Source organism: Leuciscus leuciscus, assembly GCF_965113295.1.
Source record: "Leuciscus leuciscus genome assembly, chromosome: 8".
NCBI classification, from domain to species: Eukaryota; Metazoa; Chordata; class Actinopteri; order Cypriniformes; family Leuciscidae; genus Leuciscus; species Leuciscus leuciscus.
Genome location: NC_138732.1, coordinates 24,266,760 through 24,488,599, shown reverse-complemented (window position 1 = coordinate 24,488,599; position 221,840 = coordinate 24,266,760). Strand labels below are relative to the sequence as shown.

Sequence of the window (221,840 nt, the reverse complement as noted above, 5' to 3'; positions counted from 1 at the left end):
TAAACTTAACATCTAAATCGACAGCACAGCTAGGAATTGCTTATGAATGCACCAAATTTCATCAATGCGAAGCAATGCCTCAGTCTAATTATTTTTAAAGAAAAAAAAAAGCAGCATAATGGACATATGAAGAGAAAATCCAGCATGAGTTCATTTCTTTACTCCATTGCTCTGTGCTCTGGCTTCCTCCTCTTCCAAATATTTCAGATGGGAAAAAAAGAAGGAACATTTGTTTCAGACACGTTTTTGTACAATAACAGTGTCACAGTTAGTGATGTCAAAACTACTTCGGTTCTGCATTCTCACGAATCCTCTCATCGTAACAACAAAGACACCATGTTAATAAGATATTCGTTGTAATAACACTTCGATAATAACTGGAATTTTCGAGAGAGCACAGAACTCAGTGAGTTCATGCTAAGCTGCAGTGATTAACATACCTGTGATTATAAAGAGAGTGCTATTTGCTTGTTTTTTTTCCATTTGTTTTTTTTCATTTTTTGAACAAATCATTTTTTTCCACCATGTTCTTGGTCAGGATAGGCTGTGAAGTCAAATGTATGGATTTGTGAAACAATTTATAAGCAAAAACCAAGCCATCTTACCAAATGAGACATTATCAAGAGCAGCATGGCTTTTTTCAAGCTTTATTACACGTGGTGCAGGTGAAGTGCCCTGTCCTCCAGTTTTCACAATCTTCTCTGATAAAACAGGTGGAGGAGTAACAGTCTCTTCGTCTTCACCCTCCTGGTCAAAAAACAGCAAAGACAAGAAGTGGATAAATCTTTGTCTACCCCTTGAGGAACCTGTCCGGGCTAAATTCTCAGGATGCACAACATATCGGCCTCCATATCCTTATCGGCCGATGTTCATTTTGAATGTTATTGTTATCGGGCCAATAAGAAAATGTGGCCGATATATTAAAGCCGATAAATAATGGATTATTTCCTTCAGCTGAGACACTTCAGATGCGCACTGTTCACCATGATGGTTTTGAATTGCATAAAATATGATTGGAATCACTTCAAAAAAGGAAAATGCAGTTAAGTGCAACATGTGCAGCGCAAGTCTATCATACGGGCTACATAAAATTATGAGAACATTAGAATTGTGTGCTTGGGACTTAGCTTTTGATGGTGAGACTTTTGTTTTTGTAATCAGGCTCGCAAAATTATATAAAAATGTGTACTTTATAGCCCAATATCAGTTATCGGCTTTCAAATATATAGAATTATCTGTTATCATATCGGCGCATCCCTACAAAATTCACTCTGAGTCTCGTAAAACAACCCATCATGCTGTTGGATGTTGAAAATCAGATATAGTGCACTGTCATAAAATGCACTAACTTACACAACAAATAATAAAGTTCTAACAGTAATGTTTTAACCCTTCCAGTTTATGTGGAATAACAAATTAATTAGCTGGTGTCTCCGTTTATTAAAGGGTTAATAAAATATAGTGCCCTCGTACCAGTCTCGTACTCTTAAAGAAAAGACTTAATTCCGATTCATCGCGACTTATCTTCTGTTGTCATCCACAGAATAAAGTAAAGTCATACAGTTTTAGAACGGAGCGGGTTTCGTTTTCATCAGAATTTACATTTTCTCCTCACATACCTCAATTTTTAAAAACAACACAGGCACAGCTGTTGATTTCAGATATCGTCGTGCATTTCCCTCGTCTGATTTGAAATCGTCTCGTGAGAAATGTTCACTGCACATCCTCAAAACTTCGAGAGACTGAATGGGTAAACTGGTATCCCGTTGAACCGCGAGCAGCCAGAGCCTCAGTCGCTCAGGATCATTGAGTGGGAATCTGTGGAAAGTCAGCCTTTCCCCTGGAGATAACGCCCGCGGACGTAATCTCACTGCTTTCTGTCTGTTGAAGCATCCAGGAAAAGCACACATACGCACCATTTTGAAAAAGAAACAAATGCAGTTCTGTATCACATTTAAATTGGAGCATAACCCATAAAGTATTGTGTCTCCCGGTTGTATCGTAATCACGTCAGCCCTGTCGTAAAACGCGCATGTGTCAAGATTCATGCACTTTCAACTTCAGTTTTATTCCCTTCTCTCGGACCCCAAAACAATACTCCTAATGCAACGGTTATTAAAACGATTTTCCCTAATACTATCTGTAATTTAGTCATGATACAGTGACATTTCTTTCCGTCAACTTTACCTAAAGGTGAAACAGAGCTCTTAATAGCCAATCAAATCTAAGGAGGCGGGGTTTACTGTTCACAGAAGCTGAGCGGGAATTCAAGCGTGGCCGTGGTGGCACATTAATGATTGAAGAATGTCAGGTAAGATAGGAACTATAAAATGTTAAACGAACATATATCACCAGGGATGCAAACTACTCGTGACCTTCTCGAATTGTCATGTCATTTACGTTATTCGTCGCACTAATGAACCCTTTTCAGACTGTCATGACGCGTTTTAACGGTCATCAGCATCGTGAATCCTGCCGTTTTTTAAATGTTCATTAATTTTTCTTTCTTTCATTTTTAACACTATAGTTAGTATTATATTACCTTTGCATCAAAAAAAAAACAAAACAAAAAACTAGCTAACGCTCTTTGTAAAATTTACAGTAACATTTACATATTCTGACTGCCGTAATCAATCTCCCTCTATTTTTCCCTCTTTTTGAAAGTTGTGAACACTGTTGTGGAGTGTTTCTCTTGATATTCTCTCATTCACCACTACAGAAATTTACCCAACTTTGACAAATTCCGTTGGTCATTCCTAGCATCAATGACATACTGTGTTATATTTTGGGCAAAAATGGGCCAATACTTGTTTCTAAATGCTCATCTTACATAGTTAACCCCCCTCTAGAACAGAATATATACCCAGGATTAATAAAAATAATTAGGCTACTATTAATTTAGTGCAAGTTTTTAAATATTGTTGTATATTCATTTATAATATTCCTCACCAAAATATATTGTTTTATTAATAATTTTAATGCTTAAAGTCTTTAAAATATGCTGTGTCCCTAAACTGAATGTCTGTTACTCTGATGGAAAGTAAATCACATGACTCTCAGGAAGTAGAATACTTTTTGGTGGCAAATTATTTACAAGCAGAGTAAATATCACTCCGTAATTCACCCTTTTTTCAATGTTTTAGAATGAATCACCTATGTGGTAAAGCATAACATTGTAATTTTGAAAATATGGTAAATAAACAGGTTAAAAATCTTCCTCAGTGATCACTGCACACTAGCTTGTTGTTCATCACATTAAATGGTTTACATGTAGGCTATTTATCTGGAAATAGCTCCGCTGTCTGCTGCAGAAAAGCACCCACGCTACAGGGCACGTTGTGATGCAGACCCTGAAATAAGGCAAATATACCTCAATAAAGAGAAGGAGAGGTGGATAAAGGACAGATATGAAGGAAGAAAAACATAATTGTAGAAAATAGCTAAGGAAATTAAGCTGTCATTGTCATATTAAGCCCTTTTAGTTTCTGTCCGCCCCTGACTGGGATGCCTTATGTTTGAAGAAATTCTAAATAGGAGAACAATTGACCATTATCTCTAAATAGTGATGTTTTAATTTGCCCCAAAGCAGAAGCATACCCATACACATGTAGAATAGTACATGAAAAAACTCCATGGAGGGTCAGAAGTGATCAGGGGTTAGGAGCATTTCAATTTAAAACCAATGCACGGGGTCCGTCAATAGCGGACATTCACTCATATGTATGCTGTTTTACTGTACAATGCTAGGCAACACTGATTAATTACATTAAACAAAGGGGCCATGAATATATTCTCCTTTCACAAAATACAAAATAAACAGAAGAATTACTAAAAACAGTCAGGAAGAGTATGAGGAATGCTGGAAGTTTAATAAAAGAAAGGAAAAACAAAAACAGTACTAGCAATTAAGGCATAAAATGTGTTAAACTTCACATCTAATTTGCTATGACTGAACAGCTAGGAATTGCTTATGAATGCACCAGCTTTCATAACTACATTAAAAGAAGCAATGCCTCAGTCTAATAATTTTTTAGAAAAAAATTAAACATACTGAAAAACAAAACAAAAAAACAATCACAGGGACACAATGGACATATTGACAGATGTTCCAGCGTCAATGGTTCATTTCTTCGTCCCGTTACTCTGTGCTTTGGCTTTCTCCTTTTCCAAATATTTCTGATAAGAAGAGAACAACATGTATGTTTCAAAAACATATACTGAACCACAACAAAAATGTCAATGCAATAATGCTAATATTTACTAATAAAAAAAGTGAATCCTCAAAATGTAATGCATAAAGATCATCTCAATCCTGCTCTGACATCATGATCAAGGACAAAAAGAAAAGAAAAAAATATCACCTTAAGTTTATCGTAGTGTGCTTGGCTACTGCAGTGAATTTTCTTAGCAGTGTCCTCATTAGAGTAAAACAGGAAGCAGATTCTGCAGTAGTACCCCATCTTCACAAACTCCACTCCTGAAACAGGACAAATGAGGATCATTAGAGGCTTCTTACAATAATGAAATAATGATAATGAAATATTTCCTTAGTCGGGGTCCATTGCTTTTTATAATACATTTATGGTTTGGTTTAAAGCATTTTATAGCAAGCCAAACTGATTTAGTGCCACATCTGTCCAAAAAGCTGAAGAAAATTCATATAAAACACAAAATTAATAGCTTGGTTATGTCTTGGTTCTTATTTCTTAGCAAAAAACAAAGTCATCTTACCCACTGGGACATTAGGATCATATGGCTCTAGAGTAGAATGGCTAGTTTCAAGCTTTGTTTCAGATGGTGCTGTTGTAATGGTCTTTTCCTCAGTCTTCACACTCTTCTCTGAAGCAACAGTTTCTTCATCTTCAGCCTCCTGGTCAAAGGATACATCAAGCAAAGCAGTGGTTCGATCAAGTATATCCTGTTAGCAGTGAGAAAGCATTTTATTTATTTATTTTTAAGTACAATCTTTTGTCTACTGCTTGGAGAACGTTTTATGAGAAGAACTAATAATGTCCAAAAACAGCCTACCATGTTTGTTTGACAAGTTGTAATCAGACATAAGGCACACTAATAATGTAACAAGAGTGACGTAGTTCTAAAACACTCCAACTCCATCTTGTAGACTCTATAGAATATAAAATTAATTTATACATTTCTCCATCACATTCCTCTCTGTCTGTGGTGCTCCTGGTTGTAGCGCAAACATTTGTGCCAGAGAGCACTGGAGCTGTCACTAGGAACAACTTTTCACACCCTTATATCTGGACAACTTTCTTTTCTACTGAAAATAAAGATAAAATATCTTCTTTTGTGTTAAAAAAAAAAAAAAAAAAAAAGTCAAAGGTTTGAAAGAACATAAGGGTGAGTAAGTGATGGTAGACTTTCATATTTAAGTAAATGAGAGAATGGGAATTTTTCTTTGAAAAAATTCTTAGAATCAGCAGTTGAAATCATTTAGGAAAATTCTAATATTCTGATAGATGACATTTGGTTTGTTTCAAAATGGCAGTGTTGTTTTGAAACAAACCAATGTTGCTAACAACACTAATGTCAGCATGCTACCCTCCAATTCATGATATGAACAAAAAATAATGAAGTCTCTCACAGGTTCAGTCTCCATATTCTGGAGCTCTGATGCATCTTCGCTTTGTTTCTCCTCTGGCTCTTTCTTCTCCTCAGGAACAATTTCTGCTGAAATATTTTGGCTTTCCTTCTCTTCATGACTCTCCATCTCCTTATCTTTATCAGCGACTGGCTCATCCACTTTGATCTTCTTGACAGAAGGTTCTTCCTCTTTTTTGTCTTTACTTTTCCCAGAGGAGTTCCTCTGAGCCTCATCCTCCTTGGAGCGTTCTCTCTTGAGTGGCCGTTTATCCTCGGTGTCTGGGCTTGGAGGTCTTTGTCTGTGAGAAGATAATATTATCAAACAGATGCCATGTAACATTCCTTGGAAAGCAATTTTATTATTTCCCATTAAAAAATATAAAATAAAATAAAAATAGTCTGAATGTCCAACTGACCCACGTTTGAGCTGCTTATATTTCCTGCTCACGTAGACAACCAGTCGTTTGCCTTCAAATTTAGGTCGATTTTCCTTGTAGGCCTCTGCCATTTTCTCAGCATCTTCCCCTCTTTCCATCTCAATGAAGCACTGAGCAAACATTCAAATATCATTTATTTTGTCCTTGTAAATCCAATAGAAAGTTCCATTTTTATAATTACCTCATTGCGCAATGGATTCAGAAAATATCTTCTGATGTTTCCAAATGGTTCTGCGATTTTCAGAAGTGATGCATCTGAGCCTTTGAAGGGTGGAACATTACCAACGTAGATGACTTTGCCACTCTGTAGATGTTACACAGATATAGGCGTTAGATTCTGCTTCTTTTAGATTCACATACATTTTCTTCATGGTGAGTTAATAAGCCCGAGTCTTACCTGGATGGTTGCATAGGTGTGTGAATGAAAGACCTTCACAGGTTTTCCACACACAGATGGTAAGACATTTCCACTGTAGAAACTAACCATTGCTCTTGCCTCTGGTTCATTGGAGAACTCAAGAAATGCCTAACACAGAGCACAACCACAACACTTTAAGGAATAATCTCTAAGAATTTCTGATTTACAACTGACAGAATGCCAAAAAGACATGTTCTCTCCAGATAAATGGCAATAAAATGCAGCTTGTCAATTGATAAACATTTTATACACACATTATTAAATGGTCTAGCATAGGGTTGGGTATTGTTTAAATTTGAACTATTCCGATTTTGCTTATTGATTCAGATTCTTATTGATTCCTAATTTGTTTTTATATCATTCACATTTATTCTAAGTCATATTGCAAAACATTTCATTGTGGCTGAATACCATGAACAAAAATCAACAGGCTAAAGAACACTTACACAAGGAACTTTTGCCTATGGTTTAAAAATAACATAAAACAGCTAGCCAAATTAAGTAAACACTCAGTAACATTTTTTATAAAATTTGCACAAATAAAAACAACTGAACAAAGATACAATTGAAATAAACTGTTTTAAGGTTTTCAGATATTCAGGTATAGAAACTGTAATCAAATGTAAAATAACTGCACTATGCATAAACTATACAGTATACATTACAAATATAGTTACAAAAGTTATTCAGTGTTTTGTTGTTTGATTAACGTTATTATAGAGAAGCCAACAGCAATTTAGGCTGCTATCACTTTAAGAGCTGCACAGATCCAATATACTGTTACACATGCGTTTTAACCAACTGTGTTACGAGGATATTTTAACAGCACAGAAAACAGCATGCAATAGTCATCACTAAAAATCACTTTTTCTGTGCACACACTTAGGATGTGTGTGCAGCACAGAAAACAACACTCGGGTCTTTGCGCACGAATGGTCAATTTAAAGTCATTTTCAAATGCACACAAAGGAGTCGATAAGAGGAATAGTAATTTTAATTTTATAACAAGTATCCAATTCCTGACCACAAGTATTCATTCCAGAATTGGAATAGATTTTTGATTCCCAACCCTAGGCTAGCATCAGAAATATGTGTGGATAGCTACGGTAAAGCTGCAGTTAGTGAAGCGGTCTAAACTACCAAGAACAGAATATCTGAGAGCTGTTACCTCAGGCCTCACGTCTAAGACCAGGTGCCGCACCACTTTACCAAATGGCTTGGCAAGATTAAGGATTTCATCTAGATAACCGTAGCCACGTTTAAATCCAACGACATTTACAACTCTCAATCCCTACAATTCCAAAACACACATTAATATTTAATACAATCAATAAATCAATGCACAGAGATTAGTTGTAAACTATTTTAAAACATTTTAAAGTGCCAAAATAATAAGTGACTTACTCCACTATCCTTGGAGCTTCCTGAAACATTAAAGATGAAATAAGGCATTAATAAATGGACTGACTTTGGTTAAAAAAAAAAGCCAGAGAGCATTGACATTGTAGTTTTCATCAACAATATGATTATAACATTTTATTATTATTATTTAACACTGTCGACTCTGTCCAAAGGAGGATCACTGCTAAAGCCATTGACTTTGTTCAAGGGCATTACCTGATGTGTTTGTAGACCTGGACTTTGAGTCTTGTCTCTCGCCATCCTCTTCCTCTCCTAGCTCATCAAGAGTAACAAACTCATCCATATTCTCAGGAAAGTCAGTTTCAGTTTGACTGTCCTAGAAGCAGATAAGATAGTCAGCAGATCTGCATGTTAAAATAGTGAACATGAAATTTATCTTAAAGGAGTAGTAAGAAGTAGCTCCAAAGATGAAAAGAACACCAGAAAAGTGGTCCATACAATAGTACAGCTTCAGAAGACTTGGAATGTAGCAGCTTATGGAATATAAAAAAAATTGTTACAAAATATTATTTAAATGGTAAAAAAAAAAAAAAAAAAAAAAAAATTGTTTTGGTTACCTAAGTTATTGTAACATACACAGTGAAAAATTGTAAATGGGTTGTCATTTTACTGTAAAACTATATGCATTTTATATAATATAAATGTTTTTTTTAATAGAAAAAAAACTATACAAAACAGTAAAATGACATTCCCAGAGGCCTCTACATTACATTTTAAGGTAAAGGCAGAATTTGGTAGTTCAAGAAGTCCAAGAAGATTGGTATATTAATGTAATACATTTAGTTGTAAAATATACAGGCACCAATATGCCATTCTGTAAAACCACAGTGGCCAGTTTTTTACCATAAATGTAACGTTACATTTTTTACGGTGTACTTCTATGATGTGTTTGGTCCTTTTTGGAGCTTGACAGCCTCTGGTCACTGTATGCTTTCGTTGTGTGGAAAAGATTCATGAGCACATTCTGCTTTCGCACTGTTTGCATGAGGGTGAGTAAATGATCATTTAAAGTTTTCAGTGAACTATGACTAGCTGCGGCTCGTCTGTATGGGCAGGTGGGGCAGAGCCCCACGAAAAACATAGACCTCTATATACACTGAATTAATAATAAATTATGAATGTGTTCAGCGTTCTGCAACAAATATTCAGATCTTGACTATTTTAAGTCAAAGTAAGAAGGATATAATACAATGTAGTGCATGGATTTGGCAGGCTTGTATTTATGATACTAGGAGGCGCAGCCGGTGTCGGCGCTGAACATGCTGATTGGTTGAGTTCATGCCGCATTTTGATTGGTTGACTCCACGCAGCATTTTATTCAACCACCATCTGTTGCGGTGCGTGCAGTAACAGTCGTCTGCTATTCGAATCAACAATGGAGTTTAAAAAATACAACCGATGGACCGACGACAAGGTTCAGGCTTTATTAAGCTTAAATTCAGGGGATGAAATCCAGTGGGAACTGTAAAGTCGTGCACAGTCCTACGTCACCGGACTATTTTCCTTATCTTCACGGTACTTTAGACCGCGGTGGAAACGCGGCTAGCAACAGGTCTGGGGGAAAAAAAGTTCCTGGGACAAATTGTTCCGGGTAATTTCAGTGGAAACACAGCTATAGAGAGCCATTGGGGCAGATTTCTGAATGCCCCTCTTATTTTCACGTGACCTTAAGTAAATCTTGCTCCAGACCAAGACGCTATCAGTCCGCTTCAGCTATGTGTCTGCATCAGTTCAGTAACTAGTTGGCATGTCTGTTCTTATGGGGAGTAGCGTATCAACTTAATGAAAGTATAATTTGAACATTTTAATTTAACATCCTCATGTGAATATATTTTATATACAGTAGTTCTATTGTGTTTGTTTTAGGTTTGTTCTGAGAATAGACATGACTTTTGCTTCCCTCACTAAAATTTAACTGCCTCCAGAGGTAGCCGAAAACGCATTCTAGTGGTCGAATATGTTCGAACAGCCACAAAAGACCGTCTACTGACCTAATGCGTAAACATTATGGCAAGCGCACTAGCTAGACGGGATTTAAAGTGCCCATACTATGAATTTTTTTAAATGACCTTTCATGTAGTGTGTAACATAGCTCTAAGTGAATGAAAACATCCTGCAAAGTTTTAAATCTGAAAGTTCACCGTATATAAAGTTATTGTCTTTCAAAAGTAAGAGTCAAAAAAATGAATCGTTTTTCAAACAAGTCATAAGCCGAAATCAAGCCGAAATATTAGCAATATTGCACGCGCAGACACCAGGGAAAAGTTGAACGCTCTCAAACCGGCATCTGATTCCTGTGGATACTGGATAGCAGCATGTTGAGAAGACGCTGTGCTCTACCTTCAGGTAAAGCCAGTTTTTTTCACTGCCCAAGGACGAGCATGTGAAGAATCAGTGGTTAAAGTTCACCTTTACCTCGATATCACAGCAGTGTAATCCTAAACTTTTGCTGCGTTCCCTTTATTTTACTGACGACTGCTTCTCAAATCTCGGAGTTCAATGCAGGATTCGCAAACTGCTTGCTCTTGAAAAATGGTGTTCAAAATACTTAGTTTTGAGTTTTATATTGTGTTGGTCTCCTTCTAACTAGTTAATTCACATTATTACTGTCTTACTGAAATACTTCTGCTATTCAGTTGTGGGCCACTATTACCTAAAACTCTATTAATGCAGATCGTCTGTCGTTCTCACTACTTTGAGGAAAGATTAAGTATGGAGCAAGATTTGTTTTACCAACGTTTATGTTACATCAGTCATTTGCGCTAGAGCTCGGCTAATGTATGCACTGTTATTGATACAGTTTCCACATGTTCACTGCAATAAATTAGAAAAATACTCTGTAAATAAATAAGTTTAAGTAAAAGAATCGGTTTGTTGATGGACATGCACTTGTTAATGCTGATGGTGAGGAATTACAGAACATCTCATAATGTACCTCAAACTGAGTAAAGTTAGTGTATCACTGAGAAAGTCGTCTCGAGTCGTCCTTGCGATGGAGGTTCGGGTTGAATGAATAGTTCTTACAATGTTTCATCATCGGACTCGCGGTCGTATTGATATGGTCAAATCGACGTCACTGTCCGTTACTGTCTTTAGTTTACTGTGTAGGAAGCCTCAAGGCAAGCAGAGCTGACGTTATGGCAAATGACGTATGCGGTAAACCAATCACAACAGACTGAACTGTCTGGCCAATCAGAGCAGATTAGCTCACGGAAAGTAGGGATTTAGAGAGACTGATTCATCTGACGAGTCGTTTGAGAATCATTGAAATGTGGTGATGTGCAAATGTATATTATGAGAAAATTAATCAGTTTTTTTACCTTTGATGCATGTAGACCTGTTGTAGGAGACTTCAAAACAACATTAGGAAACTTTAAAATAGCATAATGGGGCACTTTTTTGTCGGCTGGAGACCCAAGTTTGGTTTGAAGACAAAAAAAACGTACCAAGCACAATGTTCTGCACCATTCCTGATTTCTATCACACACTTTCTAACGTTTAGTTCATAGTCCTATTATTTATTTCGGTGATCGGTATAAGTGATCGGCCAATACTGCTTCCAGTGATTTGATAATCGGTGATCGCCTGATCAGAGCACCCTTAGAAAGGTTTGAGCAGAGGCATTTCAGATGATGTGCTAATGTGCAAAAGATCCTACCTGCTCTTCATCGTCCTCTTCAGCATCTTCATCTTCAGGTTGGTCATCATTCTGTTCCTCAAGGTCTTTAGGAAGCTCATCTGTGTTCTCCTGCTCAGCCTCAGATGTCACAGGTTCCTCTAGTTGAGTCTCTTCCTGTTTTTCACAGTCTTTTTGGTTTTCTATGGTCTCATCGCTGGAAGCATTCCTGGCTTGCTGCGCTTCAGGGTCCTCTTTATCCTCTAGGTTGGTGTCATCAATATCTGGTGCTTGTTCACTGGTTTGCTCTGGATCACATGATAGGTCGACATCATCTGCAGAGGGATCTTCATCAAAACCCTCTTCGTCTCCATCACGTGCTTCCATAACATCAGCTTCATCTCCTGCCCCGTCTCCCAGGGCCTCTACTTCCTCAGGCTTTGGTTCCTCTTCTTTCTCATCAGAGCTCTCTCTGGCTTTGGAAGTAGAGGACCTTTGATTCTTTGAAGGTTTATCACCAGTTCTGCTGGTGGAACTGCTGCTACCGCTGCTCTTACGGGCTGGTTCTTCCCTTCCTTGGTCGCCCTTTCCTGGTGGGACCCTGGAACATCATGTAGAGCACATTTGGTTTTGTTTTCTTACTAAAGATATCTATGGTCTCTCAGGATAGAAAGGACAACTTACGTTAGAGTCTTATACTTTGTGCAGATGTTCAGTCGAATGGATCTTCCATTGATAGTCAAAGGATTGACAGTGTAGTACTTTACCAACATCTCTGCATCCTCAGCATTGCCCATTTGAACAAATGCCTGTTTTAAAAATGGTCAAAACATACATTTTAAAAATGTATGTCCTGGAAATTAATGTACCGTATTTTCCGCACTATAAGGCGCACTTAAAAGCCTTAATTTTTTTCAAAAAACGACAGTGCGCCTTATAATCCGGAGCGCCTTATATATGGATCTGGCGCCTTATATTAATGTCTGTAAAACAACCGCTGACTTAAACCTTTTGTTTATACTTTCGCCTGGCAGCGGAGCGCGAGCCTCCGCTGACTGCGCGCGGACCTCCCCAAACAGACGAGGCATTTATACTTGACGCAACTGTTTTGTTTTAGACTGAACACCAGACCATACAACTGATTTAGACGCGCAAACTGGGTGCCGGTGTGATGAGATGTACTAATATCCGTCTGCTCGGGCAGATTCGGCTCAAAGTCGTGCATCTTCGGATGCGGAGGCGCGCGCGCTGTCACAATGACGTCATTTTGCCGCGCGCGCGCCTCCGCATCCGAAGATGCACGACTTTGAGCCGAATCTGCCCGAGCAGACGGATATTCGTTTTTTATTACCTTCGCGTCGAGTATAAACAAGGTTTTACAGCTCAGCCACTTGTTTTTTCATATTTTTTTGCAAGTGGTAGATCTTGGTTTACATTTGGACTTTGGATGTGATCTTAGGCTTGAAAAGGTTGGTGACCACTGCATAACGCAAACCCAGTCAAACGTTTGACTGCAGTATCTTCTATTCTATGCGCCTTATAATCCGGTGCGCCCTATATATGAAAACAGTTCTAAAATAGGCCATTCATTGAAAGTGTGCCTTATAATCCGGTGCGCCTTATAGTGCGGAAAATACGGTATGTTCTGGAAATTGCTGCATATTATGTAACTTGCCTCATCATTTAGAAAGAGATGTTTCTCAACAGTGCCAAATCTACGAGATATTGTGAGTAGCTCCATTTTCTTGTCACTGCCTCGTGGTAAATTGGAGAAAAACACCACCTGGCTGACTCCTCTCTTCACAGGCCTAGTGTCTCTGCCTGGCCTTCCACTTTTCTGTAATGATAAAGCAAATAAGCTTAATTGAGCCATTTTAACATATATATATATATGTTATATATATATATATATATATATATATTTTTTTTTTATATATCTTACCTCAATTGCCATCAGTTCCTTTGACAAATAAATGTGTATCTCTTTCCCATGCAAAATGGCTGGTTTTCGCTGATAATAATTAGCCATGGCCAAAGCCTCCTCATGAGTCTGCAGCTCCAGGAAAGCCTTTGAGAGTGAGAAAGAAAGATTTACTCAATTACACTGTCATGACTTTTGATCTCGAATGACTGTTCATACATGCACAGATACTACCTTGTTTTTCAGTATTAGATGCTCACAGATGGTGCCAAAGGGTTTTGCCAAGTCAAACAGGCTGTTTGTTGACATCGGTTTTCTTTCGTATTTTGCCACGACAACCCTACTTCTTATCTAAAATAAAAATATTTATGAGTGCAAACACATAGATTTCCATCCACTCAAACAAAAGATCCCACACTGAAAAGGACATCCTAAATATATAAAATATACAAATATTTTAACTGCAGAACTGCAATTTGAACAAAAACAGATTTTTTCAAATGCATTCAGTGAATTATTACCTTGGGTGCCGCTGCATATGATGTCATTTTACTTGTCATTCCCACACTGGAATCAGAGCCTAAAAAAGTTGTTTAAAAATTGTGTGACTGATTTAAATTAAGCAGCTTAACAATAAGACACAGGAAACTAACAGTGTTAATGTTGCAAAGTTCTTCAATTAAAAGAATACAATTTCAGCTGTAAAGCAGCTCTTAAAAGATCATCATTATTCAGCTCAATTTAGTTCAATAACACTGTCAATGTTGCAGACTTCACAAGAAAAGTGTTTGTCATCTTCAAGTTACTTGTACAAGTTAACACAGTGCACCTAAGATACTGAATTAACTGGAATCTTTATTCATCATATATGACTATTATTTAGTGCTTTAGGGGTAAAACTTATTTTACAGGAGAAAATGTTAATAAAGTGCGCCTTTAACCAAAGTCACAAGTAAAACCCTACATTCAAACAAAAGATCAACTTGAAGAAGGATAGCAGACCAGACTACATCCTCTCACAGATTTATTACCCCAGCTGGAGCTCATCCCTGTTCTCTGTAGACCACCACCAATTGGAGCTGGTCCCAGCAATCCATCCGAACGACTCTTTGTGTCCAGGGAAAGGGATGTTGACCTGAGAGGAATTCATTTTTAATATGCTTTTCTATACAGATGCTTGTAATAAGTAGGATGTATCATACTTATAAAAAAAATGATAAAAAAAAAACTAGTTACATACATGCGACTAGAGGGCATTTGAGGATCCCAGTCCGGGTACCTATAAAACAACAGGAAAGAGTTTTCAGTTGTTTTTGAATGACTGAGCTCTAAATGACATTTGAATGAAAAAAAATTACATTTCAAAGACTGCAACAGCACGAATTAGCAACCATGTCTAGAAGTCCTACATGGTACATTTGTAATGCACTAGGATTACAGGCTGTCAAAAACTATAACCAGATGATTAAGGTGAGGTTAGTCATGTTCTTTATTTTTGCTTTTCAACTGAACCTTCATGTTAGCAATAAAGACTACATTTAAACACTTAAAAGGTTCATAAAAAACAAAAGGTTAATTAGCTTTATGGACCCTTTTCACATTTCTGGGCTTCTCAGAAGCAGAAGTTGTCATATTTGGGTAAAATTCTATAGTGGTGAATGGGAGACGACAGCAATCAAAATTTTTGTATTGCCATTTGCTCCAATAATATGCAAAATACTGAGATATTGATTACGTTGATCAGAAGAGAGCAAGATGTCTAAAATCTCTGTCAATCCTTCAGCCATTGTATTAGAAACAACATTGTAGCAGTGTTAATTCATTTTCTACCATTTACTGCCAAGATAATTTAACAAAGTATAGCATTATAAATGTGCATTAATAAAAATAGAAAAAATAAAATGAAAAACTTTACTAGATTTGCAATATTGATAAATGTGGAAACGCATCATTGCAGTCTGTGAAAAGGGTGAATTAAACCACTATGAATTCTCCCACATAATCTGGATTTCTTCATAATTTTTTTACTAATAGATTTTGTTCACCCAAAAATAAATTCGGTCATTATTTTGTTTGTGGAATGCTGTCACTCCAATAAAAGTGAATATGCAGAAGAACAAATGAGGTTTTACATAAGCTCCATAATATCTGTGTGAGGAATTTAAGAAGGCTTCGAATATAGTGCAGAAGTCATATAGGCTAATTTATGATGCTGCTTTTTCAAGCTAGACAGCAGTGGAAAATGCTTCTGGTTATCACCATGAACTGAGCGGTCTCCAATGGAAAATGTCTGATCCAAAAGATCCATAGTGGAACTGCACCTACTGTAGGCCAAGTTTAGGCTTGTTTCTAAATGACTATCAAGAGGGTTTTCTCTTTAAGCTTTTTTCCGCCACTGAACAAAAAATAAAGCTAATTGCTACTTATTCATCTCACAATTCTGACTTTTGTCTAGACTTTTTTTCTCAGAATTGCATGATATAAACTCGTAATTGTGAGTAGAGGTCGACCGATTCATCGGTTTTGCCGATTAATCGGCGCCGATAGTTGATTGGTGGAACTATCGTTATCGGCAAAAATACATACCGATAGTTTTTCCTGGTTGCGTCCGTTGCTGGAGCGGCTGAGAAGTGCGCGCTGTCATTCATTACACAGTAAGAGAGAGCTGAGAAGGGTCTGCTGGCATCATGCAGAACAAGAGCGGCCTCTAGAGGTGTAATAAAAACTATCGCTGATGCCTCGTGTTGTTTATTTCGACACGTGATGCTGCGTGCTGCACTGAGAGCACACGCTGCGTGGAGAGCGCTGACATCAGAGCGCTGAAGTTCAGCACTGTTTTACTTGGAGTGTTATGTTTGTTTTTATCCAGTATCAATTTTAAAAACTATCGGTTGATTAATCGGTTATCGGCAAGTATGGCCCAACCTAGCTATCGTTATCGGTAAAATCCACTATCGGTCGACCTCTAATTGTGAGTTACAAGGTCAGAATTGCATGATATACAATTGCTAGTTTATAGCTCTCAGTTGCGAGAAAGTAAATCTTTTAAATTTTTTGATTCCGTGGTGGAAACAAGCTTCCATAGTTTAACATCTGAACAAACAGTTCACCAGTTTTTACAAAGCAGTCTACTTACATTTGCAGAAGAAGTTTGCGGTTTTCGGAGTGACGAATCCCAGTCGTGTGTTGAGTCCATTCCTTAAACACAAGGAAGGGTGAAAAAAATATCCTTAATAAATATACATGACCTTTATGTAACAGTAATTAGCTGTGAAATCTTAAGCAATTCAAAGCCTTGACATACTGGATCAGAGCTAACTTGGCAAGCTACCCTTCCTGGCTATGAATGCAATCTACAAATGAGTACTGTAATGGATCAAAAAAAAAAAAAAAAAGAGTTCTATATACTAACTGTCCTAACTGGAACCACGTTTAAAGAACAAGTCAGAAATACAGCTAACAGCAGTGTATACTATAAGTGTCCAATGAGATTTAGGGCCATTTTCTCTTACACAAAATTGATACTGAGCAAAACTAAGAGGTGTTGATTTAAATGCAACAAATGATGTTTAAAGATGGTCTTCTGAACAAGTAGGACTCAAGAAGAGGAAGTGAAGTGTGTGTGCAGGAGCCAAGCAGCTTGAATTACTCACCATGACAGAGTGCACATCAAAATCACAAAGGGAGCACACATGGGGAAACATGAGGGGCATGACTCCCAAGAAATCCTGCACTTTTCTCTGAGACGGGGAGCCCATCCTTCTCTGCATGAACATGTCGTCAGATGCTGATGATGTTGACATGCCAAGGCTGCGGTAGGAGTCACGTGAAAGCTCAGAATATTGGCGGTCTCTGCCGCTACCGCTCCTGTAATCTAACATGTCGTATCCTCGACCAGATGTTTCTTGCATGGAAGTATAACCGAAGTCACCTTGAGAGCGGCTTTGAGCCTGCCCACTTGAACGGTCCAACCTTCCGCCCTGCATGTCGCCCCAATCGTCTCGGCCACCTCTGTACGAAGTTTCTGAAGAAAGAGTCGTCAGATCGCTAGCAATGTGGCGGCCGGATTCCATCTTGCGGTTCTTAAGTTGCATGATAAGATGGGGCAAGGTCTCCACGCTGATGTTCTCCTCTGGAACCTGTGCTAGTGCGTCCAGATCAGTTGGCGACAGACCTAGGCTGGCGAACAGTTTCATGGTATTGCTAATGTGGCTACCTGCTCGGCGGTGCAGCTGAGAGTCGTGGTCTTTTCCCTCCCCTCCACCCAGACCAGACATGCCACTATGTGACTGGGAAGACGAGCCGTAGGGGTCCGAGTGCGTCTCACCCATACTAAAGTTCAAAGTCTCAGCGGCAGCCAAAAGCCCACGACCAACAGCAAAGCCTTTCTGAGCATCAGAACCGGTCAATTTCTGGGACATGTCTTTGAAATGGTGGCGCTTTGGGCGAGTGGAAAAAGAGAAGAACAAAGTGAATCAAAAAGTCCCCAGAAAAACAATCCGTCAATTTAAGCCTGGATCGAGAAAAGAAGCTCCTCCAGAATGAAACAGCTCTGCAGAAACACAATGGAGCAATGATTTCTAGCATGCTCACAAAATGGTTAGCAGTGGCATAGGAAAGCAAGACAGTGAGCTCCACAAATCCATACAATGCAAGTAACAGAAGTAAAACTTATTTACAATGACAGAGGTACAAATGGTACACTGACCAAATAGACCATAAAATGAAGATTTACAAGTACCATGAAGAGCAATAAGTATAATTTAATAAGAAAGTTCAATAGAGCTTTGAAGGGGGTAAAAACGTCAATCAAATTTAGATCCTTAAATGTGAATGGGAAAGACAGGGAAAGGATTGCAGTTTCTTGGTCTGGAGAGAACCAAAAAGAGATAGTGTTCATGTCTTTAAGTTGTACTGTATGACCAAAAACAAAAACAAAAAACAGAAATCAATGAGCAAATAATTAAGCGAAATAAAGCTAATCAACTTTAATGCTTAACTGCAAAAATAATTTGGCATCAAGACGTCTTGACAACAGACAAACCACTAGTCGGGCTCAAGTGAAACATAAGGGTGCAAAGAGAGCACATGGTTATCTGAACAAGATTTGCATCTTCATCCAAAGAAAAGTGAAATTTTACACATTAACTGTGACTTGAAAACTGTGGTGGTCATAATGGAAAAGACTATATCAAAATTGTCAAAAATAGAAAGAATATAGACAATCGTGTCACACTTGACAAGCTACTAATTTTTACTATTTTATTCAGATGGAAACAAATGATGCAAAAGTTTGTCATCGCTGTTTTTGGATAATATTGTTTTCGGAAAGCTGAAATGACGTTCTAAGAAAAGTGTATAAAATGGGCTGCCATGCAGACCGTGCCAGTACCATGAAGTAAAAAATAAAAATAAAAAAACATTTAAAAGGTTATCAAATAATGAAACCGTCATAAAAGTAAAAAATCAAAACCAAATCATTTAACATAGAAAAGTTTTGATGGACATTATGAACAAGTTTCACATGGACAGGAACAATCAAAATAGTAGGCACTATATTGGTGAAAAATATAAAAACAAACCAAATTTACTAAGAATAGAATTTAACATACCTTTAAACCGAATTCACTAGTGCAAAACGCAACCTTTAATAGAAATAATTATATGTTTTACTCCTAATTATAAAAAGCAATACAGTTCCAGCCATATATCACTGCATAGCACCCACTGGAGTTGTGTTTTTTTGCATAATGTTTTTATCTTCGAATTGAAGAACATCACATAAATATAGTTAACAAAGACTTTAAAAAAACCCTAAAGGAAAAATGCTTCTGGAACCAAGGCCACTGAAAAATTCCACATTCCAAAAATGAAAAGTGGAAAGAGTCCATTGTACAAGTGGGTCTAGTCGTCATGCCTACGGACTGTTGGATAAACTTCTGATGTACAAGGCACACAAAAAAAAGGAAATACTTTGGGAGTTTAGTCGTCATCTGATTGGTTGAATTCTACAGGATTTCCAGGAGACTTGCGTTGCGTTCTTTAATGGTCTGCCTGGAAACAAAGCCATTGTGACGCCAAGCCTCCTCAAGGAAGAAGAAAGCCTTCATGTTTACAACTGTGACAATGAGCGCTTATCAGGATCAACTAAACGCTGGATTTTCAAAAGTATGTGAAGTTCATGGCATAGACTCTTTAAAAGACATCCAAGAGTTTGAGGCACTTAGTTGAAAAGAAGAGATATTTTAACTCGTTTGCCGATGGGATATGGGAAGAGTATTATTTTCCAAGCCTGATTTGAAATTGTCAGAACAAAGTCTACAGACGTTTCCAACCGACTTGATGAGCCATCTGGGCAGTAAATTTGAACAACATTCTTGAAAGTATGATTTATTGGTCGCATGCTGGTCTGTTATTGTATGAATATCAACTTTCCATTTTCACACCCCTAAACATGACGCAGAACAAAAACTGTAATTGGTTGCTGCTTACATGTCAGTCAGGCCTCTTGGCTGGTCTTTGGCCAATGAAAGTAGCGAAGTCCCTTTCAAGGAAAGTCTGTTCATTTAGCAGCCATATTTGCAAAGCCTCTGAAATTGCAGTTTCTCCCATTCATAAGTAATAGGAGTGAATAGTCTTTCTAAATCTATAGTCTTTGATGGAGTCCAGACCTTCTGTCGTCAGTCTGAAGGTTTGGCTGTGTGAGACTAGCTACATTTATCCTTAAGTTTAAAAGATTCTGAGCAGTAATGAAATACAAATTAATGTCAAGACCAGAAAGGATGGTGGAAGAGTATAAGCACTATGATGCAAGGCATTAATGTAACTACAGAAGATACGATTTGAATGTTTTATGGCATAACTTGCAGAATGATAACACTGTATCGAGAAGACTGATTAAGTTAGTTTGAAATTATATGCATACAATGCATTAGAAAAGAAAATATCGGAACAGTGCAAGTCAGAGCTAACAACATGAATCCATGATATTATGAATCTATTATGCAGAAATATGAATTCAACAACATAAAAAACAAATTTGTAGAGATCGCAAATGATACTATCCAGTTTCAGTGCAGACGAAGAAAATTAAGGAAATATATTAATAACGTAAGTCTTTTTTTTTCTTTTACAGCTTTAAATAAGGTAAGTGTCTGCTGAGAGTGAATCCGAGGTTAACTGATACGATAACATTCATCTCACTTACGAACAATCAAATTAACTTGACATTAATTGCATATTGGTGTAAAACTTTATTTAGGCTAACATTTCTGACACATGATAGATTATAATAGCCGCTTTAAACGCAACACATTGACGAAGTGTGATGAAATGAACTAAGAAAAAGCCACGGGACTAAATGTGCACAAGGCCTAAACAGCAACCGTTATCTAAAATATAAAATTCTGCAGCTCGGGTTTATTATAGTCAGTATGTTACTTAAAACAAGTGATATAACATTATATCCTTTATTCGAATGCAACGAGTTGCTACTTACATTTTCTTCTTCTTCTTCTTCTCAACCTTCGGGATGAAGTCCTTTACGTCGCACGAAGTAAAATGAGACCAAGAGCTCTGGCAACCGCGCACAACGTGAAAAAGGAAACGATTACGATAAATTTCACTTCCGAGGTGAATTTCAAAATAAAAGCACTAATAATAACATAGGTGTTTGTCAATGCTCTTGGGTGATGCAAACAGCATTGACTTGCCCCTGAAGAAAACAAGCTCTTTTATGGTTCACACTTGCAAATACTATATTCTACAAAACTGGCAAAAATAAATCCCAAAATGAAAACTCATGTTGGTGTTGGAAAACCAGATGTTTAAGATATAGCCTCCTGCCAAAATCCCATACTGTGGGGAGGATTTGCTTTTTCAAAGCCACAGGTTTGATTACATTTTTGCTTTTTTATTTATTTACATTATTTATTGGGGTTTAATTTATAGGCATATTGCTATAAATGATGATTATGATACTAAAATCACCCTAATTGTTTTGCTGTTGAGGAATAAAGCTCTGACCTGTAATGACGTCACTGTTGTAATGACGTCATCAGAATTTTACAATATTCTGAGCAAAGCTGTCAGTTTATATGATTAGCTTGATCTGCCTAAGGCATCTACACAGCAGTCATACTCTAAGAACTTTTTTTAATTAATCCTCTTTGAAGGACAATCGAAAATGCAGCATCCTACAATTGGTTTTCAGGAGAGGATAACGGTCAAATAAGAGCTGCATACATACAATATTCATCCCATTCAGCCTCATCTGTCCTGTGCAAGAGTGCCAAGATAGAAAAAACTAACACCAACCTGTCTTGTGGGTATAGTTTTGTGAACATCTTCGAACATCGCCGTGATGCAGAAAATGCCCTAGTGGCTCTGAATTATTCTGATCTCAAACCAGTGCGCATCATGAGGGGCCAAGGTATGATTAAGATCCTAGCAACGAGCAAATAAAGCAGCTACCATGACAGGCATGTTGAAGAAATAGCAGGACGGAACCTATCGAGCAGCCAGGAGATAGAAGGCTTGCAAATATTGTGTAATGTTGTTTACAACAATTTTGAGCAGCCCAGAAGCCTTGGTTGGCATCGGCCAGTTGGCTCTAGCATGCAGCAAAGGTTTTTCTAAAGGCTAAAATATATATATTTTTGTATCTACATTTCTAATGTTGGTAGATGAAAACTGAAAGAGTTGTCGGAAGCTCAGTGATGGTATAACGTTGAAGTTGTGGGACTGTGGTGTAGGCCTACTTCGTTTATAGCCTACCTTTAGCTTTTAACTTCTAGCGACTGCATTTCGACTTCAAAATATGTTAATCTGTGATAATTATATTGATGGACAAAACGTGCAAGTATCATAAACTTTTGTTGATCACAGAGCTTGTTTTTAGTTATAATCCTAAAGCCTATGGGAAAATCCTATTGGGTTTTTCTCGAGGGAACCAGTGATGCAAACTGCCGATATGCCCTCAAAGTGATGTCATACCTGCACCGTGACATTAGAACAAATAATATGGATATGAGAACATGTAGCCTACAGTTCTAAATTAATCTCTTAAATATTTTCTAAATTTCACTAAACATTTTCATTTAGTTTTGTGAACATTTTTATTGAACATGGATCTACGTTCATTGGAAAGGCTTATTATGCTATTGTAGGCTCATTTTGTAAATGTATGCCTCTAATTTAGAAACGCGCAAACTGGGTGCCGGTGTGATGACACGTACATGCTCAGCTAGATTCGCCTCGAAGTTGTGCGTCTTCGGAGCTGTGCGGAAAGTTAAAAAAATGGGGTCTCGCGCACATACACCCACACCGCAATGACATCATTTTTGCCGCGCACACCTTCGCACTCGTGCGAACGCGGTGAGTATAAACCAAGCTTTAGTGTATTTATTATACCCCCTTTACTTTTTTTTGTATGACCACAAAATCCTCATTTATTAATTCCCAAGGCATCCAGGGTGATTTTGTAACATGTTCCCAGCTCTTCTTCATTCATCCTTGTAGCTGGTGATATAGCCCCTGATTTCTTTATTTTAAGATTTTTGCTGATTTCCCTGATTTTGCTTCATAAAGCCCCAGAACCAGCATTTGCCCACCTTTTGCTTCTCTTCTGAAAACCCTATAGGATGCCATTTATCTTTGCAAACTCAAAAGCAAGAGACAGTCCTCCCTAACGGGAAGTTTCTCTGTGAAAGCAAGGTGAGAAGACGCACTAACTCCTGCTCAGATCCAACAGGGATGAATGGCTTTCTTCCAGACGCATGCTCAGATCCCAGAACAAGCCCTTTCACGCGTCTTTGAAGGGTTGTTTTCAGAATGTTCCACTTCTTTGCAAACAATCGCAGCGCAGGCCTCCCTGACTTGACCTGCTCTTTATATTCCTCTATTGCAGACACTGCAACAGGATATCCAAGTTTTTTTTTTGTCAGAGATTGTGAGATGCAGTGCAGTCCAGGACTCCAGTGCAAGTCAGAGCCAAACTTCCACCAGGCAGGGCAAACAAACTGGCAGCCAGCCAGCATAGGTCATATCCAGCCGAAGAGGATCAGTGAGGGATACACCAGCAGCCGTCTGCAACAGATTAAAGTTGGAACATTTTATGCATTTTCCTCCTCTCCACCTTCACAACCAGTTCATAAGATCCACTTCCTAGATAAATGGTAATCATGGTAATTGATTTGTTTTAGATATACCCAGTGATGAAAGCGTCCACCAAACATGAGGGAGAGGAGGACTAGTCTCTTATCAGGCTTCGCAGCAGAAGTATATTGATGGTGTTCAGATTAGGCCTTCAAAAACTGTGCAGAATCTGGGTTTTTTGTTTGACCCCACGTTATGCTTTCATTCACACATCGGTCAGACTGTTAAATCATGCTTCTTTCACCTGCGGAATATTGTTCGTATACGCCCCTCTCTTAACTTTGGAGATGCTGAAACTGTTATTCATGCTTTCATAACTTCTAGATTGGACTACTGTAACTCCTTATACAGCGGCCTACCCACCAAAGCAATACATCGCCTTCAAATGGTACAAAACTCTGCTGCTCAAGCACTTACATATAATAAAAAATCTGCACATACTACCCCTATCCTTCATCAACTCCACTGGCTTCCTGTGGTCAATCGCATCCAGTTTAAACTATTAGTCTTAGTTTATAAAGCCTGTCACGGTCCCGCACCTCAATACCTCGCTGAGTTAGTGTAACCATACCTTCCTACCCGGACTCTTAGATCTAGCAACGAAAATGTGCTTGTCGTCCCCAGGTTTAAACTATCTACTGTGGGTGGTAGGGTTTTTAGTTTTGTAGGCCCTAAGCTATGGAATAAACTGCCCCCTAATCTTCGTGCCATCGACAACCTCCAGATCTTCAAATCAAAACTTAAAACTCATTAATTTACCATGCTCAATAAATATTCAATTCTATTTCTCTGTCTACCACTCTCTCACCTTTATTTTATTTTACATACTTTGCCGAAATTTATATGTTGCTAAAAAGGCTTATATGTTTGTTATCTTTGACTTATGTTCATTATTTGTAGTGCTTGCTTGTTTCCATCTGCTTTTCTGTTTGTTTGCTTGATATAGCCTAATAAGCTGATTGCTTGTTTCTTTTGTCTGTCTACAATTTGTATTATTTTGTGAAGCGACCTTGGGTTCTTGAAAGGCGCTATAAAAAATAAACATATTATTATTATTATTATTAAGTAGTTCAGATTTCAAAGTTGACAGTGACAAAGAGCACCCAGTCCCATGTGGATCAGAATTTGCTGTTCCTGTTGGACCAAGGTCTAAAGGTACACTGACAAATGATGTATAGATGCATCAACTCTGAATAAATAACGTCAGGGTTGCCAAGTCACAAAAATAAAAAATAAAAAAATAAACCCAAAGCTGGCTCAAAACCCACCCAAAAGGAATGAAAACTAGCCCAATTTACTCTGATTTTAATTTTCAGCACTTTGCATGAGAAATTGTTTAAACCTATATAAATAACATTGTCACAAAGTTATGCTGACATGACTACCCATACAATGCTGTCTATAAGCTAGTTTTTGTCTAAAAACACATTGTCATTTCACTACCCAAACACTTTGTTTTAACATTTTTATGATTTACTCACCCTCACGTCAGTCCAAACCTGTAAGACTTTTGTTCATCTTTTACATTTGACAGATTTCTGTCCCTCTATTAGTTTTCTATTTGAACACAAAAGAACATATTTTGAAGAATGTTGGTAACCAGACAGCTGACGGTAGCCATTGACTTCCATAGTATTTTTTTCCGACTATGGAAGTCAATGGCTTCCGTCAACTGTCTGGTTACCAACATTCTTCAAAATATCTTATTTTGTGTTCAACAGAAGAGAGAAACTCAAACAGGTTTGGAACAACATAAGGGCGAGTAAATAATGACAGAATTTTCATTATTGGGTGAACTTTAACGGTCTACTGAACTACCACTTTGGCGTTTCAAAAAGTTCATAAAGAGATCAGAAAACCAATCCAAATGAATTGAGCGGTTTAATAAAAAATTTCTGAAAAGACACATTTGCTTTATATGATGAACAGATTTAATTTGGGCTTTTATTCACATAAAAACAATTCATCAATGCACACATCAGTTATGGTTAACGGAAGCTCAAGCATGTTGGCTGACGTGCAAGAACCAGTGAGGTTCATTTTCATGTGTTATGCAGCACGTTTAAGCTTCGCAAGAACCAATGAGGTTTGTTTTCACACATCAAGCAAGTATGGTTAAATCTGTTCATCATATAAAGCAATCGTGTCTCTTCAGACATGTGTCTAAACTACTCAATTAATAGGATTAGTTTTACGATCTCTTTATGAACTTTTTGAAGCATCAAAGTGGTAGTTGCATAGACTGTCAATGGAGGGACAGAAACCTCTCAGATTTTATCAAAATATCTTCATTTGTGTTCCGAAGATGAACGAAAGTCTTGCGGCTTTGGAACGACATGAGGGTGAGTAAATGATGACAGAATAAAAATTTTGGGGTGAATTTACCCTTTAAAATGGCAGTGTACCAAAGAGAGTCTCAAAAACATGGTTTGAAACCGCATGCACTCTGCGTCACAAATAAGTAACAAATCTTGTCAACATGCGGGGCGGGGCTTTTCCTATCATTCCTATATTGCTCTGTGGGCATTTTAAAGGGGCAGTATGTAATATTGACAGCTAGTGGTTGAAATTCTAAATATTGGAGAGGGTTGTTTCTCCCGCCACTCCATCTTAGACTCTACGCTCATGCTGGTTGCCAGATTGAGGACACGTAACAGGAGTGTGACAAGCCTTACACTAAGTTGATGAGTCTCTGCGTTTTAATATGCTTCTGGACATAGAGCTTTTTAGGTAGGGTAGAATCTGCAATCTCCGACCTAGTTTGCTTGCTTGCTTGCTTGCTTCCGTGGCTGCAATACGCTGTATTTTCCACCAACTGGCAACCCGGGGTGTCAAAATACTATTGAGTAAAATGGCAGTGGGCGAGATCTCACAGACCAGACTGCACATTTAAAGTGTAAACAAAACAAGCCAATGGAGAAACAAACAAGCAAATGAGATTTGAATCGCGAACCTCTCCCCACGAAGTGGGTATATAAGAAAGTGTGCAGCACTCACTCATTTAAGTTTTGCTCTGAGGAGCCGAGACGGTGTCCCAGCCGTTCAGCGGTGGTACAGCGATTGTGGCGAGGGGACGTAACTACTCTGTTTTCTCCTTCAGGGAACAGGGGTTACATTAGTAACCTAGACATTCCATATCAAGTAATCCATGTTCGACATTACATCAGAACGACTGACGAATTGGGATCCCTACAAAAAGGTCACAATTGCTGTCCCTTCCAATGACGATCACTGCTGTTCCTTCTTACCACATTCAGTGAGACTATTGGATAACACTGGAAAAGTGTGCCTACTCTGAACAGAAAGGGACACTAAGGAGACCACATCATGCCTGACAGTAACAAGAGGTAACATTTGGAGTTACACATATGGATTGACCATTAGGGCAGTGCTATGGAAGGTCTCTGTGGTAGATCCAGCCAAGCTACGGTGGAGTCAATACCGGGCAGGGCGGCTCTGCCAAGGGAAAGACATGGGCTCGCCGACAGGGAAGCCGTGCCGTGGACGAATACAAATGTGGGATCACCCGTAGGAGAATCACAACACATAGGCACCTAGTCTAGCACAGGGGCTGACCTACTGGGCATACACACGAGTGCTAGACCTAGCGCCAGACACCTCCCCCACATTTGTCAGCCGAGGGTGCTGGAGGAACTCCAGGGTTTGAAAGGCGCAATGTAGCAGGATAGGTGCTTGTATTCCGTCCTTAGAGGGGAATGCTGCTGCAAATGAGACACCAAGCAAGTCCCCTCACTTACTAGCTACTTGTAGCCAGTACACGAGAGGACACAGGCTCTACACGGATATTGTAAAACCTTGCAAACGTGTTAGGTGTCACCCAGCCCGCAGCTCTAAAAATGTCTGCCAGCGAGGAGGCAACACTCCGAGTGGAGTGAGCTCTCACCCCAAGGAGGCACAGCTGGTCTTGAGCCTGATATGCCAAGACTATGGCATCCACTATCCAGTGGGCCAACCTCTGCTTGATGACATCATTTGTGACTGCAGAGAGCTCTTGCCACAGATATTCTTGTGATTCCATATCACATTAAATACCAAGCTTGATGTCTGAAAATAAAACATGAAGGGAAATTGACAGCTCCTTCAGTCAACCTGCTGATAAGGATTATTTTTAGGTCAACCTTATTGTTTGAAATTATTTGTTTCAGTCTTTTTGAGTGGAAGTTCCCCAAACTGGAAGTGCCTCCCATAATTCAAAATGCAGTAGGCTTGTCAGGAAAAAAGTGGATAGAAGTTTACCCAACTATGATGACTTCTGCTTATGAGAACCCCGTAAATATGAAAAGGGTCCATATGTCATGTTACATTTTCCTCAGAAAACCCCTACTTTCAGAATGATTTCCCCAAGAAAAAGTGAAGCATTCAGTGTTTTAATCAATGACATTAAGGACATGAAAAAATAACACATTTCACTGGGCCTGAGATGAACAACCATGTCTGATGAGTGACCGAGTGACCTGGGAATTCCGAGTGAAAACTCAGAATTCAGCTGTTCTTTGGCAGAGCATTGCCTACAGGTGTAGAGAACACACACTGCAATGTTTGCATAGAGAATGTGAAGCTACGTCACACCTCAATATGCCAGGGTGGCGGCGCCATCTTCAGAGGGTCGCTCTGCTACTGCAATTAATTCCAATACCTGATTACCTTTTTTTGTTTTGGCCTTGAAATTAAATATTCACTCTTCACGGTATTGTTTGCAGGGAAGAAAAGCTAGTTTATTGCATTGCATGATAACTTTGTTTTTATCGTATTTTTTGTCATTGTAAATATTCACTTTTCCCCATGGCTACAGAGGGAAATCAGATTGCCGGTCACATTCAGTGGACAGACACTGACATGTATTTTCTTCAGTATTTAATTCAACAGACAACCAAAATCAAATCCCTAGAAACTTGCAAACAGTTTTGTAGTGGCTGTTTTGTAATTCACAATTACAAACTCCAAGAATCATACTAGCAAAGATGTTAATTAAACCAAACTAAATACAAAACTTTTTAAAAAAACACTCAGCAATGCGTTTTATTGAGTGATAGGCAGTGGGTTTAATCAGTGACACTAATAGATTTGCTATTCTGCATCTTCTTGTCATTCTCCTCATCCCGCTTCCCTTAGTGTATTTTTTCATTTCATTCATTGCTCAGTTTTCTCCCTCAATGATGACTATAGCAGTCCTGCTCTATGTAGCAGGAATGAACTATGGAGACATTTTTCACAATCACAACAGAAAACTCACAAGCAGAAAGGAAGTGCGATCCTCCTAATATGGAATATAGAATAGTGTTGTCAAATCCACATTTCATTTATTACCACCCATCTTAGAGCACTGCACAAGAGTCTGAAAATTATGGCCAATGTTGCCACTAAGCTATTATTTATTCTGATAGAATTTTCACATGCCATCCGATTAAAAATAACTAAATAAAAAATTTGGATGTGACCCGTCACCCAAGTGATCAAGGGTTTAGGGCATTTAAATGCACGTTTTGTTACACGTTCCTTTCTGACATTAACGCACCATAGGCAATGGCATTAAAATAATGGCTAAAAGAAACACTCACAATATGCCCGTTGTCAAAAGGCCTTGTAGAATTTCATGGGATCTTATATTATAGGACAGAGAAATTGATTTGGACAAAACTCAAATTTGTGCAGTTTTACTGTACAATGCTAGGTAACACTGATTAATTACATTAAACAAAGGGGCCATGAATATTATTCTCCTTTCACAAAATACAAAATAAAAAGAGAAAAATTATTTAAAACAGTCAGGCAGAGTATGAGGAATGCTGCAAGTTTAATAAAATAAAGGAAAAACAAAAACAGTAGTAGTAGCAATTTAGGCATAAAATGTTAAACTTCACATCTAAATCACTATGACTGAACAGCTAGGAATTGCTTATGAATGCACCAGCTTTCATAACTACATTAAAATAAGCAATAAAATAAGCAAAAAATTTAGGAAAAAAATTACACATGGTGAACAAAAGAACTGAACACAAGAAAACAAAAAAAGACAGGGATATAATGGACATATTAACAGATGTTCCAGCATCAGTGGTTCATTTCTTCGTCCCGTTACTCTGTGCTTTGGCTTTCTCCTTTTCCAAATATTTCTGATAAGAAGAGAACAACATGTATGTTTCAAAAACATATACTTAAAACCACAAAAATGTCAATGTAATAATGCAAATATTTTAAAAAAATAAAAAAAGTGAATCCTCAAAATGTAATGCATAAAGATCATCTCAATCCTGCTCTGACATCATGATCAAGGACAAATAAAGAAAAGAAAAAAAGAAAAAAAAAAAAAAAAATCACCTTAAGTTTATCGTAGTGTGCTTGGCTACTGCAGTGAATTTTCTTAGCAGTGTCCTCATTAGAGTAAAACAGGAAGCAGATTCTGCAGTAGTACCCCATCTTCACAAACTCCACTCCTGAAACAGGACAAATGAGGATCATTAGAGGCTTCTTACAATAATGAAATAATGATAATGAAATATTTCCTTAGTCGGGGTCCATCGCTTTTTATAATACATTTATGGTTTGGTTTAAAGCATTTTATAGCAAGCCAAACTGATTTAGTGCCACATCTGTCCAAAAAGCTGAAGAAAATTCATATAAAACACTAAATTAATAGCTTGGTTATGTCAAACTTCTTATTTCTTAGCAAAAAACAAAGTCATCTTACCCACTGGGACATTAGGATCATATGGCTCTAGAGTAGAATGGCTAGTTTCAAGCTTTGTTTCAGATGGTGCTGTTGTAATGGTCTTTTCCTCAGTCTTCCCACTCTTCTCTGAAGCAACAGTTTCTTCATCTTCAGCCTCCTGGTCAAAGGATACATCAAGCAAAGCAGTGGTTCGATCAAGTATATCCTGTTAGCAGTGAGAAAGCATAATAAAATAAAAAAATAAAAAAAGTATAATCTTTTGTCCACTGCTTGGGGAACTTGTCTGGGCTGAATTCACTCTGATTATCCTAAAACAACCTACCATATCGTTTGAGAAGTTGTAATCAGATATATAATGCACACTGTCATAATGTAACGAGTGTGACGTAGTTCTAAAACACTCCATCTTGTAGACTCCATAGAATATCAAATTAATTTATACATTTGTATCTCCCATGAAGTTTTTCCCTCACATTTCTCTCACTGTGGTTCGCACGTCGCAAATCACAATTTTCATAAACACCTAGAAGAACTGAATGAAAAGAAAACTTATTCACTGTTTGCTGGGTTGTGAATGGCACACATATCATAATTTGGATGCTGGAGTATTTATTACTTTTGCTAGAAAGCCTTGGAGCTGTAGCCAGAAACAACTTTTCATGTGCTTATATCCAGACAACTTTCTTTTCTACTGAAGACAAAAGAAGATAAAATACCTTCTTTTGTGTTCCACAGAAGAAAATGTCATACAGGTATGAAGAACATGAGGGTGAATAAATGATGACAACATAGATTTTTCAGTGAATGATGGAATGGGCATTATTCTTCTGAAGATTTATTGGAATCATCAGTTAAAATTAGGGATGCACCGTATCGTATATTCCAGTATCGGCCCGACTCATTAAAATGCTCCAATACCAAAAACTGATACCACGCAGTGTTTGTGTCCAGACAAAGAAACAATATCTAATAGAATATTAAGCATAAATTCAATATTTAGTCCTGTATAGCTGCTGTGCACAAGCTGATAAGTTTGGTGACTGAGCTGCATTTGCATGCGGGATAGAAATTGTGGCTAGCCAATAAAAGCAATCTCTAGCTTTAATTTTGATCATGGCGGTAATTCCATAGTTTGGTGAAAATCTGTGTCAGTAAAGCATTTATACGCATTTTCATGTTTCTTAACCAAAAACTGATTTATTCTTGTTTCCAAAAAGACAACAGAAACAAACAAAAGAGATAGTAGAAAAACCATGCGCTTTCACAGCTGATCATAGGAAGTTATGCTCCCTACTTGCTTAAATACTACATCCTCTAAATATCATCATCCTATTCGAGGCTATACACTCCTGGCCTCTGTAATTGTTTCTAACAATAGAATACAATTAATCAATGAGACTTAAAACTATAGATACAGTAGCATAGCAATTCTTCTTCTTTCTGAGATTGATCAGTTATGTCAGGGTTTGTTAGCAACAGTCACAGACCATCTCACTGTCTCAATCAGCTTCCAACAAGAGACAGATCTTTGTGATGGGTCGATCAAGCTCACTTGTCTTAGTCTTAACTTGAACTCTGCGTACAAGTCTATGTTCATCGTGTATTGCTTTGGTTATTCTTCCCATTACCCATGAATTTCTAGGTGCTGATTCATCTACAAGGCTTATCATTTCAGGATATTTTCATCCATTTTTGACATCCTTGAAGCTCTGGTTTCAAAAAGGTATTCTTAAATCCATCTCTTCCAAAAGAGGTCGGCCATGTGTTGCACCTGTTTCTAAGGGTGGGTGGGTGGCAAAGAAGGTTTTACCTTCATCAACAGCAAGTGGTCAGACTGACACTTGGCCACTTTAAAATGTTCATTAAGAGATCATAAAACTAATCCATATGAATTGAGAGGTTTAGTCCAAAATTTTCTGTAGAGAAATGATGTGCACATCTACGATCCCTATTTGACATTGTGTCTATTGCAGATGCACACATCACAATGTCGATGCTGAAACGATATATAACGTGTTGCCCTACATATGAAAAGAATAATGAAGTCACTCACAGGTTCAGTCTCCATATTCTGGAGCTCTGATGTGTCTTCGCTTTGTTTCTCCTCTGACTCTTTCTTCTCCTCAGGAACAATTTCTGCTGAAATATTTTGGCTTTCCTTCTCTTCATGACTCTCCATCTCCTTATCTTTATCAGCGACTGGCTCATCCACTTTGATCTTCTTGACAGAAGGTTCTTCCTCTTTTTTGTCTTTACTTTTCCCAGAGGAGTTCCTCTGAGCCTCATCCTCCTTGGAGCGTTCTCTCTTGAGTGGACGTTTATCCTCGGTCTCTGGTCCGGGTGGTCTTTGTCTGTGAGAAGATAATATTTTCTCAAACAGATGCCATGTGACATTCTTTGGAAAGCCTTATTTTCCCAAGAAAAAAATGAAAAATAAATCTTAAATGTCCAACTGACCCACGTTTGAGCTGCTTAAATTTCCTGCTCACGTAGACAACCAGTCGTTTGCCTTCAAATTTAGGTTGCTTTTCCTTGTAGGCCTCTGCCATTTTCTCAGCATCTTCCCCTCTTTCCATCTCAATGTAGCACTGAGCAAACATTCAAATATCATAAACACCAAAACATTTATTATTTCCTTGTAAATTCATCAGAAATCATTCAATTTTTACAGTTACCTCATTACGTAATCGATTCAGATAATATTTCCTGATTTTTCCAAATGGTTCTGCGATTTTCAGAAGTAATGCATCTGAGCCTTTGAAGGTTGGAACATTACCAACGTAGATGACTTTGCCACTCTGTAGATGTTACACAGATATAGGCGTTAGATTCTGCTTCTTTTAGATTCACATACATTTTATTCATGGTGAGTTAATAAGCCCAAGTCTTACCTGGATGGTTGGATAGGTGTGTGAATGATAAACTCTCACAGGTTTTCCACACACAGATGGTAAGGCATTTCTGGTGTAGAAACTAACCATTGCTCTTGCCTCTTTTTCTTTGGAGAACTGCAGAAAGGCCTAAAACAGAGCACAACACATTTAAGGGAAACAAAATTCTACCATTCTACCAACTACCAAGAACAGAATATCTGAGAGCTGTTACCTCAGGCCTCACGTCTAAGACCAGGTGCCGCACCACTTTACCAAATGGCTTGGCAAGAGCAAGGACTTCATCAATATAACCGTAGCCACGTTTAAATCCAACGACATTTACAACTCTAAATCCCTATAATTAGAAAACACAAATAATTATTCAATACAATCAATAAATCAATGAACAGACATTAGTTGTAAACTATTTTAATGCATTTTAAAGTGCCCAAGAAGTTAGAGACTTACTCTACTATCCTTGGAGCTTCCTGAAACATACAAGATGAAATAAATCATTTTAACGGACTGACTTGAGAAAAAACAACAAAAAAGCAACATGCTTAATCAATAGCTATTTAGAGACTACACTACCATTTAAAAGTTTGGGTTCTGTAGGATTTTTTTAAATCCTTTTTAAAAATAAAGGGGATTTATTTGATCAAAAACACAGTAAAAATAGTAATATTGTGAAATAGTTATAATTTAAAACAACCCGTTTTCAAAAAAAATTTATGTAATTTATTACTGTGATTGCAAAGCTGAATTTTACTCCAATCTTCAGTGTCAAATGATCCTTCAGAAATCTTTCTAATATGACAATTTGCTGATCAAGAAACATTTCTTATTATCAATAAAAAAATAAAAACTTTTGGTGGAAACCATTACAAATAATTTTCAGAAGAACAGCATTTATCTGAAATCAATTTGTTTTGTAATCATGCAAAAGTCTTTACTGCCACTTTTGATCAATTGATCAAATTGTGTCTGTTGATTTTTTTTAAAAACCCGAACTTTTAAATAACATATAGGGATGCTCAGACCAGAATTTTTGCAGCCGATACCCATTTTTGTGTCATCATAATCGGCCAAGACCGATCCCATTCATTCACGATTTTTATAAAGTAATAATTAAGCTCTCTGTTGAATGTCAGTGTTTTTTTTTTTTCTTTCAGATAAATAATACCACAGACGTTATTTACAGTAATAGATCAGGGATGGGGAACATCGGTCCTGGAGAGCCGTTGTCCTGCAGAGTTTAGCTGAAACCCTACTCTCCTGCCTGTAGCCTTACGGCGGGCATACACCGTGCGATTTTCGTCCGATTTTGAGCCAAATTCTGACTCGTGCGACTCTTTTTCGGGTCGGGCTGATTTTCAGCTTGGTCGTACGTCGTTTGTCGTGCAGTGTACAGGGGGAAACGAGAGGCGATAAACCTCTCCCGACCGGCAATCGGATGGTCGGATGAATTTCTGGCATGTTAGAAATTTGGGTCGCTCCTCGTGACTATATCGCACAGTTGAAGCAGAGCTACGAACCGATTGCCCCAAACTCAGTGCTTTTTCCCTCACTGCGGAGATCTTTAAGTTCTGTAGTTCAAACTAGCTACAAATTACTGTTGCTTACCTCCAGTTCATGTTGCAAAATGGATTAACCACTACCCACGTCTTCCAAGCCACCTGCAATGTACACTCTGCCTCTTTTATTAATTTGTTAAACAATGTTTTTGAAATAAAGCTGTTTTAAAATTTTCACTGATGAATTATTGCAGTGTTCGGACATATAGACTGTTAATAATGAATGATATGCCTATAATTCTTTGTAATCGACCTAAATGTTTTAGACAATTTTCAATGAGGAGGAGTAAGCTTCTGTGAAATATTTTATTTTCCTCACAGAGCGTTGGTTATATTGTGATGCGCTATGAAATTATTGCGTGGCAATTTAATTATAATAGCCTATCAATTTAATAATAAAAGTAGCCTTCCCTAATAATAATAATAATAATAATTAGTGAGTAGGTACCTTGCTGAAAATCGCACAGACGTCGCACAGTGTATGCCCGCCTTTAGTGATCCTGAAGACATTGATTAGCTTGTTCAGGTGTGTTTTATTAGGGTTGGAACTAAACTCTGCAGGACAGCAGCCCTCCAGGACCGACATTCCCCATCCCTGCTATAAACTCTTGTTTTAATTGAGAATCAAATAAATAAGCACAGCAAATATTAATTTTACAATTAATACAATTACAATTAATAGGCTTTTAAAAATAGGTTTATGCAAAACACTATCCATATTAGGATACTCTGGCTTATTAAACAGCCTACAATATTTAATGTCAAACTGAACATAATTACAACCCATAAGGTGTAGTTAAACATTGTCCAATATGTGACTGAGGACAAAAACAAATAGAAACACTGCAACTCCTAAATGAACAAAATGAGTAGTCTGATTAAATTATCAGGAATATTATTCAGGAAGTGCTGAGTATTTATGTCCTTCCTTCCTACGTCCTACTTAAGTACAATAGGTAAGGCAGGATTCTCTTTATAAATTCCAGCTTTTCTGCATTTTGGGGAGATAGTCTATTCCTTTTTTTCATCCAAAACATGCGGGTGTACTGAATAGTTGCTCACCATTAAACACTCAAGCTCTAAACATCAAGCACCAGAAATAAAAATACAACATAAATTGCATAAAGTAATCAAATGTACAAAAACTGCATAATCTTCACAAAATGTATTTAGTTAGGAGTAATGAGGGACTGTTTGATTAACATGAATGGCAAGGACGGAAACAGCTTTATTAGCCTGCTTCTTTTTTTTTTACTTTAACACCGAATGCACTGTTTACGTTCACTAAAGACAAACGAAGATACAAAGATACTCGCAAAGATGGACATTTTGACACACAAGTGTGTGTCTTTGACCGTTCAAGCCACTGAGCAGCAGTTTCAAAATCACTTGTTCTTACATCACGGCGCTAAAGTTTGACGTCATAAATTTGCGATCGGTTGGTGAGATCAGCCCATTTTAGTGACTCCTAATTGAGTCATAGAATGTGATTATCAGCCAATAACGATCTGCGGTCGATCGGTTGGAGCATCCCTAGTAACATATATCACAACATAATGGTAATGCAAAGATTTGATACATTTTTGGGTGTCATCCTCTGTTCTTGTTACAGTTATAGATATCAAAACCAGAGGGCATAGAAATTTTCACAGACAATATGACTGTAACCTTTTATTATTATTTAACACTGTCGACGGAATCCAAAGAAGAGAGCCTTGTCATGGATCACTGCTAAAGCCACTGACATTGCTCAAGGGCATTACCTGATGTGTATTTAGCTTTGGACTTTGAGTCTTTTCTCTTAGCGTCCTCCTCCTCCACTAGCTCATCAAGAGTAACAAACTCATCCATGTTCTCAGGAAAGTCAGTTTCAGTTTGACCCTCCTAGAAGCGGATACAGATAGTCAAAAGACCCACAGGTCAAAATAGTGAACATGTAATTTACAGTTGTAATCGAAATTATTCAACCTCCAATGCAAATCAGGTTTATTAGCAAAATTTACAGACGTTCGGCTGTTTGCAATGAATAGCCTAAATCAAACAAAATTAATTGAGGTAGCTCAACAAAACTAATGTTTCAAGTGATTTTCCGAAAATTCAACTAAAAACCCAACTTTGAATGACTTCTACAGTCTCAAAATTATTCAAACCCCTGAATAGAATCCCTCACAACAGCACAAATGTGCTAAACAGGTGTTGTCTCAAGCACACCTGATGCAACTAATCAAGGGCTTCATTAGTTAAACCAGGTGTGCTTGAGCTAGAACACATGAAATATCTGAACTGGCTATGTTTGTTGAGTGTCACGTTTGACTGCATGTTAGAAATATGGTCAAAAGAATGGTCCAAAAAGTTAAGAGAAGATATCACTTCCCTTCACAAACAAGGGACAGGATACAAAAAAGATAGTAAAGGCACTAAAAAAGTTCCTGGAAGTACAAAGTTAAAGGAACAAGGTTACACTACCTGGAGGGGGCAGAAAAGGAAGCCATCAATGGCTGCAAACAGATTTCTGAGAAGACAGGTTCAGAAAAACCCTAGAGTGACTGCAAAAGACCTAAAGCAAGACTTGGTGGCAACATACACTAAGGTTTCAGCTTGCACAGTAAGGCACATACTAAACGCATGCCAGAACTCCAAAACATACACCAATACTGACCCAAAAGTACAAGAAAAGTCTGCTCCAATTTGCTCAAAATCAAATAAATAAGCCACATAAGTTTTGGGATTATGTTCTGTGGAGCGATGAAACAAAACTTTTCCAAAAGAACACTACAGTTAAGTCTACAGTCTAAAGGTTACAGTTAAGCATGGTCGTGGCTCGGTGATGCTCTAGGGCTGCTTTGCATCCTCTGGCACTGGAAACCTGCAGCGTGTGAAAGCAAGATGGATTCATTGAAGTATCAGGAAATCCTAGGAGAAAACATCATGCCGTCAGTGAGGAAGCTGAAGCTTAGGCATCATTGGACCTTCCAACAGGACAATGATCCCAAGCATACCTCAAATTCCACCAAGACTTGGTTGCAGAAGAAGTCCTGGACGATTCTACAGTGACATCACAGTCACCTGACATGAACCCCATAGAAGATCTATTGTGGGATTTAAAGAAGGCAGTTGCAGTGCGCAAACCCAAGAATATCAATGAACTGGAGGCCATTGCTCATGAGGAATGGGCTAAGATTCCTAAGAAACGCTGCCAGAAGCTTGTATCTGGTTATACATCTTGTTTGCAGTAGGTCACAACAGCAAAAGGGTGTTCTACTAAGTACCAAAGATTGCCATGACTTACTGTGCATTCACACCAAATGCGAAAAGCGCATCAAATTCGCGTCTACCGCATCTAGTTGGACGCTTGAACATTTTGAATCCATTTGCGTCCAGAGCGAAATTGACGTGCGTAAAAAGCAAGTTTGAAGCGAAATTGACGAGCGTCTGAGGCGAAATCCGCTTGTCTGTTTGCAAGATGGCTGATGTTGATCGAGCATTCATCAAGAGAGTTACCGCATCGGAGCGAGGATCACCCTTCAGGACACCAACTACAGGCGCTCCATCCCAGCTGCTGAGTGGAAAAGACTCATCCCTGAGCCTGTCCATGTGTCTTCGGTTAGAAAATGTATATTAAATACAGTATATTAAATATTGAAAAACTAGCAATGTTTTTAAAACTGTGGTACGGATACCACTGTTGGTGCTCTTTCTAGTGATACTCACTAGTATATACTCACTTTCTAGTGATACTCAGTTAACTGCTATATTGAATATTATATTCTGCTATATTGCTATACTCCATTTTGAATGAGTGACTCCAGGCGGGAGCTTATCCCGTCACTTCACCACGTGACAGCAGCAAGCAGGCTCCTGATTGGTTAACGCGGCGCGAACAGACGACAAAGTTCAGATTTTTCAACTGGGGCGTCAGACGCGAATTCACGTCAAACGCGTGAATGCACAAAAAGCACCAAATAAAATCATTTGCACGTATCGCGCCAGACGCTCAATTCACGTCATTCGCGCGAACTGGCAAATTCGCGTCCACCACGCTGCGCTAAAATTCGTCTTTACATTGAAATGACTCGCGTCAGACGCTCTCTTCGCGTTTGTTGTGAACGCAGCATTAGACTTACTTAGATCATCCCATGCTGTTGGGCACATCGGGGTCTCTCCACCTTTGCAAGTTCTCTGCCAGCACCTCAGCTTTGTCCCAGGAAACGCTGGCAAGCCTGAGTCGTCGTTGCGTGATTGTGACTTAAAGGCTGTTGTAATTTCCGTGTGTTAAGACTTTGTTGGTGATACGATCGATGTATCAGATCTTGAGAATCCGCCCGGAGACATCGTTGGCGGAATGCGTTTATCCTCCGGACAGTGTTCGCTGTTAGCTTCCACATTTTGCATGCGTAGATTACAGTCGGAACGACAAGAGAGGTGTATAGTACTAACTTGATCTTGAGGGAGATTGATGCTTAAAGGGTAAGTTCACCCAAAAATGAAAATTCTGTCAATAATTACTCACCCTCATGTTATTCCAACCCCGTAAGACCTTCGTTCATCTTCGGAACACAAATTAAGATATTTTTGATTAAATCTGAGAGCTGGCTCACTCCTCCATAGGCTTCTAAGACATTATAACTTGCTGGCCCAGAAAATGCATTAAAGACATCGTTAATATAGTCAAAGTGACTACAGTGGCTCAATCTTAAGTTTATAAAGCGACGAGAATACTTTTTGTGCGCAAAAAAACACAAAAATAACGACTTTATTCCACTATTTATTTCCTTCTCTCTGGGCCTCGAGTGTTCACATAGTGTAATAGCGCAGCGCTTCTGTGTTGTACGTCACACGCATCACACACATGACCAGCGTCGGCCAATAGTGAGCCTACGTGGTGACGTGCAGCACAGACGCGCTGCGCTAAAACACTACGTGAACTCACTCGAGGCCCAGAGAGAAGGAAATGAAAAGTGGAATAAAGTCGTTATTTTTGTGTGTTTTTTGCGCACAAAAAGTATTCTCGTCGCTTTATAAACTTAAGATTGAGCCACTGTAGTCACTCGGACTATATTAACGATGTCTTTAATGCCTTTTCTGGGCCAGCAAGTTATAATGTCTTAGAAGCCTATGGAGGAGTGAGCCAGCTCTCAGATTTAATCAAAAATATCTTAATTTGTGTTCCGAAGATGAACGAAGGTCTTACGGGGTTGGAACAACATGAGGGTGAGTAATTACTGACAGAATTTTCATTTTTGGGTGAACTAACCCTTTAAGTCCAGATGTGCTGGAGGCGACGGTAACACGACCGAAGCTTTCCCAAATTGGCACCGGACATCTGTCTCGGCATCACCATTGTGACAAACGATGCTCCCCAAGTAGGTGATTTTTTTTTCACTGTCTCGTCGTGTCGCTTCAACGACGTCGTTAGCTGGAAAACCTGCAGGTCCGGTCTTCATGATCTTCAATCATCTTTGGAAGTTTCATCTTCGGCGAACAGCGCAATGTTGTTAGCAAAATCTAGATCTGTCAGGCGATCGTGGTCCGTCCAAATGATGCCTGCTCCAATCTGTGCAGTTGCCTTCTTCATGACAAAGTCAAAAATTGGTTGAATTGCCATGAAGGGGTTGAATAATTTTGAGACTGCAGAAGTCATTAAAAGTTGAATTTTCAGTTGGATTTGGGGATGCCACTTGAAACATTTGTTGTGTTGAGCCATTTAAATAACTTTTGTTTGATTTGTTCATTGCAAACAGCTGAAAGTTAGTAAATTTTGCCAATAAACCTGATTTGCAATGTGGGTTGAATAATTTCGATTACAACTGTATATTAAAGCTCTAAAGAGGGCAAAACAGCACCAGAAAAGTGGTCTATGAGATTGTACAGCTTCAGAAGACTTGGATTAAAGCAGTTTATGAAATATAAAAAAGGTTACATCAAATATGATATAAAAGGTAAAAATTCTACAGTAAAAAACTGTTAATTGGTTAATTCCAAGTTACCATACCACGAACAGTGGAAAAACCTTACATTTTCATATATTCTATTAGCAGACGCTTTTATCCAATTGAGATAAAATTGAGGACTATGACAAGCGATTTATCTAAAGAGGCAATAAACCTGAGAAGTGCTATTAACAAAAAGTTGTATGCTTTCATAGTGTGGAAAATATCTGCATGCCCATTCTTCAAAATATCTCCTCATGTGTTCACGAGGGGTGAGTAAATGTTAACAGAAAATACTTTTTTTTGTGCACTATTCCTTTAAGAAAGGATTGCTCAGTAGCATTTCAGATTATGTGCTAATGTGCAAAAGATCCTACCTGCTCTTCATTGTCCTCTTCAGCACCCTCATCTTCAGTTTGATCACCATTCTGTTCCTCAAGGTCTTTAGGAAGCTCATCTGTGTTCTCTTGCTCAGCCTCAGATGTCACAGGTTCCTCCAGTGGAGTCTCTTCCTGTTTTTCACCAGAGTCTTTTTGGTTTTCTATGGTCTCATCGCTGGATGCATTTCTGGCTTGCTGCGCTTCAGGGTCCTCCTCATCCTCTAGGTTGGTGTCATCAATATCTGGTGCTTGTTCACTGACTTGCTCTGGATCACATGATAGGTTGACATCATCTGCAGAGGGATCTTCATCACACCCGTCTTCGTCTTTGTCACAAGCTTCCATAACATCAGCTTCATCTCCTGACCCGTCGCCCAGGGCCTCTACTTCCTCAGGCTTTGGTTCCTCTTTTTTTTTATCAGAGTGCTCTTTGGTTTTGGAAGTAGAGGACCTTCGATTCTTTGATGAATGTTTATCACCAGTTCTGCTGGTGGCACTGCTGCTACCGCTGCTCTTACGGGCTGGCTCTTCCCTTCCTTGGTCATCATTTCCTGGTGGGACCCTGGAACAACAACATGTATAGCACATTTGGTTTTGTTTTCTTTCCAAATATATCATTGGTTTCTCTGGATAGAAAGGACAACTTACTTTAGAGTCTTATACTTAGTGCAGATGTTCAGTCGAATAGATCTTCCATTGATAGTCAAAGGATTGACAGTGTAGTATTTCACCAACATCTCTGCATCCTCAGCATTGCCCATTTGAACATATGCCTGTTTTTTTGTTTGTTTTTTAAAGAGAAGAAATATGAGCTATGTCAAATATCTGCAATATATTTCAGTCGTCTATAGACTAATTTGATTAGTTTCACAAACCCTCCATTTTCTGCAATTTTCAAGTATTAGATTGTAATAGCATCCCCTTTTGAAAATTCACTAGAGTTTGTAAGCTTGATTAAAGGGATACTCCACTTTAAAATGAAAATTCTGTCATCATATACTCACCCTCATGTTGTTTCAATCCTTTATGAATTTCTTTCTTCTGCTGAACAGAAAGGAAGATATTTAGAAGAATATCAGAAACCAGACAGTTTCTGGTCTCATTGACTTCCAGAGTATATATTTTTTCCTACTATGAAAGTCAATGAGACCAGAAGCTGTCTGGTTACTGACATTCTTCTAAATATCTTCCTTTCTGTTCAGCAGAAGAAAGACATTCATACAGGTTTGAAACAACATGAGGGTGAGTATATGATGACAGAAGTTTCATTTTAAAGTCAAGTCAAGTCAAGTTTATTTGTATAGCGCTTTTCACAATACAGATTGTATCAAAGCAACTTCACAGTATTAAATTTAAATAATACAACAAAGTTTGTTTCAAGAGGAATTTATTGATTGATAAAATTAAATTAAATATCCCCAAAATATCCCCAACTGAGCAAGCCAAAGGCAACAGTGGCAAGGAACCGAAAAACTCCATCAAGTGGAGTATCCCTTTAATTTCTGTATATCAGCTTAAAGTTTCAATTAATCATTTCTACATTCTGATTTGTTAGCATTACTCAAAATAAGTTCATAAAAGTCTCTGCATGGCAAAAGCAAAAAAAAATTGTAGATGATTACTGCCATCTATTAAAATATACTGTTATATTAGCACATTAATAAATTATTATTATTTAAATATTATTCTCTCTTCATCAAACAAACAGCATGGAAAATGCCTAGATTACTTTTAACTAGATATTTACTGTATTTTACATGATTCTTGTAGCCGTAAAATTATGGTTCCTTAGATATAAAGTGTAAATTATATTAAAAATAATAATAATAATAATAATAATAATTCACCCTTTAGACTATTGAAGATAATTTTTTCTATTATTATTGAGACAATAAAACAATAAAAAGAGATCCATGAAACAGGACATATTTTAATAATGCATGTTCTGACAATTGCTGCACATGTAACTTACCCCTTTATCTACAAATAAATGTTTCTCAACAATCCCAAATCTACGAGCAATTTTGAGGAGCTCCATTTTCTTGTCACCTTCCCGTGGCAAATGATAGAAAAACACCACCTGGCTGACATCTTTCTTCTCTCTGGTTCTAGTGTCTCTGTCCGGCCTTCCACTTTTCTGTATTGATAAAGCAAATAAGCTTAATTGATCTGATTGCTTGATTTGCTTAACTTTTTTCTACACTTAAACAAAAGGGGGGGGGGGGAAGGGTGGAGGGGGGTCAATTAATCTTACCTTAATTGCAGTCAGTTCCTTTGACAAATAAACTTGTATCTCTTTCCCATGCAACATGGCTGGTTTTCGCTGGTAATAATTAGCCATGGCCAAAGCCTCCTCATGAGTCTGCAGCTCCAGGAAAGCCTTTGAAAAAATTAAACAAATAATGAATAAATAAAATAGATTTACTCAAAATAAACCAATTATGGGCATTCTTATTCCAAATTGCGAATGGCTGCTCATACATGTACAATACCTTGTTCATGTTCTTCAGTACTAGATGCTTACAGATGGTGCCAAAGGGTTTTGCCAAGTCAAACAAGCTGTTTGTTAATTTCGGTTTCCTTTCGTATTTCAACACGATCACCCTACTTTTTATCTAAAAAAGTGCAAACACCAAGATAAAGCCATCCACTCAAACAAAAGATCACATACTGAAATGGACATCCTGACAAACAGAACTTTCAGTGCATTATTACCTTGGGTGCCGTTGAATATGATGTCGTTTTACTTGTCATTCCCACGCTGGAATCAGACCCTAAAAAAGTTGTTTAAAAATTGTGTGACTGATTTAAATTAGTCAATGCGTCAAGTCAATTGAATCACATTTATTTATATAGTGTTATACAACACAGATTGTTGTAAAGCAGCTTCACAGTAAGAAACGGAAAAATAACAGCGTTAATGTTGCAAACTAAGTTCTTCATTATTAAACTAATACAATTTAAAAAGACTGTACTGTCATATACAGATCAATTTAGTTGAATGCTGATTCAATTTAGGTTAATAACACTGTCAATGTTGCAAAGTCACAAGAAAAGTGTTCGTCATCTTCAAGTTACCTGTATAAGTTCTTTGTTAACAAAGTGCACCTTTAAAGAAACTTATTAGGATACTCATGTGACTGGAATCTTCATATTTAAAAAAATTAAATAATAATAATAATATATATATATTTATATATATATATATATATATATATATATATATATAAAATTTATTGATTTAGGGGTTCAACTTTTCACAGAAGAAAAATGTTACTTAGTGCAACTTTAACCAAAGAATTGACCAAACCACTAGTGAAACCCACAGGAAGATAAATGAATTCCACACTGCTCTAAACAAGACAGTTCAGCTGTTCCATGAAAGTGGATTACTGCTTCAACAAAAAGATCAACTTGTAGAAAGATAGCAGACCAGACTACATCCTCTCACAGATTTATTACCCCAGCTGGAGCTCATCCCTGTTCTCTGTAGACCACCACCAATTGAATCTGCTCCCAGCAATCGATCCGAACGACTCTTTGTGTCCATGGAAAGGGATGTCGACCTGAGAGGAGTACATTTTTTTAATGTGCTTTTCTATGCAGACACTTGTAAAAAGTAGGATGTTTCATACTTTATAAAAGCAGTATTTATAAAAATAAATAAAAACTAGTAACATACATGCGACTAGAGGGCATTTGAGGATCCCAGTCCGGGTACCTATAAAACAACAGGAATGAGTTTTCACATGTTTTTAAATTACAGATATCTAAATGTTGAACACTTGCACACCAAATTCATTGTATTGCCATTTGCTCTAACAACAAAAAAACCCAAAAAAAATCCATGATAGCATTTTGACGACTTTTCAAAAGAGCTAAAAATTTGATCTTGTCATATTACGTAATCAATATGCCAATTTGTCCAATTTGCTGTCAATCCTTGAGCCGTTGTATTAGAAACAACATTGTAGCAGCGTTAATTAATTTTTTGCCATTTACTGCCAACATAATTTAACACAAAGTATTGCGTTAAATGTTTAAAAAAAAACATCATCGCAGTCTGTGAAACCGGTCCATTAAACCACTATGAATTCTTCTGAGCGCTCCACTTTGAATGTTTCATGGTGATAATCTGGATTTCTTCATACTTTATTTTAACTAAAAAGTATTTTTCACCCAAAAATGAAAATTGTGTCATCATTTTGATAGTGGAATGCTGTCACTCCAATAAAAGTGAATATACAGAAAAACATGAGATTTTACAAAAAATCCTCTCACACAGCTATTATGCAGCTTAAGAAGGAATCAAATATAGTGCACAAGTCATATAGGGCATTTATGATGCTGCTTTTTCAAGCTAGACAGCAGTAGTAAATGCTTCTGGTTATCACCACGAACTGAGCGGTCTCCAATGGATGATCCAAAAGATCCATAGTGGAACTGCACCTACTGTAGGCCAAGTTTAGGCTAGTTTCTAAATGACTATCAAGAGGGTTTTCAACATCTGAACAAACAGTTCACACAAAGCAGTCTACTTACATTTGCAGAAGGAGTTTCCGGTTTTCGGAGTGACGAATCCCAGTCGTGTGTTGAGTCCATTCCTTTACAAACACAGGGAAGGGTGAAAAATATCCTTAATAATAAAAAAATAAAATAAACATAAAAAATAAAATGTTACAGTGAAATCTAAAGCAATTCAAAGCCTTGACATACTGGATCAGAGCTAACTTGACAAGCTACCCTTCCTGGCTATGAATGCAATCTACAAATGAGTACTGTAATGGATCTAAAATGAGTTCTTGATACTAACTGTCCTAACTGGAACCAAGTATAAAGAACAAGTCAGAAATGCAGCTAACAACGTTGTATACTATAAGCGTCCAATGAGATTTAAGGCCATTTTATCAAATTTAATACTATGCAAAACTAAGAGGTGTTGATTTAAATGCAAAAAATGATGTTTAAAGAGGTTCTTCTTCAATGAGCAGGATTCAAGAACAGGAAGTGAAGTGTGTGTGCAGGAGGCAACCAGCTTGAATACTCACCATGACAGAGAGCACATCAAAATCACAAAGAGAGCACACATGGGGAAACATGAGGGGCATGACTCCCAAGAAATCCTGCACTTTTCTCTGAGACGGGGAGCCCATTCTTCTCTGCATTAACATGTCGTCAGATGGCGATGACGCTGACATGCCAAGGCTGCGGTAGGAGTCACGGGAAAGCTCAGAATATTGGCGGTCTCTGACGCTACCGCTGCCATAATCTAACATGTCGTATCCTCGACCAGATGTTTCTTGCATGGAAGTATAACCGAAGTCACCTTGTGAGAGGCTTTGTGCCTGCCCACTGGAACAGTCCAATCTTCCGCCCTGCATGTCACCCCAGCTGGCTTCCATCTTGCGGTTCTTAAGCAGCATGAGAAGATGGGGCAAGGTCTCCATGCGTAAGTTCTCCTCTGGAACCTGTGCCAGTGCATCCAGATCGGTCGATGACAGACCTAGGCTGGCGAACAGTTGAACGGTATTGATGTGGCTGCCCGCTCGGCGGTGCAGCGGAGAGTCATGGTCTTTTCCCTCCCCTCCAACCAGACCAGACCGGGACCGGGATCGGGACCGGGACGACGAGCTGTAGGGGTCTGAGTGCATCTCACCCATACTAAAGTTCAAAGTCTCAGCGCCAGCCAAAAGCCCACGGCCAACAGCAAAGCCTTTCTGAGCATTAGCACCAGTCCGTTTCTGGGACATGGCTTTGAAATTGTGGCGCTCTGGGCGAGTGGAAAAAGAGAGGAACAAAGCGAATAAAAAAGTCCCCAAAAAGACAATCCGTCAATTTAAGCCTGGATCGAGAAAAGAAGCTCCTCCAGAATGAAACAGCTCTGCAGAAACACAATGGAGCAATGATTTCTAGCATGCTCACAAAATGGTTAGCAGTGGCATAGGAAAGCAAGACAGTGAGCTCCACAAATCCATACAATGCAAGTAACAGAATAAAAATTATTTACAATGACAGAGGTACAAATGGACAGTTTGGTACACAGACCAAATAGACCATAAAATGCAGATTTACAAGTACCATGGAGAGAAATAAGTATATTTTAATGGGAAAGTTTAATAGAGCTTTGAAGGGAAATGAAAGAGTCTGAATCAGTTTTAGATCTATATATGCAGGAAAGAGAGGGAAAGCAGTTTCTTGTTCAGGAGAGAGCCAGGGAGAGATATTATTCATGACTCTAAGTTGTAATATTCGCCCAGTGCTAACTTTGTAAATGAATAATATCCGGATCAAAAACAGCAATTAAAAGGCGCTGTGACCGACACTGACCATATAACTTCAGTTTACCCAGAACATACAATAATGTCACTAAACGGTGACAACACAACTGCAAGAGCATCGTTCACAAGTTTCTGCATGGCCCTAGCTACAGCCTAGTGTATTATTCGGTCAAGTCACGTAGGCTGTATCGCTACGTTGAGATCAAAAATCATTCAGTTGCTCTGTGATATTCTCTCACCAACAAGATGGGTGCCTTTCCTTTAAATCGATTTCTGATTCTGACTAATTTATCTCGTTGCCCAGGTCTCCCGCTATCCTAATTAGTATTAGCAATTCCACATTGGGGATCTCTTTTGATTAGAAACACCATCAGCTTTACTGGAAAATTAAAGTATACAGGTATACACTCTCTACAAACTTTGTAACCGGTTGCAGAGAGTAGGCTACGTTTGAGCAGTGCGACTCGCCGTTTGTAATAACGGCTGGTTTTCAGTATGCTCAGGAGCCGCAATCATTGAGAAGGGTATAACTGCAGCCTGGAGATCTCCAAATAGGGGTAGGAACTCCAATTTGCAGATAGGCACAATTTTTTCCACCAATCCAGTTCAGCGCAAACTTAGCCCCACAGCCAATTCTACAGTGCTGATTTCCTACACAATGCTAAGCTACAACAAATTCCAACCCCTAAACATACCCTACACCCAGTCTCGCGTAGCCAGACCTTCAGACTGACGGCAGAAGATCTGGACTCTATCGTAGCTTTTCTTGGCCAAGGACCGCCCAAGCAGATGTTTGACTGACATATGTAACACAACCAATCACAGTTTGTTTTGTTCCGTGTCATGTTTTAGGGGCGTGAAAATATAATGTCTATGTCTCTACAATAACAGACCGGTGTGCATCTAATAAAAGATTGATTGAAGAACGTGCAAGTTTACTCCTACAATGGAGCCGCAAACTGTACACATGCATTTGAAAATCCAGCGTTAGGTTTATCCTGGTAAGCGCTCATTGTCAAGATGTAAACACAACAGCGTTCTTCTTCCACGAGGGGTTTTGCCTTCACGCGGTAGGCTATTTGTTTCCAGGCGGACTGCTAAAGAACACGACACACACGTCTCCCAGGACATCCTATAGAATTCAATCAATCAGATTGCGACTTCGAAACTCCTGAAGTGTTTCCAGAAAAATTACAGGTCTGCCAGTCTATAGCAAGAGTTTGAGGCGTGGCTACAGTGAAAATGAAGCCAGAGTGTGTTAAGCCGGTGTGAGACCATGACTGTTGCGTTACATGAAAAAAGACATTCAGCTTTGTTTACAGAAGTGCAAGCCAACATTCGCTGCTTTTAGACCAATGGTTTTAAACAGGTCATGATCATTTCAAAGCAAATGGGGTGTTGCGATGCACAATGAACGCTTCAATACAACATCATCATCATGCACCCGTTCAGAAAAACAAACAAGAGTTTATAATGTTTCCTGTGATGTGTCCCAGTGTGAACAGCCTCAAACAGTTGTGGCAAATGTCACGTCAAAATATGCGTCAGTGCACATCTCTTTGATGGGTTTATTATAAGCAAGATGCTCGCGTTTGCTGTGTCAGTTGCTAACTTATGGCAACACAGCTAAAAGTATTCCTCATATGTTAAACCTTTTATTGAAAAGTCGTCTATTTTTACTCGGTGAGATATGCCTTCACAAGCACTTGTAAGAGTGTGATGTTTGAGTTGGGGGAGCGTTTGCAAGGTTGCTTTATCTTTTTAATTTCACTAGCTGCCGCTAGTGTCGCAAAAATCATACTTTACCTTTAAGAACTAAAACTTCTGCTCTGATTGCGCATTGCGATCAACTGTGAGGGTCTGACACATGAAAAAATGAAAACAAAACAGGAGAGGACAGATATAAAACCCGAGTCCTGACAACCACTAGCCTATATCACAATGCCAGAGTCCTGTATCGACAACCTATGGAGCCCAGAAAGTCATCTGTAGGACGAAAACAAACAAGACCCGCAAATCCGTGGCCACATTTATACAATTCTTTCCCTCAGTTAATAAATCGTACTCACAGATATTCTTAAATTGTTCCCTCGGTTTAACAAATCGTTCCCACTGATTAATAAACTGGTCCACTAATTTCCAATCCATGCGCTCAGATTTGTAAACTGTACCTTTGGTTTTTCAATTTGTACCCACAAATTCATAAACCATGCCCACGCATTCACACTTGCTTAAAGGGTTAGGTCACCCAAAAATGAAAATAATTCCATAATTTACTCACCCTGAAGCCATCCTAAGTGTATATGACTTTATTCTTTCAGCCAAACACAATAGGAGTTATATATTTTTTTTAAATATCCTAGCTCTTCCAAGCTTTAGAATGGGAGTGAATGGTACCAATTTTTTTGAAGCCAGAAAAAGTGCATCCATCCATCAAAAAAGTAATCTATACTGTTCCAGAGTAAAGGCCTTCTGAAGCGAAGCGATGCGATGTGTTTTTGTAAGAAAAAAATCCATATTTATAACTTTAGAAACTATATATTTACTGGCTTCCATTAACGGCCGTACGCGAGTCTAGTTCCGGCGGAAGAGTGACCTCTGACCCGACGCATGATGTATTGACAAATGCGGAAGCCCAGAGGATAGAGCAAAACAAAACACCGGTCACGAATTAGAAATCTAAAATAAGAATTTTTAAAGAGAAATGTTGGAGAAGCTTGACAAATGATGTAAGCTACTCCTACATCATTTGTCATGCGTTGAGTCAGAGGTCACTCTTCCGCCAGAACTCGACTCTCTCACACGCATGGAGGGCCGTTACCGGAAGCTAGTAATTACAGTTTAAAGTTATAATTATGGATATTTTTTCTTACAAAAACAATTTTAATCGCTTTGCTTCAGAAGGCCTTTATTAAACCCTGGAGCTGTATGGGTTATTTTTTTGATGGATGGATGTGCTTTTTTGGGCTTCAAAAAATTCACATTCACTGCCATTATAAAGCTTGGAAAAGCCAGGATATTTTTAAATAATTATGTATTTGTCTGAAAGAAGAATGGCATGTACACCTAGGTTGGCTTGAGGGTGAGTAATTGGCTAATTTTCATTTTTGGGTGAACTAGGCTATTCCTTTAAGGTAACTGAAGAGATGAACTGGCATATTCTAATGCATTACATCACATTTAAATTAATCATTGAAGAATTGTTAAATGTTAAGAGAATTGCATTACTAAAAAATTCAACATTTTATTTATTTTCATGGATTGGACATAGGCAAGATGTCAATCTGGGGTGCATTTCCCAAAGCTGTCACTCACATGAGATCACAGCAACAACAAACTACAACCATCCAATCACTTGCCCAGCTAAGTTACAAAAAAACAAAAAACAAAAAAAAAAACACCCAAGTTCACCCTACACTTTTTCTTGCTACATAAGCCGTTTTAATCGGATACGTCACAATAGGGAAGAAAACACTATCGCAACTTCCGTTTTGGAGCATTCTGTGCAGTAATTAAATGCAAACTAATGACAACATGAAAGAAAGGATATCACGCAGAAAATATATTAGAAAGGAACCTTCCAAATGCTTAAGAAGTATCCCACATCACATAAACACGAAGGTTTTTTTATTTTATTTATTTTTTACAGCCTTAAATAATGTAACGTCAAGTGTCCGCTGAGCGTGAATCCGAGTTTAACTGATACTACGATAACATTCATCTCACTTGCGGACAATCAGATTACATTAATCGCAAATTGGTGTAACTTTACTTAGGCCAACATTTATGAAGCACGTTCTTAAATCTAAAAAAAACAGCCACGTTAAACACAACACATGGACGAAGGTTGATGATAAAAACTAAGAAAAAGAAGGCAAGCCACGGGCCTAAATGTGAACGACAATGTTCGGGTTTATTATAGTCAGTCTGTACTTAAAACACAAGTAATATAATTGTATACATTATTCTAATGCAGTGTGTTGCAGCTTACATTTTCTTATTTTTCTTCTTCCCGATCCAAACCTTCGGGTTGAAGTCCTTTACGTCGCACGAATTGAAACGCTCAGTCAACAGTAACTCGTGAAGGTGAAAACGACTAAGAAACAGGAATTTACTTCCGACTCCGAGATGAATTTCAAAATAAAAGCACTCATAATAATCCAGAGCTGTGTCCTAAAGTCGCTCCCATTAAATGGGGCATTATTTGAGAGGACAGCCATTTTGTCCGAAACCATATGAAAATACTGTGGACTTTGTGAAGTGCACTCATTCAATCTCATAATGTACTGCAGTAACGAGCGTACAACCGATGTACACTCAACAGGCTAACCGGCAGTTTGCATCACACCGGTTCCTTCGACAAAAACCCAATACGATTTTTCCATAGGCTTTTGGATTATGGCAACCAACAAAAAAAGTAAAAAAATAAATAAAAAGTTTATTATACTTACACGTTTTGTCCATCAAGATAATTTGCACAGATGAACATAACGAGCTGTTAAAGCGGACTGACTGAGTTTACCTGTTCGTCGTGATGACGTTTAATATCCTCGACAGCCTAGTAAAAAAAAAAAAAAAACCTTGATAGCAACCGATCCCTCACAGTGAAGTCAATTAGGTTTGGTGTTTGTCTGGAAAACAAAGTGTTTATATTCAGAGATTTGATAATGTACCTTGTTTGTTTGTTGTTGAAAAAACCTTGATAGCAACCGCCTTATTTAAGACCCAGCAGCTTAAAAAATCATGAGTGGGGTAATACTGGTGTATTTTATGTAATCGAATAAAACGTGAACATGTCTTGAGCTTGTGTTCACCACAGACCGTATTTCAGCCATTTAACCAAAAACCCATTGACTTGGTGAACTGGTGGCATGACAAATCCTCCCTCGAAATCGGGTTTTCCCAAACTTGTCAGTTAATGATTATCCTAAGTATATACGAATTATATTCATTTAAAATACGCATAGCTTACCATAATGCGTACGATAACACATTAGTGCATAACCAATTGGACGTAATTTCTTGATTAACTGTTAATTAATAAATAATAATAATAGCCTATAAAGTGAATAACTGAACATCATTAATTTGTTCTATATATATATAACTGAAATATTTAGACGTTTAACACTTAATTTAACACATAATTACATTAAAGATGATTGAGGAATATGTGTAGGGTAAATGCAAATGTTTGTATAAACTAAGCTATCAGGCAATCGCTTATCTGTTTGCTATGCTAGTAGTATATAAGCTAACTAATACTAATAAATGGACATTATAATGTAGTTGAAACAGCATTTATCATAAGTAATCAGGCGCTAAAGAGAGTAATTTGAACCAATGGGATCGCTTGGGGTCTTAAAGGAGACACGATTTCAGGGGGGACGCAATTTGTCACTACACCGGAAGTGCTAAAATGCTAAATCGCTTCCTTGTTTTGGCCAACAAAGTGATGTCATACATGCACCACTCTATACCCATAATGCACTGTGAGGGTCATGTCGAACCCATGTCTCGCCAGAAGATGGCGCCCGCAGCTAAATCCTCCATCCAGTCATTTTCCAAACCATTGATCTGGCTACAGTGTAATATCATAGAGGTGTAAATTCATTTTTAATTGATAATTAAATTGTTTAATTAAGGTTTATACATAGTTTCCATGACAGAGGTAATGATAAATCTTTTCATCTTACCACTGGAGCTGTCAGTTTGCCAAGGTTCACGATTATTAAACAGCTAGCACAAACTATGCAAATGTAGAAGCCCTTTGGCGTGCTTATTGTCTGAATTCACTCACTCGTTTTCATTCACTCGTTCAAGTGAACTATAGGCCTATTAGTGGACTAAAGTAGCCTAGTGTTTGTCAATGCTCTTGGGTGACGCAGTCTTGACCTGCCCCTGAATAAAACAAGCTCGTATGTATATGGTTCACACTTGCAAATTATACAATTCTACAAAACTGAGAAAATAAATCCCAATATCAAAACCCATATATGTTGGAGTTGGAACAACAGATATGCTTAAACAAATATATTTTCCCATGATGTGGGGAGGATTTCTTTTCCAGCCATAGCTTTACATTTTAGTCTTTTATTTATGCATGTTATTTATTGGGTTTAATTTATATTGCTTTAATTTATGATATTATGATACTAAAATCACCCTAAATTGTATTGATGTTGAGGAATGAAACTGACCTGAGATGATGTCATCAGAATTTTACAATATTCTGAGCAAAGCTGTCAGTTTATATGATTAGCTTGATCTGACTGAGGCATCCACACAGCAGTTGTGCTCTGTACTAAGAGCTTTTTGAGAACAATCTTCTTTGAAGGACAATCGAAATGACAGCAATCCTACAATTGGTTTTCAGGTGAGGTGAGGATATCGGTCAACCAAGAGACAAGGGGTCATCATTGCTTGTAAATAATTTGCACCCAGATGTGACCGAACGAATGTTGCATACAATATACCAACCATTTGGACCACTTTCTGTGTACGTGTGCAGAGATACAATAACCAACAGGTCTCGTGGATATGGTTGTGTAACCTTTGAACACCGTGATCCAGAAAATGCCCTAGAGGCTCTTAAATGTTCTGATCTCATGGGCAAACCAGTGCGCATCATGGGGGCCCAAGACATGACTAATAAGATCCTAGCAAGGGGCAACAAAAGCAGCTCCCATGACAGATATGCTGAAGAAATAGACTGGACCAAACTAACTGAGCAATCACAGGGAAGAAGGCTTGCAAATACAAATACTAGTACAATACTTAGTCAATTTAATTTATTTAATTATAAACAAATGAAAACAATGCTGTGACACAGTCCATTCATTGGGTCATACTGTCTTTAAAAGCTTGTATCTAATTTTCACAGGACAAGAGTTTTATTTTAACACCACTAATCTGTGAGTATTGTTCTAAAATCATGCTCGGTTCCCATGCTTCAGTTTATTGATCATCACCATCTACATCATAAACCCATTCATATATCCCATCCTCGTCTACACAAGACTCATGGTAGCAGGCCTTACAGTTGCTGCATCGGATCCATGCTTCAGAAGCTTTCGGATCATCATCTGAGGCAGCCCCTGCAGGAAGTAGTTTTAAATGGTTTTCGTTTTAAATGTTCGTTATAAAGTATGTGTTCTGTGTCTCTGTGGAAATGTGGTATTGTCTTGGCTCTGGGTGTCTTCGTACCCCTGCTACATTTTTGTATGACCACAAAGTCTTTGAATGATGACACTTCAAGAGCTGAAGGCTCACCAGAGCCGCTTTCTGTGTTGCAATGTGCAGCGTCTTCAGTGGGCGGCGCGTTACTTTCCAAACGGGACAGGTTGGCAGGAGGAGGCTCATGCTCAATGAAGGTCAACTCATTCAATGGGAACATCCCCATTGTCCTGAACCCATCCTGGGCTCTTTCCACAGTTGCAGTTGTCTTCCACGCTTCTGTAAAAACAGAACAATAATGTGCTCTGGGCAACTTCATGCCTGCACATTGCTGAATCCACTTGCGACTCACTTCACACCAGTTGTGTTTGAGACTCCTAAACAGAGCTCTGTTTTCCAGTTGCCGTGCAGTATAGCATATGACTTCCACGTTGTTCTGGTTCATTAGATTGAAAAAGCCAAGGTTGAACACGTGGCTGCTTTGGCCATCGAGGAGCAGAAGGTGGGGTCTGGCATCATCTTTTGGGAGCTGTGCCACAAACATTTCGCCCCACTCAACAAACAGCTCTGCTGTTATCCAGCCATTATTCGATGCTCTAATGCAAACGTTTTCCATGGATTCGTTCAACCGCTCACTTCTCACCCCATTTTCTTTTAAAATGATAAGCGGAGGAGCAAATGTACCACTGGCATTGAATGCTGCTAGTACCGTGGTGGCAGTTTCCTCTTCCTCCTCAGCTCTGATCTGAAAGCAGGACTCTTCTCCTTCCCCGACATATTGCTGAGAGAAGTCAACTTGTAGTCCTGATAAATCACACTTCCAAATATGTGAGGGGACGTCTTTAATTCCCAAGTCATCAAGGGTGATTTCGTACATTTTAAACCATTTCCCCAGCTCTTCTTCATTCATCCTTGTCGCTGGTGATATGGCCCCTGGTTTCTTTATTTTCAGCCCTGGGTTTCGCTTTATAAAGCTCTCGTACCAGTGATAGCCAGCCTTTTGCTTCTCTTCTGAAAACCCTTGGATGCCATTTATCTTGGCAAACTCAAAAGCAAGAGACTGAATATCAGTCCTCCTTAACGGGAAGCCTCTCTGTGAAAGCAAGGTGAGAAGACGCACTAACTCCTGCTCAGATTCAACAGGGATGAATGGCTTTCTTCCAGACGCATGCTCCGATCCCTCAACAAGCCCTTTCACGCGTCTTTGAAGGGTTGTTTTTGGCACGTTCCACTTCCTTGCGAGCAATCGCAGCGCAGGCCTCCCTGACTCGACCTGCTCTTTATATTCCTCTATTGCAGCTTTCATTTGGTCCTCTTTCCACTGATTCATCTTCAGCCCTTTTCTTCCTTTATGCTCTCCTTCATCTTGCTGTTTTCTCTGCAGTTTTCCTGACTTCTTTGGGTTAGGTGCCATTTTTCTATAAAAAAATAAGTCCGAATGTTGTTGAATTAGTTTGAATATTCTGGCCCGACTAAAATTAAATTATTCATTAACATATAAAGTATATATAAAAGGCCTATGTATATATATATATATATATATATGTATACATGGGCGTCGGAACCATTGTATATGGGTGGGACAAGACCCACCCACTTTTTGAGCAATGATAATACAATGACGCCGTCAGTCAAATCCATTCCACTTGAGGAATTCCTTAATAAATTAAACTCCATTTCCGCTGAATCGCTACATTATATTTCTCAATGAGCCGCAACTGACGAAAGTAACCGCCCGTTGTACCCTTCCAGTCAAATATTGCGTTGCAAACATCAATAACAGCTTTAAGTTGTCATTGTTGGCAAATGACCATGGTATTAGGGGGATAATCCACGGATAGATGTGCATTTAATGCACGATGTGGAGGCAAAGAACCGCCCGACGTGAAGTGGAGTTTAGTTTACTTGTTTATTTAAAAGGCACCAGAATACATGAAATGGTATTTACTCCAGTAACATTTTTCAGGGGGAGGACCCACCACCTTTTTTTTCCTTCCGACGCCCATGTATATGTATATATATATATATATATATATATATATATATATATAAGGGCTGTCGACGTTAACGCGCTAACGCATGCGATTCATTTTTGTCCAGTTTAACGCGTTAAAATATTTAACGCAGCAACCGTTAATTTTTGTCATCCTTTGGCTAGCTTTACATTATATGATCCCCCTCTTATTCAAGCAAATGCTTTTAAACCATTCAAGCGCAACAAGACAAAAGAGACCACGCTGCCTGTGAATGTCTTGTCTATGTGACACACACGACACACAGAAAGACAAGAGAGTATCGTGCGCAGAGACTATGGCACAATTATGCCAAAATGTCTGTTTTGTCGAGTATCCTCACAACATTAGAGCAGTCTTAAATTAGTTAAAGTCTTAAATGAACGCAAAGAGTTGTGTGAGAATGAGTTGCGTGTGAGATCCACATCATGTGCAGCAGCGGCTGGTTTTAAAGGGACAGCAGCCACTAATGCTGTCTGTCAATAAAGTTAATCAAAGAACAAAGGTAAAATTACTCATGGCTCTTGACTAAAGAGATTTTGTAGCTTTAATAAGGATTAGTCAATATTTAATTTATAATTCATGCAGTGCAGACTGTTTAATAACTTTTCAATTGAATAACTGAATAAAAAATAATAATAACTATTCAATTTCTGTATTTACATTTATGCATTTGGCAGATGCTTTTATCCAAAGCGACTTACATTGCATTCAAGGTACACATTTTACATTTTGTCAGTTCTTGCTTTCCCTGGGAATCAAACCCATGACCTTGGCGTTGCTAGCGCCAACGCTCTACTGTTTGAGCTACAGGAAAGCCTGTATATATTGTTCTGTATATGTTAGACTGAAAGGAAGGGCACAGGTAAATATGAAAATTAGTATGGGTTTATGTGAGGATTGTTTGAAGTTCACTTAAATTAAAAGTTGTTATATTTTTTGAAGCCTAATAAATTTTTTTTTTTTTTTTTTTAATGATAGCTTTCAATTGATACACTGTAATGTTGAATGGCTATAATTAATGTTTAAAACTGGGGGGGAAATATTTTTTTATCCAGACATCAATCTACATTAGTATCAGTGATAAGATAAGTAAGTGATATCTACATTCATAAAAGGATGCCATTAAACAAGTATTTAAAATATACTGTCTTTATGTTGTCTCTATAATAATTTGGAGATTAACTGTGAAATTATTAGATTATAAAATATATAAACTAAATATAAAAATTTAAAAATGTAAGTGTTTTTAATTGCGATTAATCACAGAAAACATGTGTGATTAATCAAGTAAATCTTTTTAATCGATTGACAGCACTAATGTATATATATATAAATATATATAAAAATATAAAATAATTGCAGCCTTTGCGTTTTCAGAATTGCAATAAGCCAAATCGGTTTAAGCGGGATTTTTGGTTAATTGCAATTAATCGTGCAGCCCTACTCTACAGAACAGAATCCCAAAATTTCTGTGGCTTATTTATATGATTTTGAGCAATTTGGAGCCGACTTTTCTTGTGCTTTTGGGTCAGTAGTGGTGTACGTCTTGGGAGTTCTGGCATGCGTTTAGTACGTGCCTTACTGTAGGAGCTGAAACCTTAGTGTCTGTTGCCACCAAGTTTTGCTTCAGGTCTTTTGCAGTCACTCTAAGGTTTTTCTGAACCTGCCTTCTCAGAAATCTGTTTGCATCCGTTGGATAGCTTTCTTTTCTGCCCAGTCCAGTGTAACCACTGTTCCTTTAACTTTGAACTTGCAAACTATGCTTCTAAAGGTGTCTCTAGGAACAATTAGTGCCTTCAGGTAGTGCTGGGCGGTATGACCAAAAATCCACATCACGGTATTTTTCTAAATTACACCGGTTTCACGGTATATGACGTTTTTTTTTTTTTTTAAAGCATGTCTGGGTGTAAAACCCATTTTTAACTGAGTGAGAGAGGAAATACTGCAGTAGATTGACTTAGAATGCCCTATTTTACAGTCATGAGTGAATATTGTAGAAAAAAAATCCACAATAGAATTAATACAGGTTTGCAAGGCTGTTTACAAAGAGGTGCCAGCAAGAGGCGCTTTAGGAGCGGCAGAAATAGCGGTTTCCCCGGTAACGGCTGTACACAAAGCAGCAACGCTCATTAACGCTGCTTTATCAGGAAAGATAAAGAAAGATTCAATCATCGTAATAACAAAGAAACTTTTCTAAAGACCGTCAGTTCACTTCAGATACATTCATATGAAAACACCCACGCCGCGTTTTGATTTTGAAACATGCAGTTCTCATGTTTATGTCAATGCCAACCACAAATAGATTTTCCAAAAGGCTGTGTTGATATTGTGAACCAATGTATGGGAAACACTGTAATATAATTTGACGGCTATCAATTACAGTTTAACCTATCCATCTTCAAAGTCACGCTTTACGTGCATCACCACAGTGCAACAGTGAAAAAGGACCCTCTCAAACAGTGTCGTGCCGCGGCGCGTTCCAATCGTTATAAAAATTAATATCATAACAAAAATAAAACACCGGTATTCGGTATGAACCGGTACACCGCCCAGCACTACCTTCAGGCGATTATATCTTCTCTTAACTTTTTGGACCATTCTTTTGACTTAGCCATATTTCTAACATGCAGTCAAACGTGACACTCAAACCTAGCCAGTTCAGTTATTTAATGTGTTCTAGCTCAAACACACCTGGTGCAACTAATGAAGCCCTTGATTAGTTGCATCAGGTGTGCTTGAGACAACACCTGTTTAGCACATTTGTGACCCTGGACCACAAAACCAGTCTTATGGGTAATTTTTTTTAAATTGAGATTTATACATAATCTGACAGCTGAATACATAATCTTTCCATTGATGTATGGTTTGTTAGGATGGGACAATATTTGGCCGAGATACAACTATTTGAAAATCTGGAATCTGAGGGTACAGAAAAATCGAAATATTGAGAAAATCGCCTTTAAAGTTGTCCATTTCTATTGGCGATAGTGCTGTATCCATTCACAAAAATAAATGTTTTATATATTTAAGGTGGGAAATTTACAAAATATCTTCATGGAACATGATCTTTACTTAATATCCTAATGATTTTTGGCATAAAAGAAAAAATCTATAACTTTGACCCATACAATGGGTTGGCTACTGCCACAAATATACCTGTGCAACATAAGACTGGTTTTGTGATCCAGGGTCACATTTGTGCTGTTCTGAGGGATTCTATTTGGGGGTTGAATAATTTTAGAGACTGCATAAGTCATTAAAAGTTGCATTTTTTAGTTGAATTTGGGAAAACCACTTTAGTTGTGTTGAGCTATTTTAATTACTTTTGTTTGAATGGTTCATTGGAAACAGTTGAAAGTATGTAAATTTTGCCAATAAACCAGATTTGAAATGGGGGATGAATAATTTTGATTACAACTGTATAAAGTGTGTGTGTGTTTTCTAAATAATTGCAAACTCTAGTTATTGGGGGTATAATGATATTCAAAACGAAACAAAAAACGTGATACACCACCCACGGTACATACTGCGGTACTCTCATGGCGTAGCCTAAATTTAAATTCTCTAAAGTACAAACCAATGTGACATATGCATGTATATACTATACATACGTATATCAATGAGACGAGGGTGATTTCTTACGTTTTCAACCATTTCCCCAGCTCTTCTTCATTCATCCTTGTCGCTGGTGATATGGCCCCTGGTTTCTTTATTTTCAGCCCTGGGTTTCGCTTTATAAAGCTCTCGTACCAGTGATAGCCAGCCTTTTGCTTCTCTTCTGAAAACCCTTGGATGCCATTTATCTTGGCAAACTCAAAAGCAAGAGACTGAATATCAGTCCTCCTTAACGGGAAGCCTCTCTGTGAAAGCAAGGTGAGAAGACGCACTAACTCCTGCTCAGATTCAACAGGGATGAATGGCTTTCTTCCAGACGCATGCTCCGATCCCTCAACAAGCCCTTTCACGCGTCTTTGAAGGGTTGTTTTTGGCACGTTCCACTTCCTTGCAAGCAATCGCAGCGCAGGCCTCCCTGACTCGACCTGCTCTTTATATTCCTCTATTGCAGCTTTCATTTGGTCCTCGTTCCACTGATTCATCTTCAGCCCTTTTCTTCCTTTATGCTCTCCTTCATCTTGCTGTTTTCTCTGCAGTTTTCCTGACTTCTTTGGGTTAGGTGCCATTTTTCTATAAAAAGATAAAAGTCAGAATGTTGTTGAATAAAGGTGTAATATTCTGGCCCGACTACTCCAATTAAATTATTCATTAGCAGCACATATAGTATATATACAGTATCTATCTATCTATCTATCTATCTATCTATCTATCTATCTATCCATCTAGATAGATATATACTAATATATATATATATATATATATATATATATATATATATAGAGAGAGAGAGAGAGAGAGAGAGAGAGAGAGAGAGAGAGAGAGGTATATGCTGTATAGACACAGTGTATTGTGTGTTTTCTAAACAATGTCTTACTCTAGTTGCATCTAGATTCTAGAAGGTAAGAATATGTGTTAGTGCTTTTTTGATAGATCATTTGATGGTTTTACTGGCACAGTATGCTGACACATTCACTATAATGACAACAATAAATCATGTAAAGATGTCAATCAGACATGTTAATGACAAATTTTCCTTGTATATTTTAGACATTTAAAAGTCATACATTTAGTATTTTATATCAAAACAATTGTTATAATAATTGCCCCAAACAGTCGAATATTGTAATATGAGACTGCTTCCAGATAAAGCTGAAATGTATAAGTTCAAATTCAAACTTCAACCAGCGTAAGATAAACATTAGATATCATATCAGCATCCGGTTTCACCTAGCATTGCTACAGTGGAACTATTAGTAAACATCGGGCTTGTGACATAATTGGTCATGTAGGATGACGAAAGATTATATTTAAGCAGAATAGCTCTGAAGTGTCCCACATTAATAGACAGACAGCTACTGTCCCACTTTACCTAACACCTTAAGCTAAGCTAAATGGGTCACTACTCTAAACATCCTTACAAATAATATTATTTGACTTTTTTAAATAGTCCATTAAATCATTATTTTGAAAGAAAAGTACACAATGCAATATTTTATAAATTATTGCTATTTTCATGAAAATGATTTTAGGCAGAGCATTCGTCTTACCATGTGCTTGTTGCGATCGCTTGTGTTCTGAAGCTTGACCACGCCCACCACACGGTGAGTTATTCATGATTGTTAATATGATTGGCTCCTGATATTTAAAGAGCACTCCAGTGTGAAATGTATTGGACCCACTTTACCTGATATCTGCAAATGCAAAGATTTGGTTTTCTGCCGTCACTACAAACCTTTTATTTTATTTTATTTTTTAAGTCACTACAAACCGGATTGCATTCAAAGCAGGTTATGACGTTTACCCTCATTAACAAGGATGGAAAGGCCATACAAAAGGTTTCTAAAAAGGGCACAATCAATTTACAGGCCCTGACATTTCTTAGTTACATACTATTTACCAGACACTTTTTATTCAAAGTATCTCATATTGCATCTCAAGTGCATGAACAATCCCATTAGAACAACCTGTGGTAAGTGCATTAATACAGGAATAATGATGTAAAAAGATGTACTTTAATCTAAGGAACAATGCAGTTTCCTAAAACTAAAATGAAAACATAAAATAAAAATGAATAGTATATAAATAATAGTAAAATAACAATGGATTAGGAGGATTAAGATTCATTAATCATATCCTCATATAAATTTCAAGTACTATATGAAACATTAAAAGGGTTCAATTCCATACACTAAATATCATAGAGAGTTTTAAAAATATTGCTTAATGTTCCTTGAACTTTGCCTGCATGTGCTTTTTTTTTTTAAATGACACATTTCACTCTAACGCTGAGCTTTTACTCTACTTTGAACTTTGCATACTCTGCTGACCTTTTACATCATTGCCCTAAACTGTAAGGACAAGTAAATTGCCACAATATCAGACAATACAATGTCTAAAGTACAAGCCAATGCGACATCTATACATTAAGATAATTACTGATGCATGTGTGAGACAAAATTCTGCACAGCACTCTTTTATATTTTATTGATCCCAGTGTAAAATAAAATAGAGTGGTTTCACTCCCAAGATGTTAGAAAGCAAATACTGTCATCTTGAGATCATCCAATATGTCAAAATGTTAGTAATTTGAACTGAAAAGAAAATTAATGCTACAGTAAAAAACTGTTCATTGGTTAACCATAAGTTATCTTATCACACATAATAATAATAAAAAAGTTTGTTTATTTGAAATGATGTTTTATATTGATAATCTGTCATGTTTCTTGTAAAGCCTCTGTTACTGAACTTGAAGTCATCATAGGCTGAACCAGCAGAGGGCAGTGTAACACTTTATAATATAGCGGTCACATATTAAACGTATAAAGTTCGGTTAGTTTTTGAGAATACTTTTAAATTGCCCACTCTTTGTTAAGATATATGCAGCTCTGCACACTTTCTCATTGATTTACCCATCCTATAAGATCCGTCCTGTGATGCTTTTAAACAGTATTGAAGGAGTTCACTTAAATTCTGGAAGGTAGAAAGGTTGCACAAAGTAGTCTACATAAAACTAATCTAATGGTACAAAATGTAAACAAACATTTGACAAGCAAGTAGGCTAGTTCTTCTCATCAGCACTTTTGTGGAAAAAATCAGGTGACGAGGGCTAAACGGGTCTATCCTTCATCGGTAACACTTTACAATTCATTATTAACATTTGTTAATGTATTAACTAACATGAACTAACAATGAGCAATACATTTGTTACAGTATTTATTAATCTTTGTTTATGTTAGTTAGTAAAAATACAGCTGTTCATTGTTTGTTCATGTTAGTTCACAGTGTAATGTTAACTAATGAACTTTTTTGTAAAGTGTTACCCCGGCCTTCACCCCATCTCTTTCTGCAGATCTGGGACATGCATCATCTCTCTGTCTTCTTTATCAATTCATTTTGTTTATCTGATTTCATGTTTATATGCATATTCATGGATTATCTAAATTCATTCATTATACATAACGACTGATTGTGCCGCCTGGAGTTCATCCCAGGTTTCCACTTCAATGCAGTCAACTTTAAACTGTGTTTAGAATGGTGATTATTGACTTGTTCTCTCAACTAAAAAGTGACTAAAAAGAAAGATAATGAATATTCAAAATAGACCATATGAGGTGGTGGGACTGAATGAATGGGTAACATTTTTTGACTCAACCTTGCAAATGACAGAGCACTTATAAGCATCAAAAAGAAAAGCAAAAATCCAGACTCCTGTCCCACCATATTTAGAAAAGCAGTCCATCAATATGTGCGTCTCTATGATTCTTAAATTCTTAGATTTGTTCCCTCCAGTCTTGAACATTCGGTTACATCCCTGCTTTGATCTTTATTACCCAGTAGCCTGAAGGACTCATCCGCTGTAAGTTACTTAAGTCTCTCTCATGTAAAATCAATGAAAAAAATAAATACTGTGCATTAGGTTAGAAATCAGTGTGAGAACAGCTTTGAAAGCCACTTCCCAGGAGAAGGCCATTTAATTTGCTAAATTGATGGTTTGCATTCCACATTTTCAGAGATATTTCGGGATAAATGTGAAGCTTTTTCACTTTTTCTCTCCCCTTTTCATTCTCACGATTTGCTTATCGCTGCTTATGCACACGTTTAAGATGTACACATGTTTGTGAACTGGTTTCCGGCACCGAAAGTGTGCTGTATGAATTGATGTCATTCCAGTGACTGATGTGGCCTGGGCAGACAGAAAAGAAAAGCACCATTAGATGTATCAAACAGCAGCCCCATAAAAAAATATAGAGAAAAACTGCTGTGTCTCACAGAATCTGAAAGCATTTCAAGCTCAGGTCAAAGTTATAAAACCTTTGAGAGGATAACAACCACCTATTCAGTTTCCATTGCCTGCGTGCCTTGCTGCGTAAGCCTTATGAGTTACTCTTACAGGGAAAATACCACTTTTCTCTAAAAAGGACTGAAAAGCATGCAATACTCATATTAAAAGTCCTTTAAGTCCGCCTGACTCATTACAAGTCGAGAACAAAGGGCAAACAGCATGTAGTTTGTCTAAAACAAGGCTAACCGTTGACATTCCTTTGTAAATCATCTCATTACAGGGCTTCTCAACACACCTCAGTCTACCTCCAGTGACTTTTTCAACTCTTCAGTCAGTGCAATACGTCAGATTTAAAACTCGGGCTTAAGGCCTAAACTTCTCCCCACATTTAAAGGTTAGATTCATTATTAGCATCCCACGAGGGACATGAAAGCTTCAAATATGCAAAAAGGCCAACACGAATTAGCAGAGGTCCCACAAGCACATTAAGCGGGAGGAAAATAAGCAAAATAACCTCATAGCTAAGTTGCATTAAAAATTGAAGAGCTGAAAAGCAAACTGAGAGCTTCACACGGAATTGCTAGGCTGTGTGTTTGAGTGCTAATTGCTATGTTCGATTTCCCACCGGCCAGTCGGCCGGCGCTCCGCTTAGACTTTGATTAAGCCAGAGCTCACCAAGCACAAAGGCCATTATCACACTTGACATTTGAGTTGTGTAAATGAAGCATTTTGAGAATTTCACCTAAAAAAACCCTGCCAAAGTCTGTTCTCCAAGGCTGATGAGGGAGCACTTAACTCAGCAAGTCACTCCAAAATGCAATCAGGGGAAAAGACATTCCTCAGCCCTTCAGATAACTCCCTCAGTATGGCTCCCGTGATCAACCGCAAAGCCGAAATGGGGTCTCGGGTCACACGGATTTAGTGATGATGGCCGCGATGATGTTTTTAAGACCATGCTTGAAGTTATCGACCCGACTGCGTCACTATTACTTCATGAGAGATGAGAGATAAGTCTGAGAAAAGTTCTACAAGTCAGAAAGCTTCCTGCACCCAATTTAAATTTGACAGCACACCAACTTGGAAACGTTGACGCATGCTCTTAAAAATACCCAAAGACGACATAATGCCAAGGTGAAAGTTCAATGAACGTGACTCAGGAGAGCATGAGGAGAGCTTTTAAAGCAGTTTATGGTCCATCAAATTGGTGAAGGGAAATGAGCTCTGGCATGGGTAAAGGTGAGTGTGGAGTTGTACGCTCTACTGGGAGTAAACCTGAGCAGTCTGCACCTCATTACTGCCAGTCTGTTGTTTTTCACATTGATGAATTATTAAATGCTGGGCTTCCATCTCTCAACAAGAAAGGTGGAGATTGTAAGCATCTTAATGTACATTAAGGGGTATGATAGACAGAGAGAATGAGGATATTCGAGAAAACACAAAACACAGGATTAATAACATCTCGTAGTCTTTAATTATAATTTGTTTTAGAGCTGTCACATAGCAACAGAAAAAGTAATACACATAGCTCCCTGAAAGAGAAGCCTTACATGAAAATATCAATCTTAAATCCACCAAAATAAATACTGAGTTTACAAAAGTTCTACAACTTCTTGGGAGATTTACAACACATTCATGCTTAGCACTTCTGCCTTCAGGGCTCTGAGGTGTTCGATTACGCTTCATATGTGAGGCTGCCGGCCAGGGAATTATTTCCAATGAAATCCTGATGGGAATGACTACCCTGAAGGTCCATGAAGATTCGGGGAGAAGGTTCTGAATGTTGTTTATGTCATATCTGACACTTTTGGCCCGCTCTTTTAGAAGCAATAACTCATGGCTCATATGGTAGTGTTTTTGGTTCTGTCATGGTTATGGAGTGTCATCATTTTCTCAAATCCTTACATATCCATCGGTGCTCCTTTTCATAACTCAAGGGAAATCGTTTTCAGCTCACAGTCATGGTTCCTAAGCTTCAAACATTATCAAATCTCCATCTTTAAACAACATAATGACATCCAAAGAAAGGAAATTGTGCAAGCTGTTCACCGCTGTCACCAACAAAAAAAACGCTTATTTTTAATAAGCTTTGAATCAAAGGGTACATTATCGAAAGTGTACTAATGAAATGAAATCAATAATATGGACTTTATAACTCATCAAAACCCTGCAGTTGGCTGGGTTGCTGGGAAAATCCTTTGATTGTACATTATAACCTCTTACAAAGGAATATTTTCAACCACAACCAGCATTTATTGGTGTTCACTTGCACAGTTTCACTGCGATTCACAATGCTCTGTACAATCCTGTGAAGGCATGACCATGTACATATTTGATTGTAAAAAAAGCATACAGCTCACTTGGACATTGCTTCGAATGACACTGTGGATTCATGGTCAGCATTTGCAGATACACCAGACTGGAAGAAGAAACGCATTTGACTGAAGCATTTAAAAGGAACACACGGACCACTATCAAATCTTTTGCATAAAAATATACTCCTATGTACAATAAAATCAAACTAAACTCTACCTTTAGGAATGAAATATCGCTTGATAAAAACATGAGAAGATGAGAAAAAAAGAGCTATTCTCTCAAGCTAGGTAATGTAGCTCTGTTCGCATTCAAACAAATAAAGCCATGATAGACTCTTCCACTGGTTGACCGAATCTTAGTGTGTCTTGTTTGTTCCTTCATCACGTCACCATGCCGCGTTTATGAAAACTGATCACGAAAGTCAAACTCATTCATCAGCTTTCAACATATTAGTGACCAGAATACTGAATGACTTGTGGATGAATAATCTTCATATTATAAAAGTGCTAAAAGTGCTTTATTTGCAGGAGAGGTCATCATTTTAAAATAAACAGGACACTAATGCATGAGGACAGTGCTGAGCTGTACATGTTTGATATTTTTTGTGTTGTACATGTTTCACTGCCTGTTCATCTCTGCAAATTAGCAAATAAAACCAAACCTGCTTTTCTGATGAAACTGGCTGACACAAATGTAATTATTTAAAAATATTTACATCTTTTAGATCAATTCAAACAATTGGTGTTCCCTAAGGTAATTCATTTTAGGTAGAGGCACGGTTCAGCAGACTGGCAAATGCTGAAATGAGGGATGGAGATTGTTCTGGGTCACTTCTGCTATATGGAGGCTCTCCTAGGAGCCAGTTTGATGTTTATTGGGGTCCTCAGCTCTGGAAGAGAGCTTTATTATGGCACATCACTGCTTTGGGAGATTTTAGATATAAATGTCAAGGAACAAAAATGCATGAAATTTCCCCATGAAATTTGCATTAAATAAAAAAGAATAATAATAAGCTGTATTTCCTCTCCAGATGCCTAGGAAGCATTCACTTGACATACTCTTAAAAGGATAGTTCACCCAAAAAACATAATTTACTCAACATCATGTTGCTCCAAACCTGTATTGGCTGTATGTAACTTCGCTGATTTTCAACCCGCTTTATATTTTTGCCAGTAGTATATGTAAATTAATAATGTTTACTCATTCTCCGTGTTACCTGGACCGAGAAATGCACATTTATTTGTCAGCAAATTTTGGTCAGATGATGAGACTTTTGTCTATACTTGTGCATTTTTGTATCCCCGCCCACAGATTGACAGAGGGTTATTAACAAAACAGTTATTGTATACGTACAATACTGTATATAAACAGTTTACATGTAGTACCTGTATACGTGACAGTGTTTTTCTTCGCGGGGTTGGATGGAACTGACAGAATGGCATCCAGTTAGAAATGTCCACTAGAAACACAGAGTTTTTTCAGATTTTCCATTGCGCCATTCTCTCCGTATTTACGATTCTTCACAGCCTTTAGCCACTGCCTACAACGCACTGAATCCTTCACTTAAAACCGAAAGTAACTCACTCCCGCTAAACGTTTACTCTTTGAATTCTTTCACCCGGCAACAATACAAGTCAACACTATTATGATTAAAAGTTTGCTAAGAAGTATTTACTACTAAAGCAAGGTGGTATTAGACTCTGGTAAGCGTATCCACAGCATACTGGTGGAAGTAACCTTGGACAGCAACATGCCCACTGCATTATGGGTGTTGAAGTTTTCCCACCTATTAGACAAAAGGGAAGATAACAGCCCTTTTTTCTCTGTTTTCTCTAGTCAGGTTGCACTGATTAAAATGTTTCGCCTTTCTACTGTATAGGCAGACAAATTTAATTGAAAGCCCATTTTGCCAGCAGTAAATTACTTTAATTTCTTCTGTGGAACATGAATAGAGAATTTCCTCTCATTTCCATTAAAGGTATAGCGGAGGATCTTTCCAAATTTTAGATAAGACCCGCCCTCTCCACTTTTTGAAAAGTTTGATTGATTCACCAGAATGATTGACAAATAGGAGGACCAATAGTTTAGACTACCCACCAGGAAGTAAAACATCCTCCGCTATACCTTTAACATACTTCCACTAGAGATATTTTGGCTAAATATTTCAGGCAAAAAAGCAAGTCTAATGTCAATAGTGTATGTATGAAGCACAACTCACACAGAAGTCCCTTTCAAACCAAGTACCAAGCTTTCTGTTGGTCAACGCGGTGAATTTGCGACTGTTGCAAAATCCGCGTGGGGAATTCTTGATCGCGTTTTTAGGAATTCTTGAAATTACTGCAAAATTAGCTGAACATCTGTAAATGTGACTGCACCTTAAGTTGTTATTCCCTTTGAATTACTGGCATTTTGCATCATTGACATCCTTTTTGTGTTCCACAACAAAAAAAAAACAAAAAAAAAAAACAAAGCCCGTATGGTTTGAAATAACTTGAGGGTTTATAAATAATGCATTTCCACTTTTTGGGTGAACTATCCTTTTAAGTACTTTTGGAAGAACAACTTCAGGCTATTTCCTTTCCTAAAACCAATTTAGCCATGCAGCAACCGATGGTCATCTTCGGCTAAGACTAAAACGGTTTAAGACACGGTGAATCACGTCAGAGGAGATCCTCGTAACAGAAATCTTTGTGGAAATGGAAGCATTTATGCGAAGCACAGAGCTGACCTGACTGAGAACGGTCACTCGTGGATCTGAGCTCAGAGCACAACTTTGTGACCAGTACATCTAATTCCCCAAAGAGCTTTAGAAGTCTTAAGTACATAAATGAGATTTCATTCACAATATGAAAATGATCCAAAAAATGAAATAGTATGTTTTCTCCAAACCAATTTCAAGGCTAGAAGAAAAAGTTAATTTCCTGTCAAATCATTTTGAGGAATTTTATGCTGTACCTTTGAAAGGTATTGTACCGTATTCACTGAAAGATACATATATATTATATATATATATATATTAAAGAATAAAAGGATATACTGTATATATCGTTTAATCACGATTAATTGCATCTGACATAAAAGTTTGTGTTTAAATAATATATGTGTATATATATATGTACATACACATATATTATATAAACACAAACTTTTGTCAGATGCGATATATACAATTTTGCGGGGGAAAACTGTGAAATCGCTCCTGCAATGCTCCCAGCTCTACCTCTTAATACTGTGATGGGATTTATTTTTTTACTCTTAACTATTTTTTATTTATTTATAGAACAAAAATAAATCTTTATTTAGCATTTGTGCCGTACCTTTCGGGAAGTGTTATCCTGACTCTAAAGATAATGAAAGCCTCTCTGGATAAAGCTTGAAAGATGTATTTTTGGTTTGGAAATAATATTCCCAGGAGTACCAAAAAGGAAATAAACGCATTTGGGGGGAAAAAACTTACCAACATTCCTTTGCAATGGAAATTCATATCCTAAAATATAGACTTTTGGCAACATTGTTCTTTCCTTCATTGTTCAGCAGCTCTCTGAGCAAACAGTTCAGTCCAGCTCCCAGTCCTCAAGTCCTGGAATGCTCCGGTGGCGTCTGAGCTGCAGGCAGGGCGGTAAGTAATGGCACCTTCCAGTGATGGTCCTCATGAGAGTGTGGCCTGTGTCAGAAACATGACTCCTGGGACTCTGTGTCGTTCTGTATTGACAGTTTCTCCTGTTCAATGTGGTTTCCATTGTGAAGAACTGAATACCTGAAAGAAAAAAAGAAACCAGGACACCGCTTCAATTACAGTGACACATGTAAAAGCACTCATACTCGTCTCTCTACAAGCTTTTAGTAGAATTTATCAAGCAATGTGGAGAAATATAAACCACCTCAACTCATTTGACAGAAGAGCCATTGTTGACCTTTTCACAAATATGAAAAAAGGTTATTTAACAAGGGCAGAATCTTTACATCACCTACTTCTGCTAATGGTGAGGGCCAAAAACAGCCCAGGTTTAAATATGATATCAAAATGTGGCTTTTATAGCTTTGAGGCCAACTATATGACAGAATTATCTTTTAGCACATAAAAGGTTGACTATGCAGTATGCAGCTTAATGTGCGTGCACAATTACAATCTTGCTTACGTGACTTTTGTGCTTTTCTTCATATCATTTATTTATGAAGTACTTTTAAACTACTCAATAGACCCAAGTGCTGTACATAAAATGATACAACGATATAACAATACCATACATGCTAAAAGACCAGAGAAAACAAATAAGTCTTTAACCAACCTTTAAAAACAGTAAAAGACGTAGAAGCTCGGACCAAAATTATTTTTGTCCAATCAAATACTTTCTAGAATGAGAATAAGGTCCCTTCCCTCATTACTGAACAGCAATGGTAAGTAGAAAATATATAATTATTGTTTAATTGTTAAAAAAGGGAGACATGCCATTCAACAGCTCTGATTCCTGTATCTCAATCAGTAAAGGGTTAGATTTCCAGGGAATGCAAGAATGGACAAAATGTGTACCTTGAATGCAGTGTAAGACAGACAAATGCATTGACATGCAAGAACAGGAAGGTTACTGATGTTGATGGAAGGTTACTGTAGTTTTTGCATAGTTAAATCTGATATAAATTAAGTTCTGCAGCAAAGAAATCCTCTGATGAAATCTGTGTGGATTTCAGCATCTTCAAAGGAATCATAACCCTCCAATAATTTTTCAATGATTTAATACAACAAAGATTATAGGAGTGATTCACAAGAAAATACGATTTCAAAGTACATTTGATTAAATGTGTTACTTGCCATTTCTTTGTAATTATTTGTAATATTTACAAGCAATTTCTGAGTGAAAATTGTTTCAAAAGAAATCATACACCAAATTGTTTTTAGTGTAGCCAGAAAAAAAAACCTACACATACATTTGTGCATGTAGATAGACCTCCGCTCCGTCTCTTGCTTTGTTAAATTACTGAGACAGAAAACATTGCCCCACGCGATTGCTCCTTTTCTGTCTGTAGCCGCACCAGCCATGAACCTCCTTTTCTTTAGAAAAAGAAAACAAAATCATTACAATATCTATTTATAAACAAGCAAACTAAAGGCAATTCCTGCAGAGCAACTGGGCATGAAATTTACCTGAACAAAAGGAAACCGCACAAAAGAAAAACCTCTCAAAAACTCAACAATTCCGGGATTTTGAAAGGAAACATGCGTCAGCTTTTCAATGAAGCAGAACCCAAAATGACTGCCACATTGCCACTGTCTAACTATACTGTTCACTGAGAGACAGCTCTGCACAGCCCGAGCACAGCCTGATACATCTGTCAAATTAACATGATCTACTGCAAACATACTATACTCCCCAATACCCTTCAGTAATAATGTCTTGATCATGCTGGTACATCCAATCTAGACATTAGCTGGCCGGATTAGAGGCAGAGCTCCTTAATTTACATGAACACACACACACACACACACACACACACACACACACACACACACACACACACACACACACACACACACACACACACACACACACACACACACACACACACACAGGAAGGATCTACATCATTCTGACAACTTCATTCTTAATTATGTGTGTCCGGGCATCAGGGAAATGCACTAAACAGAGCCCTGAAGACTGATGGAAGAGAAGGCAGCGGCGTAGGGCTTGATTTAAACCCTATTTTACTACACACACTCCGAAATGTATTAATTACAACAATTTTTAACAGGAACTTATTTACAGTAAATCTAGAGAGATAAAAGTTCTAGTTTATGACTGAGACTATAGATGATGTTGGAGGGCTGGTGTGAAATAAACACACTGAAGTTTCAGCCTTCTCCTGGGAAATCATTTAGAAACGTAAAGGCAACTGCAGTAGAAATATGCATTTTCATCTTTCATCTTTCTGTGAAGGCAAACAAACATCATGACTTTAATTAAATACTTTCCAGTAGGAAAAATAGTATTAAAAAAAAAAATTGCTTTAAATAAATGCTTCAGCTTTAATTAATTTAAGTAATTTATTTCTGCGATGGCAAAGCTGAATTTTCACCATCATTACTCCAGTCTTCAGTGTCACATGATCCTTCAGAAATCATAATAATATGTTGATTTGGTGCTCAAGAAACATTTCTTATTATTATCAATGTTGAAAACAGCTGTGTGTTATGGATTAGTTGTGTATATGAATCGTATAACGAAGGTGAATCAAATAAACAGCCTTTAATGACAAAAGCTCAGGAGAACAGAGAGATACAACCGAACAATCACAAACAAGAACGGACAAAAAACTAAGGAGAACTCAGGGCTTAAATACATGGAACACTGCATGTTCAGATATTCATACAAACAAATATTTTGAGGGCCATGAACATTTTGTGAAAATGAAAAAAAAAAAATGCTGGTGGTAACGTGTTTAAATATTCAGTTAGACACACAAATACAAGCAGACTAACAATCGTCTACAGATAAATGTTTTAATAAACCACAACTTAGTATTCCGTGTGGTGCCACATATGAGAATAAACATTAAATATATTTTAGTAATCCTTTCATGTATATTCATACACAATGGCATTCAAAAGTGGCATCCCAATAGTGTTAAGAAAAGCAAATGTGACATAAAAACACAATCGTAACCAAGCCATTTTAGCTTGTTTTTGAGCTCTTTCTATAGTTACTCTTCCATCGTAAATCGATGCGTATGGTCGTTTGCTAGTTATTTTAGTCGATAAAGTTTTAAATATGGATATTTTTCTTATACGAACGCATCGCTTTGCTTCGGGAGGCCTTTATTAACCCCCGGAGCTGTGTAGATTACTTTTATCATGGATAGATGCACTTTGATGGACTTCAAAACATAAACGGCCATTCACTGCCATTATAAAGCTTGGAAGAGCCTCTGATTGTATTCGTCTGAAAGAAGAATGTCATATACATCTATGGCTTGAGGGTGAATAAATCATGGGGTAATTTTCATTTTTGATTGAACTATCCCTTTAAGTGATAAAAACTCCAAAATATATTCGTTTACAAATCATGCACTATGGTAAAAAGTGTTTTGAGGTCATAACATTATTGTGCAAGGAGCTGGGAGAAACCAAATCTTTATTAATTCATAATCTGCCCCTGTAATCATAATTGTGTATGAAAATGATTAAAAGTGCTTGATGTTTTTCTGCCTCTAGTGTTCATTTTGGTTGGAAACTGCAGGGATATGTACGTATTGGTACGTATTTAGCGCTTTGCAAAAATGTTGCCACAGGTAGGAGCCCGTGTTGAAAAATTCCGTGTTTGGCAGGGAAAGAGTTCATTTTCGATACAAGCATTTTAATGATATGCATTTGAAATATGATTTCATAGCTGTTAAAATCACTCCATTACAACAAACCACATGTTTCTTGGTTTGTGCCATCTGCAAATGCCGCTTTGATGGTCTTGCCGTACTTTACAGAGCAATAAATTATCTAATAAATATATGCATCCTGTTTGCATTCTTTTAAATGACTTTTTTAATTAAAGCATTATTTGTATATTAAATAGGAAACACAAAGTTCTCAGTCACCGAGCCATGGGGTTTGCACCTAGACTCCGGATCAGGATTTTCAATGTGATCACCGAACGTGACAGACAACTCGCAGGTCCAGGCAGTCTTGCTGCAGTGATGATGTTCCAGGCATCTGCGTTTCTCCACGCTCAGTGACGTATGAAATTGGCAGCAGCTTACCTAAAATGCCTACAAATTCAGATCTGAGCTGCAGCATAACTCAGTCACGGAGAGCAGAGAAACCGGAGTAACCACAGCAACCAGAGCAAATAAATGACCAACCAACAGTGGCAAAATATGTTCAAGTTCATCACAAATACAGGATTTTTTGACATTGATATGGGAATGATCCCACCAATGTTTCCTGTAAGCTTCACGCGTGAAGGGTCACACGCTTCTGATGTTGCTGCAGCCCTGACAGAAAATGCTAGACTCAGAATGAAATGTGTGAGAGAAAAAAAACAATTAATTTCCTGAACGAATGGATGCGGCATTTCAACTGAAGTCCATTTCCATGTCCATTGATTTTCAGTACGGAACTGAAGCTGTCAGAAATGTTGTACATGGAAATATGCAGCTCTGATTAATTTGCAAGATATGTGTCGCATCCTAGAACAGAATTTAGTATTGGCAATAAAACAGAACAGCCTAATGATAAACAGCAAAATTAATAAAGGAACTGCTCCACATTAGATTCATTTTCTATTTCTAAAAAGTAGGATTGGGCTGATCAGTCTTGAAATATCAATACTTCTGATACTGATGTATATAAGCAGGATGTGATTTTATAATGATTTCAATGTAACATTAATGCATATGATAACACTCAAAAGTTTGGGGTCAGTGTTTTTTTGTAAAGAAATTAACAATTGTATTCATCAAGGACACATTCAATTGACCAAAAGTGACAATAAAGATGTATAATGTTACAAAATATTTCTATTTCAAATAAATGCTGTTCTTTAAGCAGCACAACTGTTTTCAACATTGATAACAATAAGAAATGAGCAGAAAATCATCATATCTGAATGATTTCTGAAGGATCATGTGACACTGAAGACTGGAGTAATGATGCTGAAAATTCAGCTTTGCATCACAGGAATAAATTAAATTTCAAAACCAATCAAATTGAAAACAGTTATATTAAATGGCAATGATATTTCACAATATTACTGTTTTTACTGTACTTTTAAGCTTACTTACTTTGTACTTTGGTGAGCATAAGAGACTCCTCTCAAAAACATGTCTTCCCTCAAACTTTTCAAAGGTAGTATATTTAAGAGTGAAAACTCTGACTTTGTGGTCAATTTGTTGCAAAGGAGTATAATCATCTCTCCTTTCGCTCACCTGAACATCATCAGAAATACTGAAAAGATCAAGCAGTCAGTCAGTTATTCTCAATATTTCTGCCTTGATTGGTAACAGATCAAAATGAAGTGTTATCGCCCATTCCCACCAAGAAATAGATTTTGCTTAGCAAGAACAAAGAGGGAATATGTGTCCTAACTGCCCACTGTAAATCTACAACTGAGAGAGAGAGGGATAGAGGGCAGAGAGGAGAAAAGGAGGGAGAGAGATTTGTTCATTATCACTTCTGTTCCACCGTTTCCTGACATCATTAAAGTCAGAACGCTCTGTTTAGCTGTGCAAGTCACAGTCGCACCAATCCATGGCCATCTGGAGTGCAGAAAAGCAAAAAAGCAATGCCTGATAATCTCTGCTTTATTCAAAACTTCAAAAAACGCCTTATAATCAGCGCTAAATGTAAACTGTGGCATCTTTTTATAAATTATTTTATTCATTATATTGTTATTTCATTTTTATATTATTTTTTGTTATGCCTCATACTGGGTTTTAATGAATTTAACAGACACACAAACTAGTACTTTTCCATCCTTCCATGTAAATGATATTTTATTACAACCTGCCGGTATTAGGACAGACACATCTACTGATTTATTTAGTACCAAGGGATAATTCAATGTTCATGCTTCTGTTTACAGAATGACTTTAGTCTGTCAGTTTGTGTCTGGCGCCATACTGAAGGGAGGGGTTGTGTCGGGCACATCATTTTGTTTCTATCATTACTGTGAAAAAATAGAAACAAAAATAATCAAATGTTACATTTTTAAATGCAGGTGATTGGTGACTAATGCTAGATATTTTGGTCTGAAATCAAAGCTGAAATCTGAGTGCAAATATTGGCACAAAATCCAGAAACATGAAAGTTGAATTTGACTGCTGATACAATAGGTTAAAATCCACTATTGTCAGAATCAACAGACCACCGAATAAAAGAAATGCTTCCAATAAATAACAGGCCTGAATCGCCACAATATCATTATAAGCAGAGAGCTGAAAGGCAAACTATTCTTCCATTTACCACACATACAGTACATCTCATGCAGCTGTTGATAACAGAAGACTCATTTAATTGGAGCCCTAAAGCCTGTTTATCAAGCCCTCTTATCTGATAAACTGACCTCTTAGTGATGTAGTTTGTGACATGCTCACAATCATTTGAGTTTAAGAGAGGAGGCAAACCAGGGAAATCTCTCCTAGCTGAACTGTTTAGGATTAACCAGTAAAGGCAGGGCAAGATAACTTTCTTTGGTCTCTGATACCATCTGCAATTCCAGGCCACTTCACAAGAAGAGTGGCTAGGCAATATATTACGAACTTATCTATTCAGACATATTCCAGTTCGCATCAGGTCAGACAGGGCGCTGCAAAATGAGTCCAATCTCATCTCAGTGCCTGACGCATCGCAGCTCTCATTCAGTGACAGACTAACAGGCCTTCACAGTCCTTGACAGTGAAACACTACTCACTAGTACTTTTATGACTTCTTAATGTGAACTGGAAACATGTTACCATGCTTTCATCATTTATTTACACTACCATTTTGGGGGCAGCAAGAAATTAATACTTTTATTCAGCAAGGATGCATTAAACTGATCAAAAGTGACAGTAAAGACATTTATAATGTTACATAAATCTATCTATCTATCTATCTATCTATCTATCTATCTATCTATCTATCTATCTATCTATCTATCTATCTATCTATCTATCTATCTATCTATCTATCTATTTATAATATAATTAAATACTGTGCATCATTCATAATCAAACTGTATTTGTTAAATTATGTGTATTTCCATGAAATTAGCTTATGTAATCAAGACAAAGGACACAACAGATCATTTTGGAAATTATATTGTGATGGAAATATTTATGACTGAATTTTCCAGAGGTGCAGGTAAGTCCACAGACACCCTTACATATGGTCTCTTTGAAGAACATAAAAAAAATAAAAAAATAAAAAATAATAGCTTAAATAAAAATGGCATAATACTGTGTTTTCAATGATTTCTCTATGAGTGTTAACTGAATGAATCTGCACTCGATATCATTGACTAGGCTCAGTCTCAGACGACACACACACCCTGAGTAACTTCCGCTGTTCAGGGAGCACAACTATAATGAGCACTTTCAAAAGAAAAAATAGTCAATAGATTTGTCTAAAAGTCAGCAAAAGATATTGATGACCAACAAGAAAAATAAGTGTGGTCAGTCAGACGGCCCCTTCTAGTCTAAATGGGCATTTCTGTCATTTACTGTATGCCTTAAGTCAAACGTCTGGCTACGTGACTCTAGACCTTCACTGTCAGCCAGATGGTAATGTCAATCCACGGCAGATCATGCCATTTCCTCAGCTGGCACGTATATATGTGTGTGTCTTCCTAGAACTGTCTGAGGCTTTTCAAACACACGCTCACAGATAGAAGACCTGATTACTGTGGAGTTGAGTGGCACCAGAACAGGACCATACCCTGATTGTTTTCTGAAAGAAATAAGACACAGATATGCTGTGGAGGAGGCTGGCGGTAGGATTGAGAATGAGACAGACAGAAAGTTATGAAAAAAAGAGAGGAAAACAAAGGAAGGAAGGACAAATGCACTTATAGGATATAAATAATCCTACAAGGAAAGTAAAATCTGAATGCATCTGCACCACGAGGAAAATGAATAAACATGATATATCCCTAAATGAAAACTTAAATCAGAATTAGGGGACTGAAAATATCATTAGCTCAGTATAAAAACAGAAGAAGTCACCATGACAGAAAATCAAACTTGTGTGTGCGTCTGTCAGAACTTAGTGAATGAACCAAGACCAGAAGGGAGTGCAAATCCATCTAGGTCAATATCTGATTAATTTTCCATGACAAAGACCAGAGTAAAATCTGCTAATAACAATTTCTCAAGTCTTCCTTCTGGCGAAGGCTGAAGTTAACAGAAGGACAGAACTCATAATACCACACTGCATGGTAGAGATGGGTTTGATCCTAACATCCAATCCCAGCAGGCCAGTCTTTACTCTTTATACTCTTCACACTCTTTACACAGGATTATCCAGCAAGCCTAAAAGGCAACTGCACCAGGTAAGAACCAGCGACTAGCGCATGAATAATGGAAATAGCTAGACTAGTCTGTTATCAGTGAGGAAAGCCTCTGGTGTGTAGCAGCTGGTGTGTACCTGCCTGTACCGTCTCAGGAATTCTTAGCATTCATAATTCAAAATCAACAACACAAATGGGTAACACTTTATTTTGATGATCCCTTTCGAACATTTTGTTGACTATAAGTAACTTCGCAACTACATGTCAACTAACTCTCATTAGAATATAGACTGTCTGCATAATATCTTCAAAATCTTTATTGTGATGTTCCTCCAAAAGACACTGACTATAAGTAACTTTGCAACTGCATGTCAACTTATTCTAACCCTACCAGTGAATACTCTCTAATGAGAGTTAGTTGACATGTAGGTGCAACGTTACTTATAGTCAACAGAATGTGTTAAAAGGACCATCAAAATTAAGTGAAACCCACAAATGTTTGTTATACAGTTGTAACAATTTCAACCTATGAATCACTCACTCTTCAAATGTTTACAAGGAAATTTTTTCTTCTTTTGTTCTTTATCCGATCTTTTATCCTGTGTTTATCCCATTTTTTGCATGACAGGTTTAATTATTTGATCACTCAGCCCTAAATGTTTCTTATGATTCATTCAAACAGTTCTTAAACAAATACTATATAGTTAATTTCAAGACCATCACTATTGGAAAATAAACCACAAATGTGATCTCTTCAATATCTTAATATTTCTCATAGACAGCAATGACATTAATTGGAGCGAAAATTGAAAGTCTCCTGCTTCTTGTATTTTTCTCTCCAGAACATTTTTTTTACGCACTTCAGATGTCGCAACAATGTCTGTGCTTAAATACATTTCATTCATACAGTTCTCATCAGTTGTTGGATTTTAGTTATATTCCTGGAATTATGATTTCAGTTCACAGCCTTTCTATACCTGTCCAGTTCAATCTTTCACAAAAAAGAAAATCTGAAAAATAAATTAAGTGACTCTTTAAGTGAAAATGTGAAAAAAGATCTTTACATGACATGCTTCATTTCTAGGAAGTGTTCATGTTCTAACCATCAGTCAAGGATAATTTAGATTCTGTCTTGTATACGGTATTTCTTTAATCTGAATGCCATTCTTCTTCTTACACAAAAGCCAGTGATGGAGATGACAAAATTGCTTGCCATTTTTTACAGCGATTTTCATGTATTTAAAGCAATATTACATGAAAGCAGCAAAAATAACCCCACAGTATATTCATCCTTATATAACGAGAATCAAAAGGCGAATATGTATATATAATATGTCGAAACTAAAAGCATAAACATTTTCGTCTTGTCACACTCAGGAATTACATGAATCACGTAAATTTTCAATTAAAAAAGGACATATTTGAAGAAAAAAGTCAAGTCAGGTCAAGTCAAGTCACCTTTATATACCGGTATATATCACTTTATACAGTACATATTGTTTCAAAGCAGCTTTACATTGATAACAGGAGAATGATTAAATGATGCAAACAGTTAATTTTGTCTGTACAGCAGCTTTTAAAATAAAATGTGTCATTGTTCAGCTGAAGGTCAGAGCTGTAAAGATCTTAAATTATTACATTAGTTAATTTCATCTATAATGCAGTTCTGCAGAAAAAAAAGTTGAGTAGTTTGCATCACTGGATGTTACTGTCAATCGTTTAACATTTATATTGTAAAACAGTAGACAAGTCATTTACATCTTAGCTCACTCTATTTCAACGTAAAACTGACGCTTTGCGCTGGAATTCACGCTCTGCTTCTATGAAAGGTAAACCCCGCCTACTTTGATTTGATTGGCCATCTCAATCATTTTGACATTGACAAGCGCTGTTGGACCTGAGGCAGGCCAGACTAAAAAATGTGTCATCCTAACAACATTCAGAGTGCTGTGTAATGGAGTACAGCAGAGCAGTGCAAGACTTTCAAATATTTGGTAGGACAATTTTGCCATTTCTAATTATTGTCCCCCTCAATGTCTATGGTGGTTACATAGAGTCTTATAGTGATGTTTGCGGGAGTCAAGATATTGCTGGCAATGACTGTTAGTTAATACATAAAACTCAGAAAGAAACTCAACTAATAATCAATGAAAAAGAAAACTGGTCATTTGCATAATTATACTACGTGTTTATTCCATGTAACTCGTTGGCTTTGAGTTGTTGGCTTCTCTGCTTCTAACTCTATCCCCACCAGCGGGTTTTTTTTTATTAAAAAGTTGCCAGCTACCGCCAGAATTTTAAATAATTTTCTAAACATTTTCATGTACCCCAGACTATATATTGTTGTATGAAAAAGCAACATTTTGAGTAAAAAGCTGAGACAAATAAGCATTTTTATCAAAGACTACATCTGGATCGGATTCAAAATGATGATCAAAACATAGATGAAATAGATCGAGTCCATCAACACCCCCAAAGCACCAAATAATGATCACGTTATTTTACATATGCATCTACTTACATATGCTATCGCTTGTTTTAGCTTCTTCTTCACATGTCTTTTGATCAGGAGATTCTGTACTCTTTCAGAAGATATGTCATAGCGCCCCCTACAGTACAGTGAAATCCATTTTATTCTAGCTTCATGCATTCTTTATTTATTAATACTTGTATGTGGGTAAATTTAATAAAAAAGCAACAAAAGCTGATAAAATCAAGTCTTTGTCAAAGGCTATGTATGATCAGGTTCAGAATGACGATTAAAACATAGATTGAGTAGATCGAGTCCACACCACAAGTCAACACCCCAAAAGTTTGCACAGTCCTATACCTTGTCCTGGGCTGACATTTCATTCGGTAACATTAGGCAGTTTTGATTTATATGTTGTTGAATGTTTTATGATCATATGCAGACACTGCCTCTTCTTCACTCGTCTTAGTGCTCCCTACCGTATAACAGTGAATTTACATTACATCTTTACGTTTTACATCTGTGCCCAGAGGGTAAAATAATCTCAGAGAGTACTGTATGCAAAATGTATATTTTAAAAAGTCCTCTGTCACTATATAAACAGACCGTGAAGTTAAATGGCAGATGGCGAGATCACAAGAAATGCAATTAGAAGAAAAATAGTGGTTTACGAGAGCAAAAGAGCAAAAGAGGAGAATAATGCACCTTTTGGAAAACAAAACAAATCACCAATATTAAAAGTTTGGCTGAAATTCCCTCAGCTGTGAAAAATACTGCTGGACGAAAACAAGGAATGCTGGGCATGGCTGGATTTGAAGTGCACCATTATTCTCATGCAATGAGTGCTGTTACATAACTTATAAGAGCTAATAATAGAGCTACCTGTTTGTTTTTACTTTATGACCTGATATAGAAACAGCACTCAACCACAAAAACTCCTCTCGGTTTATCAGGGTTCGCCCCATTCTGCTTGAGTTAATGCACTCAGTGGGGGATTCACAGCGCGGAGCATTTTCCTAAAGTCTCCTTTTAACTGCAGAGATTTGAGCAGTTTACTGTGAACAATCCTAATGCTCACCACATTGATCCACTCCTCGAATACTGATCTGTAAGCATTAGTGAACAAAAGGGAAATTTTCATAAACACAGGAGGTGATTTTTGACTGATATGACTTTTAAAAGTGGCTCTGAGTATGTTACCTTTGGATATAGGGGAGATTGCGTTAAGCTGTTCAGGGGTTAGATTTACTAACAGCTTGCGCCAGCGCAAACCCTCTTCTGGCGTTAAAAACTACTGTCAGGGTTTACTAAAGACACACAGTGAAAATTCACCAGTTTGCGCTGAAAAGGCGTGGACGGGGTTATTTTTGCGGCTGACTTTATTGCATTTGCAGGAGTTTCTCTTTCACCAGTGGACACTCTGTAATAGTGCCTCAGCACGCTACAGTAAACGCTCAGCCTTTTTTAAAGCCCACTTAGAGAGAAGTAACTCATTAGAGAGCACCGACTAAACTTTTGCATTTTCTGCTGAAAATGTGAATGGCACTCGCAAAACTCAGCCAGGGTATTTGGAGTGGCTGTTAGGCTGTTCTGAGGTGAGAAAAAACACAAATATAAATAAAAAAGGAAACAAACTAATTAAGAAACAAAGATACAAACAGATTAAGTACTTAGTACTTAACGAATTGCATGAAAAAAGAGATAAACAGGTGGAGCTGCTCACTGAGGGAGCGAGATGCTGATAGTTCAGTGCATATGGCAGTACCATTCAAAGAGCTATGATGACCATGATGCTTATAGCTCTGTAAATGGCGCTGCTATCTGCACCACACAAGTTCTTCCTGACCCTCTTCCTGTGGGTCTTTGCTGTGTCTTGGGTGCACAATAAATCCACTAACAGCCATGAAATTAAAAACACAAATCAAATATGGTACACCAAGATTACATTTGGCTTTTAAGAGCTATGGTGTAACAATCAGCTCCTTTGTGCTAGACTATTCCAAGCCGAGAGGGTGGAAATGAAAAATTGCAATGCCAGAGTTATGAGTACTCTATCCATGTACACCCACTCAATGGCTCCCAAAATTCACACTTTAATCCAGCTGTTTACAGACGCAAACGCACCGAGCCGAGTGACATCATTTTCTCAAGTAGAATAATATTCCTGCCAGAAGCCACTCTCGCTGAGCTTGTATTCAAATAAATGAAACATTAAATAATCAAATAATTTGAGGTCTCTTACCACTGTGTAAATATATATATGTTCTATCAGGCAAATCCAATTATTTTAAAAGAAATCATCATATACCACACACTGCTGAAAGTCATTGTGGAGCGACGGTGAAGACATTTTCCCTGTTCAAACAAGCGTGACATGTTTCAAGATTAGTTAAACCAGGCTTGAACATATGAGTGTATCTCATGTGACATAGTAAAGCAAAATTAAGCACAAATAAGAACCTGTCATTTATGCTGATTTAAATTTTAAAAAAGAAATGGCCTTAGCTACCTAACCATTTGATGTTGGTGCATTGCAATTACATTTAAAATAGGCTACATGCATTTAATTAACATTACACTGTTAATTTAACCCCTACCTGTAACTCAAAACTTACCCCAAAACCTCTATAACCTATAACCCCTTTAATCCTAAAACCTAACCATACATCAAACTTATTAGCAGTAAACATGGGAATTTTCTTTAAACAAAATATAATTTATTATTTTTTGGGAAAATGGAAAAGAAAAAATGGCTATATATCTCAAAGATGTCTCAAAAGAAGCTGCAGTGTTGTAATTGCAGTACTTACACTGTGTTTTGAACACTGGGTAAAATCATGTGCTCTCAGTTGTTTTTTTCTTGACCTCAAAGAAACGTAGAGCTCTTGCTGCCTCCACTTAATTACTAGGGCACTTGATAAAAGCCACTGCTCCTCTCCAGTCAAGAGAACAAATACACGGATACATTTCACGCTCAAAGCTGCCTTTATATATATATATATATATATGCTCTTTTGCTTTTTTTTTTTACACTTGGTACTGTTACATGTACTTACCATAGTAATAACAGTAAATTATGCATAATTACATGCAACTAACCCTCAACCAAATCCTAATCCTACCCTAACCCTATTGTAAGTACATGTTGTTAATTAATATTAAACAGTACTTAAATATATAATCACACTGTAACAATGACACCTTAAAATAAAGTGTAACCGAAACTTTTTTTTATTATTATCACAGTTGAACGTTGAAAGTTGAACACAGTTGTGCCGCTTAATATTTTTGAGGGATCCGGGATAAATGTTTTGTGATTCTCATTCCCAATTGTAATAAATATTATTACAATTTAAAATAACTGTTTTCTATTTAAATATAAATTATATATTCTTCCTGTGATGGTAAAGCTGAATTTTCAGTATCATTACTCCAGTCTTCAGTGTCACATGATATTTCAGAAATCAATATGATGATTTGCTGCTCATGAAACATTTATTATTATTATCAAAGTTGAACACAGTTGTGCTATGTGGCGAGCAGGACGAGGCCGAGGGCCGTGAGAGAGCGGCGAGAGGCCGGTGGCGTGATTAATGATGAGCGACACCTGCGCGACGCACCGGTCTCGTATCTCTCACGGAGGAGCGGAAGCATAAAGGAGGAGTGACGACAGTGGAGATCGAGACCGGTGCGTCGCGCAGGTGTCGCTCATTATCAATCACGCCACCGGCCTCGCGCCGTTCTCCCACGGCCCTCGGCCTCGTCCTGCTCGCCACATGCTGCTTAATATTTTTGTGCTCAAAATGTAACCCTGATACATTTTTAGTGATTATGTGATGAATAGAAAGTTTGAAAGAACAGTATTTATTTGATTAGAAATCTTTTGAAACATTATGTCTTTGAAATAAAAAGTTGTTTCAAAGAAAAAATAAATAAATAGCTGAATAACTGGTTACTACAAAATGCATTTACCTGGTCACTACACAGATTAAGAAGGTTATGACTGTATGCTGGTGGGGGTTTTTTTGTGAAACATTGTGCCTGCCCTATAAAATAAATATACCAAAATGTATTTGAATACATTTATTTTATGCTAAGTATACTACAAATACATTTACATATTCATACTTAATATAAATACCCTGCAGTTGTACTTTTGGTACTAAATTGATATACTTAAAGTCAGCTAAATTGGAAATAGTGCTGAGGTCCAACTAAAGAGTTTGTATATTTGTATATAAAAAAAAGAATATTTGATTGTGCTAAAGTGGAACTACTGCAAGTATGCTTTAGGCACACTTCAACTATCTTGCATTTAAAGACCGATATTATACAGTGATCATACTATGATATTTTAAGCTTAATATTAAGAAATGTGCATTGTACAATTAAGAAGTACTCCAAATAAATTTTTATTTTAATATTTATATCTGTAAGTCATATGTCAGTAAATATGTTAATGGATTTGTAATATTCATAGTATGAAATACATTTATTTTAAATATATTTTGGTATATTTTCACTAGGGTGAAAGCAGCATGTCATCAAAAAGCAGGAAAAGAGCCAAAGATCATCTTTGTGAACCTAACAGGACTTTATAACATTAGGACTGAACACAAGAGAATGAAATCTGACTAAAAATGTTATTGTCAGTCCCATCCCGCTAACCTCATGTCCACTAATAAGCCATCTGCCCTGCCAAACGTCTTATTAGAAGCAATGGTCTATCGGCTCTGGTTATGATCCTTTGTTTTCAATAACCTGGGCCGCTTGGCCATTGATTTGCCATAATAACAGTCAAATTACCAGAAGCTCAAGGCTGTGAACGTTTCATAGGTCTGGATACATCAGCCCAGACAATTAGAAGAATATTGATGTCTGATGTGGGTTCACTCACGGCCCTGCACGACGCTCCTCTGAGGTACGTTTGTGCATGTCACATTGAACAAAGTCTGTTCCACCGGTACAGGGAGATAATCATTCACTCTCAATGCTGAATAATAATGTTCTCTTATGCTAACACAGATCTAGCTGCCCCTGACATCCTGTTTAAATGCTGCCTTCTCAATTTATCGCACCTATTGATCTTTAGAAACTTGTGATCTGAGAAGAAAGCCTCAAAACTTTCTGAGCTGATGAGACATCAACACTGCGAGTAAACAAGAGTGAAACTGCAATTATTGGCCAAAGATAATTTAGCGAGACCTGTGTTAGAGGAGTGCGGTCCTCACATAGTTCAACCACGAGCGTGTGCTCATTTGGAGGAAAGCGGGAGCCTGTCTCATGGAAACAAGCTATGAGCATAAATGGCACCTCAATCATGATCCTTAGATCTGTTTTTTAATGCTTTGATATAGAGGTGGGCGATATGAGTAACGCAAGACAAGGCTGTACATCATTATATGGTTCTTTTTTTGCTGGAAACTGATGAAAAAATAGTTTGCTAACATTTTTACATATGGCTTAATTAGTTAACATCATGCAGTTCATGAATTAGGTATTATGAATTAAAAAAAAACTATTTTAACAGCATTATTAATATAGGTTGGAGATAATTACATTCTATTTATTGTTCATTGTTAATTCAATTAAAATGTATTAAAGTCTATAAATACGTATTACAACTAAATATGTATTGTTCAAAAGTTTTAAGTCCCTTATCAGAAATGATACAGTCTATAAAAAAAACACAGTAAAACTGTAATAATATGAAATATGATTACAATTTAAAATAACTTTATTAAAATGCAATTTACTCCTGTGATGCAACGCTGTATTTTCACTATCATTGTTCCAGTCTTCAGTGTCACATGATCCTTCAGAAATCATTCTAATATGCTGATCTGATGCTCAAGAAACATTAATTATCATTATCAATGTTGAAAATTGTTGTGCTGCTTAATATAAAGTTCAAAAGAACAGCATTGATTTAAAATAGAAATCTATAGTAGCATTATAAATGTCTTTACTGTCATTTGATCCTTGAATAAAAAGTATTAATTTCTTATAAAATATATATTTTTAATAAGTGCAGTAAAAGTATTGAGCATGGTTACTTCGTGATATCTAAAGCATTAAGTTTAGTGATGCTCCGATCAGCATTTTTGGGGCCGATCACCGATTACCGATCACCAAAATCATGATCTGCCGATTGCCGATCACTGCCGATCACAGAATGGAAATATGCTAGAGTCAAGAAAATCTTGAAGAACCACCAATATTTATTTAATTGTAGTTAGAAAACAAGATAACATAAGGCTACTGTAGGCCACCTTTTCCAAATAAGGCACAGTATAATTTTTCAAAACAAAGAGGGGTCAGGCAGACTACAATGGATGTAGTTGAGGAACTAACTACATCAGATCCAAAAAATAAAATAATGACAATGACATTTGAGGTTATTAAAACAGTAAGTCGACTGCCAAAAATAAAAGTGTTCGAGCGAGCAAAATCAGCAGGCGAGAGGAGATCAAGCGCGAGAGTGTTGGGAATGATCATGCGCGCGCGCGCGAGGGCAGAGATGTCATGCGCCCGCGCAGGGTTTGAATGAGCTCGCGAGTTCCCGTTTCCTCGCGCGTAGATCTGTTATCCTCTCGCGAATGTCATTTACCGCGCGCGCCAGCATCAGTTGTGCGCTCGTTTATAATTGCCATTGAATTGCCGTCATAGGAGAACTCATTTTGCCACTGTTAAGCCAGCTCTGCTCTGCTGTTGTGTTGCCGCGCATGCGGAAAAGTTGCGTGAGTTATTTACGTCACGTGATCGGCTTTTTTTGATCGGCGCTTTTGGGGGTTGCCGATCAAGCTATTTTTTGCCAATATCGGCCGATCATGATCGGCGGCCGATCAATCGGAGCATCACTAATTAAGTTATGTTAACAAATTTAAAGGGATGGTTCGGAGTAAAATCAACCTAGGGTCCTTTGCACCATGACCTCGAGCCAAACACCCCCCAGAAGCCTTTTTTCCCTTGGTCGAACATTATTAAAGTTAGAGTTTATTTAGAGAAATCAGCCGGATGGCTTAGTGCAGGCGCTAATGGATCCGATGATGTATCTCGTAAATTACCTCACTAATAATGCCCAGAATGGTACCAAACTACTACAGTAGTACAAATAGGTTCTGTACTCATAAAACAAGGCATTGGAAAGTTTGTAAGTATATCAGTAGTTTATTTAAATAACACTTGCCTGGCGGTTACTGCTAACCCTGACGTCGAGGTCACTTCAGTGGTTTGGGAAAAGCCCGTTAAAGTCCTGGCAGAAAGCGATGCATAAGGATGTAGTGTAATGACGCCCAGTTCCAGGAATGCACTAATATTTTGTTGGTAGTACCAGTTTGCAACAATTATTAGTTAACACTAAGTTGTTAACACTTCGGAAAAAATTATAATTTGTCGATACACTCGAACACGTAATAATGTTCGACCAAGGGAAAAAAGGCTTCTGGGGGGGGGGGTGTTTGGCTCGAGGTCATGGTGCAAAGGATCCTAGGTTTATTTCACTCTGAACCATCCCTTTAACCTTATTGTAAAGTTCTATAAATGGTTTACAGATTATAATTTTTTTCTGTTGAAAATCCAGTGAATTGAATATTTACAAATAAATGGTACTTCATCTCATTTGATTATTTAATCACGACTTGCTTTACGGCACGACGGCACGACGTCACATACATCAACAACATATGAAGCAGCCTCTATGGAAGACACTAGCACGCATTTCAGACGTGAATCATGGCAGAGTCGACGACGAAAACGAAGAAAGCGTGGTCAGAAGAGTGCAGAGACGGCTCTGCGTGAGTGGTATTTACGACAGTAGCGTTAAATATAAGTACTCCACAGCGACTCTAGGGGGCGCTGTTTGAGAAAACGGGCAACTGCATAGTGTGCCTTTAAAAACAAAAGACTAATAAACTAGTGCTATCTCCGAAATCTGATAAAAAAACTGCATATCATCTGAATTTTACAGTAATTCAGCCAGTTGTGATGTTACTTCTTCAAGTGTCAATTGCATGAAGGAGACTTACACTGAAAGCAATGTACCCATAGCATATTTACTGCACTATAAACATGCTTAGCACAATCCGAGGTATCATTCAAGGTCTGATATCATTCGAGGTGTTATAAGGAGTTTGTTCAAACCTCTAACCCTCAGAGTGAATTCTATCAGAAGTGATGTTTACCTTTAGTAATTAATAGAGACTTTATAAAAGAACACATTATTTCAACCTTTTGAAAGTATCATAAAGAACATGATAATTGGATTGCACGATATGATCCACCTGTGCAGGAATAATGAATGAATGAATGAATGAACCGCCGTTCACAGCGGCAGCGGTAAACAAAAAAGCTGAATAATGAAAGCGTCACTATTGGCTCACTAAAGCATGAAGAAGTATCTAGCGCAGAATAAATCTGCATTTACAAATACATAAAGGACACACACAAATACACACACGCATTACAAACCATTAAATGGAGACGACAGATGCCATGCTGAAAGAATATGAGGCGAAGTCAGATGCTGAAAGAAACCTTGAAGTGATGGGAAAGAAAAGAGTGTGTGTGAGTGTGAAAAGGACTCACTTGAGAACTCCCTACACAGCACTAGACAGGAACAGGCCTAGTGTTGCAGAACCAGAGGAGCAGTTTGGAGACAGAGGAGCAGCCGCTGGAGGAGAGGAGGACAGGGGGCAGCAGAGGGCAGCAGGACACATGAAGGACAGAGAGGAAGAAACAGGAGGAGAGAACAGGGAACGCAGGTTATTTCCATCCGGATTGATTCATTGCATACTTTCAAACAACAAAAAATACTATAGGAGGGAGAATTAAAACTGCAAATAGAAGGTTTGAGGATTATATTGGCCATACAGACATTGATGCTTGTCTGTGTAAACTTTCTGACTTTTTGATTTGGAAAACATGAACATCTGAGTGAGAATTTGAACAGTCTGTCAAAGTACAGTAAGTCTACTATTCACAAGGGCCGTTCACACAGGACACATTCTCACATCAGTGTGCACAGGTTTTATATGTAAATACACACAAATGGATGTCTTTGACCATTATGCAAAAGATTATGAAAATTCAGCTTTGCATCACAGGAATAAATTACATTTAAAAAAAAATATATATTAAAATAGAAACCAGTTATTTTAAATTGTAATTATATTTCACAATATTACTGTTTTACTGTATTTTTGATCAAATAAATGCAGCTTTGGTGAGAGTAACAGACTTCTTAAAAAACTTTTGAATAGTAACATAGGCAAGGCAAGGCAAGGCAAAAGTCCTAACCCCAAGTATGAGCAAAAACAAGAATGAGAGATATTGAAAGAAAACACGGAGAAAGCGAGAGAAATATGTTATAATTAGAAAAATCTGTTTCACTGTAACAAAAGAAAGTGTTATTCTTTGGGGTGTTGTAAATTATGCTGTATTCTAAGTTTATTAGCTGAGAAAGTGTAAGGTTATTGTAATAAATTAAGTTAAAAAAAAAAAGTTATAAAGAACAGACTATAAACAAACAACCAAAACACATGCAAGGCAATTTAGGTTGGGCATGACGGTGAACAAATCGGGACAGCTTTGATACGTCACTATTTGCTACTCGTGAAAAACAACTCAATGAGGTCAACTTGTGTCAATGTACACACACACACACACACACACACACAAAACAAAAACGAGTGCTACTATATTCCTTAATAAGATATGAAAAACTTTGGCATAAAGTTTATCCCACTTTATGCAAAGTAAACACCTCTCAATGAATGAGAACTTGACAGATTGCCATGGCTTTTATGTACCATGTAAACACAGCTCTTTTCCGGGTTTTAAGTAGGTGGCACTTAAAATACACAGTATCTATGGTTCCTCTTTGTTGGCTTCATAATAGGCCCATAACATAAATTACTCAAACACAGATGCTCATGACTCACTGTGCTGCCTCTAATAAAGGTTACGGATAAACATTCAATCCCCAAGCTGATGATAAGGACGCCATTCATATATGTGCGCGTTAAAGCAAACAGTGCTGACGCGTAGACTTATAGACTTCTGTAATGAAATCCTAACTCCTGTCTTTAAAAAGTCTGGCATCAATAAATAGTGCAAGTCAACTCTCCCTGCAGAAACCTTGAGCCAAGTGTAATAAAAAGTGATGCACACCGGCAGTATGAATATAAGAACTCTGAAGGTGCACTTGTTAATTCCTTCGTCTCAGCCGTCACATCTTCAATAAAAACAAAACCAGTTTCAATACACTGTCTTTGCACTGTAAGGCCGATCACAATTCAGTATGCAAATATTGCGGTAACACCTACTTTTCCGTCAATAATGAATAACTACACAGGAACAAATGAGTAATAATATTAAGAAGATATGGTAGATCTATATGTAAATCTATTTATGGTCTCACAAAGCCTGTTGAGAGCATGTCTTCCTTCACCCTAAAACTGCATGAAATAAATAAATGGTAACACGTTACAATAAGGTTTATTAGTTAACATTAGTTAATGTATTATTGTATTACATGAACTAACCATGAGCAATACATTTGTTACTGTATTTGTTAATCTCAGTTAATGGTAAAAATACAGCTGTTCATTGTTTGTTCATGTTAGTTCACAGTGAATTAACTTATGCTTACAATATTTTAAGAAAGTATTAGTAAATGTTGAAATTAACATGAACAAAGATTAATAAATGCTGTATAAGTGCAGTTCATCATTAGTTAGTTCTAACTGATTAACTAATGTTAAATAATGAACCTTATTGTAAAGTGTTACCAAATAGATTATATTAAAATAATTATTAAATAAATATTAAAATAAGGCCAATATTTAGAACTAATATTTAATGTATTGTGGGGTTATTTTCATGACAATTAAGCACATTTCTCCCAAATTTTCATTAAATGAATGTGTAAACTGTTAAGGATTCAACAAAGTAGTATCTGTTGCTCTCCTTTTCATTTATTTTTATTTTTATATTTAATAGTTTATTTAATTATTGTATATAATAAAAATAGCACCATAGTGAAACATTATTGAAACAATTCTAAGAATAATGAAACATTACTGAGAATAATGGGGGAGGGGGGCTCGATAGGAAAATGCTGGGACTCATTATGGTAATGAGAATTTGATGGACTTAATTGTGATGCAAACAAAGTCACAGTGCATAAAAAAGGTCCTAAAACAGGCTGCTATTTTTTTTCTTGGTTGTCTTTTTGGAGGAAATGTGACCAAGGTCACGGTCTTTTCCTAAATCATTTTGATGAATAAATCAGAATCCATAACATGTATTTACCAAATTTCAGTAAGATTACAAACCTATTTTCATAACCACATAGTTTAATCATTTACTATAAAAGCCATAGGAGTGTGTGGTGAAGTGTACGCACAGTTAATCTCATTTCTTGCTAACACAAGCGCACTGACAGCACCAATCAGAAAAAAACTCACTAAAAATGACAGATATTGCTTCCTTCTCACTGGGCATTTTGTTTGATCTGGCTGTCAGTCCTTGTTTCATTTCGAGGAAGTTTATTTTCAAAAAGCAAAGCACTTGAGGCTCGTCTACGTCCGAACATTGGTAAGAGCTGACATATGTGTGGTGTTGTTTCAGTCTGAGGTTTGTTGAAGAAAACATCCTGTCCCGAGTGAGAGATCGCTCATCCAAGATAACATATGCTTATCATCAAAATCCAGACCCAAGAGCGGGAAAATACTTAATCAAATGCAAATCCAATACGATGGCCTCATTTACGCCGACCCTCTGTAACTTGTACGACATGTATGAGCGATAACGACACAGATGAATGATATTGTTGAAATCACTTTCAGAATGATTTTTTCCAGCTTTTTCATTCAGAATCCATCTGGCTTTAAAGAGCTTGTGAATTTAAAACGGCAGACGACATAACTGTAGTCTGCACTTATAACAGCTTAATTAGAGTGTTATCATATGCTGGTGTGGACCATAGACTGTAAAAGAAAAATGGACGTAATGTCCGTGACGTCACCCATAGGTTTCTGAAGAGCATTTTTGAAGCCCAAAGTGGGCGGAGGCGGCCAGCGCCATATTGGCAGTGCGTCACTGCGCGTCACTCCCGGATAAACGAAAATGGGCAAAGAGGCGGGATTGCTGAGGTGACGTGATGGCTAACAGACCGCAGACAAACGCCTAGTAGTGACAGCAGTGGCAATCCACCTGTCACTCAAGTGGCCACGCCCTTAATTATGCACAACTTTAAGGCTTAATATAATTTAAATGGATGAGTTATAAAAAAATTCACCCCCCTCACATTTTTCATGAATGGCAAAATTAGCTATATAGACCAAAACCACTTTTTGTACCAGGCTGTAATCATATTTTTTTCTGCTGTAAAGTTGGGCATATTAACATGGGGGGGTCTATGGGATTGACTCTCTTTTGCAGCCTGTCTCTAGCGGCCAGTCGATGAATTGCAGTTTGAGTCACTTCCGTGTTGGCTTCAAGAGAGAGACCGGAAGGTTGCAGCTTGGTGTGGACGCTAATTTAGTAATTAGGGGTGTAACGGTACATGTATTCGTTCCAAACCGTGTCACGGTTCGGTGCATACAGTCAGACGACCAATACAGTCAGTCACAGGCGATCCACACTCCAATCCAGAAGAGGGCGGTACATTACACGCAGTAATGCAACGCTGTTTGCTAAACACCACAACAGGAAAAAGAGCGATCTATGCAGAAGAAGAAGAAACGATCTATGCAAAAACCCAAAACATGGGTTCATATGGCAACAAGAGTTTGCTAGTAGCCTATACGCTGAGGTTCGCTTCATTTTTGTGACATTCTCCACAAACTTCACAGAAAGGAACCCAGGATGGCAGAAAGCGGCATCCTGTTTGTTTTCTTTATTTTACAAAAGCACAATGTTTTGTTTTTATTGTGAGTGTACACAAATCAACGGGGGGGGGGGGGGGGGGGGGGGGGTACTGCGAGAAGACATATAACCATTCCAATGACTCTGAAGCTGTAAATTAAGATAAAAAAAACCTGCATAGTTCCCCTTTAAGCTAGGTAGAAAAAGACTACATAAGTGCAAAAAGTTGTATTTATATATATTATATATATTCATTTATTTTGTACTTTTATAACACAAGAGATGCTTTTAAGTTTTGTAGCTGATTGTGACCAAATACCAAATACTTTTCAAGAGTGCATTCTGTTTACTGCTTAGTGCTTAATACACTAAAAGAGGCTGTACTGCACCAACTACCTCAGGGGAGACTAAATGCTGCTAGTTGAAACAAATTGTAATCTGCACTTCTGTCTGTTCAAAATAAAAAATAAAAAACCTAGCATTGGGGATTTTTTTTTTTCATGTTATACCAAACTCCTATCGAACCGTGACCCCAAATACATACCGCACCATGACTTCTGTGTACCGCTATACCCCTAATAGTTATCATTACAGTTTTTGTTATAAAGTACTTGGTGTGAAAGGGCCTTTGCGTAATCCACGGCTAAAGTCATCAAAAACATCTTTAACAGTTTCCCTTCATAAACTCCATGGGTCATACATCAATATTAATGTTACAGGCAAAAACACTGCAAGCTGGATGGTTTTATAGGGGCTGGAGACAGTAATTATACCTTTAAAATATGAGGCATGAATTTGAACTGGCATCAGTGGAAGTGTAATGCTCTATTAGACTGAGTTTTGAGTTTGCTTCTGAACAGCTGATGACGTGCACAAAAGCCAGCTGTCATCGGCATTGGCTGCGTGTTGTGCCGTGAAACGCACTTCTATCATTGCAGACAGGACTCACTCGCGCAGACATGCATGTAATCTGTCTCTCACTGAAACTCATATATCACTGCAGCTCAAGCGCAGCTAACGCATAAAACTGCTGTTGGTTTTAGTAGCGCCACCCGGGTGTTATGTAGCTAAACTTTGTTTCGCACGCACACTGTGTGCTAAAGTTTGCACAGGGCAAAGTTTCTCACAACCAAAACCTAATTAGCTGCCTTGCTGTTTAAGATTTAGATCATTGCTCCCTGAAGCGCATGGGAGATTCAGCTGATAGCAATTGTGTTTAACATTAGCATAATGCTAAGCTAACAACACTACAATTATGCGATCCACCTTTCTACAGTATGATGACTTAAAATGCTAGGTAGGAAGGGCACTAGGTTTTAGTGTAATCTACAAGCGACACTTCAGTTAAAATCAATGCATCACAAACTTGTAGTGTAAACAGCTTTGTTGTTTATACCTAGATTGGTCTAGTTTTGTTATCTAGATGGGGTGTCAGGGTGAGGAAAGGACTAATCTTTCAGGAAGAAGATGACTTTTAAACAGACTGTCACTGAAATGTGCTGACTGGTTCATCGTGATGTGCCCTATGAGACGTTTGAACGATTGATATCTCAAGTGAATACCAGCAGACTGTGCAGAGGCTTGTGTGTATGTAGGTTTCATGCCTCCCCAGACCCCATTTCAGATACAGCTCAATGCCCTCATCTCTCACAAACCACTAATGTGTTCAGTGCATAATGAGTTTATGGGTCAATGACAAATACGGATGTCTAGGATGCTGGGAAGGTGAAATCCTTGAAAAATCTCCCTATAAATGTGTGTGCTAGGTTATCAGGAATTAAATCCTTTTTTAATATTGGTTTCAAGTACATTTTTCAAAAGCATCTGTATCATTTTCAAATAAAAAAACAAAACATATACTGTATTTATTTACTGACCACTACACAATATATATATATTAGAAATGTAAAACTTAATTTTTTTTATAATAAATATATAGTAAATATTATAAATAATAAAAAATATTAATAAGTAATTAATCCATCTGACTAACTAATCCCATAATAATAATAAAAAATCTCAAATCTAACCACACTGACTATGATTTGGCAGACAATCACAATCAATCATATTGATTATTTATATTTAATATTGATATATATATATATATATAGATATATAAATAATATTAATATATAGATATATTGTAATATGTAATATTTGAAGAAGAAAAAAAACTGCTTCAATTCATATTTTTAAAGAAGTAATAATAATATCATGGCAAACTACTAATACAAAAAATTTTCAGGAATTTCAGTATTTAATGAGATTTCTTTTTACACCACATAGACATTTTTTACTTTTAAGGCCATTAACCATTAAGGCCATATTAAGGCGTGTAACCCATTGTTGGTGAGTGTAATGTTTTATGTTTCAATTTAGTTCATGTTATTTCAAGTAAAGTCAAGCCAATTCACGCTTTGTCAAGTCTTTTGTTGATTTTGTATCTGTTAACGTTTTCAATAAAATTCAACTCGCCTTCAGTGGACTATGTAACACATACTTTAATTCAGAAATTGAAAACATGCTCATCATAAAAGATGACTGTATTCAAGCCACTGTCTGTATGAATTCCATTGAATAATGATTGTCACATCATTGACTCATATATAATAGCTCTGCGAGTTTATTTTAGGGATGGATTTTGATGCAGTCTGTCAGAAATGATTGGGCTTCCTCATTAAGCCAACCATAACTTTCACATATAATTCTTAATAGGGGTGATTTATGACATGCTGTACGAGCCAGAGACCTCAGCCCAACACAAACACAAACCTCTCAGAGCAGCAGACATCACATTTACTTCTCTGCCTGGCCTCCATTAAATCACCCACACAAAAGTTGCCATTTATTTTGAATCAGGTGTGTCCTGAGAGAGCCCTACTGAAAGAACAATTAAGAATCCACTAGATCAAAAAATAGTGCTGATGTTAGATCAGGACCCTGGAGCATTTCTAGGCATTCATGACCCTGCATTTTTACTAAATCAAGTTTCTAAAGCAAGTGCTGCTTACTCAGTGAATATTTCTGCTCTGCATGTGCTTCAGTTAAACAGCCGAATAAAATTTAAGGTGAATAACACAACAGGGAAAAAAGTTTTGTTGAAAACTGAGATCTTTTCACAACAATATGAAGTGAATAGCTGATCTGTGTGTTTGGGGTCCTTTACATTTGTAGTGTGTACTCTCTGCACCAAAGCTGAACATGAAAAATAATGATATATATTAGGATTTACAAATGAAACCCTGCTATTATTCTATGACAGCTCAAGGGACAAGCATTAAACAGCAGTCATTAATGCCTGAACTACATCGCTACTGATTATTAATTAAAGTAATGCAGCTGATGCCAGTTATTAGACAGATGCATTAAACACTCCACAAAACAAATTAGAGTCTTAATGTATGCATACGTACAATATATAAAATACAGATGTTTTACATCTTCACAGGGGAAGTAATATGCAATACACTACAGACTTTTTTTGTTTTTGTTTAGTACACTGCAAAAACATTCAGTGCCTTTTAAATTATAATCAATAATAACACCCACCTACACACACACGCTTCCCCCTTATATTTTTTTCTTGGATACATAATTTGATATGTAAGTCATAAAGTCAAATAATCAGATATTACAACACACTTTAATTTGGTGGACAAATGTTTAATAATAATATTGGGCCTGCTGTAATCTCTGGACCGTAAAAAAAAAATATATATATATTTTAAAACATACATTAAAATGGCTGATTTTAAGATGTAGAAGAGATGTTTTAAAGTCACAGTCTGTATAAATGTTTTATGTATTTTAAATAAATGAATAGATCAAGGCGAAACAAAAATACGTCATTGACCCATTTACCTTACAGTGCTGATCTTTATCAGCAATAATTTCTTGACAAGACCTGAGTCCACGCTTGCCACACAGACATTCAGACAGAACCCAGAGGAGTCTTCATTGCCCAGATGAGTTTAACATCTCCATGTTGAGCTGCGGGTGAATTACTAAATAATTAAGACGGAAGACAGCAGGCCTGTGTTTAGATCTGTGTCGTCTGTGTTAATCTGCCTGGATCCCTAAACTCATTTGCCTGTCCCACAGCTCCTGCCTCCAGCGTCTCCGGCAGAGCCCCTGAGATCCCAACATACTTCACTCCAATGTTTATCAGCCAGATTAACATGTTGACAGCCCCACCATTTGGAAACAGTTCCACGATTAATGTCCCGGGCAGGTTTCCAAAGGGCTGTGAAAAACAAAGAGCGGTAGGACATACTGAAGAGCCGTTACAGTCATTTGCACAGCCCGATCTGGACCCGTTTTCACTGGGACATATTTAGATAACAACTTGGTGGAGAGGCCTTTGAAGACTTTCAAACATCTGTGGATTCGTTGTTCAAGCTGGGTGAACAGCCAGTGTCTCTGATCTTGTATGTTTGTATACTGTGGAGGTCTGGAAGGCTATATTAATATCTTGGGTTTTAACATTGATAGTGAACAAGGAAACGTTCCTGCTATCTGTATTAGTTAAGTATGAAAAAATTGCTCTATCACAACCGATATAAGTTGGACTGCTTTAATTGTTTAGGTAAAGGTGCACTAATGATTTCTGTATAACCATAATAGATGACGTTCGGACTTGTTTGGGGAAGAATAAAAGTTCACACGTCTCATAGCGCACCAGCAGTCTCCACCAGTTAAAGCAAACATCCTGTTTGCATTGTTTGTAGCTGATGAAGCAACTGAAGCACAGCTGCTTATGCATGAAGATGGATTTGATGAACAAGTAATCCAAATATATGTATTTCTCCCTCAAAAATGTATTTTTGATTCATTTTTAGTTGGCTAAAACACATTTCTTGAAACCATCACTCAATTTCTCAAAACCTTAAACACAAAACCAAATTTTCAAACCACATTCATTGAACCTCTTAGCCTGGCAAGCCAGACCCACATCAAGATGTTGGGTCTGGGAACTCACCATTGGCGGGGCTCAATCCGAGGGGCGGGATAAACGGTTGTCTTTCAAATTCCCTCTGCACACAATAGGATATCACTACAACCAACCAGAGCGTTTTCCCACCAGCGGAGCTAGTTGATAGATTAAAGTTTTGCTGTATCTGGTCGGCAAAACTACGAACACATCTTCCTTTTTTAAGAATGATTTAAGCGCCGTTCTTTGTTCTTTTCTCAAAGAAAAGCTTAACTCCAAGTCTTCCAGAGTCGCGGCCAAAGCCGATTCGAAAGACCGCTGTTCGCCAGCAGCAGCAGCCATTCTTTGTTTTCAAGTAGCAGGGAACCGTTGCAACTCCGTCGTCATTATGGCTACGTTCACACTGCAGGGCTTAATGCTCAATTCCGATTTTTTTTTTCAATTCGATTTTTTTGCAAGGCCGTTCACATTTCCAATTAAATGCGACCTTTTGTGATCTCCTGTGTGAACGTGAAATGACCCAGAAGTGACCCGCATGCGCAGAAGAGTACTCAACGACGTCACTTATTGTTTGCGGAAGTAGCTAAACTTTAACTGTGATTCTCTCTCTCTCTCTCACACACACACACACACACACACACACACGAGCGCGCGCAGCGACCGTTACACAAGAGCCAGACAGCAGCCGCTGACCTATCTATTATCAGATTCAGCACAAATAAGTTAACATAACGTATATATAATGGCCGTGGGCTTTTATTTATTTATTTTTTAATTAACGGACTCGTCGAGGTCGACCCGTTCGGCAGATTTACCTCAGCTCGACGAATATGCAGTCCGTTTTCAAACCGACGACTACTTCAACGCAGAATTATGACGTTTTTCGCGTATCAATGACGTGCGGGTCGGATAAATGCGACCTGGCCGTTCAGACTGAAGTCGCATTTGAAAAGATCGGATATGTATCGGATTTGGGACCACATACCCAAGTGGCCTGGGTCGCATTTGAAAAGATCGGATCTGTGTCGTTCAGACTGTCATGAAAAGATCAGATAGGCCTACAGGTCGCATAGGGGCAAAAAAATCGGAATTGGGTCGTTTCAGCCTGCAGTGTGAACGTAGCCTATGTTAAGCCCGCCCGCCGACTCTATACACAATGTGATTGGCCTGACTGACTACAGTTTGTTTTTTCCAGCTAGAAAGCCAACGGAGAGTTGCTAGAAATATAGGCTTGCTTATAGCCTAGATTTCTAGGCTATAAGAACCTCTGACTCTTCTGGCAATACTGTATTGTTCTGAATATTGAATAGTAGGCCTATCAAATGTCTGTATATTCACCACTTGCATATTGTGAAAATACAGTGACCTAACTGCAAAAGCAGTTTTTTTTTCCAATTGCTAACACACTAAAATGACATGCACAGCACAGTTATTTAAACTGACAAACAGAGAGCAAAACCTCTTCTCAAGTCTCCAAAAGTCTGAACACATGTTCTGCTTTACACACATTTTGCAATTCAAAATGGCACTTTTTAAATGCACTGAACACGGTTCTCTGCTTAAGACACAACAACCTGACATAAAGTCACATGTTTGCCATTTCAAAATGACACTACATGAGCTAATTGGCCAATACATGTGCCACCTGGCCAAACACCTCAATGGTTAATTGTTAACACTTCTACTGTTTTATTTGTGAGCATATTTTTTTTTTCAGTGCAATGTAAATATATCTGCTGTGCATATGTTGCACTGACTTGTTTGATAAAAAAATAAAAAAATAATTGGTTTCACCAGCATGTGTGTGTATCTGCAAATATTTCTGTGCATGTGAACAATCTGAACAATTTTCTACAATTTGAACTATTTATGGCAAAGCATACTAAAAATGAGAGTGATTTTCATTATCCCCAAGTGTGTAGGTGGTTATACAAAAATCTGGTAATATGAATGAAGTGTGTGCCATTTCGTGCAACAGTTTGATTTTGATAATGCTATATGTAGTTTTGGTTGCAGTGCTTCATTTTGTAGGATATATTAGGTATTTTGCAGTTTGGGTGTGTGGTTTTGTGAATTGTGTTAAGTATTTTGATAAAACCAGCCTAATTTGCAAAATTGTGTGTTAGCAATTGGACAAAACTGTAAAGTACACTCAGAAGAGATGTGCAACTGCAAAATCAAGGTCAGTGAGAGAGATTGATTCTGTTTCAGCATCATGTCTTCATGTTTGTCCGGCCGGAGGAGTTTCTCCACATCTCAGACACTGTCATCTCTGCAGGCAAAGGGAAAAAGCCTAAAGCAGATCCAGCCTTGACAACATTCTCCACACCACACCACTCTTCCTCATCCTCGTCCTCATCCTCTTCCTGCTTGTTCACCTCCTCTTTCTCATCCTCTTCCTCCTCTCCCTCTTATATTGTTTCCATCCATTGTTGGTATCAACATTCAGTGCAACATTTTGAGTAAATTGTGGGACTTGTATTATGTACAGTTGGTTTGGTCACATCATTAGAAATAAGTGTGAACAATTTTGAGTCGTTGTGTGTAAATGATGACAACTGTGTTGCAGTTGTGTTTAACTTTCGCCTGTCTGTGTTTAGCGTTTTGAAACATAAGTGCATCACAGTGCAAAATGTGTTTTAGTGAGTGAGAATGTGTTTAGAGTTTTGAAAAAAAAGAGTGCATGAGATTTGCAAACAGTGTTTTAACTACCTGAACTTGTTTAATGTTTTACAGAAAGAGTGATTTATTCGACAAATTTGTTTAGACTATTGAGAATTTGGTTCAGAGAATGGGGTTTAGTGTTTTAGCAATTCAGAAAAACTGTAATAACAGCATAATGAAATATGGTGAATCATTTTAATAATATTATGTATGCTAATTAGAGGTCGACCGATAGTGGATTTTACCGATAACGATAGTTAGGTTGGGCCATACTTGCCGATAACCGATTAATCAACCGATAGTTTTTTTAATTGATACTGGATAAAAACAAAACATAACACTCCAAGTAAAACAATGCTGAACTTTATTATAAAAATAATAAAACTGTATTAAACCATGAAAACATGCTAAATTAAATAAATATATAATATGAATAAATATTGAAGTCACTAAAAGACAATCATTCAAACTGAAACAAAAAGTAATACTCTAAATAACAAATAAAACCAGTTACATTTAAAATGTAACTGTTAAACTGTTCTTTTTCAAGCCAACTTAATGAATAAAAAAGTAACAAAATTTGATCAGTATAATATTTGAGCAATACAATTGCACCTTGATCATTCATGTTAGTTTGATAGTGCATTAACTATGGTTAACAAATAAAAACCTTAATTTAAAAATGTATTAGTGCATGTTAATTAACAAATAATGAACAATCCTTATACAGACGTTATTAACCTTAGTTAATGTTACATATGGAATTTTATTGTAAGTGTTATCATTTCATATAAATCCAAACAGTCATGCTTAAATATCTACAATGCCAGAGCATTGAAATGACATATATATAAAATGTATAGTCTCACACTTTTGCTTCTATTTTATAAACACTTGATGATTATCTGATCAAAATAACAAAACACGCTTACGTTTATTTTTGTCAGTGTTTTAACCGCTTGAGGTACTACTAATGTTAGCGTCCTCTCAGCCTTGAAGGCAAACAAACATACTGTTGTGCTGTTCTTTCTCTACTAATGCAGCATTTAGTCAACAAATTAATAATTTTATAATGATATTAAAAAATGTAGGGTATACATAGGCTACCTTTTAACTGTCGGTGCTTTAAACGCGCATCTAATGTCAGCGATCTCCGCGCAGCATGTGCTCTCTCAGTGCAGCACGCAGCATCACGTGTCGAAATAAACAACACGAGGCATCAGCGATAGTTTTATTACACCTCTAGAGGCCGCTCTTGTACTGCATGATGCCAGCAGACCCTTCTCAGCTCTCTCTTACTGTGTAATGAATGACAGCGCGCGCTTCTCAGCCGCTCCAGCAACGGACGCAACCAGGAAAAACTATCGGTATGTATTTTTGCCGATAACGATAGTTCCACCAATCAACTATCGGTGCCGATTAATCGGCAAAACCGATGAATCGGTCGACCTCTAATGCTAATACCATGTATTTGTATGCTTGCACCTTTAATTTATCGAAGCTGAGAATGCAAAAATGCAAAATAATTAAAAGTAATAATAATTAAAGGTGCTCTAAGCGATGTTGGGTGAAGTCACTTCTTGTTGACGTTCAAATATTGTCAAACAAAACGGAGGCTAGCTTGACCCTCCCTCCTCTTCATCCCCCCCCCCCCCCCCACATTTTTTATAACGTTAGTCGTTGTCTAGGACATCTCTCCTCCAGCTAACTTCCCTCTTCATTCTCTCTCCTCCACTCCCCACACCCCCCTTCATGTGCACGCGCACTAACCCCCCAACCCCCACCCCCAAATCATTATTGTCGGTTATAGGCTGGAACACTGTTTGTTATGTTTCGTGGTCCAGGCTGGGCCAGTTTGTTTTTGTTGCCGTTTGCGGAGCCTGGGCTGTCTACAGAGACCGCGTTTTTTACAGTGTGTTCAGGGGACAGGCAGCTAGCGGATAGTGAGATGTTTGCTGTATGTGACAAAAAAATGTTGGCCTAAAAAACACGTGACATCGCTTAGAGCACCTTTAAATAAAATAAGACAAGGAGAAAGAAATATCAGTAAATTGGGACATAAGGCCTGTGACATGGAAATGACAGTGACATGCCACTCTGTAATTGCTGTCCCTATAAGGCCCACACTGTTGACAGCGCAGTGTGTCTCATTCCCATGAATCATTTGGTTTGAGTGGTCACTGAGAGACCTGAAGCAGAAAGGACATTGGACACTGTCAAAACACATTATTCTGACCATGTCCAACTAGGTGTCACAGATAAGGGAAATAGCAAATGGCTTTTCTGGACACACACTGTAAACCTGAACGAAGAAATTAACCAAATGAAATGAGTTTATTTCACTCAAAAATTGAATATTGTCCTGATAAAATCAGCATTTAAATGCAGTACAACAAATAAAACTGTAATGTGCATTACTGATTAGAAGTTTGGGGTGATCGTGTAAGATATAGTTTTGAAAGAAATACTTTTATTCAGCAAGGACACATAAGAAAAATCAAAAGTGACAATTATAATGTTATATAAGATTTATTATTTAAATAATTGCTGTTCTTTTGAACTACATATTACATATATATGTACTAACATGTAGTTAAGGTTGCCTTTATTCATGCATGAATCCATCTATGACTCCGGTCATATTTAAGGTTAATGTGTTGACTTATTAGTTCATGTTGAGGTAAGTATTAATTCAATCATTAGTACATGCTTAGTACAGCCAGCAGCCATATCACCCTGTAGCCCAAGACCGGTTGCCCACTGAAGCTAAGCAGGGCTGAGCCTGGTTAGTACCTGGATGGGAGACCTCCTGAGAAAACCAGGTTGCTGCTGGAAGAGGTGTTAGTGAGGCCAGTAGGGGGCGCTCACCCTGTGGTCTGTGTGGGTCCTAATGCCCCAGTGTAGTGACGGGGACACTATACTGCCAAAAGAGCACCATCCTTCGGATGAGACGTTAAACCGAGGTCCTGACTCTCTGTGGTCATTAAAAATCCCAGGATGTCCTTCGAAAAAGAGTAGGGGTGTAACCCCGGCATCCTGGCCAAATTTGCCCCTTGGCCTCTGTCCATCATGGCCTCCTGATCATCCCCATATACTGATTGGCTTCATCACTGTCTCCTCTCCACCAGTAAGCTGGTGTGTGGTGGGCGTTCTGGTGCAATATGGCTGCCGTCACATCATCCAAGTGGATGCTGCACATTGGTGGTGGTTGAGGAGATTCCCCCATCTATGTAAAGCGCTTTGAGGTCTCAGAAAAAGCGCTATATAAATGTAACAAATTATTATTAATTATTATAACAAATTATTATTATTAATTAACAAATTATTATTATTATGCTTATTCATGTAAAGAGTTACCATTATCTTTTTTTTATATATATATACATTAGAGTGGGCTGATACAAATTACATACAGAAATGCACTTAATTGTAATGAAAATACTCAAAATACAAATAAAAACTTTTTATTAAACGAAAAAGTGCTTCATTAATTTAAATGAAATATGAAACATGTATCTTCTCAGTTTTCAGATTAATCCATGTGGAGTGTTACATCTACTCAAATTCCATTTTCGTCTAGGAACAACTTCCATTTCACTCGTCCTCTTTAAAATGCAGAAGCTAAATGATAGATTAACAAATGCATTATGGCTGCCTCCCTATGCCAAAGTGTAGTGTAAGATGGCCAAACACAAAGACATTGTCTATATGGAGGTAGTCCATTGGAGTCTCCATGGAAACAAAATCCACAGATCTCTTTTGATGAAGTGATTTAAAAGACTTGCAACATATGATTAGAATGAGAAGAGACACCAATATTCACAGTGTGCTCATTATTACCACGACTGTTTTTGCCAAACATATGGCAAACAGAGCAGCACTGATCTTTATGGAAAGCTGAATATCAGAATATTTTCATTTGGCCTCTTCCCAGCAGGCCTACCACTAAATGTCACCAACAAACTGTGCATAAAAGCATTAAAAAATGCCAAACTCTAACTATAAATTATTGAAAAAATAAATCATTCATCTATTATTGATAACAGTATTGCTTTTGCTTTCTTTTCACTGCTTTGAATTGTGACTTCCACTAATATGGAAGCTTGTTTCCGCCACGGAATATTTATTTATTTATTTTTAAATCTCGCAATCGCAAGTTTGCATCTTGCAAATCTGACTTTAAGTGCGTGATATGAAATCGCAATTGCGAAAAAAGTCAGAATTGCGAGTTATAAAGTCAGAATTGCAAAATATAATCGCGCAATTGTGAGAAAAAAAGTCAGAATTGTGAAATAAAAAGTTGCAATTATCTTTTAATTTTGTTTTTATACTGTGGTGGAAACAAACTTAGGTTCAAGTGCTGCGTTGCAAAATTCAGATCCAGATGGTCTATTTAAATCTGATAATAGATCTTTTGTGAGCATTTAAATACATGTAAATGAATGTGAGCATCACATTTTAACCAGGAACTTCCTATTCTAATGGCTGTAATGAAGAGCTAGGATTAGGTTTAAGGATAGGGATATGGTTAGGACAACATTTTCAGACAGGAATGTTGTTCAATGATATTACTTGGCAAAATCACAGTGACCCAATATGCAAGATAGCCTTATGTAATGCTGTACATTTTACTTGAAAAAAAAAAGAAAGAAAAAGAAAAAAAAAAAGAAAAGAATGTGTCACTGCTCTGGTATGCTGTAAAATCTGATCTTCAAAAAAATATATATTTGAAATGAAAAATGGTCTGTTGCTCCCACACTGCCACTATGTATGCTCCTCAACAACACAATAAGTTACATCATATTAATGTCTGTTATGGCCTTCATTCAGCATATTGTACATCTTTCTTTCAAGTCTGGCTGCATTAATAACAAGTTACATCCTTGCATTCTAGATTTCCCTTGAGGGATTTGACCAGATGTCTTAAATCTTTAATCTTTGCTGTATCAAAAATAACATGCTACATTGTGGTTAGAGCCAGAGGGAACTCCCCTCCACAGACTCCTCACAGCGAAGAGCATCTTTCGCTCCTCTTATCCTCTGATCTACACATCACCTCTATCAGAGCAGTCACCACCAACATGCCATCGACATTGTAACCTACATTACTACAGCAGGGCTCTCAAGTTTTGAAGACAGGCAAGAGTGACAAGTTTAAATGCTTTTTACCTGACATCTTTGAAAGACAGATGCAATGATTAATGCATCCATGGCCAGGATATAATTATAAAATATGACATGATTTTAAAAGTGACCTATAACATCGACTATGCAATACACTTTAATTTATTTAGTGCTAATAAAATTATTAAGCCTATTTGGAGAGAGAGATGTTTATAATGTGACAAAATGTCAGTCATCGTGTGATAACGAAAATATGACTAGGCCTAGACTACTTGTTCTGAGCAGGTGTTGTCAGTGAACAGGCTGTAAAACTGTTGGCTAAGTTACAGACACTCATGAAAAACTGATGCTAATTATCTGGGAAACATTCTCTAACAGCAGTCAGTTTGTGTCAAACAAGTTGTGAATTTGTTGTAACATTAAAACAGGAGATGATGACTTACTCTGTGCTCAAAGTGATGCTCAGAGCTCGGACTGGTTTCTTCTGTGGGTGAACGAAACTTTTGGAAGACGTTGTAGCAGAATCACTTGAACAATTCCAGGATATGCTTTTTCTTTCATTGGTTGTTGCGTTAAATCTTACCCAGATACAATAGTGCTATTTTTCTGATTGGCTATTGTGTAGCCCCTTTCTTTTGATAAGTGGCAGGCTCGACTAAGAATTCCAGGGGAGACGCGCTTGATTACTGCCAGTTCCATAGTGAGAGCGGCGCGGCTAGAGAAATTTTGGCCGCTGCGGCATATTAAATATATTATAAATAGTTTTTTTCCGCGTGAGAAATACAATGTGTGGCGGGAGTGCGTGACAAAAGACCGAAATGAGTGACTGTCACGCTCAATGCGTGACACTTGAGAGCCCTGCTACAGTAAAGTTTAAAGGGTCAAATCATGACAGATCAAATAGTCCTTGACCCTTTGAGATAAAACAGTTTGTTGAATTATGAAAACATAATGTAAGTAACTAAATGAGCTCCCACTTCAGGGTAGGGTCTAAACCAGTGCTATAGGAACTACCAGTGACGTTAGTGTACGCTGATAAGCCGAATGCATGTAAGACACCAGCACCCGCCATTTAAAAAAAAAAAGCTGTGTACACACACAGATTATAGTCTTTATAATTATTTACTCCATAAACTTAACTCTACGCACATGGAAAACAGTGATAAATAGACCTCTCAACCTTTAAGCTAAGGAGAACCTTTAATACAACGCGACTTTGGACCAAGCAAAGCATGATAATGTATTTCTGCTCAGCTAGCGACGTTGGGCATCAACCACACGGCAAACGCTAATCATTTTTCATATACTGTCTACTTTCTCTGTATAACAGCTCTATCTAATAATGTATTAGACAGGACTGTTAAACAGGTCGTAAACTAATGAAGACAGAGAATGGGAGCGCTGTGTGCTCAGGCTCTGGCGTTCTCAGCACCGTTAAAATAAATGTCTGCCGCACCATCAAAATAAAAGTTACAACAACAAGCACGGCTTACGTCACTTCAGAGTTCCCACTGGCGGTGTGAAGGCAACCAGGAAAATGTTCCTCGGGGAACTATTAGTTCTCGGGGAACCACCCTGGTGGCTTGTTCCTAGAACTAAGTCCCTAGAACTACCCAGTGCAAAACCCACTACTAGTACCTTTTGAAAGAAAACTGACCCAGTGACAACTTTTGTACCTTTTCTTTTCTGAGAGCGTGTGATTTTTTTTATAAAGAGCGAGTTCCCACACTAGGATTAAAGCAATCTTGTACCCTCGTTAAAATGACTGACCAAATTTACACAACATTCCTGCCAAGTACAACCCAATAGCATAAATACTATTATCCTAACAGCAGAAGCATTTATTAATTCATTAAAGCGAGAGAAAATAGTAATATAAACTGTTCTTTGGTTCCAAAAAATTTCAGAAATGGACCTCTGCAAAATATAAATATTTTTTAAATAATATACAACTCCTTTAAGGCATATTGGATAACTGCATAAAACAGCAAAAGTTTTTATGAGACAAGACATAGTGGGTAGACAATCTTTCTTAGTTTTACGCCAAAATATTGCAGGACAGAAAAGCTCTTTTTTAGTGAAACAATAACCATTCTCTGTCACAATGTTTCTGAGAATAGTTTAAAAATAAAGCAGATGGGGAGCAAGAGTTCTAGCAGATGTGCAGTCTAACTGAGATGACCAAAGATCGGGTTTATGTTCCCATGACACATAACAGCAGAAGCTACAATATACTGATGTTCATGCTCTGCTGTTTTCTGAGTAAATTTTGTTAGGTCAAGAGGTGAGCAAACTAGAAATGCCTGATGAAGTAGTAGAACTCTACACCTGACAGTGAATGAGAAAGGTGTACACAGCAAGACATGGACTTATTCTTTGCTGCCTGTTGCTCCAAGAACATCTACAAATGACCACCAGAAGGCAAATACAAGCCAATACACCAAGCAACCAATGAAAAGAAGTGGTATATGCAAATGAATCAATCTGGAAGTCTTCTACTTTACTGAAAATGAACACCTTTAGGGGTGATTTCACACTTTGATTGTTTGGTCTGAACCTGAGTTTGATTGCTCCCCCTCCTTTGCCCCCGCTGGATTGTGTTCACACTGTATTTTTGGGGGGGTTCAAACCGCTTCGGTCATCAAAGCGGCAGCTGTTTATGCTAGGTATCAAGACACAGGGGTTCCATGAAGCCAGGATGCATAGCGTGGCTCGCCTCACTTTTATATTTTGGTTTTTGAACCTTTGGTTTTGTTTCTAAAGCGTCATCTATCTGCCATGAATGCACTGCAAATGTTCTAATAAAAACAGGAGTCCATTTCTGCTAAAGGCGAACAAAAAACTAGATATACATTCTCTCTGCTTGCAGTCCCAGTGTTACTGAAGTATACATTAATTTCCACAATGTAGTACGGTTGCATTCATATCAGCAGCAAACCGTACCAGACATCATATGAACCGTACCCCAGACCACCTTTTTAAATCGGGGTGCAGTTTGGAAAACAGCATTCACATCAACCAAACAAACCCGGGTAAGCACCAAAAGAGCTAGTGTGAAAGCCCTCTAAATCAAAGCAAGATTATGGACCAGGCAATTTGTTGTCTTTTGTTACTGATTTTTGTCTTTTGTTACTGATTTTAAGAATTGGCAGTTTAAATAAATAAAAAATGAATGCGAGCTTGCAGTTTATTATAGGTGGGATTTAAGCAGACTAAATTATTAAGATTTATAAGACTATTATTATTAAATAAGTCCTTTATAAGTCAAACAGAGAGAAGTCAGTCATTTTCACAAAACGATTGACCTTTTGATTAAACATTAATAAACATTTACAAAAAAAAAGAAACATAGTTCTGGACCAACTGTTCACATTAATATCTATAAAATGCATTTACAAAATAGATAGGGCAAAAACAATTTCAAGCTGACTTAAATGTAGTCAATATTTTGTCATGTTATATTCATTAATTTTGGTAAAACATTTTCTGAATTGACTAAAATAATTTTTGGATTTATGGACAAGAAAGCTTTTTTGTCTTGTCTATGTTATTGTATCGAAAGAAAATACCCTTTTAACAGACATTTTTGTCAGTATTTTCTTGATGAGATGTTCCTGACCTTGGTTCCTGACCATAATCTGTCCTTTTTCCAAGTGTACATGTTACCAGATCCACCTTAGAAAAGAGAGACCAAGGGAAATATAATTCTTGTCTCACTTACTTCAGGACGTGTGTAGAGCCGTTGATCTGCGTGGCCGTGCAGGTCGTTCCAGGGCCTAGGATGGAAGATCGGCGGTAGCGCTTGTGTCCGCAGCAGAGAATGATGAGGAAGGCACGACGGAAGGACTTGTTAAGGAAGGCGTAGAGGATGGGGTTGAGCATGGAGTTGATGTAGCCCAGCCAGAGGCAGGCCGCCCAGAGCTGCTCAGGAACACTGTAATCTATGAAGGGGTCCACCACGTTCGTGATGAAGAAAGGGGCCCAGCACAGGCAGAAGCAGCCCATGATGATACACAGAGTCTTGGCCGCCTTGGTCTCGGTACGCATGCGGTGGTTGCGTTGGTGGTCTGCGCTGTTCCCTGCTCCTCCGGCCCGCTGCAGCATACTGATCTGTCGGGCGTGTGCCCGCGCCGTGACGTAGATGCGTTGGTACGCCAGCACCATCAGGATGAGCGGTACGTAGAAGGCCACGACTGAGCAGGTCAGAGCGTATGGCTTGTTCACCATGAACACACACACCGTGGAGTTGCCGGAGAACTTCCGCTTCTCTATCTGTCAAGAAAATGTTGACATATTCAGCTTACGCAAACACAAAAGAATGTACACTCTAAACATTACAGGTACCAAAAGGGGGTTTTCACAGTGATGCCATAGAAGAACCATTTTTGGTTTTCCGAAGAAACTTTTTCCACTATAAAGTAGAAACCTTCTGTGCAATGGAAAGTTAACATGGATGTTAAGATTCTTCATGGAACTATAAATGCCAATGAAGAAGCTTTATTTTTAAATGCTACTTGACACTGCACCGTCAGACACGGATCAACATTGAGAGTCACCACATCACAGTACATAATTTCTCAGACATTCCAAGACCAATTCCAATTCAATGTTCAATCAGCGAAAACACGCTGATTGACAAAACCTGACAAATGTGTCTGTTGGTGCAGTGTGAATTGGCATTAAGAGTTATGGAAATTATTTTACTAGGTTTCTAGCGCTCCCTCTGTGTCAGGTCATTATTTACCATTACCATAAGGTTGGACCCTGTATGTCTTTGGCTTCAGGGAACAGTCATTTGAGGAGACATTTTAAGAGCAGAGGTGGCTACTTACAATACTTCTTCTGGTAAATCACAAGGACCTCTAGATGTGGAAGAGAACTTAGCTAGAGGGCATGAATCTATAAATATCTTGCTCCCCAAATACACTATTTAGAGACTCTCACCTCTTCATATTAATGGAACATGTTTGACATTCAAATACTATGATATACAGCACTATATCAGTTATATTAAGTTTGTAACTGGTAAATGAATTACACTCCCCTAGAATTAAATTCACCCTCTGATGCATGATGTCCTTTGGAGTGGAAAGATTTTTAAAAGTCATTAACCTTTCAGGGTGTGATGATTTAAATAATGATTAAAAATACAAACATTCAAATCATCATGACTGATGACTTTTGACCCTTAGCCATAATTATATTAGAATTTCATCTTTATGGCCAAATATAAGTGAAAACCATGACGATTTTTTTTTTTTTATAAATATAGGCATTAGCCGATAAGTTTTTCTGTTTGACCGATATGTAGGAGGCAGGACTTTTATTTTGTCAGTGGGCATGCATGTTTGACAAACTTTAATTCCTTGATTTCAACCTATGCTGCACTATATACAGTGTGCCGCTATATCATATTCATATCATATTCACTGTGTGCTGTATGTAAAATTAGCACTACCTTGTCTTCATGTAAAAATATGATTCCCAGTGTGCACAGATTAACCAGATTACTGAGTGCACTGTTGGTTACAGTGTTTAGTTCCTTATCTATCTCTAAATTAAATAGTGTGATACCATAGCTATCTGCTTTATATCGGCCACCCTGCTCTCTAAGATATTGGCTGTAAAATACGGTAATGTATATTGTTAGACCACTACCTACATTGCAGCTACAGTACAGTTGTCAGCTACAGCAGCTCATAATATATGCCTAATCATGTTATTTGGTTATTTTTGGGAGTGACATTCACCTCATTAAATCCATTCAGGTTGTCACTGCAGTGACGTCACTCTCTATTGGACCCTGACAGCTCGTCTAAGGGGCAAGTGTCTCAAAGTCTGTCTCTCTCTTCCATATAGCTGCTCCCATCAGCTCTGCTGTCTTGCATTTATCCATACTGTACAGTGCGGATCATAAAAAGGACACTGCCACACCTGCAGTCCAAAATCCTTTTTGTAGTTGTTTTTTGTCCCCCAGGTCAGCAAGGCAATTTCTTGGAGGAGTTGGATGTGTTACTCTCATCCTTCCCTGAGGATGGTACTCCTCTGGTAGTTATTAGAGACTTTAACATCCACCTAGAAAAACCTCAGGCTGTTGATTTCAACACTCTGCTTGCCTCGTTTTACCTCAAGTGAGTATCTACTGAGGCTAATCACAAATCAGGTAAACAATTTGACCTTATTTACATGCGCTACTGCTCCACTGACCATACGCTGGTCACTCCACTGCACACTTCAGAATACTTCCTCCTCACTCTTAACCTCAACCTGGCTCAGAAACCAACACACACTCCTCCACAGGTCACCTTTCGGCAAAACCTATGCTCACTCTCACCGGCCTCCTGCCTATCCTCTTTGGTCTCATCCACACTTCCTCCCCCAAATCCGCTCTCATCACTTGATACTAACAGTGCAACTGATACTCTTTTCTCCACACTAACATCGTGCTTAGACAACTTCTGCCCCCTTTCCTCCAGGCCAGCCCGCGCCACCCCCTCTACCCCCTGGTTATCTGATGTTCTCCGCGAACATCATTCTAAACTCAGGGCTGCAGAGAGGGAGTGGCGCAAATCAAAGATCCCGCTGACCCTGGTTTGTATCAATCCCTCCACTCTTCCTTATCTGCTAATGTCTCTACTGCTAAAATGACTTACTACCATGACAAAATGAACAATTCTTCTGACTCTGACTTTTCAAACCCTCCTCCTCCCCCTCCTTCATCAACCCTAACAGCTGATGACTTTGCTACATTCTTCATAAAAAAACAACAACAACCATCAGCATAAAATTTTCCACACCACAATTCGACATGCACATCTTAACAGCTGACACACACATTCTCTCCTTCTCTCCGCTCTCGGAGGCAGAAGTCTCCAAACTCATCCTTTCCAAACACCCTACTACCTGTCCGCTTGATCCTATACCTACTCATCTCTTTCAAGCCATTTCTCCTTCAGTTCTACCTGCACTCACTCACATCATCAACACCTCTCTTCACACTGGTACCTTTCCCACATCATTTAAACTGGGGCGCGGTTAACCCCACTGCTTAAGAAACCCACTCTAAATCCAGCACATCTAGAATTTTTTTTTACTTTTTTAAAACTCCTGGACACACAACCAGTCTGCAGCCACTCAACTGAGACTGTCCTGCTCTTGGTTATTGAAGCTCTAAGACTGGAAAGAGCAGTTTCCAAATCCTCAGTACTCATCTTGCTGGATCTGTCTGCTGCTTGACAGATCCTCCTTGTCAAAGATGAAGGGAATCTCAGGAACCGCACTCCAATGGTCCAAGTCTTACCTCTCATGTAGGTCCGTGGAGGGGTGAGGTGTCTAAGTCACAAAATCTAGCTAACATCTGTGCCTCAGGACTCAGTGCTTGGACCATTTCTCTTCTCCATCTACATGTCATCACTAGGATCTATCACTCAGAAACATGTATTTTTCTATCACTGCTATGCTGATGTCACACAACTCTACCTCTCATTCCAACCAGATGATCCGACAGTAGCTGCTCACATCTCAGCCTGCCTGATAGACATTTCTTGCTGGATGAAAGACCACCACCTTCACTTAAAACACAACCAGCACAACTTCTCCATTCAGCTAGGTTTGTCAACCATAACTTCATCCAGGGCAGCCAGGAACCTTGGAGTTGTGATTGATGATCAGTTGAACTTCACAGAGCACATTGCTAGAACTGCCCGGTTCTGCAGATATGCCTTATTATACAACACTAAGAAGATCAGGCCATGCTACACAACTTCTTGTCCAAGCTCTTGTTCTATCCACACAAAAAAAAAAAAAAAAAAAAACGACCTACTATGCTGGACTAAGCTGGACACGGCACTTGTATATTGTTGCCCTGTTGTTGGTTTAATTGCTGCTATTGCTCTTCTCATTTGTAATATCACTTTGGATAAAAAATGTCTGCTAAATGATTAAATGTAATTTAAATGTAAATGTATAAAGAGTGTGCTGTTTAAAAAGCTGCAGCTTGTGTCAATTCGTTTTTTTTTGTTTTTTATGATGTTAATTTAGCAAAAGTTTGGGGTAAGAAATTAATAACTTTATTAAGCAAGGATGTAATAAATTGATCAAAAGTGAAAGTAAAGACATTTATAATATAATTTTTTTATTTTTATATAAATGCTTTTGAACTTTCTATTTGTCAAAGCATCCTGAAAAACATGCACCTTGATTTCCACAAAATATCAATCAGCACAATTGTTTTCAACATTGACAATAACAAGAAATATTTATTAAGCACCAAATCAGCATATTAAAAATGATTTCTGAAGGATCATGTGACACTGAAGACTGGAGGAATTATGATGAAAATTTGGCTTTTCCATCACAGTTAATTAATTTCAAAAACATTTTAAAAAATCGTATTCACCACAAACTTTTGAATGGTAGAATACATACAAACATATTTTCTGTTTTTTGGTCATATAAACCCTTTAAAAATCACAGAAAACTATTTCAGATTTTATAAAGCCATGTTCCAATTACAAAATGTTATTGCTTTTAAGTAAAGTGCAATTAGTGACATACATTAGAAACATGCTTAACCCCACAATTAACATCAACAACAACTAAGATTAAATGGCTAGATATTGTAAGTGAAGAGAGCTTGATGAGAGTAATTAACATAGATTTTTTTCAAATCTGATCTAGGTCTGTGAGAACCATAAGGTATACACATGCATACAGATATACTGTTTTCAAACAGACTGTTAATGATTTGATCCACAGAAGGAAGTGTTATGATGAGAAACATTAATCACTGTTCATCTGAGCCTCTCTCCTGCCTGCTCCTCACATTACTCTGAGCCCTCCAAACCATAAACCCAACACCAACCCTCTCATTAATAATGAGAAACTTCAGTAAATTTTTCTCTCATGAACTGCAAACAAATTGCACATCAGTGTCAGACTGATTTTTTTCTTTTTCAGAATAAGCTGGACTTTGGCCCGTGCTATCATTGATATTCAATATCAAACCGCTAATTAGTTCCTTTGAGAAGAGCTTTTGGCGGAACGGGACGCTTCTCTGAAAATGTGAAGTATAGGTAGCTATTAAGGTGGAATAACCCAGGATACTCCAGACAGCAGAATGCTAAGTGTTTACTTTAAAGAGAAAGCATTCATTAATTCTTTTAGATTTTTTTTCTCATTAAAAATGTAGTTTGAAGGAAGCTAAAATGAATACACAAATATTATCCTATACATGTGGGCAGAGAAAACCACTCAGCTGTTTCCAAAGACCGAAAACGGCAAAGTAAAACAGACATGGTGTCACATGAATCTCATGAAACATTACATTACATCAACATGCACATGAAAACCAGAGAGAAATACTTTCCACGTGGCATTTCCTTTCTCTAGCATGAATTTAATTATGGTGCATCACCCAGGGCCATTTTTATTTGTTTACTGGAAAGTAATGAATTAAGTTCCCTACCTGAGACTTTGGCATTTAATTTTCTCCACAATCATCCCAACCCTCAAAGCTGATCTTTATGAGAGCCCCTACGTACTTCAATTGCTTTCCTAGAAACATTGACAGTGGCTTAGGTTCTATGCATGGATGGATAACTGCCTTTTGAAAACTGCATATAGAGCAGAGAAGATGCCTGAAAAAGACTTGACATGCGTCACAAGTTTCTCTCATAATCACTCCCTGGATTTTTTATAAAGCATTTTTATAATCCACACTTGATTACAAGGTGAGAGAGAATGAAAGAAACATCATTACAAGAATCAAAGTCAGACTGCTTTCACAAACCTTATCAGCACAAACAGTCTACCATCTGACGGTTGTGACTCACCAAATCATCTATTCCAATACTATTCCAGCCTTGCATTATGGGTAAGAAGGAAATAACGGTTGGGATTATCCAGCATCCTCCGATCATTAAAGTCACTCTCAGTGGTGTCATCTTATTCCTGTAGACCAGTGGCTGGCAACAGATGGCATAGTACCTGTAAGGAAGGGTAAAATAAACAGTATATGTTGAATATTCTTCATTTGGCCACCCATAAAGTGTATACAAAACAATTAAGACAAAATAATTGTACATGAATATGTTGCTGAAAAGTATTACGATGTGCAAGTGAAATACAATAACCTTGAAAAACCTGAAGGATGATGACCTGCAGTGCCCCTGACTGACAAAACGTCAACCTATCAAGCATCTGGAAAACAGATTCCGTCAACCTGCTATAGCTTCTTAACCTTTCTGATCTGCCAGTCTATCCAGCTCAAGGTTGTTAGTTAAATGACACTGTTGACATTAACCATTAGTATTCTGTACTAAAGAGTCCTAAAATGATATCAACACAGCCAGACCTGTACAGAATTCCATTTGTCCCTAACAACAACACCGTGAAAGAGTTGTAAACTGATATTTATAGATATTTAAAGACAAACTACCGTTCAAACATTTTTGGTTAATTTGGTAAGTTTTTTTAAATGTTTTTGAAAGATATCTCTTGGAGAAGGCTGCATTTAATCATACAGTGAAACTGTAATATTGTAAAATATTTTTACAATTTAAAATAACTGTTTTCTATCTTAATATATTTTGAAATGTAATTTGATGCAAATCTGAATTATCCGCATCATTACTCCAGTCTACAATGTCACATGATCCTTCAAAAAAAAAAAAATCAAATGCTGATTTGCTGCTCAAGAAACATTTCTTATTATTATCAATGTTGAAAACTGTTGCTGCTTATTGTTTTTCTGAAAATATATTTGAAATAGAAATATTTTGTAACATTATTAATGTCTTTACTGTCACTTTTTATTAATTTAATGTGTCCTTGAAGAATTAAAAGTATTATTTTTTTTATCTTACTGATCCTAAACTTTTGAAAAGTAGTGTATGGTGTATATCACATGGAATATGATTGAAAATCCATTCACAAAGGTCTATAACCATTTTGTTTTCCCAAGCAATACATTAGGTCATGAAGAGAGAAACCAGACTGACATGCAGCAAATGTCAATCTGAGCATTCAATTCAATAATAAATCACTTGGGGAAAAAAGAAAACTCTTGACTTTTAAATAAATGGCACTAAGTTAAAAAAATACTTCTCAGTTTGAGAGAGGAAAAAAATTTAAAAGGTAAATTAATCATTGACTTTCAATAGGTATAACTTGCGAGGCAATGAAAAAAAAAAAAAAAATTGTATAATAAAAGTGTAACTGCACAATACAAGCCCTCAAAGTATCTACCACTTACTGCTATAAATGGTAATCAACTACTAACACAAAAAGCTCAAAAGGTACACAATTTTTTTGATTGTTTGATTGTAACAATCTATGACTTGTTGAAAAACTGAAGATTTAAGGACCTTGTCCCTAAAGGTCTTAACCCCTTGCCCAACCTTTCACCCTTCACTTCCCATTACATTCTAAGTCTCACATTTTGCCATCTATTGCACATTGTGAGATGAACCTCGGATGAACATTTTGTGCCTTGTGGCTGTCAAGGATGTATGGTTGGATAGGTCTGGTATCTCAAATAGTGAGAGAAAGGATTGAGGAAAAGCCATAGAGGACAGACTTTACTCACAATCCCTTTGACTAAATGGGACAGGTCACTCCAGATGTGTCAATACTTCAGTCTGCAGGTGTCGATGTTCCTGTTTATATCCATTTCTCTGGCCATGTGTTTACCACAGCATGTTTCAAGCTCTGCTTTACCCCACTGGAAGTGCAATCTGTCAATGTGCCTCTGCCCCTACATGTCAAGAGTTTGGGTTTTATTGGATTTATATTGGCATCAATGCATGAACAAATTCTAGAATCATGTTTTTGCAATTCCATTTGGCGTTGCAGGTGGTGCAAAAATGACAGATTTCACCTGGCAAGAAACATAGCAGGTGTTCTGAGTCAACTGTTCTGTCTTATTGACAACATAACATAAAATGCCTGCGTTAGGTCCCCAAATAACATTCTGTTGCAGTTTATTGATTCTTTATATGGGGCGTTTGAATGAGACTCACATATTTTGTTGGAAATTTCTTAGAAAAGATGGACCATAGGAGATTTGCAGCAGTGAAGGTAAGTATTTGTTAGTGAGTCAGCAGAAGCCCTGACCAAACATTACTTACAGTCTTAAATCATTCCCAGCTAGTGTCAGATAACTCTCTGCTGCAATCGAGCACTGGACTCTTTCTGAATTGGACTTAAATGTCATTTTCTAGAGTTTCGGGTGGGTCAGTTTTCTATGTTAGTATACTTTAAAATATTATTTATTACTGTGATGGCAAACGCTGAATTTTCTAGCGCAATTACACCATACTAGGGATGTATAATATATCGGCCACCATATCAGTATCGGACGGTATGTTCACTTTTAATATTATTGTTATCGGCCCGATAAGAAAATTTGGCAGATTTATTAAATGACAACATTATAATTGTGTACTTGGGACATGGCTTTTAATGGTGAGACTTTTGTTTTTGTAATCAGATTTTAATTTATCGGCCAATATATTGGTAATCGGCTTTCAAATATAAAGAATTATCGGTTATCGGTATCGGCCAAATTTTTTATTTATGCGCATCCTTGCTCCAGTCCTTTAGAAATCATTCTAATATTCTGATTTGGTAAGAAAAAAAGAAAAAAATTATTGTATCATCTTTATCAATGTTGAAAACTGTTGTACTGAACGATTCTTTACTGTCATTTTGATCAATTTAATGCTTTGCTGAATAAAAGTATGAATTTCTTCCAAACCTCCCCCTCCCCAAAAATCTTACTGACCCCAAAATTTGAATGGTAGTGTAGTTCAAATTTCCTGTTACTTTACCCAGGATGTCTGACTTTGAAAGCAGTACACATTATCTTTTTTTCTCAGTTATATTGTGCCTGTTTTGAATTGAATCAATTTGGCCCATAATAAAAGTCATGCACTCTCTTAGAGTATTCCCATTTCTCTAAACAGCTGAACTGAGACAATATAAATGAGGCTAATGGGCTTAATGTTCTCTCATTGTTCTGGCTGCATTTACTCCAGCCAATGTAAACGAAACATAATTAAAATGAGGGGACACAATTACAGCAATTGCTTTATTGCATAAAACACAATATGTAAGATGCTCATAAAAATCATCAAATGGCCAAGATGTCCTTAGGGATTTGGACCTTATATTTTCATTTGCGTGTCTGGCTGATATTAGAGTGATAAACAAATTACTGTACCACCGTTTGGCCTTTCCCAGCTACATCTTATAGTCTGCTGTGAAATACAGTGAAGAAATTCTGGCTGGAAGACTTGTGATGCTTGGGCTGACTGTCAGCCATGGTCCATTGCTGCTAATGGCAACCACAGCCCTGTCAAAGGCGGATGTCACAGAGCCAGCTCTGTGTACTTGCTCAACCAGCTTATTGATTTTTCACCATGTTACCTGTATCTAAAGGGATGAAAGCAACCGCAGTAGAAAAATGAAGGCAGGCTTGAGACAACATTACAGTTCCAATGAACAGTAACGGCCCTGACTCACATGGTGCCCGAGGCAAGGGATGAGCTACCTTTTTTTAATAGAATAAATAATCAACTACAAAGTAAGATTCAAACATATGATAAAATGTAATACAACACAGTTAAGGCAATCCAGGGTGGGGTTGCACCAGCGATTTGTACGTTTTTTCTTAAATTGGAATGTTAAGTCCACACTAGAGACTTAGAGACAAGTTCACTTAGGGCGTGTACGAATCCACTTCTGCAAGTTTAATGACGGGAAAAATGGATGGCGTGCCAGGCGCATTGTCTAAAAGGGTTGACCCTATTCTCATAATGAGTAATGGGTGTGTTTTGGGATTTATGTGCGTTAAACCAATCAGAGTCTCATCTCCCATTCCCTTTAAATGCCAGTTGCGCTCCCGCCATGGCAGATTCGCTATTTACATGACGGAATTTGATAGTGGAAAGATCAAATGCGTCTCCAGAGCGCAAACAGAACTGCTTGTGCAAAAAAAAATATCATGCCATTGACTTTAACCAAGGTTTCAGTTGGTCAATGGCACAGTCTATTTCTGTTGCCTCAAAATAGCAACGCGCCAACAATGCGCCAGAAAACACCTCGTTTTCAGACCAGCACGTCCATGGGCGCACAAATGGGCGCAAATGCATTTGCTATTTAAACAACATGGTGCAGGACGTAAAAAATTAGAACTGCGTCGGACTGAAACTAGCAAAAAAAAAACACTTGCGTCGCGCTTGGCGCTGCATTGTGCCGGGTGTAAGATAGGGCCCAACGTAACTACTAGCTAGTTTGTAACTAACTCTGTACTTTATTTGGTTGCACCATTTGTTCTTAAGGCAGAACGTAGCTAGTAGTTCGTAAGCTCTCCGTAAAGTAATGCGTAGTCGCATAATATGACGTTTACCCTCAATGATTCATGCAGTCTTCAAATACGTGAGCAGAAGTTGTGTTGAAATGCCGTGAATTTCATCCTTCATTCTAACTTCTACTGCCTCATGTACGTTTCCATTCAATACGATACTTAATCATGAATAAGATAATAAGGGCCAGATTTACTAAACAGGGCAAATTAGTGAGAGCGCAATTCCAAAAAAAGTGCAGATAAGAGTGGAAAGTTCAGCGCGTGATCTACTGACGACGCGCAAATTAAAGAACACAGATGCAGTCGGATCATTTCCATAATGACCAACACAATCTTAAAGGTCCCATGACATGCTACTTTTTGTAGGCTTTAATATAGGCCTTAGTGGTCCCTAGTACTGTATCTGAAATCTCTTTCCAAAAATTCAGCCTCGGTGCAGAATTATAGCCACTACAAGCCAGTCCCAGAATGAGCTTCCTTCAGACGGGCCGTTTCGGTGTCTGTAGCTTTAAATACTAATGAGGAGGAGAAAGGCGGTGCAAGGTGGAGGGTGGGTGTGGCCTTGACCATCTTGCGCAACGGTAACGTGGCGTGCATGTTTACGTTGGATATAGCAATGGCACGAAGACACGCAGTCGTTCAAGCATTTCAGTTTGACCCAGAATCTGATCCAGATGGAGAAGCAACGGATGAAGAAGTTGCAACTCAGCGGCTCCAGCAGGACGTTTCCGAATGGTTAGTTTAAAATATTATGTCTGGATACGGTACTTTATTCGGATGCTTTACAGTTATCATCATGTAGCTAACGCGAACCTACTGTTGCCTTTTCATGAGAGATCTGTAACGTCTGTATTTATCTTATTACAATTACATCAAGCTCTGCGATCTTGAAATGCGGATATCACGCGCGCCATATAACCAACAGGAAAACGGTTATCCAAATAACAAAGAAGTGTACAACACTCGCGTTACAGTGTGTGTATTCACACACATAAACTGCATAGCTGCATAGCTAATGTTACAGCCACATTCTACGTGTAAAATCTAGGTAACCATAAACAGTAAAGCAACACACTTATATATCATTAGTTGACTTACTTGTCCGAGGTGTGTAGCTGAGCCAAAGAGAGTGATCCAGACTTTAGTTTCAGACGTTCAGCAAGCCCAGCTCTGTATTGACCCTTCGGTGTTCATTTGTACATCCAATTATTGAGCAATTGTTATGCTTCGCTCGCTCAAAAGCCATGATATCTCTCGTGGACAAACTAAAATCGCGCGCGCGCGCGTTCCTACTTCCTAGCGCATTTTCTCATGGGCGGAAAATATTCTCTGGGCGGGCAAAGCAGAGACAGGGGAGGTAACATTTCCTCCTTATGACGTCATAAGGAGGAGATTCAAGATCAGCGCGTATGAGCCTCCATTTTCTCAAAGGCAGAGAAAGATAGCAAAAGCTCGATTTACACCGATTGAAATTTTTAGAAACTTGGGGACCATATACAGGCTAGGGGAACTCATATTAATGTTAAAAAACCTCAGAAAGTGAAAATTTCATGTCATGGGACCTTTAAATAATTGGCGGTAAATAATGGTGCAAATACCAGTAAATTGACGAGCGCAAACCTTTGTAAATCACCTTGCATGATTCATTTGGAGGGAAACTCCTACAAATGCATATGCAATAAGGTCAACCACAAAAATAACTGTCCACGCCTTTTCAGCGCTAATTTTTCACTGCGTGTCTTTAGTAAATTCTGACAGTAGTTTTTTTTAACGACAAAATAGGGTTTGTACTGGCGCAAGCTTCCATAAAATATTTAGTTTATACGTACTGTAGTTACGCTTCAACTAAGTTTAATGGTGCAACGCAAAAACATTTAGTAGTGCGTAAGTTGTAACTTAGAGCTCATTTACGTAAAAAAAATAGGTTCATTTGTAACTTACGCACAGCTGGTGAAACCGGCCCAATGTGAATAAGGTAAAAAAAAAAAATATACAGATATCACCATACTTCTCCATTTGATTGATTACAAGAATTGCAAGCCTTTTGCAAACAGGTTTTCTGAAATGTGGAGATTTCTGGCTCAGTGCATGACATTTTTTTATAAATAAATAACTTTGAGAAAACAGTCATTAAAGATATGTATTGTAATGTGAAAACTGTGGTACAGTATCTGTCAGAAGTTATTAAGCAGAGAAACACATGAAACAGGAGTAACAATCTTCATCAATCTTGTTTACTAGTATACACCTCCGTTCTCACAAACACATCAGAACGCAACACTTCAAAATAGGCTATCAGTCCACAACTAAATTGACTCCTTTGAACACACAAAAAAACTCAGATGCAAACAGATAAAGTGTAATAATTGTGTTTTCATTCCACTAGTCTGAAACAATATGTGATGTCCAAATGGCCCAAAAACTCCAAATTCATGGAAAATTCATGGGAATTTTACATGCAATATCATGCCTTTAGCAATAAATGTGAGTTATGTGAAACTGATCATTGTTCACATATATGATTATCTGTAATAAATTATAAAAGTAAACATTTTAAGTTTCTAGCATTCTAAGAATGTAGAAAAGCATAAAAATATCATAATATGTTTGCAGATATTTACGAATCATGCTCACGCAGTAGCCATTTCAATCACTAGCTGTCAGTATTAACCTTTAAGGTACAGTACCGGTATGTAACTTTGTTTTGTTCAAAATTAACTGAATTTAAGGCGAGACACTACAGGTGAATAGGGTAAATTTTTTAACTAGCAGATATCACCATGAAACTTTCCCAGTTGATTACCTACATAAAGATGAGAAAAAAAATGTATTACAAGTTTTCTGTAATTTAATGTTTAAATATGCAAATTAGGAAATATCTAATTAAATATGTGCTATTTTGCAAATATTTAAAAACCGAAATCTGAGTATTGGATAAAGCCAGGTTAAAAAATATTTTTTCATTGTGTTCACATATTAGATGGGAAAAAAATTACAGAGGGATTTATGGATATCTACTTTTGTTATCCTGTTAATCAGAATATTTACATTTACATTTACATTTAGTCATTTAGCAGACGCCCTTATCCAAAGCGACTTACAAATTAGGACTAAGTTCAGCGAGTCATCATAAAGAGGCAAAAGCAACAACAACGCAGGAAGTGCTCAAAATACGAAGTTCAGGTATTATTCAGAGTAGCATAAGCCTGATAAGTGATGTTTCAAAGGGAAAGGATTTTATTTTTATTTTTTTTTTTAAATATACTGTAAATAGCCTTAAAAAATATATTTTCGCCATGTTTTTTGGAATAAAATGTTATATAAATCAGGCTAGGAATAATATATTTACAAATCCCTCAGTAAATGTCTTCATAATATAACTAGGTACAAGACTGGAAAGTTTGGTGTATATAGGTGCTACTGAAGTGGAGATTTCGTACTTGGAGTATGAGAGAAAGGTCATTTTGAGCAAACGGGCTTTAAAGATTTATCATCAGCCAATGAGATTGCGCATTCAGCCCTTTTACTTTGACGATTGGTTGCTGATTAAAAGGAAATTACCATATTTGGATCCGACAGCATTGTAAAGGAGAGAGAGAGAGCTTTCCGGCGTGTGCGTGTGATGACAGGAAGAAGACAGAGATCGCGGAGCAGCGGGAGGATTAAGAACGCCAACTTTTGTTGAATTTATGAGAAATCTACAGACGCGAACAGAAAAGTGTAGTAAAATAAAGATCTAAATGTGTATTTCGGACTTTTTTTCACCACAAGTCTGAAAGAAGACATGTTATTGAAGACAAATATCCAAAAATCTCTAAATTGACCAGTAAAAAAAAAACGATGATTTTGCCTGCGTGTCTCGCCTTAAATAATGTGAATACATCATCAATCTTTCTTCCAAAACATGTTTTTTTTCTGACCCTGATTCATTAAGCCTGTTATAAGTGTTTATATTTTAAATCTGATGGGATGGTTTTCACAGGAAGTTGCGTACATACGTCACTCGCTCGTATGGTGTGGGAGTGGCATAGGTTACTGTAGTTGTCACAACGAGCGAGAAATGTTGACAAGGAGCACGCTAAATCTCAAACCTTTGGAGAATCACCCGTTTTAAAAACAATGCTGAACAGAGGAGAGTCTTCTAGCAAAAAGAGAACGTGACAGAGCTCGTAATAAAACCAGAATCAACATTGACTTGGGTTTTCGGAGATGACGAGAACTGTGGGATTTAAAATTTTGTAAAAGCAACATGGAGATGGCGTTTTTATTACTCAACAGATAGTAAGGTATTTTATTGAACAGATAAATTGCATATGTAGCTCTCTAACAATATAATGTTCATTGTAAAGCATTATCTATTGTGAAGGGTCATTTCATTATGGTTGTAGCACTGTGCTGGAATTAATTTTCAAGGAAGTACTGTGTCTATTAATGAGTATAGCTACAGTAATGTCTTCAGCTAGTCATCTTGAGATCCTTTCCATCAAAACTGGTTATTTCTCTAATGCCAAGTAGTGAATGTTTTACAAGCAGTAGAAATCATTCACAGTCACGTAGATCCGAAGCACAACCAAAACAATGTTCTTCCGCAAAATGCATGCAGTTTTGTTTTTTTAACCGCTAGAGGGCAAAAAGTTATATAGTGTACCTTTCAATATATATATAAAAAAAACATGACACCATGATCATCGACCCTTCTATAGCAAGCTGCCCATCAGGAAAATGCAAGGCTTTCCTCTGAGAAGTCAAATTGAATTTCAAGAAGCACTGAACTACTGTCCTTACATTGGCTTTACATTGGATCAGTCACACAAATCAAATCAGAATCAACAATATGCAGTTCCCAAAGCACGCATGAACGATCAGTCATGCAAACGTGTTTCCCTGAGGGTCGGGCATGTGGGGAAATAGTATCGCGAAAGTCTGCGTAAAAATCCAATTCCAAGCTTGGCTGGCATTGGACAAGCTGTGATGTGGAGAAATTAACCTCCAGTCAAATGGAAAGCAAACGTCTGGGCTGAATGTGCAGTCACCCAGTTCTAATGACTATAAGCTCATAAGTAAGATCCACCTATATCTCCGTTTTCATAGGCCAATGTCCCTGCTGACCATTTCCTGCTCTCTATGACTCTTTCAAAGTTCTTCACATTAAAATTGGAAGCTGAAATACAAGGGGAAAGTATCACACTCATAACACTGTAGTCACATTGCCCAATAGTGTACAACATTTTGTAACCGCCGCAGAAAGTCCTCCAGACAGCTCCCCTGTTGCTCTTTTGTTCCCTGTGTTGAGGCTGATCAGGTGTGGCACTCCACATTTCATTTCTGTAGTGCCATCTGGGTCTCTTGCTTGCATGCTGCTGAGGTGTGCAAACAGTTGTGACAACAAAAGCTCCTAGATCAGTTTACAACTTACAGACGTTTTCTTGCAAGGTCAAAGTATTGTGTCTGCTTAATGCAATGTTGTCAGTGTACTACAATACATACTCCAGAACCATTCTTTTATATGGAAATAAATCCTATTTTAAAACTTTTTTGTCTTGTTTTTCAGTAAAAATAACTAAACATCCTTAAATGCAATAGATACTATGACTTGTTGTGCATGTATTTGTATGTATGTTGTGCCATTTTACTGTATGACATTTCCAAGTGAAACTACGTTTAACTAGAATTTTTTTTCTTTTTTCCTTTTTATCTTTTGAGAATTGATTGATTCATGTAAAGTGGGTGTCCATATCATAATTGTTACATTAGCCGTGTTTCCATTACCCTTCAAATTGCGCAAATTGAAATTGCGAATTGACAATACGCTTAATGGAAATTCGTAATTTTCGCAAAAACTCCCATTTATCACAAAAACGTTTTTACGCTCGCATGAGGTGGTTTTTCAGGCAATTCGAAAAATAAATATTTAGCAAAACTGCAATGGAAACAGTTTTTGCGTATTTACAGGTCACCTGACGTAGATGACGCGGTGTGTTTGGACAGAATACGAGACAGAGTTCTTTATTAAATTCATAAAAGACAAAATAATTACAGGAATACTGGATTCTAAACCTCAAATAAATGCCACAATCAAAGACCTTGATGCAGAAATGAGTGAGAAACACCCAGAAACACCTCATATTAGCCGCTCTCAAGTATTAGGGTCTTTCCTTATCATTAATGATGATACACATACGTCCCACACATACGTCTCCTTTGATTAATAATAATGGCCAGTGCAGTGGCTGGGATATAGTACATAAACCTACCAACGTCCGTTGCCATGATTTTTGGAATGACTTTACTTATCGCGAGAGGAAAAAAATTTGTTTTAGTCGCATAACATCGGTTAATGGAAACGGCGTCATTTCGCAATAGTTTTTTATCGACATTTAGAAAAAATCACAAAAGTTTTGCGCAAATCAGTAATGGAAACGCGCCTTTTGTCAGTCTGTTTTGATTTCAGTCTTTGTCTGTGTTCTGTCTATTAGTTCAGTTTAGTATTCCTCCACCCTTGCCTGTTCTTCTTCTTCTTCTTTGGGATTTTACGGCAGCCGGCATCCAAAAAAGTTGCATTGCTGCCATCTATGGAACTAACACCTTAGCGTATTATATTTGGCTATATAGCCCAGTGTCTAATAAAAATTTGAAAGAACAATGTTTTCCCCTCCCGCTTGACCCTACTTCTAAAATACTTTTCAAAGATACTTCTTTTAAACCAACTTCACACAGTTCTCTGATAAGATCTTGTCTTTGGATGTCATACTTTCTACAATACATCAGAACATGTTGCACCGTCTCAGATTCCTGACATGAACACAAGCCCTACTAGACCTACAGTTACCCTACTAGACAATGAAAATAGATGCCTCCCTTTATTTTCTTGCTCCCAGAGCTGTTGCCATTTTAAAATTGTTTCCTGCCACACAATACTTTTACCCTCCGCCTTGGATAAATGTATATTGACATCTATGTTTTCCTTTTGAACAGCTTCCTTGGCCAACTTATAAACCTTTTCGTTTGTTACAATACCTACATGAGCTGGAACCCATATGAATGATATTTCTACCCCTCTCATTTTCACATCTCTAATTGCCAAAATAATATCATACACAAGGTCTTGTCGACTCTTTGATGACCCTTTCCCAATACTATTGATAGCTGACACAGAGTCACTACATATTAACACTTTATGATTTTGAATCTGTTCAGTCCATTGTACTGCCATCAAGATTGCATATAATTCAACTGTGAATACACTTAAAAAATTTGAGGTTCTCTTAAAAGCTTGGACATTCCACCTCTGAACAACAAAAGCTGCTCCTGTAGCACCTGTTTTTTTATCCTTTGACCCATCAGTAAAAATGAATATGTGTTCCTGATATCTTATAAGAATATGACACTAAAACTCATGTACCAAATTTGACTCTGGATTTTCTAACTTAATCCCAAGTATCTCTAGATCAGTCTTTGGGGCCTCCATCTGCCATAAAGGAACTGAAGGCCACAGTACTCCTGAACAAAAGTTCTTATCGCCCTTGCCTGTTTGTTTCCATAGTTACTTATTGATTAGTTAGTTCAGTTCAGGTGTGTCTTGGTTAATTTATGTCTTTAGTTCTGTCTATTTATACCCTGTGTTCTGTCTTGTTCTTTGTCAAAGTTATTTTATGTTGCATGTGTAGGTTGTTCTGGTTTTTGTTCTGAGTTTATTTTGAGACTGTTTATTAAATATTACTGCTGCACTTAGATCCTGCTTCTGCCTCTGCATCTGCTTCTGCTTCAACCGAAATTGTAACAATAATAGAGCCAGACCTCTATAGAAATTGGGAGTCAATTGTGGAGTAGCAAAAACTTTACAGGAGGGTTTTAAACCAGTTCACTCTGAAGACGGATGGTAACAGTTCGTCTTCAAAAATATCAATATCACTTATTGCTGTAATCTTTATAACATAATTGCCGTTACATTTCTGGCTCTGTTGCTGAAAATGAATAGTTGAATAAAGTCATTATTGTTTTTGTGCACAAAAAGTATTCTCGTCGCTTGATAAACTTATGGTTGAGCCACTATAGTCACTTATGCTATTTTAAACATTGTCTTTACCAACTTTCTGGGCCGGCAAGTTTCAATTACAGAGAAGCCTATGGAGGAGTGAGACAGCTCTCAGATTTAGTCAAACATATCTTAATTTGTGTTCCGAAGATGAACGAAAGTCTTACAGGGGTTGGAACAACATGAGGGTGAGTAATTACTGACAGAATTTAAATTTTTGGGTGAACTAACCCTTTAATTGCTTTATTTAATGTCTCTACCTGAAAACCGCTGTTATTTGTCGTTTTTAATGTTTTAAATGCATATTAGTTAGGCTAGTAGTTTTAGCTGTGGTATTGAAAATGGAATATAGAATTGTGAATTTTCATTGGTATCTACATTCTTGGTGTCATAACTGCCTCTTTTTTGAAAAAAGTTTCATGGTTGGTAAAAAAATATTTATGGCTGGTAAATTTCCCTAGCCACCAGCCATTGGCAGACGTGCCAAAAAGTTAGTTTTTGGCCCTGCCTCTAGATAAAACTTAAATATAATGTTATTTTTATCCATCCAGTCAAATTTTGTAATGTAAACAACAATGACAGTTTTAACTTGTCCATGAGATAATCCACGACTAGGTGTGCATTCACATTGGGTTGTTCTTTATCTTCATGTTGTGCAATACAATAATGTAATGTCATGTGAAAATCATTCAAATAAGAATGAACAATAAAGGCAATATCAAATGTGATGCGATCTGGGAAAACCCGTCGGATGTCGCGCTTGGCCGTTTTCAGTAAATTCCTAAATAGTTTGAATGTCAGTTTTTTGTCAAAATTTTTTTTTTCATTAAATTATTATTCTATAACATCTTTTCTCTTATCTCTGAAAATATCTTGGCAAAATTCCCTTGTTTAGTCCACCAGTTAGATCGGCCGACTTCAGATAAATATAACTTTTGCTACCAACAAGCTATGATAAAAATAAAAACAGATTTGGAAAGGGCTTTATACCAGCTTCCATATGATATCAAAACCTGTAATAGGTCAAATTTCACCATGTGGTGGGTTTTCCCAGATCGCATCACAAATATTCATTCTGTGAAAATAACTCTTAAATGGATAGTTCACCCAGAAATGAAAATTCTGTCATCAGAAGAAATATTTATATACAGTATATTTCTAAATCAATAAGAAGACATGTTTCTATTTTTAGACACTTTAATATCTTATTCAGTTATGCTTCTCAGGTTACTTTATACTTGTTTTATACTTTATAGGATGTCACAAGACAAAAATGATATCAATGAGAACAATATTTATTGTGCTATGATTAGAATGTGTTTCCAGTTCTAAAAAAAACACATTTTCCCCATGAAAGCATAATGAAAGCACAAATGCTTTGGGACAGTTTTGTGCATGTTGTATTCTATAAGTGTACCTATTTATTGTGCCATAAAGTACGTGTATGACCTTGCTTATCGTGGATATTTTACCAAGAAGACTATTCTCACCTGCTGATATGCACAGCGATTATCAAGAAGAACAACAGAAGTTTCAAAAACATGTGAAAGTGGCGGCTTGTGACGCACTAATAACACAGCTAATGAGCACATACAATTAGTATTCAACCGGAATGAGCCAGATGAGTGGAGGCATAATAGAGAGCACTAAATTAAGCAGCAAATCAACACTGAGACTGCAAATCATCTGAAGAGACTCACGCTGTATCGCAGACTCTAAACACATGCTGCTCGATGAGTGAGGTTTGTGTGAGAAATGAGAAGAGACTGCTACTAACCCGAAGGCCGAAGAAGAATTACATTGGAGAAAGCAGCTTTTAAGAACAAGGCGGAGCGCATTTCACACAGTCTAAATTGAGATGACATGGCTATTATTGCTGTGTGTGCTAAGTGAGTGCCTGAAGGACACCCGGCCAGCCTCATTGTCAAAACTCAGAGAGGCAAATGACTTGTGAAATAGCCAGAATGGGTGTTGTTTCCTTTCCACAAGACCCATGATTGTCATAAGTGCCGCCTGTAGCCACGCTGACTGGAACCTCTTCATTCCTTCGTACTCAAGAAAACATTACTGTCTTGATGAAAATCACGGAAACAGATCCCAGTGGAGCGTGAATGCAAGGTGTGATACATAGTGGTGATAATGGGAAAAGATGAACAGAAAAAAGATAGATAATGAACTGACTGCCATAAAAGTCTCTTTAAAAGTCACATAAAAAACCAGCTGCCACATTGCTATTAACATTTAAGGCTATTAGTGGGTTAGAGGAAAGATATTTTCCATTCAATGAAAGTGTTTCAAAACAAGTTTCACTGTCTTTAACATGCAGTATTTAATATAATAATATACAGTATTTCTTTACAGTATATTATTTCCATAGTAAGTATTCTTTTTAAAAGTATGCTTAAGGCGAGACACAGCAGGCAAAAACATTTTTTTTTTTTTTACTGGTCAATTTTGAGATTTTTGGATATTTGTCTTCAATAACATGTCTTCTTTCAGACTGTGGTGAAAAAAGTCCGAAATACACATTAAGGTCTTTATTTTACTACACTTTGTCTGTTTGCGTCTGTAGATTTTGCGTAAATTCAACAAAAGTTGTCGTTGTAAATCATCCCGCCGATCCGCGATCTCTGTATGCTCTCTGTCATCACAGGCACTGCTGGAAAGCTCTCTCTTCACTGTACAATGCTGTCGGATCCAAATATGGTAATTTCCTTTTTATCAGCAACCAATCGCGAAAGTAAAAGGGCTGAATGCGCAATCTCATTGGCTGATGATAAATCTTTAAAGCCCGTTTTCTCAAAATCACTTTTCTCTCATACTCCAAGTCCGAAATCTCCACTTCAGTAGCACCTATATACACCAAACTTTCCAGTCTTGTACCTAGTTAATATTATGAAGACATTTACAGAGGGATTTGTAAATATATTATTCCTAGCCTGATTTATAAAACATTTTATTTAAAAAAACATGGCAAAAATCTTTTTTTAAGGCTATTGACAGTATATTCTGATTTACAGGATAACAAAAGTAGATATCCATAAATCCCTCTGTAATTTTTTCCTCCTCTAATATGTGAATACAATAAAAAAATAATTTTTAATCTGGCTTTATCCCACACTCAGATTTCGTTTTTTTAAATATATACAAATTAGCGCATATTTAATTAGATATTGCCTAATTTGCATATTTAAACATTAAATTACAGAAAACTTGTAATACATTTTTTTCTCATCTTAATGTAGGTAATCAACTGGGAAAGTTTCATGGTGATATCTGCTAGTTCAAAATTTTACCCTATTCACCTGTAGTGTCTCGCCTTAAGTGTACTAATTCACAAGGAATCATTGTAAATTGATTTTGAATTTGTTTTTTGTTTTCATTTGCATTTCAATTATGGCTGTTGCATCAAAAGCAACTCATGATGACATAAGATGAATCAATTATTTACTTCATATGTTAGACTATAAGTAAGTAAGTAAGACTATAGTATGCATAAACTGCAATGCTGCATGTTTGTTTGTAGGCAGGGAATGTACTGTAGCAACGTAGATCGTTACATCATTATTTGACTCTCAATTCAGTGGAACCGTGGGCCAGAATAAAGAAAGAGAGAGAGGTACACACGTCAAACGGAGAAAGAGGTACATTTTGTAACAAACCAAATATTATCAGTCCCCCTCCTCTCAGTGTGCCCTCATGCCCCCTTTAACAAGCGAGGCATTGGAAGGCGGTCTGTGTGACTGCAGGGGCCGAATGACGCAAACTAGGGAAGCAGCTGAGCACTCAAAGCTCTTCCTGAATTTCAGTCCTCTGGTCTAATGCATCACTCTGGGGTAAAGGACTGGAGCTGAAAGGGTGGTTCACGTCGGAGGGATGTGGATACTAAGGCTTAGTGCTTTATTGAACTTCTAAGTGGAGTAGCTTTATAATGTGCCAGTGTCACACAAGACGTTTGAGATACTAAACCATGTTCGAGTACCTCTTATTTTCTCGTTTTATTATTCACGATGGAGCATTTGCTGCCGACAGGAACAAGGCCAGAAACTAAATAGAATGTCAAAGCATAAAATGTATTACAGCTGAATGCCCATTCACAGAGTTTAGACGAATTGTCTATTATAGTTATGCGCTGAAAAAAAGGATAAGATCAGACTGGGGCAAACATGAAACATTACTGCTACTTCCACAAACGACTTTAACGTTTCGCAAAGTGCAACAATCTTTTATGAAACCTTCAGTGTTTATGGATCATAAATCATAAACGTGTGCCAAAGCGAGCATAAGAACTGTTTATTCTTATGTATTTGTCACCACTGTGACTTTGAGCAAGGCACTTAACTCCGGGTTGCTCCAAAAGGATTTATTTTTTATTTTTTATAATAGGTCTACTGTAAGTTACTTTGCATAAAAGCGTCTGCTACATACAGTATGAGGTTTTCAAACTTTGTGATGTCAAGCACTATCAAAAATGATGCTCCCCTGCAGGGGACACATTTCTTAAAATATAAAGGTATATATTTGTAAATGTTGTAAAAATATATTAATCATTGCTAGTTCATGTTAGTTAATACAATAGTTAACTAATGTTACTAATAAGTAGACATTAATGTAAAGTGTTACCAAAAAATGCATCATGGTTTATTAAAAAAAATATACATAAAAAAAATGAATACAATTATTTTTCTCTCTCTCAAATGTTCCCTGAATCCATTAGCACCTCTTTGCGCTCCCCTGGTGTGAAAAGCCCTCTCTAACATGACTATTTGCTTATTCTAAGTTTTCCAGCAACAATATGTTTCTCTTTTTAAAGGTTTGCCTGTTGCTCGACTTTAAGAGTTTTTTAGGTTCATAAGCACATGTGATCACTGCAATATTGCTGAACGATTTACTTGGCAAGGGACTTTGTGTGGCCACACATAGATCACCATGGAAACAGCATCCCTACACAGTCCGCAGAACTAAACTCTCAAGTGCTTGTCCTCGGTGGCGAAACAATTTATGGCTGCTATGACAACAGCAACTGCAGTCATGTGTCAAGACTATACGTTTATTGAATTTCAATTAATAGCACGTGATTTATACACAACCAAGACGCCTCATGAGCATCCTGAACTGAAAGGGCAAGGTCTTTATTCTTGTTTTTTACCTGTCAAGGGATATGCAGCACAGGTGTAGGATGGAGGCGGTGGTCAGCAGAACGTCCAGAGAGGTGCGGACCAGGCAGAAGGTCTCTCCGTAGATCCAGTTCTGATGGATCAGTTCTATGGCACCAAACGGCATCACCAGCACTGACACCAGCAGGTCAGCAAACGCCAGCGAGACGATGAAGTAATTGGTTTTGATTTTCCTGCAGCAGAAACAAAGATATATTACTTTCGGTAACACTTTAGTTTAGAGTCCAGTTCTAACTAGTTGCTTATTAGCATGCATATTATAGGATATTGGTTTATTAGTACTTAAAAAGCATATGCCATATTCTGCATGACCGTATTCTACATCCCTTAATTCTACATAATACCTAAACTTAACAACTACCTTACTAACTTTTAATAAGTAGTAATTATGAGTTTATTTAGGCAAAAGTCATAGTTAATAGTTAGTTAATAGTGAGAACTGGATCCTAATCTAAAGTGTGACCTTACTTTCTTCTATTTTAGCTTTTTTTTTTTTTAGCTAAATTTTAAATGTTTATTTTCTTATTTTTTTACGATTTTTAGAGGAAAACAATTAGTAAACAAGCATGGACACAAAATATTTTTTTCAAAGTTGCAATTAAAACTTAAATAATTATAATTAATCAAATCAATCATTATTGAAGTGTTACTATTATTGAATAAAACACTTCAGTCTTTCTACAGCAAAATTTCATGTTTAATTGAATTGCCGTTTCTTTGTAATTATTTGTGAAATTTACTAGCAATGTCTGAGGGAAAAAGTGTTTAAAATCCTACTACAACAATTTTTACTTCAGTGTATTAAAAATATTGTCCATGCAACTTGTGTGCAAACTAAATTTTCCTTTTTGAGTGAATAATCCTTATAAATTCAATAATGAATGTAAACACAGCAGCTTGACAAGATGTGTTCCCTCATGATTAGAAATGAATATTCACTATTAAATCATTTGGAGAAAACAGTAACAAGAAATCTACTGAACGTGTCTGCTCGTGTCTGTGCTATGTGTGTGGTACGTTGCTGATAGGTTGTCATAATGTTCGCTCCCCTTGATAATGTCCAGAGCTCTGGGCACTCTATTAATGAGTAATAAAACTCTTGCTTGAGCTTCTGAACACAGATATCTATATATAGCTCACTGAGAAGCATTAATAGGTTCAAATCATTCTGTCACGTAACCATAACATGGCATAAAATCTGCATACCAGCTGTCTGTGAACAATATACATATTTGAAAGAATGCAGAGAGGGGGCACTGATTGGCTTTCATGAACATTTGACAGCAATTCTGAAGAATGAAAAGCAACATGCATCCAATAATTACACCATCAGATAGTGTGTCAGTGTTTACAAATCCCTTTTGGATGCATCATTAAAGCAAAATGGCACCAGATGTTCCATTTGACCCTAGCAGCCTCTTTTAAAGACACTTGTCATTACTAACACGACATAACATTTGGCACGTGATTCAAGTGGTAACATTGAGATTATTTCTAGATTATTTTTCTCAGGACTGAGTGGAGTACATTTTTCTGGTAGAGTGGAAACATGACCTTTGAGTGAAAGAATCTGGGTGGTATGGGACAGGATAAGCAATTTATAAATCAGAAGGAAGTATAGTATGTGAAATAGAGGAAGGAATGTATGAATTGATGTGTGGCATGACGTTTGAGGAGATAAGAAGCCTAGCGCTGCCTCCTGGCTTTAGACACAAAAGAAACCAACAGCTTTTTCAGTACAGAGCTCTCTAAACTGTTTCTTCTCTCCTTCACAAGTGTTCATAAGACATAAAACATGATGGCAACAGTTTGCAAGTGTGTATATATATATAAACGATCCATTTTCAAGGGGCGGCTCCTTTAAGGCTTGTCAGTAATGGCCACTGTTATGATTTGCTAACGTCATTGCATAGGAAACTGTGTCAACGTCCACTCACTATTGCATGCCAGTAAGTGTTTTGAAACCTTATCCACTGTGCCTCGTTTACAAAACAATCTGTAGTCAAATGCTCTGAACAAACAAAATCCTCAGACGTGATTCAGGACGCCACTAAAATAAACCATCCACTTGTTTCCAATGCTTGAATCCTTCTGAAGTCTCTACAGAGAAATATAAACGAGCTGTTTAAACTGGATGCGTCAAAGCGAACATTCGTTCACTCTATTTCTCCTGTTGTCGACAGACTTAAGTGTGTGGAGTATGTCAGAAACTGAACTCATATCTACTATGTCCAGTGTAGACAGCATCAGTGATTAAAATGGGTTCTATTTTCTTTTGACGCGATACTAGGGTCGGGTATCGAGTTCGATACTTTTTAGGCACCGACCGAATTGCCTCAATACCATCGAATATCAAAAAACTTTTTGTCGTTTGGTACCAAATTTCGATTCCTAAGGGGTTAATCTCGTCAACGCCAGTGAGCCAATAAGCATGAAGCATAATTGTCTGTGGCGAGGCATCAAGGAAAAACACTAGTTTGCCCAATGCAATATTTGCGACAAGATAATGGCTGCCAAGACTGGCAACACAACAAATCTGATGAAGCACTTGATAGTGCATGGAATAAACTTAAGAGCAGAAAGTTGCTCTGTCTTTGACTGCAAAAAGAACTGGAGCGCATCACAAATGAACCGACACTCGCCGTATAGGCTACTTGCCTCACATACATGAGAAACAGGCATATAGAAAGCTTGAAATGTATACTTTTAAACTAACCAATTCGAATCGAAATCAAATATTCTCTGATTATGCAATCCAAATGAAAGGTGCATTTCTCTCTATAGGCGCGCGCGTTCACTTTAATGCAGAGATGACGAGTCAGCAACGTCAACCTCATCTTTGCAGTCAACACTGATTCAGAAAACACTAGTTTATTAATAAACAATTAAAATGCCTCCTTGCTATTTTTTCCCAGACACATTCATAATCATTAGGCTACTTTTGCCAGTGCTTTGCGGCAAGCTTTATGCGTGCTGAGGCCGAGGCATATATTCCACCCCCCAGTGGCCTATATGAGTCTTTGAGTCTGTAAAAAAAGTCAACAAACTGAAAAAATAAAACCAACTTTTTGGAGGTAATATTTAATGTAATTAAAACGGACTTCATAAAATTGGTATCGTTCAGGAACCGGTATAGAAGTCAAGTTATCGGTATCGATATCGACAATTATTGAACGATACCCATCCCTACGCGGCACTCACATCCAGAGTAGACAAATGTCAGCCGTTAAACTATTTTCCAATGTCTTGCTCTGGGGAAAATCAACAACAACTGTAAATTAAACGGGTAAATGGTCAAACAATGCAACCATATTATTTATTCATGCTCTAGTGCATGCTGGGAATTCCAGCACTCTGAGTAACCTGTATCTGTGCTGCTAGTTAGCACCTAAAAAAAACAAAAATGTATAATAGAAAAGCTGCTTTGACATGCATTACTTCCATACTTCAGTTCGTAAAAAAGTAAACAACAATAACAACAACAAAAGAAAAACCCTACAATAATTGGTTATTTTGTCAGCGTTGAAGGGAGAGTGGAAGACAAAAGAAGGTATTGTAAGAAATGTCTCAATGTTTCTTGTCCATAGAATGTTAGTAACCAATATGCTTGAAAATATCTTCTTTTATGTGCCACAAAACATGAGAGCGAGTAAATAATGACAGAATCTTTGGACAGACATTTTTGGGTGAGTTAAGAACCTAAGAATCGTTTTACAGATTCAGAAGGAAATTGGCTGTCTCAGAAGGTCCGTATCAGCGGCTTCATTAGAATTTCACATTGATGGCGTTGACACTTTCTAGACAGTCTGAAATTATGGTAATTACAGTAAGATATGATACAGTGTGGGTGGAGATCTGGAGCTTAAGCAAACAACCACGTTTATTTCCTGTCAGACTTGGACTATTTCTGTTTTTTTTTAAAAGGACTCGGAGCTCCATTCAGCCGGTGGCTTTCATTGATATAAAGACAATAGCAGCATAGTTTTCCAAGAACACAGCAGGACTCCAAAGGAGTAATTAACAAGCTCCTAATTAAATACCCACTGAAATGAAACCCAAAGAGACTATGTAGAAGTGTTTATGAGCTGGTGAACTGCTTAACTAAAAAAAAAAAAGAAACACCCACTGTTGATGAGCTTCTTCAATGTTAACCATTAACCTGTGTATTATGTGCGAAAGACGAGATTACATGACGGAGGAGTGTTCGGACGTCCTATTTTAAGGACATTTATCACTATCATCATGACATAACATTTAGTGCATGACTCCATCTTTGACACTTCAAAGAGTTTCTTGGTAACCTTGATGAATGTAGATAATTGACATGACTTCAGAGATTTCATGACAAAAGCATAGTGCCTACAGGCTTGAGAGACAAAAGAAAAGTTTTACTGTTTTTACTGGGTGAGCATAAGAGACTTTAAAAAAAACTAACTTACTAAATAAATAAAAAACACAGATCACTAACTTTTGATTGATACTGTGTCTTAATATTTTGGATAAAATATTAATCTTGCAATTCATCATATAAGTCATATTGTATCATATTGCTTTTTTATCACAGTTTACTGGATACATATTCAATAAATGACCAGTTCTTTCTTCACTTTTTTTTTTTCTAATCAAAATGTGTGTTTTCTCAACAGAACATGTTTTCTTGGGAATACTGTTTTAATTGGTAAATGTATGTTTTCCCCCTGCAGGGTCTATGATTCCATTTTCCATTCTATTAGTCTTTTGTAAAATCCAAACTAACAAAGCACATCCTCCTCCAGGAAGTGAAATCCCTTTCTGTTGGAAAACAACACCACAAACACTAGTAATTATACATTCAGTTATTAATTTACTTAATTCTGTGATGTTTGTGGTATTCACTGGTTTAAAAACATCCCAATTAAAAAGCATTCCATCTGTTTGACAAAAAAATGTCCTCACTCATGTAGGCGAACCAAGCAATGAGTAATTTTAGCTCTTTATTTGTCATCCTGTAAAGTTATAATGAATAAAGATGAACTGTCTGGATTTGATCTGAATATTTCAGAAAGTCTTTTATATACTTAAACACATGAATTCTGTTATTTTTATAATTGCAGAGTGAGAAGAAACTACATAACAATGTCTGCCATTCAGATTTAAACCCTGCAAAACCACCCAGTAAGAATTACCTCGAACATGAGTCATGTCAGTTCACTTGAGCTGCACAAATGAAATGCTAAAAAGGGATGTTTTCCCCTGGGGTGTCAGATAAGTGGAGAGCAGTGTGCGGAGATGGGCGGTTTCTGACCTGAGCTGCCGGTCCTTGCAGACGGCCACCATAACCAGCAGGTTGCCCAGGACGCTCATGAGCATGACCAGTGACAGGAAGCTGATGAGAGCAACCGTCTTCACCAAGCTGTTGCTGTGGTAACAGAGAGAAGACACAAACTTATTGAAAATCAGTTGATTGCATGGAACGAAGAAAATACTGATAAGTGTCATACTCTTGAAGGCGACTAACAATAGCACAAACATTTCAGTTCCAGAAGACACTACTGGTGCATCATTTTCAGTGAAGAAATGCTGTCTTTAAAATGCATTTAAAGTAAGTTTGATTTGCTAATTGTTAAATGTTGACATTTAAGAAAGGTTTTGCCACATCAATTCCCATGGAAACAGCTGCGTAAGAGCACTGCCCAGGAATAGAAAGCACATTGCCCACACAGTGTGGTCGAAAAAGAAAATTCCTCCTCCTGAAAAAGATCATTTCTTTATGTTACTGATGACGTGAATCTTACCAACGTGTAGCATTGTTTGTTTCTAATCAATGGTGTTATAATGATTGAAACATTTATATTTCTGTATGTGCATTCGTTTCCAGTTTTTATGCACATTATTAGTGCAGTAAATCTGCATATTATTATGCTTTGTGAAGGATCATGCGACTGAAGACTGGAGTAATGATGCTGAAAATTGTGCTTTCACGGGAATAAATTACATTAAAAGAAATATTAACATAATTTTTTTTATTTTAAATGGATATAATATTTCACAATATTACTGTTTTTACTGTAATCAAATAAACGCAGTCTTGGTGAGAGACTTTCAAAAATATTTAAAAAATCTTACCATCCCCAACACTGTAAAAATTAAATTTCAACTGAAATTACATTAAACTGACTTTAAAAATATATATATATTTTTTTTTTTTTTTACTGTGAAACATCTGAATAATAGTGTATATCTTGCTTTTTTGGATAAAATATTAATCTCACAATTCAACAAATTAGTCATATTGTATCATTATCACAGTTTAGTGTTTAATTTTAAACACAGTTTAATGGCTTTTATCACAGTTTAGTTGACATAAAAGTATATTTTTAATATTTTCACATTAGTTCTGAGCAGATATTCTAACATGAAAAACAATAATGCTACAAAGATTTAGATGGTAAACTGCATTGTGAAAATCATTTTCTTGTGTATTTTAGAGTTAGATAGAAAAATTATCATAATGCCTCTTGTACAACCTATAAACTCAAAAGTAGCTCTTATCCGACGCATTGTTTTCCCTCAAGATTGACACTGACTATGTAATTGTAGGCTAAAGCCTGTTATTTTGACTGCAGGCTTTAAGAAGAGATAACCCCCTACCGCACATCAAATGAACGGCAGGGAATTTGAGATAACTGATAGAGAGTCAGCTCAACCGCAGAACGTTAGACACTTCTTTTGTTCATGAGCTATAAAGCTCTACCTGTCAAAAGACATAGTAGAAATCTGTGTTGATCTTGTAGTAAATGTCATGTCATGTCTAACGTGAATTTGTTGTTTAAAGAAACAAATTAGAATAAATCAGAAAAGACAAGACAGCATGAAATGCCCAGTGTGAATTTAATAACCTCGAATTAGAACCTTCACTTAGATTACTTGGATCTGCTACTTTCTGTGACAATATATTGTTAATTTCAAGAGTTTATATAATCCTAGAGTGAGATACTGTATATTGAATTGGCATCCATCCATTATGGCAGGGCTAGAGACTACTGGAGTAAAGAAAGAAATACAAATAGACAGAGAATTGAATATTATAGGTGCTAAGAAGTGAAGCAGGAGATCTGAATGAGGAGGGAGAAGGAGGAAAAATGATCTCTGGAGTGAAGTAAGCAGATGCTTATATGTCCTTGAAATTTGACTGGCCGGGATTAAATGAACACGCTCCTCTAGAATAAAACTTAATTTTATATTCATACCATTGAACATAAGTCTATAGTCCATAGAAGATTTTTTCTAAATGTTGACAAAAAAATTTAGCAAAATTATGCCGTTTCCATTAACCGATGTTATGAGACTAAAACGTAATTTTTTCCTCTCGCGATACATGATTCCAAAAATCATGGCGACGGATGTTGGTAGGTTTACGTATATACCAGCCACTGCACTGACCATTATTATTAATTGAAGGAGACGTATGTGTGTTATCCAAGCATTAATGGTAAGGAAAGACCCTTATACTTGGAGAAGCTGGTGTTTCTGGGTGTTTCTCCCTCATATCTGCTTTGAGGTCTTGATTGTAGCATTTCTTTGAGGTTTAGAATCCAGTATTCCTGTAATTCTTTTGTCCTTTATGAATTTAATAAAGAACTCTGTCTCGTATTCTGTCCAAACATACCGTCAGGTGACCTGCAAATGCCACTGCATTCCATTGCAGTTTTGCGAAATATTTATTTTTCGAAACCATTGGTCCGTTGTCATGATGTAATAGGTAGGTGTGCCCTGAGGCCCCGCCTTCTTTGACATGAAAATCTTTCCCGGATAATTTCTTCTGTTCAGTCACTTGAGGTCGGACACTGACACTATTTTTTCATTGTATAAAGTGATATTTAAACAAACATGACGTGATTTTACAAGAGCGATTTTACATTGCTAAAATCAGTTGCTTTCTTACTGCTGCTTTTTGCTGGGTATTTATTTTGATATGTAGAGGAAAGCATGTGGCATAATTTACATATCGTCGCTGTCGGGCGGAAACCTCGTATGTCCAAATTTGGTCAATTGCATCTTTTTTCACAAATCGATGCTATTGGTCAGTCCCCACGTGGTTCTGTTATTTTTACAAATTATAAACCAATCTAAAGTGTTGAAAATAGCTTGAGAGCAAATCTCGTAACTCCATTGGACACTTCGACTGTCTGAGAATCCTCGTAACTCCACCTCTTCTTCAACTCCGTGGCGGGAGCCTCCGCGGCATTTTGTCTCCTCAGGATTGAAAGTCGCAACGGATAAGAAATCCTCGTCGAGCAACACGTAAAGCAAGCCTTAGCTCTGATTTTATATGTGTTAAACTATGATATCAGTTATTGATGTGTTTTAAATGTCTACTTATTACTAGGCTTATTATTACTAGGCTTATTATACGTGTGCATTGAAGTTTTAATGTATCTAATATAATTCTTGAATTGAATTAAATGTTTTGGATACCAGCATTAAATTATTGTTTTTATTATTATTTTACTGACTCAAAGTTGGCACTGTGCATGTAAAATACCCCAAGTAGCAGGTTTTATTTATGGGAGAAAAAGGGTCTGTCTACTGGCGCCATGTAAGCCTATCTTTGCATAAATGTCTGTTTTTTAGACAATAACGAGTGAAAATACTTAGGTTAGATACATTTGAGTAGGCTTGTTTTGTTAAAAATCGATAGCTGTAATGCTTCGGTGCAGAAGGAAGCCCGTGAGCCACGAAGGTAAGTTTGCGTGCAGATTAGGCTAAATTCCGCCTATTAGACAGCCTAATGTTAGTCAGCTCATCGTTTTTTGTTCTGCTTCACTTATAGCTCTTAAACCTTTAAAATGGAGTTTAGGAAGATGTATGTCAAGTCAAGTCAAGTCAAGTTTATTTGTATAGCGCTTTTCACAATACAGATTGTATCAAAGCAGCTTCACAGTATTAAATTAAAATAATACAACAAAGTTTGTTTCAAGAGGAATTTATTGATTGATAAAATTAAATTAAATATCCCCAAAATATCCCCAACTGAGCAAGCCAAAGGCAACAGTGGCAAGGAACCGAAAAACTCCATCAAGTGACCTAATGGTGTCCTAAAACTCCATCAGGTGACCTAATGGAGAAAAAAAAAAACTTGGGAGAACCCAGGCTCAGTCGGGGGCCAGTTCTCCTCTGGCATTTATGAGCTAGAGGCCGGATTGTAGTTTGAACTGTAGGATTATATGAATGCCTGGCTGAAGAGATGCGACTTTAATCTAGTTTTAAACTGGGAGAGCAAGTCTGAGCAACGAACAGTATCAGGAAGACTATTCCAGAGTTTTGGAGCCAAATGTGAAAATGCTCTCCCTCCTTTGGTGGTTCTGGATATCCTAGGTATGACCAAAAGCCTTGAATTTAGTGATCTTAAAGAGCGTGATGGATTATAGGGCGATAGAAGATCCGTTAAATAGACTGGAGCTAAGCCGTTTAGGGCTTTATAAGTGAGTTTGAGTTTATTTAGTTTATTTCAGACAAACAAACAACTTAATTTCAACACAGTTAAACTGACAATACGGAACTTTATAGGTAACCAATGCAGTGATGATAAAATCTGTGTTATATGATCATATTTTCTTGATCTCGTAAGAACTCTAGCGGCGGCATTTTGGACTAACTGTAGATTGTTTATTGAGGATGCAGGACAACCAGCTAATAAAGCATTACAGTAATCCAGTCTCGAGGTCATGAATGCATGAACTAACTTTTCTGCATCAGAAACTGATAGCATATTACGTAGCTTAGCAATGTTTCTAAGGTGGAAAAAGGCTGTTTTTGTAACATATGAAATATGATTTTCAAAAGACAGGTTGCAATCGAGTATTACACCCAGGTCTTTTACTGTAGAGGATAAAGTAACAGGACATCCTATGATGTTAAAGTTGTATTGTGCGAGGTTTTGTGGGCAGTTTTTTGAACCGATAAGTATTACCTCTGTCTTGTCTGGATTTAATGTATGAAGATGTATGTAACCACAGTCGTTAGCTTTGGTTAACTATTGAAGCCTTTTCTCTTGTCAAAAGGCTCAACGCGACCGCCGATTTTGTTTGCGGGGCAGATTAATTTCCGCCTATTTTAGACAGCCTAGTATTTTGGTATTGCATCACTCATACCTCTTAAACGTTTAAAATGGAGTTTAGGAAGATGTATGTAACCACAATCATTAGATTTGAATAGCTCTTAAAGCCTTATCTCTTGTCAAAAGGCTCAACGCGACCGCAGACTTTGATGAACACTGCTGGCAGCAGTGACATCTCTGTCCGTACCATTCTAATCAATGACAGCGTAACCTCGTATCTCCCTGCCCCCAAGTCATAAATCTCGTATCTCCGATTAAACATGATTTTGGGGAAATGTTGTGTTAATGTTGGTACATAACAGTATATGATAGCAATGTAAGGTATAATACCAACTTTAACGATACAATGTTTAATAACTAAAAAAATATGCCGTTTTTTTTAATTTCCTGAAAAATAATGGTTTTGGAGATATGAGGATTCCGCCCGACAGCGACGATATTCATCTAAACTCAGCAGCGTGGTCAGCGTCGGGATGTTTGCTAACAGTATACTGCTGCTCACGTACTCCAAACTTCTTTTTACCCCTAAGCAAAGAATGAAAAAGAATGTCACTCGGCTGTGTTCACTGTGTGTAATGACTGGTGAAACCTTTGACCCCTAGAATGTAATTGAACTGAGGGTGCAATCAGAACATAGCGGCTCAATCAAAGCACTCAGTGATTTGACCCTAGGTCATTTGGTACACGCTGTCCCTTTGGTTAGCTTCCGCTGCAAAATAACACATTTCTAGACAGCATGTTAGAATGCTTTATAATTTCTCATTTAAACTAATTAGGAGCTTTTGTGTCACAAGCGCATATTATATGAGTCTGAAAAGGGCCTTAATATAAAAACTCTACATTAAATTAAGTAGATATCAGTGTTATTGTTAACTTAATCTAGAACTAAAACTATTACAAATAATTTTATATAAAGCTGAAATAAAAATTAAATATAAATTTTAGATAATAAAAAAAACCCACTAAACTTAAATGAAAATGATAAATGTCTTGGCAACAAACTGAAATAAGTACTAACATTTCTAGAGCTAAAACTGAAATAAAAAATAAATTAAAGCCAAATAGAAATAAATATAAAAACTTATATACTACAAAGGTCTTTTTTATTTTTTGTGACATGGACTCTTGATTTTCCAAAAGCCGAAGACAGACTCACATCTGCTGTGACTCAGTAGAGGGACTTTGACTTTGAGTAGTCTATCTGTAATATGATGTCATGTAATTAGGCCAAATGGTACTTAAGTCCTACATGTTTTCTTTTCGGTGTGAGAGCCGTGTCAAAAATCCCAGACTCCAGACTGAACTCTAACTGAAAACATGCTTTTCCCTGAGAACAATGGCAACAGATCAAGTTAAATTGAAGTCCTCCTCAATCTACTTATTATATAATAAACTATTTATTATATAATTGAACTATTCATAAACACTACTATTTAAGCAATTTATTACTTTCTCTGCTAAGAGAAAACGTCTAAAATATTGAGCCAGTCAAAAAGGGGGAAGTGTGCTTTTTTTTGCTGCAATCTCTGTTTTATTTATTATATACAGAGACATTTAATGCCAGAAAAGTGAAGTTATGCAGCCCTGTGTAAAAAAAAAAAAGAAAAAGAAAGAAAGAAAGAAAAATTATCCACCAAAAATGGAACAAAGACAGCTGGTGAAAAAACACAGTACTCTGAAAGCCCAGCACTGCAGCGTAGCCGGTTTGATCTTTCATGTTGTCTGCCACGTCACGTATTCAGCCCTACCTGTTGTTTTTCAATTGATAGTGATATGAAGGTTAGAAGGAAATTTTTTCTCAATTGCTGGGAAACCGTCCAAGAGTGGAACCGCTGACAATCTAAACCTGAACTTAGGCCCTTCATTTTCATTAATTCTCTGTGCAAAATGGGCAACAACGTGTTCTGATTTCACAGCAACGCTCGTGAAGGACAAATATGCTGATTAAAGGCACAAAGTGCACAGTGTGAATTTACCAAGATCAATGAACAATTGACCCTCACAAAAGCAGGCATTTGCAATTCTAAATGTGCAGCGGTGAAGCAAATTCTCCTAACAAACCTTAATATGATCAGAATCTGTGAGTTTTTTAATTAACTAAAAAAACTTGTTAATAGTGTGGATAATGAACAACATTAGAACATGCATGGGTTTTGATCATATGGCTTTAAAATCATAAACTGCTTCATTTGAATGTATAGTATAGAGTGAAGTGCAACAGTGCCTGTCAACTTTTTCAATGGCTTTGGTTTCAGAAGTATTTTTCCCATACATCTTTCCCATAGGGATATAGAAAGAAAAAAAAGTATTCGTTTAAAAGTTAGAAGCCATAAACCAAACCAAACAGCAACAAGGTGAATCACAACATTATGTTAAACTTATTCAAGTTTATATGTATAAAATTTGATTTTAAGCAAATTTTTAATTCGATTGCATCATTTGCAATGCTTTATGGGAGTGGGTGGGTGCTAAACATGTCTTTTATCGCAATTTGCAAATTTTTCTGAATTGTCAGTTTGAGATTTATTTAGCACAATTAGCAGAATCATGGATAAGGTATAGTGTTTTCACCAGGAATACAGCTCTTAAACATAATTATTATTTTTTTTAAATGGTTTGAAATAATGCAAGGTAATGGTTTCAACAAAAGCATATACCATCATTTAACAACCTCATAGCTCACAGTACGTCTGTCATTTAAGGTTTACAAGTTAAGGTTAAAATCAATTTCCCTATGGAGAAAAATGAATGGGATTTTTACTAATGGAACCCAACTTATTTCAGTCCTCATGCTGCCATCGAGAATGGTGGGACATGTAGTTTTGTCACATAAGCCTGTCACTTCATCTAAATGAGAAGTCTTTCTGGCAAGCCATATCACTATTCTTTATACAGTGCAAAAAAAAGCGATATTGTTAACAATGACAACTAAATGATGGCCCATTCTTATCAAGTGTACTGCACAAGTCCTAAAAAGTAACACCAAAATGGATCCAGTATAGCTCATAAACCCCACCCTCTCCATGTAGGCCTAATCTAATGGGACGTGAGACAAACACAAAACAATCAAATTACACTTCCAATACATTTTGGGGGATTTTTAGGTCGTTTTTATCACGTTTGATTAAGTTCAAGTGTTTTTTTTTTTTTAATAAGTTTGTTTTTAGTTCGTTATTTGATGCTATAAAAATGGGAGTATGACGTCATGATTGACAGCTTTGATTGACAGCTTGTTCTGGATTTTCGGGAGGAGATTGGAGATTCTGCGGGAGTGTGGGTGAGGCCACTTCACGTTCACTACTGCGCAGACTCGGGTCCTGAATCAGCGCAAAGATGTCAGCACCATATTGGGACATTGGCGGCTTCACTTTTCTACAATGGAAGACAGCGAAGGTTCGTTGTCCATCTTTTTTACAGTCTATGATTCCAATTCACATTCTTCCACCATGATTTCTTTCATTGTCATGTTCCCAACTCAGAAAGCCAGGGACATTTTCCTTCACCATGCAAACTTTGCCCAAAGTAAACTTTGGAAAACATTTTGCAATTTATTCTGACATGCTGCCCCAATAAATCAGCTAGCCCTAGCCTTTGCTTATTCGTTTTTTTTTTGACAAATGTGCCTTTGCTCTCCAAGACCAGTAAGTTGAGCAGACACCCTGCAGAATCATGAGATAAATCAGCAGTGACAATGCGAATGAATCTAGATATTGTCCACAGGTCAGTGAATATTAGACCTCATTCGGCTATAGATTCGTATACAAGGCCACACACAACGTACACGACCTTCAGCACTGGTAGGGAGGGCATATTGAAATACTCTTGACGTACAGTAAATCAGTATAGATTCTGTATAATGCATGTTATAGTATAATAAAAGTGTTTTAAAGGGTATAAATTCAGTCCATTCAAGGCTGATATGCATCAGCCTGGTTTCACTGGAGCACTACTGCTATTTGCTGAATGCCTCAGGTGAAGTATTTCAAGAGAATGAGAAAATTCACATGAGATAAAGAGCACAATTTTAGAAGTGCAAATACAAGGCTTACTTTCCAAACATCCAAGATGTGATATCATTTCCCAAATTCCCTTTGCAGATGAACACTTCGCATCCCTGAATGAATACGGCATCTCAATGGAATTGAAATCTCATCCAATAGGCGCGCATTGGGAAATGCATAGCCTGACTATTATAAATCATAATGTATTTATTTTTTCCATCCTGTTCTGCATATTGACAGTAATTAAATGGGAAATCTGTTAATAACTTGCACCTGGGAATGGGCTGGGCTACATGTCAAGCATGCCTTTTCTAAGGGCACATGTGACTCTTCCATCCTTGAGGACAAAAGAGTCTTTTTGGATGAATGTGAAAGCGTGTGAATCTCCAAAGGATGGCTGGCATGGACTCAAATGTGGATCATTTAGGGCTTGTAAGCTTCACACTTCTGGGTAATTTACAGGCATTTTTAGATGTCATGTCATCAACGCTGAATGTATTGTGGGGGCTGTCAGAAACATTTACCCTTGATGAGGAGTGTTTGAAAACATGTCAAAGCTCAGATTTTCTCCACATGGCACATGTCAGACTCATCTGAGAAAGTAAATGGGCATATGTGTGTAGGAGCCTATAGATTTATGTACTGCAATAGACATGTTAGGCCATTTTTCTTGTCATGCTGAGTAAAACGGCATTCCATACCCTCACTGTTATCAGTGTTACACATAACATCATGATAATAAATCTGTGTGTTCTGTTCCACTTTATGTTTCTGACAATGCTGAAATGCTTGAGTTAAATCATATCTTCTAAATTCTAAGGCCAGATTCATTATGGAATCTGTATAATTTAGATGTAGCATTTCACAGCGTTTACCCACAATAATAATCAGTGGTGTATTTGTAGGCAAGCATCAATATTACTATTGCTCTTACTTAATCAATTTAATCTGTAGTTATTAGTTCTTAATTAGGCCAATCTCATTCAGCAATTTTTGATTACCTAATAAGGAACTATATTTGTCCTATATTTGATATTACTTACTGATTAGTTCATCTTGTTTCCAGTTACTTTCCAGTTAATAGTAGTAGCTGAAGTGTTACTACTAATTTATCCTGCATTACTTCCTGCTATTAATGATGGACCATATTCTAAAGTGTTACCAGATGCATACCAAACCTGTCATTAAACATTTACAACTGCTACTTTTGACATGTGTTAGACTTAATAAAGTAAATAGATTAATGTGTGCAGTAGCCTATAGATTTGTGTACCGCATATGTTGGGCCAAAACAAAAAAAGTAGTATGCCCAACCTGTCATAAAACATATTCAACGCCCACTGTAAAAGTATAATGATTAAACAGTCTATAATTAATTTATTAATAATATCTCTGGAGCTTAATAAATCTTGCTCACAGAACAATGTTTACAATGCAAGTGGTCACAATTGAGACCCGTGGGAAAAAAGAGAGCACCCTTTTTGAATAAGTAACTTATTACTTGTTTGAATAAGTAATATGTCTCATTACATTCTAAAAATGATTTCAAAGTATTGTTACAAAGTTTTGTTAAGTATTAAATGCTAGGAAATATATATATATATATATATAGAGAGAGAGAGAGAGAGAGAGAGAGAGAGAGAGAGAGACTTTACTTTTTGTAATATTCTACTGGGCAATTTTGTCTTACAGGGCCATTTTGGACTCAAGAGTTTCCCACCAGATAAGACTGTGACCAAGAATAAACCACATATTTTCACTTGTATGAAAAGACATGTAGTTTGTTTCATTGGTCGATCAAAAAAAAAAAAAAAAATGCATGATGCCGGTAACAACAATTTGATATTAAATGGGTTCACAATAGTAATTTGAACAAACACCTATATATTTACAGTACATTAAAGGATAGACCTGAACCATAGTGATACCATATAAATCCGAATATCATATATCTCTTAACCAGCTCTTTTATAATAAGCTAGAAAACAACCATAAAGCAACTACCACAAACATCCAAGAAACCACTTAGCAAAGCCCTGGAAAAGCACCCAAAACACCCTTGCATTGTGGGTGTAATTTTTGCAGCGCCAAACACCACACAAAAACACCAACTAATATTTTAATAGAGACGCCTCCATCAATCAACATGTTGCTTAAGACTATAAAGTGTTCGAACAGCTTATCTTTTGATCAACTAAACTAAATCATTCCTCCAGAAACAGCATCAAAGGCTCGCTGTTTGCTGTTTGTTTCTGATCGTGTTATCATTATTACAGCTGGAAATCTCCACGGTGAGGTGGACTATGCGCCCGGGTAGATTTATTGCAGCCGAGCAGATCCAGTGAATAATCCAAAAAAGCAGCGCTCCTGTTTGAGCAGCGCTGGGTTTCCCTGTCCCCTGAGGCCTCCCACTGCTCTGAGCCGCTGGAAAAGCGCCAGCAGCTCACACAGAGGTTTCTGGTCTTTCTGCCTGGCTAACACAGAACTGTACATAACACACAAGAGGCCGTGCACCTTTAGTTACAGAGATCGAATAAAAAGCAGAGCTATTCTTATGTAACAAAATGAAATTGTGTCATATGAAATAAGGTTTTACCTTCTATTTCGGACAGAGAACATAAATTGTGCATGACTTCTCTCAACTGCTTCTCATAAAGAGAGAGCCAGGTCGTGTATAGATCTGTTGCCCCGCTCATAGCAGCAGTTCACAGGTTAGTTCAATAGGAAAGTTCACAACAGCCGAGTAAGTTTCAGGGTGAGTTGCGGAGATCAAAAGGCAGTGACATCTCTAAAATAGCATGTCTGAAGATGCTATCAACATGTTCAAGTAGGGAAAGGAAGAGCATCCTTCTGTCTGTGTCCTTTGTTCTCATTTAATGTTCGCTTTAAATGTCTCTTCTATGGGCACTTTGGGCTGTGTGGTCTCTTTAGAAAAACCATTTTAAAAAAAGAAAGAAAAAAGAAATATGTTTGTTTCACTAAAAATCAACCACTGGGAAATAAAAGTGCCCCAACCATGCTGCAACATTCATTCACATAGATTCAGTTGAATCTTCCTGGGATTTACCTCTTATGATGATGCAGAGGACAGGCTCTAATAATAAAATGATGGTCTTAAAAAAATTATTCAGCAGTGGTACCATCATTCTTTCTTAATTCATGCCTGCTCTGATTAAAGTTACCCCACCATGATAGTCTCAAAACACTACATCAAAGAATTCCTCATCTAATACCCTCCGCTGTCTTCTTCAGCATAAACTGCAGTCGCTTCCAAGACACTCTGGAGAGATTCTTCAAGAAGAGTGGTGATCCAAAATGTCATACACAGTGACAAAGGGATAAGGAGTTCGGCCCTCCCCAGAGAGAAGGACATTATGCAGATAAACAACTAAAAGGAGGAAGATATTGCCATGTGGTTTGTTGTGATATAGAGCACATGGTGGTATCGGCGATGTTAGCCGGTATGAATGAAAATGTTTGGAGATGAAACCCCCGATGAAGCGTGACACTGCAGGTGCAGTAATAATCACACACTCAGAGAGCAGTGTTGGGTTTTCTCAATGGGGGATCTGACATTTTTGTTATAGAATTCTTAGAGGCTTGGATCGCTTCCGGAGCTGTCTAGCTTTACCATATTTTCATTAGAATTGTAAGAATGACATTGTACCTGAATGAATCTCCCTTTCTTTTTTCATATTTCACATTCAGTTGAGGAATTTGAATTGACATAATGGAGTTGACACTACGAAAACAGGGCTGCCAACTTTTGAGCTTAGCTTGAAGTGAGAATTATGGAGGGGGGTTTGGATTGGGGTGATGTAAAGAAAAAAAAAATATTGCATCACAATAAGTGTATTGTGATTGTCAAAACATTTTAGTAACTAAACAGAATTGTATTAGGTTTAGTGACAACATGTTACAATGTTTAAATGGTACAATTTCTGGTGAGCTACGTTTTTTATTATTATTGCTTGACACAAATTTCACGATTTCAATTCAGTTCAGCTCTTGTGATTTGATTCAATACTGACTCATTTGGATAAATATTTATACAGAGAGAGCGTGAGCGCGAGGGGGAGAGAGTGCCTGCGAGTGAGCGAGAGGTCTGCGGTCTTGGCCATTAGTTTATTTACTTGGTTTTGTGTTGGTAATACATTGTCAAATATGTTTAAACTTAAATTAACTACCTATACAAGTAGTTATATCTCTTTGTATTAATTTCGCGTCACTGACAAAATGCGCAACCAGATGTTCGAATAGTTCGAATATTCGTGTGATTTTTAGAGGGAATATTCGAACGTCATTTTTAAGCAATTTAGACAGCCCTACTTCCATCCAATAATCGCAAAGAGTTTTGTGCTTTATTACTTCTGATAAGAAACAAAGTCTTAGCTTTCAAATTCACATAACAGATCGCTTTAGCACCTCAGTTCAAGCGGCAGCACGGGGCGCAAATCATCTCTTCCTCTTAATACAAGTTAAAGCATGAAAAAAGCATGCATGAACATCAGAAGGTATGTTGAAAGAAAAAGTAAACTTTCCAAAATGAATCATGTCTCATGTAATGGCTTAATCAGTGTTTCAACCACAGAAAGACATCAATAAAACAGCTTGTGAACAATGTGTCACTTAATGTTGTATTTGCCTCAGGAAAGTTGTTCACAGTTTGTTAGTTAGCTATAAAAAAAAATAAAAAAAGCTAGAGAGGAGCTTATTTACTGTTAATTATATATGTATGCTCAAATAAATTAGTCATGAAGACACGTGTGTATGAAAACTACCTTAGGTGCAACCAAGTCGCATACAAACATTTACATTTACACTTTTTATTTGAGTGTAATTATATCTGGAAAAATACTAGTATAATAACTGTTCTTAATTTTAACCTCTAATATTATAGTAGTGTACCAAATAAGAAGGTTCCCTGTATAGTTTACAGCATTATTTTTGGTGAGGTTTTATTCCCCTTAAGAAAACCAAACTATTGATATAATTCTGAATAATCGGCTATCGGTATCTGCAGAGAAATTTGCTTATCAGAACACCTGTAGTCAGCAATTTGAATAAACAGCAACATAACAGCACCGTAACATCTCACTGACAGCAGCGGATCTGACAACAACACAAATAAAAAAAGAACACACACATGCTATTTATAAGTGTCATTACTGTGTTTTTTAGAAGCTTGAGAAGCTGTGATGTTACAGGATACTGATGTTTTTAAGTAGATACCGGAATCCAGAAAGCTAATACCAACATAGAAAGACCATATTTCATCTGTCCTGCTGAGCAAACAGGCCCACATCCTCTGGAGACCTTCAAGCCCCCCTGATGCTGTAGCTTCCCAAGAAGACCCAGAGACATTGCATTCCTGTCATTTCTGAGGGAACCAGTGCATTTACAGCAATGACATTTCAAAAAAGCAGGTGAACATATGGTAGTATGTCAATGTTGTGCCAAGCGAGTGAATTCATGCAAAGGCCTCAGGCGGGGTTAAAACACTTTAATTGATTTATGCATGAACCAGGTCTATTTATAAGGCATCTTGGGGATCAAGGTCAGCTAAAACAGTTAAAGGAAAAAACTGATAATGGTGGTGGTGCTCTAACCTCTCATTGGTTTCTACTTCTTCCAACTCAGGCATCTGGCCGATGGAACTCAGATTCATGTACCCGTAGATGCGGAGCGGCCCTGTGAAACGAGGAGAAACAAGGGTTACGTGATGGAGCGGTCAGGACACAGCATTTATTTTACCTCATAACCCATCAGTTTATTTTATGTAGGCTGTTGGGATGATTTGCTGTTGCTTTTTTCTCTGTACAGATAACAAAAAATAGCTGCACAATGAAATTGGGTCAGCCTAAATTTAAAAGGAGGGAAAATACAGTATTTCAGTGGATGATGTGTGGTATCTATTAACCCTGGGAACAATGTGAGAGACCAGCTGTAACGTGGCAGGAAAGATTTACACCTGTTGTTGAATGTCATGTGTCACAGAGGAGGGTAAAATGACAAATGAGCTCAGCAGCCAGTTTATATGAAAACAAGAAACGTGCTAGTAAGGTAAAGAAAAAAAAGAAAGGATCTCTCAATATATAAGACCCAGACAAAGTTATCCATGACAAGTCCAGTTCTATTAGATAAGGATGTAAAAAAATATTTTACAAAGAATGTACAAACACACTCACACACACACACAAAGATCAAAAAGAAAAATTATATCCACGATAGAAATTTACATTATTTTTCAGGCCTGGAAATCAAACCTGAAGAACTGGTGTTATATGTATTGTATCTAATACAGGATACAATACATATAACTACTATTATCCCACATAGATACTATTATCTATGTGGGAACCCTGCTCATAGACCCTCAGTTTTTATTGGTTTAACTCATGTAACAAACACTGCTGATTGCAGGGGAGTGGAGAACATACGAGTTAGCGAGTTAAAAGTAACTTTTTATGTCTGTTCAGTCTTCACCCCTAGTGCGCCAAACAATAAATTCACAGCTTACATAATGCCCATAATTAAAACCAAGTTTTACTCTGCATGGTCAAGGTAAATTATGTCCCTTACTGTATTGTTTTGCACTTTATGGTGACACATAATCTCTTTCAAATTAATGTAGCCTTTTTCTTATATTCTAACCTGGCATAAGGAACAATATAATCTCATTTAAAGAGATAGTTCTGCCATCTATTCACCCTCATATTGTTCCAAACCTGACTAATGGCATATTTGAATGTACATTGGGCCCTATGATTTCCACAATGCAGAAAATGCAGACGGAATTGTGGAATTTTGCACCAATTTCTGATGAAAATAATTAATCAAATTAATCAAATTGTGAAGTGGACTAGAATATTAAATTGCAAAAATACCACTATTTAAATATAAAGTCTGCATGTTCTTCTTGTCCATGACTTCATGTTTTATGAATTCAATTGACTAGACAATTTTGATTATTACAGTGCCATAATTTGCAAGTCAAAAACATTTTAATTTCTATAATCACCTCTTTTCTCACATTGTCTGAATCGTTCAATAAAAGATCTGGTCTCTCTAAACCCCTCCTTTCTAAGAGCCAACTCTGCTCTGATTGGTCAGATGGATCAGTCTGTTGTGATTGGTCTACCGCTTACAGCAAGTTTTGGAAATGAAATGTCCATTATCATATCTGATTTTCAGTTCCTATGTAGATTTGTACAGGAAGTGAGACTGGAATTGCTGATGACTCATTTTGGCATTTTAGAATTGATTCTTTCTAATATGACAATAGGGCCTACATTTATTTGTTGTGCACAAAATTTACAAAACAGTTATATTACACTGCATGACAGGTAGTAGGTATATTTGAAAAAGCATAATAGAGACACTTTAAATTTCAATTAAACAATTAAAATATAATCCAGATTAATAAAAAAAGTAAAAACAGAACTTGGGAAAAAATAAAACAGATTTCATAGGACAATGAACAGAATTCATTTTTTGTTTGTTAAATGTTTAATAAATTGTTGTTAAATTGTATACATTTTATGACTTCAATTAATTAGACATGCTTTTTGACTGCTAAAATTACTAACCATTCAATTGGAATCCAGGTGGAAAAAATAATTTGGGAAAAAATAAAACATATTTCATAGGACGCTATGTACATAGACCCAAACTGAGAACAAGATCTGAAGTTAAAACTTTCAGTGAACAACTTTTATTCGATTAATCACAAAAAGCGATCAGATGCATTAGCGCAAGAGTGCTTTTTTGTTCTTTTTGTAATTCAACAGCATCGCCCCTTAATAAAATGTATTCATTGTGTGGTATAGAACACAAAAAAGCGTAACGCAGCGATACACTGGGAGAAGACAAGAGGCAGTTTTGTTTTGAATAGTCAAAGGAGGAGAAGCTTCAGTATGCTAAATTTTGGAGTTTGTTTACAGCACTTCTCATTAATTTCTATGCTGTCCGCAAACAGTGACTGACTGCTGTCAAACTTCAACAGCAATTCAATGACGTTAAGCCCATAATGTTGTTATCAAGGCACACATGATCCAAGTTGAATGGTACACTTTCTCCAATAGAGCTGTGGAGTTTGAGATCTCCCCATAATAAGAATATCTCTGCTCCTGTGTTTCACGAAACATGAAAGACATAGAAGTCTGGAATGACATGAGGGTGAGGGTGGTATAAATAATAATGGAAATATAGACAAGACACAGCTAGTTTTCTTTATCCACCTAACCTAACATGAACATTAACAAGGTTAAGAATGTCATAAGAGTGTCAGAACTATAAGAGTGTCAGAACTATAAGCTCTTAAGACTTCACTCAAGTTCCAAGGGCACTTATGAGAGGTTTGATTCATTCTGCTGGAGAGCGCTGCATGTCAAATGAATTGTCTCCTGTTTTCTTTCACATCTGAAGCTAAGAGATTTGTAACAGCAATAAGTGTCTAGGTTCGGCACATGCACAGACGTATAAATCCATGCTGGCACAATAACAGCAGCTCTGCAGTTGGGAAGCGTGCCCACATTAAGCACACACACACACACACACACACACACACACACACACACACACACACACACACACACACACACACACACACACACACACACACACACACACACACACACACACACACACACACACACACACAGAGAGAGAGAGAGAGAGGGTCTGGTAAAGGTTTACAGTAAACGTGGCTGGACTGGTTGGATTCTCATCAGCTCTGCCGGAGAGGAGAATTCCAGCATGAGCCCACCAACATGGATGTTAAACCTCCAGACAGGACACAATCCTCCCGGTTGGCCACAACAGCCACATGAGGAGCTCTACTGATACATATACCTGCAGCAGGCAGATAGAATGACACCCATTTAAGAGAAGTGCAATCATCACTGTCAAGTTTAAATGACATCGACCGCAACATACATAAACAGGATATGAGTTCTGACATAATCTAATAAACATAGACAGACAAGAAGAAATGACTAAAGCAAACAGCACCTGAAACAGTTTGACCAATGACATTAGTTTTAGCACAACACATGCCAAACATTTGCCAAAGTCATAAAACACAGACACAGTTTGTTCTAACAGAGCACCTTTTGATTTTGCAAGCAAATGACTTCAAAAGCCTTTTAAATTCTGAGTGAATTAAATAAACCGGATACTTATGAAATCTGAAAGCTACAAAATGAGTTTGGCCCACAAGGGGCTTTCTAATCTAGTTTAGAGTTGTCAGGGATCAGCCAGGCTCCACCACCACACAATCACAGAGATCGCTGTCACCTGAGTACTAATCACCCGCACCTGCACGTCATCTGATCATCAGCACAGTCAGCACAAAATCACTCACCTCACACAGTCACATTGTCTGGTCTTGTTTGAGTAAGGACTCACTTCCTTGTTACTCTTACCTTCCTATGATTGATGTTTAGTGTGATCGTCTACCGTCCTGTTTCTCCAAAGTCTCCACTGTCTTCCTGTCATCAATCAGCTACTTACCTCTCTCTGTTCCTCTCTTCCCAGCAGCCCTGGAACAACTTCATGGAGCAGCCATGTTCACTAAGTTTGACGACCGCAGCGCGTATAACCTCGTCCGGATACGTGCGTGAGGGGGACGAATGGAAGACGGCCTTTGTGACCCCCACTGAACACTACGAGTGCCTGGTCCTACCGTATGGTCTAAATGCCCCCTCCGTATTTATGCAAGACTTTATGCACGTGGTGCTCCGGGAATTCCTTCATCGTACCGTGATCGTCTACATTAATGATATCCTGATCCTCCAACGCGTCAGAACATCACCTCTTCCTCAAGGTCAAGAAATGCTCCTTCCATCAACTAACCGTCCAGTTTCTCGCTATAACATCAGTGAACATGGCATCCAGATGGACGAGGGGAAGGTAAATGCGGTCCGGAACTGGCCCACACCTACCAGCATCAAAGAGCTCCGTTTCCTAGGATTTTCTAATGCCGGTTCATCCATAACTACAGATCCTTCACCTCCCCGTTGACCAACCTCCTTCAGAAAAAGTCCAAGTCTCTGTCCTGGACACCAGCTGCCAACCAGGCTTTACAGAGCCTTAAAGACTCGTTCACAAGTGCACCGCTCCTAATCCACCCAGACCCAGGAGCAGTTCTATCGCAGCAGCAGGGAAATCCAGCACGTCTCCATCCATGCGCCTTCTCTAAAAACTATCCCCGGCGGAGGTTAATTACAATATTGGTAACTGAGAACTACTGGCCATCAAGCTCGCCTTGGAGGCGTGGAGACACTGGCTGGAGGGTGCTAAGGAGAGATTCAGTTCTCACGATCACAAAAATCTTCAATATCTCAGAGATGTTAAACTCCTCAACCCCAGACAGGCAAGATGGGCTTTGTTTTTCAACTGGATCCATTTTACCATCTCCTATCGTCTCGGTACAAAGAATCTCAAGGCTGATGCTCTATCCCGTCTCCATAACTCTGAAGAGAAAACCGAAGACCCGGAGCCCATCTTACCTCAAAAGATCACCCTGTGCCCCATCCAGTGGTCCTTCCATCAGCAGCTTTCCTCCTCCAGTGTCTCCGAGCCATCTCCGCCAGGGTGTCCACCCGGTCGTACCTACGTTCCCCGGTCACAACGCAATAATCTCACGGACTCAGCACATTCTTCCGTGGGCACTGGCCATCCAGGGGCCAACCGCACCCTCTCACTGCTACAAGATCACTTCTGGTGACCCAACATGGCCAGGGATTTGAGAAGGTTTGTCCAGGGATAAAAAGACTGCGCCATCTCCAAGAGCCCACGTTATCTTCCATCAGGCAAGCTCCTTCCGTTGCCGATTCCCCTACGCCCCTGGTCACACCTAGGAGTAGACTTTTCCACCGACCAACCTCCATCCAAAGGTAATACATGTATCCTAGTCATTGTTGACCGATTCTCCAAATCCTGCCGTCTGGGTAGGGGTACTGTCAGGGACCAGCCAGGCTCCACCACCACACAATAACAGAGATCGCTGTCACCTGAGTACTAATCACCTGCATATCATCTGATCATCAGCACAAAAGCACTCACCTGACAGTCACATTGTATGGTCTCGTTTGAGTAAGGACTCTTTTGTTACTCTTACCTTACCACGATTGATGTTTAGTGTGATCGTCTACCGTCCTGTTTCTCTAAAGTCTCCATCTTCCTGGTCTTCCTATCTCTCTCTGGTTCCTGTCATCTAATCCACATCCTCCATCATTTGCAAAAGAACCACAGACTCTCAGTATATCTCACCATCATTATTCAAAGACATTCTCCATTATCGTCACCCACTGGTGCTCACCGCTACTTGTTTCAATAAACCTGTTTCTTACCAGTATCATTTTGTCTTGAGTCTCTGTTCCATAACAAGAGTGGCATGTAAGAACCAAAAAGGAAAAAAGGCTTCTCAGTATTTACATATTATGCTCCTTTAGAAGCAAATCTTGATGTAGTCCATTCAGAAAAACTACACGCATCACACATTATAGTTTAATTAAAATATTACTTGTTTTAACCTTCAAATACCCACAGAACTTTCAAAAAGGACAAGCAGATGATTCACAGGACATAAGATGTGGAGGTGTCACTGTTAGGTGATACTGGACAAAGAATAATGTTTCTTTTTTTCTTTTTTTTTGTGATCAATGTCTTATCTGTGCTGATATGGAGGATCATTCCGGTGGTAAAACCTTTCTTCTGTCTGCCTATATCCATCTCAAGTTACACTGATGGAAGTAGTCCCAGTTTCAGACAGCATGCTTACAGACCAGGGCACATTTTGATATTGGAAGCTAGTGAAAATGCTAGTTCTAATCTGACTGGCTAAGCACTAGTCATTCCTTGTTCTATTTATTCCAAAAAACAGCTTTGAGAATTTCAAGTTGTTACCCACTGAAAATCTTCCTTTCTGCCATAGCCCACATATCTCATTTGTGCATGCACAAACTGGGTTTGTCACGAGTCACACCAGGTTTGACGCCAAACATCATTGGTTCTTGAGTGTTGCCTATGTGCCAAGTATGAATATATGCAAATGTTAATGGTCTTATATACTGTAGGTTTGTGAAGATATGAGAAAAAAAAATATTCAACTTTTTAAAAATTGTGCAATTGTCCATAAGAGACTACTTTTATATATACTGTACACTAACTTTTAAACAACAGCGTGTATGTACAGTATATAATATGTTTCATTATCACCACATAGATGTTTTACACCTGTTTTTCCAATAGTATAAGACACTAATCAGAGGGACATATCATTCGTTCATGTAGATCACAGATATACTGCTCCTCTCCAGGTAAACTCTATCTCCTGGATCAAAATTGAAGGATCTTTTGAATTTCAAGCTCCAACTCAGCCACCCACTGAAAACTGAGATGGCCTTTCAAACTTTCTTCCATCTCAATAAAACAAGCCTGGCTGAGTCAGCCCTCTTCACAGGGGAGATTCAATTAAAGCTGGAGAGACCGTCTCCCAGATGTGAGGAGGGTCTCCAGCACATGAGGTTCTCCCAGTATAGCACTCTGCAAGTAATAGAAAAAAAATGAGTGCAGAGAAAGGTTCCCCTTTCCAAATGAGTCTCATCATTATGCCTGAGGCTGTGTAACGCTCCGAGGAATTTCACATTTCATTAAAATGCAAATTTTGGGTTTAATGATGATCTGGGGCATCTACCTTTTTAAACTTGTATCTGCTGATTCCCTGGATCATTTTTTTTTGGGCCATTCATTTGTTGCTGGTTTGCACTATATTGTTTAATATTTTCATTTTCACCCTTAAACTAACGTGGTTGCAACTGAGTCATATGTCTCTTTTGCTTTGTAAATTACTAATGGATTACAATTGAATGCCATAATTTCAGCAACTAAATCACTGTGCACTTTCTTCACCATTGGAGATAAAAAGAAAAATGTGCAAATGTTGCCAAGACAAGCCAATTAAATAGCTTGTTTATTTTTTAAAGTGTGCGCTGTAGAAGAATTAAATGTTTTGTTAAAACATATGGACATGAGTCTGCTCAGGAATGGTTGTGTAATATCTTATTGGAGTCGGTCAATAGTGGTGAGTGCTAATGGGAAATAAATGATGGGAGATGAATTTCCCACAATAGCAGGTACAACTTAAACTGCACTCAAAAAACACTCAGCATGCTGTTGCTTTTTAGAAGAGACATATTAAACTACTCCATGCAGCGATTACTGTGCAGTGACCGCAGGTTCTTTGAATGGTAGGAAAATAGAACAACAAAAATCAGCAATGAGACTACTTAAATATCTTAAAAATGATTTATTCTTGACACTACTGAGATCAAATTCAGAGCAAAATTGAGAGAGATATAAAAAAGAAGAAAAAAACAGAGAAATAGACCCCAAAAATAGTTTCTGGAGAGATCTCAAAAGTCAGAGATCTCAATATGACCAATACAATTTGTATTTTATCATTACAAAAGAGCAATGTAATTTTCTGGGAGGCCTCCCATGATGGGAAGCATAAGATGACTCACCCACAGAAAATTTGACCTAGAAGAATCAAGACACTTGATCTGGATTTTAGGAATGCATGTAAATAACTTCAAGTGTGTTAAATCCTCTAAATTTCCAGGCCAAATCTGAATTAAACTGGGAGATATCTGTGTCGATGGGAAAGAAAAAGAAAAATTCTGGAAAATAAAACACTATATGGTAAATAAATAGATTGTAATAAATAAAATAAGTTAATAAATGAAATTAATAAATGATTAAAAAACGCCTTCTGACAGCATGGTACAGCAAGCACATTATGTACATAGAAAACAAATACAATGCTGCTTACCAACAACGGACACTATGCACAGCCCACAGCTGAACTTTTCAGTGAACAAGGTAATTTCTCCAACCTGTGATTAAATACAACTTCAACGTACCCTCCTAGTAAAGTCCTGATTGGGCACAAATCTCTCCTTTTAAAGACTTTTATCAGACGTGCAGAATGTAGTCTTGGTAATATAGCCAGTTACACTCTGGTGATTTCACAGATCTAACTGCTTTCTAGAGAGGCCTGTAAATAGCCCTGCCTTGTGCCAAAATCAAGTCATTTCCCTGAGAACAATATAGTCACCATATCTAATTCAATAGTGGATGCAATGGTTTTACAATCTTAACACCCCCTGGAATTTTACGACCAATTACCGCCCGTCTGGGTTCCTTGATGTATCAGAGGCTGAGAGCAGAGTCCAAGGACTCCCATACTGTGTAGCGTTTCCTTTGTGCAAACCACCGTCACCGACCACACACTCTACTCTAGGCCACACATCAAAAACACAATCAAATGGCATCAAATACATGTTTGAATTGTTCTTTTTGTGCACTATGCACATTTGAAGCATTCAAGCCTCGTGGGCAACCAACCTAGACATAGCATCATAGCCCAGCCACTTCGGTTACTGAATAAATTTGAATCTCTCAAACCCTACCTAGACAGGGGATCATTGGCATGTTATGATGCCCAACAATGCTGTTTAGACTGAAGCTGAATGGGCTTTGAAACAACCACTGACTGCAGGGACTCTGAACTGTATGAACATGACAAAATCCAGAGCAGTGAAAAACTCCATGAGAGACTCTAGTTGACGAATTATTCATCACAGCGGCGAGTCATTCTAAAAGCATGTCTTCTCAGTGGGTTTTAACTCAAGATGGACTGTCATCCTGCCCTCAAAAGCACAGTGAAAAGCATTTCAAAAGTAGAAAACATGTTACTTTGCATCTTGAAGTTGTTTTATGGTTCAGTTGGTCAACACAAGGTCCTTGCTGAGATAAACTTACTGTTCTGTGCATGAACTCAAGGCAAGCTTAGTTTGATCTGCACTTACTTTAATGTATGTGCTGAACTAAAGTAAATGCTTTAGGCCACAAACAGACTTCCAATTAAAAGCCTAAGTAATAAATTGTAAGTTTAAGGCATTAATCCGGATACATTTGAAAACGGCGTTTTCGTTTAGAAACGCTCTCCGTCCACACTAGCGTTTTCGGACGTTTCAGTGTGGATGAGAAACTTTTGAAAAACGCCTGAAAACGCTCAATTCACCTTTACTGCGCATGTGTAAAACCCCACAAAAGCTCACTGATATGATTCAGATGGAAAAATAAATAATGAAGTTATCGCGCAATTCTTCTGACAGGATAATTTTATTTAGTCAAATATCTCACCATTCACTGATGCGCCCAGGTCGCACGCAGACACCATATGTTTGGTCTAAAACGCAACTGCTCTCATGTATCACCGCAGGACAGCAAATGTGAGTAGGCTAAATTCTGTCATCTTTGCAGGACTGTGATATGAAGAGTGTGCAATGTAGAATATTTTTTAGCAACAGTGTGAAAGTGAATAGCACATAACAGGGACAATACTGGTATAAACATGAATATCTATTGGTACAATATGCGTCACATGACTAAATTAACGTCATCGTTTTTAAATCCCTCCGGTTTCACAGTCCACACTACGACGCAAAAACTGCGTTTTCAAATGTATACGCTTTGGAGTGCGTTTTCAAAAAGCTTCGTTTTCATTAATAAAAACGCCGTCTCAGTGTGGACGGAAGGCCAAAACGGAGAGAAAAAGATGCATTTCAAACGAAAACGTATTAGTGTGGACATGGCCTTGATCCCAGAAAAATGGGATTCTTCCAAAGCTGCAACACCTGCCTCAGGCAGGCAGAGAAAATGAAATGCTGATTTGAAATGAGAATCTGATTGTCTAGCACACTGGTTCACAAAGTGTGGCACGCGTACCACTAAATTTCGCACGTACGATCAAACCGGAGTGATCAGTCTTGGCTGGTCCCTGGAGTGTACGATCACACCGGTGTGAGTAGAACGGTCAGTTCATCAACTGCTACATATTCAAATGTACTTTCACAGTTGACTGGCGCTGAGCCAGAGACGTACGCGCTCAGCGCTGTCATATATCACTATTCAGTGTTTTCCACCACATAATGTTTATTTTAGGTTTCAGACATTTAAATTCACATAAGTACTAAAAAAACAATACATTTAGAGTTTGTAAAATACACACTGCTGCCTATGGAAGCGGCAATAATAATCCTTTCGATTATAATTAGACGACACGTTTTATTCATATCAGATACACATTGTGTAAGTAACTATTCTTCTCCTAATTCACCGGCCACTTTCATATATTTCGGGAGAAGTGGATGAATTCATGTGTTTTAAATCCAACAGATCCGATTCTCTGAACTGTGTCTGCGGCACAATCTAACATGGCGGCGCCCATTGCGCATACAGCTCAACTAATGCGATCGTTATAAAGGTGTTTAAACAACAAAACACTTCCACTTGCACATATTTGACAATCGGAATATCAGATATTTCATGCTATAGCTAACAAATTTGTGAATATTTTGAATAAAAAAGGAAATAATAGCGGATCATCAGTCATTCAGCGCTATTGTGGCTGCGGTGTTTCACCTGACAAGCAATGATGCGTCACCATGGAAACAATAAAGTGATAAGTATTAAATAACGGTCGCCTTGAAAAACTCACGGAGGTCAGCCAGAATATTTAAATGCACGTGTAAAAAGGTTAAATATGAATACACAGCCTGTGTTCATTTTTTATTTTTATTAATTACATACTTTTTAACTTAATCTTTTAAGTACAGTTTTTATTGAACTTTTAAGTACAAAACATTTTCATAATATACTCTTTAAGTAGGCTACAGTTTGTATTTCACTTTTAGGTGCAATAGGCCTACATTTTAATTCTCATTATTTAAGTTTTTTATTTACCTGTATGTAAGCAGCACAGTGCAGTGTTAATATTCAAACTGTGTTTTTACAATGTTGAAGTGGCTGGCAATAATAGATATTCTTATAAGAAATAAAACTGCCTCATTTTTGAGCTGTGCATAACTGTAGCTGAATAGTTAGGCCTACTATGCTACTGTATTTTCATATTGATTATTAAGGTGGTACTTGGAGATCCACATATTTTCTGAGGTGGTACTTGGTGTAAAAAGTTTGAGAACCACTGGTCTAGCATCTTCAATTAATAAAACGGATAGATGTACAAAAATAAAAATAAAAAAATGCTCTTCCGATGTCCTCTGGTCAAATTATAACCTTGCGAAATGTGAGAATGAATGAGTGTCACATTCCTCCATGTAGTCAACAAAAATCCTCTGAGAACACACTCATATTACTATTCTGCTAACCAAACTGAGGCTGTCCATGAGAGAACTCATCTGTTATTTGAGCCAATTCTTTGCACTAAAGTGTAAAAGCAAGGCTGAAGTAATGTAATTCATGGAATTTGCTGAAATTATTTTCAGAATGTTTGCAGTCATCATTTGCACACCATTCTGTCTAGGGTTGCCAACTTTTTACCACGCAGGATATGGAATACTGGCAATTTACATATGTTGTTAAATAAATTAAATGTGGAGGACCATTTAAAACATGCTGAGCATGTTAAACATTTATTGTTGAGGCTATATTCATAACAAGCTTCTTATGTATCCTAAATCCACACTGTTAAAAATGACTGAAGGTACCCAGCATGCAGTGTGAATAGATAATGCTGTGGAGTTTCTTGATTCTTGTTGGTTTTATCTGTGCTGCTTATTTTTTTTTACAGATTTTTGGTTCACTTTTAGCAGTTTGTGTTTTTTGTTTATTTTGTAATGTTCAGAATTTATCTTTATTATTATTATTATTTGTTGAGTGTCACCATTGTTGTGTTTTGTATGTCGAGTATTGATGTCTGTGCATCATTATGTGATGGAATATATGGATATGAAATATCCATCTACAACAATTATGAGTTTGAAATAAGATACTGGTAAATCTTTATGCTGAAATAACGCTAATAATAGTATCGTTTGACTAACTTAACAAATGTTTTCATTTGTCACACTTCTGACTTTGGCTAGATTAGAAATTTGAATATGAATATATCCAAGATCCCAAGCAAATGGAACACTAATCACCATTATGGTGACTTTTACAATAACAGTACTAAACAATATAATTTCTTACAGTGGCATGGTTAAAGATGACTTTATAATGTGAATTCACAGTAAAACAGGAGCAGTAAATGACTGTGTCAGCATTATGTTGCTGTTGATTAAGAAAATGACCCAGCATGCATTAATTTCACTGTAAATGTCGGACTACAGTTATTGAATATTTTCAATATTCAATAACTGTATAACTTTTATTGTAAAATAATACTCTTTAATCCTGGAAATTCCTGGATTTAATTTTTTTTTTTTTTACAGTGCAATTAAATACAAAAGTATATTTCCCTTTTTTGAGGGATTTTTTCTACAAGAAATATTGAAAATATTCAATAATGATTTATGTTTATTTCATTTTTGTTTCAATTATCAACATTTTAAAGTTGCATTTTTATTTTTTATAATGGAATATTTGACTGTAAAGAATCTGAAAAGCTGCTAAAAATAAATGATGAAAGCATGGTAAAGTTTCCAAAACAGTTTTAAAGAGAGAGAAAGAAATATGTTAGTTTTAGTAAAAATCAACAATTAGAACATGCAAATACAGTTGAAGAATCAAAATGCAATGTCCTGCCTAATACACAAATTAGGATTGTAGTCATTCACACAGATCCAACAAAATAGCATAGATTTGAAAGTTGATAATCTGTATGTGACCTTATCATGTTGAAGCAATCCTTTATTCTTATTCACCCATAACTGTAATTAGTATGGAATGTCTTTTGTCATCTCATTTCAATTCATGGAGGGTTTAATAATAGCAACCGTGTTTCTCAGTTCTCCGATCTACTGGGTAGATTGAAGAGCAGGGATTTCAATTTGCAAGTATTCAAGGTGAGCTCCTGCCATTTTCATACATCAGTGAATGTGAAGAACCACTGACATCAGTACAGATATTGCTCTAGCCAGCCTGTCTGGACTGACATGGTAGACTAATGCAAGAGTTGTCAGTGATATTCAGTGAGAGTTTTTTTAATTTTATAAATCCGATTGAAATAATACTCAGTAGTATTACTGCAGATAGCTTGTGTATATATAGCTTGTGTATATTATGAATATAATTCTTTACTGAGTTTGACCAAAGAAGTCACTGTTACTAGGGAAGTGAAAATCACGACAAAAGAGCTCATCAATGACCACTCAATCCGATGAAACACTGCAAATGATGTAAGTCTATACACTGCTTGCTTCAACACAAAGTTAGTAATGTTGTGATTCATATCAGAGCTGGTTGGTTTGGTTTGAAACGCTTTACTGAAGAATTGACTGAAATGGAGAAAATGAATGAGAAAAATGCTTCCAGAACAAAGACCGCTGAGAAAGTGGGAAATCACTGTAATGATCTATTGTCTGCTCGAGTCTACCTGCAAACCTCAATGCTTTTTGACAGAGAACTTGCATCTTGTATAATCTGAAAATGAACTATAAATGAAGTGACACCAGAATGGTTGCCATAAAAAAACTAGAAGTGTAAGAAGGATTGTGTCTAGAGTCACCAGTCTACCATTTTCTGGGTACCATTTTTTACCTGTCAGACTTTCTAGTCTACTATGACAAGAAAATGTTATTTAGCAATATATATATTTTTGTTTACTTCTTTAGAATTACCAAAGTAAACCCATGAGATGAAGGCTTACTGGCCGCAACGCGTAGGTGTACAGCTGCTTGTCACCTGTTAAAATCTAAGACATGAAAAAATAAAGGCTTTTTATATTTTTCTAAAACGAATTAATCAAGTGCCTTGGATTGTTTTTTCTTATGAGTGAAACCCATGAGAATTTCTACACATGCATTTCTCTCTTTTTTTTTTTTTTTTTTGTAGATTTATAAAGCAGAGGGCGAAATTATGCATTTAAGATCCTGAACATAATGCAAGGAAGAAAGTGATGTACGACGCGGTATACTTGCTTCATTTATTTCATTTACAACATACTGTAATGTTTGAAATATCATGCTGAGTTTACGAGGAATGATTTTTCTATTTATTTTAAAAAGCTTATTTTGGGTTGTTTGGGGTATTATTCCATTTCCATTGTAAAACAAATGTTTTACAAAGCAAAATGCCGAACAAAATAAGCCAGTCCACAAACCCCATTTGTGCCGCATCCAAATGGATTTAATGGATGAAGCCCAGAGGGGGGTGGGGGGGGGAAAAGCTTGGGGGAATCCATTTTCACATTGTAAAGTGGGCTGTAGCTCTAAGTGTTTATTTTCTGGAGTCAGCGGGTGTGGAGGACGTGGTGGCATCTCATATAGGGGTTATAAAGCTGATGCACTTCTGCCAGGGTAAACTACGATGATTTCTCTCTTGCCTTTCTTCAGAGGTAAATACTTCACAGTTTGCTGTCTGGGATTCATGCAGTCCTAGTCTAAGTGTCAAATGTGGAGCTTTTGAATTGCAGCAGACCTGGAATTCAGACTCTGTGCAAACTCGTGTGCAGAGCAGACGCGGAGGACTTGGATGGATTGCGGAGCGCTGTTTTTGTTAGAGTTAAAGCCAGTCTGCTTCATCTGAGCTAGGAGGGGTTTGCAGAGGCAAAGCGACGTGCAATGCGGCTGCACAGCACTGTAAAACAACATACATGGATCAGGTACAAGCAGCTAGAGGTGCCGGATTTACCAGTCAGGTGGCAAGCTTTTCAATACCCTGTGGCATGGATTTACATATAACCCTGAAATAATGACTTTCTTGGAATCAGCAGAGATAATGTCACAGCTCATTGCACTGCATGCATTAAAATGACAATGCACAGAAATATAAATTCGACTGTTTGCAGAGGTCACCTTCAAGAAAGAGCATATCGTTTGTATCAGATTATTTACAACACGTGAATTTAAACTGGTTCTTGCATGGAAATAGAAATGGCAAAAACCTGAGCAGAATATCAAGTTTGCTTTCTTTGGAGAGAAAGGCATCTTTATAGAGCCTTGGCAACAGTAAAACTACTTGTAATAAAAACAACAAGCCTAATTATTAAGGTCTACTGGTTTATGCAGAACAAATATTATCCTTACTGTGTCAATACCCTACTAATGTCAAACACTCAGTGACTTCTGCCTCCGTAAGTCCACATACTTCTGCAACTCTGCCTCCCCACCATGCAAATTAAAGTAAGATTTACATTTGCATTGGTTACGGCAAGACAAATTGATCTGATCTAAAGCATACGGAACATTTTTACATTCCCAAGGAAACTGTATATTTCTTCTATTGAGTCCAGAGACGACTGACACAGATAAATCAGCGTCAGGGCCGGCCACATTTACGCAAGCCAGGAGAGCATGTGGAAGCGCAAGTGCTCTGTTCCTGGGTTTGTTTTCTGTCCACCGGCAGGAGAGCTGACAGCAGCAAGCTTGTTTTTTTCTTCAAATCTCCTAAGTAGCCTCATGTCAGTGTTGGTGCACGGCAGAACAGCCAATTCGCTCCACGAAAAGAGTGAAACTTTAGTGAATGCTTCTTTTTGGTTAAAATAAAAATCATTGTGTAACTCTGGAAAAGCTCCTATCGTGTTTTATAAACAAACCTAGAGTACATTTCCTGAACTAATATGCACACTGGAAATCAATGTCAGATGCTTAATTGTCTAGTTTTGCATCTTTGTTACTATTGATTTCCATTAAGCACACATTCAAACCCACACAAGCAGTATCTTGGAAAATGGCCCAGATGCTACCAAATATGTCCTATCGTTTCAGTTCACAGAGGGATTGGAGTGGATGTTTGAGCGAGCGAAGCCAAAATTCAAAACATATGACATATGACCAAGAACAATTTGAAATAGTTAAAGTAATAGCGTAATTGTGTCCATAAAACAACTCTGCTTAGTATATACTCCAGTCTCTGAGCCACTGTAAAAATGTACTTTCTCAGAAATAACTAAGTAGAGCCTTTTAGTCCCTCTCAAAGTGCAGCGTTGGTAATAACAGTGCTTTCGTGGCTCCAGCACTGCAGGAGATGGTCTGCTGTGATCTTCACTGTAATGCTGGTGGACATCTTAAGGCTAATGAAGAGAACTCCAGGTATTTCTGTGGGTTCATGCCTCCCGTGAGTCCCACTCTAATACCGTGGCCATCAGTCCTCTGATATCTCACACTAGGTGCCAGAGCCCCTGGACTTGAAAGATGTACTGTGAATGACTGAGAAACTGTTACAGGACTCTTGAAACATCGATAACCTACAGCACATGGTGGCTGTTAAGGTTAAGGACACTCAATATTATATGAATATGAACAAATGTTTAACAAATGTAAAAAACAACAACAACAAAAAAAACGCTTTTTCATAAGCTAGATCTGGTGTTTCTTCTCATATTTTAAAGCATATTTAAACACTTAGCCTACAGTTTTGATATGTTCCTTAATAAAATTTGACATTTAATTGCATGTTATAAAGCAAATTCACGCTATTCTATGTGATTTCAAGAAAAATGTGTTACTATGGGCTGCAAATTTTTGTGTAAACTTTGAAAAATTAGAATAATTAGTAAAAGGTATACAATAATTGTATTCATTCAATTCTATGTTTGTTAAAAAATAATTCTGATAAATAGACAAAGAAGTGAGATGAACCACAACCCCTTGTTTACATTGAGAGAATTGTGTCGGCACCTCATTAAAACTTCCTAAAAGTCTAGCCTAATACTGCGGAAATCTAAACACTGAGAAGACCATTAACAGTGCTGTAACACATTAACATTGTGATTGACAGCAGTGAACTGGATCTTCAAGTTCTTTCTCTAGACCAACTAATGATCTTTCCTCTACAAGCTGCTCAACACCAGGGACAGAATGAAATCACCCCAATCACTTCAGTGACCTAAACTCATTAATCCTTAAAGATTATTTATGCCAAAATCGAAGCATGTTTGACATGGCTCCCACTGAAAACGGGAAACTTTATTCAATGGATTTACACCTTCGGACCAGACAAATTTTTTCTTTGTTTCTCCATGAATTCAAAATCAACGTTTTTTGGGCTTTTAGAATGAATATGTTAGCCTTACTGTTATCTATAAGCTAGTGTGCTCCAAAACAATGACAGAATTCGCATTTAGAAGATATCAGCATTCAAAACTTACAGTCTGTGACTTCTGCCAATATGGATAAATGATTTTGACTCACTTCAGCTTCTAATCAGATTTTCTGTCCAATCAAATCCTCCAATCTGAAACGTCCCGCCCCCTACATTATAAATAGATGCTGAAACTGCAGATAAAATCGGTCACTTGTTCTATTTTTTACATGGTGAATGGTACATAGTGCACTATATAGGGCATAGGGAATGATTCAGACAGTGTAAATATGCTTTTCATTGGGGCGAATGAAGTCTGGTTTCACGTCAGTTTAACTGAACCGCTCCGGTCTAGAGACACGATAGCACAGTGCGGATCATATGCGTGAGTCGCCGCAGACCAGAAAACGTATCGGACTCATTTGAATTCTGCACATAATGCTATATTTTAAAGAGATATGTAAGAGATTAGGAGGAGAAACTGTTAGAGATTAGGAGGAAATTGCGGCTTTATACCAAGCTCAACGGCTATGGGCGAGCTGTGATATAAACTAAACGATATTGACTATTTTTTTAAAAGGGGAGGAGCTGTTCTATATGTCCCGCCCTAGCTTCCTGTTTCAGTGGAAATTAGGTCAACACATTGAATAATGCTGCGCGTTTCAAGGCACTACAGTGGACTTGACCACATGGCTCTGTCTTTGTTTGTGTTGGCCATGTGCTTCTCTTATCCCACCTCCTTGTTTCCGTTACCATGCCCCCTTGTTTAGTCGTTGTCCAGTCCTCGTTGGCCTGATTGTGTTCACCTGTGTTCATTGTGTATGAGCAGTTCTTGCTTGTCTTCAGGTCTTTTCAATCAGTGCTATAGTTTTCCCTGTCAGTTCTAGCTTTGTATTTATTTCCTTTAGTTTTTCATTTTTTTCTTTGTTCCTCTTTTTTTATTCTAGTCTAGGTCCAGTCTTTATTTCTCTCCAGTTCTCAGCAAGGTTGCAGTTATTTTTTAGATATCCATTTTTCTTTTCTTTGCTAGCGCCAGTTATAATTTAGTTTCTTGTTTTCTGTAGTCAAAGTTTTATTTTTGCTTTTGTTATCTCTCTTTTGTTGTCTTGTCTTGTTGAATCTTGTCATGTTGGTTACAGCTCTGCCCTGCTTTCTGTGTCTTCCCTGTCACTGACTCTCCTGACCTGGCAGCCAGTCTAATGCTTCTGCAGTTACTTTAAGTATCGAGGCTCTGGTTTCCTGAGACGCTGCCTTGTCTCCATCATTGCCTTAGCATCTGGAGCTGCCTCATCCCCGACTAGCCTGTTCTCCTGTCTTGTGCCCTGCCCTTTTGTTTGGACTAGGTTCCTGCCATACCTATCTTATGCTGCATGTTCGCATTAACCGAGCTTCACCTTTGTTTCTCTGCATAGGGCTTTAATGCAATGTAAAAGAGAGCTTATTGATCTTCTGGCTACAGCCTCTTACTAAGCCATCTATCAAAACACATTCGTTCCATGCCAATATTGACTGCTGAATCCACTATTGCGTAAATGCAAATTGACCTAGGACCCCTTTGGATAAGTGATAACTCCTCCCATTGCTAAAGGTCCATATGAGCACAGAAGACTGCACTTTTTTAGGCAACACTACGCAAAGCATCCAACCAGAGCTTTTCTGAATTATCTCTACTTCTGCGTTCATTTAACTTAAAATGAAAGCTTTAAATGAACAAATGACACTGTGTCCTGCAAAATGCCTCAAAGAGTCCTCCAATCTGTGACACTCCCATGAGGGTAAAGTATATATGATATAAGGTAATTGTTTTGAAAGAACCCAAAAAGTTTTGCCTCATCCGACTGTGGTGAACTCAAAAAAGCTGTTGGTTTTATCAAGTTGGCTTTGGCATGCAAGCTTCAAATGAGTGCAGAAGATTTTTTAAGAGAGCAGTAATTTCTTCCCTGGTATGTTCACATACACGTCTGTCTCTTTAGGTATTGTCTTTATCAGGATCTTACATATTTGGATTGCTTAGTAATTGCAAGATTTTTTTTTTTTTTTTATAAAACAAAAATCTTGAATTCTGAGAAACCTCCAGCTCTTTGAGAGCTCCTGAAGTACAGTATTATGCATTTAATATGATACGTAGCTGCACACTAATATTGAACAGACACAATGCTGTTGGATTTCCTCATTTGAACACTATCTGGTTGACCGATGAATTTAAGGAGGTCAAAGTCTTTAGTCTTAAGAATGGTTTTCTAAGTCATTCCAGTCTCATTAATATCGACAAATCTTTTTCTGAAAGTCTGATTTTATCATGTCGTTACTGAGTTCATAATCATAGTTGGGAGCATATTCTGCGATAGCAACAGCCAAAGTCTGTGTTTGTTTTATAGGGAACGGCGCTGAAACTTGCACCTGATTGTCATCTCACTGATTGGAACATCTAATTGAAATTACCCTTTTTAGAGAGACGAAAAATCTAGATTCACATTTCTGGCATTTACAAATAGATTGTGAGTAAAAAACATGCTCTGTGACTTAGATGAGGATTGGCTCACAATTTAAGTTACATTCAAAACTGATTACAGATATTCAAAAGGGTTAAAAACATTCTACCACCACTGTATGAGATTTACAATCATTCATATATCAAAAACACAGACAACTCTAAAGTGTTCACTCTCTTCTCTCTCTTTCTGCGTCACTGGAGAACTTCATAATTGCAAATCATGGAGAAGGATTTCTGCCTGGTGAGGGGAAAGAGCGCTTTCTAAATGTGACAATCATGAAATTACCTTGCCATTAAATTTACCGAACTGTCAGCATCTAGTCAACACAGCTAATTATGTGGATTGTATTGTAAGCCACTAAAATCCACAGTAAAATGCTGAACATAGAGGTGAAACTTAAGACATTTGAAAAATAGGTCTTGCTATGCAAAAGCTTAAGTTGTCATTAGCTAAAAACAATTTCAATAGAATGATAACATGATGCTATATTTAAGTGCCTGTTGTTTCATTACAGCCTCTTAATATTTAAATATGATAATGCATCAATATTTAATGGAAGCTTTAATTAATCCACATTTCAAGCACCAAGTCACACCGTCTAGGTCAGTCAAGTTGCTTCTTGCACCTTTGGGCAAGGTACACAGATCCACTCTGTCCTTAGAGACAGTTTGTGTAGATTACATAACGCTATGCCAAATATGAAGAATGTCTGTCATAGCCAATGACATTTGTATTCATGAATAATAAATGATCTTCACAGACATGGGAAGCACTAACAGTGTTTATGCCACGCCACTTGTTGAAATTTAAACATTAACACATTAAAATGTGTTTCAAACGGGGATTCGCGTGAGTAGCCTATTTTGATTAGGAACTGAATGCGAAAGTTGTTTTCTCTTTAGAACATTATTGAACGAAATACCAGAGAAGTTCATAAAAACAGAATTAATTATGCTTCATGTCGAAAGAACTGAAATTGACAAATGTGAGAAAGTAATGTCTCTCAGTTTATGATTTCTTTATAAAAGACTGACAAATGAGCACACAATAATATAGCTAACTCCCATATAAGGACACTTTTCGCTTTTAAGCTGTGTATGTTTCACAGCAGTCCAAACATTTCTGTGTATTCATCTTTAGCACAGAAATAAGTGAATAGTTTTTAGTATTTCAGGGCAATTATAAAGCACGTTAATGATGAATGAATCACTCACCATTTCTGTGAGGAGCACGCGGGTCAAAACCATGGCACGACTCTAAATCCTCCTGTAGAAATTCACATCCTCTCATGGAAGAGAGTCGCTTGCAAAGAAAAGGACAACTTCTAGGCTTTACCGGGTTTGCGGAATGTCCACTGTCGGCGGAGGGCACAGTTGTGGGAGTTTAACGTGTGACGGTTATGTCAGAGTAAACTAGATACGCGCGTTAGCGCGCGGGCAGTTCCGTGGCTCAACGGTCAGTCCGGCAGAACCGAGATCGAGCGCCCTTCAGTTTCCACAGTGAAAAGCAAACTGAAGTCTCAAGTCCCTCCTCTTTCACACCACTTCAACCTCCAATGTGTTTATTGCCCTTTTCAAGAAACGCGTGTCCAGTGTCGTTGTCGACTCGTGTGTACAACATTAGGAAGTGCGCGCGTTTATGTTTTTTGGGTGTAGGCACGTAATGTATACAACTATGCATAGGCTATTCTTCACAAAGTTATTTGTTATGTCAATGAATTTAGATACGTATCTCATTATAGATACGGCATCTGCAGCTTGCTATTTAAGTTCTTACTAAATATGAATATACATTTAGAACATCACCGTGATATTACCATTACCAATAGGCTAGTAGATTAAATAGATAGATAAAATCGTATCATGTAATCAAATCTTACATTTGATCAGTCTTTCTTGGAATGTCATGTATACAGTTGAATAAAATTCAGATGATGATAAAAAAAAAATGGACACATATTAATTTTTGACTCTGGTTAAAGTGTGTGTCTCACCTCTTTGACGTTGTTATAAACTATAATAAAAGGTACTTGTACATAATATAGTTTAAAATGTACATTTCCACAACAAGCAGTCGTTAAATATTACTTAGAAGTGGTATTGAGGAAGATAAAGACCATAAAGGGAACTGAAAACAGCACACAATTGAAAAACATCAATGAGAAAGAAACTGCAAAACATCAATAACTCGCATGAAATGTCAGTCTTTTTTTTTTCTTTTCTTTTTTCGCAGTTAAACATGGATTTGCTCTCTACTCTGATCCTCTGTATCTAACCTTTTTAATCCGTGTGTCTCACAGCCTCTTTTAGCTTCTCTAATTCTCTAATCTACATAGCCTATAGTTTAAAAAATACATAGGCACACATAAGACATAAGAATCTTCACTCACAAATCTTGAAAGGCAGGTCCAACAACATCTCTGTTTACAAAGCCACATTATGTGACAAAACTAAGCTATAAAAATAAATAAATAAAAAACCTTGGGTTACACTTTATTTTAAGGTGTCATTGTTACAGTGTAATTATATATTGAAGTACTGAGTAAAATTAAGCAACTACATGTATTTACTATAGGGTTAGGGTATGATTAGGATTTGTTTGAAGGTTAGTTGCATGTAATTATGTATAATTTATTGTTATTACTATGGTAAGTAACATATGTAACAAGGACACTGTAAAATAAAGTGTTACCAAAACTTGCAGAGAAAATATAGCTGTAATAAATGAATCTCACCACCAACCCTGATGAAAACACCAGTATGTTGTGAGTTGAATGCTGATGTGCATTTGTCCTCTAAACCAGCATAAATCAACCTGAACCAGCAAGAATATTCTTCTTTACCCAATATGTTTTTAAAGCAGGAATGGTTTATATATATATATATATATATATATATATATATATATATATATATATATATATATAAGGAATATATATATATAAATAAATAAATAAATAAATATAAGGAATATTTATGAACAATTGTACAAAATTCAGAAAACAGAAACACCAAGACCCCTCACAGTCTTGTTAAAGAGTCAATGGGGCATGAGAACTGGAGGTCTCCCTAAATTATTTCCTGGAGGAATGAATGATATATTTTGAAAGGACTTCATTAAGAGCATTTTTCCATGCCCTTGAGCCTCACACATTTCCTTGTCTCTAACCCCAGTGTTCTCTCTGCACAACCAATATTGCTGTCCAGTCCAGTCATCAGCCAGAAAGGACCATTATTATGCCTCTGTACTCTGTCTTGCCATATAAAAATGGAAGGCACTTACTAAATCAACAAAACAGAGAGGCTTGTGTGCCAAGACTGAGCATGCGCTCCTTACAATAGTGTTCAGTTCAATATATGTATTGAATGGCACAATGAGCCTTCACCTTAGACCTGCTCTACAGTAATATATTCTCTCGCACAAAGTATATAATTCCATTGCATTCGGATCTTTCTGCTCTTTCATGTGTAGAGCATAATTACTAAGGCACCTATCCACTGTTCCTGTGAAATCTCACTCCCACTGCTCCTGCAGAGTGGTAGAAAAATTGAAAAAGATTCCCCTTCAAAATAGTCACTTTTCTGTTCTGCATCCTGTTACAATGCCTCTTGCGTTACTAGAAAAATGTGCAAATGCTGGTATTTCTCTTTGTTATGGAACATAGGTCGACTGCTTCCCTCTAGGTGTGTGTAAAGGGTGAATGAACAGCTAGTACATTCAAATGTTAGTCATACATCTTTCATGAATGTGTGTGCTGACGTGAAGTATATATTCAAAGAGTAACACTTTACAATAAGGGTACATTAGTGTACTAATGCCTAAATGAATAGTTACTTTAACATTAACTCATGATTAGTGAAGATATGAACTAATCATGAACAAATGAAACGCTAACCTTAACTAAGACAGGAGTCATTAGGATTCATGCATGTATAACAGCAGCCTTAACTAAATGTTAGTACATGTTTGATAGTTAATGCATTAATTAACATTTAGGGGTAAACAAAATCAATTCGGCTTCATGAGAATTAATAAGTAATCTGAATTTGAATGAAACATATGATTTAATACTGCCATTATGTGCCATAGATTAAACTAATATCATAATCTGCCATCTGCAGCTTTGTGACAAATAATTGGTATGGTATGTATGTGATTATTTAGTCATTAATTACACAGATCCATCAAACCAAACGTTGAAAATAGACTAAAATAACTACCACTAATAATTTTTTTTTTATATAGTTCATTTATGACTATGTTTAGTAATAGATACGTTTGTGGTATGTGGGATTTGTTTCTGGTGGGAAACTCAATAGCGGCCCACTCAGTGCTTTCTCGGCACGTTAGTTGTGTTCGCTACGGTAATAGTGGCATTTTAATCTAATAAATGTTGACTGCTTTGGTAAACAGAATTAATAATTAAAGACATGTTTGCATGTACGTTGTATTAGGAGTTTTCAAGAAGTTATGTACAGTAATTAACTGTATTATTTGTCGTTTAATGTATATGCTTCGATTAGCATTAGCTTATGGACGTGCCATATTTTACATGTAAACGTGCCTTATGTGTGTCTTTACAGGTATGTTTGGGCTTTCTTTTAAGTCCATATATGTTTAATTATATAAATACAAATAAAATAACCACAAATAATTTTTATCTTTGTTTTTTTTGTACCATGGGTGTAAAGGAATAAGGATGGCACTCTTATTGTATGTTTATTCATATTTTAGTTAATGATTTGTAAATGCATCATTGTGTCATGACTTTACTTGAGGGGGCACATCATTACTAACTCATGATTAACTAACCATACACTAACATCAACTCATGGCTTGTTAATGCATGACTGTGTCATGACTTTACTTGAAGGGGCACATTATAATTAACTAATTATTAACTAACCATACACTAACATCAACTAATGGCTTGTTAGTGCATCATAATGTCATGACTTTACATGAGGGGGCACATCATAATTAATTAATTATTAAATACTTACCAAATTCAGCTCATAATTTATCATTAACTTACTATCCAATACACATGTACTACAACTAGTATTCAGCCCAGATAAGTGATGTTGTGTGGATTTTCAAAAAGTCAGAGAACAGAGGTACAGTATCATCACAGCTTCTGTCTGGATGGAGAGTGAACTACTGATCCCAGCAAACGTTCCCCTGACCGTGTTCATGTTTCCTGTTTGGTTATTTTTTTGGGAACCAATTCCTCAGGAACTGTTGTAAGTCATAGTAGGTTTAGTTTGATGGGAAAAAGAATTTCACAAAACAGATTAAGGCCTTTTAAGATGAATTATTAGTGTATTTAGTATTTTATGTTTGATAAGCAGGATCAGTTAAATTAATACAAACTAATCCCGTGCCTCTCAGTAATGTTTATGATGAAGCTGCTGGTGTCAATAGTTTAAATTATGACAGTAATAAATTGTTTAAATGTATTTCAAAGTCAAAATATTTCTTATTCCATCTTACGGAGCCTGATTGATTTTGTTTACCCCTAAGTGTTAATTAATGCATTAACTATCAAACGCATGTACTAACCTGTAGTTAAGGCTGCTGTTATTCATGTATGAATTCTTATGACTCCTGTCGTAGTTAAGGTTAGCTCTTCATTTGTTCATGATTAGTTCATATCTTCACTAATCATGAGTTCATGCTGAAGTAACTATTAATTCAGGCATTAGTAGGCTACATGATTATTCATGTACCCTTATTGTAAAGTTGTACCGAAAAGGTTGTCATCATTTACTCACCCTCAAGTTGTTCCAAACCTGTATGAGTTTCTTCTGTTGAACACAAAAGAAGATATTTTGAAAAATATTGGTAACCAAACAATTGACGGTAGCCATTGACTTCCATATACTGTAGGGGGAAAAAAAATACTATGGAAGTCTATACCGTCAACTGTCTGGATTCTAACACTTTTCTAAATATCTTCTTTTCTGTTCAACAGAAGAAATAAACTCATAAGTTTTGGAAGAACTTGAGGGTGAGTAAATGATGGCAAAATGTGAAATATCCCATTAATATCAAACGCCATCCATCCAGTCAAACTGTTCAGTATTTTATGCACATTTTCATCATTTGGTAAAAGCACCCAAATTAGACAGATACCAGCATAAACAAGTTCTGTCATATTAACACAAACTTTAAATCGTGGACATATGGGTTTACCCAGGAGGTATCACAGCATATGGGCATCTAGCCCAGTATAAGGGCTGACCGCTGGAGGATTTAGGATTTAGGACTTGATTTAGGAATCGCCAAGTGGAGAACTCACCTGAAGAGCAAACAGGCACTCGTATCCCCTGCTAGAGGGACATTACCTGTTTGTACTCAACCACGGGAAGAAACCGGCTCAACCCAGAGGTTGTAGAATCTCGCGAAGGTGTTAGGTGGCTAAATAACTAGCTCTTTAGGTGGCTAAATAGCTAACTCTGCACCCTCTGTCTGATCAGACTGGCGAGTTTGTGTCAATGAAGATCCCAGCCGGTGTGTGAATCTATGTCAAATCGGGTCCCTAATGAATGAATAATTGAAAGTATGGGATGCCCAGAATAGTCAAATACCTAAATTAAAACACAACCAATATTTATGGTTAGCTCCTAATTAGAAACAAAGTCTACATTTAAAGGTGCACTAAGTGATGCCGGGAGTGTTGACATTCGAATTGTTGTCAAACAAAACGTAGGCTAGCTAGACCCTCCCTCCTCCTCATCCCGTCTCCTCCCTCCTCCCCTCCCTTCCGGCATAAAGGAAAGTCAAAGTAGTCACTAAAAACAAAGTTAAGTTTTACTGATACTTCATTCAATGTGTAATGTCACCAAGTTAGATAAATGCTTTTATATATTGCAGAACAGAATGCAGAAAAAGAGAAACATTGTCTTAAAATCGTTTCGCCACCTGAGGTTATAACTATAACGTTAGCTCCCATTCAAGGACGCAATAATAGCAAGATAACGTTAGCTTCGCGTTTCCCAGTGAGCATAAACAACGGCGGCGTCGTAAACAAATTTAGTCAAAGTTGTCAACAGCCTATAAATGAACATTCAAATCCATAACAAACTGTGGGTGAAAACAATCATTCACACAAATTGTCGCCCTACTGTGAATTTGCTTGACCATTTACAATAGAGATTGATCGCTAGCTGCTAGAAATATGTTGTATTCACCAAAGCTAACGCTGACTGCATAATTCTAGTTAATTACATCCTTGTGTTGGTTTGGCGAACATGAACGTCAATTTAGAAAGAAACATGGATTTACCTGTTCTGCAAAAACAGAGCAACTGAATGTCGGATCGGAAGCCCTTCTGCCGGCATTTCGCCACATTTCGAGGGTTTTTCCGATGTAAATTCGGGACTTCGCGCGTTCCTTATCCTTGTCCCTCTTCTTTACAATTTGTTCATCGGAACGTCGTCTCTTTAGTCGTGTGTCGGCCATAATTCAAACTTCCCTCTTCATGCTTCTCTCTCGTCTCTCCTCCACACCCCCTTCATGTCCACGCGCACTAACCCCCAAACCACACCCCTCAAATACTTCTTGTCGGTGATTGGCTGGAGCACTGTTTGTTGTGTTTCGTGGTACGGGTGAGCCCAGTTTGTTTTTGTTGCCGTTTGTGGAGCCTGTGGTGTCTACAGAGACCGCGTTTTTTTACAGTGTGTTCAGGGGACAGGCAGCTAGCGGAAAGTGAGGAGATGTTTGCTGTATGTGACTTTGTGACAAAAAATGTTTTGGCCTAAAAAACGCGTGACATGACTTAGAGCACCTTTAATAATCATTTGAAATTTAAGTAAGATAAAATTTTAAACTAAATTCTAATAAATTAAGTTAACTTCACAGAAGCGCTGGAACGACGTATACATACGCATTATACATTCGCCCACGCTGACGGGTGATCCTTATATATATATATACCACTGATATAGAAAAAATAAATATAATTTCAGTCTTTGAAAGTGCATGTGGGGCGAGTATAATTTCTTGAACAATTATGTAAACTCAGTACACAGCTAACAGGGCTCATAAAGAGAAGGTATTTTTACAGATCTTAGTCATTCTTGCACAGTTAGATCATAGAGTTAATTATCCTCATGCATTGCTGCCCACCAACAGATTGTGCCAATATAATGACTGGGAAAGTGTTGGAGTCTAGGCAACTGACTTTCAATAGGCATAGATCTTGTACATTGTGTTCTGGATACTTAGAAGACTCTAGTGTGCAAAGCGAACGTGACAGCTTGCACATTTTATTCTTATGACTGTTATTTTTCTCATTGAATACATTGACCAGTCTGCTGCAAGTATGCGAATATGTATAAAAGAAACAACCTTGTGTTGAAAGAGAACCGTGAAATGATCACAAATAAAACTGGAGCATTCAGCTTTATCACAGACAGTCTGTGTAAGTAGATCGGATCATAAGCCAATCAGGACACGGTGCGTTTACACCTGTCCACATGAAGTGGCTTTTGTATCTGGATAAAAGATCAGATCTCGCATTCCGGCAAAAAAAAAGAAAAAAAAAGGATGGCTCTGGTGCAAAGTCGACCTAAAGTGGTGGGTTTTCTTTTAAAAACAGTTTTCAGTCGTACCCTGGTAAACCAGAGTTCTCGCGAGAGCACAAGTTGAATTTGCTCAGCGAGTTACTCTGGTGTCGAGCCATGGAGCTCATTAAATATGCCCCTCGATCTGAGCTGCACCAATCACATCGGGTTATCTGATATAGGCGGGCCAGAGGCGAGCTAAACAGATGACGACAGCGTGTGACGTCGAAGTCATCAGTAAACATTGCAAGATGCCTATGGATAAATAGCTGTGGTTTGAAACGGCTTTGGCCGCTACAATGAACGAGTTAGACTTGGCTTTTTCCCAAAAGAGGAACAGAAGACGGTGCTCGAATCGTTCCTTTGCAAGTAGGGTGTTTTTGATGTTTTGCCGACCGGAAGAGTATAATCTACCAGTTAGCTCCCCTGGTAGCTAAGCGTATGGGGTTTATTGTTGTGATTGGTCGTAGTGTTATCCAATTGCGTGCTGTGAGATTTTCAAATGCATGCTTGGTGCCGCCCCTCGAGCTGGCTGATTTTCATTGATCGACACCAGACCATTAATCTTTTAGATTTAGGTCTGGATTTCCAGGCTATTTCAGTCGGGGGACATTTTACAAATCTCGCAAAATGAGGAGGATGAAGAGTATGGCGAAAAATCAATGACAAAATTAACGGAGCTCACAACTGATGCTGGTGCGCGCAGTAAATTACTTTTGCGAGGAAACAGGAACTTGCGAGCTCATTCAAACCCTGCGCGCGCGCATTACATTACATTTTATTTTTTATTATTAAAAATTTTCATTATTTTATATGAAAAAGTCAATAATTGTATTATATTGAGAAAATATTTAAAGTCCCAGTCCGATCATATTTTGATTTATTTTTAAACATTCTCAGTGGTCTTTAAATGATGATTATGCCGTTTTTAGCCAAAATCACAAAACCTGTGCCGTTTTCTGGGACTTCGCTTCAGCAGAGCGGCAGTAGCTCATTAGCAATTCGCCTCTGCGTTGTGGGCGGAGCCGTTGGCTGAAGCGAGATACATAGGCAGCAACAGCCTCTTTCTGTCTTTCTTTCTTTCTGTCAACACAGAAAACATTTCATCACTGGATAGTTTTTTTTCGTTTAATTAAAGTGTTGTTTTATGTCAGCTGAATGTCCGGAACGCTTTTCAGAGAAGATAAGGCAACTTTTTAAGCACAATTCACACCCAGCGGCAATTCAGAAAAAGAAAAAAAAATCTCAGAATGCTCCACACGAAACTTTGGTCTTCCGACCTTTTACCGCCGTGTCGATTTATTTTGATTAATATGTGCGAGGGAGAGAGAGCAAGACAGCGCTTAGTTTGGAGACGGTGAGGTCTTGTTTACATTTTCGCCTGGCTCCGAAGACAGAGAGTGCGCGCGCGCGCGTCCGGGTCTCTCTCTCTGCTCGTTCTTTCAGGTATAAACATGTCCTGTCACAAGCGCAGCAGTTCATCTACATTACTCACCGATCAAATAAGACTTTGGCGGGACAAAAAATCACTTTGGCGGGCGCTAAAACAAGTTCAATGCAGGAAAATTCATGCGTGAATTTAACTGAGTAGTAGGCTACATGACCATGCACTCGCACAAATGCGACCACATAAAATTTTAACTCGCACATTCTCAAAAAATGGTCGCAGTCTGGAACCCTGGAACGTAATCCATTCATCTCTCACAGCAACATGTTTTGGTAAAGCATGAAAGCTAATACCAATATCTCTCCTCTTAGCATTGCAACCCGCTACCGCACATAGGTATTGATCCGCCATCGTCTTCTCTACTCCTCAGAACCTGACCGACCGGGCGGGCCCCGCCCAGTGGAGTTACTACGTCACAACTCCAGTCTATTTTAGCCGGCATTTTAGCGTCTGCTACTGATTCACAGCCATTTGAATGCAGAAATACTCAGAAATACAACTTTGAGCTTATTTTTCTCAAGATATGTCCTCTAGCATAAGAAAAATGCCACAAGAACATGTTAACACCTAGAAAAACATGATTTTCATCGGAGTGGGTCTTTTAAGCATTTTAAGCTATCATGGTCATGTTACATGTACCCCACCTATGGGGCATGTTGTCACATTCCACTTCCATTCTTTCGGGGTATATCAAGAAAAAAGTATACACTGTATTAATAAACCAAAAACCACATAAATGTACTAGACATGTGGGAAATTAATGTGGGAAAAAAATAAATTCTCTCAACAGGTTTACAGAAACGGAGAAAGTCAAAAAGCGTTGATATACTCATATATTGATGACAGTGGGGGCGGCATAGATATCCATATAAGGCTAGATGTCTTAAGGCGGAGTCTCGAACTGCATCACCGGCGGCCATCTTGTCACAGGGAAGCTTTCTGGCGAGCTCTGTGGTATCTGAATTAAGGTGAGTGATCAGCACGCACACAAATCCTCTTATCTCGCTGAAATCTTGACGGATTTACATACGGTTTGGTTTCTTACAAACGTTATTAACGTGGCTATAATTCTTTCATAAGGAAGTCCATTGTTATAATTATTCATATGTATGAAGTGTCATAACTACATCTCTGACGTTTATAACAAACCAAACCGTTTGAAAATCGGTCGAAAATTTAGCAAGTTATGGTTATTTAAAAGTACATGCACCATTAAAACACAATGTTACGAGTGAGCGAGCTCCCTGTGGCAAGATGGCTGCCGTGTGCGGACGTCGACCTCCATTGGCCAGCAGCGCGGACGAGACATCTAGCCTTTATTATATGAAATCTATGGTGGGCGGGGTTTTGTGTGATGTCCACCTGTGAATGCAGACACGATGGCTGGATTGCGTTTACATTACATTGAGATCCGATCACAATGCGTCCTCGACTACCTCCAAACCTGGACACGCTGATCGGATAACATTCCGATCAGAAGCGGTTTACACTTGGACAACATCCGGATACAGGTCGCAATGTCAATGCCAAGTGTAAACGCAGCCACAACACAAGCTCTGCAGCTGCAGTGAATGAGTAATCAGTCACTTTCCTCTCCAGTTAATGTGCTAGTATTTTTAATTTTGGTGAACGAATGTGGCGTATTATCTTTTAACAGATTTTTTTGTCTTACTCCCTAATCAACATCACAATCACCTCTGTATTTTGAGTGAATGACAAGTGCAGTAATCTTAGCTCATCAAAAACTCTATTTACATTCCCCTATCAATTTGCTAAAAGGTCTATTTGGCATCCAGACATGTATTAGACTCACACCGCATGTGGAATGACAATTTGGATCAGACGGACACACAAAGGCAAAATTGCCATGAGTGGGTGGATGCTGAGAAGCTGAGGCCATTTGTAATATAGAGGAGGATTTTTTTTGTTTTTTTTTGTTTGTCATTTGTTTGATGTTGATCAGCTTGCTTTAAAAGACCAGAGATTTTGACGCAGACACAGCTGTGAACTTCAGAAAAAAAAGAAGAAAAAAAAAGAAAAAAAAACATGATTAAAGCCAACTAGGCTACCAGACACAACACAAACATTCAGCATCAGTCAATGTCTGTAGACTCATCGGGTAGGCTTGTGTGCAGTAGTTTATTTTTCACAAATTCTCCTTTTTAAGATGCACTGTGGGAATTCCGAGCTCATGCATTTCATTTACCTCTCCAAAGAAACTTTGCCCTAATCCTACAACCGTTTGATGTAGCCGAGCATGTCCTCATAAACTTGCATGAAATACCCAAAAGCCCCTGTTTAGACTTAAAATAATGCAGAGCAATACAAATTCAACAGTGAAATCTCTGAAAAGGAAAGATGCTCCATAAAAATGCAACAGCTGTCATCTAGATAAGATAAAAGCCAGTATTCACTAGTCTGTAAGTGCTTTTGTCTGGGTGAGACATTAAAAATCATTAAATAAAAAACCACTTGGTCACTTAACAGTCTGGGAAAATGCACAAGCACATTATCCAGTTTGGTTATCACTTTGTGTGCATCGTAAGCAAAGAGCTCATATAGTACAGTGAGATGGAAAATTTTAGCCATCTAAACAAGTTCAAGCGAATGAGCTTCAAGTCCTACCTTGTTTGTCCTTCATTGACGTGTTATGAGGAGAACTTAAAGCCAATAATATTGCTCAGCATAACTTCTGAATCAGACTTGATTCCTCTGGGTACAGCAAACCCTCACAGTTCAGGAGGAATATTTGCTGCCTTAAGCATTGGCAGACCTTTTTTCTGAAATCCTAGCCAGGTGCAAGTAATGCAGGGCAGAAGGGCTAGAGAGGTGTTTCTCAGCCTCATTTCTTCCCATTTTTCTTCTCATTTACTCTTCCCGACCTTTCTTTCTCTCTCTCTGGAGCCACTAACTTCTCTCATCGCAAGCAAATCACAGCTCCTTCATTGCGTCTATCAAAGGAATTGCGCTAAATCAGACCATTGCGCTCTGACACCGGCCACTGCGAGGAAGGGTAGGACCAAACAGACTGCCAACAATATCGACATTTTTAACTTGGAGTCAGTGAAACATGCGGGTCAAGTGCTAAGTCTGGAAGCAGCTAAAGATGGAGCCCTTTCTAATATGCCAGTCATTATTCATTATGCATTAAGAATGTTGTTTGGAGACCACATTAACTAAGATCACTTAAGGACAGGGTCGTTGACCCAAACTTTATCTTAAAACATCACTTAACAATAATATTTAATGAACAATTGGTGTTCAAATCAGAGATAAACGTTAACATAATGCCACTCTAGGGACTTAAATGTTTTTTGATAAAAAAAAAAAAAAGAAGATATTTTAAGAAATGTCACAGTGGTTTTTGTCCATACAATGGAAGTCAATGGTCACCAAAGTTTGGTTACCAGCATTCTTCTAAATATCTTCAGAGAAAAGAAAGTCATGCAGGTGACATGAACGAACTGAGGGTCATGTAAATGATGACAGAATTTTAATTTAAAAATTAATTATTTTAGTTAACTATCCCTTTAACGCTATATTTAATTAGATGCCAAAGAAAGATAGACATAGTCAAGTCAAGTCAAGTCAAGTCAAGTCAAGTCAAGTCAAGTTTATTTGTATAGCGCTTTTCACAATACAGATTGTATCAAAGCAGCTTCACAGTATTAAATTAAAATAATACAACAAAGTTTGTTTCAAGAGGAATTTATTGATTGATAAAATTAGATTAATATCCCCAAAATATCCCCAACTGAGCAAGCCAAAGGCAACAGTGGCAAGGAACCGAAAAACTCCATCAAGTGACCTAATGGTGTCCTAAAACTCCATCAGGTGACCTAATGGAGAAAAAAAAAAACCTTGGGAGAACCCAGGCTCAGTCGGGGTCCAGTTCTCCTCTGGCATTTATGAGCTAGAGGCCGGATTGTAGTTTGAACTATAGGATTATATGAATGCCTGGCTGAAGAGATGCGACTTTAATCTAGTTTTAAACTGGGAGAGCGAGTCTGAGCAACGAACAGTATCAGGAAGACTATTCCAGAGTTTTGGAGCCAAATGTGAAAATGCTCTCCCTCCTTTGGTGGTTCTGGATATCCTAGGTATGACCAAAAGCCTTGAATTTAGTGATCTTAAAGAGCGCGATGGATTATAGGGTGATAGAAGATCCGTTAAATAGACTGGAGCTAAGCCGTTTAGGGCTTTATAAGTCAGTAGCAATACCTTGTAATTAATACGGAACTTTATAGGTAACCAATGCAGTGATGATAAAATCGGTGTTATATGATCATATTTTCTTGATCTCATAAGAACTCTAGCGGCGGCATTTTGGACTAACTGTAGCTTGTTTATTGAGGATGCAGGACAACCAGCTAATAAAGCATTACAGTAATCCAGTCTCGAGGTCATGAATGCATGAACTAACTTTTCTGCATCAGATACTGATAGCATATTACGTAGCTTAGCAATGTTTCTAAGGTGGAAAAAGGCTGTTTTTGTAACATATGAAATATGATTTTCAAAAGACAGGTTGCAATCGAGTATAACACCCAGGTCTTTTACTGTAGAGGATAAAGTAACAGGACATCCTATGATGTTAAAGTTGTATTGTGCGAGGTTTTGTGGGCGGTTTTTTGAACCGATAAGTATTACCTCTGTCTTGTCTGGATTTAATAAAAGAAAATTACGCATCATCCAATCTTTTATATCTTTAACACACTCTGTCAATTTGGAAAATTTAGCGTTTTCATCCGGCCGTGATGAAATATATACATAGTCCCAAATGGTGCAGTTGATCACAAAATTGGGATGTCCTATTTGTCATTTTATGGTGGCCTTTTGTGGCTGTTGTGCCCTCTTTTTTTATGATAATAACTATTATACTTATGGAGTATGTAATGGAGTGTGTACTTTTGTTTTATGAATTATGGTCTGGCATATTTTGGGAACCAATAACACATGATATTGAGCTTGCAAGTGATATACATTTTCTGGTGATAATAAAACAGATAATTATTTTCACGTTAAGATTGATAACCGTTTAATGGCCAATTTTTTATTTATTGCACAGTTCAATATCTAACATCAGCTGATAACGGGAAAAAAAAAGTTAATAGCCAATATGTAACTAAAATGTGTGCTTCTCGACAAGCTTATGTAGCTAGAAGCATCCGCAATGGTAACACTTTATAATAACGTTCAGTTGTAAGTCATTTATAAGTGGTTAGTTAATGATGAACTAATCGTTTACAAAACATTCATAAATTATTAACAAGTGTTATACTAACATTTTATGTATGTTTTGTAAATTCTGTTACAAGTCATTTACAAGTGATTAGTAAATGATTAACTAATTATTTACGAAACATGACTATACGTTCATATGCTTAATAAATGTTTTTTTGTTTTTTTTATGTATGTAGCAATAAGAGGGTGCAGAAAGTATTGTAAATGCCTTGTATACACGTACAGATCATTTGTAACAGGCAACACAATGATGTCTAAATGCATGAATAAATCATTTACAACACTTTCTGCATCCCCTAATCTAAAGTGTAAACTATTCATCACTTTATAAATGTGTTATACATCATTCGTAGATTACCACTTCAAGAATCAATAAGGCATAAGATCAACGAATCTTATCTACGAATGATGTGTAACACATTTACAAGTGATGAATAGTTTACACTTTAGATTAGGGGATGCAGAAAGTGTTGTAAATGATTTATGCATGCGTTTACACATCTATAACAGGCGTTGAACACTGTAGTGTGTACTGCAGTGTATGCTGACTGGTGAGGGTATAGACAGCTGTCTTCTCTGAAACACATGGAGTCTTTAACCACTGTGCACCTGATGTGAGCAAAACATACAAAAAAATGTAACAATTTATGAAACATTTGTGAAACGCATAGTCATGTTTTGTAAATGATTAGTTAATCATTAACTAATCAAATGTAAATGACTTATAACTGAATCTACAAAACATACATAAAATAATGAACATATCACTTATTAATCATTTATGAAATGCATAGTCATGTTTTGTAAATGATTAGTTAATCATTTACTAATCACTTGTAAATGACTTTTAACGGAATTTACAAAACATACATACAATTTTAGTATATCACTTGCTAATCATTTATGAATGTTTTGTAAATGATTAGTTCATTAACTAACCACTTATAAATGACTTACAACTGAACGTTATTATAAAGTGTTACCGTAAAAGCTATAGGAAGTATTGTCTCCTCTTCTTTAAAAGTAAAAGTCTTTATTTATTTGGATGTCCTAATTATTCATGATTATTTAGTTGTTATTTATATTTTTAACTATTGTCCCTGCCCACCAAATGAGAACCACAGACATAAAACAAACACCTTCACCCAATTCTATTTATGTTGACTGAAAGATTCAATGTGTGTGTATTGTTCTCTTTAGCAGAAACTATGAGCTGTACACTTTTCTTTGACAGAAAACCTCTCATCATCCTTTGTGAGATGAGTTGAGGTCAGGGTCAGCAAAGACACTCATGAAGCTTGCCAATTTTTAATAGGTTTTTCACTTCCATGGAAAAATGATAACATTTGCAGACAACGTAGAAGCTGTGAGGGACAACAAAATGCAACCTTGACAGGGAATATGTTTAGAAATGCTGAATGAATATTTATCTATGAAATGATCTGACAGACAATGTGTTTTGTTCTGCTGAATTAATTGGGTGTCATTTATCAAGCATGGACAAACAACTGTGCTGATATAACAAGTGCACAGTTGTGCCAAAAGACTTACAAAGAGATGTGACAAATTCACATGCAAGAGCTGTGTCTACACAACAAAAGGCTGGACTAGGTCCACAGAGAGGCTGTTGAGACCAAACTGAAACTTTCACACTGATGAGTTTTTAGCTAATGTAAACACATAAACTGAACTCTAAGGGTACGTTTACACAACAACGATATGCTTAAAACGGAGAAGTGTTTCCTTTGAGTTTTCCGCGTACAGACAACACTATTGTCAAAACGATCAGATCCGCGAAAATTACTAAAAATGCTGTGTTCTGCTTCCAAGCCATTGGATGGCGATAAAACGGCATAGACTGAACATGTAGTACACATGTGCATGATGTCATCGTCATCAGAGATTCGTGTTTTTGCTGTTTACATGGAGACCATTTTCAAAAACGTGCACTTTGAAACCCGGTTTCAAAAGTTTGCATTTTCAGGCACCCAAAACGCTGTTGTCATGTAAATGAACGGCCAAAACGCATACATTTTTTTACGTTTTAGTTGAAAATGGTGTCATGTAAAGGCTACGTTCTGGCTATGTACAAACTGTAAGTCCAAAATCCAATTTTTGTGCATATCTGATTAAAATACGATCAGATATAGCTAGTGTGAACAGCCAGAAATCACATGCAATTTTTTTAAATCTGTTTTGAGCTACATCCATGTGTGGTTTGAAATCCGATTCAAATCGCATTTCAGGAATTCCATTTCTGTCCAATTCCGAGGCCATGGTTCTCAGTCGGAAAAGGGTGGCTTGCCCACTTCAGGTTAGTGGAGAGTTCCTGCCTCAAGTGGAGGAGTTCAAGTATCTTGGGGTCTTGCTCACGAGTGAGGGAAGGATGGAACGGGAGATTGACAGACGGATCGATCGGTGCAGCTTCTGCAGTAATGCGGTCGATGTACCGGTCTGTCGTGGTGAAGAAAGTATATATATATATATATATATATACACACACACACACACACACACACATTTTGCAGCGAATTCCCATACGATTTGAGTAAAAAGTCTTAGGCTGGTTTTAAAATGTATCCAGGATTAAGCCTTATTCATTTAGGATATTTATATGTGCCTTAAAAAAAAAAAACATTACTGGTGTGCATCTTGAGACAAAACAATGGCACTTACCTTTTTTAAGATGTGTCAGTGCAAGTTGCTTTCAGTTGAAACAGCTCAACATGCAAATTAGTCTTGGACTCGCCTTAAGTTTGGTCTGTGAAACCAGAGGTATGAGTTTCTGATTTTAACAGTATTTAAGTATTTTATTTGTACTGAATTTAGGTTCAAAGATGCACTAGTCCTGAACATGCCAGAGACATGCCAGCGAAAAACTAGAAACAGTTGATTTATGAGAGAGATATTATCATATCATATTGTAACGGCTTGTAGGTGGTTGTTGAAGGCACAAGACGATGATGAAGATAACAATTATATTTATTTAAACAGATACAGGCAGAACAGACACAACCACGTTAACACATACGAGAATCGACAAAGGACTGAACAGAACAGGGAGTATAAATACACAGAAGGAAACTAATTAGACAGGTGAAGAAGATAAACTAATTAGGGACAAACGGGCACAGGTGCGGACAATCCATGACAAGGTGATGACGTGGTGGTGACATCACGCCCCCCTCGGATAGGCGCGTCCTCGCGCCGTAGAGGCAGCAAGAGGAGAAGAAGAAAAAAATAAAAAAAATAAAAGAGGGCGGAGGCTTCGGCGGAGGGTGTGGAGCTGGTGATGGATGGTGATGAGGAGGAGTTGGTGAAGATGTGGACCATGGTGGAGCTGACGGTCGGAGGAACCAGGGAGGAGTCTTGAGGGAGGTGGCGGACGGAACCCTTAGACCGATCGGCGGAGGCGGAACCATGGTGAGTGGTAGAGGAACAGGTGGAACAGAGCGGTTGACGGACCAGGGCGACATTGCAGGTTTGGAAGGCTGGTGCCGAGCTGCTGACTGGCGGGACTGAGGTGATGACAAGGTCTGGGATGAACGGGGCGACGATGTGGTGAGCGAGGATGATGGGGAGGTTGGAGGAAGGGGGGAGTCCGATGAAGCTGTAGGGGTGAAGGGTGTGAGCATAGTGGGGATCCCGGAAGTCCGATGCGGAAGCTGGACGTCGACCTCCGGAGGCTGACCCAGAGAGACGAGGGAGTCCAGCTGAGCTTCCGGGCAGACTAGCCGCGGAGGCGATGAGGGAGCGATGAGTCGAGGTGAAGGTGACGGATTGACAGGCCGAGGTGGAGATATGGGCCTAGAGGCGATATGTAGAGGAGATATGTAGCCGGGGGCTATGCCTCACGCCAAGCTGGTGGAGGGGAAGCCCGGGGGGCGCAGAAGATGAGCCGTACGGAGTGAGCGGCGGAGGCAGAGCCGAGGAGCTGGACCACACCAGTGGTGCCGACGGATCCAGGGGGCTGGCCGTGACCAGTGATGAAGATGTTGATGTTATCCGTGAGCGCCTCGGGCTCGCTGGCTGTGAGGGTGATGGTTCCGTTCCGGAGCCCCCAGGCCAGGTATCCAAGCCACTCCATGTTTTCTTTCTCGTTTTGAGAGGTCGGTTCTTCTGTAACGGCTTGTAGGTGGTTGTTGAAGGCACAAGACGATGATGAAGATAACAATAATATTTATTTAAACAGATACAGGCAGAACAGACACAATCACGTTAACACATACGAGAATCGACAAAACCCTCAAGATATAGTACCTTCAATGCCCTGTAGATGGTGATATTGCTTCTTTTGTAGCAGAAATAAAGTGCTGCAGAAAAGGTTAGACACCACGCAAAATGTAACGAGTAATTGCATTACTCATTACAAGTGTATTGGAGTAAAGAGTACATATACTTATTAAAAAATGTAGTCAAGGATAAAGTTAAAGTCAAAAATGTCTCTGTTATTATGAGAGGGCATATTGATGCCTGTATTTCATTAAGTGATGTGTTAATATACAAATCTAGACAAACTACCAAAATCTCCTTTAAATGTACCTTAAAATGTACTGATAACTTCCACAATAATACAAGTGCAAGAGAAAGCATGATGAATCAGAGTTCATTATAAGCGGTCGTCGATAAAACATGGCCAATATTCAAGCATAGACAGAGACAGAGTCAAACACAAAGACAAAACATCAGTGCAAGGGTGGGCGATATGGCAAACATATCATATCCCGATTTTCTCAGGAAATTCACGATTCACGATTTTATCATGATTTTTGTGACTGAGCAATGCAGCTAAAATAATCTCCCTATTTTAAAAATGTAGCCTTGCAAGGATACCAAATATAAAAGAAAAAAAAAGAATGACAGGCCATTTAGACAAAAGGGTGGGTGAAGATGAAAATCTATATTTTATTATTTTATCTTTGTTATTAAAAATAAGAACAAAAGATGCACATGACACATTCAATATAATATACAAATTAAATGAACAGTGCTTTATTTTTTCAGAGTATGTGCATTTAACAGTAGAACTCAAGTAAGAAATTAAATAAACAAATGTAAAAATAAAAAACTACATAGACTTCACTTCACATTCTTGTTAAAGCTACTGAAGTTATTCAGTGAAGAGGAGCAAATGGTTTTTTATATTTGTCTTTTGTTGTTTGATTAACATGAATGATGTTTTATTAGGTTGCTGTCATGAACACTTCATGCACGGATCTAAGATATAGATCACACATCCGGTTTTCTTCCGAATCCAACTGCTTATGTAAACCTTGTGTGTATTTGACAATTTAAGTGCAATGAGACATGAAAGTTAACTTAGTTTTGTAGTCACGCGCTGTTTGATAGGCTTTTAGTTTTAAAGTGCAACCTCTACTTTGGGGCCTGCCATTTTTTTCACTATCTCCACACCGAGGTGGCAAGATCATGGAAGAAACCATATTCTTATCTCATATACAAACCTCAGGTTTTGAATTACTAGAACATCCTAAGGTTGAGAGAGTACGGGGGGTGATGCCTAAGGGTGAGCAGATGCTTGCGAGCAATCTATCCTCTTACATGGCATCTTCCCTCAAGGCCCCAACATCGGCTTTGGTAGGGAAGGCTTATGTGGCAGTAGGTCAGGCTGGTGTATGCCTGCACACAATAGGCATACTGCAGATGTACCAGGTCGACCTGGGCCACAGATTTGTCTCTTCCGGCTACCAAGGAGACATCCAGAGCTATTAGTCGTACTATAGCAGCTCTGGTAGCTTCAGAGAGGCATTTGTGGTTAAACCTCTCTAACATCAAAAAGTCCTTTCTGTTGGACACCCCGCTGTCACCTCCTGGCCTCTTTGGTGACTCTGTTAACTCGGTCGTTGAGAGGTTCCAGAGGCTTAAATGCAGGCGGCGGCATACCAGCAGTATCTCCCTCGTCATTCAAAGGTCTCAGGGGCTGCTGGGCGGGAACCGGCCTCAGCCGGAAGATTGGGGAAACCTTAAAGCCTAAACCTGGCAAAGATTAGGCAGATCTGAGGAATGTCATTCTGGCCAGAAAGGCTTCAGCTAAGAGGTCCTGACACCACCAGCACCAGACCTCTGAGGGCAGGCCCATCAGGGGGGAAGTGGTGTACATCTCATCATACGGTTCTCACTTCTCTTCGGTGTCCTCAGGGGACCGTTCTTTTAACCCCACCACCTCAGGTGCTTTGGAACGCAGCGGTTTCCAACAAGTCAATATCCCATTGTCTGCTCGGATAAATTGTGTGGTCAAGAAGCTAAAGCTCAAAATGTTCACTTTAAAGCAAATCATGACTCAAATCAGATCTGAGGACTGGTTTGGCACAATAGACCTCAAAGATGCCTACTTCCATGTATCCATCCTTCCACAACACAGGAAGTTCCTCAGGTTCACTTTTGGGGGTAAAGCGTACCAGTATCGGGTTCTCTTACTTTTGGCCTCCCATTGTCACCTCGCACTTTCACAAAATGTGTGGATGCTGCACTGGCTCCTTTGAGACTCCAGGACATTCGCGTGTTAAATTATATCAACGATCAGTAGATACAGCCTCTCAGCTGTAAAAGAACTGAAGCTAGACCAGTCATACACTGTCAAACTGTTTCAGAGACTGTTGGATTTGAAGGCAGCAGCAGCCAACGTGATACCTTTTGGCCTGCTGTACATGAGACCTTTGGCTCAAGACCAGGCTTTTCCACACTGAGAGCAGATAACATTCCTTTATGCCTAAATCAAGGAGAAGACATCCTGTTGAGACAGGGGATGAGGCCCAGGGAATGGAGACTCCACTCCATTGGATCTCATATGGAAGAGGTTCGGTCAAGCGGAAGTGGATGTATTCATGTCTCAAGAAACAACATACTGTCCGTTATGGTTTTCTCTAAAGCATCAAGCATCACAGGGGTTGGATGCCATGGTGCAGACGTGGCCAAGGCTTTGTCTGTACGCTTCACTCTGCTCCCGGGAGTTATGGAGAGAGTTCACCGGGAGGGTGTCCGTCTTTAGCTCTTTTTACTCCTTGGGAGATTCTGGTCAGGTGGGGTCTTCTATCTCAGGTGGGGGGCTAAATCTTCTACCCCCGCCCAGAGTTATGGAAGTTGTGGGTGTGAGGCTGGTCTCTCAACTGAGGTTGTTGAGACCATTCTTCACTCCAGAGCTCCTTCCTCGAGGAAACTTTATACCTTGAAGTGGAGAGTATTCACATCATGGTGTGAGAATCGTCAGCTGGACCCAGTTAACTGCACAGCTGGTACAGTGCTGGAGTTCCAGCAAGAGTGGTTCTCTGCAGGGTTATCCCCCTCCACTTTAAAGGTGTATGTGGCAGCCATAACTGCTTACCACACGCATGGCATGTCTTTGGGGAGAGACCCATTGGTACCTCTTTTCCTCTGTGGTACTTTGAGGCTGAGGCCTGCAGTTCACACAAGAGTTCCAGCCTGGAACTTGGCTGTGGTTTTGGAGGGCCTTTCGGCTGCTCCCTTTGAGCCATTTGAGGAGGTTCCAGAAAATGTTCTGACCATGAATGATTTATTTATTTCTTCATTAGGCAAGATTTTTTTAATATATATAATTTAGAAAAAGACTGTTTACAACATACAACATTTCAAAACTGTCGCAGATAATATACACAAAAAAACCTAAAGGCTTATTTCCATTGTGGTTCTCTACCCACGAAAGCCTTGTTGGCCATTACATCTCTCAAAAGAATAGCAGATTTAAAGGCCCTGTTGATTTCCCCTTCATGTTTGGAATTTGCACCTGGCATGGTGAAGGCCTTTCTTCAAATGGGTCCGATACCTTTTCTGGTAGCCTATGCGCAGACTTGTGTATACTACAGTATATAGACTCGTGCCCTATATAGTGCACTATGTACCATTCACAATGTAGAAAATAGTAAATGTGTGAAAAAGTAACTGATTTTATCCACAGCTTTTTAAAATGTAGGAGGCGGGACATTTCAAATTCTAGTGAGCATTTGACTGGACAGAAAAGCTGATGAGAAGCTGAAGTGCAGAGTGATGTCATCAAAATCATTGAATCTGAAATCCAAATCATCCAAATTGGCAGAAGTGAGAGACTGTAAGTTTTGAATGCTGATATCTTCTAAATGTGAATGTTGTCATTGTTTTGGAGCACACTAGCTTATAGATAACAATAAGGCTAACATATTCATTCTGAAAGCAAAAAAAAAAACTTCACTTTTGATTTCATGGGGTCTTTAAAGAGCCCATTATGCTCTAATACACATATCTATCATTTAAAAGACAACTAGAGCTACCGGTTGTGATCTCAAGCTAATTACACTGGCACCAGTTCAGGTCACGCAGTGTTTGCGTCTTCATTATATGCCTTTGTCAAATTCATTAAACCAAATGAGCCACCAGGCTCTTCAATAACAATGACTGTTCAAATACATGGGAGCTTGGCAGGTTTTCAAATATATTTGCATATTTATCAAAAGAGAGAAAACTAAATGTATGCAATTTAAATGATCTTGCCTTTTATTTGTTTCACATTAAACTAAAGAACACCTGCTCCAAATACACCTGAAACAACATCAAGGCTCTTCACAGTTCTAACTCTTCACTTCCTCTAACTTATCATCAACTGAACTCCAAACACTTATTTTCGCATTTTTAGAAAATCAACATTTAATGTCTCCACTTTGCTAGATTGGGAACATGAGGCTTCCACATCCTCACCAGCATTTCTTGAAATTGAGCAAACATTGGGATGACTTTAAAGTAGCTAAACATGCTGCCAGACTTGTTATCTCGGTGAACAGGCTGCCGCTACTGACTCCAGTTACTAATTTGTATTCTTTGTGAATGTTTCCCTGGAACCAAACCCTCTGGTGACACAGGTCAGGGTGGAAAATTTGAGCTTGTGAGACTCTGGTCTACCTTCAGCAACCCAAAAAGGGATGGTTAATATACTCTGAAAACATACAACACTACAAATCCTGAGATATAAGATATAGAAAACCACACTTTTTGAAAAATGCACTTTTAGATTTTACATTCTTACCCCACTTGTTATATCTAAGATATGTTAAGTGAAAGTCTTAATCTCTTATGCAAGTTTGCTTTTCAAGAAATTCATCTTGTTAAGGATGTTTAGATGTTTCTACTGGTAAAAAAATAAAAATAAATTTGCAGTGCAATTACACAAGACTCTCTCGAGTGGAGCTCTGTGCTAATGCTGACAATAGAACATTAAAACCAATGAGTCTCTAAATTGTGCAATATGAGCAATAAGCTAAGTGACTGTGAATTAAAAAGTTTGTGTGTGTGTCTTAAGGCATTTCAGACGTCGTTAGCACTGTTGTTACTACTTGGCAGTTGGAAGTAGATCTTGTCTGTCTCTGAGTAAACAGGGTGACAAGACTAATCATGCCGTGTGGCTTCAAACTGCAGGGGAGATGGAGATGGCAGTCCAGACGCTAGGCTGCCTGCAGTCAACCAACTATAACTGTGTGGCAAATACAAGCAGATTATATTATATTTTGCAATAGCTGGATTGTTGGTTTTGACCAAGTGCAGAAAAAAGGACATGAATTAAACCAGGGTTGGTCAGAAAAACTGTTCAATAATTGATCCAAGTTAGTGTATTAAACTCTAAAGCCTGACAAATGCAATTTGGTCCCCACAGACACTCAGTAGAGTAAAGGAGAGTGAGTTGAGATGTGTCACTGGATAAGATGCATCACCCCCTTAATCCATCAAACTGCATACTTTTACCATGTGACCATAAATTAAAATTCATATCGACCTGCCTGTGATGAGTAGACATACATTGAGAAAAAGAAGTTTAGCTGAAAACTATATATATATATATATATATATATATATATATATATATATATATATATATATATATATACAGTATATAATGTATATATATATTATTATTATTATTAATACATTTTTTACATGGCAGGTATAATTTTACAGTTCAATATAGGTCAATAAGACCACAATTTATTTGATAGAAAATACAGTAAAACAGAAATATTGTGAAATATTATTACAATTTAAAATAACTTTTCTATTTTAAATTGTAATTTAGTTAGCAGAATTTTCTGAATCTTAACTCCAGTCTTCAGTGTAACATGATATTTCATAAATCATTCTAATATGATAATTTGCTGCTCAAGTATGATTTCTTATTATCAATGTTAAAAATATGTTATGTCAATGTTATGCTGCTTAATATTTTTGTAGAAAACCATGTCATGGTTGGATGATTTTACTGTAATTTTTTATCAATTTAATGTATCCTTGGGGAAAAACAGTATTCATTTCTTACAAAAAAATCTTACCTACCCCAAACTTTTGAATGGCAGAGGGTAGTGTATATGTTGGCACATCTTACCCCACACTCCCCATCTGCACTTACTTTACACTCTCTTTGCATAAAGAACATTGCAAGTTCAAGACCTATGGGTGTCCTGTCCCTGCTATTCATACGAGACATCCTGTCCACCCACACTTACCCTTAATGTGATCCATAATGTAAGGAACAGTCACTACTTAACCCTGATCAGGAATGTAAATGCACAATAGTAATGGACCAATCAAACTTTCCATCAGTGTAAAATGCACAAAGGCTCCTTTTGACTCCCTGCTGAGCGCATATGTCTCTCCTTGAGGCGTCCAGTCTGAAGCACTCACTCTTTTACCATCTCGAGGGGATAGGGTTTCTTCGATTGCACTTCTAGCTTCAACTCTCTCCTCACTTTCCAGCTAGACAAATATTTTGATACGCAGACGCAATCATTTTCGAAAGAATTGCAGGAAATGATTTCTGGAACTTGACGTGGACCAGAAGTTTTCAAAGTATCTCATGCTCATTGTAACATGTGATTAAACACTCTATTGCTGAGAACTAGTAACATGATTACAGTGCAGATTATTCCAGCAGACAAAGACTCAATAGTGTGTGTGGGTAGGTTGCAATGTAGGTGGCTAGAGCTAAATGAAATGCCACCACCTGTAGATATCATTCATCTATGGTCTGTAAAATGGAGGAAAGTTGAATTATGAAACCTAGTCTAATTATGAACTCTGCAGGGAGTGCAAAGACTCATTTTTCACACATCTCTCACACACTGATCTTCATCTGTACTGCAGCAAATATTCACCATAGATTGTGCTTGCCATCAAATCAGTTTATTTCTCTCTAGCCACAGCTTTAGTAATTCAATAACATGTACTCATTGCCTTTTAACACAATGTGCATGATTTCAATTACCTACAAAGCATTGTTGAACCATCCAATCTATCTGATACCAATATGATGTGGCTCTCATGCGAACAAGACGCAGAAGGAAAACAACCTTGCTGGGAGGCAAACAGCAGAAAAGCATTGTGCGGTGCGTGTTTTATGAGTAAGGCTAAAACTACAACCGTCTGAACATGGGTCATGTCTTTACAAAAGCTACACGCATCCACCGCTGCCAGGCTGTGAAAAAAAGTGTTTCTAATGTATCCCGAGCCCTTGAGACATTGCTATTCATAGTCCATTCAGCCAAATGTCACTGATGCAGGGTTACGTATAGGCCAGTCAACTACTAATGTCTCATTCCTTTAGGTTAGTCAAATTGAAAAGAGCATAGTGGAAACTGTGTTTTGATGAGGAACTTGCTGTTTATAGGGCTTCAAGAATGCAGATACCTGCCTGCATCCTGCATGTCGGAGGGCAGATTCCTGAAGCGAAAAATATGAGTCAGACACTATTCTGGGCTTTTCTTACTTGTTTGAGGATGCTTTCACACTAGAGCTTATGGGTTGGAGAGGTTGGGTGAAGTGAAAATGGTTTTTCTAATAATAGGCAAAAAGGTTGTCTGGGTTTTTTTTTTTTTTTGTTATGAACGCAATCCGCCCTATATAGCAAATTTCCAATGAAAAATGGTAAAGGAACAGTAATATTTATGATGGAAACTTGGTGGTCAGTGAAACGGCAAGCTAATGCATCCATTACGGTTGGGTAGGGATGAGTTTTAGTGAAAAGGACCAATCAGGTACTAGCTCCATGAAAGCTGAAACTAAACCATGAGTAGGCGAAACAAAGCTAAAACAGACAATATTGTTAAAATGTAAGTCACCTAATATGAACTTCTTGTTTATTGAACTGTATAAAATAAATATGACGTTTGCAAATGTGCTGATATTCAGGAAAACAGCATTCTTGCTTGTATGGTATTGCTTAAATATATCCTTTACAAATGTTAAAAACAAGAACTCACACAGAGGCGTTTTTGCCCCAAGCCCCTGTTCATTTCTGACATCGGTGTGGGGGAATAAAGTGGAAAAAACATTAAACCCATTAACATTAACATATTTTGGAAATATGTATAATTTTTCATTGCATCACTCTTCTAGTTTTTATTGCTCAAAATTAGCCAACCTTTCAAAAAGTAGCCTACTGCAGTGCCATATGAGTAATGGTATCAGATCGTAACGCCATGCATTGAATGATATTCATGTACCGAGGTACTCCAATGTACATATTCATACTCTAATTATCTGTAGTTGTAGTCGTTTACAAGATGCATGTGCAGGTAAATTAATACATATATTATTTGGCGCTGGCAGAGTTGCCATTATAGGTTTGGATTGTAGGTAAATATCCACTTCATCCATATCTCTGTTTTTGTTCCATGTTCTGAAGTAGGAAGTAGCGCGCCCTTGTTTTACACACTACACAATTCAATGCGCGAGTGAGCTGTCTGAATTCTGAATTTAGAATAAATCGCGAATCAATTCAAACTTTTCAGACAGTTAACCCTTTTGACCAATCCATGGGAAAGAACTGACTCTGTGAATGACTATCTCACACGACAATAATTTTACTGGCCCTGGAGCTCCTGCAACAGTAAAATCACTTGGAATGTTGCTGACCTAGGTAGGTGACGTTATTTTCATATTTGGATTGTAGGTAAAAAAATTACTTTTTACACCACTATTTTATAACTGCCAGTTATGACTGGCAGTTATAAAACCTCTCATTAAGAAACCACAATTAGATCATAATAATCTAGCAAATTATAGACCCATTTCAAATCTTCCATTTATGTCTAAAATATCAGAAAAAGTGGTGTCCGCTCAACTGGGCTCTTTCTTGCAACAAAATGATATCTATGAAAGGTTTCAGTCTGGACTCAGACCGCATCATAGCACTGAAACTGCACTCGTTAAAATCACAAATGATTTACTTTTAGCTTCAGACCAAGGCTGCATCTCAATACTAGTTTTACTTGATCTTAGTGCTGCGTTCGATACTATAGATCACACATTACTCTTAGATCGACTACAAAATTATACTGGTGTTCAAGGACAAGCATTAAGCTGGGTCAAATCATACCTATCTGACCGCTACCATTTTGTCTATTTAAATGGAGAAAAATCGATTATAACTACAGTAAACTATGGAGTGCCGCAGGGATCTGTGTTAGGCCCTCTGTTATTCTCAATATATATGATGCCACTTGGAAATATTATAAGGAAACATGGAATTAGTTTCCATTGTTATGCTGATGACACTCAAATATATATTTCATCACGGCCGGATGAAAACGCTCAATTTTCCAAATTGACAGAGTGTGTTAAAGATATAAAAGATTGGATGACTTTTCTTTTATTAAATCCAGACAAGACAGAGGTAATTTACATTTACATTTATTCATTTAGCTGACGCTTTTATCCAAAGCGACTTACAATTGCTATATATGTCAGAGGTCGCACGCCTCTGGAGCAACTAGGGGTTAAGTGTCTTGCTCAGGGACACATTGGTGTCTCACAGTGGATTCGAACCCGGGTCTCTCACACCAAAGGCATGTGTCTTATCCATTGCACCACCCCTGACACCCCTGACACCCCTGATACCCCTGATAGGTAATACTTATCGGTTCAAAAAACCGCCCACAAAACGTCTCAGGTTACGTATGTAACCCTGGTTCCCTGAGAGGGAACGAGACGCTGCGTCGAGACGCGGTGGGAACGCCCTGCGTGATTGCGTCGTGAAGCACGTGTATAATCAGTCCAATGGAAAGACGAGACGTCATAGGCGGGTGACGTCATCGACCAGGAAGCTATAAAGCACCCCTGCGACAGACCGCGGCAGCTTCTGAAAGCCGAAGCAAGTCAATCACAGGCATGCAGGGAGTATGGCAAGGCGACACAGTGTCTCGTTCCCTCTCAGGGAACCAGGGTTACATACGTAACCTGAGACATTCCCTTTCAAGGGAACTTCGAGCTGCGTCGAGACGCGGTGGGAACCCTATACCCACGACGCCATATGACAAATGCCTGTTCTGTATGAAGACCATGCGCATACTAGGAAACAAGCACCCTAGACCCTGGAGTGGAGCCTAGGTCCAAGTCATAAAATCTAACAAATGTATGCGGTGAGGACCTGCCTGCCACATTACAGATGTCAGAGTGAAACTCCTGATAATAAAGCCTTAGAGGCAGCCATACTCCTGGTAGAATGGGCCGGGACAGCCAAAGGTGAAGGCTGTCCGGCCGCTTCATAAGCAAGTGAGATAGCCTCACTACTCACTTGCTCATTATCTGTTTAGATGCAGGGCAACCTATCTTAGGTAACCTGAAGCAGACAAATAACTGCTCTTATATATATGCCACAGGGCAGCTCTGTGGACATAAGCATCCAAGAGCCCGGACAGGGCAAAACAGATTAAGTTCTTCCTGATCTGGCTTGTATTAAGGTGGAGGACAGAAGGCCTGCAGCACAAATGACCCACAAATTTAGTAGGAATACAACCCGGCAAGGGGTGAGGAAAGACTATCACCATACCAGGTGCAAATCCAAGTACGTGCATGCCTCAGCCTCAAGTACCACGGAGAAGATGAAATAAGGATCTCTCATCAGAGATAACCCAGCAAAGAAACATTCATCAACAAATCAAGTACTGTACCATAGGGCAGATAGCAAGATTTCAGAAGGCATTCTCCGCACCAGGCAGAGAACAGTTTCCATTTCAATGCATATTCAGTCTTCTCGTGGAGGGAGCTCTAGTCTGGAGTATGGTCTCCACGACCTCAGTCAAGAGACCTGAATCTATGAGCTGGGCCCCCTCAGAGGCCGAGCCCATAGTATCCATAACTCTAGATGAGAGTAACTCCCGGGAGCAAAGATATCGGGAAATGCGTACAGGTGTAGCCTCAATCACACCTAATACGTTGCATCCCGTTCAAGCAGAGCTGGATGCATCAGGGAGAATCACATGGGGCAATGCGTTGTATAAACGATGCGAAAGGTAAACTTGAGTTTTGACCGAAGTTCTCCTAAAGGAGCTCCACCACCTTGGGGTGAAGTCCCCATTCCCCGGGCCTCAGCCCCTGCCTCAACAGGATATCTGCTCTGATATACGAGATCATCAGTGTGTTGTCCGGAAGGACAAGCACATGGTGACCTCTCAGGTCTGGCAGGAAGTATTTGAGAGCTCGAAATACCGCCATCATTTCTAGCCGATTTATGTGCCAAGAACGTTGATGGTCCTGCAAAAGACCTTTCGCCGAGCGGCCACTCAAGACCGCCCCCCCATCCCGTGAGGGAAGCATCCGTCGAAAGCGTTACGCGTCGACAAGAAGCCCCCAGCACTGGGCCCTGGGCGAGGAACCAAGGTTTCTTCCACATGACCAAGGCACGAAGGCATCGCCGCGTGACCTTGATCGTGCGAAATGGATTTCCCCTCGGAGAAAACCCCTTGATCCTGAGCCACCACTGCAAAGGTCTCATGTACAAAAGGCCAAAAGTGATTACGTTGGACGCAGCTGCCATGAGCCCCAACAGTCTCTGAAACTGTTTCACAGTGAGGGACTGGCCTAGTTTTACCCCCTTTACGGCTGTGAGAATCGCAGAAATACGTGCAGGAGACAGACGTGCTTGCATTATTGTCGAATCCCATAAAACACCCAGAAAAGTGGTCCTCTGAGCTGGGAGGAGCACACTCTTCTTGGCGTTGAGCCACAACCCCAACCTCTTTATGTGAGACAGAACGACATCTCGATGTCGAACTGCCAACTGCTCGAACTGAGCTAAAATCAACCAATCGTCGATAAAGTATAATACGCGAATGCCCTGGAGTCTCAGAGGAGCCAGAGCTGCATCCACGCATTTTGTAAAGATGCGGGGTGATAAACCTAGGCCGAAGGGAAGAACCCAATACTGGTATGCTTCGCCCCCGAAAGCAAACCTCAGGAACCTCCTGTGATGAGGATGGATAGATAAGTAAGCGTCCTTCAAGTCTATTGTGACAAACCAGTCCTCGGACTGAATCTGTGACAATCATTTTAGCGTATAGCATACTTGAACTTGAGATTCTGAAACCTGCTGTTTAATTGACGCAGGTCTAGAATAGGACGCAACCCCTCATCCTCTTTCGGAACAATGAAGTAACGGCTGTAAAACCCTGACTGTCTGCTGGGAGGAGAAACCCCTTCTATAGCTCCTTTTGCAGAAGTGTCAGTACTTCCTGCTCCATAACCAGAGCCTGCTCGGGGTCCACCACTGTGGGGAGGACCTCTAGAAATCTGTGCGGACGAGAACCGAACTGAATTCTGAAACCCTTTTCTAAAGTGTGCAGGACCCACTGAGAAATATATGGCAGTAGTTTCCACGCTGCCAGAAATTCTACTAGGAGAACCAGTCTCTTGAGACTGGCCTCTGGATTTGGTTGAACAGTCACTTTGGTGCCCTGAAGCGGCGAACCGGCAGGGAACAACCAAACTGACCGTTCTACTCCCCTCCTCGGAGGATCTTATGGGGACGCTGACACCTCGGTGCCCTGAACGTGGAGAACCGGCAGGGAACAACCGAACTGGCAGCGCTGCGACCCTCCTCAGAGAGTCGCACCCCAGAGGGTGCAGAGGAGAAACGATTTCTCAAAACCGTCCCTGCCCCGGGGGAACCTTCAGAAGCCTGATAGCCTCAGCGTCAGGACTTCTTGTCTAAGTTTTAATAGAGATAACGACAGTCCTCAGATCTTGCCTACCTCTAACTAGCTTTGTTCCTACGACCCTCCTCGGAGGATCGCTGGAAAAAAGCAGGCACCTCGGCGCCCTGAAACGGCGAACCGGCAGGGAAACCGAACTGGCAGCGTTGCGACCCTCCTCAGAGAGTCGCACCCCAGAGGGCGCCGAGGAGAAACGATTTCTCAAAACCGTCCCTGCCCCGGAGGAACCTTCAGAAGCCTGATAGCCTGAGCGTCAGGACTTCTTGTCTAAGTTTTATTAGAGATAACGACAGTCCTCAGATCTTGCCTACCTCTAACTAGCTTTGTTCCTACGACCCTCCTCGGAGGATCGTTGGAAAAAGCAGGCACCTCAGCGCCCTGAAACGGCGAACCGGCAGGGAAACCGAACTGACTGCTCTACGTCCCTCCTCGGAGGATCGTTTGGGGACGCTGACACCTCAGTGTCCTGAAACGGCGAACCGGCAGGAAAACCGAACAGCCAGCGTTGCGACCCTCCTCAGAGAGTCGCACCCCAGAGGGCGCCGAGGAGAAACGATTTCTCAAAACCGTCCCTACCCCGGAGGGGACCACCCTCAGAAGCCTGCCGCCTCGGCGTCAGGGCTTCTTCCATTTTTAGCTATCTTAGAGATAAAACAGTCCTCAGATCTTGCATATCTCTAACTGGCTAGACTGTGACCGCCACCCAGGTCTCCATCGATTGTGGATGAGCCCGAATGGCGAATCTTTGTTTTGCCGCACTCTATGCTGCGAGGAGCTTAAGTATGCTGAGACTGCTCCCGCCCAGCAGTCTCAGGAACGTTAGATCGGTGAGGAAGAAACCTTTGGAACGCCGCTGAAGAGTTTATTTCTTCGTTTTTTTTAAAGCGGAGCGTCCAGAAGAAAAGACATATTTTATCTTAATTTTTCTTTACATCAGAAAAACTATATTTATATTTATAGTTAAATATATATAGATAAGATATAGATAAATATAAATATAAATATAACACTCCGTGGCCACCAGCAGGAAACAACCGAACTGGCAGCGCTGCAACCCTCCTCAGAGAGTCGCTACCCAGAGGACGCCGAGGAGAAGCGATTTCTAGAAACCGTCCCTCCCCGGTATAGTTTATCTGTTGCGCGACGCAATTCTCGAATAGCGTCAGTGCTGTTACATCCTCACATTCATCCATGCTTATATATTTTACCTACCAGTGCTGCCTAATAATATTGATCTATTATTTATGGTGGCTGGTGGGTAACGCCGGGGTTATGATGACACCAACACGGGAGAGAGATAGCTCGCAAGCGTCTCTTTAACCCGAGGCAATGCCATACCATGATACTTAATACCCATAACATTACTATAGTAGAAGTTTAGGGATAAAACACATAAACAGAAACCGGTTTATTCCACGATCTCGACACCTCAGTGTCGAGATAGGGAAAAAACGGCACTCCCCGACGAGGAGGCTGAGATATAGAGTTTTCCTTATACTTTCACTCTCATATATGTTCGGCTGGCCAGTAATATTTAACTTAGCAACAGCATTATATAAAACCTCCTTTTATAAGCTCCTCTTTATTCAACAGAGTTATGAGCTGACTTATTTATTTATTTATTGAAAACTCTCAAACAAAAACACTAACGATACCAATTCCTCGGAACTGGAAATCGCAGCATGAGTGCCTCATCCCGGGGAGGAGAAACCGCAGAGCGTGCTTCTCCCCGAGATAAGGCACGTGGATCGAACAGGTGTTTGTTAGAACCATTTGCGATCCCCAAGATGCGCGTCGACGCCGTGCCTCGGCAGCAGCGGGACCCGCGCCTCGGGGCGCGCGCACCGAACCGTCCTCCTCGAAGAACGGCCGGCGGGAGCGGAGCGGACACGGACAGCTTCTCGCTGTAACGGTCACAAGCTGTAGTGCCCATGAGAGCCGCCAGAGGGCACTCCACACCAGACTATCTTGTTCACTCAGACTACATTTCCCATAACTCACTGCCCGGACTCATCATCACTGATTGTATTCACCTGTATCTCATTCACCTGTATCTCATCACCTTGTTAGTTTCAGCCTATTTATTCCTTGTTCATTCATTCAATCATTGCGAAGTTTTGATTAGTGTCACACTGCAACTCTGAGCGTTTTCCTGGTTTTCTTGTTTATTGGTTTTAGGATTTCTTGCCTGTTCCTTGGATTACTCTCTTGCCTCTGACCCCTGCCTGTCTTGTTTTTGTTTTGTTTTGTTTGTTTGGACTGTCTACCTGTGTTTTGACCCATTGCCTGTTTATTGGATTACGTGTCTGGATTGCCCCTTAAAGCTGCATTTGGATCTCCTCTTTGAGTCTCGGAGCAGTTTCATGACAGAAAACTTTGCCGCACCCAGATCCAGCAGCTATGACCTCCAGGAATCCAGCAGTACGGATCTCGCCTGATCTTCCCAGCATGAGCCGGGAGTTCGCTGGACAGATCGCGGCCTTGGCCCTGGATAGCCTCGATCTGTTCCAGTACACCTGGGGGTTTGTTCCTCTCGCTGCCTCTTGCTCTCTGGGTGACGAGGCAATTAAGTTGTGTTACCGGCTGGGGGCTAAGGAGGTCGACCCGAGGGAGCTCCCCGATCTCTCCGGTCTGGATTGGAGAGAGGCACTCTCCAGATGTCTGGAGAGCTTCCTTCTGTGGCACGCCATGTCACCGTCTGCACTTCACGCCAGTCCAGCCGAGCCTGCACTTCACGCCAGTCCAGCCGAGCCTGCACTTCACGCCAGTCCAGCCGAGCCTGCAATTCACGCCAGTCCAGCCGAGCCCGCACTTCACGCCAAATCTGCCGAAGCCAAGGCAGTATGCGTCATGCCCGCCGCCCCTGAGACAGCAAGCGACATGCCCGCCAAGCTAGAGCCTTCACAGCTGGTCTCGTCCAGCACAGAGCCCTCTTCATCGCTGGTTCCGTCCAGCACAGAGCCCTCTTCATCGCTGGTTCCGTCCAGCTCAGAGCCCTCTTCGCCGCTGGTCCTGCCCAGCTCAAAGCCCTCTTCGCCGCTGGTTCCGTCCAGTTCAGAGCGCTCTTCATCGCTGGTCCTGTCCAGCTCAAAGCCCTCTTCATCGCTGGTCCTAACCAGCTCAGAGCCCTCTTCGCCGCTGGTCCTACCCAGCTCAAAGCCCTCGCCGCCGCTGGTCCCGTCAAGCTCAGAGCGCGCTGATCCTGATCCAGAGACTGTTCACGTCACTTCTGCCGATCCAGAGACTGAGCTTCACGTCACTTCTGCCGATCCAGAGACTGAGCTTCACGTCACTTCTGCCGATCCAGAGACTGAGCTTCACGTCACGCCAGCCGATCCAGAGACTGAGCCTCACGTCACGTCCGCCCGTCAAGAGTCTCGTCCCGCCGAGACTGAATCTGTTCCTGAGCCTGAATCTGATACTGAGCCTGAATCTGTTCCTCTTCCTCTTTCTGCGCCTGTGTCTTCGGACAAGATGGCCGACTCCACACCTGTGTCTTCGGACAGGATGGCCGACTCCACGCCAGTGTCTCCGTACAAGATGGCCGCCGCCGAGCCAGTGTCTCCGTACAAGATGGCCGCCGCCGAGCCAGTGTCTCCGTACAAGATGGCCGCCGCCGAGCCAGTGTCTCCGGACAAGATGGCCGTCGCCGAGCCAGTGTCTCAGGACAAGATGGTCCCCGCCGAGCCAGTGTCTTCGGACAATATGGCCGCCGCCGAGCCAGTGTCTCCAGACGAAATGACCGCCGCCACGTCGCCTGAGTCCTCAGCAGAGATGGTCGCCGACACGGTGTCTGTCCCTGAGCCGGTGTCTGTCCCTGAGCCGGTGTCTGTCTTTGAGCCGGTGTCTGTCCCAGAGCCGGTGTCTGACCCTGTTCCTGAGCCGGTGTCTGTCCCTGTTCCTGAGCCGGTGTCTGTCCCTGTTCCTGAGCCGTTGTCTGTCCCTGTTCCTGAGCCGTTGTCTGTCCCTGTTCCTGAGCCGTTGTCTGTCCCTGTTCCTGAGCCGTTGTCTGTCCCTGTTCCTGAGCCGTTGTCTGTCCCTGTTCCTGAGCCGTTGTCTGTCCCTGTTCCTGAGCCGTTGTCTGTTCCTGTGCCATGGCCGCCTGAAGGGTCATCTCCTCCCTGGCCGCCTGAAGGGTCATCTCCTCCCTGGCCGCCTGAAGGGTCATCTCCTCCCTGGCCTCCTGAACCGTCGTCTTTGCCCTGGCCGCCTGAAGGGTCATCTCCGCCCTGGCCGCCTGAAGGGTCGTCTCCGCCCTGGCCTCCTGAAGGTTCGTCTCCGCCCTGGCCTCCTGAAAGTTTGTCTCCTCCCTGGCCGCCTGAAGGGTCGTCTCCGCCCTGGTCGCCTGCACTGCCTGCTCCGCCCTGGTCGCCTGCACTGCCTGCTCCGCCCTGGTCGCCTGCACTGCCTGATCCGCCCTGGTCGCCTGCACTGCCTGATCCGCCCTGGTCGCCTGCACTGCCTGATCTGCCCTGGTCGCCTGCACTGCCCTGCACGGCTCATTATCTCGCCTACAACTTGTTCAGAATGCTGCAGCCAGGCTATTAATGGGATTACGGAAAAAGGATCATATTTCAGCAGCATTGAAAACTCTACACTGGCTCCCTGTCAAATTCAGGGTGGATTTCAAAATTCTGATGCTTGTTTACAAAGCTATAGCTGGTATTGCTCCTAAATACATCATTGACCTGATTCATCTTTATTCTCCAACTAGAACACTGAGATCCTCCGACAAATTATTACTGACAGTTCCTTCCTGCCGCTATAAAACTAAGGGTGACCGTGCTTTTTCGGTGAGGGGCCCGAAATTGTGGAACAGTCTTCCCCTTCATGTGAGGTCTTCTTCATCTTTAGCCATTTTTAAGTCGTCTTTAAAAACATATCTGTTCTCTTTAGCTTTTAAATAGATCATGAATTGTGTATTTTGATATTGATAGAATGATTTAATTGACGAATGTTATGATGTCAATCAAATGTTCATTTTATTTTCTTATCTGTAAAGCACTTTGGGTCAACCTCTGTTGTTTTTAAATGTGCTATATAAATAAAGGTTGACTTGACTTGACTTGACTGCCTGATCTGCCCTGGCCTCCCATCTTGCCGCAGTCTCCAGGTCCTCTTCCACTTCACGGGCCTGGCCCTCCATCCCGCCCCCGGGTCCTCCTCTGCTCCACCACCCTCCTGAACTGTTTTTCTGAGCGTCTGGAATCCGCTCTTTAAAGGGGGGGGGCTATGTAACGGTCACAAGCTGTAGTGCCCATGAGAGCCGCCAGAGGGCACTCCACACCAGACTATCTTGTTCACTCAGACTACATTTCCCATAACTCACTGCCCGGACTCATCATCACTGATTGTATTCACCTGTATCTCATTCACCTGTATCTCATCACCTTGTTAGTTTCAGCCTATTTATTCCTTGTTCATTCATTCAATCATTGCGACGTTTTGTTTAGTGTCACACTGCAACTCTGAGCGTTTTCCTGGTTTTCTTGTTTATTGGTTTTCGGATTTCTTGCCTGTTCCTTGGATTACTCTCTTGCCTCTGACCCCTGCCTGTCTTGTTTTTGTTTTGTTTTGTTTGTTTGGACTGTCTACCTGTGTTTTGACTCATTGCCTGTTTATTGGATTACGTGTCTGGATTGCCCCTTAAAGCTGCATTTGGATCTCCTCTTTGAGTCTCGGAGCAGTTTCGTGACACTCGCAATGCTCACAGTCAGCCCCCTCGAGAACTGACTGTTGGCATGCTCCACTCCCAAACAAGCAACACAAAGCTGAAGTGTGTGTCCCCACCCGTGATATAACGTGGGGAGGGAACAACACAACGCTTGCTTGCTCTCTTTTGCCATAATAAATATATATATTGCAACTTGACAGACAACAATAAATATGACAAGGACAGAATACACAGATCGCTTGCTGAAGGCACAGAAGCTGCCGCAGTCTGTCGCAGGGGTGCTTTATAGCTTCCTGGTCGATGACGTCACCCGCCTATGACGTCTCGTCTTTCCATTGGACTGATTATACACGTGCTTCACGACGCAATCACGCAGGGCGTTCCCACCGCGTCTCGACGCAGCTCGAAGTTCCCTTGAAAGGGAACCTCGCACAATACAACTTTAACATCATAGGATGTCCTGTTACTTTATCCTCTACAGTAAAAGACCTGGGTGTTATACTCGATTGTAACCTGTCTTTTGAAAATCATATTTCATATGTTACAAAAACAGCCTTTTTCCACCTTAGAAACATTGCTAAGCTATGTAATATGCTATCAGTTTCTGATGCAGAAAAGTTAGTTCATGCATTCATGACCTCGAGACTGGATTACTGTAATGCTTTATTAGCTGGTTGTCCTGCATCCTCAATAAACAATCTACAGTTAGTCCAAAATGCCGCCGCTAGAGTTCTTACGAGATCAAGAAAATATGATCATATAACACAGATTTTATCATCACTGCATTGGTTACCTATAAAGTTCCATATTAATTACAAGGTATTGCTACTGACTTATAAAGCCCTAAACGGCTAAGCTCCAGTCTATTTAACAGATCTTCTATCGCCCTATAATCCATCGCGCTCTTTAAGATCACTAAATTCAAGGCTTTTGGTTATACCCAGGATATCCAGAACCACCAAAGGAGGGAGAGCATTTTCACATTTGGCTCCAAAACTCTGGAATAGTCTTCCTGATACTGTTCGTTGCTCAGACTCGCTCTCCCAGTTTAAAACTAGATTAAAGTCGCATCTCTTCAGCCAGGCATTCATATAATCCTACAGTTCAAACTACAATCCGGCCTCTAGCTCATAAATGCCAGAGGAGAACTGGCCCCCGACTGAGCCTGGGTTCTCCCAAGGTTTTTTTTTTTCTCCATTAGGTCACCTGATGGAGTTTTAGAACACCATTAGGTCACTTGATGGAGTTTTACGGTTCCTTGCCACTGTTGCCTTTGGCTTGCTCAGTTGGGGATATTTTGGGGATATTTAATTTAATTTTATCAAACAATAAATTCCTCTTGAAACAAACTTTGTTGTATTATTTTAATTTAATACTGTGAAGCTGCTTTGATACAATCTGTATTGTGAAAAGCGCTATACAAATAAACTTGACTTGACTATTTTTGTTCTTTATGAAGTATAGTGTTGTTTAAGTACGTTTTAAATGATCCACTGCGTTAATGAACTGTCTGGGATTCAGACTGAAATGCAGATCGATTTAGGCTCTGTTTACATCTGGTATTAAGATGCGATTTGGTCGATCGCATCACAAGTGGACATGCCCGCTTTCAACCACTTCCAGAGGTAGTCGAAAACACATTCAACCGGATTGCTTAAGTAGTGTAAACACTCATGTGGTCGAATGTGTTCGAACAGTCACAAAAGACAGCCTACTCTCCGACTACTGACCTAGGGCCCTATTTTAACGATCTGAAACGCAAGTGTCAAAGCGCAAAGCGCAAGTAACTTTGTGGGCGGGTCTCGGCGCTGTTGCTATTTTCCCGGCGGGATAAATGACTATTGCGCCAGGCGCAAATCTAAAATGGGTTGGTCTGAAGTAGCTTCATTATTCATAGGTGTGGTTTGGGCGTAACGTGAAATAAACCAATCAGAGCGTCATCTCACATTCCCTTTAAGAGCAAACGCGCTTTTTCCATAGCGGATTGCTATTGAAACGGCGGATTTGCCAGGCGCGCGCCAGGAGCGGTTCACAGCCAAGGAGAGCAACGCTCTCGTCACGGCCGTAAAAGAGAGAAGTTACATTGAAATGGAGAAACCCACCCAAATTAACTTCGGTTAAACAGGCGTATGATAATTTGGGTAAATGTGTAAGCTAGATGTATGCTTTTATAATAAATAGTCTATCTATCTATCTATCTATCTATCTATCTATCTATCTATCTATCTATCTATCTATCTATCTATCTATCTATCTATCTATCGTAATAATGTATTCAAAAATGAAAACTGCTGCTTCTGTGTAGATGAGAGAATCAAAGTGTAGGCTATGTGCGTTGTGCACACGCTACATTGATTATGGCCAAGCATGCGCCCTTAAAATAGCATATGAATAACATGCGCAACGCGCCACTGACTTTAAACTATTTTTTCCTGGTTAGTGGCGCAATTGTTTTCTAAACCTGCAAAATAGCATGAATGAACGTTTGCGCCGGAACACGCCTCCTCTTTGCGCTGAACCGCCCCCGGGAGCGCAAGTGTATTTCCTAACTTACCGACGTGCTTCTGTGGAGGGAAAAGTCCGCTTTGCGCGGGTGCAAAATAGGAATGATACATGCGTCGGTGTACAAAGTCACTTGCGCTGGGTGCAAGATAGGGCCCTTAATGTTTAAACGTTATGGAAATCGCGCTTGCCAGACAGGATTTAAACTTTGTCGACTGAAGACCCAAGTTTGGTTTGAAGATGAAATACGTACCAAGCACAATGTTCTCTCACCATTCCTGGTTTCTAACACACACTCATAGCGCTCACCGTGGTCTTGCGGCTGTCAGAGCAGAAACTAAACCTGCTGGTCTTTGTGTTTTTTTTACGTAGTCTCTGGGCGCGTTCATATGTAAATTGCACGAGCTAATTTTGTCCATTAGATCAATCTGAAAAAGCCCATACATTTACTCACTCATAGAACCACTATGGAATCAATATCCCGTAGAGCTACCCTCAAAGAAATCAGTACAAAAGTGGTTGAAAGTGGACAAAACAGATGGATTAAAACACCAGGTGTAAACGGGAATGTCTCCCTTACTTGTGATCTGATCGACCAAACAGCATGTTAATACCAGCTGTAAACAGGGCCTTGGAACATATGACGTACTAACCGTACTCTAGCTGATCATTCCATATAAAATAACTCACTCAAAAGAATGATTCATACCTGAAGAAGGCATCACAAGTGATTCTAAACAAGTATTTTGATAAAATAATTCTCATGTCAGTAAATCATAATATCGCCAGACAAACGTAAGTTTTGATGGTAAATCCAACATGTCATAAATAAAACAATGATGCAGATTTGTCTTGAGTTGACCTGGTTGCACTAGTAAACACATTGATGGCAAAAGCATATAGGGGGTTTTCAGTCCTAAAAGTACTAAGTGAAATAAGTCCAGCAGGGGCTTAAGAAGGGAGTGTAATCATACTCTGATTCATACCACATAACCAAAAACAGCCTTGAAGTAAATTCAGACACTTCTCTGAGCCACAGGAGAGGCCAACGTCAGGCATTCAAAGAAATGACAAGGTGCCTTTGACATTTCTGGATAAGGATTGCAGATAAGCAGTTCTCAGTTAATCACACAGTCTATGTGGGAGTATCTGCGTGAGTAGACAAGCCTAAATGTCAAGGGGCTCACATCAAAGCCTCCTTTGTCCAATCTGACGGGCCCTGCTTATACCGAAATTTCATTACGCCAGATGAGGGACGGTTTGGCAGAAGGCCTCCTCATGCAGATAGTTCGGCCTGCGCTTCCACAGTTCTGCCCGACTAATTTAAAATCCGAACACAACTGCTCATTCTTTATCCCTGTGAATGACAAGACACAATACAAAGGCAATATGTGATGCTTGGTTGTTATGAATGGGTCACTTACGAATTTACATGACACCCTGCAGTGCGACAGGGAGAAGAACATTATTGGATTGCACACTGAACAATATGGCAGTAGCTACTGGTAGGGGGGACTTGGCAAAAGGGCAGCCCACTCATGTCTCAGACCTTTAGTCAGCCAGAAATAGCATCAGTAGAAAAGGAATTGAAGGAGGCAATTATTATGCCAGGCTCTAAACAAACATGTTGCAGTGGCTTCTAAATGTTGTGGTTAATATCCACAGCTGCTGAACACATACGCCTCAATGAGCCTTGCTCTATCAAACAAACACTGTATATTTGATAAACCACACAATTACCCTTTAAAGGTCTTCCTTCATCTGACAGACATTTCGGTTTAATTTACCTTCTCTCCCTTTATCTGTTATGTTTGTCTCATGAAAGGGTTTGTAGGAAGAGGACCCTTTAGCATGGCCTCTTTAACAGTGGAGGGAGTGGGATCCTACAAATTCCTATTGCGTAGTAAAAACAAACACTTTATCATTAGGCTGTTGTGTCATAAATGGGTTCTTGTGTGCCAGTCATGGACTATCAGGTGGATTTGAACTGGAAGGGAATGAATGACGTTGTTTCTAAATTTGAATTGTGTGCACATTGGGGGTTAAGGGACGCTTCACCACATTAATCATCCCGACACAGACTCCTGAATCTCTTTGTCAACAGCATAGCAAAGGCAACAGCATTAGGAGGGCAGTTTAATTATTTGCTGAGATAACCGAGGACAGAGCAGCCAGAAACATGTCGCAAAGGTTCTGGGGAAAAACATCATAATATATTTTGTGTAAATTACAACTTTCACAGGTGCTAAAATGTTATGAATAATGCCTTTGGATGCAATAATATAGGCACTCAAATGTTGTTCCTCTTTTTGACTATGTTTGCAGATATTAAATTGTCAGTATATTTAGTAGGGTAGTAGACTGCACACAGTTGTGTTATAAATACTGATTCAAATTTACATTGGCACATTGAAAATCAAAATCAAATATTTGCCTTATACAATTCTATGATAACCTTTTTTAAGAACTAAATTTGTGCAAATTTGAAATATTGAAAAGGAAATATTGTGCAAATTTTAGTGTTTAATTTGCTCTTTAAATGAAAACAGTTAATATAGAGTCATATCATCACTGTGAAAAAGTAAATGCCCCCATTAAACCTGCTGGTTGGATACCATAACAGCAGTAACTGCAAATAAACATCACCTATCATTTGATATGAGCCCTGTTCATCTCTGCTGAGGAATCTTGGCCAACTCTCTTTGCAGAACTCTGACAGACTGGTAGATTCTCAAGAATGAATTGCTCTTTTCAGGTCCTGCCACATCGTCTCTGTAGGATTCAAGTCAGAACTTTGACCACTTCACAACCTATGTTTCAGATGTGTAAATCCTTCTGGGCTTTGGTTCATTGTCTTGCTCACCAACTACACTAGCTTCAGCTCACACACTGATGGTCAGATATTCTCATTAATAACTGTACAGCAGAATTCATGTGTCTAGGATTCCAGTGCAGAAACACATCCCCTTGCAATCACACAGTGGAGTGCTGTATTCGCTTTACTCCACATGACTCCTTTCTCCTACAGAAAGTTCAATTTCGACTCATCTGTCCATAGAATATAGTACTCTATATCCTCAAAATTCTTGGGGATCATCCAGGCGCTTTTGAGCAAACATGAGATAAGCTTTGTTGATCCTCTTGGTGGGCAGTACTTTCTGCCATGCTACTCTTTCTTGATGCCAATTTTTTTTGTCTCTTTCTTATGAGGGAGACATTATGACCTTAGCTGGAGCTGGAAATGCCTGCAGTTCTCTGAAACTTTTTTTAAAGATATTTTTAAACTTCCTGGATCAGGTGCCTCTGTGCCTTTGAAGACATTTTTCTGCGAATATTCACCTCCATGTTCAGGTACTGGCTCAGTCCAAAAACGTTCACCTAAATACTTTTTTCCCTTTCCAAACATGATCCTTAGTATATAAACATGATCCATATATATGGATCATGTTTACATAATAAGGATCATGTTTCTTATTGCAATATGAAACATTTCCTAACTGAAACCACTATTTGCGAAAACACAGCTACACATGATGTAAGAAACAGGGCTTCAGCAGCCAAATAAAAGCTGCTGATTTGCCCTGAGGGCGATTCTGTCCTGTGCTCTTCTGTATTAACTGTCTCTGCATCCCTCTATAGCCTAAGAAGACCTAATTACACATCATTAACCCACTTATAAAAACTTGTTTGGAAATAAATTCAACGGCTGATGTCCACATGTGACCCACTTATTAAAGAATATGTGTGCTGGTGTTTTTGCAATTGTGTGAGTGCATTGTAGCGTGGTTTTTTAGGTAAGTGTCTGCATAATTAATCATGTTGATGGCTAATTCATAATGTAAATGATTTGCATTAACTTGCTAAGTTCAGAAAAGCTCTTCATAGCATTTTCACATAAACACACCACATGAACTGAGGAACTCTCAATTGACAATAGACTTCATAAAAAAAAAATGTAAAAAAAGATTTATAGATTTGTTTGGTTTTATTTTAAAACATCCTCAAATCCACAAGAGAAATTAAGATGTTAAGACTTGTTTTCATAGGATATATCTTAAATTAAGTTTAGTCTTTTTATTGTTTTAAGCATTTTTTACACTTCACCCACATAGGCTTCCACAGTGTCTCTTGATGACACATTCCCTAACCACAAGACTTTGACACTATTCAGTTTTATTCTCTAATATTCTTTTTACCTTTGTCTCCAAACATTAGATTTTCTGGACAGCTCAAACTCAGAGCCTTACCCTGTGATTGAAGGTCCAATTGACGGCCCATTTCATATACAGGAGTTAATGGCTCAGATCTGGTGTAATCAGGAAGCAAACAAATGAATGCATAACATAATGATCTTCCAGTAAGGCCAGGCCAACTATACACAACCTCACTTTAAGAGCCCTGTTATTTATTTGTCACAAATTGAACTATTTGTATGTACATCTAGTTGAACCCTGAATCACACTGAGGCCTTTTACATTACACCTGCTACTGGAGAGACCGAGGTTTTTTTTCTCTTATATCAGACCAATGGCATATGTCAGTGGAAATAAGGGAGGCTGAGTCGAGATCTAAGAGATCCTCATCAAAAGCACTCTGTTCAGAGGAAAAAGGTTGTCTGCAGACATCACAAGGGAATATGATTATGCTGGCTGGAAACAATGTCAGACAGACCTGGACCTGGTGAATAGTCACAATGTGAGGTCTAATTCAAAAATCTGTTATTTGCACAAAAAACGATGGAGATTTTAATATTTCAAAATTGGATAATTAGGTGTTGGTCAAGCTGTGATGCTAATAATGTAATTATCCTTCATTTTGTAATTATAATTCTTGCTTTTTCAACATTATCACAGTTTGTTTATTCTTATATTTGCATTTAAGATGATATTTTGATTGCCACCGTTAAGCTGATTAAAAATCATGCTGTTTCTTCTGGCATAGAAAGATTAATTATAATTCTCATAAAACCAGAGCCCCAAAACCGACGTCACCCCCCGTGCCAAGAGCCTGTATGGGCTGCTCTCAAAGCATTCAGTTTGAGGATTAAAGCAGTTAGCCACGTCACTTTGCATGCTCTGCTCTCTGATTTTCTCATAATGCTCATCTGAGCCAATTCACTCAGTGTCCGTATGGGATAAGAACAGATTCCACACCAATTTAATTCTGGGTTTTTATTGCTGTCAGTAAGTATTTTTTTAAGAAGTATTTATTTTTTATTTTTTATAACTTAAAAAAACAGAACTTTTATTCTGCAAGGATGCACTAAAGTGATTAAAAGGTTCAGTAAAGACATCAATAATGTTAGCTGCATAACTGTGACACTGAAGACTGGAGTAATGATGCTGAAAATTCAGCTTTGGATCACAGGAATAAATTACTGAATTTTAAAATATATTACAATAGAAAACAGTTCTTTGAATTTTAAATAATGTTTTACAATATTACTGTTCTTTGATCAAATAAGTGCAGACTTGGTGAGCATAAGAGACTTCCTTCAAAAAAAGTACAAAAGTGTACATAATTATGAATTCATAATTAATGCAAAAAATGAACTTTTATTCATTTTAATTCAATTAGATTAGTTAGACAACTGGCAAAGCAACTATAAAATCAATTAATAAATTAGGCCTATATTAAGTAAATCTAATTTTAAAAATTTGTTTAAATATTGGATTATTATTATTATTATTATTATTATTATTGTATAGTAGTCAATATTGGAAGTGGATAAAAAAAGTTAATCAAAGTTGTCCTAAGACAAGAATGGGTATTGTTAAAATGAAAGGTTTTGATCCACTTCAAATGTTCACTAGTTTGGAGAGATACCCAAAAGGAGTCAGTTCACTTACAATGCCAGGAACAGTTTGACTTTTTCATCAGCTTAAGTTTTGTTCTCTGTTTAAAGAGTTCAAGGTTTAAAAAGGAATCTGATATTTAAAAACAAACAAACAAACAAACAAAACAATTGATATAACAGCTGTCAGGATTTAATGCTTTGTGCATTTGTTCAATTCTGCATGGCTTTTCAAACTCACCATTCATCAGTCACAGTGGCTTGAGGGCTAATTTAATAGTTAATTTCCCATCCTGTTTGTAACTCATTATATTACTGTCTGAATTTCTTACGGTGGATGGTTTAATTACTGGTGTTACATAATGGTTACGATTGACAAATGAAGATCATTTCAGGTTTAAATATTGATAGCCTTTTGATTGCATTGAACATTACAGTGCTTACATTACTGTGTGGTCAATGGTGTCATTGCTGGGATGGACTTGACATTGTCAGTATGCTTTATCTCTTGCGTGTGGCTAATCTGAGGTTGATTTCCATCAGTGAGCACTGATTTGTAAAGCCTCTTCTCTGTCAGCACCATCAGGGCCAGTTAGCATCAGCCTTTGGCATTCACCAAGGGTCCCTTGCCCCTTGCCGTCCCTATCAATCACAGCCTACTGTCAGACAAGTCGAGTTGTACTGGCGGCTGTCCTTGTGTCCCAGTGTGCTCTGCAGATTCTTAGATGACCTGTAAGACTGAAGACTGTAACGATGTAAAAACATCTTTTAAATCCGCAGGGACTGGACTCAGGGTCAGCAGAGACTGAAGTATCCCTCGAGACCCGATGTGTTACGATGGGGAGAGTTGGAAAAAGGAAAGAGAGTAGAAGAGAGAAACAAACAGATAGAAACAAGCCTCTGTTGCCAGACCATTTTCACATGAGTTTCTTCCTTTCCTGGTCGCTGAATGATTAAAATAGTGGGAATATCTGACTTAAATGAATAGTTCAAGCTCCACAAAGGTAAAATAACACTGAGTTGTTCATATGATTATATGCCAGGTCTTTTGAAGCTGTGTGATAGCTATGAGTGGAACAGACTAAATATACATTTTTGTTTTGTAAATTTATATTGTTTGGTCACCATTGACTTTCATTGTACGGAAACCATGCAGCAGCTGTCATCACTGTTGTGGTCATCATACATTTAGGGTGCAATGTAATGAAAGCCAACAGCAATCTGTAGTTAAGCAAAGAATATGCCTTTTTATCATGTTTACCTATGACTATTGTTATCAATTTATAAAATAACATAATATAATAAAAAAATTATGATATCTGTCTCTGTAGAAAATAATACAGGCCTTTTAAATGACTGAATAATGTTGTTGGTAGACAACCTTCCCATCTGCACATACACAACCCTGCACACACACGCACAACAAACTCACATATAGGCTAAGCATATTGTTTATAACAAAAAATAAAAACAAAACAAAAATCCCTGTGAAATGATTAAAAGGTTCCCTTAAATCTGGACCTCGTAGTGTAATAGAGGTGCATATTTTAGAGGTACTTGGTGCTTTTGTTTACCATGTTGAATTTATGTTGCCATAAATTAAATGCACAATGTCAAATAAAGAGGACAGCCATATAATATGATGGGTATATGGGTCAAATGTGGATGTA

The 221,840-nt window shown here is 38.3% G+C and overlaps 4 protein-coding genes across 10 annotated transcripts; all 4 read right to left on the bottom strand.

Annotated features, from left to right (window-relative positions):
• Positions 1-3,848: 3,848 nt before the first annotated feature.
• Positions 3,849-20,996, bottom strand: LOC309504231 (uncharacterized protein). Of its 3 annotated transcripts, XM_082177256.1 has the most exons (21): positions 20,917-20,996; positions 17,072-17,970; positions 16,555-16,616; positions 14,659-14,697; positions 14,450-14,553; positions 13,940-13,998; positions 13,653-13,769; positions 13,440-13,565; positions 13,173-13,334; positions 12,182-12,306; positions 11,540-12,098; positions 8,077-8,197; positions 7,864-7,883; positions 7,628-7,750; positions 6,439-6,567; positions 6,223-6,345; positions 6,021-6,151; positions 5,606-5,903; positions 4,732-4,918; positions 4,362-4,477; positions 3,849-4,176 (listed from the first exon to the last, which is right to left on the bottom strand). In XM_082177256.1, the coding sequence occupies exons 2-21, from the start codon at positions 17,837-17,839 to the stop codon at positions 4,123-4,125; spliced, it is 3,423 nt and encodes a 1,140-aa protein (XP_082033382.1). In that variant the 5' UTR covers positions 17,840-17,970; positions 20,917-20,996; the 3' UTR covers positions 3,849-4,122. The 3 variants fall into 3 exon arrangements, with proteins under 3 accessions (XP_082033382.1, XP_082033381.1, XP_082033383.1); XM_082177255.1 differs by lacking the exon at positions 20,917-20,996 and having other exon boundaries at positions 17,072-20,897; XM_082177257.1 differs by lacking the exon at positions 20,917-20,996 and having other exon boundaries at positions 4,732-4,870; positions 17,072-20,897.
• An 8,236-nt stretch (positions 20,997-29,232) lies between these two features.
• On the bottom strand, positions 29,233-51,412 carry LOC309504232 (uncharacterized protein). 2 transcript variants are annotated; one of them, XM_082177258.1, is made up of 21 exons: positions 51,291-51,412; positions 46,070-46,902; positions 45,564-45,625; positions 44,704-44,742; positions 44,484-44,587; positions 43,737-43,795; positions 43,514-43,636; positions 43,276-43,401; positions 42,994-43,158; positions 41,670-41,794; positions 41,019-41,583; positions 36,475-36,595; positions 33,606-33,625; positions 33,370-33,492; positions 33,156-33,284; positions 32,940-33,062; positions 32,722-32,852; positions 32,318-32,615; positions 30,283-30,469; positions 29,913-30,028; positions 29,233-29,707 (listed from the first exon to the last, which is right to left on the bottom strand). In XM_082177258.1, exons 2-21 carry the CDS (start codon positions 46,769-46,771, stop codon positions 29,654-29,656), a joined length of 3,372 nt encoding a protein of 1,123 aa, XP_082033384.1. In that variant the 5' UTR covers positions 46,772-46,902; positions 51,291-51,412; the 3' UTR covers positions 29,233-29,653. The 2 variants fall into 2 exon arrangements, with proteins under 2 accessions (XP_082033384.1, XP_082033385.1); XM_082177259.1 differs by having other exon boundaries at positions 30,283-30,421.
• A 2,663-nt stretch (positions 51,413-54,075) lies between these two features.
• On the bottom strand, positions 54,076-61,782 carry LOC309504244 (uncharacterized protein). Its single transcript, XM_082177280.1, has 3 exons — positions 61,653-61,782; positions 60,133-60,675; positions 54,076-55,893 (listed from the first exon to the last, which is right to left on the bottom strand). The coding sequence occupies exons 2-3, from the start codon at positions 60,669-60,671 to the stop codon at positions 54,381-54,383; spliced, it is 2,052 nt and encodes a 683-aa protein (XP_082033406.1). The 5' UTR covers positions 60,672-60,675; positions 61,653-61,782; the 3' UTR covers positions 54,076-54,380.
• Positions 61,783-65,835: 4,053 nt separating this feature from the next.
• Positions 65,836-175,532, bottom strand: htr4 (5-hydroxytryptamine receptor 4). 4 transcript variants are annotated; one of them, XR_014208033.1, is made up of 8 exons: positions 175,178-175,530; positions 154,023-154,104; positions 139,598-139,711; positions 134,286-134,486; positions 116,567-116,720; positions 110,455-111,005; positions 66,490-70,457; positions 65,836-66,456 (listed from the first exon to the last, which is right to left on the bottom strand). XR_014208033.1 is itself a non-coding variant. In XM_082177300.1 (8 exons), exons 1-7 carry the CDS (start codon positions 175,251-175,253, stop codon positions 89,750-89,752), a joined length of 1,242 nt encoding a protein of 413 aa, XP_082033426.1. In that variant the 5' UTR covers positions 175,254-175,532; the 3' UTR covers positions 65,836-70,457; positions 89,729-89,749. The 4 variants fall into 4 exon arrangements, 3 of the variants coding, with proteins under 3 accessions (XP_082033426.1, XP_082033425.1, XP_082033424.1); XM_082177300.1 differs by adding an exon at positions 89,729-89,813 and having other exon boundaries at positions 65,836-70,457; positions 175,178-175,532; XM_082177299.1 differs by adding an exon at positions 71,627-71,750 and having other exon boundaries at positions 65,836-70,457; positions 175,178-175,532.
• Between the last annotated feature and the right edge of the window lie 46,308 nt (positions 175,533-221,840).

Bases quoted from the DNA above. Each gene is read 5' to 3' on its own strand.
- LOC309504244 (XM_082177280.1), bottom strand. From the start codon at position 60,671: ATGGCACCTAACCCAAAGAAGTCAGGAAAACTGCAGAGAAAACAGCAA. The intron at 55,894-60,132 runs GTAAGAAATCAC...ATTTTTTTATAG, and splicing joins CTGGGGAAATGGTTGAAAAC to AAAAATGGCACCTAACCCAA.
- htr4 (XM_082177298.1), bottom strand. From the start codon at position 175,253: ATGAGAGGATGTGAATTTCTACAGGAGGATTTAGAGTCGTGCCATGGT. The intron at 154,105-175,177 runs GTGAGTGATTCA...CTCGTTTCACAG, and splicing joins GCGTGCTCCTCACAGAAATG to GGCCGCTCCGCATCTACGGG. The intron at 70,458-110,454 runs GTAAGTGAGACA...TTTTTCTTTCAG, and splicing joins GGCTCTACACACGTCCTGAA to GTATTCAGTTCTTCACAATG.
- LOC309504231 (XM_082177256.1), bottom strand. From the start codon at position 17,839: ATGTCCCAGAAATTGACCGGTTCTGATGCTCAGAAAGGCTTTGCTGTT. The intron at 8,198-11,539 runs GTAGGATCTTTT...ATCTGCTTCTAG, and splicing joins AAGAGGACGATGAAGAGCAG to GACAGTCAAACTGAAACTGA. The intron at 6,152-6,222 runs GTAATTATAAAA...ATGTTTGCTCAG, and splicing joins TGAATCCATTGCGCAATGAG to TGCTTCATTGAGATGGAAAG.
- LOC309504232 (XM_082177258.1), bottom strand. From the start codon at position 46,771: ATGTCCCAGAAACGGACTGGTGCTAATGCTCAGAAAGGCTTTGCTGTT. The intron at 45,626-46,069 runs GTGAGTATTCAA...GTGTTTGTAAAG, and splicing joins TTGATGTGCTCTCTGTCATG to GAATGGACTCAACACACGAC. The intron at 41,795-42,993 runs GTAAGTTACATG...ACAAAAAAACAG, and splicing joins ATTTATTTGTAGATAAAGGG to GCATATGTTCAAATGGGCAA.